We start from the raw sequence: 267,620 nt of genomic DNA, 5'->3' as shown, positions 1-267,620 counted from the left end.
TTATATCTCATTTGATTCCCAAAGTATAAATGAAATATACAAATATAGGCCGTTAGGAATATTTAAAGAATCACAAAGTTACCCCCCCCCCCCTTGAGAGGTTACTCCAACACACCTTTCCAGTTAGACAAATGTTTGAATATCAATTCTTAATTCTTTTGTATCATGCTTGTCTTATTGTCTGATCTTGTTTGCTCGGAAAAACAAATATTCGAAACCTGTATACGAAGAGCATTACAAAGTCAAAGGTATAGTAGGTTTGCTAATTGATTACCGTGTTATATACCTAAATTGATTAATTGGTATAGAAATAAACACTTCCGTCGGTGAATAATTAATTAAGTCAGTGACGTACCGTCGACGTTAAACTTTTAAAGTTGAAGGCGATGAAATTATGTTGTTTAGGTTTTGTGTGTTACTTTTTAAAGAAATATCTTTCGAAGAAACGAGTGATGTGTGCCGGGAATAAATATTAATTGTTCTACCGATTGTTAAATCAGGTTTTGACCATGGAGCTTTTGAACCGGGGATAATATTTGCCTTGGCCTTATCCCAAAGCATGCATGTGATCCGATAAAGCTGGTCATTGTTTCATAATTAAAAGTCTATAATTTGAAATCAAGCCAAAACATAAACCGGTAGACCCATTTCAAGCACTATTGGTGGTCAAGGCTCAAGAACAAGTCCCAATAATTTACATTAAAGGACATCGAATGAAGAACAGATGTGACACAAGGACGGTATCAACAAAGTTGACCTTATTAAGACATCGAATGATTCGAGTGCTTTGGTCAAGGGGGGGGGCTGCCCCACCACCAATATCGTATAGGAATTAACCTAAGACAATCTCTCGGCCAAATTGGGTTTAACACGGGAGATTGTTGCTTATACAATCATGGTCCCATCTTGTGTTTAATTTATATACCGGAATTTCAACAAAAAATTCCCCAAAATGAATGAAAACTTTACGGGAAATCCCCACGGGCGTACATAAAAATCATTATGCTCTTCTCGATTTGATTTATTAAAAATGAACTGTCATAGAACTTTGATTGTTCTTCTATCCATGTATTTAATTTCCAAAGTTTGACAAACACTTATGCGGTCATGCATGAATTAATTAATCACGAGCTTGCACTTGACATAAACAAAAAAGAAATTAGCTTAAAAACACATAAAAAGATAGGCTTTTCCTTTCTAGGTTCCTATCTGCAATTGTCTTTCTTTTTCTTTTTTGGTTAAAAAAGTATTTGAGATTACGAAAATATGGATGGTTGAAAAAAAATTGTACTGTAACAAAATTGGTCTTTCTAGAAGCAAAAATGTACCTATTTTGTGCAAAATACTAGGAGTAAAATGACTGAAACTGTAATTGGAACACCAATTAAATGGGGTCAAATTCGGGTTTGCTAAACGATTATGGTCATATTTTTAAAAATCGAATGACAACACAAGGTTACCATCAAGAACAATGTAAATAGCAGACTCAAACAAATGATGGATTAAATTAAAAATAGTATAAATATGATCCAAAATTATTGGTTCCTAACCATTTTAGTATTTCATATTACAGCAGACCGTGACGGTCAATCATAAATCTATGGCACAAAAATTACATTATATAAATGATTTTGATTAATGACTTTCCACTGCTTGTGCCTATGTTTGTTTGATTTCCTCTTCTTATTCTTATCAACCAGGGGCGGCGGAGCGAAGTTGAAAGTAGGGGGGGCACAGCTAGGAAAAAAGGGCACCTTTTCTTTCGAAAAGGGCATTATCTTAAATATGGCCCTATGCAGAAATTTTTCGCTGGGAGGCAGGCAGCACGCGTAAACTTTTTGGAAAAAAATCAAAAGCGAGAGAGCGAAGCGACCGAGCTTATCGTTGAGGCACTTTTGCATTTGGTTAAGTAAAATTGATGTATTTGTGCATACTTCTGGTGGATTTTGTGAAAATCTGCAGTAGAAAAAAAGTTTGAGTTTTCAAACTTTTTTCTAATGCATTACATTGTTTTTTTTTTCTACTACTTCAATGAAAGGGGCACAGTACACGTTCGTGATGGGGTATTTTTCTTGCGTAAAAAGGGCAGTTTTTCAGTGATTCAAAAATTTTGGGGCACTGTGCCCCCCCCCGAATCGCCGCCCCTGTTTTCAAAATATTTGGATGGACTTGACCTTTAGAGGGTTATGATAAGGTGATATTTGTTATAAATGCTGAAAAATAATGTAATTAAACTGGGAACACTGGGAATAAATACCACAATAAATAATGAACTTGGAGACAGAAAAGAAATTTTTATATTTCATTTTTTTTAATCAAGAGACTGAGAGTAGTCAAGTGTCTGCAATAATCAGATACCTTGCGCAAGTTACTAGCAACAAAAAATATTTCAACTAATATGAATAAGATACATAATCTAAGGCTCAGCAAAGTATTACATTGTTTGTTGACCTCTTCATTTCATATGATAAAATTTGTATGTACACTTTATACAGCGAACATAGTGAAACATTGCAGTGAGAGGAAAGGAGGGGGATACAAATAAAGAGACAGAGAATCAGATAGACAATGAGAGACAAAGAGACAGACAAAGAGGGACAGAGAGAGAGAGGGGAGAGATGAAGGGAGGGAGAGGGAGATAAAGAGAAAGGGCAATAGTGATGATCATGCAATTACATGCAATATTTTTTTCCACACATAGCCTTTAATACAAACGGTAACTTCTTACACTGAAGTTACTTACACATTGCAACATTCATCACATTATAAAAGAAAAGATCCAATAAAATAATCATTCTTCACAAATGAAATGATATTAAAAAAAACAACCGAGAACTATCTTTCAATATCACATGAAATATAAACTTTTTCATCGTATTAAAATTCAATAGATGGAATAACAGTCCCTTTAAGAAGGACTCACCATATTTATCATCAATAAACAATGATTTTAGTTTAAATATTAAGATTTTCACACCAATTTTCCTTCTTTGTGCAACTGAGAATTAAATTGTATCTGATAACACTGAAAAGTCATTTTGAGGAATCAATTCATCTGGCATAGAACTATTATTGGCACATTCTTTAATAAAGATTGTTTACTTGAGAAGTGATTTAGATTGAAATAACATTGGAGGAATTGCAAGACAATATAGAACAGATACAAAATAATTAATACTGACTGTATAAATGATGTCAAAGATGTTAAACTAGTATAGAGACAGTAACAGAGCGAGAGGATGGAAATTAGATCATATTTAAAGTTTAATACAGAAAAGATAAGAGAAAGAAAGGAAAGGAAGAAATGCATTGAGATTACTTCAAGACATTTGTGTGAACTATCATTGATTTATCTTCCTTTAATCAAAGCACTTTCCTCCACTAAATAATATTATAATTCTTTATCCAAATTAGCTGTACAATAAAATAATTTGCATTCGTGAAAAACAATCTGGATTTAACAAAAATATATGCTTTATATCAAAACACAAAGTTATAACCACTTAAAGAATATTGCAAAATACAGTAAATAATAAAATGTATTCATGAAATAAATAGAAACAAAGAAAAAAAATTATCTCATTATTCTATCTTTATCAAGGTACAGGGAACAAGAAATTTAGACCCAAAATCTTTTGAAATACTAATTAACTAAATGCCAAGGGATATGATTTACTACATTTTGTGGCTAGTGTCATTCCCATGAATACTTGGTGTCAATTTTCAGATGATATGAGTAACTCTTAATAAATAAACAGTCTTTGATACAATTATTTCTACGAAAACCGAGAGATAAAACAAGGGAATAAATATACACTTAACATTGTCTGGATCTTAGCAAATAAGAATTAATTCTATCTTTGAAGTCTATGTAAATTTCTCATCAATTTAAGTATTTTCAGACATCCATTTCCAACTAAAAGTAATAATCTAACAATGCCAACAAGCAATTAATTAGATCCATAATTACTTTCCTCTACAAACTTGATTTCATTGGAATTTTTTTTAAACACCATCTTCAGAATTTGAGGTTCTAGATTTCTGGAATGTATCAAAAGATATTGATGATACAAAGTTAAGTTAAATAATTTTGCATAACAAACCAAACGTACATCTCACATAAATGTATGAATCCACATTTCGTTTCAGAACATAACATCATGGTCAGAAATACATGTATGAAAGCAAAAATTATCAAAACATGGGTGTAAATGTGGATAAAATAAAAATAAATTACAAAATACGAACTAAGATACCTTTTTAATACCTTTACAGAGTACAAAAGGAAATCGGGTATGAAAATTGTATTTTGACGAAATATGACTCGTATGGCATATGCCTATTCAAAGTAATATTTCGAGAAAGTAAGTACCCTGTATACAGCATGACATTGTCTCAGTGTAGTCTCAGTGTAGGGACAATGCCTCATAAAATTGGGCAACAAATAGCCATGCAGCCAAAGAAGTTTGTCTGAAGGTCTGCTCAGAGTTAATTAATAATAAATAATAATAATATAGGATTTGTAAAGCGCACGTATCCACCTTGCTAGGTGCTAAAGGCGCTCCTGTATTACCCCGTTTAAGCTAGTCTACCGATTCTGGTGCGCACAGCTTTTTGAGGAATTACTTTCTGCCGGTACCCATTTACCTCACCTGGGTCGAGTGCAGCACAGTGTGGATAAATTTCTTGCCGAAGGAAAACAGGCCATGGCTAGGATTCGAACCCATAACCCTCTGTTTAAAAGGCGAGAGTCAGATCCACTAGACCATGCCGCACAGACTTATGTAAGTTATGGACATATCACTTTAACATAAAAGTGAAAAAAAATTAGTCAATTTTGTCACTACTATCTACCTGATTCTTGATCAAAATTTGAATCTCCATGTTTATAAGATTTAGTGGCATTTTCGCTATTATTTGAATTTCTCTAATTGAAAACTCTTCAAATTTTCTTTAAAAAGTTTGGTGATTCCATAATAGAAACCTATGTATGGAGATTATATCCTGCCATTTTCACCAAATTCAATATTTGGAAGGAGGTAACCCAAGATTAAGAAGACAAATTTTTCTGAAAATATGTTATGGCAGGAACCTATTTGTTTTAATTTAGACAATTGTGGGAATCACCACAAAATATCAGATTTTAGGAGGTATCTTTCTCGTAACATGTCCTTTATTATACTCATTATTTCATTTGACGATGAAACCAACAGCTTTTTTTATTATCCTCTTCTATGTGATACAGAGTATTAAATTCCAATTTTCCAGCTTTTATATGGATATATTCAGCTATGCTTGTTCAGAGTATATCTAAATTCTTTCCCGTCGGTGAATTTAAAAGTCTATGACAAATCTGGTCTTCACCAATCAAATCGCACCATTTCAGTAGATTATAACAGACTAACAGTATCTCGGATCTTGCTATTGATTGCAAGGTTAACGAATCACGGCCCTACACTTTTGTCAAATGAGCCTAGTGATATAAGGCACTTAAGAAATGCATATCTCTAATTAAATAGATAGTGCATACAAGATTAATGAACTAGATTTTTCTGAACTGTAACCATGTTTCAGAGATGACCTGTATTACCTTTTGCAATATGTGAAGGTAAAATCCCAATGATACAATAATAACAGGTTCTTTTAAAAACTTCCCAAAGCTGTGTTGCAATATATCGATTTTCATTTCAGATAGTGAAACATACTTTGTTGCAGAATAAGTACCATACCACATTATAAATAAACTTTAAAATCCACAAATTAATGTTAATGTTTTGTTTTTTTATAGAAATTGTACATTCTAAACTTATGACAATATTCTTTGTATCTTTTTTTGAGAGATGAGAACACAGAAGCAATAAATGAAAGCAATGATCACTGCCAATTTGAAGAGTGTCATGTGATTAATGAAATGACCATTAACGTCAACCCTGTTCTCAAAATGTGCAAATGTATGTCTTAATACATTTTCATCTATATATCAGAGAATATTATGAGATCCAATTATCCAAAACAGATAATTCACTACTGTAAAAGCACACCATACTTCATTCATAAGGAACAAGACATATATGTACTGGTACTCAACATTTAATTCCACACATCAATAGTTAATCAACATTGTTGAACATGATGACTACAAATGTTCACCGTTATCAACACTGCACAAGCAATGCAATGATTATATCAAACTAATTAAATATAAAATATATTCCCTAGAATACATATCTGAATTCATAGCAAATTTCAATTCATTTTATTATTCTTCAACAGCTGCTTCCATATTGTATAAACCTTTATGAGTAAGAAAATGGTAGGAAGCAATAAGGATTACCCATTGCCACTTTAGTGATTAATTAAAAACAAGAATCAGACAGTGTTTTGTAAACACATGGAGCATACCAATGGAGAGCATATTGATAGTTTTGGCTGAGAATAATCTAATTTTGGTATATGTTAAAATCTATAACCCGAAAAACTTTTGAAACAGAAACATGGAATGGAGTGTCTGCTTTTGGAGGAAATCCTGAATTTGCCCAAACTGCCTTGTACACTGTAACTATGAAATCTGCACATAAGGACCACATAAGTGAAAAGTGGTCTTTAAGAACTTAAAAGATTGATATTGAATAAAATGAAGAAAAAAAAATCCAAAGTAGATCAAAGTAGTGAAACTGCAATCAATTGTACGTGGAAGCAGATTTTATCTAAGCTTTCAAAAGAATTACAGGCGCATGTAATACGACAAGTACATGTAGGACACCTCTGGCAGTCTCACTTGCATTACATGATTCAATATAGCAGTAGAGCTGACTTTGCAAATAGCTAAGATGAATACTCCCCCCCAAAAAAAAAAAAATCATTTGAAAATAAAATAAATACTTAGTTCGTTGACCTCTAATGACCTTTGACTTTGATCATGTGACATGAAACTCAGGCAAGATGACAAGTATTACTTTACTACCCTCAGGTTCAAGTGTCATGAAATAGATCAATTTACTTTCACAGTTATGATGACATTTCAAGAAGTTTATTTAATGAAGATTTCAATGTTGACGGCGCTGCCACCATAAAAAAAGCGATGCCTATAGTCTCACTCTACTATGAAGGTGAGAAAAAGAATTTTTTTTATAAATTTGGATCACCATGAAAATCAGGCATTTGGCAAATGGATTCATGAATGTAGCTCACAATGGACCAATTAAAGACAACTGATATATAATACTTGTTTGGCAATTACCCTCCATCCTAGACAGTGTTACAGTTACACTGTAGCTTGCAGGAATGGGATTGTCCATCAACAAAGTTGACAGGAATTAACAGAACTTCAGTAGTTAAAAGATCAAAATCAGTTGCGAACACATCCACACCTTGAGTTCACTTCAGAAGTTACCGGATAGCCTCAGACTCCATGCTGAAGCTAAAAGACTAGCTACAACACTAGTGAATAAAGCTCTTAGATATGGATGGAAGGTGATATGGTCGGGCAGTCACGCCATCATACATGGACAAGAATGTCTGAACAATGGTCGGCCAGTCATGCCATCATAAATGGATGAGAACATCTGAACTATGGTCGGCCAGTCATGCCATCATACATGGATGAGAACGTCCGAACAATACTTGCACGGCATGAAGTCCCTGTCTAAGATGGTGCTACGATCAATGATGGCGGCTGAAGACCCCATGTCCTGTAGAAGTTGAATAATCTGTTGAGCGGTGTGCTCGCTGCGAGGAAGCTGTTCCGGTGAAGGCAAAGCGGTCTGGTAACGGTCATCGGCTAGCGAGACTTCCTCAAACGTTCCGTCCCCGCTCTCAGAGGATGAGGGCCAGTCCATATCTATCAATAGAGAGTGAAAAAATACAGTAATTTATTATTATTTCACACATTTTAAAATATCAAGCAAAGAAATATAAAGTTCAAGATAAATTGGAGGTAAAATGTGCTATTTGGTGTCTCATGCCCAAGAAATGAAGTACCGGGTCACACTTTTCAGTTACCTTTTTTCAACTTACAAGGACAATTTTAGACTTTTGGGGAACTAATTATTAGTATTGACATTTCAGAATCGATCTGCCTCCTTGAAGAACAGCTTCGCTTATGTTAGTTGGATTGATATACTTTCTTATTGGTGTTGAATCAAAATTATCTCTGAGATAAATAACATGTGAAAACCCAAAACTATAATTTTTGTACTTACTAATCAACTGGAGCCATATGACTATTTTTTTCTTATTGAATTAGGTAGAATGGAGATGCATGCTGATGTTATTATATTCTGATGTTCATTTTCATAGAGTCTATTTTTTCAATGTACAAAATTAATCATGAACTATAGCTTGCAAATAAACATAAATTGAAAGTAATTAAATTTAAATCAAAAGCAAGATTTTTAACCACAAGCCAAACCAAAGGTGCACTAAATTTCCAGTTTATTTAGAATATCTAGCTCATTTATTTTTTTCGTGGAAATCAGGTTATTCTAAGAACCAATATCGTCTTCTCTCTATCTTTAGTCTTTAAAGTCTTTGAAGGAGTATCATGCGTGATGGTACCATGAAAAAATACATGAATGATTAAATGAGAATTATAGATATCTTATAGATAGGTTAAGTTTGATAAATAAGAATTACAATTTTCTATTCTTAGTAAGAAAGAACTACCACAGTATCAATAAAAAGTATTTTGATAACTACCATATCCATGAAAACATATATGACTGATTACATGAGAATGAAATCTAAAAAATCTAATATGAATTACAGGTAAATATCATAAGTGCTTTGACTAAAAGTTTGACCAAGGAGTTGGGTTTACAATGTACACACAGAAGGTCTTGTCGGACTGTCAATCCACTGTGTAACCTTCTTCTAATATCTTGAACAAACATGTCAGGGGGTTCTTTTGATCTGATGTTGATTGTTGATTCTGACAGTGTGATCTTTGAACCCCAGATAGGCAAGGACATTATCAGTGGAGAAGATAATGAGATATGAGGACATTCAAAGATTTAGTACAGTTTTCGAGAAGGCAAAATAACTGTTGCATATTCTTGAATACTTCCCAGGATATTATTGATGAAGAATATCATTTTTAAAAGGCGAATAGATGGTCCAATGTAAAATAATTCTTTAAAATGTCCTTACATTCATAATATTGCAAATCACAGTTGAATTGGTTTGAATGATAAGTGCAGTCCCATACATGCTTGACATCGTGCAGTGCATGCGACTTTCGGCAATTTTTTTGCAACCCCCCCTGTAACATGAAAGTTACGCACCACGTCATTTGTTTACATTTTAGATTCAAGTATTACACAACTTTTGCAACCAACTTCGCTACACCCAGGTACATGTATGCTGTACAAACAGTTCTCAACATTAGGTTTTCAGATTTTCCTCATCTTTCAAATTGCATCTTGCCTCCTTCTGAGCACAACATATGTCATGGGAAAATATAATCCACACCATATATGTCAAGGTCAGGAGGAGATGATGTAATCTGTAAAATAAAGGGGAAAATCTGAAAAAAAGTGTACAAAACAAATGGAGAGTTGTCCACAAAATCAGCCATTTTGAAGCACGTTTGCCAATTTGAGGATCCACATAGTAAATACAAGACTTTTTAATCGTCCATAACTTGCTTATTTCATAACCGATTTTGATGAAACGTTGTTTGAATTGTTCCTCTCATTTTACTCTTTCCAATAAGATTGCTTCTCTTCTTAGGTTTTGGTTTCCTTTAATGATTACTGCTTTATCAAGAAATAAATTGAGTCTTACCATTTTGGGTGGTTTGTTCCTGGGACGACTGCTCCATCTTTTCTTCAGCTTCTTCGGCCTGTTCAATCTTAAAAGCGTTCCTGGGATCTCGGGGCGGACTGAGGGCATTCTTGACGTCATTCTGATGAGCGTAGGGGTGCAGATGCTGTTTCTCTTGGAGTAACTGAACCACCAGGTTCTGAAGCTGGGTTAGTTTGGTCTAAAAAGACAAAGCGAAGGAAATGAAGAGTATTAATGAGAACCCCTCAGTGATATCAATTATGTTTTTTTTAGAATTTTGTCAGGGTCCATAAAACTTGTTATAATAACAAATTTGCAGAACAGTTAAAAGCTACTGAAATCTATCAATTTCATGAATACTTTTCATACTTTCATAACGAATGTACAGTTTCCATAACGAGTTTATGATTGGCTGATCATAAACTCGTTATGGAAACTGTACATTCGTTATGAAAGTATGAAAAGTATTCATGAAATGGGCCCATGATCATGATGGGCATCGCGCCGCAAATGTTACTTCTCCCCTAGTATCTGCTTTAATAGACAGCAAGGTTTCTTATGTTCTGAAGGCAAAAGAGAGATAGAGAGAGAGGGGAAGAGATAATTTCCACGGGATGTAACATAAAAGAGATATGCTAAATACATGATTTGTCATATACTTATAGTTATGCTTTACATAAATCAATTTCATCTTTAATGTAACAGGGCAATAGTGGTAATCAGGGGGAAAAGAAATATGTCGTGGCTTGGGGCGATTTTTGCCTCCGAAATGCTCTATGGAGCCCTATAAAAAAAAAACGCCCAGGAAAATCCCTATTTACTGCAATGTTAAAGATTACTTAATGTTGCAGATTTAGGCAGTAGGTTGTGAAAAGTAGCCCCCCCCAAAAAAAAAAAAAAAAAAATATGTGAATACATAAGTGAATGAATGAATAAATAAATAAATAAATAATAAAAAAAATAAATGAATAAATAAATAAATGAAATCAGAAACTAATATTTTCATGGTAGTAAGTTGGTGATAATCACATCCAAACAGGATACATTAAACCAAACCAACTATGAAGTGTTTTTACATGTATGTATACAAAAAATATTACTTGCCAAATTATTTGGGTAGAAAATTAGTAATTGCTCAGAACTCAAAACAAAAATGAAGAAATACCTAATTGAAAATTAAGCCTAAAAAAAATTATCCATGTATGCCTTTTTTTTGGGGGGGGTGTCTGGTCATCTTTACGTTATTCTATTTATATTTCTCAATGCTATGTGTGTGTATTTTTCGTTGCTTTGTATAAACTATTTTAAACATGTTATTAAGTAAACATTTAAAGAACATTTTATGTTAATTTAATTAACGTTGGGAATAACCCTGATAGGCCTTCAGCCTTTGTCGATTCCCGCCACATTATGACTATGAACTGAGTGTGTTTCATCTATCTGCATATACAATTTGTACTTGTCTTTTTGATCAGATGTGGACATAAATTTAAATGAATTGATATTAGCAGACTAATAGAGGAATTCCAACATTAAACAGGTTTTTTTTCATGGTAATAATATATATGTGCTTATTCATATTGATGATAGCAGTGTTATTTAGTATATTTATTATTTTTCACGTTTGGCTTCTTTAAACTAGGTGAGATGTTCTAACATCCACCTTGATTTTAAAGAATATATCTCAAAATGATTGTCTTACAGCAATTAATTATTTGGATTTTGCTTGAATGTTTCTCCATGCAAACTACCACATGATTAGAATTAAAATCTATGGCCCATATTCTGAAGTCAAGTTTAATTAAGACTGTGGTCTTACTCTGTGCTAAAATTATGGGAAGCCAAAGTGTCAAAATTTTTATTATATTGCATGTTTTTTACGTTTACTGTGCTCTTTCTTGATTGTTCAATGGTGAAGCCAAATATCTTATCCATACTTCCTAGAAAATTGAAAAAAATTTGAGAGTCAAATGAGCTGAAATATTATATATCCACTCTTAGAGAATTGTGTCACAATTGGCTATCCATACTTAAACCACAACTTTAAACCTGAGTTTACTCTACTCCAGAATACGGGCCAATGTGTGCATTTGATTCATCTATAGAGTAAAGGCTTGACTTGAGATAGAAATGATTATGATTATGACAATATAAAAATAATGATGAAATAACTATACAAGGTGTCAAGTCATACATGTATATGCAAAGAGGAAGTTTTCATATTTCCAAAATATGGTAATGTTTTTTTTAAATAATATCTTGTCTTGATAACCCAATCAACAATGGCTCAAAGATCACCTTGTTGTTTTTATTCTAAAAAGGTGATGATAAATAAATGTTACTTTGACCTCCGATTTTGATGAAATGTCACCTTTTTTGTTTGTTCAGTTTTGCCCAATTTTATTCAAATCAACTTGATAAATGGGGGGAAGTGCCACTTGAATAATGTTACCTTTAATAATACCTACATCATTGTGATCAAAGTTTGAACTTTAGGTTGAAAAGTCCAAACTTTAGTGATTATCACTCAGCTACTAATTAATAATCCAGATAACATTGAGTACAAGGTGAATAGGTGTACTGGTTTAATGACCTAGCAATCTATGATCATTACTTACTGATTTATCTCAAAATTAGTTTCCAAAATGCATTCGTTTTATTCATACTTTCAAGCACTTAAACATAATATTTCCAATTGGAAAAGAAATATGCAATTTTTTGTCATTCTGCAGTGATTTATTGGTATAATCAGAAAACTATGGATTTTTGTGACATTTTGTAGCAATCTTTAAAAGGGTGTCAAGACAGCTTTAAAAGAGTTCAAACACAGCCCACAAACAGAAAAGGGGTTTTACTGGTGATTCTCCTCACTGTGCATGCAGATGCAGTTGTCAAATGACAACATACTTATACGAGCAATTCTTTTGGAAAGTAAGCAATGCAGACTAATATTGTGATTTCCGCCCTTAATGATTCGTGGCTAGTTATCCTAATAACAGAACAGTAAAAAATGTAATATTCCTTATTGATACATTAATATGATTATCTTTCATTCAAAGTTGACTTTATTTACATTTTTTGAAATTCATTTAAATGTAAGAAGGTCATATACTTTTACTACAAGAATGTCTTAATATACCAGTATTTATGACAGTTAATGGATTTTTAAATTCTTATCCTTATTTTCTCATTTTCACCAGACTCTTCCTCTTAATTTTTTCCTGCTTTTTAGAAATATTTATTTTTTGTCTTCCATATTTTGTACCATTTCGGAGAAATGACATGCCACTGATGACTAATATTCCTTTAGAATAGAAATTTCATCAGGTGGATATGAAGCCCCTCCCCATTGTTTAAATCTAGAATTCATTCTTACCTCCATATCTTCCTTTTCTCTCGCTAACGTAGCAACGAAACGTTCCCTATCGTCCTGCCTTCTCTTCATGATATCCCTCTGATTGTGATACAAGGTGATGTATTCTCCTAAAAAGGATATGAATAAGATTAGCATCATAAATATATCGAACAACATTAGCATGAAAAAATTGCCAATTTGAATTGTAAGATGTAAGGTGTGTTGAGTAAATGTTAGTATATTAAAATTGGCATTCTGAATAAAATTTGAACTGTAGAATATAAAGTATGTTGAGCAACATTAGCATAATAATATTAGCATTTCAAATAAAACTTGTATTGTAAGATACACGTAAATACAATCAGATATACGGTTGGCATTTTAAATATTAGCAAACAAGATTGGCATACCATATTGTGAAAGTCATAGAATTGTTCAACTTTTGCTTCAATACACTGTGTTTATTTTTTGCAAGAAATGAAGATGTCATGTTTTAACATGTAGATCTGTTCCTTTCTAAAGCCCTGTATTTTTTCTCAGCCTATGCTATTTTATGTGGGGGATGACTTCCAACCAAGATGAAAATTGAACCAGACTGTTGCTTTGTCAAAGCAAAAACATCTGTAGCCTACATTTATGGTATACTCTGTTCTGACATTGTAAAAAATGAAGAAAAAACTAAATCACTCTATATAACACATTACAACACTTTTCCATCTTTTTTCATTCTCTGTATAAAAAAACAAGCATTTTTTTTACCTTTAAGTTTATAAAATTTGATTTTTTTATGACAAGAAATTTACACATTAATGAATAAATGTAGGACTTGAATGCCACAACCTGGCGATGGAAACTACAATGTTATTTTTATAACTAAAAAATATGTTATATGCCAATGGACAATCTTAGAATAAGTTACTGAATCATTGATATTTTTAAACTCATTTATGCCTTTTCTAAAAAAAAAAAGAATCAAGTTTTATTCATAAGGCAAGTCAATAAATTCTTACTTTACCCATAATGCCCTACAATCCATCTTTCAGGTGACACAATTTCTTTTTTTTTTGAGTCAATAAAAAGAGTCCAATAGCATAGCGGTAAATAAGTTCAAACTCAGTTCATCACAGCATGTCTGGACATGCTTTCACACTTTAGAATCAGTTTGACATAAGACTGAACTCACCTATTGTCTCTGTTTCTCCGGCCAACTGGAGATTCACATGCTCCAGCTCCTGGATCCTGTCATCAAGCTCCGCCCTGACTCTCATCTCATGGACAAACTTCTCCTGGAGTTTCTCCATGGCTAGCTCCAGGGTCTCGTACGCCTCCTGGGTGACGGGACTCTGCATCCTGGAGCCATCTGAATCAAAATGGAACATGATATGAAACATGCTCTAATTTGTAATGTAGAATTTATTTCTGTAAAGCACAATGAGAGTCCTTACAGGTCTGAAATGCACGATATAAAAACAATTATTATTACAACCATTGTAATAAGAATAATAATATCATATAATATTGACTGGCCTTGAGGGGAACATGAAATATATTGCCCACAAAAGAATCATATAGGCCCGAGTCTTAAGACGAGGGCAATATGGTTCTTTTAAAGGCAATATATTGATGTTGCCCAAAAGAGTCAGTCAATATTTTTATTATCATCCAAATCAGACATCTATAGCAAAAATAGTGAAAATTTAGACATTTCTTTCAAGAATATGGTTCTTCTGGGTCATGTTTATATCAGGGGCCAGGCTCTCCACTTTACAATTATGACATACTTGTAATAAGATAGCGTCCCCAGAGACACAATCCAACGCCCGAATATTGTTGCGCGCGGATCATTATTGAGCGTATCTCTACTATGCATCCTCAAATGCCCGGATGTGAGACCAGGGAAAATACAAACAATATACCCATCCCTTCGCAATTTTCAAAAAATCTAGGGCAGTACAGTTCTGGTAATAATACAGATTATTACCCGTATCAGACATCTGAGCTGGTCATTTACAAAACCGTATTGCCCTAGATTCATACATATCGGGAAGGGATAGGTATATTATTTGTATTTTCCTCGGTCTCAATGCGCATATTTACTTTGCATGCAGAGACGACGCAAAATATACTTTTGTATTTTCCCTGGTCTCACATCCGGGCATTTGAGGATGCGTATAAAGAGATATGCTTCATAAGGATCTGTGCACCAACAATATACGTCATAATAAAGACATCACTGGATCCAAGTGCTTGCAAGTACATCATAATGGTAAAGTACAGAGCCTAGACCCATGACACAATAGCACTATTATAAACAGAAATATCACCATTATCATGATTTTTGCTCTAGATATCTGATTTGGATGATAATAAAAATATTGACTGGCTCTTCTTTCGGGGAACATCAAATATATTGCCCTTAAAAGACCCATATTGCCCTCGTCTAAAGACTCTGGCCAATATGATTCTTTTGCTGGCAATATATTTGATGTTCCCCTCAAGGCCAGTCAATATTATATAAGTATTTCTAAAGTGCAAATCCACATTGATCCTGTGCTTGAGGCCCTAAGAAAAGGAAATACGAAAGATTACATGGAGCAGGAAAAGATGACGGATAAAAGAAACACAATCATGAAAATGAGAGGAAACTACATGTACTTGAAGGCAATTTTAAACAAATGGGTTTTTAGAGCAATTTTGAAACAATCAATGTTTTAAACACAATGGATGGAATATGGCAACTGATTCCATAAGGAAGGTACAGCATGTACAAATGACGTTGAAAAATTAACTTGAAAAATATATGGGAAAATTGACTATGCATCCAAATTACCATTTTTTTGCTTACCGAAACTATCATATCTGAGTTTATCTGTTTCCTTGAGTAGATGTTTATATTCCTCTTGTTGATCATCTAAGGATTTTTTGAGATTGTCTCTCTCCATTTCAAGTTGTCTAATGGCTGCTGACAAAGAATCAACCTGAAAAAAAACAGAATTCAAATATGGTAAATTACTTGCCCTAAAGTCAGAGTGTCATCCATTAATTCATTTTACAAATACAAACCTGGATTGCATTTTATTTGTGAATTTGCTATGAAGTGCCTTGAGCATCTTATTAAGATGGAAAGAGTGCTATGTAAAGTCTAAAAAAAATATCATTAAGATTTGGTGTTTGGTCCAGGTGCCAATTCCAAGAGTTCTCTATTATGCATATATTAGTATAATTATTTGACTGAAAATCATTTGAAAAACCAGAAACATTTCTGATGAAGCAGATATACATGAATTGCAAATTGACTTCCATGGGAGGCCTGTTTTCATTTCAATTTCATTATTTCCACTTTAACATAAAACATAAAGGAGGTCATACAAATATCTTAGATGGCTTGCGGATCTTTTTTATATCAACTATCATACAATAGAAAATTAATTTAAACTTTGTCATCTTTTGCAATTTTTTTGGTGGGGGGAAGGAGAGGATAAAAGGTTGGGGTCAATTATATGAAGTACTTCATGGTTACCATGTCTCCCTTTCCCATCTTTTGACCATCGCCATCTATATCGTCTGATGATGATCGTTGGTAACTCTCTAAATTGGCGATCCTTACTCTAAGCTGGCTATTCTCACTGCTCAGAGTCTGAAGCTGCTCCTAAAATGGATTATTTAAGAACACAGACAAGACATAATTTAAGTATTGTTGTCAGGGCAAAAAATGGCCATGATAAGGAAATAATCATGCAATAGACAAATACATGTAATTCTAATATCTATCTCTCACATTTCATACTTTACAATGTAGTGGTAAGTCTGTTAATTGCCATTAGTTCCCTTTCCCCCCATTCAAACATTGTGAAAAGTAAAGCATGCATTTTTCAACATTTTAAAGGACAAATGGAACAAGTACATCAACTTTGGCAAAAGAAATCACAATTAGAAATAACAGTCATTATCAGAATGGTTTTTAGTATTAACTATCACACATTAAAAAAAATATATATCTAATTTAAGTACATCCAATGAAATATGACATCAGAAGATACTAGGGTAGACCTTAGTTGTGAATTTTCAAAAGCTGTAATATTCAGCATTAGTATGCTCTACGGTTCGATATCACAATGGTCAAAATTTAGAAATGCAAAGATGAAAATTTTCAACTATAAGTGTAATTTCAAAACAAGTATAGCCAGGGATAAACAATGGTGATCAAGAACTAAAAGCCATGATAGCAAGGTTTCATTAACCATTATTACTATCAATTCACAACCATTATGACCAAGGTTTATAACTATCATGTTCAGGCATTCTAACTCATTATCACCATGAATGAAAGATCGTCAAGATTGAGAATTTGAAACCATTACTATTATTATCAATTTTTATAACCATTATGGTCAGACATTCAAACCATTATGACCCGAGTTAAAGCTCATTGTGATTGAGAATCACAAAGCATTAAAAATAATGCTTATAACCATTCAAAACCATTATAGTAATGATATCAAACCTATTATAGTCCCTACCTGAGCTTGTATGAGATCTGTCCTAAGAGATTCATTGACTCCTCCTTGAGCTTCAAAGTGCTGTGCTCTGTCCGCCAGTGTCGCATGCTGCATTAGCTGTTTGTTAAGCTCATACGTCTGAGTCTTCGCGTTCTCCAACTCACGCTCGGTAGATTCAAGCTGTGGGATAAAGAGTAAGTACAAAGGCATGTCAAGCAGACTGCAGAGTGATTTTCTACACAAAAATAACATCTTCACATTATAAACTACAGGAGTCTTATACGATCTTATAAGAGCTACTATTTTGGTATGACTCCCATAAAATGCTTGATTTTGAATGGCTATTGAGCATTGCTTCCATTATAGCTACTATTGGATGGTTAACTATCATTTAAATGAGATGTCATGCCTCAAAGGCCATGGGCCCCGTTGCATAAAAATTACCATTATGGTAACTTTGCCATTTAATGGTAACGATGCTCAACAGCCAATCAAAATCAAGGATTCCTTTTAAATTACCATTAGATGGCAAAGTTACCATAATGGTAACTTTTATGCAACGGGGCCCTGGAGGGGCAATCTGCTCATCAAGCAAATAAGCTTGTAATTCTAAAAACATTTTTTTGCTGATATGCTATTCTTAAATATATATTTCAGAATATTTATAAACATTTACTACACATATGTTTCATCTAATAAATTATAAATGTAATTTTGGTTACTGAATACAATCTCATTATTTTCAATCCAAGTTAATTCATGTAACAGTCACACCAAAAGGGAAGCAAAATTCAAATTATATAACACAACATTAATCAACAAGAGAGGTATTTCCTTCTCATAAGTTTATAACTCGCAAGATAGCAGACAACCTGTATAAATATGCATTAACTCTACTTCAGAATTGTAGCTCTGTTGGATTTACGTGAATTATTGGCAACAGTAGCATATTAAGAGTTCATATAATGAAATCATGAAAATATTAGTAACAAAAAATCTTTGCAAAAAAAAGAAAGAAAAAATTGACATATTTCCATTTATTCTGCCAAATTTTAATGATCAGATGGGATGCTGACCTTCGACCTTGTCTCCTCAAGTTCACTTTCTTGTTGACCTAGCCTTGACCCTAGTTCATTACCAACATGCTGCTCAGACTGTAGCTGGGTTGTAAGTTCCATGTTATCCTGGCTCTGTAATAATAATGAATATTTACATTTATACATTTAACAATATAAAATGCTTTACCATACACTTTTATTTTCAATTTCAATGGAAAACAAGAATTTAAAATTTCATTTGAATCTTTATTACTTTCACTTAATATAATATTTTCTTTCCATTACTATTATCATATTATCAATATTGTTATTATTATCATTATTATTATTATTATCATTCAATAACAATACATACTTCAAGTATCAACTATTACTATCAATATCAACATATTCATTATTGTAAACTCGTTGATTTTAAAAAAAAATATTTTTTGTTAAAAATATCCTTTTATCATATTAATTCTGAGAGGTCAATTTGTGGTATATACTCCATTCTCACCATCTTAACAAATGCAGTCTGTAGTTCTTCCAATTGAATTTTGAGTTGTTTGTTTTGTGCCAGTGCCCTGCTGATGGTTGCCTTATCGCTCTGGATTCCTTCCAAGAGGGAGCCCTTGTCTACGGACTCCTCTTTGAATCTCCTCAGCTCCCTGCCTAACTCCTCCACCTCGTCCTCTTTCTCCTGGTGGAGCCGGCTCAGGTTGGCATTGTCTGTCACCTGCATAACATTCGAGGGAGCAAAACAATAATATACATGTAGATATGATGATGAAGGTAATGATGCAGACGATGGTGATAATGACGATGATGATAATGGTGTTGCTGCTTATAAATAAAGATAATGATTATGATGATGTTAATGATGATGATGATGAAGAAGAAGATGACGAGACGATGATGATGATTTTTATGATGATGATGATGATTGTGATGATGGAAGTGCTGCTGCTGATAAAATAGAAGATGATGATGACGATGATGATGATGATTATTATGTTTATGATGAAGATGATGATGATGATTGAAGATGGATGATAATGATTATATTGGTGATGATGATAATGATGTTGGTAGTGATGACGTTGGTGATGGTGATGATGATGATGAGTATGATGTCAACAACCGTAACAGTAACACAGACTAAAGAGAACCCAATATACAACAAACTTTAATTAAGGTCAACTCTACAGTGGTAACAAATAGATTTAATAAAAGAAATTCAAGAACCCAAACAGGTCAGTGAAAGGTGAGAAAGTACTCCAAAATTAGAAGTAAACTTTCCAGATTACATGTAACTAGTATATAAACGTTGCATGTAAAATTGAATTTATAATAATTATTACCACTATCATAACACTTGTAGTAATTATCATTACTATTAAAATTATAATCTCAAAATACCAATATTCAACTGGGTAAACAACACATTCCTGGGTTCACTTACCAAAGCTTGATACTGGGAATGCATGACTTCTTTTTCTTCTGTCAACGTAGCTATTCTTTGTTCCAGCCTGATGACTTCTTCCTGGCTAACACTGCTCACACTCACATCATCATTCATCTGCTCGGCTGCAAGAAATGATACTACATCTTGTCAGAATCAGAACAAGTCACAATTACTAATGCCGATATAGTCGTCAGAGGTAGCAACATTTTTGTTTTTACCATTATTATTATCATGATCATTATCATCATTCTTATTATTATAACATTACCATTCTCAACATCACTGTTACTATCACTACAAATATCATTATTGTAATCATCATCATTATAATCATATACTCCTACATCGTCGTCATGATCACGAGAGAATACACTGCAGTGCTTAAAACAAAGAAACCAGAAACATCTTAGGAGAAAATCTTATGAAAAAAATACAGAACACAGTAAGTTAATGTTTTCATACAGAATTCAATTTCTTACACCGATTCTAAAATTCTCTCACCTTGACTTTCTTCCAGAATGTTAATCTGATGCTGCAACTCTTCCTGTCTTGATAAAAGATGTGTCTTCTCCTTCGTCAAAGATTCATTCTGCGAAAAAAAATGTAAAGCATCCTTAACAAAACAGGCAAAAAAAAATTCACTATAAAATAACCTATTTATTTCATAATTCATAAATAATCATCATCAATACAAGAAATTCAAGGTTTAAGGATAAATCAGATAATAAGGATAATAATGATAATAATTCAGTTTTCAAATAAAAAAAATGAAAAAAGTCAATTCAGGCATTGATAGAGCACTGATCATAGATCAAAAACTTTCTTCATAACAATACCATCCATATCAAACACTGTATAGAGTAACACTGCACACTTTGGTGGTGAAAGGAAACAATTAAGAGTACGCCAAACACTCAAGCGTGCACTTTTAAGTGCGCATTTTGTTTATTATGTGTTGGTATGGCCCAATACACTGTTGTGTCATGGAATACTTTTCCTTTAGGTTCAAGGTCATGTGAGCGGCAACATACAACAAGCTCTATCCATTTTTTTTCATATCGATAAACAATGTATGTATACGTGTATATTGATTGACCTTTGACCTACCTGAGCGGTGATTTGCTGGATGTGGTCCTGATACTGTAAGGAATGTTGTTGATATTGCTGGTGAAGATTCTGGCGTTCTGCCGTAAGTTGCTCTACTGACTGCACATACTGGGAAGAAATTCAATAAACTAGGATTTAGAATATAGGATAGCGGAAATTCTACATAATCTTTCTTTGTGTAATCTATCCCTGGAGAAATGTGATACAGAAACAACAACAAAGTATAAATAAAGAAAACTAAAATGTGGCAAAAGCCATCTTAAACAAGACTTGGAGGATAAAATTATCACTGCAATATGCCTCTACAAAAATTGATGACACATTAGCATCAGCTTATGACGTTTCCGAAGTCTCTATGGCCCGTATTCTGAAGTGAGGTTTATATAACTTAGACCATGGTCTAACTCCGTGCTAAAATTATGGGAAGCCAAAAGTGTCAAAATTTGTTTTAAATTGTATGTTTCTTATGTTCACTGTGCTCTTTCCTGATTCACTGATGGTGAAGACAATCTTACTTCCCAGACAATTATAAATGATTTCAGAGCCACATGAGCTGAAATATGATATCTCTACTGTGAGTGATTTATGTAACAATTGGCTATCAATACTTAAACCACAGCTTTAACCTGAGTTTAAGTTAAACCCGACTTCAGAATACGGGCCTATGGGTATAGTGATAACCAATATTTACAACTTTTAAAATTCATAACTTTCTTATTGATTGTCTGATATTGTTCAAACTTTCACGTATCAACTTGTCTGATTTTTCTTTTCCTCTAAAAACACATTTGGGATGGATTCCCCTTTAAGATATGTGGATGTACAAGACGAACAAGCAAACACACACACACACACATGGCTGTTTTGATGGTGGTCTTCACCAAAAGATAATGAAAATTCATCTGTGTTGGTTGAAAATAACATTAAGTTGAAGCTTTTAATCTGAACACAAAAGGAATTTTTTTGAAGAATTACTTCAAAACTTTTGGCTGCTACCACTCTGCAGCCTTCCTCAGTGATGACTGAAGTGATCCCCCCTTCGGCCTGGTGACTTTCGAGGTGAATTTCAAGGTAATTCTTTAAAAACAACTCATTGTGTTGAGATCAAAGGCTTCAACTTTATGCTAGGGTCTTCACCAAATGATAATGAAAGGTTACCTGGGCTAACTTCCTGTCTGCATCTGCTTTTTCTTCCTGCAATCTGCTGATGGTAAGTTGGGTGTCCTGAGACTGACCGGTCTGAGTGGTCAGCTGCTGGACCTGAAGCTCGGCAAGGTTCAGCCTCTCTTGAAGCTGGCCCAGGACCTGGCCCAACTGCTCGTTCTCTGTGGACTAATGAAAGAGAAAAATGATAATTATTCTACTACTAATAATGATAAAGATCATAAACTTGGGAAATAATGATTAGATCATACTGAATGGGAACTTAGTAGGGAAAGGGTCTATCTATGGTTTCCAAAACTGTATATCAAACATTATGATCATAATGATAATGATGAAGGCCATAATAATAACAAGTGGAATGCCTCTGGCCGTCTCACCTGCATCACGCGGTTCAATATAGCAGCAGTGCTGACTATGAATACTACTCTAACTCGCACAAGATGTTCAGTGATACATGGTTACTCTTATGTCCAAGTTTAATGAACTAGACCACTTTTTATGAACTAGACCAATAAACTTACAGAGATATGATGGTTATTCAACAAAAAACCCCAACATGGCCAAAGTTCATTGACCTTACATGACCTTTGACCTTGATCATGTGACCTGAAACTCGCACAGGATGTTCAGTGATACTTGATTACTCTTATGTACAAGTTTCATGAATCAGATCCATAAACATTCAAAGTTATGATGGTAATTCAACAGATACACCCAATTCGGCCAAAGTTCATTGACCTTTGACCTTGGTCATGTGACCTGAAATGAGCACAGGATGTTCAGTGATACTTGATTACTCTAATGTCCAAGTTCAATGAACTAGACCAATAAACTTTCAAAGTTATGATGGTAATTCAACAGATACCCCCGATTCGGCCAAAGTTCATTGACCCTAAATGACCTTTGACCTTAATCATGAGACCTGAAACTTGCACAAAATGTTCAGTGATGCTTGATTACTATTATGTCCAAGTTTCATTAATCAGATCCATAAACTTTCAAAGTTATGATGGGAATTCAACAGATATCCCCAATTCGGCCAAAGTTCATTGACCCTAAATGACCTTTGACCTTGGTCATGTGACGTGAAACTCATGCAGGATGTTCAGTGATACTTGATTAACCTTATGTCCAAGTTTCATGAACTAGGTCCATATATTTTCTAAGTTATGATGACATTTCAAAAACTTAACCTCAGGTTAAGATTTCGATGTTGATTCCTCCAACATGGTCTAAGTTCATTGACCCTAAATGACCTTTGACCTTGGTCATGTGACATGAAACTCAAATAGGATGTTCAGTAATACTTGATTAACCTTATGGCCAAGTTTTATGAACTAGGTCCATATACTTTCTAAGTTATGACATCATTTAAAAAACTTAACCTCAGGTTAAGATTTGATGTTGACGCCGCCGCCGCCGTCGGAAAAGCGGCGCCTATAGTCTCACTTTGCTTCGCAGGTGAGACAAAAACAAGAATGGTGTCGTTGATGATTAGGATGATTATGACAACAAAAAGATAATTATTAGTATAACAATAATGACAAATATTATACAAAAGTAATATCTGAAAAACGATAATCATAATAAAATCACTGGCATAACTATATTTACTCTGATCAAGAACATAGAAATCATCACTATCTCTGAGTGTTTTACCCATACATCTTTACCACATCTTTGTCACCAATTTATCATACCTACACTATAATTTTTTTCAAATAGTCACATTTTTATAGTTGGCTAGTACTAATAGGCTTATAACTGGTTGCAATATCAATATGGCTACTGTTAGAATTCAAATTTTGATGACTTACCACAAACAAAATTTCCCCATCAAAACACCCATTTTTGAAAACACACTTACCTTTGCTCGTAGCTGGCTTGACAATTCTGAGTTTTGCTGACTTAACTCATCATTTCCTTTCCTGCGACAGAAAAAATTGTACATAAACATTTCTTACTTACTAAAGGGAACATTTTCATATTATGTAATATCAGTGGCAAGGTAGGATTTATATTCATAAGCTCCTGAAATAGGGCAATTTGATTAGTTAGTGAACTTCTAGTATTTATTATTCATGACAAATTCAATGAAACAGAGCCGGAGTCCCCAAATCAGTAACAAATTATAGACTCACTAACTTACAGCTTTTATAATTTTAGGTGAATCATTTACTTTTAGCATGTAAAAACTGAGACGCCATCAGAAATCTGCGTTCTTTACCAGAACAAGCTATGGCAAGGATTTTCATGCGCTTACTAAAGAGTAAATACTCTTGTGATGTCAGGAGATCAGGAAGATGTGATCAAACCATCTGTGCAGTCCTAGAAAAATTTTGAGGGATATGAACAAAATTTCCACAATGAATTCATGCTGTTGTTCCATCTAATAAAACAAATGAAGCACAGGCTTAGCTGGCATGTTGGGTATTCACAGTGCGATGCATAAGCACTCCATGCAGGTGCTTGTCATACACTGAAAATTCTTCAGAGTGTGCTGCTTTACCACTTACATACTCATACCTGTGCATCATTTATATAATATTTTATCATCATAATTATATCATAATCACAACCTACCTCAATTTATATACATCTAATTTCAGTGAATCTCTCTCCTTGTCTAATTCTTTGCTTGTCTGAAAGAAAAAAGGGATATTTGTAAATGTGTAGTTAATATCTGATGATGAATCAAGGTATGAAGAAAACAATCAACTCTTATTATCTGGGAAGATGTCACGGTACATGTATATTGAAATGGGATGATGATCTAAAAGTGACATCATATTTTTTCCCCACGATGAATTACAGGAGTAATATAGAGTTATATGATTCAGACTACTCTCTTTGATATTCTGATATTTTCCCTTTGTATTTTACCACGTTTTCACTCCCCCCATTTTCTTCATTACTTGAATAGTATAGTAACATGTATACAGTGAGAGGCAAAGAGACGTTCACTCACAGTTATATTTACTTCATGAAAAATGGCCCGTTTGTGTGTGTATTCTGGGCACATAGTATTCCAAAATGCCTTTTTATAAGTTTTACAAGTATTTCAAAATAAAATTTGTATTGGTTTTATTGTTTCTTATCAGCAAGCTATCCACATAAATATTTCATCCTGAATTGATCTTTTCAAACATTAAGTTCAAAAAATTAATACACGCCTTTGAATACCGGTAGATGGTACATACCTTTTGATATTGAGAAGATGAGTTTGTAGCACTAGCCAGTCCTCTCTCTAGTTCAGCTACACGTTGTCTGGAAACTTGAAGACGACTTGCTAGATTCTCAACCTCATCAGATTTTTGTTTGAAACCTGTCTGAATCTGGCCCAGTGCGCTCTGAAGATCGGTCTTCTCCGAGACCAGAATACCGATCGTCTGAATGTGAACTTGGAGCTGCTCCTTGAGGGCGCTCTGTTCTTTGTGTGCTTGGTGAGCGAAGTCATTCCTCTCCTTCAAAAAAAAAAAAAAACACATTCAACTCAGAGAATTTGATTTTGAAAGGAACTATTTTTATTCTGTAAGCTGAACAATATCATGCAAATCCATTTTCCATGCTGTGCCCTAACAAATTGAGGTTAATACTTTTCTTCAAAGGTTGGCTTGGTAAGTGCGCACAGTATTTTGATCAATTTATTTCAATTTATGCATCAATGAGATAACCAAAAGTATGATACAATACACATGGTATATCAGATGTAAAATAAATGTAGTACCAACATTAATAATCATAGATGACATGGTCTAAAATCTTACATTTAAGAAATTTCACAATAAAGTACTGATAAAAACCATAAAATGAATTGGATACGAAGACTAAAGCTAGATAAACTAGAAATATTCTGACAGATACTTGGCAGATAAGCATTTCTCCCATATAAACGCCTGTTGTGACTTATAAAACATCAACATGAACAAATGGGGAGGAAACAAACTATACTTGTGCACTTGAAAATACAAGAAAAAATAAAATAGATGGTTTACCTTTTCAATAGTGTCCTGTAACCTTATGCACTGTTGTTTCTATAAATCAAAAGTAACATTTACAAATACAATTTATCACCAGAAAACTATTCATCGGGTAAAGTTTAGGCAACTTGATTCATGAAGCATGACTAAAATAGATGTATTTTTACAAAACGTACATGTCGGCAAAACAGGGTCGAACAAGCAAGTAAAAAGAACTTTTTAGAATTATGTGGAAAGCAATATGAATAACTCAAATAATTGAAGAATGTAGAAATATGTAATAAGTTTTTTTCAAAAGTCAATCTTTTCAGTTTGAAATGTATCCAAGACATGGCAATAAAATATTATCACATGATCCGGTGGTTGTTTAATAAATCTGTTCGTAAGATACGAATGATTTCAACAAACTTTTCACTATGAATTCATGACATTGTTCTATCTTATAAAACAAATGATGCACAGGCTTAAATTTGCTATGTTAATGGCATAGCTTGCATGATGGGTATTCACAGTGCGATGAATAAGCACTCGGCGCAGGTGCCCCGTGCTTGTCGTACACCTTTTTTTTTCAATAGTCAATCTTTTCAGTTTGAAATGTATCCAAGACATGACAATCAAATATTATCATATGATCCGGTGGGTGTTTCATAAATCTGTTTGTAAGAAACGAATGACTTTACGCTCGACTTGCAATCCTTTCTTGTGTTATGTTATCTCCCTATATAATTGATTTATGACCTCAGGACATGTTCCAGCCGTGCGTAACTCTACGAACAGCTTTATGACACACCCACCAGGGTATTTAAAGAAAAGGCTGAATTAAATAAGGAATATAAGCTAGTCTTCACCAATTGTTCTGCCTCTAGTAATAGCCTCTTATTGGCCTGGGTTTGGTGATCCACCTCTGCTGCCAGTTCCTGGTTGCGAATCTATGCCAGATAACAGAGAGGAAAAGAGAGACAGAAGTAGTGAGAAAGGGGAAAGGATTGAAAAAGGGAGAAAAGGAAAGAATGGAGGGGAGGGGAGGGATGGAGTGAAGAGAAAGAGGGATGGGAAGGAGTAAAGGGAAGGGAGGGGAAAAAAGTAGGTGGAAGAGAGATTCAAAGTATGTGCAGTTGCTGTATCTGACTTTGTTATGTTATTGTTATGACATTGTTTCATAAACACAAATCTGTATTATATTGTAAATATGCAGCCTATCAAATTATGTACATGTAATGATGTGAGGAATATAATGTCTATCCAAACTGCATATGCCCAACATAAGATATATTATCAACAACATATAGGGCATATGGCTGAGTTCGGGATTAATAATTGCTTATTACAAACAATAGATAAGGGAAGTCTGTCAATGAATCAAAAATGATAACAAAGAATAACACTTACTGGATCAATTATGAGGATAATTTGTGTGAGCAATATAGAAATCAATACAGAAACAAAAATACAGTTTATCACAAAATAAATTTTTGAAAAGACTGAAAAGAAAGATGGTACAACATATCACAGAATGATACCGGGTAATATAAGGACAGAAAGAGTTGCAATGGATCACAACTTTAAAAATCATGCGCAACTTGATTTTCAACAAATCAACAGTGCGCATTTGGGACTTGCGATTGATTTTTTGACTTCATTTAAATGCAACTCTTTCTGCAACGGGCCCCTGGTCTGAATGAATTATTATTCTCACCTCTAAATCAGACATTCCGTTTGTTCCTGATCCAATTTCACCATTAACAAGTGATGTCTAAATTCGAAAATGAAAAAATAAATGTATCAATAGGCCATCAAACTCAATTATCAAAATTCATAATTATTATCATTATTCACTTATTTTAGGAATATGCTAGTAAAATGTTTGTTACCTGTGAAATTGTGAACAAGATGCTATAAGAGAATAAACCTTTTTTATATTCTTTTCAAATACAACTAGGGGTATGATTTTTATAAATTTTTTTTAATGGCTTACCATAAATACACTATCAATTACTTTTAATGACACAATTGATTGCAGTTTTTGTTTGTTATTGCAATTTTTGTACCACAATTGAAGGTTTTTTTAATGTTACCAGGCCCTGATAATATAGCTTTTTTTAATAAAGCACAATACTGTATCGTAACTGTATTATACATAAATACTTGTAGAAAGTTGGATAGAAGGTGGGATTCTTTCCATTGCCTACCTCTATGCCAATACGGTAGAGTAAAAATATCAAATATTCCTTTTTAACGACTTTATCAAAATTTCAAAAAACAAACTTAAATAATTTGAGCATGGCATTAACACTGAACCATACAACTTTTATCCATAACGACATGGATATAATCAAAAGATAATTCGAACCAATACGAACAATTACAATTTTTTATGATTATCATTATCATAATTATTTATTCAGCCATACAAAAGGAAAATTGAACAGTGTACAAAAACATAAGAACACTTTATAATTGAATAAGATTTAAACAATGACAGAAAAGAAGTAAAATATTGCTTGCCCTGAAGCATGCAAGCCCACTCAGAAAAGCCACTGAGAAAATATTGCACAATCCAATAACACTCGACAGTGGGAAATAAGGAGTTTGTTAAATCAAATCTTTGCAGTTGTTAGATTTGATTTTAAAAAGACGACAACTTACATCTGCCATGAGACCGTTTAGCTGACGGGACATCTGTCTCAGACTTTCCGTTGATGACAATGGCTTACTGTCAAAGTTTTAAAAAAATGGATTTGTATTTTTAACTTTCTCTCAAAAGTGTTAATGACTTTTCTAGTTTATTACTACATTATATGAATATACATAACCATAAAGCTATTGTAAGGACAATATGAAACATTTTTTAAGATGGATTTGCAATTTGCTATATCACTCTATCAACTTTGCTCCAGTAAACACCATCCATGTTTAAAACTTACAAACAGTATCAGTTTATTTTTTCATTTACCGTTAATTAATAGTTGACAAATTAAAATGAATATCTAAAACATAATCTGACACTAAAAAGCACACAATGCTTAAAGTGTAGTATGGACTATGGATTGTACATAAATGTAAAAATCTTGCATAAAACACACATTAACTTACCTCGATGGTGGAAGCCCATTTGAGTTTGCATCTTTCTCATGCTATAAGGAAAATAAAAATCACCATTAAATTAATCATAGTTGGGATGAACATGTAAGTATTGGTAATATCTGAATATCTGTACATTCACCTCAAAGTCATGACAAGTTGTGAAAAAATATATATTTATATCCCATATCCCCCCTTCTTTGGCAGATTCATAATGTTCAAACATATGATTATACTTTTCATGAATACTTACTTTTGTAAGAAGTCCTGATTAGTGTTAAAAAAATAATGCAGCAAAAGTTATAAAGTTTGCATAAATTAGCATAAATAATTTTCTAGTCAAAATTTCAAAATTCTGTGTACAAGTTAAGTGAACCTCATGAAGTTCTACCAGATGGAAGAAAAAAAATCAAAATTGGTCAACAAATATTTAGAAGAGGCATTTTCTGTGATTAATGAATAAATTTTGCATAAATCAGCATTTAAATAATTTCATACCCAAAATTTCAAAATTCTTTGTAGAGGTGAATAGGAACCTCATGAAGTTCTACAAAATGGAAGAAAAAAACAAAATCTGTCAAAAATAAAGAAGAAGAAGCTCTTTATGTGAACTTTCAAAACACGCATAAATTAATTCACATAAATCAGCTTAAGATTTCAAAATTCTATGTAGAAGTTTGGTGTACCTCATGAAGCTCTACCAGAAGGAAAAAAAAACAGATAAAGGAGAAGGATTTTTTTGTGAATTTTTAAAAATGTGTATAAATCAGCATATGTAATGAGTTTCTAAATTCCACGTAGAAGCTTTGAATCCCTCACCTAGTGCTATCATATAAAGCAAACAGAATTGAAATGACAAAGAGGACGCATTATGAAATTGTGGACAGACGACGGACGCCACTCCACGGCTTAAGCGCATCTGGCCTTCAGGCCGGATGAGCTAAAAAAAAGTTATCAATAAGGTACATGATGTAGTAAAAGGTAAAAAATATATATGCCTACCAATATTCATTTCAATCTTACAAATATGCACTAACTTCAAATTTTTACAAGAGCCCATTCGACATTTAGCCTCACTTATGTGTATTCAGAATAATAAAGAGCAACATACCGGTGTTTGTGAGATAAAACTTGCACTAGCTGCCACCTCATCTTGCTTGGCCTGGTGGTCAGTTAACCTTTGATTGGCTGGTTCAGTTTGGACTTGACGTGGTAAAGGACTCTCTGGTCTACTGCCAGCCTTGACCTTCCCAGTTTTTGTTTTTGCGCTTTTTGAAGACGGACCCCCACTTGGTGTGTTGGATGGGGTGCGCTTCTGTTGGAATTTTTGGAGCTGTAAGAAGAAAGAATTACATAATTTCATGACTGATTTATTCAATTGACATAGAGATAAGATGTAATGTGCATCTCTTGAATCTGAACCAGTCTACAGCAATGATAAAGTTCCTTCTTAATGGTTAAACCTTGCAACACACTCAAGGGGACCGTTTCATCAACATTTTTGTCCGACAAGATGTCAGATCTGACATCTTTCCTTGATTCTGATTGGCTGAGGGGCACTGTTACTATAGTATCTGTTGGATAAAATGGGACTTGTCGGATAAAATGTCCAAGTCCTTTCGCTCCCCAGTTCATCCTTCTTCTTGATGGTGTACGAGTTGGAAGATCCGTTGGCAGCATCCTGGATTATCTTTCTCTTGTTAGTAACAAGCATCATGTATAAAACCTTTTTAAACGTCTTTATTATTGTTCAGATTCGACAATATACATTATGCTGCTCTTTTCCATGCTTTTCTTTTAAACATATTATTTACATACATGCATCTCTTTAATGCTTGGCCTAGATCTATTACCTTTTCGATATGATTTTTGAATTTTATCAATCACTTCAATATTATTTTATATATAAGGAGACAAATGAACATATGGTACAAGATGGGTATAACAATGAAAAGAAGAATAAAATACAAAGCTAAACATACTCAAAAGATGAATAATGAAATAGAGGAACATCATATTTAATTTGAAGAGCTGACTAAATCAATGAAAAAAAACTAAAAATATAAACATAAGGAAAAAGACATACATGTACATGTAGATGAATATAATGTTAAAACGACATATAAACTTAAAAGACAATATTGAATAGATGAAAAAAGACAAAGATATTTAAGAGAATACATTCATTTAAAAAAAAAGATAATTGATATGATTAAAAACATAGAATACTGTATAAGCTGTTATTTTTGCGGATTTCGCGAAACGCTGATTGGCCGCAAATTTAACAACATGCAAAAATATTGACACACTTCAAAATCAGTGCCAATGTCCCCAACAGCAAAGCATTGCTAATGCAAACATCCTGTGTGGTGAAATAGTTGAGATATGCACCTGTCCTATAAGTTTGAGAAAGTACAATTAGTAATTCAAAAAGTATGCTAAAATTTCACTTTTTATTTCTCAAACAAAATCAGAACCTAAATCATTTCATAACATATATTTATCAAGATTTATTCACTTACTGTAATATTACAATGTATTTTCGATGAATAAATTTGATTTTGGTTCATTGTCATCTGATTGACTCTATACACATGTTCATTGACTGCTATTGCATACTCATTTATATTCATAGGTCATATGACCAGACTCACCAGAGGTTTTAGAGGTGTAAGATTTTGTTCACAAAATTCAACATTTTTGCACTAAAAGTAAACCAACTTTTAAGAAAAATGAATCTAATAAAACTCAACTTCCACAGATTGCTTGCACAGATCAAACTGTGACATGACAAATTTTCAGATCCAAGGTACAAAGAAGTGAAAATTAAGCCACTTTTTAACACTTGTAACTGTTCTTTACCGGGACATATTTAAGTACAAAAGACACGTCAGCATGGGGGCTTTGAGGAGCATATTTTGTACTTTTGCTTCTCTGAAAGGCTGTGTTTGGTATATCTTCCAATCGCGAATTCAACAACCCACAAAAACGTCCACACCCGTATTCGCAAAACAATATGTAGATCTATGAGAAAATAACAGCTTATATAGTAGATGAATATATTGTGAAGAGAATTCATATCCATTCAAATAAAATTTAAAAAATATAAGCATAGTTATTCAACCAGAGACATTTAATCATTATTAAAAAGACCAATTAAAGTAGACCGGATCGGATAATCCAAATAAAAGTTCAGGAGGGAATATCAACTGGGCGTTTTGGCGTGTGCCTGAAATCCAAGCTGTGGGGAAGTTACAAATTGATGCAGAGGTTCGATCCCAGGTCACGTCTTTCGGATGGTGACGCTAAAGGTCGGTCCTAGACGTAAATAATCATTCTGATTAATACACGTCTGACAAAACTCAAATACACACACACTCAGCGGCCAGGAAAGTGGAATTTTAGTAGTTTGTTTTTCCAGAGTCAGGGAAATGTGTGCTCAGATTGCAATTAGGAAAAAGGGTCAGGTCAGGCAGTATCATCTCAATTTTTATTTATTACAGCACAGGCAGGGAGTAATCATATGACTCGTATAGAGTCGTATTCAATCGAGCATGGATATTAACTGTAAACTCTTAATGTTAGATTAACGAAGCATCACACATACACGACAATGTAATCACATGACATTGGATTCTAAATGGTAGGACTTTGGTATGCCAATGCTGTATTAAAATATCACTTTTGTGACCAAAATTACTAATTTCCATTCAGTTGCAATTTATTTTTCATTAGTAACTTGGGAATGATATTTGTATTCACCAGAGCGCTCAAAAACTTGAATTTTGGGCATATTTTTTGTATGCCCTCTATTGGTGGAAAGTAATATGGCAATAAAATTTTCATTTTCAATCTCTATTTTCAATTAAGAAAAAAATAATTTATAAAATTAAATTTACATGTCATAAGAGCCAAGTTATGATGAATAGCTGTAATGAAAACTGACAGTGTAAGAAAATCAAGCATTTGTCCCCTAAAAAAAAGAGAAAATAAGCCAAACATTGCCACTCTTATTTTGCCGCACATGGAGATGTAACTGAGAACAAGGTTATATCATAACCGTTGTTCATTGAATGAGTGAGGCCAGGCTAAGACAAAAAATTTTAGGGTTTTTTTTACTCTCCAATTTCCAAGGCAAAGTCCAAAAAAGACCATGAAACAACATGTAGCCTAGATTTTGGCAGAATTTATGTTGTTCTTGGTCACAGAAAATTCATATTTGTCATGGAAATCTATAAACCAAGCGTCATCAACGCTTTCAGCTGACACTGGAGAGGATGTTTACATTTCCGGTCACACGTTCAGTTACAATATGCTGTCCAAATTAAAAATAGAAAACAGCACACTGACACGAAGGAGTGGGACCACTCACAACTTTCCACAAATCAATAAAACATCCGCAAATTAAAGCAGAAAATATACATAAAATTCAAAAATTAAGATGCAAGCAATAGTCTACTCGTTTTCTGTCAATATATACACACGTTAAATAATACATGAAAGATATGATATATTGTAGAAAAAGCACATAAACTACCTTTTTCCTCGCAGCTGCGAGCTTTTCTTCTCGGGAAATATCCGCCATATCTGCAGTGCTGAAGGATTGAGTGTGTAAGTGAATGAAAAAAGGTCATTGGACACAGGATTTGACTCAAAAGATGTGCGTAGCTTGACCCATACATTAGCACAAATTAACTATTTTTCATCACTTTAGGCGGCCTTTCGCAGACACGTAAGCAAGATCCAACGCATCCAAAACCACTGCACTGATCTGAATTGTGATGATCCAAACATGACTGTGAATCGGGCTGTGAATGTGAATCATGGATTTCAGGATGGATTGAAACATTTAACCAATTTTTCGAGTTCAACTGAGTAATTTGTCTAGTTCGCATTATTGTGATGCCTAATAATGTGTATTCATTCTCTTCACTGATTTATAAAAAATAAAAGGCTAAAGAAAGAATTGGAGAAGATAAGGAAATAAAGTGATAAATTTCTGCATTTGGGAGGAGGACATGGCCCTGGGATTTGGGAAGCGGGGATGCTGCGATATGCGATCTTGACCTAGAACCACCCCCCCCCAAAAAAAAAAATATGGGTGCTGTCGTATGCATCACCCCCTGGAAATCGTGTTGGTATGCTAAATATATAAATTTCACAAAATCACCTGCAATTTGGAGTGAAACTCTCTTTTTTCTTTCTTTCTTTCTTTATCTCAGTTCTTTATTTTTTTTAAAAACCACAGCAAGCCCAGCCATCAGCACAACCTTTAAAAATTACACTCGCCCCTGGTAAACAAAAAGATCGCACCTGTCAGTGTCACCTTCGTTATAATGCGATTCAAAATGCCAGCGATCCTTAAAGTAAATACATTTTTGGGAAAAGTTTACTAAATATAGCCTATATCCTAGCTAATTTCATACATCAACTTGGCCTATGATATCATTCACTTCATACCATATTGTACTATCCGATAATCATGTTGTTAAAATTGACAAAACATTTTTTTTAACTAATAGGAACAAATTATAATTCATTATCTAATTCAAATTATTGCATATCTGTTATGACCTTTGAATTTCTCCTATAGTAACCAGGAATTACACTAATAATAATTTCTGATACCTGTTGCAGGATTATATTTTCAACATGTTCAAGGAGTTTTGTAGCTATTGGTAAAAACGAGGTCTTGTGACAAGAACCATTGAAGCTTAATTTGAATTCGTTTCGAAAGCTTACCATTACCACTGATTTATGGATCACCGAACAAAAATACATGTACTTAAGGGCGCGCGGTAAGTCTGCAGGCACAGACCCTGATTGAAACTTTGATCAGTGTGTCTCCACGCAAAGACTAGCACATTCAGTACACAAGGCATGAGTAGGCTGCGCATTCAGACCCTTAACTTGAGTGAAGGGTTTATGCACTGCAGACTAAGGGCGCGGCGGCGGTGATTATATGGGCGGAAATCACAGGGGGCAGGGGGACGCGTCCCCCTACCCCAAATAGTAGGGGGACACAATATAATGTCCCCCTACTATTTTGGGTCTTTTATGATGGAAAGCCGAATACATCATTCAAAATTGAAATAACTTGACATGTATTTCAGACGAATGACCTTACTTTTTGGTTGATAACTTTTTTTCTTTTTTTTTTGCCCGTCAAATTTGCACTATGCAGTCTGGTTTTCTATCCCCTTTCCCTTCGAGGCCTCCATCACTTTTAAAGCTCCAAGCTTAAGATGGAAGTCTCCCACATTTCTATATACATGTATAGGCCTATATGTTCAGTAATTAAAGAAAAATGTATGTATAGATATAATTTTCACAGTACAGTTGACATTTTATAATGATTTATGTACATTATTCATTATGTTTGAAAAAAATATTTGCCTATTATGTAATTGAAAAAATCATTATACTTGAAATGTGGAAATAAAATGAAATAAATCAAATCAATCAAAATCAAATAATTTTTTTCAGCCCCTTGCCCCCTACCTTTTTGGATAAATTTCCGCCCTTGGATGATTATGATGACGTTGATGATGCAGAGTGATCAGAATTCTATTTCGTGTCAAACATCAAAAAGTCATGCACATGCTGTAATTGGTCATTTGGAATCATGTGACCATCTGTGCTAATTATGAGCGATCAAAATGAAAAGAATGGCTTCCGATCAGCCACTATTATGCTTTGCTTTCGTTATCATCCTCTTTTGTATGGGATTTATCTGCGTTAACCCTGACTCACTTTCTCCCCTTTTTTATTGATTTTTTTTCTTAAATTTCGCTAAATGTATAAAATTAATCCATAGCTAGTCTCCATATTGATTCAGTCTATACTCAAAATCTTGGTGATCTATGACCAGCTTCTTCGCTCTCAACTTTTCAGTACATAAAATTAAAATCTTCTCGAGCTTAGAAACCTATACCCAGCATGGCCATCGTGGATACATTAGCGTGGGTAACTCCACTTTTAATGTCAGTTTTGGGCGTGATTTTGAACCTCCTTTCAATGGGTGCCATATTGAGCTTCAAAACTTTACGCAAAACCAAAAATATTTTCATCTCTCATCTGTCCTTCTGTGATTTCGTTGCATCTATTTGTATTGTGATTACTTATATCAAATATCTTACTCAATTGGTAAGTACCAGCATGAGAACACGCACTCCTAATAATTATAAGAAAGGAAAGTATGCATCGTTGATAGATTGAACGCAGTCTAGTAATGAAAACAATTACTTCATAATTTGAACTGTTGTAATATTCATTTCATACGATATAAATGAATATATATATATATATATATATATGCACATATAGATTTTAGTTTGGAAATATCAATGAAATATCAAATATTGAAGCATAGGCGGATCTAGGTTTTGGCAATTGGCAAATGGAGAAGGGGTGCGTTTTTGCGCATTGACGGCGCCTTTAAACAAAAAATATCGTATATAAACATAATTTTTTTCATCATGTTGGAAAATCAGAAAAACGGAAGGCCCTGTGTCAAATTTTATTCAAGCAATGCAATAGTTTTTTTGGTTTAACGGAGATAAAGCGTGCACACACAAAAAAACACACACACAATGGCGCACTCGATTTTTTTTTGCCATTCTGACCTGTCGTTAGAATAGAATATAAATTAAATATATATTATCTGGTATCATGGTTGTCAGTCCATTGCTCGGTTGGAAAATGACCGATGTCGAATGACTGACCGCGGTGAAAGTGTTTCAGTTTGATTTATGTCACTTCCATTTTCTGATAATAAACATAACAAACATTATATATGTATGAATGTACATAACTGAATAAGTGTCATACACTTCAATAATTCATTAACAAATTCGTAAGAAATAATCGGAGTATATATAATTCTTTTTGTTCAAAACACATATTGATAATTAGACAAAATATTATAGATTACACTTAGCATGTGAAAATGAAAATGAGGGACTTATTAAAACGCAAAGCTTGTATTGGTCCCTTGGGATAAATTTATAGTAATCTTAATCGTATGTAATCAAAAGTAAAGTAGGACAATCTTGACCATTATGGAGAACGGCAAAATAGGTTTGAATATCAAGGAAAGGGGGGGGGGGTGACTACATCAATTAGGGGGGAGAAGGGAATATTAAAAACTGGGGAAAATTGTTATGTGTCCAGCAGAGAAAAGGGAAAGGGAGGAGAAAGAGAAATAGGATCGAGAGTCAAGTATCGTTTGTTTGAGGCTTTGGTGAATACCATTCCAGTATTTGGGACCTGTGTAAGTGATGTTTTTGTGTGAATGTTGTTCTAGTCAGAGGGGGTGATATTGAATTTGAATAGCTTGTCTTGTAGGGTATGTTTGGATGTCAGTATTTTGGGTAAAGAGTGAAGTAATTGCGGGGGTAATTCGTTTTTTGAAAGCTGGAACATAAAAGTTCCAAGGTTCAGGAGATAAAGATCGTGGATTTTTTAGTTTTCTAATTTTTTTCCAAATAACGGGTTCGTATGAGAACGGTAATGGGCATTTTCAATCATTCTGACAATTCGTTTTTGGAGCAAAAATATTCTATTAGTTTGTGTTATTTGTGAGTTACCCCAGGATAAAATTCCGTAGTTTAGATAAGGGAGGATGAGGGTTGAATAGAGGGTCAAAAGTATTTTGTGAGGTAAAAATGTTTTGAGTTTGTTTTCCATAATAATTTATTATCGATGAGTATGCCAAGAAATATTGTTGATCGGGTAGAGTCAATATTTATGCCAATAATGTTAATGTTACCATGGAGCGTTTGTATTGAGTTACTAAATAACATGTAATTTGTCTTTTTTATGTTTAATGATAGGTTGTTCGCCCGTATCCAAGTATGGACCGATATCAATTCGGTATTCATAACATTAATCAAAGTATGTTGGAGTCGTCAGCGAACAGAATGAAAGATAATAGTTAAGAAGATTTATGGAAGTCGTTTATAAACAATATAAATAATATAACACCACTGGACCACACGGGTCGTGTGGTCCAGTGGTTAGAGCATTGGACTCTTAATCGCAAGGTTGTGAGTTCGAATCCAAACTCTGCCATTGTCTCCACTTTGATAAAAAGGCCCGAGAGTGATATCTGTCGTCTATAACGTCAGCCACTATTACTATGACTGATTAACCTAGACGTAGAATGTTTCATAGGTAATTGGTTATATACCAGCTTGGCGTTTACCAGCAAAATGCTGTCCTGCCGAGTTCCTACGGGAGTTTCCATAAAAACAGAAAACAGAAACAGAAATATAAATAATAGGGGAGAGAGGAGTGATCCTTGTGGTACACCACAATTTATATTTTCCTTTGTGATTCGCACCCATTAACAAAAACGTATTGAGTTCTGTTAGTTAAAGGAGAATGAAACCATTGGAAAAAGATAGCTTGTGTGAAAACAGAAAAATCAAAGAAACAGATCAACGAAAGTTTGAGTAAAATCGGACAAATAATGAGAAAGTTATGAGCATCTGAATATTGCAATCACTAATGCCTATGGGGATAGCAAATTGGTAATGCGACAAAGATGTGTGATGTCACTTGTAAACAACTCTTACCATTACTTTAGTATATATTTCACTTGAATTGCCTCTTTTATCACATCTATCCATAGATCTTGTGTTCTTTCTACATGAGGGCATGTAATACATATTTCTTAAGAATACATCATGGATAAAGAGTTTGTATCATCATAAGAAAAAGCAAAAAGAGACATTTTGAGGGTATTTTATAGTCCACAAAAGGGAAAGTTGTTCATCAGTGTATGACATCACACATCCTTGTCGCATTGCCAATAGGAGGATCTCCATTAGTGATTGCAATATTCAAATGCTCATAACTTTCTCATTATTTGTCCGATTTTTCTCAAACTTTCTTCATTCTTATTCTTTGATTTTTCTGTTTCTACACAAGCCTATTTGTTCCAAAGGTTTCATTCCCGTTTAAGTAATTCCTATACCACTCCAAGGCCTTTCCTCTTATACTGTAATAAGCAAGTCATATAAAAGAATATCATGATCTATAGTGTCAAAGGCCTTGTTACTTGTTACTTGTCGCAATAATCCCAAAACGCAGCTCCTTGGAAGCTATACTGGGATGTCAATAATGTCATGTGCCAATGGAGGTGACAAGGTGCAGGATATGGGTTGGCTGACATATATACAATAAAAATGAGCATGCAGGGGTGCGAGTAAAAACATGCATTGGTCCATTTATAGCATGTGGGACCCAACAGGAGGCTGCATTATGCTGATGATAGGTAGTGCAGCCTCTCTGAACGTAGTTGGGTTTCCATGGAGAATGACATGTCCTGGTAATAGCTGTTCCATATCCGTACTGTCCTAGGGAACATTGCATATTTGTATGTGTCTATTGTAGCTTTGGGTATGGCATATTTAGCTATATGGTTGTACCTACCAAAGTAGGTTGCTGGAGAAATGGCCTGTGGCAAAGGCACGCGAACCAGTTGATGGTGCATCCGGTGGAAAAGGGAGCATTGTGCTATAAGAGCCGACGAGTGTGGAGGCTGTTCCATCCAAGGGTGGAGACCATGCAAGGATGAGGAGGCCTTGGAGAAGTCCAGGAATATTCCAACAGTGTGAAGGGATTTATCAATAGATTTAATGACTTTATCGACGAGTGTAATCATAGCGTGAGTTGTTGCGTGTTTTCACGGAATTCAAGCCATATTGGAATTCGTTGATAATACTGCATTCATGAATGAATTTAATCGTTCGAGTATATAGGCCTACAGTTCTTTCTAATATTTTTGAAAATGAAGTCAATAATGATATGGGTCTATAGTTGCGCATTTCTCGGGTGTCTCCCTTTTTAAATATAGGTATGACCTTGGATTTTTTTTCATTTGTGAGGGGACGATACCACATGCATATAGATTGAATATGTGTGTTATTGGTGTCACAATTTCGAGATAACGTGTTTTAGAATTTTATTCGTGATTCCATCAAAACCTGTGCTTTTTTTAGAGTTTAAGTTATTTACAATGTCTATGAACTCGAATTCTAGTTTGGGGCAAAAAAATTGTGGTTGGGATCTTCCAGAAAACTGGAAAATTCTTTTTTTGAGGGTTTGATATCTTTGGCAAGATTGGGACCAATATTTACAATGTAATCATTCAAGCTTTGAACAATCTTATTTACGTCTGTTATAATAGTATCATGTGTATTGATTTTATGAATGTATGATTTATCAGTGTTTTTATTGAGCACATGATTGATTATTTTCCATGTACTTTTACCACGCCTTTTTTTCATTTTGCGGGAGAGCGTATATAACAAGTTAGCCAAAAAATTGAGCTATGGTTCTTATATAGATTAGTCTTCACCGGCGTCGTTTTTAAAATCATTAGGTGCCTAAAAAAGATGATTCTCTTTTGTTTAGTGCCAAATGCATGTGCAGTAGAGGAAAATAGAGGGGATCCGCCCCCGGTCAAGCAATCCTTTCTCCAACAAAATGGGCCTGAGATGAAATTTTAAAGGTGCACAATAAAATTAAATTTCCTTGGATTTGGGAGACCTGTATAAAATACATTTTCTGCTTACAAAACAACAGTTATCATTATAACCGTGCTAGCCCCTCAGCCAATGGAAATCAAAGAAAGTTATTTGCATGTCAGGTCTTACAGCTTTATTGATGAAACGCCCCCTGGACACTATATATGATTATCATGAGCACTAAACTTAATATTTTTGTCATTATTTCATTCCAGGACTTTTCTACGTCATTTGTACAACATACATTCGGAGTGGCCTTGGTGATGTCACTTCTCAGCACCCTTGCCATCGCCGTAGAACGATTCATCATCTTCTATCTTGATCCTTTTGGAAATCGCAAGATCATAACCCCATTTCGAACGACCCTAGCATTTTTGGTAAGCTGGGCCTGTGTAAATGTGATGTTTTACCTGATGGGCTACCTCATCAGAGAAAGTCTGTACCGGATTTCCAAGGTGATTTTATCATCTTCAATCTGGATTGCCATAATTGTAACTGCAGCCTTTTATGGGATCATCTATCAGAAAATCACGTCGGCGTCCAAAGGAATTGGAGCGTCGGACACCTTTCTCCAGCGGAGGTACAAGGTGCATCAGAAGATCATAGTGACATTCAGTCTTGTAGTTGGAACGACTGGACTGTGTTGGCTTCCGCTAACAGTGACAGAGTTCTTGAAGGCGTTTCCGCAAGTTCATGACACACCTTGGTTCATCGCCCTCGACCGAATTTTCTTCAGTATTCTGTGCTTGAACCAGGTCTTGAATCCGATCATCGTCTGGTCCAGGATGACGGAGTTTAGGGATAAGCTTAAGGTCTGTAGACGAGGAGAGCGAGAGGGTGATAGGGGTGAGAATAATGAGCAGACCAACCTAACATCCGTATCAGCCAACGTGCCAGTAAACATAGACTCTAGAGACAATTCCATTTTCACAATGTCACCATGAGCTATTCCAATTATCTTTATGACGCCGTCAAATTCCAAAACAGGGGCGGCGAAACGGGAGGGGGTGTGACAGGCAATAATTGCCCCCGGCACCAAATTCCCCATAGGAAAATGGTGCCTTTTTCACTTTAGAAATGATTTTTTTATCTTATTGAAATGTGCTCTCTTTCAAAATGAATACCTTTATGAAGTAAAATATAATACATTTTAGGTTTTTAAAAAATGCGCGCTCTTCGCATCAATTATTGTTTATTAAAGGACAAGTCCACCCAAACAAAAAGTTTATTTGAATAAAACGAGAAAAATCTAACAAACACAACATTAAAAATTTCATCTTGATGAAATTTTCAGCGTTGTGCTTGTTTGATTTTTCTCTATTTATCCAAATCAATATTTTTCTGGGGTGGACTTGACCCTTAAGGTACTCATCCTAACTGTTCATGGTTACAAAAATTCTTTGAATGTCCAGTTTTCAGGTCGGAATATCACAATTTCTTGGCTCGTGTTTCGCGCTCGCATCGATTATTGTTTAGTGAGGTACTCATTCTGTTCCTGGTTACAGAAATTCTGAGAGAATGTTTGCAGTTTTCAGGTTGGAATATCACAAATTTTCAGCTCGGGCTTCGGGCTCGCATTAGTCGATTGGTGGGATATGATGAGTCACTATCCTAGTCTGATCAGTATTTTAAAAATTTCAACTCGCGCTTCGCGCTCGCGTTCATTTTTTTAGTTAGATACATACATGTATCTATTTCATGATTTCAAGAACTGCTCGGAATGGTGAAAATTTCCGTTTGCACCAAAACGACAATTTTGACATATTATAAGCGCCCTTTTTGGCTGTGCCCCAAACTAAAATACGTTCCGCCGCCCCTGTTCCAAAAAAAAAAATTGTCCACATAACTTTAGAGTCTGACCATATAAATCAAAGAGTCTTGAGAACACAACGCACATCGTTGAAAAATGAGGAGGCTGAGCATTGACGTCAAAAAAATCTTTAATGGTTGTAAAGCATGTACACTGTAAAAACTGTGGTGTTAAAACTGACACCCATTGGTGTTATTAGAAGACCATACCCTGAGGTGTTAAAATTACACCATAAAGATTGAACATAACACCAAAGAGTGTAAATGTAACAACCAAAGGTGTTGTAATAACACCTATATAGGTGTAAAACTAACACCGGTGTAAAATAACTGATGTGGTCCTCTATGTACACCGGTTAACACCACAGTTTTTGCTGTGTATAGTGCATGAGTTTTCATGTTTATTTTGTAGAATAGAGGCAAACATCAACGGACAAAGTATATAGGAGTTTATTTATTCTATTCGCCATAATAATTCTTTGATTTTCTTTAACGCCAAGGTGAACAATACTCAATGAAGGGGAGGGGGCGCATTTTGTCACAATTGAATTTGAAAGAAACATATTAGGGTGGTATGAATGTCATATCACGAGTGCACGTCGATATAGAGTTGTAATTGATTTTCTTATATCTTATATACACTCTTTAAATTGACAAAGGCCATTTTACCCACTACACATTAGTTTATGCATGAATGTAAATAGTAACACAAGTGAAAGTAAATTTTAAAAAATGCAAGACTTTCGTACGAGTATTTAGGGATCATTGTTGTCAGCTGCAATCAAGCATGTTTGTTTCGTTCGGAAATATTACGGCGTATTAATTTTGAAATTGTATCACGAATTATTTCAATAGATATTTATCTTCATGTATATAAGTATGTCTGTGTATTGATTAAAAACTGTAGACATGCACCAGTCAATGGGAAAAACCACTAGAAGCTCAGATTCTTTTAGGTGATCCACAGGCCAGGAAGTGGCAGGTGCCCCAAATCATACTGTTAATGCGTTATCCACGAAATGTTCCCACTGTGTTTTGTCTTGTTATCATCCTACCTGCAAATTAAATGAATTGAATTAATAAATGAATAAAAATACCGGTTCAACGTACATATGAGCGACCGCCGACGGAAAGTCTTCTTTTTAATTCATGTCCGTTTTGAAAATTTCAAACCTTTTACTTTCTTGTGTCTTCTTCTTCTCCTCCTCCTTCTTCTTCTCCTTCTTTTCCCTCTTATTTTGATAATAATAATATAGGTTATTTATATTGCGCACATATCCACCTTGTTAGGTGCTCAAGGCGCTCCTATATTACCCGGCTAAGCTAGGCGTTCATAGCGCACACAGCTTTTTAAGGAATTACTTCCTATCGGTACCCATTTACCTCACCTGGATATTTTCCTTCTTCTTCTCCTATATTTTATAGTGAATGTCTTAAAATTGATGTCCTCATGAAAACAATGTAATTATCATCTCATCAAACATGTAGCATGTGTAGTGCAACTGTGCAAGCGCGAGCAAAATTTCTATTTTACAAAGCCTCCACATCCCCTTATTTTATTCACCCAAACATCATCTTGTCGTCGTCGCCGTTGTTGCTGCTACTGCATGTTGTTGTTGTCTTTTTTGAAACTTTAAACATTTTACTTTCTTCTGCCTTCTTCTTCTTCATCATCATCATTGAATTGAACTTATTCAAACCAGTCAAAGGAGAACAAAGTACAAACAAAATAAATGGTTACATTATAGAACTGAAACAAATGACAGATTTGTGACCCCAAAGAAGCACAGCTTGTAATCAGGGGCCCCTGCATATGATATTTTACTCAAACATGGAATAACTATGAGAAAAAAATCATCATCATCATCATCTTCTTCAACTTCTTCTTCTTCTTTTTGGTCGATCATGATTATAGTTGCCCTCAGCTGCATGGGCAATCTTCAGTTTTCTGTTTTGGCAAAGCGAAAACGCAAAAAAAAAAACAGCAGAGAAAGGAAATCAGAAGGGATTAATTCTCTCTTTTGTCAAAGCAAATACTAAAATTCAATTGCAAAGAAATTCTTATTTTTCTCAATTTTAACAAAAAAGGCAAACTAAAGTCTACACTGTAAAGAAAGTATATAAGGTAAGAATTTTAACCAGCACGAGCTAGGGTATTTAGGTGTCCAACCGATCTGGGGCAGTATTTTACCCAACGTGCATGGGAAGCATTTTGTCCAGTAAGGTTAAAACATAAGCGGCAATGACTTGAGAATGAGAAAAATTTTCATCACACTGGATAAATTATAAAAAGGCCAATGTTGGTTGGACACATACTTACCCCCATGGAGCATTTTTACCCAATATGTTTTAGAGAGTAAAAGATTGTTAAATTTCCATTATACAGAGAAAACAGCTTTGAGAAAGCGGCAAAACGAAAAACGTATTTTTCAAAATATTTGATTTTACATATTTCATTGCTGATACAAATTATTGATAATCGGTCGCTTTTCTATTCAAAATCACAAATTAGGACTCGGTTTTGGCACCAATATTCTGTTTTTGCTGTTTCCGTTTCTTTATCAGAAGGTACCTTGATTTGTAACTTCTTATTTCATATAAGGATTTTAATGCTTCACAGGCTTCACATGCCTTAGATAAAACCAGTAATACAGAAAGAAAAGCATCTGAAAGGCTTAAAATTTAAAGCGATATACTAGAATGAAAATAGACAGACAATTGACGAAAAAATCTCTTTTCAACTCATAAGATGTTCCACAAAACCAAGTCCATGCACTTGAAAATATTATCAATGCATGGATCATAACGGACCTATGCACAATTATCTGTGGATTGTACATACATTGAAGTCGGAAAAAGTGCAAATGAACCCTATGGTGATTTGAGAAGCATGTATGTGCTCACTGTAATTTGGAATCCTTTGTGATTTCTCTTCATGAGTCATCAGACGCTGAAATGTGGGAAAGAAATATGTTTGAAAAAAGTCATTTAAATGGCAGAAAAACTTTCTATTCATCTGTCATAGAATTGGCAGTTTAAAAGAGAGTAATCTCATCACAAAAAGACAGGCCTACTCAATTTTTTTTTTCTCAGTCGAAAATGATATCTAATGGATGTAGCGTGACCTATACATTTCAATAGAAAAGAGAAGAACATCACTCGAAGAAATGTCAAATATATCTGGTGATATCACAAAGCAGTTGTAATACTATTGAAAAAAAATGAAAGGGAAAACATCAGGGGGTAGGTCGGGAATACCCGGGTAATTTTCTTGTGTTAAATTAGTTGAAAGAAAGAGAAAAAAGATGGTGGAAAAGAGAAAGGAGAGTGCAACAAAGGAAATGATTTTATTTTTGTTTCTCTATAATATTATCATTTAATTGAGAAAATGTCATCACTAATAGGTTGCCATGCCCCCCCGCCCTTGTCATATAAAATAATACCGTGTTTGTGACCATCTCCATCTGAAATATTCAGTAGCTGGAACAATAGACGGTGATAAAACATTCATTGTCTCCACCAGTTATTCAGTAACTATGTAAAAAAAAAAATCAATCTCCGTAGCAGTTTGTATAACAATAACCATTTAATTCCTTTTAAGAGCGTAGGAGGCAAATGGGGAAAACAAACAAAATGATGATGATGATGATAATAATAATAGCTGGATTTACAAAGCGCTTTTTGCCAGAGGATACAAAGCGCTGCTATTATTACCACGGCTTTATCTCGACCATCACCAGCGCCGAGTGCATGCAAGGAATGACAATTCCTTGCTTAAGGAAATTACACCATGGCTACGATTCGAACCCATAATAATGATGATAATAATATAACAATAATAATAATGATAAACATGTGTTTATTGGCACCATTTTCCTCAAATTCATTGAAATGCATTTCTCATAATAGAAAAATGAATTTTTGGAAGACGATTCAATCGATCGTAAAATTGGGGTCTAATGTCGTTTTACTTTTTCAAAAACATCATGATTTTGATAAGACTCATTGTTAAATAAAATTGGAGATCGACAACTTATTTACATTTAGAAAACTTCTGTTAATTGGAATGACAGTAAAATTCATCAGGCTCACCCCCTCAAAAAAGGATAAAATCCTTCAAACACGCAAGAATAAAAACAACAGTTATATTATTTTGCATTATAATAGAAAAATTTGTTGACGAAATCATCTCCATGGCAAATTTACGCGGATTCAAAAAACATTTTCTGGCGCTCATAACATTGTGTGCTTTTCATGAATTAATAGTGAGCAAAAGTCAGTGTTTGTTTGTTACAAGCTACTGAAATCCTTCCATCTGATTGGCTACACAGCAAAAACTGTGGTATTAGCCGGTGTACATAGAGGACCACACCAGTTATTTCACACCGGTGTTAAATTGGTGGTGTTAGTTTTACACCTAGGTGTTATTACAACACCTTTTGTTGTTACATTTACGCTCGTTGGTGTTACGTTTAATTTCTAGGGTGTAATTTTAACCCTCAGGGTGTGGTCCTCTGTTAACACCAATTGGTGTCAGTTTTCGCAGTGTTTACAGTGTAGTAGCATAAATTATTTGTCCGTGAATGTCCAGTGTTTCATTAAACACTGCCTGAAGGAAAGGAAATTAATTCGGGATTATAAGACATCTAGAAGAATTTGCCGCCAAAGCTAAAATTTCGGTTTTACACTGAACCCCCACTTATCACCATTATCATCCTTTCCCTCATTCGTAACTCAGTTGCCAAAAACTGCATAATGTCATCAGAGGTATACAGAACTACCGGAGATCATTTCTATTCAGCAGCTGTAACGCAGTGGAAAATTAGGAAACATGGAATTTTGAAGGTGACGTCTATACTTCAAGCAAATTTCTTTTTTACTACATAGAGAAAGAATACAGATTAGCAAAACACTGAAAGTTATGACATTTTAAAGTTTGCTCTTTTCACAAAAAGGTGATACTACAGTATTCAAATCTTTTGCCGGTATACATGGGGATATCGACTTTCACATTCAATGAAGAAAATGGGAAAATCAGAGGAAAGGTGGTATTTCATATTATAAAATGCAACATATATATTTTTTACTTTGGCAACTGTTTGGTGAATGCAAGCAAAATTTAAAGGGAGGCTCCGGGCTGAGAATATTTATATCTTAATAGAGAAAAATTCACAAAGCAAAATGCTGAAAATTTCATCAAAATCGGATAACAAAATAACTCACTCCTGAAGACGGACAGTCAACCTGTCCGAAACGTCGAGTCTCTCTACTACTCATCATCTCTACTCGCCGACGCAAGCCAGCATCTCCTCATCAGCTCTACTACTCAAGCTGTTCTCACTCAACATTCCTTCTGGTTTACAGTCCTTTTCAGGACTATTCTCAAGAAAGAATACTCTATTCTCAAATCTCCACTTTCTCGCCTATCCACTTCCTCTCTCCTTCTATCCACTGCTTCTATAACACTCCACATGGTGTACCGTAAACCACATCAGCAAAAATAACAAAGTAATTGAATTTTCAAAATTCAGCAATATTTTGTGAAAACAGTTATATGCACGTCGTCATTAATATTTATTAGGTGGGCTGATGATGTCATATCCACACATTCATTTCTCCTATGTTATTACATGAAATCATATTTTATTTCATTGTTCATTAATGTGTATCTCCCTTATGATCAGTCCAATTGTTTAAATTCTTGCTAGAATTTTTTTGAATAAACCTACTTTCACATGATAAAATACAAAAGAACAAATAAAGATATAATATCATCAGCCCACGTTATTCATGAAGACATGCCTAGTAGAACTGTTTCACCGGAATGATGCAAATCTTTAAAATTCAATAACTTCGGAATTATTTTGTTATCCGATTTTGATCACATTTTTAGCATTTTGCTTTGTGAATTTTACTCCATATATTGATACACTGTTGGTCTTAAAGGTGGAATATTTTTTTCAATAAATTTTCACAGCGTAACATGATTTGAATATGGCATTTATGGTGCATGATAACCACTTTACTTTATTATTCTGACTTTTACACACGTTTGACAGTGATATTTTACAAGTCATGTCCTAAGCGATGGATGTCATGAGCATAGAACAACAATGACGACAGTATACAGTAAATTAAAGGAGCATGAGATATTTATTTTCAATCTCTCTCAGTTTTCCAGATGACTTCTTTTTTTGTGATTTCATGGACAAATTTGCATCAAACTTGAGTCATCGTTCTTACTCAGTATAGTATCGGGTATGTCCACCCCTGGCACGAACCACCGCATGCAGACGTCGTGGAATGCTGTCCACTATATTGTTGATGACGTCAACAGGCATAGCGTCCCATTCTTGATTCCCTCAGAGAATCTGCCAACTCCTGCAGATTTTGAGGAATGACCTCTCTGTCATTGATGGCTCGGCCTAGGGCATCCCATGCATGCTCTATGGGGTTCATTTCCGACGAACAAGCTGGTCATGGAAACTACACGACGCCCTCTGCCTCCAGGAATTCCCTTACTGCAGCGGCCCTGTGTGGTCTTGCGTTGTCATCCTGCAGTCGGAAATATTGTGCCCATACACTCGTCTTGCATATTATGGAAGACAGTGGAACTCCAAGATATCCCTGTAGGCGGCGTTGACGTTTCCGTCCGGAACCACCAGTGGCGTTTTCTCTCCATATATAGATGCCGGCCCATATCATCACTGAGCCGCCTCCGCCTTGAGTCGTCTCGTGGATACATTCATCGCGAAGATTTTCCCCGGCTAACTTGTTGTCTCCCATTCTTTCGGTCAAGGATGAACCGGCCCCCCGGGGGGGGGGCACTTCCATTCACGAGTGGATACCATGCGCGACCATGGGGTCTCGAAAAGCACCCTAAATAAGTAATTTCCATATTCTGAATTAACAAGTATTGGCATGTGAAACCCTACCCTTAACAAGTATTGGAAACAAAACGATACTCTTGGCAAATAATCCCTGAAATGAACCCCTAAACAAGTACATGACTGTTTTATTGTTACGTGTCCTTCGGTCGTCGGCTTTACATTTGGGTTAGTACGACCCCACCTTCTACACCTCGCGCAAATCGGACTCTAAACACGAAGTGTTGGGGGCAAAAAGGACATCCTTTATAAATCATTTTAATTTTGTTTTATCATCCCCGCAAATTCGACCCTAAACACGTAATTTTCCTAGCAAAATAGATACCCTTTTTTCATTATTTTTTTTTGTTTTGACACCCTTATCACGTTACGTACGTAACGTGCCCTATCGTGAAAAAGACATCCTTTTTACGTGGTTTTTTTTTGGTCGCGCATGGTATCCACTCGTCAATGTATAGGTGGCCCAGTGGCGTAGCTAGGATTTTTTTCCCGGGGGGCACTGGGGGGTCCTTGCTTTTTCAGGGGGGGGGCACCTGCCATTTTTCCGGTGTGTGTGTGTGTCCACAAGGGCGGATCCGGCTTTCGCCAATAGGGGACGGGGCCCGAAATTATCTTCACCTATATCAGTCACTTGTTAGTTTTATTCTTATAAAGCAGCATAAACATAAAATAATCTCATAAGCCTTATAAAAAGTGCGAGCGCGAAGCGCGAGCGATTTTTTTTTTACCTTAATGTATTTTTTCCTGAAATTTAATTTTCTGGGCAATGTTATGTGCGATCCTGAACAAGATTCGTATGTACCCCCAAGCGCGAACAGAAATTTTTATCAACTCTTCTAGCATTATCGAAAAGGGACCTGTTAAGGACTGCTTACAGTTACCCACGAAGACGGTATATATTTTAATAATGCGAGCGCGAAGCGCGAGCAAATTTTTTGACAATTTGACCTAAAAAAAATGGTCATTCTAAGCACTTTTTGTATTAATTAATGGGATAGGTATGTAACTAAACAATTGATGCGATCGCTAAGCGCGAGAGGAAGAAAATTGAGATTGACCTAAAAGCGGGACACTCTATTCATATTTTGTAAGTCATAAATAGGATACAGTCAATTGGGTATCATTAATAATGCGATCGTGAAGCGTGAGCAGACAATTATTGATATTCTGATGTAAAACTGGATAATTTAAGTACATTTTAAATAAAGAACATGCACGCTATCGCGCATGTTTTATATTTAGACCTAAAATCTGGGCATTCTGAATACATTTGTTTAATGGAATATTATAGAATATACGTAGACAATATGAACTTGGCAAATCAAACAATGTGACCACGCAGCGTGAGCTTAAAATGCTGGTATGTAGACCATAAAACGGACATTTTACAGAGCACTTAAATTTGTAAATGAAAAAAAAATAATGAAAGCTCGATGTCCGAGCTAAAGTATGTTTTGCAAAGGACTTTATTTGTGATTGATAACTTTTTTGTATTCATTTTTAAAATTTGTTTTGCTTGTCAAATTTTTTGGCGGACGGTTTTGCCCCCCTGTGGAAAATCCTAGGTACGCCACTGTCGTGAAGACCACATATTGCCAATGTACTGGATGAATTAAGCCATCTGTGGGGTGCTCCTAGCCCAAAGAAGACGAGCTACTCTGTGGCGAACAGACAGGCGTGGACATTTTTGGTCAACCATCGTGGTCGGTAACCATATTGGAGCAATCTGTGATTAACGGTTGCCCGGGAAACGTTGATCCCATGATATCTCCTCCACAAGCGACGAAGACGAATCGTGGGCAATTTCCGGTTTCTGCGGCTGAAACGTTGGCGATCATCAGAATCTGGGACGTCCTGGAGATTTCCGTGGCCGCACATTCCCCGTCTCACGTTGACGGTTCAGGATCTTAGAGCAGTGTTGTAGTGCCTTGATGCTCGGCCTTGGCCTTAAGGCGCCTTAAGGCCTACTTTTTCAAAGCCTTGGCCTTGAACATTCAAGCCTTGGCCTTGATGATTTTGAGCCTTGAAATTTCAAGGCATTTTCAAGGCTTTTTCAAGGCATTTTGTATTTTGTACTTTTATTTGCTTTCATAAAAGTAAGTATAAATGTTTTAATTGTTCTGTATATCTAATGACACAAATGGTCAATACTACCAGTCAGCAGTAGTAGCAGCTGTAGTAGTAATATACTAGCAGAGCCACCAATCAAGAATTATCATCACATAATTATATAACAAAGAGAAGTGATGAAAATAACATTATTTATTGGTAATATCATGACTAATGATGATAATGACAATATCAATAATAAGGATAATAATGATTATAGTGATTTTATGACAGGAATAATTGTAACAGATCCGACTGCAATTTCGACAACAATTTTCAGACTTTAAAAATAGCTAACTCTAAGAATGATAACAAGGTTGATTTCTATTCCGTTAAGATTTTCCTTGTATTATTTTCTTTGACCAACAAGAATGTTTTAAGTCTTTATGATTATCTGAGAAGATTTGGTAAACTTGAACACAATCTTCAATTTTGTCATTTCTAAATAGGATATGTCAATGGCATGATGAGCCAAACTTTTGAGGGCTAAGCATGGCATCTAGAGCAAAATTTCTGCCCCCAAAAAGTTTAAAGCGATTGAAGCTAATTTTGTGATATATTGTGACAATATGTTCACAAAATGATATCAATTTCCTTTTATATGTTTATTCTTGGTGGTGGAACTTCTTGTCTCGCTCTTTTTTTTCTGGGGGGGGGGTCCTGTTATTTTTCAAACAGGCGAGAAAGAGGAATGGGAAGAGAGATGGAGAGGAGAAGGGGGGGGGGGGGGCTGGTTTGGCAGAAAATACTGCAAAATCAGTTAATATGTTGATTGGCAGTCCATCTAATTGAATTGTTTATATTTTGTTTTGGGTCTAGTGTCTCAGATTGACAAAACAAAATAATAAAGAAAAGCTACTTATTTTTAATCATATGGTTTGACGGTGAATTTCATTTCACTAGTTTCAAGGAAATAAACAAACAAAACTGACAAGATTCCTAAAAATGACTCGTTTTCAGGTCAGCATTTGAACATTTCAACTTGCGCTTTGTGCTCTCTTGCCCCCCCCCCCCTCCCGAAAAATTCTCTGTAGGAAAAAATGCCTGTTTTCCAAATTCAAAAATACCTTTTTTTCCAAATTAAATATGCCCTTTTTCAAAAAGAATTACATTTTTAAAAGTAAAACATGATACATTTTAGGTTACAAAATCACCAAAATTTTGGATCGCGCTCGCATAAATTATTGTTCAGTAAGGTTCTCTTTCTGTTCCCGTTCACACACAAAAACGCTAAAAATGTCCAGTTTTCAGGTTGGAATTATCAAATTAGTAAATTTTGGAGCTCGCGCTTAGCGCTCGCATAATTTGGTTGTTGAAATAAGTATCCTATTTATGAGTCACTGAATGTAGTCAAGAACAGCTTCCTTTCTCATGTTTCTGGTCAGTAAAAATTTCAGCTCACACTCAATTCTTCAGTAAGATGCACACCTTTTTCATAACAGCTCAGAATATTTCAATTTCATTTCTTATTACACGAACTGTCCAGAAGTTTGAGCTTTTGATTTGTGCTAGCAACATCTCGCAATGCTGCCCTTTTAACAGTGATTGTCGCAATAATTGACCAAAAATCGAGTTTTACAACTTCAGAATTAATTTGTTTCTTTCAAAACAGCTTGCTCGCTATGTTTAAATTCTTGCAGAAAAGTAAAGCCTAAGTCAAAGTATCTGTCCTATCATTTAGAAATCACCTAAAAGGCTTTGCTGAACTGAAATTCTACAAAACACAAAACTTCTTCATGCAGTTGTTAATCTCATTTGAAAATATCTGTTTGCACTAAATGCTATCTTTTTAGCTTTGACCCCTCCCCCAAACAACAATATATTCTGCCTGTCTCAGGGAGAAGAGAAAGACATATGTTGAGATTGGTCATGCCAGGATCAGATCACCTTGGTAATAATAATCATTGCAATGTAAATTGCCTAGAAAAATAATGTATTAAATGAACAAAGGTAACTTTATCATTATTTTAATAACATAATATCTAAATCTATCATGAAATTATTTTCATTTATGTACAAGGGTCAAATTTTCACTCGCTCACACCTTTTATACACTTTGTCTTGTTACATCTGAAAGTTTCCTACCCGAGACCCGACCGAGTCCACTTGCAACCTTGACTGGATTATTGGTGGATTAGCTTCGCGAACGGACCGAGTCCGAAATGTGGTCTGTTTACATCACAGTGTTCATTCCCTCCCCTATCACCCTATCTGTACTGTTTCGAGCGGCATCCGATTGCTGACACCTTTAAAAGGCGCTCTCGATCTATCTCCGAATAATTCGCGCGCGCTAATTGAAGTTACCCGAGATTCTGAAAGAATGCCGATGATCCCAGCAGTCGTGGAAGATATGATCGACTTGAAAAGGATACCAGAGGCGGATCCAGGATTTTGAAATAGGGGGGGGGGCGCCAGCGGCGAGGGAGCGAAGCGACCGAGCGGGGGGAGGGTGTGGGAGGGGGGATACCCCCCTCCCACGGCAAGGACTTTTTCAAAAAATCATGTCCAAAAGTCGTATTTTGAGAGCACCTTTAGAAGAAAAATGCACACTTAAATCACTGTAACTTCATGAATAAAAGACACATACTGACTCATTTAGGAGCTGGTTTCCAGTCACACACCGTATAAGCGGTCATTCAAAACATACATTTGGCAAAGGCTCTTCACTTGCTTGCATCGTGTGATTGAATTAACGTCAAATTTAAATGATATGAAACTGAGACTTGTAATCGATAAGTTCCGAATAATCCATTCTGTTTATTGTCATTTGTGTATTTACATTGTGTGTTTCAAACGAGAATTGTTTAGTCGTATGGCAACATGCATAAAATTTGGTCTTTTTTCCCAAAAATGCACAGTAAATTGTTACAAACTACAGAAAAAAAACGACATCATCTTCTGGTAATCAACCTTTTCCCTCGTATTATTTTCAAATCATCTTCAATACACTGTGAAAAAAAAGAGTAAATTTACGTTGGTCATTTTTTTGTTGGGTAATATATACGTTGGTTATTGTTTTGTTGGGCATTATGTGCCCAATACTTAGGCAAATTTTTACTCTGCCGCTGCCAAAATACAGATGTCCAATCGTTGGGCTAGTAATTGCCCTGCTGAGTGGTAAATGTTGCGAAACTTTACGATCACGAGTTGCGCTTGCAGCATGCTACACACGGTCGATTAGATATGGAGGAGCTTCTAGATGACTGGGGGCTGGGGAGCCTCGCTGAATCTTTCATAGATGAGTTGCTTAAACGTTTTTTTAATTTTTTTATTTTGGACTTTACGTTAAGCATAATTTGTAAGGAATTTGTCAGAATAGGCCTACATACATGACATATATCTGACGCTGTTTTGTTTTTGCTTCACTCACTTGAGATATGCACTTGCACTTGTATGCAGCGTTATTGTGCATGCAAAGCACTTTCGGATAAGGTCTCCGGATCGACACGGACCAGGTACACGAAGTGAGTGTAGGCCTTGCCCAGATGTTGGGTTAATAACTTTATTAAAAAGTTGGGCAAATTAATGTCCCCCAAAATGTAGTTCAAAATATTACCCAACAGTTGGGCACATTAATGCCCCAACAACGTTGGGTAAAATATTGCCCAGTAGTTGGTAGGGTTGACTATCGGCCCAACGTTGGGCAAAATATTGCCCAATTTTTTCACAGTGTAATCCAGTCATTCTGCACAACCTCAAAGTAATGTAATGCTTCTTAAGGGGATTCTCATCATTTTTATTGTTTACGTTCAAAGTCTCTCATCGCGTTGCCATCTTAACTTATGACCAGCCAGGATGAAATTGTATTTATATTTATTTTAACATAAGATAATCAATACACAATGTGTCCTCGGGACGTTTTTCCCCAGCACAAAAGTATTTTTATTCTCACCCAACCCCCACCCCCCCCCCCCGTCACATAAAATCTTCGCTCCTTACGCTGACATATAGCTGCCTATACACAGCAAACGCGGAGTGGGGTCGACTGGTGATTAAGAATATGCAATTTTGCTCCTTGATAATTCGTTGGAATGATTGCTTCGGCGAAACTTAGTTGGGGCGCCCTGGATAATATGCCTCTGAATCTACCAGAAAGTGTAAAAGTTAGTTTACATTAAATACAAATATGTCTGACCTATACATTTCAGTGAAAACGTACATGACCAAGGCAGAATGATAATGCTGCGCACGTGGCGCCCGATATAGGGCTTCATCTTTGAGTGAAGAATAATCTCGGGGATAGACATTATCATTCGCATCGTTGACACTTTCTCTCGCGATCTGTTACAATTTACATGTATTTGCCATAAAGACGGACAAACGCATGTTACAAAAAACACAAAATTTCGGGAAAAAATGATATCCAATCCAACATCTTCACACTGGTCACTGCACTGCAACTCCCGATTACAAGTGGTGCAACTTTCCAACCAATCGACTTGCGCGCCCTGGAATTCCGGAATTTACATATTGCAATACAGTATGACAGAGGTGCATTTGTGCGAACACAAAGGCCATGAGCGTAAGTTAAAATATAGTTTTGACTAGATCTAGCCCTTGAAATTGACTACATTGTACCAATCCAGTAAATATAACCATCAAAAAAAAAAAAAAAAATCCGGCGAAAATAGGGGGGGGGGGGGGGCGCGCCCGGGACGCCCCCTCTGGATCCGCCACTGGATACGTTTAAAATGCTTCTTTTCACTCAAATCAAAGACTTTATCAATCACAATTCACATGTCGCATGCCGCAAAAACATTCGAAGAACGACGGGGCTGGGGAGGGGATAGCACGCACTATATGACGTAATTTGACAGCTGGCGAACGGACCGAGATAGGTTCGAAAGCTTGTGTGCGTTTACATTTACCAATCGGTGGACCGGGGCCGGCCCGATACCTACCCGAGACTACCTCTGGATGTGGTCTCGGGTAGGTTCGCTAAAAGGTGGCCCGAGGTAGGTTTGGGATGTTTACATCTGATTTCTTTCCGACCCGAGGTAGGCCCCGGGCCGGCCCGAGGTAGGGAATCTCTCAGATGTAACAGGGGTCTTTGTCTTGTGCGTCATCTCTGCCGCCTAAGAATTGTTGTCTCATTGTTACATATATTGAAAGTTTGAAAATGCCTTGGCCTTGGCCTTAGCCTTGAGGTTTTCAGGCCTTGGCCTTGGCCTTGGGTTTCCATGCCTTGGCCTCAGCCTTGTGTATTGAAGCTTTGGCCTTGGGTATTAAAGCCTTGGCCTTGGAGGTTTGAGCCTTGACTACAACACTGTCTTAGAGACTGCACTCTGTGATATCCCTTGGACTAGCTTCTGCGATATCAGTCTGCTTGTAGCCCTCCTGTCGCAGTGCTACCACTCTCTCGCGTGTTGCTGTTGCCGTTGGACCAGGCAGAGTCCAGGGAACGTCTCTACCGATTTTTATTTCAAACGGTGCAGGAACTCGAAAAAAATGCAACCTTCTTATACACAGTGCTAAATCAGGGAAAGGGACAGAGTATCATATGCATAGGCTTTTACAGTCTACAACAAAAGAATTCATTACGTCATCCAAATTTCTCACGCTGTTATGTCTCCTGTGTAATGGGGAAACATTATTTAATCACTCAATTACCATTTCGTCTACGCGTAGCCTTTCAAATACCAACAAAACTGTCGATTTTTATTCAAAAATATTTTACTCCACCTTTATGACCAACAGTGTATATACAGTGCGTATAAAAAAAGGTACAGTTTTGAAGAGTCTATAAAAAATTGTTTCAAATCATTATATCTATACTTTGATGTTAATAGATGCTCTGAGATGTTATCTTTGAAATGCCATTAAAGAAAATAAATTTTGTTCATGCTTGAGCGAACATACATACGTTTTTGTCGGGGGTTCAAAAGAGGCTTGTGCCAAAATGGCAGAAATGAGAAATTTGATGATTAGACTTTTGGCTAATCAGCAGACAAATGTTTTTATGTCTTTGCCAAAATTTTCGAATTATGCTGTCAACTTTTTCTTTCCAAATTTATTTATTTACCTGAATTATTTTGTTTTCCATTTAAACTTCTTTTACCTTTGAATTTTCCTTCATAAGTAAGAAAAGAAGACTTTATGTCAACCCAAGTAAGAAGATTTGCATTTTTAATTGGGTGAATTTGTAATTATTAAAATCCTTTTATTATATGAAAGAAATTATGTTATGGTACCTATAAAAGACATTAATCCTATTTTTAAGGGGTTATGGAACCCTTCACCAAGTTTATGTGCCTTGGCGGGACAAACAGGAAAGGATTTGTCTTTCAACGGCAATGGTGTATTGAGTCAATTTTGAAGGAGCAAGTTATGGCAGATCGGGTAAAAGTATTGAACGTTGTGAAGCCATCAAGCAAAAATTTCCACCTTTTTTTTAATAAAATATAAAATTTGTGAATTTGACATATTAATATTCAGAAAATGATATCATGTTTCGATTTTTAAGTTTTCTGTTATTTTTCTCTTCACTTCTTTTTTCTTGGTCATGATTTTTTTATTTTTTTGTTTTGGGGGGAGCACCCCAAGCCCCCATCCATCAGTTATGCCATGCACTGTTCAAAGGAACCATAACCTTTGTAGCACACAATCAGAGGATTTGAAAAAAAAACACGCTCTCCCATACTTCTGTTAAAAAATGTTCTTGCTTAGAGAAGGAATATTCACAGCTAAAAGAAAACATATTAAAAAGGAACAACAGAACTATTCAAGCAAAGAAGTATATTTGGAATGAATTTTGACCGCATAATTCGAAAATTATGGCAAAGATCACGAAAAAGTTAAGAAGAAGTCTGCTGATTAGCAAGAAGACCGACCATCATTATCATTTTATGTCATTTTGGCGCAAGCCTCCTTTGTAACCCCAGACAAAAACATTCCGTGTTCGCTCAAGCATGAACGAAACTAATTTTTTTAATAACATTTCAAAGATAATACCTCAGAGCACCTATTGACACCAAAATATAGGGATCATATTTTGAAACAAAAATTGTATAGACTTTTCAAATCTGTCCCGTTTTTTTTATACGCACTGTATATTTATATATCTCCATCCTTGACCATCCCTTTAATATTGACCTGAGTGAATATTGGTTTATGTTTTTTAAGTTTATGTGTATGAGATCTTGAAAATAATTTAATGGCATCAAACTGAGCATTAAATAAAAAATTGCATTGATGTAGTGGCTATAAGGGCAGGTAGTTGCAGTCCCGTATGGTCCTGGGCAGGAATAAGTACAGGCAGTAGCTAGGATTTTTTTTCCTGGGGGGGCAACTTTTTTTTCTGTGTGTGCATATACTATGTCACAAGGGCAGATCCGACTTTCGCCAATGGGGGGGGGGGGGGGGGGCCCGAAGTTTAAATTCGCTTATATTTTCCCCGATCAGTCACTTCTTAGCTTTATTCTTCTAAAACAACTTAATGTTAATATGTAGACCATATTAGCGGACATTTTACAGAGTGCATTAAATTAGTAAATGGAAAAAAATGTCTGCGATGAAATAGGTTTTGCATATTGACTTCAAAACTTGATATTTTAAGCTCCATATCAGCCTACTGAGCAAGATATGAATCTCATTGAACAGACAATCGAGCGCGAAGCACGAGCGAAAATTTTATTTAGTAACATGGAAGTTTCTTTTTTTTGCAAGTCTTCCCACAACCTTATTTTATTCACTCGTCTTCCTCTTCTTATTTTCTTCTTCTTTTTTCCTTCTGTCTTTCCCCTTCGTTTTCCTTCTTCTATTCTTTTCTTCTTTCTCTTTTTTTGGCTCTGCCATTTTTTCAGGGGGGGGGGCACGTGCCCCCAGCCCCCCCCCCCCCGTATCTACGCCACTGAGTACAGCTGCTTATCAGTTCTGGATTCGATGATATTGTAGGCATCTGGTGTGAAGCGTCGACTTAGTAACTGCAAGCAGTACTTAACATGTTTTTTTTTTCGACCAGGCAAGTAAATAAAAATTGCGAGCCAATTTTTATTTGATAAACTGTCACGTAAAGGGGATTTGAAGTAGTTTGTTGTATTGAGACACATATAACTCGCCAATCAAAATGCGAGCGTGCAGCGCTAGCTGATACGTTTTGACAATCAGACCGGAAAGGGATATTTTAAAACTTTATGGAAGACAAAATAATAGGTACCTGATAAATAGAAATCTATGTTAATATTCAGACCATAAAAACTGACATTTTTTTTACAGAGCATTTTTTGAAAATCAATTTGTAAATCACAAAAAATAATAAAATTTCGATTCCCAAACTTGATATTTAAACTCGGTATTGAACAAGATATGAAAATCACCTAACAGACAATGCGAGCGCGAGCGAAATATTTATATAATGACATAAAAAATTATTCTTATTTTCCAAGTCTTCCCCTCATCTTTTTTTTATTCACTCTTCTTCCTCCTTTTCCTTTTTTCTCCTCTCTTCCCCTTTATTTCTTTCTTTCCCTTTTCCCTTTTTTGCTCCGCCAATAGGGGTGGGGAGGGGGGGGGGGGGCTCTGTATCCGCCTATGGTCTTAGATAACCAGTTTCTGCCTATTAATCCTATCAATATTTGTTGGGAAATCACCACATAATCATAGCTTGTATATCTTGGTTTGTCTAAATCATTTACCAAATCACCTATCTCTGTTTAGATAACACTGATATTAAGTCATTACTTTGCCACATTCCTTTTTTTTTGGGGGGGGAGTTCCGGGGGAGGTTGAGGATAAGTAGGTAGGGGCTGTTTTATTATTGTTGTTATTTTGTCTTTTTTGTGTGTAAAAAACTTGGGTTTATGTGATTTGCAACCACCTAATAATCATTTGTAAATTTTGTGATTTACTTCGATTTGTTATCATAATATTAATATTATATTATTATTATAAGAATAAAAACAGAATTACATATAAAAAAATACCATTATGATCATTATCATACTGAGCACTCCCTCCTTATCCTCATGATGTTCGAATATAAATATTGGGGATGAACAGGCCATCATCCCCCCATCACCCCGCCTGAAATATGGCGGGGGGGGGGTCTTTATCCTCTCCATCTCCCGTGATGGCCATGGCCCCACCAAAAAAATGTTTGGTTGGGGGGGGGGCATTCCCGGCGTGGAGTATGCACTATATAATATATAGGTATCTAGTTATTTTGTAAGATCGTCTAACATTTGTCATGAACAATTGGATAAAATACATGCATTATTAGCATATATCGATAAGTGAACTGATCGATCGAGCCTTCTTGTGTAGGCCCAAACCGAACTTCTTTGCTAAATATCAGTCATTTATTCAATTCCCAGTATAATTGCATCATTTGATAAGAAAGACAGCAGTCCCCTTCCAGGGGCCGCGGAAGTGGGGGGGGGGCTGGGAGGACTTCAACCCCCACTTTTTGCTTTTTCCAAAACCGGGTACAAAAACGTAAAAATTACCAAATGGTTGTGATTTTTTGAATGGTCAGCACCCCTCCCCCCCCACCTTGAAAACCGTTCCACGGCCCCTGCCTTCTAGCCTTTTTCTTCTCGCCCGGGGGCTTCCACAATCGGAGCACATCGAACAAAGCAGGCGCTTTTTTATATAGCGAACGGTTTTTACCGAACACACGAGTGTACCCGACTACCCTTCCCCGAACAGCCGAACGCTTCCGCCATATTTTATATAGCGGATATTTCTTGAGAGAAATTGTCTCTCAATTGACATTTTATCCATCAAAATCGACAACATCATCTGCTTATAAGGGTGACGTAGGTCATCATTCTTTTCTCCATTTATTTTCCTGCAGAGCGAGCAAGGGTACGTTAATGTTTATGTTGTTTTTACGTGAAATATTGGTCATGAAATCGAAGGGTTCCGTTGGTATTGACATTGTTTTGTTGCTGAACTGTGTATATTACAGCTACATCCGCTGTTGTTTCGTAGATCTCTCTGGGACGAATGAACAGTCGACTCTACGCCGCGCCTTGGCTCAGCTTCGTCACGTCAGTATAGCCTACACTGTGCGACTTCGACTGCGCTGGGTTAGGCCTACTTTTCTTCCGTTCGAAATTCGAGTGTAGCCTACATGATTTAGGCTAGGCCCGAACGTTAATAGATGTGGTCGTGCTCTGACTTTGACTAGGCCCCCTATTTGCATTTTGCAGTGGGAAATTGGGTGATTTCAAACATGTCAAAGAACTGCATTGCCATTTGCTGTTCATCATCAATCATGGTGTTTCCTTTTCACTGTCAGTGTCATGACTGTTGTCTGTTGCCAGTGACAGTGTTGAATGAAATTTGGATTGCTTCCCCTGGCCTGGTCCTAGACTCCTACCTAGTTTCGGCTACGGAGCTCCATTCCAAAATTGGGCGCTAATGCAGTTTCGCACCGGCCGGTTACCAGCATACCTCATCACCAATATTTGTTCCCAAATGTCATGACAAGTCTCTCAGTCACATTTCGATGTCAATATATCCACCACTTTTCAAAATATCGTGATCAGGAATGGCTGCATTTCGGCTTCGATCTCAACGTCGTTGATCGACACGGCATAGACATCGCTTCGCGGATCGCTTGGATTCACCGTGCACCGTAATGTTGATATGAACTGACGTTAGCAACCAAATCATGCGAACATAGATTCGCATGCGGCATGCTGGCAGTTTGTTCGCCACATTTTTGCATGATTTGGTTACTAACTTCAGTTCATATCAACATTATGGTGAATCCAAGCGATCCGCGAAGCAATGTCTACGCCGTGTCGATCAACGACGCTGAGATCGAAGCCGAAATACAGCCATTCCCGATCACAATATTTTGAAAAGTGGTGGATATATTGACATCGAAATGTGACTGAGAGACTTGTCATGACATTTGGGAACAAGTATTGGTGATTAGGTATGCTGGTAATCGGCCGGTGCGAAACTGCATTAGCGCCCAAAATTGTAAATCTCCCAGATCACATTGACACCGGAAACAACAACTTAGTTATTTCACACTTATCACAGGACGATCTTCATTTTGTGTTTGGTGTTACATTCGTGAAAAAATTGACTGAATTACCAACAAACAGGCAGCACCAAAAGGTCAACACTGAACTTGAAATTGTCTACAATCATTGAATCAAATAAAAATTGTGTTTATTTCTGTAGTACAAATGTTGAATAATGTCATAAAAAATATGGTAGGCCCTAGGCCCTAGATCTAAATGCAAATTATTTTCTTACTACTGGTACCACCTACCGGAACTTGGCGGAAGCTTGTTTTTTGCCAAAACTCGGACGCAGTTTCCAAATATCTGACGTGTAAAGTTGTGCACCATAATTAATTTCGGCGATGTAAATTGCGCTCTAGACTAGCCAGGAGGCTTCTAGAGAGTAAAAATCATTTACTAACGTAGACTTACTCTCGATGAAGCCAGGTCTTCCTTCTCATTCACCCACTCTAGGCGACACCGCAATACTTACCCGTGTTAAGAAACTGAGACTCCACTCACGCGCATTTGGGCAGCCCTAGCTTAGAACTAAGCTTTCTTTCCGTAAAAAATCTTTATTCTTATGATTCAATAAATGTTAATGAATATATAATTACTCTTAAATCGGTACTCACCGGTTCTTTTCTTGAATTTTCTGCCAAATTCCCACGCTTCTGGCTTCAATTCTGCGATGGATTCTGTTGCCATAGACAGCTACACATGCAACTCTATTTATAAATGGAGCGCCCCTTACGAGAGTTGTTAATGCCGCGGAAAAATTGTTAGGCATTTTGGCCTGTGGTCAAGGCGTTCTTTTGTTCTATTTTTTTTATAGGTATGAGATCGTAATCACAGCGACTATTCACACTGTTCCATAATGATTCCGAAAGGAGGTGCAGCACCCCCCACCCACATGGGCGCAAATCCCAGGGGGACACTTCCCCCTAACCCAAAATAGTAGGGGCACATTATCAAATGTCCCCCTACTATTTTTGTTCTTTTATATATGATGGAAAGAAATAGGCCTACATCATTTAAATCGAAGTAAAACATGTATTTTGGACGAGACGACCTTCTTTTGGGGGTGATAAACCTTCCTTTTTTTTTTTTTTTTGTTAGTTTGTTTTTGTTTTTTTTTGCCTGTTTTCCAGCCCCTGGTCCCCTACCTTAGATTTCCACCCTTGCCTCCCACTACTCTTGATATTGTTTGCGAATCTGTTTTGTAAATTAAAGGGGAATATTTCACCCTGATAAAAAGATGATGAAAATATGAGAAAAATCATTTCAAAATATCGATGAAGGTGTTATTTGACAAAAAATGGAGTTGATAGAATTTAGAATGCTTGATTTATTGTGACGTCTATAACGAGCAGTTGCTCTATCCTAAATATAAAATGCCCAAATTTCCCATTTTTAATGGTCCGTAACGACCCACTTTTTTCTTTTTGATAACAAGTATGAATTGATATAGGCCTACTAAAATGTACCATAAAAATCATTATCATGTATTTCTTGACATTTCATTTACTTTTTTACCATAATAATAGCTGCTTGCAAAGGCCTACGCCGTCACAAAAAAACCCGGGGGGCCGGGGGGGGGGGGCACTTACATTGACGAGTGGATACCATGCGCGACCAAAAAAAAACGTAAAAAGGATGTCCTTTTCACGATAGGGCACGTTACCTACGTAACGTGATAAGGGTGTCAAAAACACAAAAATAACGAAAAAAGGGTATCTATTAATTCGCTAGGAAAACCGTCGTGTTTAGGGTCTAATTTGCGGGGATGATAAAACAAAATCAAAATGTTTTATAAAGGATGTCCTTTTTGCTCCAACACTTCGTGTTTAGAGTCCGATTTGCGCGAGGTGTAGAAGGTGGGGTCGTACTAAACCAAATAAGGTAAAGCCGACGACCGAAGGACCCGTAACAATAAAACATTCCTGTACTTGTTTAGGGGTTCATTTCAGGGAATATTTGCCAAGAGTATCGTTTTGTTCCCAATACTTGTTAAGGGTAGGGTTTCACACGCCAATACTTGTTAAGGGGTGCATTTTCAGAATATGGAAATTACGTGTTTAGGGTGCTTTTCGAGACCCCATGGTCGCGCATGGTATCCACTCGTGAATGGAAGTGGCCCCCCCCCCCCGGGCAAAAAAAAAATCTTACCTTTGAAAAAGATTGGTGGGGGATGGATTTTCCTCGAACGCATACCAATTTTTTTTCTGCTATTTTCATAATAAACTTTAAATGAATTCAACTTTGCACTACTTAATTTTTTCAAAGACAAAATAACAAAATTACATCTCGTCATCATCATCATCACCACTATCATTAGCATCACCATCACCATCACCACAACCGTCACCACAACCATCATCATCACCAAGATAATTTTCATCATCGTCATTGCCATCATCATCTTTTTTTTTTCTTTATTTTTTCCCCATCCCTTCTTTTTTTTTTCTTCCAATATTCCTCCTTTTTTTAGAGCGGCACACCGTCATGCTCCCTCACTGATTATCCGCCTCTATATGCTTGGTGTTGTATAAATTGGCGGATACCTGAATGAAATACTGAAGAGAAAATAAGGAAAGGGAAAAAGTAAGAAGAAAAAGAAGATGAGGAGAAGAAAAAAAGAAAGCCAAACAAATGAAACAAAACAATGTCAAAATTTCGTAATAAAGTCTTCTACATGTACGTCAGTTTAATAATGATGTTTTCATTGAAATGAGAACAAAAAAAGAATTGAAACCATAGGCGGCGGAAGTGGGGACGTTCCCCCCTAAATTTGTTGTTGACCCTTTTTTTTTTGCTTGTCAATTTATTTTCCTACGTCCCCCCTGAAATGTTTGGGTTGAGAGCCTTTTTTTTTGCTTGTCAAAATTTTTTAGGTTGTCCCCTCCTAAAATTTGGGGCTTCCGCCGCCACTTTGATTGAAACAGGACTACATTATAATATAGTGTAAAGAAATAGAGGGAAGCTCCGAGACATTAAAAAGGTTGAAAAAGAAAAAAATGTGAAAACACAAAGCTCTCACAACATGAGCATAATAACAAATAAGCGAGGACAAGTAGCTGAGGGACCCCCCCCCCAACTCTCTCTCTCTAGTTATCTATCTATCTATCCGACTCGATTATATAAGAGAAGAATTTACTAATCAAAATATTATGAGCAAAAAGCACGAGCTGATATTTTTTATGAATATTCAAAACTGATAGCGAGACGCAATCGAATTATTCGATTGCGACAAAATTGATGATCTGAGAATTTATTGTTTTTAGGAATTCATTAAAAGCATAAAGTTGATCAGCATTAAAATATGGCAGGCGCAACGCATGAGCTAAAGCTTTATAGGCATACACCGATAAAAAATTTTAAGTATTTTTGGTAATCATGAAAAAAATTGATATTTCATGAAAGAAAGCTCAAATCCCGAGGAGGAATATTCTTATAAATTGACTTAAAAAAAAACTGTGGTAAGCCCCATTTCATATTTGATTATAAGTCGAATAAAACAGTAAAAGCTGACAAACGTTCGCGTGATATTTGGCAACCTCCCCCCCCCAAAAAAAAAAAATAAATAAATAAAAAATAAAAAAAAGTTTTTAACTATAATAATGATCGAAGGTAATTTTGTCTCGCGTAGAACTGGACAAATGAAAAAAAGATTGTCACTAAAAAAATGAAGGTAATTTTGACCCACGTAAAATTTGGCGAGCCCCCCCCCCCAAAAAAAAAGGAAAAAAGGTTTTAACAAGCAAAAAAAGGCTAAAAAGGAGAAAGAAGAGACAAGAATAATTATGAACGAAATATCCCCATTACAAATAATGCTGTGATCATCATAAGGGAGGGGTCGCATAACTAGTATGAACAACGTATTTAATTCCAAAATATTTACTACAAATCTCAATAGGGGGATCGGGCAGAAATGCTCACCCCCACCCCCACCCCCCCCCCCCCCCCGATCCGCCACTGATTCCAATCAATAATGACATTTATCTGCAATACTGATACTTTGGAATCAAGATACTGAAGATTGATACGCTTTACATAAATTATGAACGTCTGACAAAAAGATAATCTACCGATCACCTGACCGATCAGCTGACCAGTTCGCGTATCACTTCGGAGTTGATCACTCGTCGCAGCTGTGTGGAACGCTCACCGAAAATCAACAAAAAGGGCCTGAAATGTAAGTTTAATGATAATATATTTTAATTTGAACTACTTAATTAATACTTTTAATGTCTCCCCAACAAATGAAAGTCATATCACGTAACTCCAATTTGTATTAAGGCGTACATTTACCAAAGTCTTGGGTTGGAAATCAGAACAGCATTGTCTAACCCATATTTTTGGGTAATGTCGCCTATGAGGTCCATACATGTTAATGTTTGGACCTCATTGGTACTAGGAGTGCATTCACCTAGACACGAAGGACGCCAAATCCTGAAACTTTCACCTCCGAGATTTCTAATTTCCTTCTAAAACTAAGATCTAGCCCTAAATCATGTACATGGGATGAAACTTCATTTCCAGCATTTCTACGCTCTTGTTATTCTTTTGAAAAATAATTCATCAAAAAAATGAGAAAAATATTGTGAAAAGACGGAAGAGACTTGCCTGATGTTTACACCGCCATCTTGTTTCCTATTGTTTTTCGCCAACGTTACGCGACGCACGCATCTGTAACGTTGGCGAAGAACATTACGTCATGATCATGGGGTCACAAAAAATAATTTGTAAATGTTTTGATTGCTTCAATAAAAACCTTTAAAAAAAAATTGGAATACTGTAAATGTCAATTACACATGTAGCTGAATTTACATGTAGGCCTATTTATTTTTCAAGAACATAGAATTTCAAAAAGATAAAATAATAATGAAAATATTCTGTTCTTCAGAATTCTATTTCTCCACTCATTCTTTCCTTATTTATTCTTTTTGAATATTTTAATATGGATATTGAGTGGAGGTGGGTTTTTTTTTTACCATTTTGATATTTTTTCAGTTGCGAGGAAGAAATTTTTTTTTGTCTACTTTCTGTCATCAAATAAAAAAGAAAAGATTTTACAACCTTCAGCATCCCAAATGCAATGCGACACTGAACATGATTTGCATTTTTAAACATCTTTAAATTTGCCCACACAAGTGTATGGTAGAATTGACCTTTCGTGTAATGGGTCAAATTGCATAGTAAGCTGCGTTAACGATGGCGAAAATTTTTTATAGACGATCAAAGTATGACCACCTTTATATTTTCAACAGTGTTGAGTACACCGCTAATTGTGTACATGCATGTGTTTTGTGTTTTTAAATGCATTTTCAATCATGACTCGTGTTGCTGTTTAAATTTGAAAATTAACATTGAATTTTAAGATTTAAGAAATGAAGGCACTTAACACCCTATAAATTCATTAGAATGATGAAATTAGTGTGTGTGAACCAGTTTTTACAGATGTGTATGAAAAGTTTTATTCTTGAGTTATTAATTTTATTTAGGCGTCATAAAATGGCAAATTATTACAAAAAAATATCCAGAGAAAAAGAAGCTACATTTGACATAATAAAGTCAACTGCAAGCCCCGATATCCTATGAATTTGACCAGGATATGCAAAGATTTATCGTCAGTGTCTATCAAATGTCCTCATCCTCGCTCTTTATCTTGTAATAAGACAAAAAAAAATTTACAGTTCATGAGCTTGTTATGTGGTTAAATGCTAATTTATTACATGTACATTGTTGACCTAAGAATATTTGAGGGCTTGCTACTGTACACAGGGCTCGACATTCGCAGTGGCCTGTGGCAACAAAAATGAGAGTCGGGCCACCACAATTTTGCAAAAGCCCACACTTGGTGGCCCGGTTGGGCTACCAAAGTTTTGATAAATTGTAATGTTTTCTATTGTTTCAGGGCTACCAAAATTGCTGTGGGCCACCAAAAATATGGAATTGATGATTTTGGTGGTCTGATTGGGCCACCAAGTAAAAAAATTAGTGTGGAGCCTTGCTGGAAATGTAATAAAAAATAATCATACAAACAAATTTTATAATTCATTCAATGATTATAGGTCTACACTGTATGTGATCGTAAAACATACATTCATGGTTGTGTAATTGTTTATATGGGTTTTAAAGGGTCTCCATGAATGTTCAGATGTGAATATTTACCCCCTTCAATTTGTTTGCCTCTTTCTTTTAGTGGCTTCTTGCACGTTCTGTGGTACCGTGAATAAGAGCTCCATGACAGCAGGAAATGCAGTATGTCTGACCGCTCAGCAGTGACAAACAAAGGGAAAGATGGAAAATCAAAATACTCTTCCCTCAACTTATACGATACTTATAAAGGAAAAAGCGTAGAACCTCAAAAACAAGCTGGTAAGTGCCTGAGAAATACACTAATTAAATGATTGATAATAGTGGAGTACTAGTTTATTGAGGATTTGTGAGTGAATGTGATTCAAGAAAAATTATTCACCACAAGTCTGTTTATTTGAGTCTATTGGCGACCAAAATGCATTTACTGTTCTGTTGCTGTCACCAATATACCCTTTGACAGTCTGTTTGAGTCTATTGGCGACCAAAGTGCATTTACTGTTTGTATGTATTTCCATATAAAAAGATTAATATATACATGATCTATTTAACATAACATACAGATGGAGGATGGCCCATTTCAGCGGTATCAATAAGATACCACTGTTCTTCCATGGGGTCTTGTTGCTGTCACCAATATATTAATAACTTAGCTACAATATAAGCAATACTACTAGTTGTTGGTTTCTGTTTTGGTAATGTTACCAAACAGTAATCACAGGTCCAGGCTGAGAACATGGGTTAGGATGTTGGCCTCAGTGTTCATCTCATTGGGTGTAGATCCCTTTGTGCCCTATTCATTGTCTCTCAAAACAAGATTATAGGTGCTCTTTCAGACCTTCATTATTGAGGAGCGCGATCGCGCTGGCGCTCCTACCACGCTCCGAAAAAAATAAGGTCAGAAGCTAAAATTTCACATTTTACATCTTTAAATCCATGAAATGGCCATCTATTTTCCATAATTCCTTGAAATTATTTTGATTTAGTTGAAAATTATCAGAAAAATAAAGAATATTCACCTCTTTCCTGACTCTGATTTGATTTTGAACTTGGTAAATATTGTAGTCTCATATGTAGATTTTCATGGCAACACCATTGAAGTCCACTTGTGGGACTACAATATTTACAGAGAGTAAGTAAGTTATTTTCTATTTTGTTTTTTTATTATTTTTTTTTTTGCAGGAGCGTGATATTTTGTTGTATTGACCCAGGCCTAGTTTCACCACAGATTAATTATTAGCTACACAGCTATTGCATATACGATGTTACAAAAAATCTACAATTTCTCATACATGTATTGTATTGAATTGATTTGAGCTCCTCAAGGAGAACGATTCTGAGGACCTCAATTGAGCTCCTTAAAAAATAAGAAGAGCAAATTATTGAGCTCCACGAAATTATAAACGTGAAGGACTGCTCTTTATTGGCAGAGGTGATGGAGGCAGCATCATCTTAACCAAGGTTTCGAAAGGCCAATTTTAAAAAAGTAATTGAAACTTGGAAGAAAGGGTAATCAAGTATCATTGATCATCTGGTATGGATAGCAGTCACATGATCTAGCTCAAAAGTCATGAAGTGTCAATGAACTTTCACTATGTTTTGGGTATCAAAATTGAAATCTTAACCAAGGTGTTTTTTTTTTAATGTTATTTGTACCTTTGGAATTAAATTGACTTACATGTAGTTCATGAAACGTGGACATGAAGATAATAAATAATCACTGAGTGATTGTCATGCGTGAGTTTAAGGTCACATGAACGTCATTTGAGGTAAAAAAAATCACATGTATTTTATTATCAAATGAATGGTGTTTTGTGAAAAATTAGTTTTCAAAGTCAGCACTGCTGTTATATTTTTGATATACTGTAGGTGATACTGGCAGGGGCATTCCACTTTTATAACTTTCCATATTTGTGCAGAATTTGGGCCTAAGGGGTACATGTATATGCTCTTGCTAAAGCACTTTATGATTGTAAATCATTCGTTAATTTAATTTAGAGAGCTTTAGTTGGAGAGGGGTGGGGAGGGGGCAACATAAAGAACTGGTGAACATTATTACTGTTACGAATAAAGAAATTGTTGACTTTGCTGTATTTTTTGTATTTGTGCAGTGAGCCATGGCCGTGGATTACAAAGTCTTGGCAAAGTGGGCAATGCCCGTCGTGTGCCTCCTCCAACCAACCTCCCAAGCTTAAGAAGTGAACACAAAGGAAACGACCCTAATATTAATCTTGTACCTGGAACTGGATCGGGATGGGGATCCGAAGAAAAGAAGCCAGAAAAGTAAGTTTTTACTGCATGTGACCTTTCACCAATATGACCCTTTGATTATTTCTTTGTCTGCAAGTGATTCAATCAAATGTGAATGTATTATGAATATTTTTAAGAAGAATCATATGACAGGAATGTTAAAATAGGATGAACTTAGAACCCTAAAATGGCCGGGGGGGGTAATCAACCCCCTCAACATTTTCTGCGATCATTCCGCCGCATGAAATTTTTTGACCGCGCCACTGACAGAGTTTATACTTTAAAGTCTCGCGCATCTTTTGAGACCAAATTTACGACACCCAGGTTCGTGGTTCCGAAATTATGCAACATTTCGGAAGTGCATGTTAAGCCAAAAATTGTTCCAAAATGTGATTTTGTGTACGAAGTCGATGCAAATTGAGTTTTCTCATCTTATAATTTTACTTTGAACAGCTGAAATTGATTGATTTTAGCATAATTATGCTTCAAAAAGGTTGTGCAATTCATAAAACAATAAAATACATAAGAAATTGATTTCCAAAACAAAGTTTTTTTCAATTGCGATTGTTAAGAATGCTACAAAGAATATTTTTACCAAAAATTAGCATTCTAGGAGCTTTATTTAGTGAATTACAGCAAAAAGTATGATTTATGCATAAATTAACATAATTAATTCATATAAAATAACATCTCATTATTTTGGAAAATTTTACCATACAGCCTTGTAGATTCCATCGCACAGTACCAGCGTGCAAATTTTTGCGGCGCTCGCGCGATCGGCCAAGATCTCAGGGGGGGTAGAATCAAACCCCCCCGCCACAGAACAGCCAAAAGGCCCGGCCTAGTAAGGGTTAAACTAATGTCTGAAGTTGTGTTTATCTCTTGAAAGATTGTGACACGAATCTATAACATTACATGTTCAACTTATCAGATCATTTGACACTCCAATCATTCACAACTGTCTGAGAATACTAAAATACTTTTGTTCCCCTTGAAAAGCATGGTGATACAACAAAAATAGGAAACATACAAAGTAAACAAAATTTTGATATCTTTGGCTTCCTATGATGTTTACTGTTAGCACTGACTTAAACCTTGGCTTAAGTTACATGGGATTTGAGAATACGGTCCGGTGCCTTCAACTACTGTATCTTTTTTCCTTTGTAGTGCTCAAGAAAGTCAAGCTGCAAAGAGTCAGCCGCAAGCACCTCCTCAGGGACCACCAGTCCAAGAGGACTCACAGTCAGGGAAATCCTGGCATCCTCCTGCTCCAAATGCATTGCCCAAAGGTAAGCTGGGGTCAAGGCAAACCGGTCTCGTTTGGGTTCAGAGCTAGCTCACAATGCATTCATGAATTTCTCTTGCCATGTGTGCCTAACTTTTGTGTTTCAGTTAGGGTAAAGGTGTTTGATAATTTTTCACAGTATTGGCTGCAAAATTTAAATAACTTATTTTTACCAAAAATTCATTTGAATTTGGCTATGTTACTTATGAACTGATCTCACTACCTTCCTAAGACTTGTTTACTGGAACTAGTTTAACGTGTAATGAGAACAGTCGAAGCGATCTGGGAAGCGATCTTCCAAACCGGTTCATAAAACCAACTCGCGATGTAGTTTTTAAGATTGCTTTGACTCATTAAGTTGTTTTAGCATGAGGACACAATGTTTCTTCGGAAGCGATCTTCGCACATTTTGAGCGCGCTACTCCACACGACTGATGTAGAATGCCTACGCTGCGGTTTCGAATTTCGCGCAAACTGTGTTGCCCCACTGAGAGTGTTTATATAGCAACACTTTACGTGAAGTGATTTTGAAAACCACTTTTGTGTGATCAAGTGGGAATGTTAGCAAAGTGAGCTTGCAAACTGGTTTCCTGAACCGGTTTCCAGTAAACTAGTAATGAGAACATTGTTCTTATTCTTGATCAAATTAAAGTTCAATTCATTTCCACTTTAAAAATAAATGCTAGTCAATATACCAGATTCGTACATGTAAATGCCAATGATATTAGTGGAGGGATTGCAAAAAGAAAGAAAAAAAAGCAAAGTTGCTTTTTTAGTACCAATTAATTATTGGAAGTGACGAATTACCACTAACATTGATGAAATACTGATCGTATCTCTTATCCCAATTCCTTCCATGGAGAATTATCAAATGTCTGTTTATTTTCATTTTATCAGGAGCACCCAATCAAGTTGGAGCACCACCAATGAGAGTTGCTCCTCCCCCTTCGCATCTGGATCGAGAATTTCCGTCACTAGGTGTGTCCGGAGATCAGCCAGCTGCTGCCTCAACCAGCAAAGACTCCTCCGAGAAGGACAAAGACGATCCCAAAGAGGTCCAGTATGGACCAGGACCAAGTCTAAGACCGCAAAGTAAGAACTTACATTTAAGGCCATATCCCAATGATTGTTTCAAAGATAATAGTTTCTAAATAGGTTGTTTGTCATAAATGGGGAAATTCAAGAGGGAGGGGCATTGGTGCTATTATTAGGGCATCTTCTGCTATGGCCTTGGCTTGGTGGAATTGAATTAATGCAAGTCCTACTCAGGCGTTACTTCAAAGTGATGCTGATTCCTCTTGGAGGACACTAAGAAGGGAAAATTAATAAACTATGATACCAGCTCACTGATAGCATGACAAACAACTGGTTAATTTCAGATAAATGATGTAGCATGTCGTACAGTTTAAGCAAGGGTTGAGTACTCATGTGGGACTTTTCGTTTTCATTCCAGATGTAAAGAGCTGGCGAGAAGGCGGCAGCTCGCTGAACAAGTCAGGTGGAACTGGGACGGGGGAGGGTGAGGGGCCTGCCTCATCGGGTGCAGCCCTAGATAAAGACCGTCCCATGATGCCCCCTCATGGTATGCCCCCTCAAGGGATTATGAATGGGGCTCAGGGGAACGCACCCCCTCCGGGCCCTATGCAACAGCAGTTCAGAGGAATGATGCCTCCATACGTGAGTACTTTCCCATGTTTGTTGATTTGATGTGAAGACCTTCTCTCTTTAAACAGTTGTATCAACCAAGTTATGTTTGTGTTGTAGAATTTTTCATGACAATTGTAGGATAAATGGGATCTGCTACATGATGTTAAGAGATGGCAGAATGGTTCTCTATAATGAAGACATCTATCCATCACCCAATGACTGATGATAGCAGTGCACTAGTTTTGATTAATGAAATAGTAATGGTTTAGTTAGTGCTCTATATTCCATGCATTTTTTTCATTCAATATACATGAAGTATAGTTATGATAATAGTGGACATGTTCTTTATTTTGCCTTACTGTACTGTTTTAAAGAAAACAAATATCAGTGACACATTTTGTCTTTTTTTTTCAACAATGGTTATTTTTGGAAAAAGCCAATACTTTGTCAGACATAAGTCGGTCTTGTATTTAGAGTGGATACCAAAAATTGCGTTATATGTTCCTTTAACCACCGATGGGAGACCTCAGCCCGTATATATGCATGCTTGAGTCTGGAAAATGTGTATAGCGGAATCATTCAGGCTTCAACAGGTCCATAATACATTTAGGTCATGAACTTCTCAGTAGGTTCCTATCAAAGGGTACCTAAGATAAAAATGTGTCACAAATGTCTTTTAATGACATTGATTTATGTATTTCTATGACAGATGCAGTTTGGGCCCCGTGGTATACCCACAGGACCAGGGGGTCCAAGAGGCCCACCCCCACCGATGAACCCATACGCCATGGGTTTCCCAGGGCCCGGCATGCAGGGACCTCCCCCTAGACATGGCTTTCCACCACAACATCAAAATGCAATGTGAGTATGAGATAGGGATTTCCTTAGCCTTTTGGAAGTATTTCTGTTGCCTAAAGTATTGGAATACTGCATGATGCAACCCGATGGCAGATCAGTTCTCTGTAATGAAGACATCTATCCATCACCCTATGTCTGAGCAGTATTACTGTTGAAAGTGGGTGCTCCCTCTAATGTTGTAAGTTAGAGCAATTACGGGATCGGAGTTCGGTTCGGAAGTTTTGCTCCTAAAATCGGAATCGGTTCGGATATCGGATCGGAAGATATTCAAAAACAAAAAATACATTAAAATTTGTATGTGGCCGGCGTGTGGAGAAATGCGGCACGCTTCGCTGATGGCAGAATTTGTTTTGATCTCCGACAAAAGCGGAGGAAGAAGATGATGAGTTGTTTTGATCTCCGACATAATCGGAGGAAGGGAAATAAGATAATGACGTTCCAGCGCGCGACACTACTTCTCTAAAACATCGTGGTGATGGCGGAGTCCGTCGTGAACTTTTAGAGGCCGCATTACTTACCGAAAAAGACGCACTATTATCCAAAGTTGTTTACGATGAAATTCACCTTCTCTACAATATCGTAGTGATGGCGGAGGTAATCGTAAACTCTTAGAGGTCGCATGACCTCCCGAAAAAGACGCATTATTATCCAGAGTTGTTTACCATGATATTCACCTTCTCTACAACATCGTAGTGATGGCGGAGGTAATCGTAAACTCTTAAAGGTCGCATGACCTCCCAAAAAAGACGCATTATTATCCAGACTTGTTTACCATGATATTCACCTTCTCTACAACATCGTAGTGATGGTGGAGGTAATCGTAAACTCTTAAAGGTCACATGACCTCCCGAAAAAGACGCATTATTATCCAGAGTGGTTTACCATGATATTCACCTTCTCTACAACATCGTAGTAATGGCGGAGGTAATCGTAAACTCTTAAAGGTCGCATGACCTCCCGAAAAAGACGCATTATTATCCAGAGTTGTTTACCGTGATATTCACCTTCTCTACAATATCGTAGTGATGGCGGAGGTAATCGTAAACTCTTAAAGGTCGCATGACCTCCCGAAAAAGACGCATTATTATCCAGAGTTGTTTACCGTGATATTCACCTTCTCTACAATATCGTAGTGATGGCGGAGGTAATTGTAAACTCTTAAAGGTCGCATGACCTCTCGAAAAAGACGCATTATTATCCAGAGTTGTTTACCATGATATTCACCTTCTCTACAATATCGTAGTGATGGCGGAGGTAATCGTAAACTCTTAAAGGTCGCATGACCTCCCGAAAAAGACGCATTATTATCCAGAGTTGTTTACCGTGATATTCACCTTCTCTACAACATCGTAGTGATGGCGGAGGTAATCGTAAACTCTTAAAGGTCGCATGACCTCCCGAAAAAGACGCATTATTATCAAGAGTTGTTTACCGTGATATTCACCTTCTCTACAACATCGTAGTGATGGCGGAGGTAATCGTAAACTCTTAAAGGTCGCATGACCTCCCGAAAAGGGCACATTATTATCCAGAGTTGTTTACCATGATATTCACCTTCTCTACAACATCGTAGTGATGGCGGAGGTAATCGTAAACTCTTAAAGGTCGCATGATCTCCCGAAAAAGACGCATTATTATCAAGAGTTGTTTACCGTGATATTCACCTTCTCTACAACATCGTAGTGATGGCGGAGGTAATCGTAAACTCTTAAAGGTCGCATGACCTCCCGAAAAGGACGCATTATTATCCAGAGTTGTTTACCATGATATTCACCTTCTCTACAACATCGTAGTAATGGCGGAGGTAATCGTAATCTCATAAAGGTCGCATGACCTCCCGAAAAAGACGCATTATTGTCCAGAGTTGTTTACCATGATATTCACCTTCTCTACAACATCGTAGTGATGGCGGAGGTAATCGTAAACTCTTAAAGGTCGCATGACCTCCCGAAAAGGACGCATTATTATCCAGAGTTGTTTACCATGATATTCACCTTCTCTACAACAACATCGTAGTAATGGCGGAGGTAATCGTAATCTCATAAAGGTCGCATGACCTCCCGAAAAAGACGCATTATTGTCCAGAGTTGTTTACTATGATATTCACCTTCTCTACAACATCGTAGTGATGGCGGAGGTAATCGTAAACTCTTAAAGGTCGCTTGACCTCCAGAAAAAGACGCATTATTATCCAGAGTTGTTTACCATGATATTCACCTTCTCAACAACATCGTCGTGATAGCGGAGGTAATCGTAAACTCTTAGAGGACGTATAGTCAGATAGTCGTAAATATTACCGCGCATGTCAGCGTGTTCAACTAAATCTTATTTGCCTCCGCTTAAGATCAAAACATATCGTCTTTTCGTTGTTTTTCTTCCTCCATTTTTGTCGGAGATCAAAACAAATTATCACCAATTATCATCATCATCGTTTTGTTCTTCCCTGATTATGTCGGAGATCAAAACAAATCATAATCTTCTTCTCCACCTGCCTTTCCGCTAATATCGGAGATAAAAACAAATCATAATTTTCTTCCCCTTTATCTTCTTTTCCTTCCATCGCTTTTTTCTGAGATCAAAACAAATCACCAGCGCATTTTGACGGCAAACATGTCGCCACGTGTTTTTTTTTGTCTTGTTATGTTTTGGTTTTTCCGATCCGATTTTTTCCCACTGGTCAAAAATCGGAGTTCGGAAAAATGTAGAAAAAAGGGGAAAATCGGATCGGATCGGGAATTGGAATAAAAATCGGTTACAGCATTAGCTCCCTCTCTCCTACCTTGTACTGATAGGTTAATTTAGACAGAAGATATGGATGTGACAATGGCAGATGAATGTCTTTGACAAAGGGTATATAACTTGTAGTCTTTGAGACCTACACTGAATCCCCATGTAAGAAATGTTACAATTATTGATCGCACTAAGCAACGATTATAAAAGTATTATCAATATTGAAGCTTCATGTCGTAAGGCTCTAGTGATTCATGAGTGTAAGGCTTAGTAATTGTACACTAACCTTCAACCTGGATTCGTGTATATTTCTGTAGGATGCCACCGCAGCAGTCTGGACCAAACAGAGGTCCTCCTAGGCATCAGGGTAGACCTGACAAGCCTCCAGGGAACAAAGAAAATGTTTCCCGACAAGCCATTGTTGACATGAAGCATCTCAAGGACATGGATGAATTGGCTGCCAGCAAGACAGAGGAAGGGTGGGCGGTGGTCAGCGGTGAGGTGGATTACTCCGAGAAGCTGGTCTTCAGCGATGAAGAGGACGAGTCGCCCAAGAAGCGCAGTGATAAAGGGTGAGAACAAATCTACTAACTCTTGGGTCAATGGAAAGAAAGATTTGAAATTGAACACATTGGATTCTCATCCTAGGGGAAAGGCGCCATTGGTTGGGTGTGTTGCTTTTGAGTCATTCTTTTATGTAACTGGCCAGAGGTGAAATCTAAATTTTCAGAGATTTTACCCCAGATAAGAGGGAAATTTTATGAAAAAAAATTGATGGGACACAAATGATATCTTGATGTTATTCTTTTATACTAGAAAGTTGGGGAGAACATGTTGAACTCTTGTCTTTATTTTTTTTTCATTTTTTGATGATGTGATTCTGAAGCTCATATATCAGTTATTGAAATTTCATTTGAAACAATTCATAAAAATCAGCTGGTTGAGTGTGAAGAAGTTGGAGCAAGTATGCTAAATCTCTTATCACATTCCATTCTTCAGACCAGCACCAAGCAGTCAAGATGCTTCAAAAGATAGACAGGATGGAAGACCAGATGAAGACTTTAACCAAAGACCTCAGGTAATTTGGGATCATTATTGCTTCCCCTTTCATTTTTTTTCCATTTCACATTTTATTTTTTGATATAATTTTGTTTTATTTTGTTTTTTTAATAATTTATTAGGTGATCTGTCTGTTGACAGATCACCTCTTATGTTCTACGCATTTTCTTTTTTTTAAATTTCTTTTTCGTTATTATTTTCCCCCTTTTCTTGTTCCACCAAGATCATCAAAGTCCTCCATCAATTTTCAGCAGAATATTATCAAGTATGCGGACTTATCATGCGATGTGTACAAAATAAATTCAACGTCAAATGGGTATCGTGACGTCATCTATGCGCCATTTTGTGAAATATGTTATCAGTCATATCTTCATCAGATATCAAAAATTAACAATTTTATTAATAGCAATATTTTTGTGTAAATATGATTAAGTTTTATTTACATTGAATGATGATAATGATACTTTCTTACATACCACCCAACCTCGTTGATGCCGATAATTACTGTAGTTTTGCAATGTGCTTTGTGTGTTTAAAGGAAATCAATTTTAAATGTGTCATGCTTTGCTAACCCCTGCCCCTTTCTTGACAGGGAAGAGATGGGGGTCCTCATGGCCCACCCAGAGCAGCCTGGGAGCCTAATGATAGAGAAGGTGGTGGCCCACCACCTCGGGGACCCCATCACGGCAGGATGCCAGCCAACATGGACCAAACGGTGAGTACAATGCCATGTTGCATGAAACTTATTTGCAATCAAACTGCAAGTTTCAATCGCAAATTTGAATTTAAATGATCAATCTCAACCACAGCAACTCGATTTGTGTTTGTTGCTAAAAGGGGCCTGCATTTTGTTGTTGCAAATTTGCGATTAATTGCAAGATTTTGAGATGAGAATTGGAGTTTTAATTGATTGCAAGTTTCATACAATGCCTCTCTAGATGTAGATAATATGTATTGAGCATGTTAATGAGATAGTAATTGGAGATGGATTGCCATTCTAACTCTAACATGAATGGATTGATGTTTGGTTTGATCTAAAAATGTGCCTGACCAGGTTATCTTAAAAACATTCCCTTCTAATTATTAAAAAAAATTGGGACAGTTTTCAGTTGTCACCACTGCCAAATTGTATTCCTCAAAATGTTACCATAGTAACAGAGATTGTCACTAATGTCGCATTTTAATTTTTTTTTGGATGAGGTTGTTTTTGTCACGATGTTTTTTACGTGCTCAAGCAGAGCTGCGAAGTAGTACTGATTTTCCGTATTTAGTACTGAAAAATGAGAATACTGATGGTTTATGCAAAATACTGATTTCTAAAGTTCCAGTTTTATGTAGTGTTCTATGGTATTTCTTTAAAAATACTGATTTCCTCACCAAAATACTGATTATCAGCTTTTATGATACTGAAATGATCATATTCAGGTCGGCAGCTCTGCCGATTATTAAATATTGTTAAATTTGTTAAGATTGTTAAATATTGCAGTGATGCATTCTGCATAACTTACATTCCAATTGTTCCCACCATTTATTTTTTGTATGTTCTCTAGGGAGGTACAAAAACGGGCTTTAATTACATTGTAATGGCACTGCAAATGGCATCATTAAATGCTTATTGTATTAGTATTTTTCTAATTGCATAATCATTTGAAATCAGAGTCTGTTAAACCACATTAATTGTCTCGGGGGGAAAGTGAGCTGTAACAGATAAATGGAAATACATAGTGTGGATAGTCCCAGCGGTAAAGCTTTGTGTGTTTCTCTTCTTGGCCGACTGGTACCCTTATTTGTTGAACAGGAGTGGAATCGAGCCCCACATGAGCAGAGAGGGCACCACCATTCCCAGTCTCATGGACAATATGGTCGCCGGCCGCCCCATTTCCAAAGGCCACCTCCCAACCACCCTCACGGGAGCAAGGTATAAATTTGTTGCTCTGCCCAGCCAGCCAGTCAGTCAGCCTGTCCTTTCCTAGTATCCGCCTCCATTCAATTTTTTTTTCCTTCCTTCCTTCATGACAATGCATGCACCCCATCAAACACCTTGCTATTGATATCAGTTTGTGTTTAAAAAGTTTGGTGCACTGTTCTGGAGTTTCGGATGGTTGCACAATTCTAACACATATTGTTTATCTTTGTGTGTTTAGTTACGAATACGGCTGTATTCATTGGTTGTGTTATAGCTCATGGACCTAATGACCTTGCTCCTAGAAATTGCTGTGCCTTGAAAATACTTGTTTTATTCTGTTTCATTCATGTGCTTATATGATCAGTAGAGACGGTGATTTTCCTATATTTTTTTAAATGTCTTTTCTATTTTTTAAGATTTGTAATTCTGTTTCAAACTTTATCTGAAATGGAAATTCTGTTTTGTCTTTAAAAAACATATACACTGCTAAAACACGAATTACGTTTGACAAAGGTAGATTAAATGAAAAGATTTTTATTTGCTGGTAAATGGAAAATCAGTGTCCCTAGATCAGAGGTTCTTTGATAAAGTTGTTGCGATTGAAATATGAATTGCTAAAATGTAAACAAAATGGTTTATCTGTTTAACTAACAATATGAGGGCTTTGCAAGAAACAAACGATCGATTTCAAATCTATTTGGGTTCCTAATTTTCAATTGATTACTGATCTTCGTCGTGCAATAGGAAGTGCAAATTGATATGCTAAAGCTAAAACTGATCTGTCATAAAATTGCATTAGAAATTAGCATTTGATTGCCAATACATTCTTGATAGACCTTCAATGACTAAACTTCAAATTAATGTTATTTGAATTGTAGTAAATCATGAAGAAATTGTAATGAATATGAATCAACATATGATTGGACATGTTTAACATTTTTTTAACAACTTACATGCCTTGGCCCATTCCAGTGACTTGTAACTTTGACATTCCTGCATTTATCAAACACCCCTCCTTGAGTATTCCCAGAATAGTTATGTCTGTTTGTGTTTTTTTTCTCCTGCCCAAATAGTTGTACGTTTTTGCTGTATTTTGACGATACAAAAATCATCAGTAATTTATTCAAACTGATGTCCAATTTAACTTGGCCTTTTAATTGTGTTATGATATAGTTCTGTAACATTTAAATATTTTTTCAAACTTTTCAACGCAATGTAACACAATATTTGTGGTATCCTTTTTTTTGTATTGTATTCTGAGATATGTGCATGAATGCAAGCATTGCCATAGTTTTTCTCTGCATGATTTGTTAGTTTGAAACTGATAATCAAACAATGTATTTGTACACCTGAAAAAAATTTAGATGAAAAAAAAAACACAGAACATGATCATTCTTTTTTTGGTGGTGATTGATATCTTTCCAGTGTAAATGTCCCACATGTTGCAAAATATTGATTAATCTTTACATTTTCAGTGAGTACCGTACAAGAAGAAAAGTCAAAATTCGAAAGTCAAAGTATGAAGTTTGAAGATCATGATAGGGGCCTGAGATATTTTCAATATTTGAAATCAGTTTTCAATTCAAGAACGTGACTTGCCAGCAATTCTGCTGTGGAGTTACTAAGACTTTCAAAAAAAAAAATAATAATGAAAAGGTGTGGCTGTGCCTACGCCCTGGGAACATTATGGACTGATAAATTCAAGCAAGACGATTGAGAAATCATGCTCGGTTCTGCTTTTTCCTTGACTATTCCTGGTTGGTTTGAAATATAGTATCATCTGAATTTTTTTTATATAGATCTATATTAAGAAATATAGGCCTATAGGCTTTGTCAACTCTGAATTCTTGGGCAGTTATCGATACCCTCCCCCCCTTCATTATGATTCGACCCTAGTTTTAATTGAGTATTATTTGAAATATTGATTTACCAGGTTTATGATTTATTGTTATGTATTATGAGAATTGAGTTACTTAATCAGTGCTGATGTACTTACAGTTTACAAGTGCCTAATGTGGTCTATATTGGCCTGTTGCAGTATTTTAATTCCTGTTGAAGTATGCTAGGTTATTCTATTATACTTAAGTAGGAATTCTTCCAAAGGTAATTTCAGCATTTTTCATGCAGGCTCCTGCAAACATTTTGTTTGTGATTATGAACAACAAAGACGATCTTATGTAATTTGTTACACAGGGCCATTCAAGGCAAGCGGTCGATGACGATGAAGACAGATGGAAGCACCAGAAACAGATCAAATCAAGCGAGATGTCATCGAACATCGAACGGGCTCGTCAACGCCGAGAGGAGGAGCAGAAGAAAGAGGAGGAACTGCGGAAAGCCGCCGCCGAAGAGAAACTCAGGCAGCTGAACGAAAGAATCGCCCGTGACCAGAAGCTGAAAGAAGGAGAGGTCAAAGCTCCTGCTGCGGAGCCACCTCAAAGGGAAATCCCCAAAGCTGACCCCACCACCACCACTGACCTGCCGAAGGAGAAGCCTGAGAGGGAGGTGGATAGCCGGGATAGGGAGTGGGAACGCGATCGCGAGAGGCATTGGGAGAGAGACCATGATCGGGGTGAAGTGCCTTACTCCAGAGAGGGTATGGTCATCAAGAGACAACGAACAGAGAGTGGAAGTAGTGATGGATCCAGGCAAGGAAGGGACAGAAGAGATGGTATGTTGGTCATGTGTTTTTGTTACATTTTCATCCCTACCCCCCCCCCCTTTAACACACACACACTTGTTCCATTTACGAAAAGTACTTATATAAAGATCTTAAATGGTGCCTCTATAAAGATCCTATAAGGTTGTGCATTAATAAGAGTATAATCATTCCTCTTCATTTATTGGCTTTGCTTAAAAAAAGTATGCCTAAGCAGCTAAAGGAGTGTGATATAATCCGCACATATCCCTATCGTAGCTAGAGGTTAGCAGTAGCTTTGGCCTCGGGAATGAAAAATTCTGTGCGGATGTCTTATTCTCATGTCACTTTGCAACTTTCATCTAGGGCAAAATGCAAGATCTAGTTTTGGCGATGGGAAACTTTCAGATCATTTGCACTTGGCAGTGCTTGTTTCTCGTGGATGGCGGGTAGACCAAAGGTTTTTCATTGTCAGGTCTGCCTTATACCATCGATTCAATTAAAAAAGATTCAATTGAAGTCAGTTGTAGATATCAATAACATATTTATTGAAAAGATAGGTTGTATTTGTAGCAAATCATATTCTGTCACAAGAAGCAGACCAACAGGCCCAAGGCCCGGTCTTATAAAGACATGTTATGGATTTGAATTAAACTAATACTGAGATTGATCTCAAATTCTGTACTTATGAGTTTGGAAATCTTGATCAATCTTTATTGGTGTTTGATTTGATTCTTTTACAAGGCTTTATAAGAATAGGCCCCAGCAATCTCTTTGCAAATGTACAATCAATTGATAGACATAGCTTATTTTAGGTCCTATAATAGACTTACCGTGTATTGCCTACTTCCCTATACAGGGAATAAGAGAAGACCAAAATAGAGAAGACAAAATGAATTCCAGCCTAATACGAGACGATCAGTGGCCCAGAATGAAAGTCCATGATATTCTTGTACAGTGTACTTGAATTCATTTGTACGTCTGGTATCTTTTCTTTCAGGTGGAAATTACAATCGTCCTACTGCGCGGAACTTGCCTCCTAGATTCCTGAAGCAGCAGAAGCAACAACAGGAGCATGGTCATCAAACCCATAGACAATCCTCCTTCACGCAGGTATGCCAGCAGTGTGATTGTATTCTCTTGTTCTACAATATGATACCTCATGGTCTAAACTCACTGGCCTGTATTCTGAAGTCAGGTTTAACTTACACCATGGTCTAACTCTGGTAAAAATTATGGAAAGCCAAAAGTGTCAAAATTTGTATTAAGTTGTCTGTTTCTTATGCTTACTGTGCTCTTTCCTGATTCATTGATGGTGAAGACAATCATCTATTTATACTTCCCAGATAATTATGAATGATTTGAGAGCCTAATGAGCTAAAATATGATATCTCTACTGTGATTTATGTAACAATTGGCTATCCATTCTTAAACCGCAACTTTAAACCCGAGTTTAAGTTAAACCTGACTTCAGAGTACGGGCCTCTTAATCACTTTAGTCTAATTGACATTTGGTTTACACTACACTAAGGGCTCTTGGTATAATATGCACTTCTTCTAATTTTCATTTAGTCTGATGCCATCTATCTAATTAACATTCCGTTACTGCTTTCTTTATTTTGTCAAATGAAATTATGGTTCATAAACAGTTCATTTAAAGTGATTGGTTAACATTGGTTTGACTTTTAAAAAATCTGAGCTAGAAGGTCACACTTGTCAACTGTGTCTGTGATATGTATCAAAAATGAAGCTCAGAAAAAATTGAATTCTAAAATATAGGGCTGGGACTAAAACCCGGGTACCCGGGTCCCGCCCGGAAGCGTCGGGTACCCGGGTAGAAAAATCAATACCCGATACCCGAAAATTGCTCACCAGTATAATGTACATTTGATTTGTATTGCGTAGTGTAAGACATGATTGTGAACTCATCACAAAAGTACACAAGTCTCATTCTGAATCTCACCAATTACCCTCGAAATATCCTTAAATATACTAGTTTTTCAAGTGATGACGATGTGACTGAGATCGTTCAATCGTCGCCATGTTTCTTTTGCAGCGCAGTGACGTCATCCGCCAGCCAATTTATGAATGAAAATATAGTAAGCATGCGCATTGCAAGCCTCAGCCCCACGCAGTATTCCGTCAAAAAAAGTCTGCAATACTGTGTCACCTCGTACCAAAATCGACCTAGAATTCCACTTTCCTTTATTTCATATGGATTATGAAAGGTATTCTCAGAGGATCTGTTTTCCCACCGATACCACACAAGTAAGCAAAATTTATTACTTCTTGCTTTCCGTCAAAATCTTACGAAGTAGCGTCGATGTTGCAACGTGTTTGTGAGTTTGTAGAATCTACCGCTACATGAACAAAGTCAATTAATTTCCGGGTTTCGCAGCATACGAGGCACCAGCCAATCACGTTCTTGATACCATTTTCAGTTTATCATAAACCGAAAATGGTAACACGATCGTGATTTGCTGGCGCATTCGACGCTCCGAAACCCGGAAATCAATTGACTTTGTTCACGTAGCGATAGATTCTAGAAATTCACGAACACGATGTAATATCGACGCTACTTCGTAAGATTTTGACGGAAAAGCAAGAAGTAATAAAAATTTGCTTACCAGTGCGGTATCGGTGGGAAAACAGATCCTCTGAGAATACCTTTCATAATTCATATGAAATAAAGGAAAGTGGAATTCTAGGTCGATTTTGGTACGAGGTGACACAGTATTGCAGACTTTTTTTGACGGAATACTGCGTGGGGCTGAGGCTTGCAATGCGCATGCTTACTATATTTTCATTCATAAATTGGCTTGCGTCGCAGTGGCTGGATGACGTCACCTATGGGGTTTTTCCACCAGTCATATTTCGAGCGACATGATTTTCGGGTACCCGGGTACCCGCCCGAAAATTACCACGGGTACCCGAAAAGAAAAAACCCGAAAGTCCCAGGCCTACTTAAATAATTATTTAGTGCTTCAAAAATTGAAATATAAAGTGACCAGAAACACCATCTTAATTTCATCCCATACACTTATGTGTACTATTTAGGTGTCTATAAGATGCCTATTTACAAAATTGGCGTTTGCCTTGTAGTTTTAGCTTTTCATTCTCAATAATTGTTGTTTTCAGGGTTTATTAGTTCTAATACATGCACTTGTACACATGTTTCATCTTGGTTTGAGAATTTTTTTAATCAACTGCTCACAAAGTTAAACAATACCTTTAACCTCGTTTACTAAGTGGTATTAGACCAAGTGGATATTAGATGATATGGTTCATAGACTGTCTGGAGATTAGACAAAAGTAAATAGACAAAGGCAATTTGACCAAATGGATAGGAGACAAATTGGGTGTAGACCAGTCAGCAATTTACCATTTCAAGGTGGTGTGGTTGTAACGTAACAAGCCATAGAGATAGTAAATTGTCTTCCCATGTGTCAGCCAAATTTGTTATAACCCATCCTAGAGACTCTTACTAGAGTCAAATTCATTTTTGGCTTTATTTAACTGGAAAGTCCTGTAGGCTTGTGAGCCATATTTTACAGAAAAATTAGTAAAAGCACAGACTGAATTATGCAACTGGATGCTGCAGATGCTTTACTTTGTAAAACATATGCACGTAAGAAATTATGAACACGAATTTTGTATGATATGTGACCTGTTTTGTATTGTGTTGCAACCTCTTTTTGTTTCAGGAGCAGCAGTGGCATGGTCGAGATGGTGGAAGAGGAAGCTGGGGTGGCAGCGGTCCTACCACACCTACTACTCCTTTTGTTCAAGAACAAAGGCAGCTCCCTCCTGCAAGTGAGTGACACGACTTTTCATTATTAGCCATTAATGCAAGGCCAAAATTTATTAGACCATATTGTATAGGAGCTTATTATTAGGAAAGAGGTAATTTCTCAAACTGATTTATAAACATGGCCGTCAACAGGCCCTGTTGGTCTGTTTCCAGAATTACATTGACTTACAATTAACCCATTGGAGTCTAAATGGTTTTGCTGTACCATGTGTTTTCCATAGACTTCAGCTCACATATATGCAAGCTTGGTCACCAAAGGGTTAGCACATAGATCTGTTAACTCTGGGTTTATATTATGTAGCACATCACCATATTTGCCAGATCATTCTCAGGGAGTGAATTGGAATAGTGTACTAAGTGGATTTTTTTCGTTACAGCAATTTTTCTTTTTCTATAGGAAGGGATGCTATTCACTTTTTACAATCAATGGTTTTGAAAACGCCTTACTAAAGACCTGGGAATGGTTACATTTAAGCATTTTCTCATTTGTTTTCACTTTTCGCAGGTTGAGTGCCATACTATGTCTACATTGTAGTATTTACTGAAATGTTGTTGATATGGTATGTGATAAATACAGAAATACTCTAAGATAGAGCTCTTGTAAAGTTAGTTTCTTTTGTGATCTTGGCTTGATTTGTTATTTGCTGAGAGGATACAAATCAAATGTATTTGTATAAGGTTATCCTGGTATTATTACAAAATATAGGGCAATATTGTTTGTTTGAATTATCATGCAAACTTTTAAAACTTGTAATGTTTTCTTTTTAATATATAGATTCCCTATTCTTAATGAATGCCATTGTTACTTTATTTATTTCTGATGTAGGAATTCATATACAGAGAAGACGCGAGAACTCTGAAACAAGTAATGATGGCCAAGAGAAGGGCAACTATTCACCAGATGTGAGAGAAGGCGATACAGCCATTGGGCAAGCAGTGATACCAGGAGGTGACAGGGGGTTCCGCAATCAAAGAATACCTTCTGATGCAGCACCTAAAGAATTCCCAAGGCGTCAAGAGTCTCAAACAGACATCCATAGAGGTCAAGAGCCACGGCATGGTGCGAGACAAGAACAGAAGCATGATGGGATGCATGATCAACAAGATCAAAGACCAGGTCCAATGCAAGACCATAGGGTTGATCAGAAGCAGGACCAAAGACAAGAACAGAGGCCAGAGCCACACCATGATCTACATCAAGAAAAGAGACCAGAGCCACGGCAAGAACAGAGGCAGGACCATCGGCAAGATCATCGGCAGGATCAGCGATATGATCATCGGAATGATCAAAGGCACGATCATAGATCAGAACCACGCCAAGAGAAAAGGCCAGATCTGAGGCAAGACCAGAGACTTGATCATCGGCAGGAGCAAAGATCAGAACATCGGCAGGACAATAGACCTGATTTGAGGCATGATGCAAGACCAGAGCCGAGGCAAGGGCAACAAGATCATAGGCCTGCTGGAAGACAAGATCAGCGACAAGGATCTAGGCAAGAACCAAAACAAGATCAGAAAATAGAGCGTAGGCCCAGTCGAGAAAAGATTTCAGGCCAGGCCCCAGAGGTTGCACAAATAACAAGGCAGTCTAGCCAGGAAGTATCTACTGCTCCTTCCAGAGTAGAGCAGAAACCAGAGGTGGAAACCCAGGGCCATGAAAAGAATGTTGGTAAAGAAGCTAAACCTCCACAAAATGAAAAGGACAAGCAAATAAACCCAGCAACAGATCATAAAGAAAAAGCACCTGAGCCATTAAAAACTGTCAAAACCGGGTCAGGTGCGGATAGAGATAGGAGACCACAGCGAGATTCAAAGCCACTCCCGAGCAGTTTAGTTGATATGAAAAGCATAAGTAGAGATAAGAATGAGAAGTCTGATCGCTACGAAAAAGGAAGGAGGAGGGATAGTGATCGAGATCGAGACCGTGAATCACATGGAAGAGAAGAGAGGCAAAATAGAAGAGGAAATCATGAGCCATCAGGAGGACGGGGACCTAGGAATGACTCGAGGGACACAAAGAGAGTAGAATCTCAACCTCCAGAACCAAGAGGAGCATGGAAAGGACAGGATTCAAGTCAGAAGTTAAAACTTAAAGAACCACCAAAGCCAAGCGAAGGCATTCAACAAGAAAAGAGTACAGAAAAAGTGGAAGAGAAACCAGCAGCTCATGTTGATCAGAAGAGCAAAGCTGTTCTTGATGAACGGAAATCTGAGGAAGCTCCATTAGATAGAGACACCAAAGACTCTCAAATTGAAAAGGTTGAAAAGAAAGATGGTTCTGAGTTTAGAGGAAGTGGGGCAAAACCCAAAGATCTTGTTGAGAAACCGAAAGCAGAGGATAGACATGAGAGGCCACCTCGTGATCGAAGAGAGGAGCGAGACATGCGGGATAGAGGAGGAAGATCTGGTGGACGTGGTCGAGGTTCAGCTGACTCAAACAGAAGGAGAGATGAAAGAGGACCTCCTTACAGAAGAGACGACAAGGGTCCTTCCTCCAACAGGAGAGAAAGGGGGCGATATGAGGGCAGTAATCGGGGGAGAAGCTTCAAGCCATACAGTACCGGCATTAGAGGAAGAGGCAGAGGAAGAGGAGAAAGATACGACAGTCGGCAAGGTTATAGGAAACCAATGAGGAGAGAAGAGGAGGAAGAATGGGATGTAAGCTCAGGTGATGAGAGTGTTGAAAGGGTTCCAGAACGTAAGGAACAGTCCAAGCACACCGAACTGCCCAAACCCAAACCACTGTTAGAAAGCATGGACAGCACCCCTGTGAATGCAGAGAAATCTGCCAATGAAGAAGTGAAACCCAAAGAGCCTGAAGCAAAAGAAGAATCCTCGGAATCACCCAATGTGCAAGGGGATGCTGATGAGGAAATTGATGGAGCAGAAAGAAGTAATTTGCCCAGAGGTGAGCCATCAAGAAGAGGAAGAGGTGGAGGTGCTGTGAGGAGAGGGAGAGGTGGAAGTGTAGGAAGGGGTACTGCCCCAAGGGGGCGCGGTAGAGAATTCTACAGCAGAGATGGCAGGGATGGCCGAGATGAGAGAAGAGCACATTCTACTCGAGATGGCTCCCAGAGATATGAAAGGAGTTCCAGGAATGATGGTGATCAGAGAGATAGCTACAGAGAGCCAAGAGGCAGAGGAAGGGACGATGAGGATCGAATGAGGCAAAGTTCAAGAGATGGACCTCCAGGAAGAGGTCAGTACAGGAGGTCAAGACCTGAGAGGCCTCCTAGATTCCAAAAGAATTCTCATGGGAGGGGGAGGGTAAGACCTCAGCGAGGTGAGCGAGGGCCAGACACAGCTGGCAGCAGGACCAAAGACAATAGCGAGAGAAGTCTAGTCAATAGTGGCAACAATAGTGATGGAGCACCAAAGGGTGCATCTAGACCTCCCCTACCAAGGCAGAACTCCTCTGATCTGAACAATGATGAGTGGGAGACTGCATCTGAGAGCAGTAACTTCAATGATCACAAGGCAAGAGAGAAGGAAGTCGCATCAGAAGGTCCTAAGACCACTGCTGACAAGGCAGTAAAGGATAGCAGTGGTAATGCTCGCAGTAATGGTGATCCTGAAGGCAGACCAAGAAATGATAGGAGAGATGTTGGGAGGAAGGGACCAACTAATCAGAGGCAGGGAGGAGATAGACCCAGCAACAGGGACAGCTACCGATCAGACCATGGTAAACACTATTTTCTTTATCTATTTGATCATCTTTTTTCAACCAAAATTAGGTGCAGGGCGAACTCATGTTTTCACATTAGTGATTCCCTATGAGTTAAGTCCAAGACACCTGTCAGTATGTTTTTTAACAAGTTTCTAAGCTTTTCAGATAACACATACCTGTATGATAAATATTTTACGTTTCAAACTTGGCTTCAAATGTTGGCCAGAAAATATGACGTCGAGTGTTTCTACCAAATTTGTAAATGGTCCGAAAGCAGATAAATTCTGTATTTTGTAAAATGTTAGCTAGTTTAGTACTACCATGGGATTCAAGATGATTGTACAGCATCATTGTAATAATCTTTATGCTTTATTTTTAGATCGGAGAGATAAGGGGTACAGGAACGGGCGTGATAACCGCGGTCCAAGCTCGAGAGGGGGACGTGGACGAGGGGGCGACAGGAAGTCGGATAATGGCCCTTACATGAAGCGCAGTGCTGGACAGAGAGGGAATGCAGAACAGAACCATTCTGATGTCTTCAGGCTGGATACGATAGTCCTTAATGATCAGAGATCTGTTAATGTTAGTATTACATGCATTTCTGCAGAAATCTTCATTGTCATTTTGTTTTCAGCTTCTGTCCTTTCTATAATGGTTATGTAGGTAACAAATGTGACCAGCCACCCCAACACCAACAATAAGTTGCCAGGGAAGGTTCTCTGTAAATAGTCAAAATAGTAATTTGATCTTCAAAAAGCAAGAAATAGAAAAATTAGCTTATCTGTAAGAGTACTTCAACTGTCAAAATTTCAAATTGTGAAGTCGAATAGAAAACATGATACAAGGTTTTCTTTGACACAAGTTTTGGGACTGCTTGGAGTGTCACTGAGATTGCACATGGATCACATATGCTTGAGGGAACCTGCACTCAAACATGATTTTTCTCTTTATTTTTTAAGTTCTCACCGAGTTCCTTCTGCATTTAACTAAGTACTTACGTCGGTTATTGTTGGATTGATTTTGACAAATTGTATATCGTTTTGATGTGCATTTTCAATCTCGATAAAAAAATGTCAAAATTCATTTTGGCCGACTCATAGTTGGTTTTAGGGTGGCCGGTCACAAATGAACATCCCTGATAAAGTAGCAAGGTGTCTAGAAGTAGTAGGTACCGGGTGGGCATGTCATAAAGCTGTTTGTAAGTTACGAATGACTTTACAAGCGACTGGTGATCCTTTCTTGTAGTGAATGATACACTCCAGATTATCATTGATGTTGATTTAGTAGTTCATAAGAAAGGATCACCAGTCAGTAAAGTCACTTGTAACTTATGAACAGTTTATGAAATACTCACCTGGATAATGATACGTCATGATGCAATCTGATGGCAGATCAGTTCTCTGTAATGAAGACATCTATCCATCACCCTATGTCTGAACAGTATCATTGAAAATTGTGAAGCTTTTATTTTAATCCTCATGCAATCTGATTTTTGTGGAAATGAGTTGAAAATGAATTCAATCAGTCAAGTAGAAAGTGAATTATTGGGTAATTTTCAATTGTTAATTTCACATTCCTAGATAAGATTTTGGTCACATTTAGATCTTGCAAAACGTCACCCTAACCATCAAGGCTATGAACCTTTGTGTTTCTTTCAGAATGCTCTCAATGCCTGCATGCACCCAAAGAAAGCTACAATGCCAATGGGTAAACCTCTGGATAGTACTACCCCAGTCAGTTTGCCCATAGCTTCAAAGGAAAAGACTAAACCAGTTCTGGAGAAGAGAAAAGATGTTCTTGCTACATATGATATTAACACCAATTATGGTAGGTTTATAAGCTGTGGATAAAATACAAATGTTTGATATATGTGATGTCCATATAGATTTATATCCTGATTGTGGTCATTTGATTGACAGTTACACACTGGCAATTTCTTTTTGAAACAAACAGTTTGATACTTATGTTACTTTTGTGTCCACCTAGAGATGCTTACAGCTTATGTTAGAGAGTGAAGTCACATTAATGCAAAATAAAATATTGATTTCATGCCTCTGCCTACCAAGTACGTTTCATAGGCCTTTCTTTTTCAACCATGAATGTTGCAATTGGGTTGTAGATCAGTAGTCATTGTCATTGAATCTAATAATAACTTGAAAGCCTAAAATTGCACCTTAGATAAAGGATGAAAGGATTTGAATGCTGAATTGGGACATTAACCCTCTAACATTCAGTCTGGTCACCTGTTGTCTGTGATACCACATCTCTTAATAATATTCCTTATTATTTCAGGTGTTGTAGTGGTAGATGATGTCCCTGAAGTGATAGTGGAGAACCCCGATGAGCTTCTGACCCCTGATGCAGGATTTCAACCAGTGCTGTCCAGGAAACAGAAAGCAGCAGAATCAGAGAGGAAAAAGTTGGAGACCCTCACGTCCGAGGTAAATCGCATTTCATTGATAGTAGTGTGCGATTGGTTATCCATCATCCAGTCATGGAATCTTTATTTCCCCAGGCTTGTGTGAAAGATAAACTCTGGTACTAGTAAAAAGAGAATATAAAATGTTCACAGAATTGAACAAAACTTACACAAAATCATACGAACTATAAATAAAATGACATCAGCCAAATGATTTTGTAGGGTAATGAGGAAATGAAGATCTGAAAAATTACTGAAAAAAGCCCATCCATTTATTATAGTGTGGTCCCACTTGTTTTCTGTGTTCGCTTACACTAGGAAAAGCATGTAGTAATGAAATAAATATATGATTAACACTTTAGAGGATTGCTTCCAACCATTTCTTACCTGAGCTTTTTCTATACCAGTCTTGAACTTTGCTTCAAAATTCCATGCTTTCACATCTGAATAAATTCATTGCCACAGAGTTCCATGAGTAGTGACATATAGGGTAACATCTATGTTGAGCTTTGCATTCTTGTCTCCTATTAAAAAAGTTTCTTATGCAGAACTAGATTGAGGGTAAGGTCTTGTCTTGTAGTTCGGTCATATCCTAGTTAGAAAGTATCATAATCAGATTCGAATAGGATAATCTGAATCCCCTTACACTTTCACTTCCCAATCATCATATATGTCATAATAGATTGGAAAGAAAGCCAAGCTAAGTACTCCCATGAAGACCCGGCATTTGAACACCAAGCTCCCACCTAGACTGCGAGGGCAGGTTGCGTCTAAGGAGAACATGAAGGAACCGGCCTCGGTGACACCCATCGGCACTGGACCCAGGACGGGTACACTTAACAAAGCACCCGGGACCAAACCATTGAGCACCGAAGGCATCCCCCCGTTGATGGGTAGCCCTGTATCTGCTGTCAGTTTGCAAATGGCGCCACCACCTGCTCTGAGGAAAGGTAAGAAGCAAGGAAGCAGTCACACCGGCGAAACTTCCAGAACAACATTGACCTACCATTGGTCAGTTAGGAGATGGTTTAGTAGTTGTGAATGTAGCATTACAAAAATCATTAGGCGAAAGTTCATGCATTTGTGTGAACAGGATCAAAATACCCCCCAAAATAATCAACCTGTCTGGTTCCCTACCTTGGATGTTGGAATTAATGAAAAATAAATGATAAAGATATAACTCATTTAAGTTGCCATCCTCTTCGATCAACTCAACCTTGCTGGCATTTCTGAGAAGAGTTTGATGGAGCACTTGTTTGTAATATCTGAATTCAAATTAATATTGCAGCAGGTGATTAAGTGGTCAAAAGTAAAGATAAAATCATCTTTGTGGTGCTTTTTATGTTTTTCAAGACATAGATACATGAACAGGCTGGACAAGGCTGTTTGAATGCAACTCAGGTGTAATTTCCATGAGAATACAGTTATGGTTGTGTTGCTTTAGGACTACATGGGCAAAAATTTGATGACCTCTCTTTTTGAAGCGACTTTCAGTGTATGAACTAATAGTAAACCCCTGTTATGGTTGTGTTACAGTTGCCATTGGTGCGGCACCGGCACCCCCTCCACCGCCCAGCAATGCATGGGAGAAACCTCCACTGCTCTCTGGGCCTCAACCAAGCACGGCTGCAGCAGCAGGAGTACCGGGTACCCAACCGCCCATGCCCGCTGCATCAAAGGCCGGTGTGGCTGCTACCGCTGCTGCTGTCCAGCAGGGCAAGCCGGAGTCCTCCAACGATCAGCATGATAGTGGTGTTGAACTCAATAGTGATCATCACACGTCAAATCCACCCTCACAGAGGAGCTCACCTAATGGTAAGTTGTTGGAATGAGCTTAAAGCAAACTGAGGAACTGTATAGCTCACCTCACTATCAGCTTTGGTAGGGATCCATTTCATTAAGATTTCAAATTTTTTGTCTCGCCTGCATCGCAGAGCGATACTAAAGGTGCTGCTCTTCTGATGGCAGCGATGTCAACGTTGAAATCTTAACCAAGGTTGAGTTCCTCAATTTTTTGTGCATGTTGGTTTCTGAACTGCTACATGATGTAATGAGATGGCAGAATAGTTTTCTATTATGAAGACATCTATCCATCACCCATTGACTGATAGCAGTGAGGCTATGTTGATATCTGTTAACCCTAAATAGACTGGGCTATTTCGACGCCTAAGAAGACGGGGGAGGGGCTGATTCGGTCCCCCTATGATCTCGGCCGTCGACTGCGCGATAGTGACGAAAATTGGCACACGCCAATCAATGGCATTATCTACAAAACTATAACTCATGTCTCATTAATTATGCTAATTTATGTGTAAAATCATAAGTTTGCTCTAATTAATAAAATAATGCCCCTGAAATGCTAATTTTTTTATCACATACTCTAGATAGGCATCTGATCAAATCTCTTTAAAAAAATTTTTAACATCACATTTATTTTCTTATGTATTTTATTGTTTTCTAAATTTCTTATGTATTTCTTTGTTTTTTTACTTTTTGTTTTTTATTGTTTTTTTAATGGAAATTGTCGGGGAATTAATTTTGACCATATAAAAGATAAAATTAATTGATTTTAAGCAGTAAAAGGAAAAATAATGATTTATGAATTTGGCTAAAAACACTATTTACATTGGATTTGTACACAAATTAACGTTTTTGAGTAATTTTGGGTCTGCATGCACTTATGAAATGTTAAGTAATGTCGAAACCCGGGGGGTCACAATTTTGGTCTCAAAAGTTGTGCGAGACTTGAAAGTAAAAAGTCAGCGAGCGACACGGTCAAAAAAATTTCGCGCGGCGGATTTATCACAAAAAATGTCAAGGGGGGCTGAATAGTCTTTTTAGGGTTAAACCTAGCCTTGTAAAGGAATGCCTTTTATTGTTTAAATTAACCAGCTCAGTAGAGATTTGAAGCTAGATGCCTTTGCCCAAGACATATATTGTCTTGAGCAGTTCCATAAAAAATCAATGTCATTTTTTTCCATTACTTCACTTCATGAGTAAAGCTGTGATGATTGGGGAGCTCTGGAAAAGAGAAAAAAATTCTCAGGAATTTACCACATACATGTATAGGGGTCAGGCGTACTTATTTTATGGGATTGCCCATTGTTGACAAGTTGAAAACATACAAGACCGTCTTAGATATTACAAGACCATCTTAACTTTGTAACGTAAACAGTAATATCTCCAAGTCAAATAGGTTCAGTAAGTCCAGGTATATTGTACTCTTGATAAATGTGATGGGAAGTTTGAGCATGCTGTGATTTGTGATTGTCTGTTGTGATGTAGGTGAATCTAAGGCAGAAGCCCGCTTGGTGTCTGAGCTCAATGCTTACGGCCAGCAGTCTAAACATTCTCCCTTGACCTCCCAACCAGACTGGTCAACGGACATGGCACCCCCCTCCTCACGCCTCCCTGCGGTGGGCTTGCAGAGCGTGGCTGAAGGATCAACCCATGGTCAGACGTATTCCTCCAGTGGTGGAATCGGCAAGACTGCTCCTACCCAAGGCGATGACGTGACGATGAGGAAGCTTACAGTGGATATGGCTCAGGCATCTGGGGTAGGTTTCTATATCATTGGTATGGTGCCTTTGGGGTATCATTAAATCTGTGTGTGTGTCTGATAATCCACTGGATTTACTCCACACTAGATCAACATTCTCGCCAGGTTCACTCTGACGGTTGTCGGCGCGAAGCGACGCAAGCCGCGCAGCGGCCTCGGTGCGTGCGAAGCGCGGTAGCTATCGAAAATATCAATATCGACGAGCTTAGATTGCTGCTAAATGCACCACATTTTATGTCTGTTTAATGCTTCTCCGGCCACACAGCCGTAACAGTTGCGCGAATTGCGATTGAAGCAGAAAGGCAATTACAACTTAAAAAGGTGAAAGGAAATGTCAATCTCATTTTATACTTACAGTTCATTGATTTATTCACATTGATGGCATCGATAAATTAAGTCCATTATTTCAATGTTTAGATCGCTACATCCTTGTAAAAGTGCGATTAATTTTGTGAATGCGTGTTGCTTATTATGTCAATGACCGACTACATCTACGGACCGCATGCGTAGCCCTTTGAGCTTGCGCCGCGTCACGCCCTTACGAAATCCAAAGATTGTTCCGACTTTATTTGGAAGCCTCGGAAGAAATCTTCCGAGGCTTCCAAATAATGGACATCGGTATTCATGAGACGCGGTCCTCAATTAACTTATATAATTTGCATGAATTTTTGTTCAGATACTCACTGAAACTAACTCTCATAAGACTTCTGTTGATGATGTTTACACTTAAAATCTTTTATCAAGATTCTTTTATCACGGTCAATTGTTGCTGTGTTTGTTCGTCACTCACCTATAAAATAATGAATGTGCTCATCACGAGCGTGAGAAATATTTTTAGTCAGTCATAAAACTTTAATATTATGATTTTGTTATTAATTGCGATTTATAATGTTTTGAAAGTACAACAGGTTGAAAGGTTACACACGTGGCACACATTCCAGGGTGGGAAATCGGGAAACCCGTTCAAGCACAATGATTGGCTCAAGCCCAAAATAATGAATAATAATTAGATCACGTGCCGTCGGCTATGGGGCATCTCGTTCACATTCCAACTCATTTCATGAATATCATCCACTCGCAGTAATTAGGCTAACGACGTTGTAAAGCTAACTGTATAAAAGCACAATCCCGATAGAAAACATGAAATTGAAAAATTCATCCGATATTTAAATTATACTAGCAACTCATTGTGGGCATAAACAACGAAATACATATCCTCTACAACGTTCACACAATTCGTAATTAAAATGAATTGTCAATCCACTTTGTTGAAAGTGTACTTCTAACTAAAAATCTATTGAATCACGTACCCCTCCCGACTCAAGGTGGATTTTTCAATCGCCATAAAGATTATGCAGCCACAATGATCAATCACAGTAGACACATCCATAAATGAATATTAATTTCATTCGTTCCGAACATTGACTTCTTTTCGCCAATCCCCTCCCCCATAAAGTCACAAACATCCCATCATTTTCATCTACATTGCCCACGACCACCCCACCCCTTTATTCTTTCTTTCTCCTTCACACAAATCAATTTCAAATAATATTTTATTTTAAATCGTAGTTGTTAAGCAATTGTACAACAAATTCATAAAGCATTCACTGTGATGATTAAAAACATTTCTCAGGACCGTGACAGGTGCGCTCATTATTCAATTGGCAGGCCATGAGCAATAAAGAACAATACAAATGAAAAAACGCTGTATAAGTCACATTAAAAAGATGAGTTGTAATGATAAGAAATGTGAATGATATTAATAAAGATTATTACTTATGAAAATTGTAACAGATTCAATGAATATCTGAAAAAAAAAACATTCAAACTGAATTAGTTTTGGATCCCATCTAATTCTGGAAGACTCGGATCCCCAGATCAAGGATTTTGATGCCATGTGCGATTTGTTTCCTGAATGTGGTCGTTGCGAGCGCTAGTGCAGTGATACAGAACTTGATAGACACACCGTCGCGAAATTAATCAACACTTTCAAAATATCGATGTAGAGATCAAGACTTTGGAAATTATGGAGTAAAATCTGAATATAAATGTAAATAAATCATTTTGCTGTAAGTAAATGAGTTGGACATTATGTCAATCCATTCCTTTGGCTTTGTCATCAATGTGATCTTTGAATAATTTTCTCAATTCACTCGATCTACGGGGGTGTCTTCAGAAAAGCATTCAATGAATTCATGTAGTCGATGTAGCCCCGATGTAGCAAAGGCTGGGACGAGATGAAATTAAAATCCGATCGAATTTTGATATTATTTTTGACACTTCATTTTTGACAAATTAAGTGATAGTATCAACTGAAATTCGTACATTGCCCAACCCAGTAACCTACGGTACCCCTCTCAACTCACTTTATTTTTGAGCGTATTTACTACCATTTTAAAGACGTAAATAATGTGAGCAATGCGATACGCAAATGCGAGGTAAACATCTTCGCGCTTCCCACAAAAGAGATTGGGCCTCGAGTCGAGGTCCAATAGCGTAGTGAGTGAGTCAATGAAATCCTGGGAAGAAATCTTGGACGAAAGAATCGTCAAGTTTATTTTAGGATCTGAAAAGCAGATTGTGTTATTAAATATATTCAGGTTTTTTTTGTAGATCTAGGCCTGTTTTACAGTTGTCGGCCACGGTTGTCGGGGAAGTTCACGGTTGTTGGATTTCCTCTGAAAATTTTCAGGGTTGTCGGCGCCTGACAACCGTGACGCTTGGTAGCGAGAACGTTGCACTAGATTATCATTAATTTTGTTGGTAATGTCCTTTTTCATCATGTTTTGCATTTCCTGGTAGAACATGAAAATGTCAGTCAAATCTTGAATCAAATCCATGATCTTGAGTGGGAAATGAAATTTAGTGGATTGACGCATATAAATATCCATTTATAAATAATCCCAATACTTGATACATGACTTTGAGAGACTATGTTTAGTTCCAGTTACAGAATGCTTGTATTGTTCTTACAGGACAAGTCCACCCTGACAAAAAGTTGATTTGACAAAAAAGAGAAAAATCCAACGAGCATAACACTGAAAATTTCATCCAAATTGGATGTAAAATAAGAAAGTTATGACATTTTAAAGTTTTGCTTAATTTCACAAAACAGTAATATGCACACACTGGTTGGGATTTTAATGAGGAGTTGGATGACGTCATCCACTCACTATTTCTTGTGTATTTTATTATTACTTATTATATTTTTCTTCTCATTGCCAAATGAAACGACAATTAATTCCTCCCTGAACATGTGCAATTAGCATTGTTTAATATGATATATGTTTCAGTCAAGTTGGAGCTTATTGTCAAATCTGTAAAAAAGGAATTATTGTATATTTCAAACATTAAAAAACAAAAGAAACAGTGAATGAAGGACATCATCGACTGTCTCGTTTGCATGTCACTGAATTGTGCATATATCACTGTTTTGTGAAAATAAATAAAATTCTAAAATGCCATAATTTTCTTATTTTACATCCGATATTGATGAAACTTTCAGTCTTATGCGCATTTGATTTTTCTCTATTTATTCAAATCAACAATTGTCTGGGGTAGCCTTGACCTTTAACTCCCAACTGTATGCTCTGATTAGTTCCTTTGATGAAGGCCAGGTAATGAGGATTGTATTCAATTGTGTGCATGGTTCTCATTGCTTGTTTTTGCAGGTGATTGGTCCAAATGGTCTAATGAGTCAGAGTGGTCAAGCTCACAGCAGCCCTGGTGGACGTTCTGGACAGTCCAGCATGATGCAATCATCGCAAGATCAGAACAGAAGCAACGTCCAGTCCCCTACGTCCACTGCTGCTACAGATGAACTCAACATGAAGATAGAGAGTGCAAGGAACCTGTGGGATGCAGATGACAGTGCACCCCCTGCTCCTCAACCAACCCATAGTGAAGCGAATCTCTCATCGCAGGGCTTGGTGTCCATGTCCACGGCATCAGCCAGTGATCAGCAGCAGAAACAGCATATCCAGAGAGGTGAAGGCCCCCGGGATATGAATACCATGAGTGATATCAGTGCTGGTCAGTTGAGCCATTCTGCAGCGAGTATCTTACCTGCAAGTGGAGCTTCTGGAATCACCTTCGGAAGCTTTCCATCGAGCGATGTCGATCTGATGGAAAATGATGTCCCAACGTCGGCTTCCTTCACCTCGAATCTGAATGCTAATATGAATGCAAACATGAATGCAGATGATATGGAGATGACTGTCCCAAGCAGCAGAACATTTGCCCAGTTTTCTAGTGCAAGCATGGAGGTAGAATCTCCTCAAGAGATTTTCACTTCTGCAGGGTATGCAAACAAAGGACTGTCTCTTTACACCAGCATGAGTGGTAATTCTTTCCCCGCTGCCACCTTTCCTTCGTCCATGTTGGATCATCCTGCGTACAACCCAAAGCACATTGGTGGGGAACAGCAAGCAAGAATTCAGCAGCAACAACAGCAGCAGCAACAACAGCAGCAGCAACAACATCAGCAACAACAACAGCAGCAGCAGCAACAACAACATCAGCAACAGCAGCAGCAGGCCTTTTCATCCTCAGTGCTCATGGCTCAGCCTTTCAACATGGGCAATTCCCTGACAAGTGGTCTAGCTGGAAGTGCTGTGGGAATACCCGGTGGTGGAATCAGTGGCACCAACTCTCAGTCGATTCTCTCTCAAGGCACATCGGGCCAGTACTCATTCCAGGGCCCGGACACGTCGCGTCTTCTGGCGGGCACTCCAGCATTCCTCACTCAAGCTTCATTCCAAGGTACCCTCATCCAGCCCCAGTCTGGCGGCTTGCCGTTTGGCTTGAACCAAAATGCTGCCATGGCTCCATCCTCCCCTGCCCCTGGTGCCCCATCCCAGCAGTCGTACCCGCAGGCTGCTGCAGGGTTCCTGCCAGCCCAGGCTCCTCAACCAGCACCACCTACTGGTCTTCACTCCAACTTTGGTCCTGTCTTGTCGGTGAGCATGCCCCAGAATCCGGTTCCTAGTCATTCCTTTATGAACCTCACATCGCCATCGTACACAAGACCAAGCCATGACCTGGGCCTGACAGCAAGCCATACCAGCTCTGTTATCATGAAACCACAGACGAGTATTGGAAGCCTCACCAAGACTGTGTCTAGTGTTCCTTTTGGAGCTGTGTCTGTAGGGCAGCAGTCACATTTGTATACACAGGTACGTCAATAGACCCGTTATCGGTTCCATTTTCCTGTAATGACTTAGTAGAAGTGACCCCTGCTTGATTAAATTGTCCAGTTTGCTTGCATATTGAAAATAGACCGGTGTGTGTGTGTGCTTGAGTTCTAATGATTTAATACCCTTGAACGTTTTGTGCAATATGTCCACAACATGAGCAGCCATCACTTTCCATTTCAAAGATCCTTTGAAAAGATTTTAACATTACTACTTTAATGGAAATTGTCCAAGACACTTTCTGATCATATGAAATTAACCGATTTCAGTCAGTTAAAGTAAAATTATCAATGCATTTATGAGTTTGGGCTAGAAAAGGAATTTCATTGCAGTTGTACATAAATTTTTGAGCAATTTGTTTAACTTTGGAACTGAGTAGCCTGTTGTCAGAAATTTGGTCTAAAAAAAATTGTGTGAAACTTTCCAGGAAATAGTTGTGAAATGGCACAGCCCAAGGTTTTCATGTTGCAGATTTAGCACTAAAAATGTTTTAGGAAACAAATGAGCCACCTTCCCCATCCAAGCTACATCTTGTTAAAGGGGCCAAAGCTTGAGAAATCTTTTGGGGAAATTGTACATATTTTTAATAGGTATGTTTATTTAACATCATAATGTGCCTGTCCTTCAAGTCCGTCCTACCATTTCAATTAATATTCAGAGAGCACAATTTTAGCCTAACGGACATATGCAAATCTATTTTTATCATGCAATTATTAGACTTTAGTATGTTCTGTTGTCAAATTTCAAGCTGTTCATAGTTCAGTTGCTGTGATTAAAACTTAAAACCTGGCACTAAGGGGGTTAACACCAAACTTGAAATCATGACACCTTTTCAATTGTAGAAAGGTTGGGAAAACTCTTTTCCTCTAAATAAAAAGAAAGTACTGTAATGATTATCAGTTTGACATTGGTGGTGAGCGTGCCTTCAAGGTTAATCCATGGAGCGATGCAAGAAACTTAATAAATTGCAAATCGAGCATACTTCCCAAAATCAAGCGTGATGGGGAATTGCAAGAAAGTTTATTTGCAATGGAACACAAATCCCTCAATTTTCATCAAAGAACTTGTGCTCATTTTATAGGGACTAACCCTTGATCTCCAGATTGAAGACAAGTTTCTTGCAATGCCCCACAAATTAGTAAATGATCATTGTAATAATGATAATAATCAGGGGTGTGAATGTTCAGATTTTTATCTGATTTTAGATTTTTTTTGTTTTGATTTTCAGCTTAATTTCAGCTTATTTTGGGTTTTCCTCTGTACAAAAAATATGGCAGCTCTTTCTATTTCAGACTTTTTCAACACTCTTCAGCTGTTTAATTTTTGACCACTCACACCCCTGAGTAATATGTTTTTGTCTTATCTACAGCATTATCTATTTATCTATGTTATCTATTTTATTTACAGCAGAGAGCAAATACTCAGTTGGGTGCCCAGCAGCCTAGTTTGATTACCAACAACACCCTGATTGCTGCTGCAGCCATGCAACCAAACCCAACCCCTGCCAATGCACCGGCCCACCATCCAACGCATGGCCAGCATGCATCCTTCTTCAGCGGAGGTGCTCAGGTAGCTGCTGCAAACTCGCAAGTTGGAAGCACCAACTTCTTCAACACCCTCCAAGGCACCCGTTCTACCAACCTGCAGGGATCTGTACAGGCTATACCCATCCAGCAGCTTCCACAGACTACCATGTCTACCCAGTACCCAATCACCCCTCAACAGGCTCATCAGGCATCCCAGCCCATTGTCCACCCCATTGGTGCTCCAGTGGGAGGCTTCCCGAGTGCCTATGGGGATATTGGTACACAACCCAAGCACCATGGTAGGAGCATCCCATCCGGACTTAGCATGGAAAGACAGTCCACGCCCTCGGTGCACATGGATCTTTCTGCTGATCTGCTCACTCGGAGCGATTCATCTGGAAGTAGGAGCAGCAATCTGTCCCAGCATGTTGATGCAAAGCCCTTCAGTCCTAATAGGCAGATGGGAAGCGGGATGGCCAATGCAAGTAGCAAGCCCCAGGAGGAAAGGTACAGTAATCCTGGCTTTAACAACAAAGTGAGTAGCTATAATCCAGTCGATCAGGGCATTGGTGGTAAGCCCCAGAGCTTTGGTGCGACACAGGTTTCCATTGGGCATTATAGTGCTGAAGATCGGAAACCATACAGTCAATCAAGGGGCTCAGACACTCAGCGAATGCTGGTGTCTGATGCTGAAGCACCGGTGCCTAGTTCACATCCTGCTTCGCTCACATCCTCACTGCCCTACTCAATGACAACCACCACTACTGTGGCCGGCATGAGTCAAAAGCCTATTTTCTCCCAGGCACCCAAAGTGAACCAGCCACCACCTCCGGCATCAACGTCACAGCAATCGACACCTCCCAAAGCCACTTCCACAAGCTCCACACCCCCAGCCCAACCACCCCTGCCTCATCGAGGATTCAACCTCCGAACTGGCTCCAACAATCCGAGGATGCCTCCACAGCTCTTTGGCCAAGCCAATCCTCAGATGATGACCATGATGGGAATGCGATTTCCAATGCCTTTCCCTCAAGGTCCCCCGCCCCCTCGTGGAGCCCAGTTCATGCCACCTCAGCGCATGCCTTCCAGCACTGCTAATGTGAATCTACCATCTGGACCTTCACCAAACCCTCAGCCAGTGGTACCACCAGCTCCCAAGACGAGCCAGTCGGCACCCAAGATGCCACAAATGTCAACCTCCATATCGCAGTCTACTGCATCATCGCAGGCCAAGCCAGCAGCAAACGCCAAGCAAAATCAATCAAAGAATCAGGCGGCCACCAAGAACAAGTCCTTGGCTGGTTTACCTGGACCAAGTGCCAAGCTATCCAAGCCTCCCAGCCACTTTAGTAGGAGGGCACCTGTTGACCTCAAGATGACTCCGGAAGAAATCAAGGCAGAGCAGAACAAGGAACGAGAAAAGCTTCTAGCTTCTACCAAAGCATTCTTCAGCAATCCAGAAGGCGGAGATCCAAAGGAAAAGTCAGACAAAGCAGAAAAGTAGAATGAATTGGTGAACTTGAACACTAATGCTGACAGCTTTGTTTTATCCGAGGAATTAACATTCTTTCTGAGTGGAAGATAATTGCGATGGTTAAAAGCAGGACATTTGACGACTTATACGAAAGTTCATTTCCATGGACACTGAGTTGGAGTAGAAATAATGAACAGGAGAAAGTTTGCAGCCATGGCTCATTGTTTAAAAGAAGGCTACAATAGAAATGCAAGTGCTTATAGTGGGCAGCATTCCAGGGAATGTTGGACATTCAAATAGTGTTATCTGATGATTATTTCATATGATCAAAGACTCACTTTGCATTCATAATAGTTTGTTCCTCACAGGTTCGTTAGTTTTTCAGTGATGAATGTGAAAGGTTGTTGGGAAAGGCTTATTATTTTACAACAGGAATGAATGTTTTGAAAAAACAAATACATGTATATTTATAAATGATAATTTTGAAACTTGTGCTAGATTATTTGAGGATAATATTTGAGAAGCATTATAAGAGGCATGTTGTGATGTATATTATTGAGAGGTAATTTAGGATCAACAAATCCAAGCTGAAATTTTATATTGATTTAGCTTTTTGTTACCACACATATTTAAAATATGTAGCTTGAATGGAGAATATAATGCTGAATGTTGGTTGTATCAAATATTTAAAGGTCTTGTATTTTTCCTAACCAGTAAGAGGTTACATTTGAATTGATGTCCCTGCATTCTAGCTTCCACTTCATAAGATCTTGACTTAGAAAGATATATATTGAAATAGAGATCTGCCTTTCAAGTAGTTGAATTATTGTATAATTATGTTGACGATGGTCCATTTAACATGTTTGTTGCTACGAGATCGCATCATTTGAAGATTTAAAACTTGGTTTTATGTATTGAATAAAGTGTCACATGATTAATTCCAGAGTGTATCTAGTTTGACTATATGACGAGTGTTTTGTGAGATAATATGATGGAAGGTGACTTGACATAATATATTCTCTGTGATGAAGTTTTCCCACTTTAAAAATCACTTGGTATTCTGTAACATTTTTGAAATGGACATTGTATAGATTATCTTATGAGGGTTGGAAGGGCAATAAATTCTTATATAACACTCTTCTGACTTGTAGCTAAAAGTGAATATTTATGCTGTTTAGATAACATTGGCTGTTTATTGATGTACAGATACAGCCCTAATAAATCATTGCATTTTTGTTGTTTGATTATCAGTTTAACATTTCTTTTCTTACAAAAAAATTGTTTTCTATTTTGTAAATACATGCATCAGGCTCAGATTCATAATCTAGAATGTGTACATATGTCTAAATGTTTTTTCTTACCAGTAACTTATTGCACCTCGTTTGCAATCAGAAATATGAGAACATATTCATGTTCCACTTCATATTTGAAATGAATGCTTCTGTCAAATGGATATTAATTTGTCCTCTATGTAATCTTTTAGATGTAATCTTAAAGATTAATGTAGAATAAAGTAACAGTTCGTGATGATGAAATGTCCAGATATTACTGAGCTATTTACAAGCATATATACAGCAGGCCTGGTTTGAAGCTCATTTACATGTATGTACATACGGCAAATCTTCAAATTTGTCACTAATTATTCATACACGACTTCATGTATTACTATTTTTATATTTCATTTACTTACAACACATTTTTTGTTTTGTGTGAATGGGAAATGCATACACAATATATTGTACATTTGTCTTTTTTGTATCAAGTTTGATTTGTTAAATCCTTCATGCGCTTTGCCTGTGGCATTATAAAGATGTTCAAATTATTTACGAAGACAACACAAAAGTTCTAATGATTCAAGATTGTCTATGTATCATTGAGAGTAGTGTGAAAAGCAGTGACTTAGTACTGCTCCATTGTTCATGTTTGAATGTACATTTATGTTGTGGATGGTTTTAAGGAGTCTAAATCCAAGTATTTATGTTATATTTGCAGTTGTGTAAGAGTTACAAAGGTACTAACACATATTGGAGTGTAAGTAGCAATGCTGTGTGTACCAGATTGAATCCCTGTTGTGCATATATTCAGGTTTACGTTTGTTTTCTAGTTCGAGAAATGGATTTTAGCATGTCTCGTTTAATTTTTGCTCATTCATTCATTCATTCATAATCTGTCCTCGCAATTTGCTTTGAAATGAGCACCAAGTAGTGTGTGCATTGTTGAAAAAAAACTGCTAGTATTAATAAAGTGAATTTTTGATAACTTGTATATTACCGTACATTAGCAAAGAGACTGCATGTGTATAGTTCAATTCTAACATGAGTAGTAAATAATAATCCCTCTTTGTTTTTTTGTTCATTTTCATCTTGTCTCTGTATCTATGCCTATGACTGCATAGAATCTCTCCTTCACAAGGTTTTACTATGGAATGATCGCCCAGTATGCGCTCTACATTATTATGACTTCCAGTTGGAGTCGGATGTGTTTGGAGCACGTGGGATAAAGAACTGTACATATCTTGTGTGTACGTACCAAAACCTTGTGTGCCTCGCACGAGCTTGAGAGACGTGACAAAACTTATTGAATAAAAAATGCAATTCCTGATTCGTCCAGTATTGGCGTCAAAACAAAATGGGGTTTCCAGATTGTTTTATTTTGTCTTGATGATCTGAATTGAATATAATCATGGGCCTACTTACACAAAAGTAAACAATTTATTGCACAATGGAGGAGTATGATTAGAATGTGATAACGCCTCATGATCAATAACGTTTTGTGTACCAGGGCCCAGGTGGGTGTTTCATAAAGATGTACGCGAGTTATGAACGATTTACACACGACTGGTGATACCTGTTAAAGCACCCAAGAAGATATTGCCATTGTTCAGTCATTTGTAACTTACGGCTTTATGAAATACCCCACAGATAAAATGATAACCTATATATTTTCAGAATGTCAGTGAAGGGATTTTATATGTAGCAGTTAAAGGTCAAGTCCACCCCAGAAAAACGATTAGAATAAACACAAAAAAATCAAACTAGCATAATGCTGAAAATTTCATCAAAATTGGATGTAAAATGAGAAAGTAATGGCATTTTAAATTTTTGTTTATTTTTCACAAAAAAATTATATGCACAACTTGGCAACATGCAAATGAGAGAGTCCATGTCCCTCACTATTTTGTTTTTTATTGTTTGAATTATACAATATTTCAATTTTTACAGATTTAACAATAAGGACCAGTTCTACTGTATCATGAAATGTTAGAACAATTGTAAAAAAAATTCCCCATTTTCATGGAGGAAGAAAACTTATTTCACCTTCCAATAAGTAGAAAATTAAATTATTTCATATGATAGAATACAAAAATAGTGAAGTCGTCCCCTCATTTGCCTACAATATTTCATTTTTACAGATTTGACAATAAGGACCAACTTGATTGAAGCATATAGTATCAAACAATGCTAATTCCACATGTTCAGGGAGGAATTATTTCACTTGACAATGAGGGGGAAAATTAGAATATTTCATATAATGAAATACAAAAATAGTGGATGATGTCATCAGTCTCATTTGCATACCATTCAGGATGTACAGATAACTGATAAAATTTCACAACTTATTTTTGATTTGATGAAATTTTTAGTGTTTTGCTTGATGGATTTTTCACTTTTTATTCAAAATCAAATTTTTGATGGGGTGGACTTCTTAAAGTGTTGGTCAAACAAAAAATTACAAAATAAAAGAAAGTCAATCTTTGTAGTTGTAGGAAACAATGTATAAAAGGGCGACACGAGCATGTTAACCAATCAAATGGTCCCATATGTACATGTGAGGGAGGGGGTAAAGCTTACTTGATGAATAAGTGCAGAATTGCCATAGACAACTGAAAAAGATCGAATGACAGGTTGACCCCTTAACAAAAGTGGTTCTATAAAAAAAGTTTTTAAAAAAATGGTTTGAAATAAATTCTCTTGGTAATCACTGATGCATGCTTGGTGACCAAGGTGAAATGCTGGCTCAAGTTGATGCAAGTAACAATTTTTGTGAGACCAGTGACCCTTCCTTGTGCTAAATGGGATACCCAAAATTTTCATAATTTTAACAAAATGGGAGTGAATTTTCTTTAATTCAAATCAAACTGCATTCAAATTCTCATGAATTTAATCTTATAAGATTGGATTTCAACTTAGTTAATAGGAATACAAATTACTGACAGCCTGATTTGGCTCCCAAGAAAAGGTCACCAGTCATCCATAAAGTTGTAAAGTTTATTGTAATCTACATACAGCTTTATGAAATGCTACACTGGTCTATCAGAGCTTACAAGGAGGTGAGAAAATGTCAATGTTTCCATTTTGGAAGTTGATCGTTTGATTCCATTTGGTCATCTCAAACTACCCAATTGAGGGGAATGAAATTCACGATTTACTTAAGTTCTGGTACCTCTGATGGAAATTTATTGATTTATCTCTTCCCATTTTATCTACATTCAGTTGGGTATCATCCTCCAATGTCTTGACCTAGTCTATCTTCAATCAGTTCTTGTACTCGTCAATTCGTCTGATGCCCGCTTGGTCCAACACGACCTAAATGTTAATAAAGCAATATTGAAACACGACCTAAATGTTAATAAAGCAATATTGACTGGCCTCGGGGCGATACGACATATATCGCCCAATCTAGATTTACATCGCCCGAGTCGTAGACGAGGGTGATATCAATTTAGTGAGGGTGATATCGCCCCCAGGCCGGTCAATATTGCTATTAACCAAATCAGACATGTAGAGCAAAAATTGTTAAAATTGAGATATTTTGATTTTTTATAATGAGAATCTAGTTTCTCATGTTGAGCAGACTGGGCCTCTGAACTTTACCATTGTGACATAATTGAAATGACGCGTCCCTGGCCAAGGGACGCAGTATCCAGCGTTGTCTCAACTTGATTACCACTATGACGTATAGCACTGCGTGGTTCAAGGATGCGTACAAAAGCGCATAGAATACCTGAATGTTAGCGTTGCCTTTTATTGCCCGCTACATTTCCAGGCATTTTCTCATTGACTTTCCTGAGAGGGCAATAAATTGGGCCCGTGGATAAACAATTTGAATTTTATTGACCGGCCATTTGATCCGGCCCAGTCTTGAGCAGGCAACAATGTTTCAAAGTTGCCCTGCTCAGATGTCTGATACGGTTAATAATAGTCAATATGGTTAGATAAACCAAGTATGAATTAGATTTTCATTGACCAAGTGCAAAATATGAGACGAAGTGAAAAGTACTGTGGACCATATGGGCATTAGACTATCCAAGGGTCATGTAGACCAATCGGGAATTTGGCCGTATAAATTGTAGACCCAGTGCGCGACAATGGTGCTGGTCCAACAGTCCCATACCGCTAAAAATTGTTGGGCCAGTGACTTCAGAAATAGCCATTTACTGGTCCGACATGACCAGTAAAAAATACATAAACTGATATTTTCTCTTTTTGTAAATCATAAAAATGGCTCTCATGAATGATATTGTGTGTGTAAAGATTGTATTTATTTTTTTTTTTTGGGGGGGAGCTATAAAAGACAGCAAAATAAACTCCAATGTTTTTTAAAATTTTCTTCACTTTTCATTCGGGACCAGTAATCTTTAGGTTCAGACCATTAAACAATGGATAAACTGGGTATAATAATATACTGGTCCAATATGATCAGGTTGGACCAGAAGAAAAAATGGGTTAGTCAGTGTGGAGCCCTGTAGTACACCATATGGCTTTTGTCCATGTCATGTTACATATTACAAGTAGACAAACTGCCTGTAGACCAAGTGAATATGAACCCCTCTGACCACTTCTGCTAATTTTGAATCTTGTCGTAATTTATTTATTTTAATAGACCTGCATGATTCTTTTTTCGGTTGGTATGGTATGCAGAATTCACTTTTCAAAGTTGAAAAAACAGTTGCATTTTTTACTTCTGAAGAAAATCGGAAGATCCAAATTGAAAGTGGGCATTAGATATTCAAATATTTTGGGGCACAATTTTGCATTCATTCATATCAATACATAATTCATTTAGGAAGTAATTAGTTGTGTGGAATTGTTTTTCACTTTGTAAAGCATTAGTATGCTGAAGTTCAAATAGGTTGAATGTTCTATAGCTAATGTCACAAGGAAGGGGGAGGGGGGGAGAAGCCACCTACTCCCACCCCTGGTCTGTCAAAACTTCAAAATATAAAGCCAGGAATTCCTCTCAGGGTTAATTTCAATTCCAATGGAATGATTGATCATCCTTTTTCATAAAACTGATTATCAATACTATATTTACAAATAACCTCAACAGACAAGATCTTTCGGTATTTTAATGAGAATATTGCACTTTATTTTTTACAAACAATTTACAAAGAATAGAACAAAAGAACAAATATAAAGTTGCAAACTTCAAGGCAATCCATAATCTTTTGTCTTTCTCCAAACATGAAGAATGCTGATGTGAAATCCTCATACGAGTAAAAATATATGAGTTGATATTACAATATCAAGGAAGAATGTAGCACCCGCCCGAACAATTTCTACGTTGGTTAAGAGAATTTTATGTTACTCCTGATATCTTTTAAAGTGATTGGTTAACATTGGTTTGACTTTTAAAAAATATGAGCTAGAAGGTCACACTTGTCCCTTGTGTCTGTGATATGTTACAAAAATGAAGCCTAGAAAAAATTGCGTTCGAAAATAATTATTTAGTGCTTCAAACATTGAAGAATAAAGTGACCGGAAACACCATCTTAATTTCATCCCATACACTTATGTGTACTATTTAGGCGTCTATAAGACGCCTATTTACAAAATCGGGGTTTGCCTTGTAGTTTAGCTTTTCATTCTCAATAATGGTTGTTTTCAGGCCAGGGTTTATTAGTTCTAATACATGCACTTGTACACATGTTTCATCTTGATTTGAGAATTTTTAAAATCTGCTGCTCACAAAGTTAAACAATACCTTACTCAGTTTATCATAAAATAAAATGACAAACTCATTAAAGCAAGACAGAATGTAGAATCCATAGGCCTATATACTAGTAATATGGACACACTACATCAACTGGGGCCCATTGCATAAAACTTTTTACCTGAGAAAACTCAGGTTGATTTTACCGCAGTTTTTGCCCTGTGTCAAAGTCAATTGCAAAAATCAGAATAACCTTAGTATTCAGTTTTTACCAGAGTTTTCTCAGGTAAAAAGTTTTATGCAACAGGCCCCTGGTGTCAGCTCTAGCAAATAACTGTTGCAATTGTTTGTTTTCAACAACTACAAAATACTAATGAAAATTGTCTATTCTCCTTTTCAATGTAATCCTACGCTGGAACATATCTCCTTGTCCTTCAAGCTATTATGCATCATATAATACTGAGGCTATGAAATGAGTGTCTTCTCTTCAACAGCTACTGTGAAATCCCTCAGTTATCCTCTTTCCATTTTCAATTCTCAATAATGTCAAATGAACACAATTAGCTCAGAAGCTACATATCAATCATTAACTGATGGTGAAAAAATCCACAATATACATTCTTTTCTTCTAAATTCTCTTCTCATATTTTCCTTGTAACGTTGAAAAAATGAATAATGTCTTTTATACCTTCCATGAGTTTCTCATATTTTTGCAGAAGAGCACTAATTCACAAAGCAATTGTTATAAGCAACTGAAATCCTTGCATTTGATTGGCTGAGGACAAATTTGTCAGTGGCCTCATGAAACAGGCATCAGGATCAAAGCATACTTGGAACACTACATTGTAGAGAATGTTATTTTTCTTAATCTTCACTGAAGATTACCTTTTCCCCAAATACTACTTTTACTTCCCAATTATGGCAAACTGCTCAAAGGGCACTTCCTTCGTTTCAACAGCTTCTACAGGTTCTGAACCCAGTTGCCGATGGTTGGGCATAGATAACCAACATTATCCCACACTCTCCCAGGATCTTGCCATGAAGATCTCCCTTTCTCAATCGCTTCCAGTAGTTCTTCACTCTATCATGCCCTGATTGAGTGACGATCATGATGTTTCTCGCGATGCTTTCCACAGGAAGAACACCAAGATCTCGCTATGAAGATTGTCCTTTTTTCAATCGCTTCCAGTACTTCTTCACACTGTCATGCCCTGATGGAGTGACGATCATGATTCGTCTTGCGACACTCTCCCATATAAGAACACCAAGATCCTGTACAAACAAAGAATATTACTTAAATTATTGATAATAATAATTATAAACAAAGAAATCATCATCCCTGTATGCCTTACAAATACAAAATTCAGAGAAGAAGAAATACAAAAGATTATTCTGTGAAAACTGGGAATTCTCATAAAACTTTAGTAAAAGTAATTTTAAAAAAAATCATTACCCCGGTACATCTGGGAACCAATTTTTAATTCGCACAAAAAAACAACAACAATATCCCTCATGGACAGGTATGTATGTAGAGCATGCTAATATACAGGAATGTCTTCACGAAAGAAAATATGGAGAAATATCATAATACACATCTCATGAAATTGCTATTGAATTAAAAGTTTAGGTATGGAATCATAAATTTCACAATTCATTTCAAAAAATTTATTTTCAACTTTTTGTTTCTCTATGAAAGTCATATAGGTTTAGGCAGTAGCGTACCTAGGATTTTCCACAGGGGAGGGCAAAATCGAACGCAAAAAAATTTGACAAAAAAAAATAAGGTCTTCAACCACAAATAAAGGAATTCGTGCCAGGGGCAGGGATAGGTCCCTTGCATGGGTTGTGACTCGTCGGGGGGAGGCAGTCTGCCCCCCTGCACCCCCCGTAGGTACGCTAGTGGGTTTAGGACTAAGCTCCTTATAGCTTATATCTAAGAGAGATGCAATGAATGAAATGCATACCTTTGCATAGTCCCGAAGCACCTCAAAGTCATGAAGAGACAAGAACTCATTGTATATGATTCCTAGAAGAAAATCAAAATAGAAAATATTGTCAAAACTTCAATCTTGACCAACGGTTGGCCAACACTGAATCATGACACAAAACGAAGCATTAAAAATCATCATTGTAATGATAAGAAATGTGGGATTTATTATTGATTGATGGCAAGTGTGGCAACTGTGTAAGATAAGATTTTATTAAACTCTATTGACCCCCAATCGGGAGTATGAGAGTCTCAACAAGAACATTTTTACAATAATAAATATGTGTATAAAAATGAACCCATTTACAATAATGAATCTGCATATAAAAATGAACATATTTACAATAATAAATTTGTGTATAAAAATGAACATATTTACAATAATGAATATGCCTATAAAAATGGACATGAATATGTGTATAAAAATGAACATATTTACAATAATGAATACAATTGTTTGCATTGTAATAACATATGTTGCAAAAGGTTAATAAAACAACAATAAAACCCAATATAAACTCATATTTTGCTGTGTTTAACACACAATTATATTGTATAACGCACTGGTTGTTTAACCACCCTGCGATACCAAAGAAACAGATCACAAATTGGATCCAAGTCAAATGATTGTTTGCATGCACACACAATACAGGTGATGAGCAGGGCCCCGTAACACAAAGGTCAGCAATTAATCGCTAATTTGAAAGAACAATTCTCATTGGTTCTCATTCAGTCTACTAAGCAAAATGAGCATGCACCGATGATCTTGATAGGCCATTTAATTTAGCGATTAATCAATCACCTTTGTGTTAAGGGGCCCAATCATGGTTTTGAAATGAGGATGGTTTATAAAAAAACAAGGATCTACATCGCTATCTTACCAAACAAATGATGTACATCATTTTTACTTGTGCATGTCAACACTTTTTTACCTTTCAAAAAATATAAATGCACTTGGCTACGCCTTTGGCATGTAAGAACTATGCTGTAAGTTCCACATGCTTGTGTGTAATTCTTTTTTAATTGTTAATGTTTTTATCAAATATCATCAAGAATCACAATAGATTGACATGATCACAATATCAGAACCAAACATATAACAAGAACACATGTTAAGACAAATAAAATTTCATACTGATGCCCTAGATAATGTTTATATTCTGTGCTATCACATTTTGTTATCAAGTCGTCTTGTAACCCATAGCAACGAACACAATCATAGTTCACATCAGGGCTCCGTAACACAAAGGTTTGCGATGGATTGCAAATATGAAAGAAGCGCACTGATTGGTCCCTGGTCAGTATTTTAAACCAAATACGCATGTAACATTGATATTGATTGGTCAGTTCATTTAGCGATTGATCGCTAATCTTTGTGTTACGGAGCCCCGAAACTGGCTCTTAGTCCCACGTATGCTTACCCTGTGTAAAGCTGAGTCTATCTCTCTCCAGCTCCCATAACCTGACCTGATCACTAATAGTCGGAGGTATAATGGGCGTCTAGATGAAAATGAACAATAAATTGCAATAAAGTTTGAATGAAGAGATTGATAGGATAAATTATTGTGATTTTCATAGTATTTTCTTGAAATTCAAGAAGAATATTATGCAAAGGGGTAACTGTAGAGGATTGCTTCAAAATATATCCCAGTATCAAAAATATGACCCCCCCCCCCAAAAAAAAAAAAGAAAATGAAAGCTGAATTCATTTTTTCTTGCCATGCATGTCAAATTTGAGTATGACGTCCAAATATTTTACAGTAAGACACCAAATTCTTCACTGTATTAATAAATAACCCACTGGGATAACGGCTTTGATTCTCGGTACAGCACTTATGCAATTGAGCATAATGCTTCATTGCTCTGGGTACTGGCAGGAAATAATTCCTAAAATAGCTGCAAGCACCAGAATCGATAGCCTTGGTTAGCCAGGGTGATATACAAGTAGGAGCGCCTTGAGTACCTAACAATGTGGATAGGTGCACTATGCAAGTATCATGTCATTTTATCATTATATTCTAATTGTAATACTTTCAGGATTTGGAAACGGAGTGTGTAACTCTTACCCCTGATTTTCACAAATATTCAGGATTTAATCCGTAACAGCACTCTCAAGGCCCTGCCACTCGTTCCATGCAAGCCTTGCGGGTAATTGCCCGCAACTCATCCGCAACAAAATTTTGAGCACGTTCGAAACTTTCATGCGTGTAAATCAGACTTGTGTGCGCTTCAGCGTATGAGTTGCATGTGAGATACTGTCAATGCGGCATGCGGCCGACCTGCGGGCGACCTGCTAGTAGCAGAACAGTCACCCGCAAGGCTCGCACAGAACAGTGTGACAGAGCATATTACCTTTTGTCGCATGTTTGGGTGTGCATGCGTCCTCAGGAACCGTAGAATCTGTTCAGCTGTGATTCCATTGGAGATGGCTAGCTGTACGCTTTCCCTTGTCAGAGCAGCCACAGAGAGGTTTGGAAACCTGAAAATACAATATGAATATAACTGCCATGAAGGAGAAAGGATATTGAAACAGATATCTAGTAATTACAGACTGTACGCTTATACGCTGCAACACAAAAATGACAAATTCAGAGCATTCAAAGCCAAACATAAACTTAAAAATGAAGGACAAACATTTCAGAAAAATGAAACAACAATAAAAAGGCATTCCTTTCAAATATGTCAAACTATTAATATAGTTAGATTTTTGTTATAGTGACACACTGTTGATAACTGTTGTCTCCTTTTCTTTAAATAATTTCAGTTTGCAATCAATAACACTGTACTTACACCACATAAATGTAATGGAGAGATGGAGGGGGAGAGGAGAGGGAAGGGAAGGGAGAAAAAGGAGAGTAGGAAAGAGTGGGGAGAGGGGGGGAGAAGGAAGATGGGGGAGAGGAAGAAAGAGAGGGGAAAGAGAGAGTAGGAGACTGAAGCGGAGGGGGTAAAAAGAAAGAGAAAAAAAAACAAGAAAACTTTATTTCACCTGTACAGCATTGAGCAAAACAGTCCCAATATTTCAACCTGTAGATCTGATTCCGTGTAGGCATAAACACGGTAGTTCGTTTCTACCACGATGAAGCCATCCTTATGATCATCTTTGACCATACTTGATACACCTGGGATAACATTACAAAATATCCATCTTAATGAGTCTTGAACCAGATGTGTGAAATCTTGATTCAAATCTTGATCTTCATGATTACAATCATAGTTATTATTTTGATTATCAGTATTAATTTTGTGTTTTCCTACAGTAGGGCTTGTCTTACCTTCATAGTTTCATATTCTTGCATTCTAAGCACAATCTTATTCATTTAGCTTAGAAAGAATTTGACATGCATTGGAGTGTGAATATGATTGAGATTCAACAATAACTTTATCTACATCTTGCTTGATCTAACTCACAAGCCTATGACAATTGAGATACTTCTTGACTAAACCATACGTTCACTGTATCTTGCCACAAATTTTGGTGGCAGTAAATCAAAACTTACTGTTGAACATATTTAAACCCAGCTCCCTTTAAAATCTTGATATCTATCACTTTGAATATTTCATTTCAGCTAGGCCTATTCACTAACCTGAAGCCAAGTTGATGGCAAGCCTTGTTGGATAGTAGCGCATTGACTTCCTCTGTATTGGAAAATTAAAACACATAATATACTTAATGTACTTCCAGAAGAGAAAAGAACAGATTTACTGCATGACTAAAATGGGATTATCACTTTATACTTGAAAAAAATATACCCACATAAATATGAACATTTACCTCTTTCTTTGAGAAAGGCACAATGTACGATGTAAAAGGGTTATCAGCTGTGCAAAAATTTGCGAGTACAGTTTCATGAAATACCAACAAGATATTGGAGGATTAGAGGTGAGAAGATGAGTGAGATAAACAAGTGGAATGCCTCTGGCCGTCTCACCTGCATCACACAGTTCAATATAGCAGCAGTGCTGACTTTGAAAACTACTCTAACTCGCACAAGATGTTCAGTGATACATGGTTACTATTATGTCCACTTTTTATGAACTAGACCAATAAACTTTCAAAGTTATGATGGGAATTCAACAAAAAACCCCAACATGGCCAAAGTTCATTGACCTTACATGACCTTTGACCTTGGTCATGTGACATAAAACTCATGCAGGATGCTTAGTGATACTTGATTAACCTTATGTCCAAGTTTCATGAACTAGGTCCATATACTTTCTAAGTTATGACGTCATTTCAAAAACTTAACCTCAGGTTAAAGCAAGGTTTCCACTTTGGCGAGTTGGAGTTGCGAGTCATACGCGAGCTGCGCGAGCTCTAACTCGCCTTAACTCGCACAAGCTCGCGTGAAATAAACATTTTTTTCTGGAATTTGCTCGAGTGACAAAAGACTCAACATCGAGTTCACTACGCTCGCTGTACGAGTGAACCGAGCACGAAACAAGTCAGACCGAGCTTACTATGACCTTTATACGACTTAAAGCGAGCTATAAACGAGTTATCAAGATTTTGTTACGAGTGATAAGAGTTTCATACAACCAAGGGGCGGGACATGCTCATTTTTGGCACTCAAAGATGGATGCCGGCGGCGGCGTCAACACCAAATCTTAACCGAAGGTTAAGTTTTTGAAATGACATCATAACTTAAATAAAATATATAGACCTAGTTCACGAAATTTTGCCATAAGGTTAATCAAGCATTACTAAACATCCTGATTGAGTTTCAGGTCACAAGACTAAGGTCAGAGGTCATTTGGGGTCAATGAACTTAGACCAAGTTGGGGGAATCAACATCAATATCTTAAAGTGATTGGTTAACATTGGTTTGACTTTTAAAAAATTTGAGCTACAAGGTCACACTTGTCACCTGTGTCTGTGATATGTTCCTAAAATGAAGCCCAGAAAAAATTGCGTTCGAAAATGATTATTTAGTGCTTCAAAAATTGAAATATAAAGTGACCGGAAACACCATCTTAATTTCATCCCACACACTTATGTGTACTATTTAGGTGTCTATAAGACGCCTATTTACAAAATCGAGGTTTGCCTTGTAGTTTTGGCTTTTCATTCTCAATAATGGTTGTTTTCAGGGTTTATTAGTTCTAATACATGCACTTGTACACATGTTTCATCTTGGTTTGAGAATCTTTTCAATCAGCTGCTCACAAAGTTAAACAATACCTTTAACCTACGGTTAAGTTTTTGAAATGTCATCATAACTTAAAAAATATATAAACCTAGTTCATGAAACTTGAACATAAGGTTATTAAAGTATTACTAAACATTTTGCTTGAGTTTCAAGTCACATGACTAAGGTCAAAGGTCATATAGGGTCAATGGACTTTGGCCAATTTGGGGGTATTTGTTAAATTACCATTATAACTTTGAAAGTTGATATATCTGATTCATGAAACTTGAACATACGAATAATCAAGTCTCACTGAACATCCTGTGCGAATTTCAGGTCACATGTCCAAGGTCAAAGATCAATGAACTTTGGTGATGTTCGGTTGATCTGTTGAATTACCATCATAACTTTGAATGTTTATAGATCTGATTCATGAAACTTGGATATAAGAGTAATCAAGTATTACTGAACATCCTGTGCGAGTTTCAGGTCACATGACTTAGGTCAAAGGTCATTTAAGGTCAATGAACTTTGGCCAATTGGGGGTATTTGTTGAATTACCATCATAACTTTGAGAGTTTATGGATATGATTCATCAACTTGGATATAAGATTAATCAAGTATCACTGAATATCCTGTGCGAGTTTCATGCCATATGACCAAGGTCATATGGCCAATGGACTTTGGCAATATGTTGGGGGGTATTCGTTGAATTACCATTATAACTCTGAAAGTGTATGGATCTAGTTTATAAAACTTGGACATAAGAGTAATCAAGTATCACTGACAAGTCTTAGGTCACATGATCAAGGTCAAATGTCATTTATTGTCAATGAACGTAGTATTGTATCATTATGTGAATGATGTTTTGTGTGTCTTGTTCTTTTACCTGGCTCTACTCGTCATTGGCCTCCTCTTCCGTTTCAATTGTCTCTTCCTTCACTTCTTCTACTTCTACCCTTGTTTGAATGACATCTTCTTTCGGAGTTTCCCGACCTGAATGGCCACAACTCCTGGATCTTTTGGGTCGAGGCATATTTCTCTTCTTATTTGTTGGTAGTTGTAATAATGGAGTGACAACATCCTTTTTAAAAGTATGTGTACATGCGTGGGTCAGTTAATATGTGCTCTCTCTATAATCCCTCCTCGGTTTTAGTAAATATCAATGAGTAATCAATATCAATGAATAGATCATTAATTTATTTTAAAATTGATACCCTACATGATGTGATTATGGTTCACATGGAGGTGCAGTGCCTTTAAATGTGGGGCAAGGCAAAATTCAAAAGTTGCAAAATGACACAATATTGAAAGTCACTGTTCTTTTCTTCCATGGTGATGAGTAAGTTTCCCAGCGGTTTCTTTTGTTTTCATGCACCTTAACATCAACATTAAAATGGAATCAAACACTCCTCTGCACAAGCAAACACATAACAAACAAACCAACATAAACCACAACAAAACACAAGTAATGAAGAAGCAGGGGCTTGATTTGAATGGATTTTCATCTCTATTGACACAGACAAAAGAATCATGTTCTGTATTGACCCTTCATGACTATTTCTGCTAGTTTTGCAGCTTTTCAATTCAGACTTCATCCAACACTTTTGAATTTTGCTCTTTTTTGATGGCATGATCATAACAAGAATCTTATCATTTTAAAGAGAATCAACTGATCTTTTGAAAAATATCAAATATGCATTGTGTAAAATTTGGAATTGGGAGAAATTAGTGGCCAAACTCAGATTTTCAAACTTTTTTGCTCGTTTTGCAGCTTTTCAATTCAGACTTCATCTAACACTTTTGAATCCTACTCTTCGTAATGGCATGATCATAACAAGCATGGTATCATTGTAAAGAGAATTAAATGATCTTTTAAATGATGTCAAATATGCATTGTGTAAAATTGGGAGTTGTGAGAAATCAATGGTCAAACTCATATTTCAAAAAAAAAATTCAGGGGTTTATATACAGCAAAATGGATATTTATCATTCAGCTGGCAAAAAATGAGCACTCGCAACGCACTCTGAATAAACTCATACGAAACTCGCTGTAACTCGGGGTGCTCGAGCTAAAGTCGCGTTAATCTCGTGGGCACCTCCACTTGACTCGTAAAACGATCGCAATGCTCGTATCTCGCTCTAGAGAACTCGGAACGCACTCGCGTATACTCAGATGTGGCGAGTTATTACGAGTTTATCTCGAGTTTTTTACGAGTTATTGCGAGTACTGCGAGTATATAACGAGTTTTGGTGAGTTCAGCACGAGTTACAGCGAGTTAGCAAAATTTTTGAACATGTTCAAAAATTTTGAAACTGCTCACGACTTCAAGGAGAGTTGTCCCGAGCTTGAACGAGCTCCGCCGAGCCATACCGAGTTGTCGCGAGTTATCCCGAGTTTCATGGTGAGCTTTATGCGAGTTATCGCGAGTGCCTCATTTTGGCAACTCGCTATAACTCGCCATAACTCGCGATGTTAACTCGCCAAAGTGGAAACCTTGCTTAAGATTGTGATGTTGATTCCTCCAACATGGTCTAAGTTCATTGACCCTAAATGACCTTTGACCTTGGTCATGTGACATGAAACTTAATAGGATGTTCAGTAATACTTGATTAACCTTATGGCCACGTTTCATGAACCAGCTCCATATACTTTCTAAGTTATGATGTCATTTCAAAAACTTAACCTCAGGTTAAGATTTGATGTTGACGCCGCCGCCGTCGGAAAAGCGGCGCCTATAGTCTCACTCTGCTATGCAGGTGAGACAAAAACTGTGGCTAAACATGGCTCAGATATGAAATATTTTTAAAAATTATACTCTATCTATTAAAATGCTGTTAGAGAGAAATTCAAGCGTTACATAAAATTTGATTATTATCATTATTATCACTAAATGTGAATCAACGAATCACATTTGATCGTGTTATACTTCAGAGGGGTGTTTTACAAAGATTTAAGTATGACTTAGAGTCGCACTTAAATGCTGATGCGTATGATATGAAACGCACAATCCTATCGATCATTACGCAGTAATGCGCATCCTCTTGGCATGATCCGACCAATGCGGTCATGCCTTTTATACCGCATAGCAACACCCCTTCATAACTGTTGTAATTATCATCTCACCTTTCTTTGGAATACTAAGCCTAGCTCTCGGAGATGCTGTAAGAAATGAAGCTGTTGCTCAGACATGCCCTCCGATGAATAATCCTTTTATTGAGGGATGTAAGAAAATGGAGAATATTTGATAATTTTCTATTTAAATATAATATTGTAACATCATTGGTGTCTTATTTTGTTACTGTCTTCATCATCATCACCATCACCATCATCACCATCACCATCATCATCATCATCATCATCATAATCATCATCATCATCTTCATCATCATCATCATCATTATCATCATCATCCTCATCATCATCATTCTCTTCCCACCGATCTACATCTCTTAACACCCTACAAGCATCTTTTCATCACTAATCTCAATATTTTATTATTGACACAACAATGGAGGGCTGCAGGAGAGTCACATAAGGCCTTATAGCGGGATGACTTTAACAATTCTTTGCCTCATCTTTCTCGCAATCCCACTGTTTTGTTTACAATGACATCAGAGGACTGGCAATAAAAAGAAGACCGAGGGGATGCCACTGGGAAAGACGTGACTCTGGGACTTGGTAAGGTGCCTTATGGAATACTCAAGTTGTACAAGACATGATTTCTGACTGACCTTTCCTAATGTTGAGAAGCTGAGCTGGAAGAGGAAAGAGAGAGCATCAACAATGTCTAGACCTCTTGCCTGAGCGGTCTCTAGATACTGTAGCATGAAGAACCAAACCTGAGACGGGGTGTCCAGAAGCAGAAACTGAAATCCCGAGGGGGTGATCACTGGCGTTCCCCCGGACTCACCCCTGAGAGAAAAACAAGGGGTAGAATATTCATGGTAATGGCAGAAAATCCTTCTAAAAGTATACATACACCAACAGATAAAGTAGGATAACATATTAGGGGAGACCGGGGTTAGTTGGAACATGGGGTAAGTTGAAACATTGTAATTTTCTTTAAAACCTCAAAATAAATTTATGCAATACTTCCCTCTGTTTATTGCTATTAGCAATGGCCATACACCATATTGCAGACAGCACATGTGCAACAAGCCTGGTAAAGTTAGAAAGGTAAGTTTATTTTTTCACCTTCTGAGTAATTTTTTTTCTTTCAGAAATGTTTTATTATCTCCGAGAAGTTTATAAATAACGCCATTTGATTTGTATCTGATGTTATAGCGCCATCTGTGTCAGTTATGCAGCAACACATTTGTCCGACTCTTCACTTGATTACGGTTAATTGAAGTATTGATCCTCACTACAGAGTTGCTTCCGAGTCTTAATTTATTGTCGTAAAGGTTTCCAGTTTGGGGGTATAATAGACACTTGTACCAAGCTACAAAATAACGTTATTAATATGCCATGGTAAGCCCCTTTTTTGTGCTTTAATCTTATGTCACATTGGCCTCTGGGGTTAGTTGGAACAAAATGAAAGGGGCTAGTTGGTACATGTTCCAACTAACCCCAGCATAATTATGAATAAAACATTGGATTTGAGAAAAATGTATACAGTATTTCACACTCTTCTGAACATGTATTGTATACAATGCTTGTTTTGTTTCTTAGTTACATGTAGGTCTATTGTAGGCCCCTAATGCAATATCAAAACAAGATGTAAATAAAAAATCACTGATCACATAACCGTTTTGACATTTCCTAAATGCCATGTCATTTATCGATTGTTTTATTTCATGTCTGTCGGCTTTTCTGATCTGTTGGCCACCAATACATTCCTCAAATAAAAAGACCTTAACTAATTTTCTTTTCCTTTTCAGCCTTCAACATGCCACATAATTATAAACGCAAGACTAATTGTTGGACAACTGAAAAAGACATCATGGAAAGGGCGGTAAAGGAAGTACTCATCAAACGTAGGCCTTGCCGTGCAGAAGCAACTGAGTTCCAAATACCTCATGTCACCCTCCGAAGATGCGTCTTTCAGATGCACGACAGTTACGAACGTGTCAGGCTTGATGTTCATGAAGATCGTGTAGCTGATGTCATTAACATAGAAAACATCCCCATGGACAATGTAAAAAATGAAGATAACCAGGAACATCCCAGGCCTAATATCCATGATGGCAATGTTATTAATGCCAAGCAAGAAAATGTCCCTGTTGACAGTGTTGATGGCATAGATCCTGTTAGCATTCCACATTTTGGATATCTTAACAATCATGCTGTCTTTAATCCAGAACAGGAAGCTAGTCTTGTTGCTTATCCGCATAAAGCTGCTGCATTGTACTGTGGCTTAAGTCTACAGGAGGCCAGAAAACTAGCCTATGAGTACGCTGCACACCTTGGGAACAAAATGCCATCAAAATGGATTGAGAAAAAGATGGCTGGTATGGACTGGTTGGATGGGTTCATGAAAAGGAATAAAACTCTGTCATTGAGAACCCCAGAGGCAACATCTTTAAGCCGTGCCACAAGCTTTAATAGGCACAATGTTGATGCATTCTCCAACAACTTACAGACTGTACTTGAAAGACATGAGTTTCCTCCAGATAAAAATTGAAACCTTGATGAAACTGGGTGCACAACTGTCCAAAAGCCAAACAAATTTATTGCAAAAACTGGTGCCAAACAAGTTGGCGCAATTGTTTCTGCCGAGAGAGGAAAACTTGTCACTTTGTCTTGTGCAGGGAGTGCCACAGGTAACACTGTCCCTCCGATGTGTACATTTCCTCGTGTGAAGTACAGGGATCACTTTATGAGGTCCTCCTGGATCTGTGGGTGCAGCCTTTCCTTCGGGATGGATGACATCTGACAACTTCATGGTTTTCATGAAACACTTTGCTTCATATGTTGGCTGTTCTCCTACAAACAAGGTGTTGCTGATCCTCGATAATCATGACCCCCACATCACCATTGAGGTACTGGACTATGCTAAAGAAAAAGGTATTGTAAGGGTCTCTTTCACCCCTCATTGCTCGCACAAACTGCTGCCGCTCGACCGATCTGTGTATGGTCCTTTCAAGAGATACTACAATACAGCTTGCGATGCCTGGATTTTGAACAACAAGGGAAAGACTATGACAATGTATGACATTCCACCTATAGTAGGCCAAGTCTTCCAAGAGCCATGACACCTGCAAACATTCAGTATGGATTCAGGGTTAGTGGGGTCTATCCATTCGATCGAGATGTATGTGACGATTCGGAGTTCATGCCAGCAGACATCACCGACCGACCCATTGCCAGAGCAGCCGAGGCCGATGAAAACACATCTGCTGATCTGAATGCACCCAGCACTTCTGGTTCTTCAACACCACTTGTAAATAAACAGCTCTCTGCCTCGACATCTGGAACCCCTGTCTCCCCAGAAGTAATAAGATCCTTTCAAAAAGCAGCCCCGAGAAAGAGAAAAGGCGGCAGGAAACTTGGGAGGGCAAGGGTTCTAACAGATACACCAGAAAGGATGAAATTAAGAGCTGCCAGAGATAAGCGCAAGGGGCGCTGTGTTAAGCAGAAAGCGAACGTTGTAAAGAAATTAGCTAGGCCTGCCCTGGTTGTAGTAGACAGAGAGTAATCAGACGATGAAATGGATCCTGGCAAAGAATCGTCATTTGAAGAAGATTCATCTGATCCTGATAATGATTGCATTGACCACATAGATGCAGGAGACTTTGTTCTTGTCAAATTCAGAGGAAAAAAAGTCCTGCATCACTAAATTGGCGAAGTCCTAACTCTTACAGAGGACGACGATGTAAAAACAAAGTTTCTACGACGATGTGGTGAAAATTCTGAGTGCCCTGCATTTTCTTTCCCAGAAGATGACTTATTTACTCACGGCAAGGAAGACATAGTCATGAAACTACCTGCCCCCTGTGTACTGGGGGTACCATGCGCTGTGCACTGAAGTTCCCCATTGATCTGTCATTGTATAATCCAAAGTAGACTGTGCACGCTGATAAACAAGGATTGAAAATGAAAGACTAATAACATTTGACATTGTTCGGTTGAAATCCTTTACTGCATTTATTTCACCTCTATTTTATTTGCATGCTTGGTGCATGTCATAATGTACATGTATGCAACAAAATTATTATGCAAGTCTTAACACAAATTTGTAATGTTGCAGAAGTTGTTTTATATCTATTCTACATTCTTTTCAAACTAACGCTTTAGTTTATATGCTAGGTGCATGGAAACCCAATGCAGCAAATGTGTTGGTTTAAAATCTTAGCTGCAATATATTTAGTTGCCAAATTAATTACCTAATGTATTTTCATTTCACATGCTAAGTGCATTTTATTGGGTATGGTACTGCACATTACTTGTTTCTCATGTTTGACAACAACGTCTATTAGTTTAAAGTAAAATTCACCTTTTCATTCATTCAGTTCTGACCTTTTATTGTTATTGTATGGTATTGTTAAATAGTCCAAGTTCAGTTAAAGGTGTGTGTTCCTATAATAATCCCCAACTTTGCCCCTACCTAATGAGTAATGAGATTTTGGCATCATACATTTGTCATGAAGCTAACTATAATAATTCATATATACAGTGTCAGCATCCATGTCTATTTCATTACTGAGTTACACTTAAAAAACTACATTGTATGAAAAATTATTTGATTGATGTCATGTAAATTTTATGCAGAAGTGCATGAAATTGCTGATACACTTGATTGCTTGTGAAATCAAACACACACAAACATGCAGAATTCTACTACACAGTTGGCTTGCGTGAGTGGGTGTATCATAGAAAAAAATAAAGTTCAACAAATCAGAATATACACCTTTGATATTTTGAACTTGAAAAAAAAAACAAGCAAATATTAAAAGCTAAAACCATGTAATATTAAAGTTGTAAGTAAATTTAGTATAATTCTTAATGGACCATTGACATGGTTTGTTCAAGGTGGATTTTTTCTAATAATCATCAGAGTGTAAGAATTTTATGGGGTACATTTGTAGCCCAGAGATATATAATTATAATAATAATATAGCGCACGTATCCACCTTGCTAGGTGCTGAAGGGGCTGGCTAAGCAGGTCTACTGATTCTGGTGCGCACTGCTTTTTGAGGAATTACTTCCTGCTGGTACCCATTTACCTCACCTGGGTCGAGTGCAGCACAGTGTGGATAAATTTCTTGCTGAAGGAAAACACACCATGGCTAAGATTTGAACCCAAGACCCTCTGTTTGAAAGGCGAGAGTCAGAACCAATAGACCACGATGTGCCAACACTATATGCTTTGAGTTGATATATTGTTTTCTTCGTGAATAAAATCTATTTGGATTTTACAGCCATTTTTGTCGAAAATGTTTCAACTAACCTCGGTATCCCCTACTGTGCATACATAAGAAGAAATGTGTGAAACTCATATGAATTCTGCATAATCTAGGGTTGTTGTTGATTATTTCATGGAATTGCCCAAATACAAAATAATTAATGAGTGTAAGATGTCATTGGCTTCCTTATTTGCATACTACTTGGGTGTGCATATAACTGTTTTCTGGAATTGAAAATAACATTACATCACATTTTTAACACAAGTTTTTGAAGGTTAAACAATAATTCGGGAACTGTATGACAGAGCTTTGCGTTTATCTAATTCAATATTATAATATGAATTAGGATGAATATTTCAGTTATATTTTTGAAACTATTCTCTTTCCTTTAAAATCAAACTTTAGTTGGGATGAACTTAACAAAGCACTTACATCTTCATAAGCGTATCCGGACATCTACTCCCGGACATCCACCCCCTTAGGACAAGTACCCCTCGGACAAGTACCCTCTAGGACATCTACCCCGCACATCTACCCCCTTAGGACAAGTACCCCCTAGGACAAGTACCCTCTTGGACATCTACCCCCCGGACATCTACCCCCTCATCTTTAAATTGATTTTGAAGTGATAAGATATATATTTTTGCTCATCTGTGAGCAATCATAAAGAACGAGCAATATGACAAAATAATGTCAGGGGGGAAATGTCTTAGGGGGTGGATGTCCAGGGGGTGGATGTCAGGGGGTGGATGTCCGGGGTAGATGTCCGGGGTGGATGTCCGGGGGGGGGGGGGGGGTCGATTGTCCTGGGGGCAGATGTCCTGGGGTAGATGTCCGGGGGTGGATGTCCGGGGGGGGGGGGTTGATGTCTGGGGGGTAGATGTCCGGGTGGTGGATATCCGCGGGTAGATGTCCGCGGGGTAGATGTCCTAGGAGGTACTTGTCCTAAGGGGGTAGATGTCTGGGGGGTAGATGTCCTAGAATCCTTCATAAGACCAGAATGTGTCAACACTGTTGCAATATCTCTGCTCAATGTATCAACAAGTTATATTATCCAAACTGTTCTCTTTCCTTTAAGATCAAACTTTAGTTGGGATGAACTTTATAACAAAGCACTTACATCTTCATAAGACCAGAATGTGTCAACACTGTTGCAATATCTCTGCTCAATGTATCAACAGCCTTAGATGAACCGACCAAGAAATGAAGCACACACTGAGAAAAAAAAAGAGATAAAGATAAGTGTAAGAAGCTTTCAGTCACCGAGTAGTCAATGATTGGAACTCTCTCCCAGCTGAGGTAGTTGAAGCTCCCACAGTAGACACCTTCAAAATCGGGCTAGACCGACACTGGAAAGATAAACATTATGATTCCCACTACTCTTAATTAGATATGAGAAAAAATCAATTTTCACCAACTTGCCCCACTGCCTCCTTTAACTTATTGAAGCATGAATGAAGCTGACAAGAAGATAGACCTGAAAGTTTGAATGCTAATTCAGCATTCTTCATACAAGAGTGACATAAATGTTAAAACATGCACCAAGTGAAACAAACACTATTTGTTCCTTACTGGTTGATAGACAGAAGGTTCTTATCTCCAGGGGTGTGAGTGGTCACAAATAAAAAGATCTGAAAAAAAAGCTGAAGAGTGTTGAAAAAGTCTGATACATGTATAGAAAGAGCTCCCATACTTTTTGTACAGAGGAAAGCCAAAAATAAGCTGAAATCAAGCTGAAAAACAAACAAACTGAAATCAGTAAAAATCTGAACTCTCACACCCCTGTTATTTCTTACATGAAAATTTATTATTTTTTTCTACCCTTTTTAAGGACGTTCGACTGTTCTGTTTACATTCATCCCTGACCTGTGCATGTTTTACGCTATGCACTTTGATATTTCCACAGTGACTGAACAGCTGATTTATCACATGGATGTATCAGCTTTGCCAGTCTGATATACAATATATCAGGCATATCATTAGCAGAAATGGGTGAATGGACCTCCTGTTTAAAATATTTATATATCTGTAGTATTCTTTTCTCTGTAATTCTAGAAAGCATGATGAATATGACATTGAATTTAAATATATGTGAATGATTTTGCTTTGTCCAAATTTCGATTCCCATACCTTAGTATGAAGACACTGATTCAATGGTCCAGGGTTCAAATCCCACCGTAGCACTTGTGTCCTTTGGCAAGGCATTTATACCCAGTAGGAACAAATTCCTTTAATGCTCCTGCATCGGATCAGGGTAGCCATACTGAAGCCGGGGTAGTATTATGCAGGGTTGATCTTGAGACCCATGATTTAATTTAACATCTGATCAGGGTAGACCTGCTAAGGCCAGGGTAATATTATACAGCGCTTAGAAACATTGTATTGTAAATCGTATCGTCATGCTATATGCCTATAAATGCTGATCTCGAGATCTATGAAATAATTAACCCCCCCCCCCGAAGGAATTATTTGCTCAATCAAGCAAACATCTTGACATACCTCCCATCTTTCTGAAGCGTACTTGTCAAGAGCCGCAGTGTCTTTGACCTTCTTGTCCTTTCCACCTCTTCCACTGATTGCCCAAGGCTTTCCTCTGGGTATTGAAAAGCAAAATATAATGAGGTAAAATAAAAGAGACATAGTGAAAATGACATATGAAATGAAATACTGGGACTTTAATACAAAAATTATATGATATAAAGAAAAGATTGATAAATAAAGAAGATAAATACCAAATAGAACAGTAGCTATTCCAAGAAACTATTTAAATCCTACAACCTTAATCTTCTAAAAACTTTTTTTATTCAACTCTTAGCTCTTTATGCGCCTTGAGCACTCTACAGAGTGGATTTGGTGCTTTATAAGTCACATCATTATTATTTAAACAAAAATATTGAGCATCAAATCTGGGGCTTAAAGCAGTCACTTGGTTACAACAGATAGAGAGACATTCCCCAATCCAGAAGACTGGCTGGCTTAAATTCCCTTTCATTTTCTTAGGAACACACTTCCTCCAACTTTACAAAACATTACCTCACTTTACCTCTTCAAAAAGCATCTGAAACCCACCTGTACAATAAATTTGGATTGACTTTATGCCTTAAACATTTACGCTACAGCCTACATAAATCCAATTAGAACAATTAGAATTATCAACATCATTATCATCATCATTATCATCATCATCAACAACATCATCATCATTATCAACATCATCATCATCAGCATCATCATCAACATCATCAACATCATCATCATCATCATCACCATCATCATCATCATCATCACCATCATCATCATCATCATCATCATCATCATCATCATCATCATCATCATCATCATCATCAACATCAACATCATCATCATCACCATCACCATTATCAGTCATCACCATCATCCTCACAGAGTGTATCTTCTTCTTACCCTCCAATAAGAGCAGTCTTGAGATTAGTCCTGAAGGTGACATTGAGAACCCAACCAGGAAGACCACCGGGAAGTGACTGATCCTTGAACAGACGAAGATCAGTCAGGGTTTTCACTGCTACATGCAGCTGTCTATAACAAAGGAAATGAAAAATATCTACATTTAGATATCAGTATTATGGAACAGCAACAGTTTTTTTCAAAAGAATAATTTTCGATAGCTTCTTTTATATTCTGTAAGATTTTTCCACTTTAATCTTTCTTTTTTCTTTAAATTCTTTCATTATCATTTCTCTTTTCTTTTTTTCTTTCTTTCATTCTTTTCTTTTCTCCTCTCCTCCCCTTCCCTTTCCTTTTCTCTTCTTTTCTTTCCTTTCCTTTCACAAATAAAACATGTTGTTTGTGTCAAGGCCCAACTGTTTATAAAGTTTCAGTCACGGTCTGTTTTAAAATTCAATTTGACTTACTCCTGTTGGTTGCTCTGTATCCATGATGTAACTGCTGCTTGTGGAATAGGAGTATCAATAAACAAAACCCTCATGATACAATGCTTGCCAAGCACAGGAAGCTCTCTATATGGAAAAAGGCAATTTCATTAAATCATTAATTCATTTTAATTACATGTATCACCAGTATAGTATAAGCATTGGTATTTTAGAAACAATTTGTGCAAAACATAAACACACAAAGTGTCAAACTAATATACATGGTGATAGAAAAATAACAGCACTAGTTATAAATACTGAACTTATTAAAGAGCGGCATATTACATCCTGGTAATGTACCGAAGTGGATTGTAGTGCAGCAATGGTGAGGGGACTCTTTGCCCTTAGTAACAAAAAAAATGACAGTAATTCTGTTTGAATGTGTACAACACAAGATATAGTAGACATAAAAAAACAGAGGTAATCTCTATTTTGATAAATCGGCTGTCAGGAAGAAATAAATTGACAAAATTGTTAGTTTGTAAAAACTTAAGCTTTATTCCCCTTACGTATAGCTGCTGCAAAATGAAATAGGCTATATAAAATAAGTACCAACAGAGGCACCGATCCAAAATACAGTGCAAAGATACATGAAAATATATGTATATACATCATGTAAGCAAACAGAATAGGAGAGAAGAAAGTGTAGAGGGCAGAAGTTTAAGGAATAGAATTAAGAAAAAACAGCAGAGCTAGGAGGCATATCGAATGGATGAAAATGGAGTAGAAGAGAGCGTAGAAAAGAAAGAGTGAAGAGTGGAAAGGGGAGAATGAAATAACTTACAAATGTACAGTATGTACCTAAATTCACAAAAAACACACACATATGTGCATTCATGCACATGAGCTACAAATGTACCAAGAAAGGTAATAATAAACATGAGAAATTAAAATATGCATCAAAAAATACATAGAATATTATTGGCCACACAGAGAGACATATACACAAAGCAAACAAACACAATAACACATGCACAGTTAGATACAAGTAGTAGAAAAGTTCAATTTACAGTACATATCCTGCTGGTAAGGTGGACTTGTACTTCACCTAAATGTTGATGAGTTACGGGTAGATGCAATATCAGAATTAATGATACTCCAAAGACGGGGCCACTGTGACTAATAGAATTCCAGCTAAGTTGGATTTTTGCTTCAAAATAATGGAATTTCTGAGAGGATTAGGTATAATGTGAGTTAAACTCAAACAGTCCATGGATATTCATAGAGAGTATATTATTATATTTGCGGAAAATTAGGATAGCATTTTGCAATTTGTGAATATCATACACAGTTAGTGTCTTAAAATACGGTTGAAAATTGGAAGAGATGGGGCTTGTAATTAGCGAGTTTGCTAAAGTAAAGGGGAAAATATCACTTTTGTGACCAAAATTACTGATTTCCATACAGTTGCAATCTATTTTTAATTAGCAATTTGGGTATAATTTTTGTATTCACCAGATCGCTTAAAAACTTGAATTTTGGGCAAATTTTTGTGTATGCCCTGAGGATGGATATTTTTAAGGGAGCATTTGAATTTTGATGGGACATTCTTAAGACAAGTCAATGTAAACATATTTTCAAAGTACCAACAAATTTTTGCCTTAGGCTTATCATGAGCTTTTGGTGTTTTTGTAGGAACTAATTGACAGGATCAGGATTATGAGATAAATGATTTCCTAAGGACCTACCTATGTTGTGCCGCCGTGCACAGTAAAATCAAGGCATGACGCATGCAACTCTAACTATGAGCTGTGCCACTCACACTATTGCAAGGTTAGTATATGCTATACAAACCTCGCACAACTAACATGTTTTTGTAGTGGATTTTAGAGTTGTCGTTAACATCACTTCATAACGTGATTGATGTTAGCCGAAACCCATTTCACTACTCACCAGGGCTATTTCTGGTAGAAAGCGTTCTATTTTCAATTTTTAACATATTTTTTTAATTTAAAAAGGACACAAAAAGAGTAAAATTGCTTACCTCCGCCTGGAAAGTGGCTTCGCACATCTCTTCCACGGAAATAAAAGGAAGGTCGTTGGGTGTGCTAATACAGTTCACACCCTTAATTCAGCTCAGCTTGGTGGTATTTTTTAAACTAGATTCATGATTCATTGTATGCGCAATTCCAATAATTATTTGATAAAATAGAGACCCCAATAAATGCAATAACTTAAAAAACATACTTTTTTATTATTTTTGCTGACGATAATACTTTTTGGAAAAATATTCAAAATGATGATAATTAAACAAAAAATATAGAAAATTCTATGTAACTTAAACGAAGCCCCGCAGTGCTACCATTCGTTTGTCAATTAACATTCCATCAAAGTCTTTACAGTAAAAAGATTGAACACTTTGCTGACTTCACGTAACGCTTTGCATCGATTTACGTGTAAGATAATTTTTGTGTCTAGTCTTTCAATTGTAGTGTCTTTGATATGAAGATAAATCACGTGCCCTCTTTCGCTCATTAGACGTAAAATATGAGAGCTAGAATGGTGGCTTTAGTAGTTTTTCAGCGAGAAGAAAAATCAATGCTTAAATGACGCATTTTGAGGGATATTCATCAAATTATGAGGAATCGACTTCACATCATTTGGCAAGTTTCGTAGCCGTAGGCACTCATTCAATGAACAAGGTTATAATATAACCTTGTTCTCAGTTATATCTCCATGTGTGACAAAATAAGGGTGGCAATGTTTGGCTTATTTTCTCTTTTTCTTTGGGGCAAATGCTTGATTTTTTTACACTGACAGTTTCCATTAGACCTGTTAATTCATACTGCTTGGCTCTTATTTAAATTTGATTCTTTATATCATTTTTTCTTAATTAAAAACAGATATCAAAAAATGAAAATTTTCTTGCCATATTACTTTCCACCAATAGAGGGCGTACACAAAAATATGCCCACAATTCAAGTTTTTGAGCGCTCTGGTGAATACAAAAATTATTCCCACATTACTAATGATAAATAAATTAAAACTGTATGGAAATTAGTAATTTTGGTCACAAAAGTGATATTTCAATGATTTTTTAAAGTGTGTGCTCTATACAGCATTGGCATACCATAGTCCTACCTGTAGATTCTCCACACAGGCCAGATGGTAGCAGTGAACAAGTGGCCGTAGGAGGACTTCATTCTGTAAGTCCTCGTATTCATTTTTCAAAAAGTAACGTTATTTGTTGAATGCGCCGTGCCTTCAATTATTCTGTAGTCAGCAGCAGAGATGTAGCCATGGCCATGGGTGAGCTCTGCCGGCCTCAAGTCTCAACGCAATTGACAACATTGACCATGGCATTGCATTGTGCATGCAAATTACAAATCATTTTTAGATTTCTAGTCAACAACACTGTTGTAGTAAGTCACCCCCACCCCCATACAGGTTCACTACCGACGGGGCTATCAAGAGAGGGCGCTGGACCACTTGGGATACTGGAGCCAGACGAACGTTGTATTTGAAGCTGGAACTGAACGAAGAACACACACCTGAGGAATCTCTACAGATAAACACAGGTATTTATCTGTTTTACGTTCACTGGGTTTCATATACCACACCTAGTGGTCAAGCTAGAGGCGCGACCGCTACAACACTAAACAGTCAGTCAAGTTGGAACAAGCACCTAACTTTTAGAAGTCATGACAGGCTTAGCCTTCTTCCGTACCCTGATGATAATGTATTCATTTATAATTATGAGGGCGAATTTTAAATTTAAGTGATTAACTTTCTAGTAAAAAAAATCCAAACTTAACGACTAATATAACAAAACTTTCAATATGTGGGACCAGACTATCAAAATGGGGCAATAAATCAATCAAAACCAAGCTTCTTTCTCCTTAATTACTCACCGAAATACAGCTAGACATGTTGCAGGATGATTGTAGAGTCTATCTAATACAGATCCTTGAAGAGTCCGAAGATAACCATGGAGATCTTTGCAGTCAAGTTTCCTCGAGTTGTCAAATGCATGGCCCATGGAAGACGCCATCTTGTGTCGTCACGAATCATTGTGGATGGATGGATGATATCGGAGACGAGTGCCCGTTCGAAGCCCGATCAAGAAGGTATGAGTAAGACAGAGAATATGTCTAGGAGAGAAGTTTAGCGTTAATGGTAAATATATAAAGGATTTCATATTGTGTGGTTTGAGTTTATTTTTTTCTTTTTGTTTACGTTAGAAATAAAACTAGAAATACAATCTCAATCGAAATCTCTGTGTTTTTTCCACAGGAGGACGTTGTCATTACCGGCTAATGCGTTAAGTATGCATACCATAATGATAGGAGATAACACGGTTCTGTGAATATAACATTGGGATTGCACAGGGGTTCAATCGCCAGTTTACTTCAGGGCAATTCCATAAATATGTCAAACAGATAGCCAAAATTTCAAATTGAACAAATCAAACTAAATAAGTAAATTACACATCAAACAGTAGAGGCGCTGGTCAGAAAATTGGGATCGTCCCAGTTTACAGGGAATATCTCAGTTTATAAAGGATTTCTTCCAGGGTTGGCGGATTTAAATCACGTTGATTTAAATCGTGATTTAAATCGCGATTTAAATCACCATGATTTTTTTTAAAAATCATTGATTTAAATCACTTCCATTGAAACATGTACAAATCATGGACAAAGTATTTGTTCAAAATCAGTTTTAATTCTTAAAGTCAAATGAAAAACTTTGAATTAACTTTATATCAATAAAAGATCAACAAAGTCTTCATATCTACTTAAAACAAATTAAAATCAAATTAATAAAATCAGGTAATTCCTTAAAAACTACAGATGTATGTTGTCAATAGGTACTCATTTTTTGTAAATTATGTTGAGTTTTTCTTCTGAAATTTTACATTCTTTGTCAGTTATTATTAGTCAATTTCTTTCTTAACGTAAAGTTTTCACATAATCCAAAGACTTTTCAGAGAGCAGTTTGTAAAAAAAAAATATAATATATAAAAGTCGATGAGAAAAGGTTTGTTGGCAGTTTTCCAGTTTTGATCCTTCGCCTACACATAACTACTTCTGTCATGTAAAATAAAAAATGATACCTGCATGTAATCAACATATTTAACATGCCTCTTATTTCATATTGTTACATTTATCATACATTTGATGTTTTGAATAACATTTTATAAAAATCACATTAACATAATGTAGTACAGTCATAATTTGACTGTTGAGAAAAGCTTTCTCTTATAAACCTTTTAAGTCACTGCAGCCCATTTTATGTTCAGTGCTACAAATAATGGAAGTTTTGTATCTGCATGTAATAATGGAAAGAGCTCTATAACAACAATTTGCAAAACTCAGAATAAACATTTAACACTGTATTTTAACGTTAAGATGCAGGTACTTCAGTTACAATCATTGGCAGTTGTAAGCTGTGTCTCATTTAAAATAAAATACTTCTTTTTGTAATACATATGTTGTAATTTAAGCAGTTTTGCAGTTTTTATCCTTTAAGTTAAAAGTAAGTAGATTTTTTTCATACTTCATGGATCAAACAGATTTTTTTGTAGAGAATATGGGAATAAAAATTGTAGATTAATGTAAAAAAATCACAGTAACAGAATGTAGTATAGTCACCCTTTGACTAAGCTATCTCCTATATTGTTCTCCAAAACTGAGAGTTTTGCATCTATATCTGTAGCAAGAGAAGAGCTTTTTATCAAAAAGATCCTTAACATATACAGTTGTAGTCTCTCTTTGACTATTGTAAAGCTGTGACTAATTGAAAAAATCATTGATGAGAAATATTTCTCTTACAATATACATGAATACTAGTAATTGGCAAAGGGTTTGTTGGCAGTTTTGATAAGGGATTTTTTCTCTTGGATTTTTTTAAATATTTGAATGAAAAATCCCAGAGGGGAATTTTCTCTACTCACTGGGAATTCCCTATGGAATATTCCTTCATAGGCCTATGTATGATAGAATTAAGTTCAGATACATGATTCCTCAAATTTATTTTTAATTGTCCATTTTTACTGGATTTTAATTACAAAATATGTGGTTAAGAACAATATTAGGGGTGAAATGTATAACATCAATATTGATGTCATTGTAAGAGTAAGGGGGGGGGATAATTACCCTTTTTTCGAAGGAACTTTAAAAAAATCAAAAAAATCAAAAAAATCTGATTTAAATAAAAAAAAATCTGATTTAAATCAAATAAATCCGATTTTTTTTATTTTTTTAAAAAAATAAAAAAAATCGCCAACCCTGATTTCTTCACACAAGAAATCTAGGAAAGTTCATTCACCTGTCAAGTGCCGACACCAATCAAGTGTGCTAGTCAATGTAAACATATCAGGTTTCATAACAAGATTATTGGAAGACGGTAAGTCATGAAAAATAGACGGTGAACTGGGGGGAATTGAGGTCACTGTATCTATTTTTAGCACTCTCAATTTCCGTAATTGCTGTCTTTGTCCCGTAGGGGGAAGTGAAAAAAAAACGTCCCCATAAACAAGGACAGTCTCAATTTATCAAGACATGATTTGTCTTGGTTTATGAGGATATCCTTGTTTTCTGGGACAATCCCAATTTTTGGACCAGCGCCCTCTACTGTCAAATGAAAGCTTAATGTACATTGTATGAACTTCAAGAGTGTATAGGAAGAATAAAGAGTTTTTGCCTCGGTCAAGGTCACAAAATGCTTCAAAGTTCAAAATGCAAAATGTCCAATTGTGTTTTTTTTTTCAAACAATGTGAAATTAACTTTTAGTTTTACTTGCTATAATGAGTATGACTGTATTTAATGACTATAGATAAGTTTACAAGTGAAAAATAGAAATGTTCAGTGAAAATTAACCTGACCTTTTTTAATTACTCTGAATCGCTAATTTTCAACTAAGGCAAGCGCTACAGCTGTACTGTAGTAAGTAACGAAATACTACCGGTATCGGTACTTATTTTTATTAAGCTAAAAGATAACACATTCAATGGAAGGGAAAATACCTATGCAAAGCAAGTTCATCACCCTCCCATAAAATACACATGAAGGATTTTAAGATGTTTGATAAGTAAGAATTTAATTAGTGCACAGACGTAACCCAGGGAGCTCAGGCACGCTTCATGGGCCGGAGCCCTAGCCTGGAGGCGGCTGGGGAGTAAAAGTCATCTACTGTATGTAGGCTTACTCCCCATTGATGCCTGGGACGCCAAGATATATAAATTCACGCATGTACGGCCACAAAACCTGAAACGTTTGCCCCTGAGATTTCTACTTTCCCTCTAAAAGTTCTAGCCCTAAAACATGTACATGGGGTTCAACTTTATTTCCAACATTTCTGCGATATCGATTTCGTTTTTAAAGAAGAATTCATTAAAAAAACAAGAAAAATGTTATGAAAAGATGGGAAGAACTTAAGGCCGTGTTTACGTCGCCATCTTGATTTCTTTGTCTTCCACTTGGTGACAGCACGCAAATCGCGTGGTTGGGATCTGTAACATGAAATTGTTGGGGATGGTGTGACCGGTGACCTTAAATTTAAGTTGTGCCTTACCTAAATTTTGCGCATGGTCGAATATCTTGAAATCTATTACGTTAATCAATATCACCAACAGAAAAAGCGATCCAAAATTACCCAGTTTGTAACTTGAAGGTACATGTATGGTCTCAATTTGTGAAAATATTGCAAACCCTTGACCTACTTTATAATTCCGTCAATTTGACTTTAGGATCTTGTCCTCCATTTGGTATTTATGATTTTGATTAACTTTGTGTGAACTGTATGACATTTTTTATTGAAAATCAACTACATGATAATTTTCAAAAATGTCTGCATATTATGGTCACCCCATCATATATGTACCTTTTGACTTTTTTAAAATTTTATTTTGCTCACTTTCTCCTTGCTTGCATGAGTCCTTGTTGTTTTGCCATCCTATTGTCCGTCTTTCTTTATTTTCTCCTTTAAATTCATTTCTGTTTGTTTAGTCTATAACCAGCTATAACTAGACCTAGTAGGACTATTATAGGCCTATATGTTTTTCTGGTTCTTTTGAGTTTTGTAATTCTTATCTTTTTGCTTTCTATATTTTTGTTTGCATATATTTCTTTCTCTCTTATTTTCTTTTTCTTTTTTTCTTGTTTAGGTCTTTGTATTATCTTCTTTACTTTCTCCTTTTTCTTCATTTCTTTCTTGGATCTTTAATTGCATGATTTCATCCTTTTTTAATTACTTTTTTTCTTTTTAATTCTCCATTCTTTGAATATGATTTTTTTCTGCTTTGGCCTCTTCTTTTTCTTCCATTCTTTTTGTCTTCTTGCTTTGGAAATTGTTAATATATACAGTATATAATATATTGTAATTTCCCATGACATTTTATGCTGGTTTCAAAGGTTTGTAAAATAAATAATTTTCAAGAAGTAAGATCTTTTTCCTCACACTCTCAATGCAGGACCTCACAAGAGCAGCATTGCCATCGAGTCCTCGTCATAAAAGATGTCAGACTCTGTTGATGACAAAGATATTATTGAAGAAGCCATGGATTCTCGAGTGACATGTGGGATCTGTAGAGGGCGCTACAACGATCCCCGCCTTCTGCCATGTCTTCACTCATACTGCCTGTCTTGTCTTCAAGGGCTTGAGGCCCATGTTCTCTTCTATCGAGATGATGGAAGCAGTGATACTAGCTCCCTGAGTAGTATGCTTAGCAACTTGGGCACCAAGGCAACAGCGATCATTTGTCCAGCGTGTGGTACCGAAGTGGAGTTACCCAAGGGAGGGCTGGCAGTGTTTCCAGTGGATTTCATTGCTCAGAGGATGCTGGTACTTGACTCCCTGAACCCAAACTCTAGCAATCTCATCTGTGAACTTTGCACGGATACCTCCAAGGCCATTTCACGCTGTGTAGAATGCATGGTGAATGTGTGTGGTTTCTGTGTACAGGCTCACAAGAGACAACGTAAGACTGCCGGCCATGAAGTGATCAGCCTCCACGAAGCCCAGCGTCAAGGGACGGCCAACCTTCACTGCCCTGTTGTGTGCCCGAAGCATACCCAAGAGGAGCTGAAGTTTTTCTGTGAAACGTGTGACCAGCCTGTGTGCAGGGAGTGCTGTCTGGTTGAGCATCGGGAGCATCTTGTGGAATATACTGAGGACGTAGCGGAACACCATGCTAGGGTCATCGCTAACCTGATCTCGCGTCTTCAACCTCACATGCAGGCTATCATGGCCGGCAAGGCTGCATCAGAACATCTTGAATGCATGATCAAGGAGCGGGGAGAGCAGGTCAAGTGTGAGGTGAACCACTACTTCGACAGCTTCATCCAGGCTTTGCAGTTGCATCGGCAGTCCTTGCTGACACAGATCGGGCAGGTGTGCGACACAAGGTCCAAGTCCCTGCAGTCGCAACGGATACAACTCCAGCAGATTCTCACTGACATGGAGCACAGTAGCCGACTAGCATCTCAAGCCCTGGCTGACAGCAACAACAAGGAGCTCATGTCCATCAAACCACTCATCTCTCAAAGGTTGTGCCACCTGAATAGAATCTCCTACCAGAGCACACCTAAAGGAGACTCAACTCTGCAGTTTAAACCAAAGATACTGTCAAAGAAGATGGTGAATGGATTGCAGGTTCCGGGAGTTGTAGACACCAAGATGGCCGACTCTATGAGGACCATCGCAAAGGGAGATGGTAAGAGCACTATCTTTGACAACATTTATTCAAAAGTTTTAATTAGATTTAGTTGCATATATGCTAGTTTTAAAGGGGGTGGGAGTGAACTACTAAAATCATCAATAATACAGAGAAATACAGAAAAGCTAAACCATTTTTGTCTCACCTGCGAAGCAAAGTGAGACTATAGGCGCCGCTTTTCCGACGGCGGCGGCGACGGCGGCGGCGGCGTCAACATCAAATCTTAACCTGAGGTTAAGTTTTTGAAATGACATCATAACTTAGAAAGTATATGGACCTAGTTCATGAAACTTGGCCATAAGGTTAATCAAGTATTACTGAACATCCTATTAGAGTTTCATGTCACATGACCAAGGTCAAAGGTCATTTAGGGTCAATGAACTTAGACCATGTTGGAGGAATCAACATTGAAATCTTAACCTGTGGTTAAGTTTTTGAAATGTCATCATAACCTAGAAAATATATGGACCTAGTTCATGAAACTTGGACATAAGGTTAATCAAGTATCACTGAACATCCTGCATGAGTTTCACGTCACATGACCAAGGTCAAAGGTCATTTAGGGTCAATGAACTTTGGCCGAATTGGGGATATCTGTTGAATTCCCATCATAACTTTGAAAGTTTATGGATCTGATTCATGAAACTTGGACATAATAGTAATCAAGCATCACTGAAAATTTTGTGCAAGTTTCAGGTCTCATGATTAAGGTCAAAGGTCATTTAGGGTCAATGAACTTTGGCCGAATCAGGGGTATCTGTTGAATTACCATCATAACTTTGATAGTTTATTGGTCTAGTTCATTAAACTTGGACATTAGAGTAATCAAGTATCACTGAACATCCTGTGCACGTTTCAGGTCACATGACCAAGGTCAAAGGTCAATGAACTTTGGCCGAATTGGGTGTATCTGTTGAATTACCATCATAACTTTGAAAGTTTATGGATCTGATTCATGAAACTTGTACATAAGAGTAATCAAGTATCACTGAATATCCTGTTTGAGTTTCAGGTCACATGATCAAGGTCAAAGGTCATGTAAGGTCAATGAACTTTGGCCATGTTGGGTTTTTTTGGTGAATCTCTGTAAGTTTATTGGTCTAGTTCATAAAAAGTGGACATAAGAGTAACCATGTATCACTGAACATCTGGTGCGAGTTAGAGTAGTATTCAAAGTCAGCACTGCTGCTATATTGAACCGCGTGATGCAGGTGAGACGGCCAGAGGCATTCCACTTGTTCAGTGGAAAGTACTTGTTTGCTGCTTGGTAAAATAATTAATGTGGTATGAATGTATTGAGTGGTTAAGCACTGTTTTATCATTAATTCAGATAAATTTCAAACAAAAAAAAGGGAATTATTATTTAGTTTATGAATTCTTTCATGCTTGTTTTAAGTGCATACAGCCTGTACTTATATTAAGAAAATAAAGATACAATTTCTATATAGGTAGGCAGGCAACCTGATTATGAAAATTCCTAATAACTTTTCATTCTTTGATTTGAAAATTGTGCATTCATAGGGTTTTTTCTCTCTGTGTATTACTGCAAATATGGAGATGGGACATTTCAGTGCAATTTTGATTGATTACATGTTTGCTTTACATTTAGGTCTTCATAGAGCAAACCTAGGCAAGCTAACTACAGTGACTGTTCTTCTTCAAGATACTATGGAGCAGGCCTATCACAATGGTGGAGATGAAATCATGGCAGAATTACTCTCCATAGAGGGCAGAACAAGGTAAAGTGGTTGTACTGTAATTAGCATTTTGAGTTTGCAGATTTTCAGTCCCTTTACGTTCAAGGTCTGCTTTAGGATTGCACACTCCGGGTGCTACATCACAAAAGCAGGCCTGCCAACTTCTCCGGGTTTTCCGGAGTTTCTCCGTTTTTCAGAATTTATAGCGGCCCAAAAGCGGAGAACTCCGTTTTCTTTGTATTTCAGATGATTTTCTTTTTTCTTTGGGAAATGACGCACTTTCCGTCTGCCTACGACTCTCTTTCTCTCTCTCTCTGAGTCCTCTCAATGTTACATTTACGTACGTACGCACGTGTGTCGGATCGTACCATAGAGTTATATAAACCTAACTCTATGGATCGTACCTATATACCGTGCGTAACGTTAATTAAACGCATGCACTACGCGCGCGTACGTGGAGTTCAGAGTTCAATGGATAAGAACGCGTGATGGGCCTGTGCCCCGTGTGTGCATATACGAAGCGCAACAAGCCACGGCCAGCGCGCTATTTATCCGACAGTGATCTTGTGTATTGACATTGGACAGTTCGCCCGCGATCGCGAGGATTCATAGCGAATGTAACTCTATGCATACGATGCAGCGCAGCGCTTGCGTGCCTCCGCTACTATACTACTGCCGTTCTGGAATACCGTGTGGGAAATGGATTGTTTTGCCAGCTGAGGGTTTAGAAACGGTAACATTTTAAACTAATATGTTTTCCTGATATTTTTATATGTGCTTTGTGCTTAGTGAGCTAAATGCTTTGGATTTTACAAGTCTGCCGTTTCAGTGCCGATTCTTGCAAACTTTTAGACCCCTGCTGTATTTTTTTTTAGTCTGTGAAAGTCACACAGTGAGTGACAGAGACACCCTCCTAATCCTATGCAAAACAATGAAAGCAGTTCTGCTAATTTTTCATAGCAACAGTGACTGTGAAAGAGTATTTTCCATCGTGGAAAAGAACAAAACTAAGCAGAGAGCAAGCCTGAGCACAAGAACATTAAGTTCTCTGATGGTACATAAATTGGCTATGGAGAGTAGAAACTATGCCATACTTGCTCAAGAGAGGTAATACATGGTGCCAAAAAAGCCACTTATGAAAGGCTCCAGAGAAAGGACAAGGCATAATAAGCTCAAGAAGGGCTCCAGAAGGCTTGTTTTTAAGGTGAAATTTCCTAAATGTCCTCCAGCTTCGAGGGGGCTCCGTCCCCTTTCACCCCCGCCGGGGCCTTGCCCCTGGACCCCACAAGGGGCCCTAAGGCGGGCCCCTTGACCCCCGCCGTTGGGAGTTCGGCTTTCCGCGCGATTCGTGGACTCCTTTTTTCCATTTTCAAATGTTGGCAGGTCTGCATAAGGGAATTATCATCCCCTTTTTATGACTGTGAGATGATATTCACAATCACATTATTTATTCATTTATTTAGTCATTCATTCATTCGTTTGTTCGTTCATTCATTCATTCATTTATTTATTTATTGTTTGTTTGTTTATTCCTTTTTTCTTTTATTCATTCATTCATTTAGTTATTTATTTATTTGTTTGTTTATTTATTCATTTACCCCTTCCAAACCTATATGTTTGTTGTCTTTAGGGTTGAAACTTCAATGAAATACTAATCCAAGTTTTTACAATATTGATACATTGTCTACAAAGTTTCTTGCCACAATATTTTTATTTTATCAACTTACCATGCAGACCTGAATTGGTATTTATCCCTGAAATTTAATTGAATCTATACATTTTTTAAATAATATTTTTCACTTTTTATGCTAGGTAAATTAGAGAAATGATTGCAATTATTGTTGATGTGAAACCTATTTATATTTTTATTTGCCATTCTTTGTGTGTTTTCTCATTTTTCACTTCAGTTGAATTGAGCAATTGCCCCCTTACGCTCTATTTTTTTTAGTTTTGTTATCACTTTTTAATATTTGCTTTTTCACCTTGCTCAATTGAAATGCAATCCATTATCTTTTGTTTTGTTTGTGGTGCATGTGGTTTGCAGATTTGTTTGTTTTTCTTTTGCATGTCTTTATGATTTCTTATGACTGCCAGAACGTACCAATGCAAGGTGATTGAGAATAGTGATGGGAGTTACGGAGTGAGCTACACACCCAAGCAGCTCGGAGCTCATTCACTCAACATCCTTGTCAATGGACATCATATAAGGGCATGTTTTTAGTTTTTCTTTCCATTTGTGTTATAACGGGGGGGGGGGGGGCATTCAACTGTATATTGCTTAATGTATTTATGACCAGAAAAATTGAAACAAATGTTCTTTTCGTGAGTTGATTATCAGGGACAAAAAAGTACAATGATGCATTTAGGATGTCAACAATTTCCAATAATCACACCAAAAAGATAAAAGGACGATTTAAAAATAAAGAGCATGTTTCTGAGTTAAATCATGCCTATTAAATGTATTAAGGTATACATGTATTTTCCCCCATGTGGCCATTTTCTTGCATTTTACAATCAGGAGTACCCCGAGAATGTGCTTGTTTGGGGTCAGATATAGGGGATAAACTATTCAAAGAACCACATGGAAATGTTTAGACAAATCAAAAGGACAGTTTTGGAAGCCTGTTGTGACACAATTATACAGTTTAGTGCTCCCCCCCCCCCATTTTATCCTTTATTTGTAATGTGTGGATTTATGAAGTGACGTGATAAACATATTGGGCTAAAGAACTACCCCCTCGCACCTGGAATTCTATGACAGGTTAAGGCTCTACATCACTTTTTTTAAACTTGCAGTGGTGAATTGTTTTAGCATATTATGAAACAGGGCAAAGGTTTTCAGCTCTTAGATTGATATTTTCAAAGATGGCATTGCAGCATAGCAAAGCGCAAGCCACCAATCTAAATTACCAGGGGCCCTCTATAAAAATGTTGCCTTAAAAAAATGGCAAATGAACAAAAACTCTAGCAAACAAAATTAGGCCATTGATAATAACACATTGAAAATCTCTGGCAAAAAATGCCCATTATTTTAATTTATAAATGCAAAAGGCCCCAGGGCTGTGCATTAGAAGTATTACAATTGATTGCTAATTTCCTTCATTCAAATTGATATTAATTTCAAAGAATTTGATTGAATTTGCTTAATACCTTGCAGTTATGTTGAGTTCAAAATTTGTCTTTTTTTAATTCTGTGCAGTTTTTTTGTTTAATGCTCTTCATCCTTTGAGTGAATTAACTTTGGAACATGCACTATCAGATGGAAGTTTTCTGTTGTACTTCTCAGTTTGTGTGATATTAATGATGTGCTAGTAGTTAACTCCCAATTGATTTCATATTTCAGGGGAGTCCATTCAGTGTCACGGTGAAGGTTGGATGGCAGGAGCATACCGGTATTTATCATTGCTGTACGTTCTGTTCCAGTGAGGGCAGCAAACAAGCTACATGTGCATGTGGAGCCGTCATGCCCGGTAAGAAACCAACTTCCAATATAAATCAAACTCCCCGTTCTTTATACAGTGCGTATAAAAAAAAACGGGACAGTTTTGAAAAGTACTAAAAATTTGTTTCAAAATATTATACCTATATTTTGATGTTAATAGATGCTCTCAGATCTTATCTTTGAAATGCCATTTAAAAAAATAAATTTTGTTCATGCTTGAGCGAACACGGGACGTTTTTGTCGGGGGTTCAAAAAGAGGCTTGCGCCAAAATGGCAGAAATGAGAAATTTGGTGATTAGACTTTTGGCTAATCATAAGGCTTTCTCTCAATTTTTTTCATTATCTTTGCCATAATTTTCGAATTATGCTGTCAAATTTCATTTACAAATTTATTTATCTGAACTATTTTGTTTTTCATTTAAACTTCTTTTACCTTTGAATTTTCCTTCATAAGTAATAAAAGAAGACTTTTTGTCAACCCAAGTAAGAAGATTTGCATTATTTTTGGGAGAATTTGTAATTATTCAAATCCTTTTATTATGTCAAACAAACTATTTTATGGTACCTATAAAAGACATGAATCTTATTTTCAAGGGGTTATTGAATCCTTCACCAAGTTTAATTATGTGCTTGACAGGACAAACAGGAAAGGATTCATGTCTTTCAATGGCAATGGTGTATTGAGTCAATTTTGAAGGAGCAAGATATGGCAGATCGGGTAAAATGTATTAAAAAGTTGTGAAGCGAATCAAGCGAGCAAGCAAAAATTCCCACTTTTGTTATCAAAATATCAAATTTTGTGATTTTGACATAATATTCAGAAAATGATATCACATTTCACTTTTTATGTTTTCTGTTATTTTTCTTTCCACTTTTTTCCTTGGTCGTGAGTTTTTTTATTGGGGGGGGGAGGGAGCACCCCGAGCCCCAACCCATCAGTATGCCACTGTTCAAAGGCACCATAACCTTTGTAGCACACAATGAAAGAATTTGAAGAAAAAAAAACATGGTCTCCCATTCTTCAGTTAAAAAAAAATGTTCTTGCCTAAAGAAGGAATATTCAAAGCTAAAAGTGAACTTATAAAAAAGGAACAACAACATAAATATTCAAGCATAAAGTAGATTTGGAAATGAACTTTGACTGCATAATGCGAAAATTATGGCAAAGGTAATGAAAAGGTTAAGAGGAAGTCTGCTGATTAGCAAGAAGTCCGCCCACCACATTTAGAATTTTATGTCATTTTGGCACAAGCCTCCTTTTTAACCCCAGACAAAAACATTCCGTGTCAGGTCAAGCATGAACAAAACTAAATTATTTTAATGGCAATTGAAGGATAAGACTTCAGAACACCTATTGACACCAAAATATAGAGATCATAATTTGAAACAAAAATTCTATAGACTTTTCAAATCTGTCCCATTTTTTTTTCGATACGCACTGTATTTCTCCTTCTTTCTATACATCCCCTCTTTCTCCTCTGTTGCAAAATAAAATCTACTGCTGCTAATTATCCTCTTCTGTCTGTTCCCCTCCCCCTCTCTTCTCTTTGGTCTTTCTTTTATCTCCCTTCTCCCATTCTCCACACACACATTTTAAAACTCCTTTCCTCTCTACTTCTCACTCTTCACCCACCAATCTGCAGGTGGCTTCAAAGGTTGCGGTCACAGCCACCCTGGACACCCAGGGAAGTGGCACTGGTCCTGCTGCGCCGTCACTGATAGAGAGGCCGAATGCAATGCCGACATCAAGCGTCCTGCAAAGAAAAGGGACAACACCCTGACCGTGCTGCGCAACAGACTCCACAGCACCAGCTCGGGATCCAGCGATAGGTCGTCTAGATCAGGGGATGGAGGACCGGTGAGGTTTACTGAGAAACCAACGGTTGGCAAGAGAGTTCCTACAACTAAAGTCAAGACTGTATCGTTATAGCAGACTTTATAGCTACGGGGGGCCGTCTCATAAAGATGTTTATAAGTCACGAGCAACTAGTGATCATTTCTTGTGCTGAATGAGATATCCCAAATTTCTTTGTTTAACATAACAAGAGTGGATTTCCTATCCTTTACCAAAATATTAAAATTTTAATTGATATGACTGTTTAAAAATGAAAATTCAAAGCTACAATGATTTGATTTCATTGTAGTACACATGGTTGATGGGAATAAAAATGAATTAGATTCTGATGCGCCACAAGAAAGGATCTCCAGTCAATTGCAAAGTCTTTCGTAATTTATGAATAGCTTTATGAAACACCACCCAATTGTACTTGGTTTTACTAACTTTGGATCCACTGACAAATTGTCAGGTGCCTGTTGCAGAATGAATTCAATACCATCAATCCCAACTAAAAAATCAAACGCAACTTTATTTTCAACCAATGAAACGTGCATATCAGGGACTTACGATCGATTTCTTGAGTTGCATGTAAATGCAATTTATTTTACTTCAATGGGCCCTTGTATAGAGAGGCTGTCTGGTTTATTGTGAATCTCTAGTGAACAAAAAGTGTATTTACAGCTCAAAAAAGAATTGTGTCATGATAATATGTGAGCTAGTCGTATTATTGGAGAATTGGTCCAGAGTTTTAGATTTAATTTAATTTTGTGAACTACAAATTCATTAGGATGTGATAGAAATTATGATGAAACTTTCCTAAGTTTTTCTGATCGTTTTACTTTATTAATTTTCCTAAGTTTAACCAGTTGATTTATTTTATTCATTTTTTGGAAAGGGTGACAGGTTGGTTATCTGTTGACTAATTTACAGCAAGTTGGTCTGAATAAAGAGAGAAGAATCGATTAAGCATAACAATGAACATTTTATCAAAACCAGATTTAAAATGATAGAGGAATAGAATTATGAAATTTTGTAAGGATTGCCAAAGCAGTGATATACACGATAAGGGTGGTTTACAAACGAGGGAGCCAGTGACGTCACATACCCATTGTATCTTGCATTATATTATGATCCCTTTCTCAATTGAAGGTTAATACCAGTTGTAACAATTTCAAAATGAGTTTGAACAGAATCCAATAAAATTACCACCCAAGTGTTTGTATGTATGAATGAAAAATATGTTCCAAGTTTCTCTGGAAGAAAATGCAAATTGCTGAGAAATGACCAAAATAAGCATCAAATGTGGGATATTTTTCTGAGCAATATTTATACACTGTCCCACATAATGCTTTCCTGTGTTAGTGATCATCAGAATTATAGGTTTGAAGCTACGATTTCATGATTTCACAAAGATAAGTTCACATTACCAGATGTATGATAATATGGAGATAATTAACCTTAATTTTAAGTCTTTCTTATGAAATGATAATTTTGCTGCAACTACTTTATTTCAACTTTAAAATATGAAGCACATTGTGACTCCTCTCTAAATATGTGGAAGCTACATTATCCTGATAACAAAAAAATAAGGAAATATTCCATACTATGCATAGATTAAAAAAAATAAACATTGGCTCCCTCATTCCAACAACCTCTGATTTGGATATAGTTTGTTTTTTTAATTCAAACAAAATAGAAAATTCCACTTCTTTCTTTGTTTTTCATCAAACTTTGATAACTGTTATTTTGTCAGTGTTTTGCTTCTCTTATTTTCTCTTTTTATTGAAATCAACTTGTTAATGATTTTGACAAACTGAATTTTCCAGCTTATGAAGCATTACATATATTTTCTTTCATTGTATTCAGGAGATTTGGCCCAAACTTAAACTCTATGAAGTAAGGGAGAGTATGGGAAGTCTAATTATTGCTGCGTTCTTTTTCTTTTTTATTTATTTGATTTTGAGATATTTTGCCCTTTAAAGATTAATTGCTTGACAGAAGACAAATCTAATTTTTGAAGAAAAAAAATCAAAGTATGATGAAAGATGAAAAATATTAAAGTTCTATGTGTAAATACATTTGGGAAAGACAATAATTCAACAGTACAAGAGGAGAAAAGAAATTGCTATTTTCTTTTTCAATTTTCCTTTTACTTGGAAATACATGAAATATGCAATTTTATGATTATTCAATATTTTTCACTCATGACAGATAATAGAAATTGCCATACTGCCTTACTATCAATCTTGATTCTTGAATATATTACTCATGAACGACTTTCTTATTTATTTCTATCTTTTGTATTTATAGCTAACGTTACATTCTCAGTAATCATTTATTGAATGCATTTTATTTCATTTCAGTGGTGCTATAAGTTATGAATCAATGCTTGTATGAATAAATTATATAGTGGGTCCATGGATGTTGCTAATAGCGAGCGCGCATGCAAATCATGCAAATTATCTTCCATGATTTGATTCTGTTCAACCTTCCAGCCATGCTTTCTTAGGTGCCACACTGTGCATCTTTTTAGTATCACTTTACCTCTGGCCAATAAAAACCTGAGATGCTGTATGAACTTGTGTAGAAGATATAAAGCGAGGGCTTTGATGCGCATCATTTCTGATTACCCTTTTGTTTTCACAATAGAAATAAGATGCTGCCTCTAAATTTGTGCAATCTGAGAGGTACAGTGGTGCTAAAAGGTTAGTGAAACCCGCCAGAAAAGGAATGTATTTAAAAGTTCTCCCATCTTTTAGATATTTAATTGTGTAATCAGGTGATAAAATCTTACATTCAATGAAGGATCTCTGGGCTTTCTGGACATTGTAGTGTTGTTGTCTACATTCAACACTCGGCATGAAGGAGTGCTTTTTCTGGTGAAGTTCACTAACTTTATAGCATATTGACATGCTGCCCAACGTGGAAGATCTGGCGTACCACCGCATCACGACCCGGTCGGGTGATGTGAAGGTGCAACTTGTGCACACTTGCTTTGATTCCTTTTTACGTTAGGAGATTAGCAGTATATATTTTGGAATTCAGAAAGGAATTTCAAATATGATACACATACTGCATTGTAAAACTTACATTAATTTTGTGAAAAGTCACTGTGTTTTATAAGGGGAAGGATCCATTGCAATTGATCTTCATGCTGAGCTTGAGCGGTTGAAATGACGTCACTCATGTGCACGTCAACTACGATTTAGGATAACGGCAGAATGGAGGTGGCGAGGTTATCATTTCTGATAGTCAGCGAGGGTAAGGACCTGATGCATATGGTAGGCTGTAAAAGGACGTCATCTTGTACCAGCTGTTTGTGTGGATGTATGATTCTAAAAGTGCTACTGACAATACTGTCAACCCATTTTATAAAACAAACAATGCACAGGTTTATATTAGTGGCAATGTCGGCATCTTGCGTATTCTCATTGATATTATTCAAAAACACTTGCACATGCTCTTCATATATGTCGCACATTTTACTTGGCCTCAAGTGTGCTGCATCATCACTAACATACACAATGAGCCATGCATTGTCTGTATACTATTGTATCTTACAGATGTAAACAAAGTAGAACTGGATGATGTAATTATGAATTTATCGACTAGATTGTGATATTGCCATACAGGATTGGTGCTATGTTTAAAGGAATATTAAATGACATGAAAAAATGAGATTCATAATATGCAAATTAGTGGTCTTCTAGAAAGATGGTGATTTTCCATTTCAAAAAGTGGTCTTTTCCATTTTTGTTAAAATCTGTAATTCCGTTTCAATTTGATCTAAAAATGGAAATCCCGTTTTGTCACCGAAAATATACACGGCAAAAACCTGAATTCTGTTTTGCTTAGGTGAATTCCATGAATTTAAACATGAAAAGTGTGAGAACCAAACAGAATTTCTGTTTTATTCACCAGTAAAATGGAAAATCATTGTCCTTTTTCTAGACATGTTTTCAATTGACCATGCAAACTTAATCATGTGCAATGGGAGAATGAGGGGGGGGGGGGAAGGGGGTGTGACAAGGAACCATCAAGGAGTAGAAATTATTCAGGGGGTGTTTCACAAAGATTTAAGTATGAATTAAGTTGCACTTAAATGCCGACGCGTACATGATATGCAACGCGCGATCATATTGATAGACACGCAGTAGTGTGCGTCCTCATGACACGATCTGACCAATGCGGTCACGCCTTTCATACCATACTCAACTCAATATTTATAGTCATACTTAAATCTTTGTGAAACACACCCCTGGCTTAAAAAATTTGCATTGTATTTTTTTTGCACTGCCTAACATGATCAAAAAGAAGAAAAAAAATCTGATGGTAGCCTGGAAATTAACTTTCAAAAGAAAATCATAAAAACAAAGGAAGAGGCATACTCAGATGGTAAAGGGCAAATTGATATGCAAGGGGGAAAGGTTATATTATGTTTGTTTGTTTTTCATTTTGAAGAGTTGCACAAATTGTAAAGTATCATTGAAAAAAGTATACAGAAAATTTTATAGAATAATACATGTAGTCTTTGCAATTACAACTAAAACTGCATCTCATGCAATGTGTAGGCCTACTAATTCACAAATAGTTTAGTTGATAAATACATGTATAGAGATAGATATGTAACATTAAATTTATTATTTCTAAATTTTTTTGTTCTGAAAGTGTGTTTGTCTATATGTGTGTGTTCTTGGGAAGATTAGAAGTACTCCTGGGTCCGTCTTACAAAGAGAAATATGGAAATCCATCAATGTCTTAACTTCCTACCAACATTTTTAACAAAGCTCTCTTGTAAACACAGAGGAGCACATCAAATTGTCCAAAAAAACAATGAATATATGAGTATAGATCATATCTAGAAAACATTTTGAAACAAACATGCATTTTAGATGTTGGCTGTTTTTCCACAGTTGTGGTTGATTGGATCAATCACAACTCGTAAGACAGGGGTGTCAGAAGGGAGACCTTTGAAGGACCTTTCAAAGACCAAAAATTGGCAAGGTCTTACAGCAGTCTCCAAGATCACTGAAATTTGTCATCTCTGTGGAATGGCTCAGAAAGACACATCAAAGAACTCTGAAAGACCGATGGATATTTCTTGTTTTACTGGTCTTAGACTTGTCCCATAGAGATCTTTAATGCAACAAGTGATCTTTCAGAATTCTTTCCATGGACTTTGCCTGGTCTTTCAATGATCTCTCGTGAGTCTTGCAGTAATCTCGGCATAAATCTTGAGAGATTGCCGAAAGATCATGGAAAGATTAATAAGAACTTTGAAAGTTCATTGAAAGACTGCTGTAAAACCAATTTTCCTGTAAGACCGGTGAAAGACTGTTTTGAACAGTTTCAAAGAGTTTTGGGACTCATGATGACCACAAAGACCATTGAAAGATACATCATGAATCGTGAAAGACCTAGGAGATCTTTGAAAGTTCATTGAAAGACCTTTGAAAGATCAGGCAAATTTTATGGTTTTACAGCAGTCTTTCAGAGGTCTTGCTCTCTTTGGAATGGGAGTTTAATCGCCAACCTAGCTGCACAAGCTATTTAACAAGTTACAATCTGATTGATGGCTGTGGGTGTTCCCTGTCCCATGATCTGCCCAATGCAGTGCTGTGGTATGTACCACATGCACTTGGGATTTTAATGAGGGTGTTGCAAGAAAGTTTAGTTGCAAATGATTATTAATCGACTGCAATCAATCATCAATTGCGATCAAATGAGAGTTTCTTGCAGTGGCCCATTAGTGCATCTTTTAGTAAGACTTAAAGGGATGCTCCTGGATGAAAATATATCTAAATAAATATAGTGAAATTCACAAAGCAGAATGCTGACAATTTAATCAAAATAGGACAACAAATAATGTTATTGACTCTTAAATATTATCAATATTTTGTGAAAACAGTTATATCCAAATCGTCATGAATATTCATTAGGTGGTGATGTCATATCCCCACTTTCCTTTTTCTTATGTTATTACATGAAATCATAATTGATTCATATTTTCATACATGTGTATGATGTGTCTTCATTATGAAGTAATAAGTTGCGGCAATAACTAATGCACTTCATCAGTTGTCAATCCAATTGTTAAAGTTCTTGGTAGAAAAATTTTGAATAAACCTAATTTCATATAATAAAATACAAAAGAAAAAGTGGGGATATGAGCCCACCTAATGAATATTCATAAAGACATGCTTAGAACTGTTTCACCGGAATAATGCTAATCTTTAAAATTCAATAACTTTGTTATTTGTTATCCAATTTCGATCAAATTTCAGCATTTTACTCTATTTATTGAGATATACGTAAATACATCCAGCCTGGACCATCCTTTTAATTGTTTGTGAAATGCCCCATTTTTCAAAAAAAAAAGTTTTATTCTACATGTTGCTCAGCTATAAGAGCCTGTTTTCTTCAACAGCTAGCCATACCTTAATTTCTGAGATTTTTCTGTATGAAAAAAATTTTGCATACAACTTGGGTCAATATCGATAGAAATTGTATTTTTTTATCCCAGAGGCAATTTTTCAGACCAAACTGTGCAGTCCATTCAATACTTCCAACTTGATAGATGAATCTTGCTGAAGTTGAACAGATTCTTGTTATCCAAAGGGATTCAACAAATGCAGACTTGACGGCTGTACTTGACAAATTATATCTATGGAAGAAATATACTGAAACTGAGATTTTCATGGCCTCACTAACACATATCAGCCATAGGGAATCAGACACTTCCAGTGTAATACGATTGTTACACTGTGTTTACACTACACCATGTACAAAAGATAGTACAGTTGAAAGAGGCCTATAAATTTTCTAGCTACGCCATGGTGAACTCATTGCAGCCTGGATAAGATGATACGCTATAGTCGACTGTGCAAACTCTTCACTATATGAAAGTGGTCGCATTGCATAGCACAAGTTTCCTGCCAACGGCTTGTATACAGAAGGGACCTGTGTGGTGGGTGATGAAACATATGACCCTGCAGCATTTGCTCCGATCTTAATATCTCCGAGGGTGAAGGGTTTGAGTTAGGATTGTAATAGAGTTTGTGGTTCAGAATAATGTAAAGATAAGGATTAAGGTTTGAGGTTTGAACCGGGGGGGGGGGGGGGGGGCGGGGCACTTAAATTGACGAGTTGATACCATGCCCGACCAAAAAAAAACCACGTAAAAACAATGTCTTTTTCAAGATAGGGCACGTTACGTACATGTACGTAATGTGATAAGGGTGTCAAAAACACAAAAATAATGAAAAAAGGGTATCTATTTCGCTAGGAAAGTTGCATGTTTAAGGTCAAATTTGAGGGGATGATAAAACAAAGTTAAAATGTTTTATAAAGGATGTCGGCTTTTTGCCTCAACACTACGTGTTTAGAGTCCAATTTGCATGAGGTGTGGAAGCTTAGTGGGGTCGTACTAAACCAAATGATGTGTAAAGGTAAAACCAACGACCGGAGGACCCGTGACAACAATAAAATATTCCTGTACTTGTTTAGGGGTTCATTTCAGGGAATACTTGGCAAGAGTATCACTTTGTCCCCAATACTTGTTAAGGGTAGGGATTCACACGCCAATACTTGTTAAGGGGTGCATTTTCAGAATATGGAAAATACATGTTTAGGGTGCTTTTCGAGACCCCATGGCTGCGCATGGTAACCAGTCGTCAATGGAAGTGGCCCCCCAGGGGGTTTGAATAGTTTTGGAGATCAGGTTTTCAGTCAGACCGCAGGTCCCTATGCTAATGAGCAAAAAGGCCAGATTCATCCAAATCACCTCGTGGCTGAATACTCCTCCTTGCAAAATCTCGTGATTCGTGAGATTTTCTTTCTCTAAGAATTTACCTGTTTTAACCTCAAGTTAAATGAAATATTATTGCACCATCAGATAGAGCAAAAGTTACTCTTTCATATTGGTCATTTATTTTGTATACAATATTTTGTTAAATAAGTAAATTTCTGGCCTGAAAATGTGCCTCAAAACTTAATTTTTTCCTGTTTTCTTTTGCAAATTGTGCAAAACTTTTTATTTTGAGCCTCAATGATATTTATAACACCATAAAGCTGAACTTCTGCACTTTCTCACAATGCCACTCTTGATATGCCGCACCTTTTAATCGGGTCAAGATCACACTTTTCCCACCAAGGTACAAGACAAGATTTCTGAAATTTTGTAATTGCATGAAATCCAGAGTTCTGATTGGCTGGATAAGGTTCACAGAACAACAGGCGCGGGGTATTTGAGGAGATTACCACATGGGAAGTGTGACCTTCCCACGAACCCAGGCACTGGAACCGTTGGAATTTGCCATTGTGTGGTCTCTTTGACCAATCAGAGTGCAGTATTCTTGTTTTCAAGCTGCTTTATGTACTTGGCAAATGAAAAGTGTGATCTTGACCCGATTAAAAACCAATTCTTATTTTGAAACCTATATCATTTCAAAGCATACATATTCAGCTTTATCATGATATCAAAATCATTTGGGCTAAAACAAAAATAAAGTGTGAAAATAGCAGCTTTTGTCAGGTGAAAATATTTATTTTGTAGCATATTTTAGATCAAAATTTTAACCTATATTACAAAATCTTTGAATAAATCCAAACACATGACCTAAAAGAATGATTCTTCTTCTTTACAATGGTACCAAAGTCATGAAATTTGATGCACAATTAGAGCAGCAATGATCGAATGAAAAGAGGTGTTTTGGTCCGCATCAAGCTCATTAAATATGCAAAACATCTCAAATCATGAATATCACTTGGATGAAAGAAGCCACTTTCTTGGGACCTGCAGTCTGACTGTTTTATGTTAGGTGTAACGTTGCAGATTTTCCATCAGAGCAATTGTCGCCAGAGCAAATGTCATGGAACCCACTTCTTGGTATAAGTTTCAATCAGGGTCTGTGCATGGAGACTATAGATACTCAGTGAGGCTGCATTAGATGTATTACTTTTGAGGGTGGAAGATCACGGGGCATCAAAATTTTGAGGCTTGGTCCATGATTGTATCATGCAAATCTAAATTAGTGATGTATTATTTAAAAGGGAAAAATTTACATGGGGGAGAGGTGCAATTAAGCACCTGAAATGCTCAAAAGAGCAATCGAAATCACCATTCATCGCACTGTTAAAGATCAAAATGTATAAGCCCAAAAAATAAAAAAAATTGCCTGTCATATACAGTGTTTTGAGAAGGGAAATCTTTTAAAAACTGGTGAAATCTGATTGTCCCCTGACTGCATAGAGATCAACAAACAAATTCAGAAATGACAACATTCTTGAATTCATATACGCAATAATGTAGATAAACATTTATTATACATTCATTTTGTCAAAAACTGGTCCAATGAATTCATATGAGAAAAGAGGATATTTGTCATATTATGGTAAAAATATCTCTTGAAGAGGGACATTTTCATTATATACTGATGTTGCCAAAATATGCATTACATTATTTCAACTGAACACAGCTAAATCATTTACCACAACTTGCAATGAGGGAATAAAAAAAGGAAATGTCAAAATAATCTTGTATTTTAACAAAAATATGTTGATTATACTCCAGTATTTGTAAAATCAAAGCTAAAAAATATAAATAATATGCATAGCAATAATAATAATATGCAACATTTATATAGCACTTAATACAAATGTTTTTAAGCGTTGCATACTATTTAGTACCCCAGCTTTAGCACAGCTACCCTGATCGGGAGTATCGAGCATTCAAGGAATTCCTTCATACCGGGTACCCATTTACGGAATAAGAGAGTGGCAAATGTAGATAAACGCCTTGCCAAAGAACGCTAGTTCTGCGGTGGGATTTGAACCCCGGACCTTGTGGTTCAAAGTCCGAAGACTTATCTAATGAGCCACAACATGTCTACAATGAAGAATACATTTTAGCATTTTCATCCACAAAATAATGGATATGACCTACCTATGAAAGGTATGAAATGAATAAAATTAATGCAATTATGAATGCAAAGCTTCCAACCAGCACAAGAACATTACAGTATTTTAAAAAGTCGAAAGAGTGGTATTTTGGTGAGGAAATCAGTATTTTCAAAGAGATACCATAGGACAACACAAAAAACTGAAACTTTGGAAATCAGTATTTTGCATGATACCATTAGAGTTTTTCTCATTCTTTCAGTACAAAGTACTGAAAATCAGTAATAATCGGCAGATTTATACTGTATATGCATGCACATTTTTTCTCATTCTTTCAGTACAAATTATTGAAAATCAGTGATAATCGACAGATTTATAATGTATATGCATGCACATTTAACAGTACAGCAAAACTGTAAAAAAAATATAGTTGACATTGTGGCCAAATCTTGCACACAAAAAAAATGAATTCAAATCAAACTCAAATTGTAATTGATCTATAATTTCCTATATTTCCATTACATTATTTCAGATCACTCACATTTTTAGTTTGATTTGAATACATATCACGACTCTTTGTAACATGGGGCCAAGAAAGTGACATTTCCAAACAAAAATCTACCACAGCAGCATCTGTGATTAAGTATTGTACCTGTACAACGGTGTCTATAGTATTCATTGATTGATTAATTAACAATACATGACAAAGTCAGTAAAACCTGTTAGGGAAGCACTTCAATGATGACAAAGATACCTTGGTGAGATAGCTCTATGGTGAGATACAAGGATTTCAGTAACAAATGATCTGTAGAAAATTTGTTTCATGAAATTCTCCTATGAACATGCCTAGTGATGATTTTTCCTAGAAGATATTATACAGTTGTGCTCAAAAGTTAGTGAACCCCCACCACAAAATGCATGCCTTCATACCGAGTGTTGAATGTAGACAACAACACTACAATGTTGGGCGAGCCAAGACAAACAAACTACATGGGATGTAATATTATTTGATCACCTGACTACGCAATTAAATTTCTAAAACATAGCAGAAATCGAACACTTTGAATATGTTCATTTTCTGGGGGGTTCACGAACTTTTGAGCACCACTAAATATACACTGTATATATAAAGATGCCAAATATTAGACTTATTTGGACCCCTCAAAGAGTTATTGGTTATGTGTGAGACGTTACACAATTAATAAACTCTTTAAACAGTTGCTCTCATCCAATCAAAGTGCATGATTTCAATAGCTCATAACACAAGCTGTTTTTAATTGAGGCCACATGCTCTCACATGTATGAAAGCACTTGACCTATAATATGTAAATACAAAAATATATAAAACTCTTCTTTTTCATTTCTGATAAAGAGGAGATTACAGCTTCAATGAGCTGCCCCTTGTTAAATACATTCAAATCATCCAGTAAAGAAAGCATTATAGTGGCATCAGAGATGATATAATCTTGTGCTTGGCACAGTTAATCAGCTCAATCTGCACTCCAATCATAAGGAAGGGTTCTACCTCTTAAAGCAAAATAAGAAGCTCACAAGCAAGAGATAAAACTGTGTTCCCAAGCTGAAAGTCTTGCTGATACAATATTTTTAATGTTATTTCCAAATGCAAATCAATAGAAAAATAGTAATTGTCATCTTATACAATATAATATAAAATTTCAATTTGTAAATGCTTGTAACCGCAGTCTCGCTTACAATTTTGATGTAATAATATTCAGGCTTGTTAGGGGAAGCAAAGAAGCTACGTAATGGTAGGCATCAAGTTTGATTATTCCCAAAGCAATAATCATCAATTCAGCATTGTATTTTGTACCCCTGTAAAACAAAATTCAATGGGCATACAACTTTAACTGTTAGTTTCCTTTTTGGAGAGGAACTTCCAACATTCATTCGTATGCAATGATCAATGTTTTAGACATGCATGTGCATAAAATCTTCTTGCCATCCAGCTTTCCGAGCATGAAAACTAGCGTGCACAACGGTGTCAATGGATTGTCAACGAGTTGTAAACTCTCCATACATGGCAGCACCATCTTGGTCAGATGTTTGGATGTAAACGCAGAATATACTTGGAAAAATCGTCTGCTTCTCTTGTATTGCCACGGCGATAGGCTCAGCTAGACGTTCTCTCAGTATCTTGATACTTTCATGGCGGTTTTTACCTAGGACACAAACAAAATGAAATTGATTTTAATTATCATAATAGGCAAAATCAAAGGCACAAGTTATTTTCATCAATTTGATAATTAACCCTAAAAGGGGGGGGGAGATTCCCTCCCCCCTCTACATTTTTCAAGATAGTTCTGCCGCACAAAATTGTTCAACCGCTCCGCTCGCTGACTTTTTACTTTCAAATCTCGCATAACTCAAGAGACCAAATTTGCAATGCCCAGGTATGAGGTTACGAAATTACACAACATTATGTAAGTGCATGTCAGACCCAAAACTGCTCATAAACGTGAATTAATGTACAAATCCAATGCAAATTGTGAATTTAGCCAAAATTCATAAATGTATCATTATTTCTACTTATACTGATTAAACTTTATTAATTTTGTCTTGTTTATGATCAGAATTAAGTCTGCAACAATTTACATCATAATAACAATAAAAAACAGTCGAAAACATAGAAATACATAAGTTAAACAAGTGGAATGCCTCTGGCCGTCTCACCTGCATCACGCAGTTCAATATAGCAGCAGTGCTGACTTTGAATACTACTCTAACTCGCACAAGATGTTCAGTGATACATGGTTACTCTTATGTCCACTTTTTATGAACTAGACCAATAAACTAACAGAGATATGATGGTTATTCAACAGATACACCCAATTCGGCTAAAGTTCATTGACCTTTGACCTTGGTCATGTGACCTGAAATGCGCACAGGATGTTCAGTGATACTTGATTACATTAATGTCCAAGTTTAACGAACTAGACCAATAAACTTTCAAAGTTATGATGGTAATTCAACAGATACCCCCAATTCGGCCAAAGTTCATTGACCCTAAATGACCTTTGACCTTGATCATGTGACCTGAAACTCGAACAGGATGTTCAGTGATACTTGATTACTCTTATGTACAAGTTTCATGAATCAGAGCCATAAACTTTCAAAGTTATGATGGTAATTCAACAGATACACCCAATTCGGCCAAAGTTCATTGACCTTTGACCTTGGTCATGTGACCTGAAACGCGCACAGGATGTTCAGTGATACTTGATTACTCTAATGTCCAAGTTTAACGAACTAGACCAATAAAATTTCAAAGTTATGATGGTAATTCAACAGATACCCCCGATTCGGCCAAAGTTCATTGACCCTAAATGACCTTTGACCTTAATCATGTGACCTGAAACTTGCACAAAATTTTCAGTGGTGCTTGATTACTATTATGTCTAAGTTTCATGAATCAGATCCATAAACTTTCAAAGTTATGATGGGAATTCAACAGATATCCCCAATTCGGCCAAAGTTCATTGACCCTAAATGACCTTTGACCTTGGTCATGTGACGTGAAACTCATGCAGGATGTTCAGTGATACTTGATTAACCTTGATTAATGTCCAAGTTTCATGAGCTAGGTCCATATATTTTCTAAGTTATGATGACGTTTCAAAAACTTAACCTCAGGTTAAGATTTCGATGTTGAATCCTCCAACATGGTCTAAGTTCATTGACCCTAAATGACCTTTGACCTTGGTCATGTGACATGAAACTCTAATAGGATGTTCAGTAATACTTGATTAATCTTATGGCCAAGTTTTATTAACTAGGTCCATAAACTTTCTAAGTTATGACGTCATTTCAAAAACTTAACCTCAGGTTGATTTGATGTTGACGCCGCCGCCGTCGCCGTCGGAAAAGCGGCGCCTATAGTCTCACTTTGCTTCGCAGGTGAGGCAAAAAAACCAATGAAATACAAAAGAAAAAAATTTGATTACCAAAGTGTTTTTGAAGTACATTTGATCGGGATCCTACAAAAAGTCTGTGAATAAAAAATCAGCATATCTAAGGGAGGGGGCGGAATCCCCCCCCATGGGAGGGGTCCAAATTTTTAGAGTTAAAGCACCAAATTAATTGCTTACACCTGATAAAAAATATTATTGCCTAATATGCAGAGATGCCAACCTCTTGACACAAAAAATCAGACTGAATATCCTCAAAAATCATATTTTTTAGTGAAAAATCAGATTTTCACAAAAACTCAATGACCAGTGCAAGCCTTGAATTAAGCAGCTGCAGGCCGGGGGCAATTTAAAAAAAAATTGCCTCCGGCTCGCGAGCGTTTTACAGGAACCGGGGGGCAATTTTCTGGAACAAGGGGCAATTAAAAAAAAAAAGAATATAACTGTGAACCGCCCTCCAAATTTGTTTATAGTAAGCGCAACTCCTGCAATTTTCAATTAGTACAGAAATAGCATGCTAAGTAATAGGCTTATTCAAACAACTACGAAATCAGATTTAAATGTTTAAGTGTGTTTTGACACCCTCACTCCACATCCCCTTTACATGGGCTTATATTTACTTTTCATCTTTAATGAACCACAAACAATGAACCCCCCCCAAAAAAAAATCTGAATAAATGAATAAAATAAACATATAAAAAAGAGAGAATTCAGATCAAATAATAAATTTACAAAAAAAAAATTAAGGTTTTTTTTCATGGTTAGAATCACGGGTGTGGGTGAGTGTTTGTGTATGATTGTGACTGTGAGGTGCACTTGGATTGCATATAAATTATGTTAAAGAAATGAAGAAATTAAATCAATATCTAACTCAGTCTATTCAAATTCCAGCACATAGCCACAGCCCACAGGCTACATGTAAATTTTTAAATGTACATGTATTGTAGGTTCATGTACCTTAAGTTTTTCACAAGTTATTTGAAAACGAAGATCTTCACAGAAAATGCCTTTCATTCTGGGAGAGTCTAAATTCTGTAACAAGTGGAATGCCTCTGGCCGTCTCACCTGCATCACGCGGTTCAATATAGCAGCAGTGCTGACTTTGAATACTACTCTAACTCGCACAAGATGTTCAGTGATACATGGTTACTCTTTTGTCCACTTTTTATGAACTAGACCAATAAACTTACAGAGATATGATGGTTATTCAACAAAAAAACCCAACATGGCCAAAGTTCATTGACCTTACATGACCTTTGCCCTTAATCGTGTGACCTGAAACTCGCACAGGATGTTCAGTGATACTTGATTACTCTTATGTACAAGTTTCATGAATCAGATCCATAAACTTTCAAAGTTATGATGGTAATTCAACAGATACACCCAATTCGGCCAAAGTTCATTGACCTTTGACCTTGGTCATGTGACCTGAAACGCGCACAGGATGTTCAGAGATACTTGATTACTCTAATGTCCAAGTTTAATGAACTAGACCAATAAACTTTCAAAGTTATGATGGTAATTCAACAGATACCCCTGATTCGGCCAAAGTTCATTGACCCTAAATGACCTTTGACCTTAATCATGAGACCTGAAACTTGCACAAAATGTTCAGTGATGCTTGATTACTATTATGTCCAAGTTTCATGAATCACATCCAAAAACTTTCAAAGTTATGATGGGAATTCAACAGATATCCCCAATTCGGCCAAAGTTCATTGACCCTAAATGACCTTTGACCTTGGTCATGTGACATGAAACTCTAATAGGATGTTCAGTAATACTTGATTAACCTTATGGCCAAGTTTTATTAACTAGGTCCATATACTTTCTAAGTTATGACGTCATTTCAAAAACTTAACCTCAGGTTAAGATTTGATGTTGACGCCGCCGCCGCCGCCGTCGGAAAAGCGGCCCCTATGGTCTCACTCTGCTTCGCAGGTGAGACAAAATGTATTCATTAATAACTTAAATATTCATCACAATGAAGAAATCATGAAGTTTTTTTAGTTTTCAAAAATTAACATGAAATCTAAACTCAATCTGAAACAGAAAATCGCCATCACTTAGGCCATTACTGATAGAATTCTCACCCAGAGCTCTGGCAGAGAATATGAGCTCAAACTGGCTAGCTAACAGCATCCAAGTACCACACTCGCGTGCACGACGTCCTTCTATTTTTTTTTTTTTTTTAGATGGAGCCTTCTTTGATGATTTATTGTCTGATATTTACCCCTCACCAAGAAAGAAATTAAAAAGCTATAATTCAGAACTATTGACTTTGGATTAATAAGGCTCCGATTTGACAAGCAAAGTCGGCGACTGGGAGGATACAAGACTCGCATATCCTGTGTTGTGAACGGGGATTTATCTCCTGTGCAATTCAAATTACTATATCACAGAATTGTGATAGCCTGACTGGAAATGTGTGCATCAGAAATTGCACATGGTGAAGTTGGGAAAAACTGCCGCTATTGGAAGCACGCGCGTACATGTATTACAGGAAAAAAAAGACGGACGTAGCTCACTTTTTATGGTACTGAAAAAAACACGCACTTGGCAATTTGAAACTGTGCTTATCGTAAATTGAAAGTTACTTGATTTTGGCTTTTCAGATATTTGAATTACATGTATGATATGGCTTCACTGCTCACTCACGGGCGGGCGCATACATACACAACACATGGGACAAAAACAGGACTATGACAGAAAGCCGGGAAATCGTATTTTTGATGGCCAAAATCGTACTGTCGTATTTTACTTGTTTTATCGTACTAAATACGATAAAATCGTACTGGTTGGCATCTCTGAATATGGTGAACAAGCCTCTTCATTAAAGAATAATGACATTTTTGAATGACAAAGAGAATTGATTTTTAAAACGAAAATCACAAAAACTGGTTAAAAATGCTCACCATGTGAGAATATTTTTCAGGAAATAATGATTTCATGAAAAAAGGGCAAATAGAAGCAATTTAAAAAAAGAAAATGAGTAATATTGGTTAAAATACTCACCACATGAGGGAGGGACTCCGAGTTGCCATAGATTACTCTCCAGGAGAGGTTTCATCCACGGTAGGTCTGTCATCACCTTGAACTTCTCATCTTCTGTCAAGTTAAAAGAAGAGGAAAATCACAGATAAACTCTGGTATTGGTAACAACAGAATATACATGTCAATTTTGAATTGAACAAAACTTACAAAGAATTATTATAACTATGAATAAATGATAACTACCAAACAATTTTGAGGAAAACATATCATCACAGAGTTATGAGCAAATGAAGATCAGAAAAAATTACTGAAAATGCCATCCGTTTATAGTGTGGTCCCACGTGCTGTTTCCTGTGTTGGCTACACCAGGAGAAGCACAGGGTAATGAAGTGAATATAATCAAGCCTGAATTATTTCAATTGAACTTTAATGTTCTATGTATGGATTCTGGCATATGATAAACACTTTAAATTTGCTTCTAAACACTTCCTATTGAAAGTAGATTTCTACACCAGAACTCGACCTGAGCTATAAAATGGGATAAATATACGCTGCAGCTGTTAGCACATATAGTCTTGCTCTGCTATGCAGGCGACAAAATAAGCAGAAATGGAGCAAAAAGCTGAAATTACGATCAGTCAGAAAAGGCAAACAGCGGATTTTTGCTAAATAGCAGATATTTCACAGGCCTGATGTATGTGAAGGCTCTACTCTCAAGAGCTAATGCACTTTTTAGGCATTTTCAATTTGAGAAATCATTTTGCTCCTTTTTCCATACAACAGTAGTGTCTCACACCTTTATAGAAATTAAATTATTAGTTGGCTTTCCATAGCTGAGTATAACAAGAATCTTTCACAACTCTATATACTATTTCATCTGGGTCCCATCTCATAAACAGCTGCAATTGATCAAATCAATTTTAACTATGGCAAGCCATCGATGTTATAACTATTCACATAGGTGCAAAAGGTGTTGTACTGTCCTGTAAACAAAACAGAGCACCGTAACCACTACACTCAATTACAGCATTGCTGGCTTTCCATAGTTAAAAATTGACTAGATCGACCACATCTCTAAGAGCCCTTAGTATCTTACCAAACACCATGAGATCTGGAGCAACTCCCTCCTCATTGTCGCCACAGAGAGCACTGCGAAAAGCTTGTTTTATATTTCGTTCAAATAACAGAGTCCTGTTCACACACAAAAAAAAATTGAATGAAACATGGTGCGTTTTACATACCGGTAATTGAATTTACCCTCATATATTGGGGAGGGGTTACAAAACAAGTCTGAGAAAATGCACACATGATCTTTCCGACTAATGCAGTGATGCATGATATACCACATGCAACTGGGAATTCAAATATGATTTTTTAGTGACATTCAATCTTTGCAACACTCCCCCCCCCTACTTAAAGTATTCTATCAAAGATTCTTCAGTTATCAAATGAACTAATCAATTAGAAATATACATCTATGATCTTTGACCCTGCTAATCAAATACACATTATTTCATTCTTATTGGTGTACAGAGTTGGGTATAGTTTTTCATTATTTTTTTATGTATTTCATTCATTAAACTTTGTTTCACATTCACTCAAATCATAGGCAAGAGCAAAAATGATCAAGCACCTATGCATTTCAAGTTGAAAACACAAGTCACAGGGAAGCTGTGAGCCATTTTTCATCTAAAGAACCTGTATAAAATGCATACTTTTATGAAAGTCCCTTGCCCAAGTGTCACTAATTTGCTATCAAAAGGTAAACAAGATTTGAGAAAAGGTCATGAAAGTTTTGTTCTGACTCTATTGAAAGTAATATAAACTTGTTCACTGAATAACTTTAGGGACAATGTTAACCCATTGGAGACCAAATGATTTTGCTGTAACACATTTTAGCCTGTATATACATGGGCTCAGTGTCCAATGGATTAAAGAATAAGCTGATAGGTCATCAATGAACCTATTAGGGTCCACTGATAACTAGCATACCCACCTATAGACTTCAGTGTATGGTTTGACTTACTGATTGAGACAAGAGAAGATGTTTGCCCAGTCCCATATTGCTGAGCTGTGGTGAGCCTGAGGTGGAGTCGTATGATCCATTATGAGTAAGGCGTTGTGATTCAAGCTGCTCACTTTATTCTCAAAAGCACCCGTGATCTCATCAATTGCCGTCTGTATTCAAAATGACCAAGGTACCAAAAGAACATAAGCATATACACGGTTTCAGCATACAAACTAGTGTAGTTTAAAGTACATTCACTTGTCTAATTGGTTGAGGCTGCCGGCATAAATGCACCAATGACTGCTGTCGAGTGTAGTGAAAATATGAAGCAGGGAAAATAATTATATGGGGATTATAGGGAGATTCTGCCAATGAAATGATCAAAAGAGCCATAGAAAATACAAAAAGAGCCCCTCCCCCCCCAAAAAAAACCCCAGCCCAGTCCTTTTAGGTGGTGCCTCTGTGCAAAACCTACAGAATAGATCCAGGGGGTGTTTCATGAAAAGTCAGCACTGACTAAATTATCCATTCTGTTGCATTGCCCTTCCTTTCTGGACAGATGCACATGGTGGCATAACAATGTTCTTTTGGCTATTTAGAGAATGATGAAAGAGCTTTTACAAGCAACTCCAATCTTTATTCAGACCTAACTTATTCTGGGGGCACCATCCCTCCCCGATATCCTTGTTACAAGCCAACAGTGGCGGACCGTGACCCGGAGGAGACAAAGCATTGGGGGGGGGCACAGCATTGTTCACAGACAATGCAGTGCCCCCCCAATGCTTTGTCTCGTCCGGGTCACGGTCCGCTACTGCAAGCCAATGACCTGACATGGTCGCAGCTTGTGAGGATACAAGAACATGCTTTTGGTAGAGCTTACAGTTCCTTTGAGACTTATGTTCAAGACGCACATGAAAAAAAAGTGTGAAAGCTACAAATGATTGTTATCAGACTCTAATGAAACCGATTACTGAGAATAAAGCAAGACGTAAGTCATTGATTAGCAGGGGCCGCGGAACAGTTTTCAAAGTGTGGGGGCTGAGCCAAAAGTGGGGGGGGGGGGCTGACCATGCAAAAAATCACAATCATAAGGTCATTTTTACATTTTTGTACACGGTTTTGGAAAAAGTGGAGGGGCTGAAGCCCCCCCCCCTTTCCACGGCCCCTGATTAGGATGTGTAATTGTGGCCAAGAAATTTGATAAACGTTACAAGTTCACATGCCCTTTTATTATCTTTTCTTTTAATACAGTAAGAAGGACTAACATTGGGATAAAGAACAGTCTTATGATAAAATATCAATTTTTATCAATATTCAACTCATCTGGTATTTTGCTCTGAAAGCCAATATCCACACTACGTTTCACAGTATAAACTGAATTACTGAATCTGTTTCTGCCCTCTTTCCTCCCTTCCTTTAATGTATAATATTACGTTGTTATTATTGTGTATATTTGTACCATAACGGATGTACTGAATGCTCCATTGTCGATGTCATGTTTGATGTACTTATGCTCATGTAAGCAAGTCCCAATTAAAACTGATTCTTTTAATGTTAATGCAAATTTACTTCAGATTTATTGTATGATTGCTTTTTGTTTGCAATAACTGTGTTATGTCTTCGTAATTTCACTTTTTAAGTACATTCCAATCTGCCTTGAACCAGTATAGGTTCATCATTCGTCTACTGCTTCTCTCTGAAATAAAGAAATGATTACAATCAAAGTGTGCCCTACAAAAAAGCAACCTTGTTCTAAAAATATCAAAATTTAAGGCCTCTTGACCAAAGAGCTATGCATAGACATTCAAGTTATAACACTAACTTGAACTCCATCGAAAAAAAACAACACTATTTTGGAACTATGCCAACCAATGGTAATTTGCATGGAATCCTTAAATTTTATTACCTTTGGATGTCACAGTATTAAAACAGGCCCGCTTTCAATATAGCTTTATCAGCATTTTTCATGACCATTTACTCTTTCCAAGCCAGTGTTTTTGTTTTTAATCCCGACTTACACGTGACATAGGTCGAAATCTGACGACTCTGCCAGTCCTTGCACAACTTAACATGAGTTCATCCATGGTGGGTCCATATTCCATCTTTGGACATTGTTCGAACTGCACTTTACTCAGCCTACTAGCCCTGTTAGACAGACTCGGCTTCTTGAAGATTGGCAGATGGTGACCTAGTGGTAACAAGCAGAACACAGATGATAGCATAACTACTGCTCTATTAACCTTGACTTTTATACCTCGCTTTACTGCGTGCATCTCTGTATCAGCTAGTGCGCAGCAGAGTGAATGCTACTAAATATTTTGCTGTGTGGTAGGTCGCATTAGGCTTTGTATTGCTGCTTTTCGCTATAACAGCAATATGCAGCTAAAAACGCAGATGTAGCCTAGTCTGCAGTGCAAACCCTTCACTTGAATTAAGGGGTCTGAATATGCAACCTACAATGACTTATGTACTGCAGGCCCTCTCATTCAGGTTGAAACAGCAAGTTTTTAACGCACTATTCTCTGGTGAAGACCCACTTGCTGATCAAAGTTTCAATCAGGGTCTGTGCCTGCAGACTACACGTGACCAAGGCTTAAAAGGGCTCCTGTCCACCCTCCTCCATCTCTTCCTCCGGGAACAGGAGAAATGTGTCAGGAAAAGTTGTATTCAGAGACCTATGCTTTTTAGTTACCAAGTCACTCGAATGGAAATCATATGGGTAGTTATCCGGATATCTCACTACGATACTTTGAATTATAGCCAAAAGAGAAATATAGGTTGGCATTCAAAGATGCACAATAAATCTGATTACCATGTGGTATCTGTCATGATGGTCTTTTAAATAATGTGTGCAAGAATAAGGAACTATGTTCCTTCCTTCATTGTTCAGGTTCCTTGTAACATTTTGTATGGGTAAAATATCTTCTCCATCTTTTCTTTGGGTGACCTGTTTTTTTTATAACCTCTACTTAGTCATTGTGTTCTATTGTATACTTTATTAAATTTGAGGGAATAAGTAGGGGAAGGCAGGGTAAGTTGTGACACTTTTTGATTTTTGCATGTTAGAATTGATATGATTAATAATCTTGTAGAAATAAGTTCCTTGCCTTAAAATTTAATTCTTCTGAAATATTTTTCGCCTATATATAACTTTCTACCCCCACACTGAAAGTCATTGTCACCTTTGAAAAAAAGAGATGTCAAATGGCTCAACTTGCCCCATCTGTGGGGTAAGTTTGAGCCACCTTCTGGGGTAAGTTGAGCCACAAAAACTATGTACAAAATGTATGGGGGAAGAACCAGCATGTCAGTTTTAAATTTAAAGTCTTTTCACTTGCTAATTCTCTATAAATACTAACATCCTCTAAAAGGAAATGAACAGTCATGTAAATTTGCTCCTTTCAGCCTGCATATCGATGGATTTTAAGGTTTTTTTTTTTTTTAAATACATTACTATAAGAATAACATGTACCATGGCTCAACTTGCCCCATGTTATATGTCTCAACTTACCCCAGTCTGAACTTAATGTGATAATTTCGTATCCACACATTTCTTATGCATCCATCATGTAAAAGACTATGACAAGATTGAAGATCCATACCTGGACTAACAATGTTATTATGTCTTTACTATATTTAAAGACGTGTGTGTGTGTAAAGCACTTATCTATTTCACACTCTTTTTTACTTTTTTGGCTGAAATTCATATTTTTCCCTCTAAAAAAGAACTTTTTGTTTCAAAGTTGAAAACAATGTGGTGGGGTTAGGGGTTATGCTATGGGTCATCAATACATGACACCACCACAATGCCTTAATCATTCATTATCGGCCTGGAGCTGGTGGCTCAACTTGCCCCTATGCTCAACTTACCCCGCCTTCCCCTATACTTTGATGGATATAGCCAATTTATGAATTTAATCAATTGTATTTGGTAGATAACTCACCTTGGATGTGCATCAGATTTGGACACTCCTCTACTTCAATATGTGAGATTCCACAATCATTGAAAGTGGCAGAGATTAAAGAGTCTGAGGCACATCTGAAAACCAAGACTGGGTCTGCCTCCATGACAGGGTCACTAGTACTGGTGGCTTGGTCACACATCATTGGGGTTGAATCTAGAGGGGATGACTGAGCGTCCTTGTGCACTTGGACACCAACGCTGTTACATGGACCATCAATGGCAGAAACAAATTTATCACGCATGGATGGAAGAGACGAGAATTCGTCATCCTCATCATCATCGTTGCTTAGGTCCTGCATCATTGTTCCATGGATGGGGCACGATCCAGCCATTGACATAGCTGATGTGGAAGCATCTCGGAAATTCTTCTTTGGCGTGGTTCTCTCAAGGTTTGCATGGGATTCTGTAGGTTGGTCGATTTCATTTCTATTGTTATCTCTTGATACTAGTTCCCTGGACCCTATTTCAACTTGGTATGTGGAACGAGTTAGAGATGTAGAAGAATCTTTTTTATTATGCAACCTTGAGTGGATGCTTTCTTCTGAGTCATCCGATGTCCGATGCGCTTCCATAGAAGTTGATGCCTGTCCAGAGTTTCTTAATGATATTGCATTTGATGAGGATGATGCTAATTGTTGATTGTGAGGTAGATCTTCAGATGTGTTCCTGTTTGGTGGGGTGATGTCACTAGGGCCTGCCAAGTGATCATCAGGTATTCCAAATAGGTCTATGGCTGGCTGTATCTGGTGGGATTGTCTTTCTGGCTCTTCCAATTGGACTTGTTCGATATTCTGCTGAGGACCATCTTGTATCTGTCTGTTATGACCCCTATCTGCATTGCCCTGCTGCTGCCTAGGTGCTTCTTGATTGATAGGTGCCACATCTGGTACCGGGACTTCAGCCTCGTTCTGGTGCTGTGGAGGACGCTGAGCCCCAGGATTCTGCATAGCAACAAGAGCTGATGAAACACCGATACCTGTTCCTGCACTTAGACCCACCCTAGAGCATCCCTTGGGTGGATTTGGGAACATACGCTCAAGGTATATGTCCTCCAGGTTCGGGAGCCACTCTATAAAATGAGAAAGGGACTGGTAGTCGTTGAGTTGGATCCTATGACAATGGCGTAGATGAAGAGATGTCAGTTGTGACCAACAGGTATCAACAGGCTCTGAAAAGCAATACACACAGAAACGTGAGAAAAAAATGAAATGATGGCTAGAATCACCAGATAGGCAAGATATTCATGTGCATGCATAACACTAAGGTCAAAACAGTGACAAAGGGAGAGAGATAGGCAAAGAACAAGAGAGATTCAAGAGATGAGGAAAGAGAAAGAAAAAGAGGGGACAGGATATAAAGTGAGAGCAAGAGAGAAGGGACAGACAAGTGACAGTACACAAGAGCAAGAGAACAAGGGAGTGCACAATTGAACAAAGAGAGTGAAAAATAGCAAGGGGCAGATGACAGGAGAGTGTGCATAAGAACAACAGAGAGAGACACACACACACACTAGAGACAAAGGAACAAATAAGAGGAGAGAGGGCATGAGAACAAGATAGTTAGACAGATGGTACAGATCAGACCATCTTTTTTTTTTTTTGGGGGGGGGGCTACTTTTCAAAACCTACTGTCCAAACTTGCAACACTGGATAGGCTTTAACACTGCAGAGAATGGAGATTTTCCATGGCACTTTTTCATTTCATTTTCCAGGGCTGTTTTGAGCATTTCAGGGGTAATATCACCCGTGTATTTTTCCCCTGGTACATACGAGAAGAGAGAGTGCATGCAAGACAGAAAGAGAAAGAGAGAGACTTACCAACATCCAGCCATGTCCTTGGATACCTGAGATGAGGGCAGTTATAGACAGTGAGAGAGGTGAGATTTGGCAAGACCTGTCCCATGGCTTTCATGCCCATATCAGTCATTACAGCAGGGTTTTCGTTGATCTCCACAAGACCTTTGCTTATTAACTCCGCTGAAGTGTACTTCCCTGAAACAAGAAATCCCATACAGCCCATGATTCATAAAGGCTTGATAAAAACAGGGCAACAAAATCTGGCATCAAAGCTAAAAAACATATATATCTAAAGTCAACTGGATACAAGGCAAAAACAATGTCGCAGACTGAAGACGCTGCATGAGACCCTTTTTTTTCTGTCATTACATTCTCTTAATTGGCAAACACTATGACAAAAAATTACTCTTATCAAATATGGTGAACTACTGTTAACGAAGGTGTCAAGTGGGCACAAACCACATGGAATGTGTAGCTGGCTGACAAGAGAGCTAGGAGAAAGACAAGTGGCTTGCAACTTTTACTCATGTCAGCATGTCACAGCGCTAGGTCTACACAGCGCACTATCACGATTTGAGTACCGGTACTTTTGTAAAAATGCGTCCTGTAATCTACAAAGTGTATAAAGGTCTAAACTTTCTTATTTTGCACATTGCAAGAGCTTGTTAGTAGACTAATCATGACGTCACCATCCACTCAACTACCTCAGATCAGACACCGGTATGAAGGGACTCTTTCTCGGCAACCCAGGCGTGGTGATGTCGGCAACCTAAACTTGATAGGCTAAATCACCAGTCACCATATTACATGTATTTCCAAGATACATAATTAGCAATTTTACTATAATTGGGGTATTATCATTTATTCCAACTTATCTCATTATCAAGTTTAATTCTTTCCCAACCCTGGGAGTAAGAGAAATAAAATTGTTGTCAATTCAAGAAATTAAAACAGGGAATTAATTACCATAATGACCTTATAGAAGTTGAAAGTGATTTGGGTTAAGGTCCTGATAGCACAGGCTTTTCTTACCCGAGTTTGACCAAGGATCCACATAGCCCAAATGAAGATGCTTCAGATTAAGGAACTTGCACTCGATTGCTCTGAATGCCAAGAAGAGACTGTCTCGGGTAAGGCATGGCTGTATACTGAGACTCTCAAGGGTCTTGTCAGCAGCAAGGAGAAGGTGACCAAGATCCTGCTCAGTACAGTTCTTGCATCCGCTGATGATGATGGTTTTCAGATTGCGAAAACCATGGTATTGCTCCTACAGGGACAGTGAAAGGAAGTGAGGTTTATAGTTTTTACAGTAAATTGTGAAAACCATGTTAATGCTCCTAAAAGTACTAAAGCGGGGATAATGTTAATGTTAAAGAGGGGATAATGATAATATTGTAATGCTCCTACAAGGACAGAGGGAAAGGATGCTACATGTATGATGGCAATCTATATTAAAGCTTATCCAACATAGCACATATAGGCAGTAGTTTGTGTAAAGTAGCCCCCTGAAATAAAAAAAATAAAAAAATTAGCCTGGTGAATCTCTTAAAAGAGTGAGGGGAAGAAAATGGATGTGTGGTATGAAAGAGGAAGGTGTTGAAAACTTGAAATAAATAGTTACAACAAATTTTACTGTCATATATGTGTCAATAAACCACAACTGAGAATGGGAACATCAATCCAATTAAATTCTGATTAATTTTGGTTTAAAAAACATATAAGAATTTAAAAATGTTTTTTAAACAGTGGACAGGACGAATACATGTAGTTCAACATACATGTGTAATAAGCATAGAAAGTACATTAATGGAAAAAAGGTTATTAAGCCTCACCCCTGCTGATTCTTCAACTGTATGCTGTATCAGTCCTCCTAGGAATGGTACACGAACCAATTCCAACCTTTCGAGATTTAGGCAGCGAGCCAAGTTGTCAATGAGAGCCACATACTTGAGAGCATTCAGAGGCCCAAAGCAGTTTCTCATCACAAAAGTTCTAAGTGCTGGACAAACGAAGTTCTGGAAAGGCTGAGAGCTGGTGAGTTCTACCCATTCCAAGATGATCTCCTGCACATGGGGTGTTTGTGGCAATTCTGGAAGTGTCACTCCTGTCAAGTGGAGTTTCCTGATGTGGTAGTCAGGAATTAGAGTAAAGTACGGCCGACAGTCAGCTTCAAATGAACTCCCTCTGTTTGAGAAATCCCCTAAATCTAGCTCTGGCATCTCCTCCACGAGTGCATCTGCCAAGTCTAGACTAGATATCTCAACCTGACGCAGGTGGCTGCATTTCTTCAACTCCTTGACCATACCCTGCATCATCTGATCCGACCTATTCAGATGCCGATGAAGTCCTTCCATTTCAGGATAGATGTGCAGTCCCCGGATGACTTCCACCTTCGGACATCGCTTCAGAAGCTTTGTGAAAGAGGATAAGCAAAATCCCCTTGGAATATATCCATACCATTTGTGTTCTGTTAAGTCAAACTCTTTCACTACATTGAGGTAAGAAAGCACAGCCAGCTGGAAGTGATGGTTCAACCTTTCGCATGAGATGACAGTCCTAATGGGTAGATAACAAAAGATTTTTTCTAGCAGTTCTAGAGAGAGTTGGCTGATGAAGTCTTCTTTTAAGATATTCTCTGTCTGAAGATCCTCATCCTCCAGGGAGATGGAATCATCTCCTCTACTCATCCTTGTTTTCATTCGTTTATGAACACTCTTGGACTTTGCCTTCGGCATCTTTGCTTGTGGTCTCCACGAGGTCCAGTTTTCACAACCAATTCCTGTTTTGAAAACAAAAATAACAGAAAATTAAGTCCAATACATTGAAATCAAATTGCTGGGGGGGGGGGGTGGCGGAAGGGGAGTCAAATGTATTGTTGTACACATGCATGACCAAACTGTTTCCCAACACCCCTAAACAAGTTTTTCTGAGTGCAAAATAACCCCTAATCAAGTTCTTCGCAGGTTTCATTTACATATGTTGGCCCCTAAATAAGTTGTCGTGTGGACATGCAGAGGTGACAAAATTCACAACTGTTTTCCTGTTTCCCAGGGTTGTTGCTTTACAATAAAAAAAACCTGGACACTTTTCAGAAAAAAACATGTTTTTTGGCCACACATGCGTACAGTACAGCAATGCATTTGACTGCATGCCCCCCCCCAGATTTTAACCGTCGTTTCTGCAAATTCTGAGAATGTCTAGAACTCTAGATCTAAGTACAGTTACATGTACATATGCTTTTCACATTGCATTTCCTTAAAGGGGAATCCAGCCTTGGCCATAAAATGTTGTGTTGGGAAGGAGAAAAATAAATTAAACAGAATGGTGAAAGTTTGAAAGAAATTGGACAAGCAATAAGACAGTTATAGCTGCTTTAAAATTGAGATCACTAATGCTATGTAGATTTCAAATTGGCAACTGGGCAAGTAAATTATGACAAGGGGCAAGGACAACTTTCCCATAGGGGCAATTCCACAGGTTGGTCCAAATCATGTAACGTGAGTAACCGACGCATTCCAAAGATTTGCCAGGAGCATAATAGAATTTCCCAAGTTTTGTTTTTATACAAAGGATAGTCAGACTGTGTACTTTGTTGTGATAAGGAGATGTTTAGTTCCTATCAATAATAATGGAGTTACAGCTCCAAGTATGCGTCAAGGTGTCTCCAAATGTAACGCGAGTAACCGTGGAATAGCCCAAAGGCCATGTACTTTATATCAGGGATTTGTGGTTTTCTCCTAAGTTCCCGTTCCCCTGGGGCAGTAATCTAAATATAACCCATGTAGTATATTGTTTTATGTCCTCATGAAAGAAAAATATAATTTGAAATAAAACTTTTGGGAAAAATTACATTTTAGCCATAATATGTATTGGAGTACATGGAAGAGTAGTCCTTTCCTTACATCACTATGACATCCCATATGCGGCCAATTTGAAATCTCCATGGGTATAGTGATTACCAATATTTACAACTTTTAAAAATTCATATCTTTCTTTTTGTTTGTCCAATATTGTTCAAACTTTCACCTATCAGCTTGTCTGATTTTTCTTTTCCTTATAAAAACAAGTTTTTATTTGGGTTGGATTCCCCTTTAACCCCATACCTTCCTTAACCCTAGTCCTGAGGACTCCATGTTTTTTTCAATATTTTGACATATATCTCTTCATCATCACTTAACTTCAATATGTGATTTAAAATAATAAATCATTTATAATCACATATTAAATTTAATTATTTACGAAATAATAATTTATATTCACAAATTGTTCTTCAAAACGGTATCGCTAACCGGATTTACGTCATAACGAAGCGGTTCAAGAGTCAGGCCTAGTGTCTTTGCTTTGTTGATGACAAACAGATCGAGGGATCTACAAGAGATCAGTCTGGTAAGAAACCATAGGCGGCGGAAGCGGGGGGGACGTGTCCCCCCCCTAAATTTTTTTTTTTTTTTTTTTTTTTGCTTGTCAATTTATTTTCCTACGTCCCCCCTAAAATTTTTGGGGTGAGAACCTTTTTTTTTTTTTGCTTGTCAAAAATTTTTTGGTTGTCCCCTCCTAAAATTTTTTGCTTCCGCTGCCAATGTAAGAAACGTCTAATTTTTACCATTTATAGTGAAATAATTCTTATCCCTTTACATGCATTAGGCACCTGAAGGTTCATAGATAAATAAAATTCGACCCTACAAACTGATTTCACCCTTTATGGATTAGGGAAATCCATCTTTGTGTACGTGTCTCTTGCTGGGGGTTCAAGACTCCATGATGAAGAAATATATGTCAAAATATTTTTAAAAACATCACATGTGGAGTTCTGAAGACTACCTTAATCCCATATTTTTTTTTTTTTTGGATTCACATCGTCTTTCTTAACCCCATACTATCTCCTTAGCCGGGGTTAATGCCTTGACCCCGGACTATCCCACATCTCATGAATATTGATCATTTTACCATACAGAGCTATTTTGACTTCTGTCATGTCTGTGATTGGCTACTGCTTAGCCCAAATTTTTCTTAGCCCAGTTTCGTTTGATCGTTTCACACTGCATCTCTTAGCAATGCAATTGTGGTGCTAGTACCACAATAAACTGGCTAACCCACTCATTCAATGAACAAGGTTATAAATAATATAACCTTGCTCTCAGTTATATCTCCATGTGTGGCAAAATAAGGGTGGCAATGTTTGGCTTATTTTCTCTTTTTCTTTGGGGCAAATGCTTGATTTTTTTTACACTGACAGTTTCCATTACACCTATTATTCATATAACTTGGTTCTTATTTAAATTTGATTCTTTAAATCATTTTTTTCTTAATTAAAAATAGAGATAAAAAAATGAAAATTTTCTTGCCATATTACTTTCCACCAATAGAGGGCGTACCCAAAAATATGCCAAAAGTTCAAGTTTTTGAGCGCTCTGGTGAATACAAAAATTATTCCCAAGTTACTAATGAAAAATAAATTGCAACTGTATGGAAATTAGTAATTTTGGTCACAAAAGTGATATTTTAATGATTTTTTAAAGTGTGTGCCCTGTACAACTTTGGCATATCATAGTCCTACCTGTAGGTGGTAGCAGTGAACAAGTGGGCTAACCCTGCTTTTTGCAGGGCCAAATAGTAGTACCATACTACGTTTTTACCGTGCTAGCCCACTTTGCTAAAACGTAGTGTGAAAACGAAGTGGGCTCAACTTAACCCCGGGAAATTGGTGGGGCTAAGGCCCCCCTTAGCTTAGCCCGGCCCTACCAATTTCCCGGGGTGAAGGGAATAAAGTAGTGTGAAAAGCATATTATTAGTTTAACAATTTCTAACCGTGCTAAGCTAACATTTTCTTTCGTACAGTAGAGGCACACTGCCAATATGGGAAACAATCTCCCACATTGGATACATGCTTTGCAAAACTTAAGAACAAAAGAAACACCAACATGGCAACAGAAGCATAATTTTTTCCACCCAAAATTTTGTCTCATGCTCACCGAGGTCAGGAGCCCATTTGTTTTGTGTGAGGACAACAAAAATCCTTATCAAAACAAAAGCAGACGATGGTGAAAAGCCAAAGGGGTTATTTTTCATGAGGAATCTGCTTAGCGTTTAGGCCTATATTTTATTTGCCGCCAAGTCAATCGGATCCTTTTTGTAGCAAATGTAAACAAAAAAGGAAATTGGTCTCCCAAACTGGAGTGGAGACTGTCTCTGAAATTGGATACCGGTAGGCGGTACCCAAATTCTTTACGAAAGTCTCTGATATTGGACCTCTCTCTGCTCAACTTAGTCTCATGTCATGGGAGACAGTCTCCCATATTGGCCATGCGCCCATTGGCGGCGGAAGCCAAAAATTTTAGGAGGGGACAACCCAAGAAAAAAATTTGACAAGCAAAAAAAAAATATTACTGGTTTTTATACCGTACCGTATTTGGTGGATACAACGTAGTTAAGCAGAATGACCAATACACAAAGAAGCTTTTGGTCTATAGATGCTGTAAGATTGATATCCTCCAATTTTCGAAACTGTGGAAGGGTTGGGCCAGCAGCCTGTAAGTGTAACAATCATGCACTTCCCAAATCACAGACACAAATGAAAATCACCATACCAAGCTCAGCTCAGTCAGTGACAGTGCGAGTATTTTTCTGCATGCAGCATGTGCAGCCACTGAAAAATTCGTTCCTTGCTTGGCCTTTGAACATGCTAAAAAATAGGCATCCCTAGCTAGAAATAGCTACCGGTATACAGAAATATCCGGTAGGTATATGGCCATTTTCTGACAGGAAAATATACGGGAAACAAACAAAGCAGTCTACAGTAGTGCAGTGTCAATTATGAAGCAGCTCACAACATGGCGCATGCATGCCGCACGATTTGCGCTCGATCGAGGGTTAGCTTGCGCTTGCGAGCTAGCGCTAGCGCTTAGCCTAGCCTGCTACTTGTGCTAGCGCTGGCGCGCCTAGGCCCTATCGCCATATCCATGCCTGCATGCCCTGCGCTGCCGGCCGGCCGGGCGCGCCGCGCCGGGATATACGGTATGCAACGGGTCGGCCAGAGCATGCACGAGCTGTATACATCAGCCGAGACGGGGCAAGCGGAGCTGAGGAGCGAAAAACAGCACAAAAAAAATCGAGGACTTCAAACTAGTATAGGAATAACGCATTCCGCGGAGTTGTTTAGCGAATATGCAGTGCACGAGAGGTTTCTTCTGAGCATGCGCACTCCACACGAGCCGGAGGCGAGTGTGGAGTGTGCATGCGAAGAAGAAACCTCGAGTGCACTGCATATCGCTGAAAAACGACGGGTAAAATGCGTTATTCCTTTTATAAGATGGCTAAGTAATTTCGATCGCAATTTTAAGCACCTAATATGAGAAAGAAATAATGAAATAGATCTAAATCAAATATCAAAAATTTTGAAATTGCACTTACCGTGGGTTAGACAATTTGGGTGCGCGAAATTTGCACGGGCGTGCAGGGATAGACACTTTTCGCGAATGATCACGTGGTACGCTTTGACCAATCAGCAAGCTGCAAATTATTTAGCCATCTTATAATACATCTTTGTTAATTGATGATAACCACTTTTAGTCCCATTAGGGAGGACGCGTTTGCTACCAGGAAGGCTAAATTATGTGCGACTCAAAGACAAGGAATACGCAGGTAAAATTTGGCTAATATACCGTAGCTACCGGTATATATCGTAGTCATTACGGCCATGAGTACCGTACGAGTGCACGCAATTACAATGCAGATAATTGCAATGGGAATATCACAGTTTTGTGTTGGATTCGCATGAACTGCGTTGATCGAGTCAAGCCTCAAGGTGGGGGGTAAGCGATGAATCCCAATAACCGGAGTAAGAAATTAATATTCATTATGAATGACGTATACGCGTATTCTGTTGAATTTTGGGAATTGAAGAGTCATAGTATAGGAATAACGCATTCCGCGGAGTTGTTTAGCGAGTATGCAGTGCAGGAGAGGTTTCTTCTGAGCATGCGCACTCCACACGAGCCGGAGGCAAGTGTGGAGTGTGCATGCGAAGAAGAAACCTCGAGTGCACTGCATATCGCTGAACAACGATGGGAAAATGCGTTATTCCTTTTATAAGATGGCTAAGTAATTTCGAACGCAATTAAGCACCTTATATGACAAAGAAATAATGAAATAGATCTAGGAATCAAAATCAAATATCAAAAATTTTGAAATTGCACTTACCGTTTGAAAATGGTCCAGAGTAGGATTTCTCCAAGATTATTCCAATTTGTGCTGAATGTTATATTCCAACTTTCTGTCGATTTCGAGTTTCGGGAGTTAAATTTAAATGATGTTTTGTGATCACCACAAAACGTTCAGAGTCAGGTTTACAAAGTTTCAAATCCAACACTTGAACTCGAAAATGTTTCAACTCTCAAGAATTCAACACATTTACAGCTATTTACAGCAGATTTGACAGCTATACTGCCTAGATGTAGTTGTTGATAGTCACATTACATCCGTGGAAGTGGAAAACGTTTCCACTCCCCGAACGACCGTGACTGGTGTCCCTCCTGACCATGATTGAGGATCTCGACTGCGTTTGGGTTTAGAACGATGTTATCCTGCCGGATATCGCACTCGTACTCGGAGTCATAGCCATATGCTACAGTTTCTTGACTAAAGTTACTCGTCGTTGCTATGGCACTGGATCTGGAGGGGCATTCTGTGATGGCCATGCTACTACAGTACTAGGCCTACATGTAGATTCCTGGTCGTCCAGCTCCTGGTTCTTGTTATTGTCCTTGTTGACATCTGAGTATAGGCAAGTGGCCAACGATTCAGACATTATTTTCAGTTTTGTTTGACTTGTTTTAGAATAGTGCTTCAGTGAATCTGCAGATTTGTGCCCACTGACACTCTGGATATCTCGAGCCTCGTATCCACAGGCATCGAGTGTTGTGATGCTGGTTGCCCTGAGACAATGATTGGTGTACGTTAGCTTGCATCCGGCCTTTTGTGACAGATTTTTCAGTTTGTTGCCAATCGTGTTAATGCCCAATGGGGCATTGTCGAACCATGGAGAATCTTGCGCCAGCTCCTTCTTCGAAACATCTTTTGGCCTTTGCCACATCCAAGGGTTTTGAGGGTTCAACTTCGCTACGTATTTTTCAAATGTAGCTACCGGACACCTTTCACCCAGTTCAGGCATTTCAAACATCAAGCCAGCATCGGCTTCTTGGATGACATTTTCACGGTTGTTTTTGGTTAGGAAGTCTCTCATTTGTACGTATCTCCGTCCGGATTCATCTACTTTGATGGTAAAGTCTTCAGCTTTCATCGCACGAATGTTCTCCCTTCCTCGATTGCAGTAAAAGGTGAGAACGTCCAAGAAAACCTTATCCTGAAGGCCTTTTGGGGTGGAGAGGTCTAGCGACTCTTGGATCTTGCTCATGTCGTCTGACGAAATCACAGGTTTGTGTACAACGGATCCTTTACCTTCTTTCTTTGCCTTCACTTTCACTGCTTTGAAAACCCGGTTTGCTTGAGGAAACTTGCTGCTATCACCGATATCTAATCCATAGTTCTCAACAAATTATCTCTGAGCACCGAACCTAATGTTTTGTAGCGACCTCGTTTTGTACGATTCTCCATTGTCCTTCCTTATTGCGGAGTAGAATTTGGTCAAAAACTTGTCCAAATCTTTGGTATCCTTGGTGATTTCTTCCAAATCAGTTCCAGTGAATTTGGCAAAGTCCATGAGTTTACATTTAGCAAATTTCAGCACTTTTTTTGTCCCTTTGCTGTCCATGTCGTTTACCAATTGTTCAATTTCTTCATCTGTCATAACTTGGAAAGAGACAGATAAGTCCTCCTTTGGTTGATTCACAGACGCCATATCTCAAGGTTTCCGAATGAGTTGTGATTTCGAAACAGACACACAACAAAGGCAGGATACACAGCGAAGAAACTTACAGCCAATAAGTAATCGAGATCGTAGACCATGAGACTAGTACTAGACCTAGATCAAAATCAGTAAACAAGGAACCATTAAAAGTCTTGTTTCAACAGCAGTTAATTTTTTGATGGCACAAGTTTTAAATCCTATGAAATAACATGAGTGGTGGCCTTGAAAATCTGGTTAATGAAGAATTTCACTGTAAAATGTAATATCGTTCTAACCCAAACGCAGTCGAAATCGTCGATACGTCCCAGGCGATCGATCAATTTGTACATAAATTTATTTTCTTTTTCAACATATGATTGTGGATCCCGCGCTAATTAAAAGCTCATTTTTCATTCATACGGTACGTGACCTCAGGCTCATTGAGCATAAAGCTGGTACGTAATCGAAATCTCGATTTTTTTTACACGCTGCGCATGCGTCAAAACCGTGGGTTAGACAATTTGGGTGCACGAAATTCCCACGGGCGTGCAGGGATAGACACTTTTCGCGAATGATCACGTGGTACGCTTTGACCAATCAGCAAGCTGCAAATTATTTAGCCATCTTATAACAGTGATCATAGCGCGCGTAATTTGATAGCGTTGTAGAGACGCGACGTACAAATAAATTATGAGGTGCCAAAGACTTAGAGAACTCGTTTGGAGAACGGTGACGGTGTAGAGTCAAGAACTTAAGTTAAGTTGGTTACCAGACTTATTTTAATTTGTCTTCTCGATCTCGGTAGGTAGGTAAAATATTTTAATCTGGGTATACCCTAACCCAGCCGAGGATCGTACGTGCATTTTAGTAACCCTACTTTAGGAGAAGCGTGAAGTATGGTCAAAATAATTCTCCGAATATAGGCCTATACTTATGATGGGGTGTCCAAACTTCGCGCACTTTTAAAAAATATTCATCAGGCTCAATTTTGTTCACAAAATATTCATAATTTATACAAAACCAATTTAAGAAATAGTTACCACATTGACGGCAAGATCGTAAATTATAAAATCATGGACGAAAATGTGAAGTAGGTCAAGGGGTTTCGCCGTTATCGCGATCTCAAAATTCTATTCCGATCGGCGATCAGGCTGTGCTGGAAAACCGTTCAGAAAAAGTGTGACCTAACTTCGCGCACCAAAGCATTTGTGGAGATTTAAACAAAAACTCAAGCTCAAGAAGTGAAATATTTATATCAGATTGATGGCAAAATGCTATGGAATCGGTTAGTACCATATTTAATTTCCATTTTTGATGATTTCTGCTTGCAAAATGGTGATATCGTGATGCTTGTTGATTTCTTAAAAACGGGCGCTAGCGGTGACAAATTTGCCGATCTTTCGCCAATATTTTCATGAATACTGGACTAATCCTAAAGAAACTTTCATCAAAGGGTAATTTTAGGTCGCTTTTCACGTTGATGATGTCAGATTTTAAGGATATTGGCAAGTTTTTGAGATAATGACCATCCGCGAAGTTTGGAAACGCGCGAAGTTTGGACTCACTGCCATATAACAAAAATCAAGCACTTACCACGATTATATGGATGATGGTCTAACGAGTTGCAGTTTTTCTGACATCTGGGCACAGACTGGAACCTCAAAAAACGAAAAGTTCTCTCCTACCCCCGTCTCGATCGGCCATTTTTGTTATGAATTGTAACAAAATGGCCGATCGAGACGGGGTAGGAGGAGAGAACTTTTCGTTTTTTGAGGTTCCAGTCTGTGCCCAGATGTCAGAAAAACTGCCACTCGTAAGACCTTCATCCATATAATCGTGGTAAGTGCTTGATTTTTGTTATAAGTATATATTCGGAGAATTATTTTGACCATACTTCACGCTTCTCCGTGAGGTATGGTAAAATGCACGTACGATCCTGGGCTCCCGACCGCTACGCGGCCGGGAGCCCCCTGGGTTAGGTATACCCTTGAGCTGAGGGTCAAGTTTGAGAGATAGGCCTAAATAGCAGCTAGACTTAGCTGGCTAGCTAGACCTACTTAGTAGGCTACTGAGCCAGAACTAGTCTTAGCCTTAGGTATCAGAGCCTGAGCTGAGGTAGCTCACTAGACTTGGTACCACTAGACTTCAAGTTGATTCAACTTGAAACTTGAGCTTATGACTGTTGAAATTCAACTAGTGTGGTCATATTGTTGCTTGTTGATGTATAATTGGTAGGTATCAAGTAACCATATTTTTTATACCTAGCCTAGCCTCTTAGCTGCCTAGCCCACTAGTATAGTAACCTTAAGGACCGCTCACAAACACTTGTAAGGGGGGGGACTGATGCAAAAAAAGATATCACAAAAAATTTTCGGGCTCCCCCCCCCTTTAGCGACAAAAATTAGTGGTTCACCATAGAAAAGCATATAAACTCAATTTTTACTGGAAAATTTGTAATTTTTTTAAGGCCCCTTAAAGGGTTAAAAATTTGAAGTGCCCCCTTTTGGCATCAGCCCCCCCCCCCCTTACAAAGAACTGTATTAATTGAATCTCAGCTTTCAACCTGATACCATTCACCTCCATTCAATCGCCTACTGGAATGTGGACAAGGGTTGACTTTAAAGCCACTATTTTACAGATTTTTTTTGGCAAAAAGATGTGTTTAAAAAACCCAAAATATGCGCTGGCAAATGATGACCAAAAATCTGTAATATTCTTGTATTATATTCCCTCCTTTTAGTATACAGTTGTTTCTTTTACATTCTGTTGGGCAGAAAGTCCCAAAGATCAAGATTTTTAAGAACTTTGAGAAGCATATAGGCCTATTCTATCAGAAATATTCCTCTTGGGTTAATATTTATTAGACTACGTACAGTATTTAAATATACATACCGTAATATTTATAATTGTATTTTAAATTTGAAAACAATTTGTCTTCATTTACCAGTACAGATAGGGTTTTTTAATTAAGGAAGGCAGAAAGATATAAGTTTAAAATATCCAAAAATGTGCTAAAACTTTGCATACCCTATAGGTCCTACCAAAATCCCAACCAAAGATCCACCATCTTTATAGTACATGTATGTGTTCTATTTTTCATTTTGCATTCTAAATTTTACATTTTGAAATTTGTCACATAAAGTGGACCATTATGACAACAACTTCTTGTTCATAAATTGTTTCAAAGAAAGTCATTGAAATGGATAATTTGTGAATGAATCTCTTTGAATGCCAGAACGAAGTTGTAACTCTTTAACACTTCAGTGACCAGGGGGTGGGGGTTCCTAGGGGCCCTACCACAGGTTTTCGTACACAAAAAATTTTTTACATCGCCACTCCTAAATTCCTTTGTCAAACTCAACGTAGCGGGTCCCTCAGGCTGGGCCTCAGTGGCAAAAAATTCAAATCGATCCAGACGTTCTTGTGCTAATTAGCATAAAATGATTTTAGGGCGCTGTTCAAATTTGTTTTGCCCATTAGATCTGAAACAAATAACTTTTTTCTAATTTTATTATAGCAATTATTGTACTTGCAAAGTGCAAATTTGAGCAAAATTTGATTCGAAAATTCCTTCAGAACATGTTTCTTCAGCCGCCATTTTCGAACGATTAATCCAATGTTAATTTTTCCCTGTATTTTGGTCCTTACATGCTATTAATATTGTTGACCAGACTTTCCGAAAGGGCGTTTTTAAGAGGGTTTCAACCCCCCCCCCTCTTGGGCACCAAGCCTAATAGCTAAGTTTGGGTAATGGACTGGGGTTCTATTTTCAAATTAATACGAGTGCTGCCACCCTCTCTCTGCATCCACCCCCATGACAGTTACAGCACCCTTGATCTCTGTATCTGTATCTGTCCGTTGACGTACAATCACCAGCATCTGGTTGTCGCGTACGTTTGGGTTTAGGGGGTCAAGCGCTAAACACAGTTAGTTTTGGTAGTGTGCTTTGGAGACAAGGGTGTTGATGTCCAAACTTTCAAGTTTGAGTTTGAAAACTCCTACGTCTTTAGAATTTCTGACATCCTCAGAGAGAAGGTTCCATTCTGGGATGGTCTTGGGATACAGGGAGTGTCGGTAGCAGTCTTTATTTGATCTTATAACATTGTATTTGAGAGTTCCCTTTTGTCTTGTTCGATATCTACAACTAGTTGGGTTTTGAGATTGAAGGTGGGCTGATATGTTGGAGGGTACAAATCCATGTGTCTCTTTGTACAAGGTTGTCAGTCTAGCCTTACTTCTGCGGACTTTCAATGTGTCCCACTTTAGTTTTTGTAGCATCTTGGTGACACTAGATTCCCTACTGTAATCCTTCAAAGTAAATCTAGCCGCTCTATGTTGAACCCTTTCTAATTTGTCCTGGTCTGATTTGTGTTGTGGATCCCAAACTGCTGCGCAGTATTCCAACCTTGGTCGTATTAGAGATTTATATGCAATTTCCTTTGTACGAGTACTGCAAGAGTGCAGATTTCTCTTTAAGAGTCCTAACATCCTATTGGCTTTTGATGAAATTTGGTCAATATGAGTTGACCAACATAGGTCCCTTGATAACTCCACACCGAGATAGGGATGATGTTGCACTTCTTCCAACGTGACATTACCGAGCCTGTAGCTGGTTTGGATTGTTTTTCTCTTATGTGTGATTCTCATGTTCTATGTTTGATACAAAAGATGGTGAGTTTGTAAAACATAGGTCAAGAACATTATTGAGCCTAGTTGGTTTGTTGACCATTTGAAAGAGATTGTAGTCCAAAGCCATATCAACCATCGCCTTGCTTGGACCAGGGTAAGAACCTCCTGGGACAAATCTAAAGTTCTCCCAATCCACATCAGGAAGATTGAAATCACCCAACAGCCAAATTGAAGCTTGCTGCGGGATTTTACTCAGTGGAAGGTCCAAAAGTTTGATGTAATCAGCATTTGTAGTCTGCGATCTATAAAAAGCCCCTATATAAAGTGGAGTGGTTGACTCGATTTGAATGCTAATCCAAATACTCTCGCTGTCGGTTGCTAAATGTATAAGGGTGTGTGTAAATTATAATTTGTACATTTACACATTTCACATGAAACCAGGGACTCTTTGATAGGAGGAAACCATTTAATTTATATTGTTGCTTGATATAAAAGTGCCTAATTCTGCACCTTTCTCTTGGACTTTTTAAGATTTTTTTTTTTCACTAAGGATGCCCAAATCAGAGGCTTGGAATTCCGTTATCACATCTACAATTTGCTTTTTTCACTGCATTTCAACCTCTCAAATTTGTTCTGATTTCAACATCCATGTCAGCCATGTTTTATTTTCAACTAGCAAATTCGGCTTGAAAAACTATTTATTTTAAAGCCTATATCTATTTTTTTAATGCAGTTTTTTAAAACTGGCAGAACAATTACAAGGTTGTTGATTTTCTATGAAAAAGCATTGTAGCATTTATAATGTTTATTTATTTTCAAAGGTTTGAAATAGTCACTAAAAAAAGCACTTTTGTTCAACCTGATACCATTCAATCATATGCTATACGGACCAGTACCCTTACAGTGCAAAACGCACTGCAAACGGATAAAAGGAATCTTTGCTTTAGTCTTGAATTCTGAACTTTTCAGATCTTTAAATTTTGATGGATGGGTAGTAATTGAACAGCACTTAAAATTGCCAATTAATACAAGTTGACATCATCTACAAAATCAGCAAAATCATCTTGTTTCCTTTCTTTGTCTTGGTCCTATACATTTATCCTAAAATTCATATTGTTCCTATTATCTGGATCTGGACTATTTACTTACTTTGGAAATTCACTCAACCCCAGTCCAGGCTCCACATTCTTTGATTAGTGTTGTCTCTCCTCATTTTGCCAACTAGTATTTGGGTCAAAACTGATGTTAGCTATAATCGTGTCAGGGTAAAAAATAGTCAAAAATTGGTTATGGAATTTGCCTACTCAAAAGTTTTTGAGCTTACTTAGTATTCTATAGCTCCATTTTTGCCTTTTGTAGTTTTGCTGACTGGTAGGGTCCTAAGCCTACAAGGACTTGGATTATACAACCCCCTACCTCATTTTTTTTTTTTTTTGCTTGCTTTTTTTTTCCTTTTCCTTTTTCCCCTTCTTTCCTTTCCTTTTCTTTTTTCTTTTTCTTCCTTATCTTCTCTTTTTTTTCTCCCCTCTCCTCCATTTTGCCGACTGGCACATGAATTTGCTGACTGATATGAATGATGGCACAGCCCCCTGCCCCCCCCCCCTCCCTCTAGCTACGGCCTTGCTCAAGAATAATGATGCAAAGCATGACCACGGTTTTTAAAAACACCCTCTAAAGGGTGATTTTTTCGTAAGTCAAATTACACCCTGTTTCATATATCCACTAGTTAGTGTCTGAAAAAGTACCCTATTTCTTGGAAATAGCTGCTTTTGATACCCTAAACGGTGTCACCTGATTCACCCTTCTGTACTCAAAAACATCCCTGATTCATCTTTTTCATGCGTGGTCACGCTATTATTGCAGCATTATATTTGAGTGATCCCCCCAGGGATTAAAGTATCATACATAGACTAATACTAGTAGTAGTAGTAGTAGCCTAGTCTAGTTGACAGAATGTTCAAGGGGGCACTTACATTAAAAAGGTATGTGCCTGGCTTTTGGGATGTTTTATTTTTTTCACAGATTTGGTAAAGTGATCTGTGGTTTTCGCCTCCCTCATCCTATTTAAAAACACACTATTTTGTGGAAATTTTTGGAATAATTTTGAAATTTCCTCTCAGAAAATGTATACTTTTCTTATGGTACAGGTAGTATAGTTCAAAGTTTGAAATATTTTAAAACAAAATAAACGTTTTTCGCGATGTAAAATGTATTTTAAAATTTATGCACCCACCAAAAAATTACCCAACTCAAAACGCATGACCTCATTGTTTTGCTTGCCATCTATTGTCTAAAAATGAATGTATATACATCATTTAAATTATCATTATATTAGGTTACCAGTACTTTAGCCTTATCGATGCCACGTGATGGCTGCACAAGTCCATTTAGGATTGCCAAAATTTGATGTAAAGCTGGGACCAAATTTTGGCTATGTTTTTACGAAAGAAGCGGTGGAGGAAATGATAAGGCATCATGAGGTGTCAACATTTTCCTCGTTTACAATCCAGCAGACGAGATGCACGGCCGCTGCCAAAGAAGGGCCAGGAACAGGAGATAAAGGTATGACACTTGGTACAATATAGGCGTACTATTATTTTTGTGTTAGCAACTTTAACTCTTTCACTCCAGAATTTCTTTTTCACAGTCCGTCCTATTTCGACCGAAAGCCCTTTATACCGCCTCGCCCTTCACTGTATGATACCGGGTGTAGCTTATGATATGTGTAGTGTTTAAGGATCATTCTTTTTTCTATTATAGATGATGCTAGATGTCTGTTTGTATCAACTGCATGCAGGCGAAATTTCAACTAATATAGCTATTTGAAAAAAACAAAGTGGAAATTCTTGCAAATTGTGCAAGTTTTTGCGAGCCACTGTGAGCGGCTTTACAGAGTAAAAGAGTTAAACCCTATTGTAAATTAATATTACTAAACAATAAAATCATCAACACAAACTTGTAAGTTATGTGTTGCTTTAACATCTGTTTTGGCCAAATCTTTACCATTTACTGACATATTTTCTGGACAAATCAAGTTATTAATTTGATATTGTTAACATTACCAGTGACAATGTTGTTGGTTTACAGGTGGTCCAAGGATATACTGGCAAGATGTTGCAACCAGTAAATTTTCAGTGCCTGCTGCAGCAATCCCTTTTGATGGTATACCATACACCTATGTATCAAGGCTGCTATATGAGTGTCACCATGGGAAGGATTGGAAGGAAAAGCAAAAACTTCTCAAGCAAGATCAACGCAAACAGGTATAATTTTTCTTTGTAATGTGGTGTTATTTCCAGTGTGTGATATGGGAACAACTTTAGGAAATTCAGTATTCATCCCATTTTCATATTATTGAATCGGTATGCATCTGAAATTTTAGACTTCTCACAGATATTGCATTTTCTTCGAAGCAGAACTTAATCTGTGTGTCATTGTAATTTATCCATAATTAATGAGCTGGAATTAGTCATTATTTTGAAAACAAGGGGTAGGTCCATCTTTAATTTTAATTTTTTAATTTAAACTTCAGTTCACATGGGATTTTTGTAGGTTAAATATGTCGTCTAGAACAGGTTTACGGGAAACATGAAGAAATTATTCATTTTTAAGGCTGTATTTACAATTTTAGACAACCTCAAATATGCTAATTGGTCATTTTTGTCCAAACTTCAAAAATCCCAACATTTACCATTTTGAAATATTAATATCCAGAACCGTCTGGCTAATTTGAATGATTTTGGTGTCATTTTACTCAGGAATCAAGAGATACATCTATTTCTGCATAGATTACGATGTTACATGAAACTTCAAAATTCATTGACATGCCTTCTTATATTTTTTGAAATTAGTTTGTACATAGATATATGTGCTTGTTGCTGTCCTTACAGGTGGGAGAACATGGCTATGTTGGCACTAAATCCAGGAGACTCATCCAACCTACAAAGAAATTGAATTGTCCAGCAAAACTTATTGTCAAGGAAGTTTTTAAATATCCAGATTTCAAGGTTTGTACTGGTTCTGATTTATCATAATAATATACAAGCAAAATAGCCAAACACTCTACATGTCAGTCTCATGTAGCGGTATCAAATTTGTCTTTTAAGTCTCTGATAGTGTATCAAATTAAGAAGCAATAGTTGAATTAATGAAACACTTCTCTAAATGATTCAAATAGTTTACACTTACATTTTACCAATGATTTCTTGTTATACATTATTTCATCGAATTCACATACAGTTTCATATAGGGTATTCATTTGCAGAAGTATGGTCCTGGATAGGGTATCCATTCAAACAGATATGGAAGAATTATGGTCTCAGATAGAGTACCATTTTCCCCAATTTTCAGTTTCTCATAGGGTCACCTTCAGAACCTGCCAACTTGAGTGGTTCTCCAGGCACAAATATCAGTTACCTCATGGGGTTTTAGTATCCCTAACATTTTGGGTATTTGTTATACATGTACAAGGGCATCAAAGCTTCAATCAGGATCAAAATGTCATAATCAAAAGTACTTGCATCCAGGGGACCCCACAGAGGCATCAATGAGTGCTCTAAAATGAATTAACTAGCTTATTATTCATTTGCAGATATCGCAAGACACAAAACACAACAGAGTGGTCAATTCTTCAAAATTACGATCTGCTCTTGCAAATGTTCCTGTGTCATCTGAAAGGAGATACTATATCTACTTGCCTAATAATGATGATCATAAGGGTACACATGTTATTGGTGAGGTAAGGATGCTGGGCATGGTTAATTTGGTTGTTTTAAACATAGAACGAAATGGAAAATTATGCAGATAATTTGGTGTTTGTGATGGCAATCACAATCTTGAAAATATCTTATAAGCTGATCGGCTTGGGATCCAAGCCTTCTAGTGGCAAAGTCTTCAGGCACTAAGTGAAGGACTATAAAAATTATATAAGATGAAATGAAGATCTACAAAGAAGCTATGCATTAAGGTTCAGAAATGATATGAGTGGTTATTTAGACAACGAACAAATTAAAGGTAACAGTAAAGGAATCCATGTTGATGTTATGAATTACAAAAAATATTAGGTCAATTAACGCCACCTTTTTTATCTTTATGGTAAAAAGAAAGGGGGATTTTATTGGATGACAACTTTGAGATCGTCCAGCGTTGTGTAGTGGAGTAGTTGTTCTCAAAACGGTAAACATTTGTTTGCAACTTCTGCATCCTGTATACTTTGATGAATTGAACCAAACTTTTGTAATGTGTGCAACATTGCAACTCCTATTGGTTGATAATGAATAATTAGCCTTCATTTAAAAGTTAAGGTGCTATTTGTAAGTCTTTTCTGTATGATTGTGTTATTAAAACTATATTTTGTCATCCTATATGAATATGTAAAGTGTCATTTTTGTCTCACCTGCGAAGCAAAGTGAGACTACATGTATAGGCGCCGCTTTTCCAACGGCGGCGGCGGCAGCAGCGTCAACATCAAATCTTAACCTGAGGTTAAGTTTTTGAAATGACGTCATAACTTAGAAAGTATATGGACCTGGTTAATAAAACTTGGCCATAAGGTTAATCAAGTATTACTGAACATCCTATTAGAGTTTCATGTCACATGACCAAGATCAAAGGTCATTTAGGGTCAATGAACTTAGACCATGTTGGAGGAATCAACATCGAAATCTTAACCTGAGGTTTAATTTTTGAAATGTCATCATAACTTAGAAAATATATGGACCTAGTTCATGAAACTTGGACATAAGGTTAATCAAGTATCACTGAATATCCTACATGAGGTTCACGTCACATGACCAAGGTCAAAGGTCATTTAGGGTCAATGAACTTTGGCCGAATTGGGGATATCTGTTGATTTCCCATCATAACTTTGAAAGTTTATGGATCTGATTCATGAAACTTGGACATAATAGTAATCAAGTATCACTGAAAATTTTGTGCGAGTTTCAGGTCTCATGATTAAAGTCAAAGGTCATTTAGGGTCAATGAACTTTGGCCAAATCGGGGTATCTGTTGAATTACCATCATAGCTTTGAAAGTTTATTGGTCTAGTTCATTAAACTTGGACATTAGAGTAATCAAGTATCACTGAACATCCTGTGCGCGTTTCAGGTCACATGACCAAGGTCAAAGGTCAATGAACTTTGGCCGAATGGGGTGTATCTGTTGAATTACCATCATAACTTTGAAAGTTTATGGATCTGATTCATGAAACTTGTACATAAGAGTAATCAAGTATCACTGAACATCCTGTTCGAGTATCAGGTCACATGATCAAGGTCAAAGGTCACATGATCAAGGTCAAAGGTCATGTAAGGTCAATGAACATTGGCCATGTTGGGTTTTTTTGTTGAATGACCATCATATCTCTGTAAGTTTATTGGTCTAGTTCATAAAAAGTGGACATAAGAGTAACCATGTATCACTGAACATCTTGTGCGAGTTAGAGTAGTATTCAAAGTCAGTACTGCTGCTATATTGGACCGCGTGATGCAGGTGAGACGGCCAGAGGTATTCCACTTGTTTCATTTTTATATCAATAGTTCCAAGATTTATTTTTCCATGAAAAAATTACAAACACAATACATATTATATACAAAACTATTAATCCAAATAAGAATTCATGTTTCAATGGTAATTAATCAATAAACAAATTGAAGAGCGATCTTTCTATCTATTTGAAGCTAATGTTTTATCATTTTGGGGTCACTGACCATGCTTATTGATGCTATTTTTGTTACATTTACATGTCTCTTTCTGGTGTACTTTTTATTTCAAGCTTCAATGAGACAAATGTATATTTCTCTCAGGTTTTTCAAAATACCACATACAGGGAGAATGGTTCTGAAGGGGGCACACTAGTAATTCAGCTCCCATATGGTTTACACGTAAATGTATGGTAATATAACGACCGATTTCAAGCCTTTTGGGCAATGTTTACCAGCTGTGACACCTATCAATGTATCCAGAGAAGATGAAATTTTAACATATATTTCGATGTTGGGGGTTTATGTGATTAGATTTTGCGCTAAGGGCTGCCAAAGAGCGGCCTCAATGTTTTTGACCCGTTTTTAAAGGGGAATCCAGCCTTGGCCATAAAATGTTGTGTTGGGAAGGAGAAAAATAAATTAAACAGAATGGTGAAAGTTTGAAACAAATTGGACAAGCAATAAGAAAGTTATAGCTGCTTTAATATTGAGATCACTAATACTATGTAGATTTCAAATTGGCAACTGGGTAAGTAAATTATGACAAGGGGCAAGGAAAACTTTCCCATAGGCCATGTACTTTATTATCAGGGATTTGTGGTTTTCTCCTAAGTACCCATTCCCCTGGGGCAGTAATCTAAATATAACCCATGTAGTATATTTTTTTATGTCCTCATGAAAGAAAAATATAATTTGAAATAAAACTTTTGGGGAAAATGACATTTCAGCCATAATATGTATTGGAGTACATGGAAGAGTAGTCCTTGCCTTACATCACTATGACATCCCATATGCGGCCAATTTGAAATCTCCATGGGTATAGTGATTACCAATTCATATCTCCTTTTTTTGTTTGTCCAATATTGTTCAAACTTTAACTTATCAACTTGTTTGATTTTTCTTTTCCTTATAAAAACAAGTTTTTATTTGGGTTGGATTCCCCTGTAAGCCTCCTAACGCTATTCGGGATCTTGCGCATTTGACGGGACTGTACTCTTCCCAAAATGTTAACCACTCACACACAGTCCACTACACCCGGGGGTGTAGCGATATCTGTTTCCGGGTAACCACCCGAGTTCTGCAGGTTCTGAAGGTGACCCTATGTGAGACCCCACATGCTACTGCTAGATAGCTGGGTTTTTTACGGCATAAGGGAGCCTTGAGGCTCCATTGGGTCGATGGGGATAAGCCCAACGAAGCTTTAGGTTTACTGTGTTGTGGGGTTATATTATAGGGCCTATGGGTCCACAACTTGTTATGGGTCATTGAACCCTGGGGGAGGGGGCACCGTGAGCCCCTAACTAGGGTTGAATGCATCACTTTTATATGGGATTAGCCTATAAAAACCTAGGGGTGGAGCCCCCTCCCCTCCACCCCCAAGCCATCCGGGTTTAAAAATATTTGGGGTAACAGCCCCCACCCCCCCCCCTCCCTTCCTATAGCCAGTGCACCTGATCAACTTGAAGTCTAGTGGTACCAAGTCTAGTGAGCTACCTCAGCTCGGGCTCTGATACCTAAGGCTAAGACTAGTTCTGGCTCAGTAGCCTACTAAGTAAGTCTAGCTACTATTTAGGCCTATACCCTCAGCTCAAGGGTATACCCAGATTAAAATATTTTACCTACCTACCGAGATCGAGAAGACAAATTGAAATAAGTCTGGTAACCAACAACTAGTTCTCTACACCGTTCTCCAAACGAATTCTCTTTGGCACCATATAATAGTTTGTACGTCTCTACAACGCTATCAAATTACGCGCGCTATGACACTGCTATGACTCTTCAATTTTCCGAAATTCAACAGAATACGTCATTCATAATGAATATTCATTTCTAACTCCGGTTATTGGGATTCATTGCTTACCTAGAATGTGTGTGTTGTGAATATACACGTTACGGGGCCTTGTATTTTGCCTTCGCGAAGTTTCAAATGAAACTGCTGCGGATCACACCGTGCACCGTTGCCGTTGTTGGCATACAAGCGCAAAGCAGCGGCTCAAATCGCGATATTTTGCGACTGGTAAATACGTCTGTAAGGATGATGACGTCATCCAAGATGGCAACTTACATTGACCAACGAAAGGATCGAAGATGACGATGTTTTGTTCATTATTTCAAAGGAATCAGCGGTAACTGCGGTCGAAGGTACAATATTTCTGAATTTAAACATTTTTTCGTAAATATGGATGTGATTTCTTTTTCATAATGTGACATTTTATTTTCAAAAAACGATCGGAAAATCGGGTTTCCACTGTTAGATCTAACGTTACTGCTAAAATACGTTGTCTGTACGTACGGGCCTCCAAGCTATTCAGTCTATGTATTGGTGATTAAGCCAACGCAGTTCAGCGGAACAACCAAAATATGCAGCAGCTTGGCGATAGTAAGGTAAATTTTCAGATTTTTCCGCTATTTTTTTGAAACCCCACTCACAGGCCTGAATATGCTAAGAGCGTTCAACGCATAATGTTGCAGTCAATGCATAACGTCACATGATCCGTTCCGTTCTTTCCATTTTTTCAAAAATATAATCATTAACATACATAGCTTCATTTCTCAGTGCAATATTCTTAACAATAATCAGTTTGGTTTTAGAAAGGGGCACTCCTCACATCTTCAGCTAGCTTCTTCCTCCGTTAGCTTCGGAAATTAGCAGAGAGATCCTGCACAAATGCTTGTATTGTAAGAGAGGTCAGTCAGAGAAGGTAGATGTATTCAGCAGAGAGGACTAGGATTCAAGTGTAGAAGATCTAAACATATGTGGATTTTCAGCAAGAAATTGAGGGCAGAATTTGTATGGTCGGGGGTCCTAAAGCTATGCACCACTCATCGCGCATGCAGCTTTCAATGGCAAATGTGCACTCTGTATGTGGAAAAGTGACTGCAGAGCGACGAACAATTCCTATTCATGTTTTCAACAGAGGCTGCAATAAATCTCTAAATGCAGAAGAAAACCAACAACTGTAACTGTTTGCAATTTCGGAGTTATATTCACTTTCATATATTCTATAATAATGTGAACATATTTTAGATATTGAGGTACAGGAAATACTATTTTTTGCATGATAAATCGAGTGCGTAGCTTTAGGACCCCAGTACTCATCGGGCGGCGAAATCAAGAGGGGTTCCGAAAATACGGCGGGATTTTCGTATTATGTGAGTTTTGCGCAATTTTCTTCTATGGTTAATGATCTTTACGATATCTGCCACAAATTAGTGAAAGATAATTTGTTCAAAAACTGAAATTGGCCATAGTTTTTATCCTTTGAAGACCAATTGCGTAGTTTTAGGTCCCTCCATCATATATAAAGTCACAAGTGCATTAGATAAACAGGAAACAATGATTGGTCTTTTTATTGATTTAAGCAGAGCTTTTGACTCACCTGATCATGATTTTAGTATTACGTAAATTAAGTTATTATGGAATTAGGGGGGTTGCACTCCGTTTATTTGACAATTATTTTCAAAATCATAAACGGTTTGCTTCGATTGATAATTTTTCTTCCTCGATGCAAGGTATAAGACGTGGAGTGCCTCAAGGGTCTATCCTCAGCCCACTTCTGTTTATAATTTACATTAACGATTTAAGTAATGTCTCCAAAATTGTGGACTCTATATTTTATATGCAGATGACACCAGCTTGTTCATGTCCCATAAAATTGTACAAACTTTACAAAATATTTTCAATAAGGAACTGAAATATGTATCAAACTGGCTTACTGTTAATAAATTAACCTTAAATGTTAACGGACAAGTCCACCCCAACAAAAACTTGATTTGAGTAAAAAGAGAAAAATTCAATAAGCATAACACTGAAAATTTCATCAAAATCAGATGTAAAATAAGATTTCGCTTCATTTCAACAAAATAGTCATATGAACGAGCCAGTTACATCCAAATGAAAGAGTTGACATCACTCACTATTTTTTTTTGTATTTTATTATATGAAATATTTTCATTTTCTCATCATTGTCATGTGAAATGAAGTTTCATTCCTCCCTGAACACGTGGAATTCCATTATTTTAACATTTTGTGCTTCAGGCAAAGAGGTCCTAATCGTCAAATTCGTAAAAATTGAAATTTGTATAATTCAAACAGTAAAAAACAAAAGAAATAGTGAGTGAGTGACATCATCACCTCTCTCATTTGGATGTAACTGGCTTGTTCATGTAACTATTTTGTTGAAAATAAGTGAAACTTTGAAATGTCATAACTTTCTTATTTTACATCTGATTTTGATGAAATTTTCAGCATTGTGCTTGTCTGATTTTCCTCAATTGATTCAAATCATCATTTTTCTGAGGTGAACTTGACCTTTAAGAAATCAAATATTTTGGTTTTTACAAATAAAAATAGATCACAATTCAAATTTGAGGTTTGTTTGAATAAGATGCCAGTTGATAAAGTAAAATTTACTACATTTAATGTTGCGGGCGAGATAAAAAACGGTCTTTGGAGCGGGCTTATTGTAAAAAGGAGGGTACCTGGAACGGGCTTTGGAAGTACAAATGATTGTGAAAACAGGGGCCCTTGGAACAGGTTGCCTGCATGTGAGTGCGTATGCATCCCTATGGAACGGGCATACATGCATGAAGCGGCCACTTGGCAGAGGCGATGGTTGGACAGTGCTCTGCGGCCACTTTTCACCAAAATTACAGCTTATATGGTACCAGATCAATGCAGCCTGAATGGTGTAACAAAAAATATGCGAAGCTTTGGAACAGATTTCTTTCTTTCTTTTTTTCTCAGTAAGAAGAAAATGCTATGCTTTGGAGTGGCTGTCTTTGTTCTGTTTCTCAATAAGATAAAAATGCTATGCATTAAAACTGAAATTTTAGTGTAAAAATGGGTGTTCCCTCCGGGGCACATACCCACCATGCATTATATACTGGCCATTTTTATGTTTTTGTACACGGTTTTGGAAAAAAGTGGGGGGGGCTGAAGCCCCCCGCTTCCGGTCCCTGCTCCTTAACACAAAGATTAGCTATCAATCACTTAATCTACTAACCAGTCAAAATCAACATTACACATTTAGCTCAAAATACTGACCAGTAACCAATCAGAAGTGTTCTTTCATATTTGGTATTCATTGCTAAGCTTTGTGTTACGGGGCCCTGTTGTAAGCCTAGGTGAAAGGTGATGCTAATTAGATCAATTCTTTTTGTATAGGCGGGGCATCATGACGTCACATCTGCTTAACGACGACAACACTGACCTTATTGCGATGAGAACCAAGAATGAGAAATAATGTCAGAAATGGCACTGAGAATTTCAGACAGATTTGTAAACTTCCAGATAAAGTAATGAGTAAACTCGATAATCGCGAAGTTTAGAACAAATTATGGATGCGATGCTTGTGTATTACGCATTGTAGTCATGGCAAAACGCAGTGCTGCTGTACGGGTCGCTAGTGCATTGTTTTCATTGACCAATCGAGATTAAAAATGCCCACCTGTTCGCCCTGGCCTGTAAAGATAATTCTTCTTAAATCTGTTTTCATTGTAGGCAATGGAACAGAACCACTGGAAGAAGGAAGGTATGTATTGAAAGAAATTTGGTAAATATTTTCTAAAACAGAAGCTGCAGGACCCTATTAACTATTAAAGCATATGTATATTGTCAAGGTTAAGCCCCAAAATCCATGTCAAAATATCATCACATGCTACAAAAATGTATTATACATACCTATATTAGTGACTGGAAGTGACGGTTGGTTTTCTCTTTCGGCTTATTACAAACTAAACTAGCAAACAGTTACATTGTTGTAACCCTTGTGTTCCCTGTTCAGTCATATATTCCATGTGCAAGATTATTAAAGTATTCAATTTCAGCTTCCATAGTGTTACCTACGTTTAAAAGATAACAAATAAATAAAATAGATTAATTACACTATTACACCCTGCTACCGGAGCAAATTTTGATGAGACTAAGATAACAGTTATTATTAGTATCGGATGATTGCAAAACTAGAGCATTTTTTACTACAACAAAGGAAAATAATCCAATGGGAGATAGAGAGTGAACAGAAGATAAATAGGCTATATATTTATCAGATAAATTGAAGACTGCATCAGTCAACCTTCTATAAGTCAAATTATCACAGAAGTAAACAATTTTTTAAGACAAGGGGCGGTATTCTGAGGTCATTTTATCTTTAAAATATTTTATTTTATCTCTTATAAAAAATGAAATTGGTATTCTAAGGTAACATTTTATCTCTCAGATAAATTTCAAAATTTTACCTTGCATATCTATGACGATACACAACAGAGCAGTGACTGCGTAGATATATCCATTGCGTATCTGGCCATTGCAACGCGGGTAATGTGCTTGTGCCAAAGTTACTTTGAAGAAAAAGTAAAATAGACTTTAATAAAAGAGGGTAGGGGCTATTTTATCTCCGCGACTTTGACTTCGTCAATATTTCTGGATGAACTAACTACAAATGTTGACATGAAAATGATGAAAAATTATATATTTATTGGGAACAACACCTTACTGTTATTCCTGTACAATCATGAAGTATTTCATAAGACTTTTCTTGACTAATATTGTCTTTGAAATGATGCTTGAAAAGATGCGATGTAGACTTCGAAAACAGATGAGAGCAAGTTTTCATTTTTGTTAAAAAGAAATCTCTGTAAAGATGCGCAAGCGTATAGTGCAAGTGTATTTGAAGTCAATACATTTATGCAATCTCATTCCTCCACCACACCTCCTAGCGGAATGGATTTCCATTGGTTGAGTGATATGAAAGAGCTATAATTAAGCACGTTTCTAATTGGATATTGATTAAAAAATAGGTGTGTCTTACAGAGATAAAGTGAAGATAAAATTGTTCTCAGAATACCAATTCGAAGGATTTAAAGGGTATTTTATCTCACTGATTTTAATGGAGATAAAATATTTTATTTTATCTGAGATAAAATGGATCTCAGAATACCACCCAAGATCAAGTAATTTAAAGCACATATGCAATTTACCCCCTTCAAAGTTAAATATCTGTGCATGTAGAAGTTCATTTGAAACATAACATGGGGTAATCTGTATTTCAGGGAAATTGATTAAATGAAAATATGTAAATTCTAAGGATTACAAATAAACTGCTCAAGTGAATTGCAATATAGTGTTATTTGTTGGCTACTGTTGTATTCAGTTCTAAATAATCACTAGATTTGTTTACATCCTTATTGACATACAGTCAAAGAACGGAAGAAGAAGAAGCGGGAAGAGAGATTGATCCGACTAGCTGAACAACAAATACGAGAAAAGAAAGACTTCTCATCTAATGGAAAGGAAGAGAAGGAAGAAGATAATCAAGGTTAGACAGAAATAGGGCTGTGAGATAGTTGAGCAGGCCTTCGATTTCATTGTATTTATTGCAAGGCAACTTTTCTTTATTATTATTAGTATTACAGAGATGGTCTAGTGGTTCTGACTCTCGCCTTTCAAACAGAGGGTCGTAGGTTCAAATCCTAGCCACGGCGTATTTTCCTTCAACAAGAAAATTATCCACACTGTGCTGTAGTCAACCCAGGTGAGGTGAATTGGTACCCGGCAGGATTAATTCCTTGAATGCACCAAGCGCCTTTAGCAGCTGGAGCTACAGCCGGGGTAATAGTGCGCCACTGAATAGGCAACTAGATAGATCGGTGCGTCATAAATGCTATATAATTATTATTATTATGTTTATTCATTCAGTCATAAAAAAAAGATAAAAATAGTACACCGAAAGTACGAAAATGCAATATCAATAACAAAATATGTAAACGAGTAAAATGACAGAAAAGAAGAAAAGAGGAAAGTCAAATTAAAATTCAATACTGTTGCCCAGAAGCATGGGAGCCCTCACAGAAAACCATTGGGAAAATATTGGTAATACAATTAATTTAAATTCAAATCCAATATAGAGCACATATCTGTATTAAAACATAAATGATAATATTAAAAATGCACAACAAATACCTAAGGCCAATCAATAAAGGAGCCAATGCCATGCTTCTGTGGCCTCCGATTTGATTCAACCCCGTTAAAGTATTTACCATATCACCAGCTTCAATGGTGTAGGCCTATAGACCAGTTCGCAGTTACTTCATGGGCAATTTTGGTCAAATGACCTTTCATTTCTTTCATCATGATAGGCAGATTTCAAAGCAAGATATTACGTAAGCTTGCCTTACATAGCAGGATGGAGAAACTTAATAGACCAGGTGACTAAGATATTACGTAAGCTTGCCTTACATAGCAGGATGGAGAAACTTAATAGACCAGGTGACTAGAATAGCACACCAATGAACACTTAATGAAGGTATTTGTTGCATTCCTACTTTGAATGCATATATCTTAGCATGTTGCACAATGTACTTGACAAACTGTTAAATACCAGTCGTTCATGGAAGCATTGTTTTTTTTTTGTGGATGTAAATGAAAACGACAATTCAAAAGAATATATGAATAATCAAGACATCAAAGTTGGTGCTTATCTCATTATATTTTAAATTACCATGTCACTTAAATAGTGCAAATGACCTTCTTCTGATCATGCGTAGAATCTTTTGATCATGCGCAGAAAGGAACTACGAACTGGCTTATAGTATCCCCCTCATGAATTATTGTCAATAACGAACAATGATCACTTCCTGTGGGATAATCTTACCTCTCATATTTGACTATCATTTCTGGTTTAGAGGAATGCTTTCACCTATGTTGCGTACAGTCCTATGTAAAAATTGTAACACTGAGGAAATTCTGCATATGGCTCGTAATTTATTGGAGCAAATTGTGAGATGATGTCAGGAAAATTATTCTGTGTCCTTTTTCACATACCACTATTTCTTACAGCTAAGGCTGGTAGGTGTATATGAAATTAGGTAACTCTTTGATTTGTCTTCCTGCTTTATCTAATTTCCATGTGGTCTCGTCTCACTTGGTCTTATCCTAGTTTATAACTATTTGATATAATATGCTAATTGTTATTTAGCTCATTTACAATTTTGTAAGAATTCCACTCGTTGAATTTATACCCGTTTCATCTAATATCACTTATGGTGACTCACCATCACATCTAATACCACTTAGTCTACGAGTATATGGTTAGATGAACTTTTATGAACCAAATTTTTATTTGACCAAGTGAATTATAATAAGACGAAAATGAAATCAGACTACATGTACATGTAACTGGTATTGGACTAAATGAGAATTAGACCAAGTGTATTGTAGACCAAACAGCAGTTAGACCAAATTTATTATAGTTGACCAAATGGGTTTAGCCTACATGGTACATGTATTTAAGTATCTGAGAAGTGGACCAAATGCTTGTGGACCAAGTGGGTATACCCAATGGCCTGAATTCGCAAAGGTGGTTTTTGCAAAAACCACCTTTGTGAATTTGGGTCATTACATGTAGGAGAGGGGGAGGAGATAAGGGTTGACCTTTTCATAAACATTTCCTTTGGACCGTTGTGAGTGTGATAATGTAATAAAGATCATGTCTTCGAAAAAAATTTGCTACTATTCAGGCATTTAAGAAGCTTTTGTGAAAAAAAGTGATTTTTACTGCCAAACACAAGCATTGGAATCCATGCATCCATGGCTGTATGTAGTTTGGAGGGGAGCAAGGGGGCAGTATTATGAAAATTAACATTTTGTGTACAGAATTTTTTGCAAAACTCACTATAAGTGTGTACAAGATCCTTGAATTTCACCTTTTATAGCACATGCAAAAGCATCCACTTGAAAAGCTTGATTGCTTTGCTTCCTCGTTATCTATTTTCTTTAAAAAATTTATTCATATTGCCCTCAAAGAAAAAAATTCTGCCTATGGCATTCTTGCATCTAATTCGTTGAAAGCAAGTAAAATCTGTTGATGTTCAATTGTAAGATACTTCATGGAAAAACTTGATTTCTAATCAAATACTGCTAAACCAGGGTCTTGTCAGGAAATAAATTGGAGACAATTTTTTTCTATATCTCTTGCTTTTGTTTCTTTTCAATCGATATATCAGGCAGGCCATGGACTTTGTCTATTGCACTTCCTGGATCTATACTAGACAATGCACAGTCACCAGAGCTGAGAACATACTTGGCTGGGCAGGTAAGGTTTATATAAGTAGGGGAAGGCGGGGTAAGTTGAGCATAGGGGCAAGTTGTGCCACCACCTCCAGGCCAATAATGAATGAGTCGGACATTGTGGTAGTGTCATGTATTGATGACCCATTACATAACCCTTTACCCAACCATATTGTTTTCGACTTTGAAACAAAAAGTAAGTTTTCAGACGGAAAAATAGAAAATTTCAGCAAAAAAGTAAACAGTGGTGTAAAATAGTGGAGTGCTGTTTCCCCACACACGTCTTTAAATATGGTAAAGAAAAAATAACAATATTGTTAGACCAGGTATGGATCTTCATTCTTTTCACAGTCTTTTAAATGATGGATGCATAAGAAATGAGTGAATGTGAAAATATCGCTTTAAGATCGGACTGGGGTACTTTGAGCCAGCCAACATGGGGCAAGTTGAGCCATGGTGATTCTTATGGTAATAAGAGTGAAAAATTAAAAAAAACTTGAAAAGCCATTGATATGCAGGCAGAAAGGTGTAAATTCACGTGACAGTTCTTTTACTTTTAGCGGATGTTAGTATTTATAGAGAATTAGCAAGTGGAAAGACTTGAAATAAAAAATTGTCATGCTGCTTCTTCCTGCATACATTTTTACATAGTTTTTGTGGCCCAACTTACCCCCAGAAGGTGGCACAACTTACCCCACATATGGGGCAAGTTGAGCCATTTGACATCATTTTTTTCAAAGGTCACAATGAATTTCAGTGTGGGGGTAGAAAGTTATATATAGTCTGGTCTGTTAGCGTCAAAAATGCCCTACTTGTGGACACGGTGGACAAAAGCATGATTTTTTCTCCAGACCTTTGTTTATGTATAAGAATTAAGAATGGGGTATGCTCCAAAAAATCTGGCTGCAGGAACAGTGAAAAAATGGGTGAAAACGTCAGAATTTATGAGTTCAGATTTGTCCGATATATAGACTAGCACTAGCGCAAAACTCAATAGCAGTGCATTATTTTGCATTGGATTAGTTCTTGAATTCAGACCCTTTTTGAACAGATCTTCTGTTTGTCCTCGCATCTCAATGCACCAAATATCTGAATGAAGATGCTAACCAAGCCGAAGGGTGACAGTGGAGGGGGTTGAATGTTGGTGTGTGTGTACATATTTTGGTCTTGGGGTAAAGGTGTGCAAGACACAATTTTTGCATGTGTTGGAAATTGTGTTGCCATGGTAACAGTGTATTATTGCAAAAATAAGGTAAAAATCTTGCAGTTAGAACCACTTCCTCTGTTTTTAACCGATTCTCATGAAATTTGGCACACACATTGGTCTTGAGGTGAAGATGTCTAAGACATACTTTTGCGTGTCTTTCAGAAATCTTGTTTCCATGGTAACAACATATTATCTGGTGAAAATTGGGGAAAAACCCTAACAATTCAAACTGTTTCATCAGTTTTCAATCAATTTTCATGAAATTTGGCACACACATTGGTATTGAAGTAAAGATGTACAAGGCACTTTTTGTGTGTGTTTCCAAAATTGTGTTGCCATGGGAACAACATATAAATGGCAAAATTTAGGTAAAAACCTTGCAATTTGAACTACTTCATCAGTTTTTTGTTGTTGTTGTTTTGAACCAATTCCCATGAAATAATTATGGCTCACTCATTGGCCTTGAGGTAAAGATGTGCAAGAACCTTTTGTCAGAGAGTGCATTGCCTTGGTAACCACATTTAGCCAGAAATATGGGGAAAACTCATTGTGGATCAGTCTACTTCTCAGTTTTCAGCCTGTGCTCATAAAAGTTGACACAAATATTCATTTTGGGTAAAGATTCATATTCAGTATTAAAAGGGAATCAAGCCTTGGTCATAATGTTTGTGCATGGAAAAGGAGAAAAATAAGAATGGTGAAAGTTTTAAAGAAATCGGACAAGCAAAATAAAGTTATGGCTGCTTTAAAATTAAGATCCCTAAGGCTACTAGTATGTAAAATTCAAATTGGCAACTGGGTAAGTAAATTATGACAAGGGGTGTGGCCGCAAGGACAACTTTCCCATAAGACTAGTAGATATCAGGATGTTTGGTTTTCTCCTAAATCCCTATTCCATTGGGGCCGTAATATAAACCCGGTAGTATGTTTTGTGTCCTCATGAAAGAAAGATATAATTTGAAGTAAAACTTTTGAAAAAAAGAAATTTTATTTCGTAATTCTCCTGGAGAAATTACAGGAGATCCCGCCCGCGCATGCGCAGTCATTACGTTCGCAGCATTGATTTTGGCAGTCATTTTCCGCCATTTGGGGTAAGATAAAAATTGCTTTTTCTTCCCCTTCTTCGAGTTGGTTGCTGGAAATTATGCGCTAGAGCTCTTTTCTATTACAACCTCCTTCTGATATCGACATTGGGTTCGATTTGGAGTACTTCATGACAAAAATACGATTATGATTCGTGATTTCTTGAATGTGGGTACCAGCCCGCCGGCGACTCAGTCGCAGCGGAGTGCGGTTTCTCCACCGGGCCAGACGCCGGCGAAGCCGGGCGCAGGGACCCGTTCCACGAGCCAGCAACCAGCGTCGCATCAATAGTCTTCGTATTCGTCGAATACAGTTAACTTCATGATAAAGGAGATATGATTGAATCTCCGTCGGGCTTTTCGGGCATAGGTACCGATATGGCACTATTGAAAGCCAAGCCCAATAAAATTGTCAAAAACATAAGATAAAGGAGATATTAAATCTCCGTCGGGCTCTTCGGGCATAGGAACCGATATGACACCAACAAAGCCAAGCCCAAAAAGAATAAACCTTCCCCCTCAACTTCAAACTCTGAGTTTGAGGAGAGACTAAATTAGAATCGCTTTTTACTGAAGCACTGGAGAACCAGGCTTTTCAGAACCAGTCAGGGAGCCAGTTACTCCCCAGGCATAGGTCAGCCATTATCAAGATAGTATTCTGAGGCTGTCTTTTTACGATGATAATAATGGTTATGATGATCAGAATTCTTAAATACAGTTCCACGCAGGTCAGGTCCATGTGACCAATGTCAATGATGACAATTCACAAGCTCCAGATTTCGAGAGTGGGGAAGGTGAATGTGATGTGGGCCAATTAAGGCCCAGGCATACCGGCATTAGCCGCTAAGTTTGCCCAGCCCCAAGAGATGGGGCACGGCAATTGATAACCTTGGTCGATATGCCAAGAGTTAATGCTCCCATTTGGGACAAACTAAAACAAGTAGGCCTAACTAGACAAAGAAACCTGCAACTACAAAAAATTCAACGTTCACTAACCAGAGGTTTGACAGCATTCATGCAATCTTTAGACCCAGAGAATATTTCTGAAGCTCAACAAGATTGCCTCGCTTTGCTCAGCAATACCAATTTTGAGCTAAATTGCACAAGGAAACGTCTTATCAGACCTGATATGAATATGAAATTTACACCATTGTGCAAACCTTCCCAAGTGGGCAAGTTCTTATTTGGAGATGATCTTGCTAAGCAAGTGAAAGACCTGAGTGGGCAGCTGCAGGGATGATGAGAGGCCAATAATTGAAGGACAAGCATGTCTCACACGTATCACCCATATGCCAGGAATAAAACCAGTACTCGTGAATCTGGATGGGCTCAATCAGCCCAACATGATTTGTGGTCAGGCAAGCATAGGGTCCTTTTTTAGGGCATCCCCAGTGGAAACGACACAAGAACAAGGGTCATGACCAGTGGCAGAACCCAGGCTCGCAGAGCAGAATGCCTTTCAACAGCCCCTGTCCCCCAAAGCAGGGTGCATCTTGGAAGGAAACAAAGTAACTACTTCTACTGAAGAGGCGAGTTAACTCAATGATTATTCAAAGTTTCCTATTGGTGGCCGAATGAGGCATTTTGTAAACAATTGGAAAATATTACTTCTGATCACGTCATTTTATCAGCTGTGGAAGGGTATAAATTAGAGTTTGAAAATTTATCTATTAAACCATACCGTTCACTACCCCCACACTGTTTTCATATCAGAACAGTTGAAGTAATTAAAATCAAGAAATTATACACTTACTTGAAGAAGAGGTGATTGAACAATGCTCCCATGAGAATGGAGAGTTCGTGTCCAACATTTTTATTCGGCCCAAGAAAAATACTGGGCTAATTAAAAGTTATTCTGGATCTTTCTGACCTGAAAAAGTATGGCTGTCAGCATTTTAAGATGGATAGCATACATACAGCAACACAATGTCAGAAAATTTGTTTTCTTGCCTCAGTGGACCTCCGGGATGCTTACTTTTCGGTCCCAGTTCACCCTTCAAATAGAAAGTACTTAAGATTTATTTGGCAAGACACGCTTTTCAATTTACATGTTTACCAAATGGTTTGAGTACTGCACCACGGCTCTTTACCAAAATTTTGAAACCAGTGTTTGCCACACTGCACCAAGCAAACCACATCTTAGTGGGTTATCATGACAACACCATCATTATTGGTAACAATAAGGCCCAAGTACATAAGGCAATTGATGCCACGGTTGGCCTTTTATCAGAGCTTAGGTTTATTATTCACCCTGATAAGTCGGTACTCAAACCGTTACAGGAAATTACTTTCCTTGGATTGGTCCTTAATTCAGTGAATATGTCCATTACATTCCCTTCTTACAAGGTAAATGAAGTTAAAAAGTGTTGCTTATAGGCCTCCTCCAATCTAACTTGCCTAGTTTTAGAGCAGTCTCCAGAACAATTGGGAAAATTGTACCATCATTCCCTGCTGTCCAATATGACCCTCTTTTCTATCGGGCTTTGGAATTGGACAAAATTGTAGCACTGACAAAGGTCATTTTGATAGACCCATGCAACTCTCGCAGGCAGCTCGGTACAATCTTGAATGGTGGATAGCAAACCTGCACATTGTATACTCGTCTTTGAGAGTAAAGAACCGGACCTGGAGTTGTACTCCGATGCAAGCGGTTCGGGATGGGAAATTACATGTATAGAGCTAAATTCTAGTAAAGATGGGCGATGTCATGCCGAGGAACTTGCCAAAGCTCAGAATAATGAGATTGATTATCTTGAATTACTGGCAGCCTTTTTCGGACTAAAGTCCTTTTGGACATCTATGAAAAATACCATATCCTACTACGCATAGATCATGTAGTTGTAATGAAATTGCAAATGCAATCTGTAAATGGTGTTTAGAGAGAAATATTTGGCTGTCTATTTCTTATATTCCAGGCAAGCTAAATGTAGTAGCTGACAAGCTGTCTCGTAAATTCAATGAAAGGACAGAGTGGACACTGGATAAACAAGCTTTTAACCAATATACTTCTTACTTTGGCTCACCAGATATTGACTTATCTGCATCTCGACTAAATAATCAATTGCCTAGGTATGTCTCTTGGCAACCCGATCCTAGTGCATTCTTGGTTGATGCATTCTTTTTTCTAAACTGGGCCAAGTTGAATTTTTATGTCTTCCCACATATTTTGTCTCATGCCAAGTTGCTTGCAGAAAATTCTGAATGACAAAGATATACGGGCTTGCTAGGTGTCCCATATTGGCCCTCACAATCGCGGCTTCCCTTGCTCCAAATTATAGGGAAACCTGTAGAATTCAAGAGGAGGAAAGGGTTACTAACTTTACCCTTCTCAAATTTCACCCCTTTTGAGATCACATTGATGTATATGTTGCACGATCTCCGGAAACTTTTCAAGAGACTGAATAAAAAGACCACGGAGATCATAAGGTCTTCACAGAGAGACTCTACTAAAAATCAATAATAATAATAATAATAATGCTCAAGTCTTGTAAAGCGCATGTAGCATAGCATGTCCCTATGCGCTGTATCTACATAAGAAAATGGGAAAATTTTATTTAGACAAAGGTTGGAGTTATGTTCAATCATCAAGACATTTATTGGAGTTCCTTACAAGTTATGTGAACACGGAGCTGGTTATAGTACCTTGAACACTACAGAAGTACCTTGTCTAAATTTTTAGTTTTAGATGGTCCTTTTACAGTGGGAACTCATTCATTAGTGCACCACTTTATGAAAGGAACCTTTCAACTTCGACCACCCAAACCCAGGTACACTAACATATCTGGGACGTTAAATTAGTGTTGAACCATTTAAGGAATTAAGCTAGCACCTGAGAGAACCCTTAGCCTCAAGCTCTTGAGCCTAAAAATTGTCACCCTCTTGGCACTAACCTCAGCGCAGCGGGTGCAGTCGCTTCATCAGTCAAACATTGAGCATATATGACTCTTAAAGATACTAGTAGTGGAGCTACGTTTTGCTTTGGTCAACTACTGGACAAGACAGACCAGGGCATATGAAGATATGACATTGGAAGCTTACCCTCTAGATAAGCGACTGTGTGTTCTTGATTATCTAAAACATATTCGAAGAACAGAACGTCTGAGTGGATCATAAAAAGTTCCTTTTTATCAGCTATCAGAAGCCTCATGTGAGGATAAGTTAATTTATAACAAACCATTTCCCTTTGGATACGAGTAAATCTAGCTGCAGCTGGGGTATAGACACTGATTCTATAAGGCGCAATCCACGAGGGCTGCGTCTGTGTCAGACGCTGAGAGGTCAGAAGTTCCCATCGCTGCTATTATCTCAGACAGGCTGGATGGACTAATGAGAAAACTTTTAACAACTCTATCATACGCTTTGGATCAGAAAAGGGACTTCTCAGCCTCCTTGTTAGGCAGTGCCTCATACTCGGTTGTAGAGGTTATGTTGTGTTCACACCAGGGTTGTGACTTGGTGTAATTTTGGTATCAAATATGCCTCCTGAGCTTTGAAATCTCCTGTAATTTCTCCAGGAGAATTACGAAATAAAATAGAAAGATTAAATGAGAACAAAGTTTGAAATTTAATATTTATTTTATGAGTAATTTGGAGGGAGAGATTACAGGCCCCCCACTCCCTCCCATTACTCAAGGGCAAAATTAGCTCTAACTTGTTCTCATCTTAGTTTAATCTTTCTTGCTGTTTTATCAGGAGTCATATTTGATGCTTTGAATGATGACTGCGCATGCGCGGGCGGGATCTCCTGTAATCTCTCCCTCCAAATTACTCATAAAATAAATATTAAATTTCAAACTTTGTTCTCATTTAATCTTTCTATTTTAGCTAATTAATTATTCCAGTACATGGAAGAGTGGTCCTTGCCTTCTTAAATCACTGTGACATCACATATGCGGTCAATTTGAAGTCTTCATGGGTATAGTGATTACCAATGTTTATAACTTTAATATGTTCACAACTTTGTTATGGTTTGTCCGATATTGTTCAAACTTTGACCTATAAACTTGTCTGATTTTTCATTTTCCTCTAAAAACTTGTGTTTATTTGGGTTTGATTCCCCTTTATAACGTCATATAATAGCGCAGGGTATTAATCACCTTCAATAATATTTATAGGCTTTTTTTTGGGGGGGGCGGAGAAGGTCCTTAAAAAGTGACAACATAAGAATATAGAAGGTTAAAGGCCATGACCATGAGGATCTTAAACACTTAAAAAAACACCCCTTACATGTTTTATTTGGGGGGGGGCTTTAGAAAATTGCCACATAAAGATTAAAATGAAATTATAACGACTAGGAGCTTAACCCCCCCCCCCAAAAAAAAAGGGAAATCCTTTACACTTCAGCATATTAATTTAAAGCCTCAAACATTCCGCTTTGAAAAAAAAAAGTTTCCGGTGTCCAATTAATCAATGTTTTATTTGAAGCATGAAGCAGGGGCTGTCACAGAAATATACTGAAAAAATTAAATGAAAGAAAATATAAGACTAAAATCTATTGTGCACATAGGTATATTTTTGATATGGTATGTTACTGAGTCATGGATTTGCAAGTGAATTTCTAAAACAAGTGCAGATATTTTTGTATATATTTAAATTTCTATAATAATTAGTTGCATGATTAAAGGTACACTTTAAAATATGTCAGAAAAAATATACTTAGAGAGGGACAGGAAACAGAAGGAGATGGCATGGTGAAGCTCAAAATCAAGAGTGATGTGAAAGTTAAAAAGAAAGAGTAGGAATATGAATATGAATAAAAGACTGAGTAGGAGAATATATATAAACAATGGTTAATTGGGTACTGTAAACAATTTTTTTATCAAATCAGAATGCATTAAGCTTCAAATGAATGGTCTGAAGTGCAAAGGACTCTACTTACCTTTGAAGGGGGGGGATTTTCTGCTAAAAAGTATTATCAGCCCCCTATTTTTTCGGGGGGGGGGGTGTTAAGTTCCTAGTCATAATCGTTTAACTGTAATTTTAATGAGGTCATTTTCTAAAGACCCCACCCCCCCTTAAAAAAAAAAGAGTAATGTCTAGCTTTAAAAATGCATGGACCCCTGAGGGACAAAGGTGTAGACTGGTTTGAGCATGGGGAAGTAGAACTAAAAGTGGTATGGGTAGGGGTGCACATCTTGGGGAGGTGGAACTAAGGTTTGGAAAATCAGCTGTTGAAAGTATAAGGGGTACACATTTTGTTTTGCTTGCCAGTGTTGGAACTCCTCTGCTTCAGCGGAAGGTTTCATATTCACCCAGTGTACCTCCAGCCTATATGCCCTTAAGGGGATGCGTTTTTCTAAGAGTGTTTATCATTTTTATGTTTCTAACGGCCACTGCCTTTAACCTACTTTGATGTCAGATTTAAAGGACTAATCCTGCCCCTTCCCCCAAACCCAGAAATATTAATGAAGGTGATTAATACCCCCACATTTTAATGCAGAGAAGACATTTAGAATTTAATATGAATCTTTACCCTAAGATGAATATATATGAGCACTGACTAAAAACAGGGGAAGAAGTTTGATCCACAATAAGTTTTCCTACATTTCTGGCTATCATATGTGGCTACCCTGGTAATGCACTCTCTGACAAATGCAAAAAAAAGGTTCTTGTACATCTTTACCCCAAGGCAAATGTGTGAGCCAAATTTCACGAGAATTGGTTCAAAACTGATGAAGTAGTTCAAATTGCAAGTTTTTTACCTAAATTTTGCCATATGATAATTTGTTACCATGACAACACAGTTTCTGAAACACACACAAAAAGTGCCTAGTTCATCTTTACTTCAATACCAATGTGTGTGCCAAATTTCATTAGAATTGATTGAAAACTGATGAAGCAGTTTGAATTGTAAGATTTTTTCCCAATTTTCACCATATAATATGTTTTTACCATGGCAACAAGATTTCTGAAAGACACACAAAAGTGTGTCTTAGACATCTTCACCTCAAGACCAATGTGTGTGCCAAATTTCATGAGAATCGGTTAAAAACAGAGGAATTGGTTCTAACTGCAAGATTTTTACCTTATATTTGCAAAAATACACTGTTACCATGGCAACACAATTTCCAACACATGCAAAAAATGTGTCTTGCACACCTTTACCCCAAGACCAAAATATGTACACACACACCAACATTCAACCCCCTCCACTGTCACCCTTCGGCTTGGTTAGCATCTTCATTCAGATATTTGGTGCATTGAGATGCGAGGACAAACAGAAGATCTGTTCAAAAAGGGTCTGAATTCAAGAACTAATCCAATGCAAAATAATGCACTGCTATTGAGTTTTGCACTAGCGCTAGTCTATATACCAGACAAATCTGAACTCATAAATTCTGACATTTTCACCCATTTTTTTCACTGTTCCTGCAGCCAGATTTTTTGGAGCATACCCCATTCTTAATTCTTATACATAAACAAAGGTCTGGAGAAAAATCACGCTTTTGTCCACCGTGTCCACATAATTCCGCTAACTGACCAGACTATATATAGGTGAAAAATGTTTCCAAAGAATCAAATTTAAAGGCAAGGTACTTCTTTCTACAATATTATCAGTCACATCAATTTTACCATGCAAAATGCAAAAAGTGTCACAACTTACCCCGCATTCCCCTACAGCTTTTATCTCGCCTGAACGAAGTTCGGCAGAGACCTGGCGGTGATCACTTTTTCTGGAAAGTCTATTGGTTTTGTTCTGTTACAAAAAATTTTTTTTGTTCAACTGCTCTCATTTTTTTATTTCTGTATCAATTATGTTCATACTTGGGACATAATGATCCTTGGGTAATACCACATGTGTGTTGTTGAGGATGATGGGGTAAAAAGTCATTTAGGGGTCAAATGATGTGAGGTCATGTCCATCTTTTTTAAAAAGTTTTTGTTCAACTAGCTCTCATTTCTTTACTTCTGCATCAATTCTGATCACACTTGGTTCATATGATCCTTGTGTAATACTTCTTGTGTGTTGTTGAGGATAACGGGTCAAAGGTCATCGAGGGGTTTAAAGTCAAGTTTTTGTTCAACTTGCTCTCATTTCTGTATTTCCGCATCAGATATGTTTACACTTGATACCACATACATGTTGTCGACTTGTCAAGGATGATTGGTATAAGGTCATATAGGCAATGTTCTCGCTACCACGCGTCATGGTTGTCGGGCGCCGACAACCCTGAAAATTTGCGCAGGATGTGGGACACCCCCCTCCCGAACCCTCCCCCCATGCATGCTTCGCACACACCGAGGCCGCTGCGCGGCTTGCGTCGCTTTGCGCCGACAACCGTCAGAGTGAACCTGGCGAGAACGTTGAATATAGGGGTTAAAGGTCAAGTTTTTGTTCAACTTGCTCTCATTCCTGTTTTTCTTCATCAATTGTGTTTACACTTGGTTTGGATGTTCCTTTGGTAATTAATATCATGTGTGTTGTTGAGGGTGATGGGGTCAAAGCTTATCTAGGGGTCAAAAGGTTGAATTTTTTGTTCAAGTTACTTTCATTTCTTTATTTCTGCATCAATTGTATAATTTACACTTGATACAAATATGATCCTTGGATGGTAACACATGTTTGTTCATGAGGATGAAAATGTCAACGGTCATCTAGGGGTCAAAAGATCATCTTGCATAGTTTATTGATTGCAAAATAAGGCAAGAGTTGTGGTTTTCGAACAATCTTGTTTTTAGATGAAAGAAATAAAAGTTTCTGACTTAAATTCCTATTGGAAGGTATAGACAGTTCTGGTTAATTCAGTATATAATATTTCTTAATAAGTCCAATTATGATCCAAATTGGCTGGCAAAGGGTTCTTAAATTAAAGTTAACAATGCTGGCGATGATGAAAGCAGTGTTGCCTTTAATGTGAATTCTCAAACCCGCAATGAACTACTCTGGATAACCTCCCCCTTGTATAACTCCGCAACAAACTTTCATGAGGCAAGCCATAGTAGGTAATAGCAACGGGACAGCCCCGCGACTTGCTTGGTATTCCTTTGGTGTGAAGACACACTGCTACAACACCAGGATAAACCACTTGTGATATGTTTACTTACCATCGTACATGTATTCTACATTCTACATAACGTCTGTTTAGAAAACTTCTTCGCTGCCGCTTTCTTCTTTTCATTTTCTTCCAGAATGATATAGATTATATATACTGATATTATGACAAGTGGGGATATGACATCATCAGTTTGCTCATTGAATATTCATGAAGACATGCCTAGAACTGTTTCACCAGAATAATGCAAATCTTCCAAATGCTATAACTGTTATTCCTCGTCCAATTTCGATATTTTCATTGTTTTGTTTATCTGATTATTTTCAGCCTGGAATACCCCTTTAATTTCATGCTCTGGTCTAATTTAAAATTAGAAGTGGACTTCAGAATACGTCTGTGTTTTAGTTTATCATATTTACTTTATATCAAGTTGGAATTAAAGCTGACAATCTTGAAATATTTTTGTTTTATGAGGTATGATTAATTCAAATTATTCACTAAATGAATTATACATAACTCTGTCCTTTTTTTCACAAGTTTTGATAGGTGCAGTTGAGTAGTAAGACCCACGACATCTTTACCAAAACTATTTTAGTTGCAGATATCACAACAACTTTATCATTCTCCGTCCACCGGATGGCATATTGGAGGGGGGGGGGTTCACGAAGCATATCAGTCCGTGGTTTTACTGATTAATTTGATCTGAGCCAATAAGATACAAGGATTGCAGTCACTTGGAGTGAGAATCACTGACAAACCTTTGAGCAACAATGGGAATCACTGACAATTTGTTTCATGAAGTACCCCCCCCCCTCTAACTTGAAGTTAGTACCAGGTTGGACAAGGTCCTGAAGGTCATTAAGGTGATCATGAAGGGAGAAGTTATTGTCCTTCTCAAGAGCTTAATGGGTTTGTAGCAGTGAGATTTGAATTTATGCATTCAATGACACAATCATTTTTTTTTTCATTCTGGGTCATATAATAGAGCTCTCTGTATCAGAAAGTTTTGTATTTTTTGCATTTTAATGACACCCACATGTACAATTATCTTTTTTTTTCAGTCAATGATGTTTGGGCCAATTTTGTATAGTGTTTGAGCTCTATTATTTGGCATCAGTAATTTCTAGATATTGTTTTTCATGCATTTAATAACACAATTATCTTTGGTCAGTGTTCTTTTGATAAATAATAAGCTCTATGAATTGGCATGAGTGAGGTTTGGATTTAATTATACAATTACATTTGTCTTTTTCATTCAGTGCTGAGATTTGATAGAGCTGTATGAGTATGAATCAGTAAGATTTGGCTTTCTGCATTTAATGACAAAACAATTATCTTTTTCAGTCAGTGTTGTTGAGTTTTATATCACAATAAAGGTCTTATGTAGTTCTGGAGAATGATTTAGAATGAAATATATGCATTGCTGAACACAATTTCATTTTCACCTTAGCAGCATACTACAAATAAAACAAGTTTCTCGAAGCCATCTCTCCCAAGTCAACAGATGAACACTTTAATATTGCTTGCGTGTAATTTACCAAAACTTCTACCACTTTTGTATTAAATTGACAGTAAAACAATGGCAACCACTCCTTCAGTAGAGTCAAACGAGACACCATCAGCAATCGATGTGTTCAGTGCATGTGTATACTTTGCCATGACAATAATTGGCTTTGCAGGAAATGGTCTTGTAGTTGTGGCGATTCTTTTCTCTAAAAAACTTCATACCAAAACGAATGCATTTGTCACAAGTCTCGCCGTGACAGATTTCCTAGTTTGTTTTGTTTTTCCTATCCAGGGTATCGCATTATTGACTGGTTCAACTGACCAAACATTTCTGTGGCTATGTACATCTGCAGGAGCAATCACATTCTTGGCATTATTGGCAAGTGTCGGTAATTTAGCACTTATTGCGGTGAATAGATTGTTGAAAATAACGCGATCGCAAACCATCTACGATCGAGTATACACTCAAAGGAATATTGTCTTGATGATCATCATCTCTTGGGTTTTGCCATTTCTGATATTGGTCATTCTATGGAGTCTTGGCTTCATTAATTTTGGCTATGGCAGATTTCATAAGGCCTGCTTTATAAATGCACAGCCAAGAGGAAAAAGCTTGTTTTTATCACTAGCCTCAACTTATATCGTAATTGTTTTTGTCACGATTTCAGTCATTTACGTCAAAATTTCCTTGTTCATCCGTAAGAGGAACCGTCAGGTAGCACCAGCAGCTGCTGCAGGACGGGACATCATGGTCACAAAAACACTATCAAGTGTCGTGGCAGTATATTTCATGTGCATGGGATCCATAGCTGTATTCTATCTCATCAAAAGAATAGTTTTTCCTGGGGAAGAATTATACATGATTTATCTTCTTCAGTTGCCTCTAAGTAATTCAATAATGAACCCATTTATTTATGCCTTCAAGCATAACGTCTTCAGGCACACTTTCCAATGCATCTTGAAATGTAGACTGTCTGATATTCAGGAACCTTCTCGCCAGCTACAAGTGCTCCTCGGTCGCCGGTTGTGTGGAGATTAAAGACTTTCTTTCACATCAACAATTTCCACGATGGACCTCGCCTATTCAAATCTTTAATGTCCGATTCATCTTTACATGTAGATTGTCTGATATACAAGAACCTTCTCACCAGCTACAAGTGCTCCTTGGTTGCTGGTTGTGTGGAGATTAAAGACTTTCTTTCACATCAACAATTTCCATGATGGACCTAACCTATTCACATCTTGAAGTCTGATGCATCTTTACAGTATGTAGATTGTCTGAGAATAATGATATTCAGTTCTTTTATAGCGCATAACACATAGCAACGCATGTCCCTATGCACTTGGTTGAAATTAAGGAAAGAAATTAGAAAGTAAGTAAAGAGTGTTGGACACTGAATTCATTACAAGTTAAACAGATACTCTTTTAAGGAAGTCTTAAACTTATCTAAATCATGTAGATTTCTCATATAATTAGGAAGTGCATTCCATAAGACAGAAGAGGCATGTGCAAATGAGCGCTCACCATATGTTTTGGTAACAATGGGAGGAATAGCAAACAGTTGCTTTGTGCTTAATCATAGAGTACGAGGAATCTGATGGAAAATTCGGTTAAATATGAAGGAGCTATCTCATGGAAGCATTTATATGCAAAAACTAATAATTTGAAAGAAATACGAGAATTAACAGGAAGCCAATGTAAGTTTCGTAGTACAGGGGTGATTGATTCATATTTTCGAGTTTGAGTAACTAATCTTCAGGGCTCGAATTAAGAATTTAAAGGGGCAAGGCCATTTTTTAAAAGGGCACTTAAGGGAAAGGGCAGGCAGTTTTCACTTAATGGGACATCCAAGGCCACCAAAAAAGGGCATCAATAATAAATGCACTTTTCAATGGGGCACATGTACTGGATTACTGCAGGGCACCAAGGCCACAGCAAAAAAGGGCAGTTATTTTGGCCTTAAGTCTACAAATATTTGAAAGGGCATCTAAGGCCATGGCCTTGGATGGCCTTGGATTAATTCAAGCCCTGAATCTTGCTTCAGAGTTTTGGATAGTCTGTAGTTTCTTTATTTGACGCTGTGGTAATCCGAAAATTAGGCTGTTACAGAAATCAATATGACAGAGAACAAATACATGTATTACTAGTAGTTTTTCAGTTGTAGGTTTATCCAAATAATATCGAATTTTTCCTATTCGATAAAGAGAGTATGATGCAGTGCGGCATTTATGTGATTTAAAGTTCTCAATTGTCAAAGATTGCCCCTAGGTTTCTACATGATTTGCTACTAGGAATGGATGTTTCGTCAAGATCTGTTAAAACTCTGTATTGGGGTTGTTTCTCGAAAACGTGATATAATATGAAGGAATTCTGTTTTACTACTGTTCAGCTTAGGACTCTTCTTTCTAGACCATTGTTTGATTGCTTTGGTACAGTGCAAAATTTCAGTGGTAGGGTCAGAATTACTCGATGTCGTAAAAGAAACATGGAGTTGCGTATCATCCACATAAAACATCTTTTGGATATGATAGCTATCATGGATTCCAATGGAGAAATATAAAATGTAAACAAAGTCGGTCCTAATACTGACCCTTGCGGAACGCCTTGATTGAAAGGGTAGGTGGATGATCGTTCATTCCCAATAACCACACGGTAACTGCGGTCAAGAAGATATGATTGGAACCACTTCAAAGCAAGGTCAGAGATTCCGAATGTGTGTTCTAAGCCAGCGCTTCTCAACCTTTTATTACTCGAGGACCACTTTGACTCTCAAATTTTTTTTTCGAGGCCCACCTATCAAAAATTTTAAGAATGCGATATGACTTTTCTCTACTCAAAGATAGACAATGATTATAATAATGAGCATATTAGTGCGTGTAACTTTCAGTAGCCCGGCCTTCGAGCCCCTCCTCCAAACATACAACCAGGGGCCCGTTGCAGAAAGAGTTGCAATCGATTGCAACTCTAAAAATCATGCGCAACTTGATTTTCAACCAATCAACAGCGCGCATTTGGGACTTGCGTTTGATTTTTTGACTTGCATTTAAACGCAACTCTTTCTGCAACAGGCCCCAGGACAGCTAACTACTGAATACCTTCAAAATTCGACACACATTGATTATGTTTTTACATCACTGCCAATCATGAATCCTCGCCCTTTTTGAATCGCTTTTTTAAAAAAAGTCAATTTTGATGAAAGTATGTTTTCATGAAATTTGAACACAAAGTCCTGAAGCACGTTAAAAAACAAACAGTTCAAAAACTAACGCAAAGGTCCGGTAAAAGGGCGACAATTATCTAATTTCTACACAATATGCATACATGATGAGGTTCACATCAAAGTTAGATCGAAACCATCATAATGTGTATGCATATCGCAACATGCATAAAGCATACTTTAGCTTTGTTTGACCCACGTACTCCGATCAAACATAACATATTTGGGCTGTCGGACAGGTCCAGGTCTGTGAAAGATACTGTAGTTTTCCCCCGTTTTTTCTTCCTCTGGAGCTTCTCGTGGCCCACCGCTTGAGAAGCGCTGTTCTAAGCAATTTAAAAAAATTTTGCTTGCATTTTTTCATCATTAACGTGTCTTTTTTGAATAGCATCAAAGCACCATGGTGGCGAATTTTCTTATCTCGAATGTAGACGAGAAATTTAATTTTCTTAAACATATTTGAAAATAAAAATCTGCCACCATGGTGCTTTTTTATATGAATTTTTTAGTGAGGGTATGTCAGAAAACTCCATTCACTTGTTACAGGAAAGTTATTCAGTGAGATCCTGTAAGATTACGTCATGCGACAATCGATCCCTGTTATTCAAGATACTGTCACTCGCAAAACCGGTAGTTGTCCTGACTGATTTGTCACTACTTTGATCCTTTTACATGGGACTTGGATTTACACATGTATTGTGCTATGTGTTGATGCTTGGATAATCAGGAGGTATTTTTCACTGTGATGTAAAGTTAGATTTGCGCCAAAGTAAGGCTTTGCTGCAATGAACGAATGCAGATGTCAATTATCCTATATGAGTTAGTAAACATATTTGCAAACCCATTTTTAATGAAATTAACTTAAGTTTTGATACTAAAAAGAGCTTATTAGACAATTCTAAATAATGTTTATTATTGGAAAGGTGTTTTGCAATGGATCTTTACAAAAAAAATTTAAAAAGTACAAAAATATTTTTAGTGCAGATACTTTGGTCATTTGACGGTACAAAAATATTCTTAGTGTAGATACTTTGGTCATTTGGTACAAAAATATTCTTAGATTAGATACTTTGGTCATTTGACGGCACAAAAATATTTGTAGTGTAGATACTTTGGTCATCTGACGGTACAAAAATATTCTAGATACTTTGGTCATTTGATGGTGCAAAAATATTCTTATTGTAGATACTTTGGTCATTTGACGGTACAAAAATATACTTATTGTAGATACATGTATTTTGGTCATTTGGTACAAAAATATTCTTAGTGTAGATACTTTTGTCATTTGGTACAAAAATATTCTTAGATTAGATACTTTGGTCATTTGACGGCACAAAAATATTCGTAGTGTAGATACTTTGGTCATCTGACGGTACAAAAATATTCTAGATACTTTGGTCATTTGATGGTGCAAAAATATTCTTATTGTAGATACTTTGGTCATTTGACGGTACAAAAATATACTTATTGTAGATACATGTATTTTGGTCATTTGGTACAAAAATATTCTTAGTGTAGATACTTTGGTCATTTGATGGTACAAAAATATTCCTAATATAGATACTTTGGTCATTTGACGGTACAAAAATATTTTTATTGTAGATACTTTGGTCATTTGATGGTGCAAAAATATTCTTATTGTAGATACATGTACTTTGGTCATTTGACCGTCCAAAAATATTCTTAGTGTAGATACTTTGGTCATTTGACGGTACAAAAATATTCTTAGTGTAGATACTTTGGTCATTTGATGGTACAAAAATATTCTTAGTGTAGATACTTTGGTCATTTGATGGTACAAAAATATTCTTAGTGTAGATACTTTGGTCATTTGACGGTACAAAAATATTCTTAGTGTTGATACTTTGGTCATATGACGGCACAAAAATATTTGTAGTGTAGATACTTTGGTCATCTGACGGTACAAAAATATTCTAGATACTTTGGTCATTTGATGGTGCAAAAATATTCTTATTGTAGATACTTTGGTCATTTGACGGTACAAAAATATACTTATTGTAGATACATGTATTTTGGTCATTTGGTACAAAAATATTCTTAGTGTAGATACTTTTGTCATTTGGTACAAAAATATTCTTAGATTAGATACTTTGGTCATTTGACGGCACAAAAATATTCGTAGTGTAGATACTTTGGTCATCTGACGGTACAAAAATATTCTAGATACTTTGGTCATTTGATGGTGCAAAAATATTCTTATTGTAGATACTTTGGTCATTTGACGGTACAAAAATATACTTATTGTAGATACATGTATTTTGGTCATTTGGTACAAAAATATTCTTAGTGTAGATACTTTGGTCATTTGATGGTACAAAAATATTCCTAATATAGATACTTTGGTCATTTGACGGTACAAAAATATTTTTATTGTAGATACTTTGGTCATTTGATGGTGCAAAAATATTCTTATTGTAGATACATGTACTTTGGTCATTTGACCGTCCAAAAATATTCTTAGTGTAGATACTTTGGTCATTTGACGGTACAAAAATATTCTTAGTGTAGATACTTTGGTCATTTGATGGTACAAAAATATTCTTAGTGTAGATACTTTGGTCATTTGACGGTACAAAAATATTCTTAGTGTTGATACTTTGGTCATATGACGGTACAAAAAATATTCTTAGTGTTGATACTTTGGTCAATTGATGGTGCGAATATATTCTTAGTGTAGATACTTTGGTCATCTGACAGTACAAACATATTCTTAGTGTTGATACATTGGTCATTTGATGGTGCGAATATATTCTTAGTGTAGATACTTTGGTCATTTGATGGTACAAAAATATTCTTAGTGTTGATACATTGGTCATTTGATGGTGCAAATATATTCTTAGTGTAGATACTTTGGTCATTTGATGGTGCGAATATATTTCTAGTGTAGATACTTTGGTCATTTGATGGTACAAAAATATTCTTAGTGTTGATACATTGGTCATTTGATGGTGCGAATATATACTTAGTGTAGATACTTTGGTCATTTGATGGTGCGAATATATTCTTAGTGTAGATACTTTGCTCATTTGACGGTACAAAAATATTCTTAGTGTTGATACATTGGTCATTTGATGGTGCTAATATATTCTTAGTGTAGATACTTTGGTCATTTGATGGTGCGAATATATTCTTAGTGTAGATACTTTGGTCATTTGACGGTACAAATATATTCTTAGTGTTGATACTTTGGTCATTTGACGGTACATAAATATTCTTAGTTTAGACACTTGGGTCATTTGATGGTTCAAAAATATTTTTAGTTTAGGCACTTTGGTCATTTGACAGTACAAAAATATTCTACGTGTAGACACTTTGGTCAATTGACAGTACAAAAATATGCTAATAATGTCTAGAAACTTTGGTCATTTGACAGTAAAAAAATATTCTTGGTGTAGACAGTTGTCTTTTTTTATCCTTAGGATATTTTATAGTGCAGAAGCATTCTATGGACATTGTGGTAAATTTGTTTATTTTCTGCAAATTATAATTCTTGTAGTGTGGACATTTGGTCAAATACATATATGTATTTGACCAATAGTCCACACTACTAGTTTTGATGTGGATGGAATTAGTAATGTTTAAAGGGAAATGAAACCTTAGGAACAAGTAGGCTTGTGTCGAAACAGAAAAATCAAAGAATAAGAACAAAGAAAGTTTGAGAAAATATGGACAAATAATGAGAAAGTTATGAGCATTTGATTAGTGCAGTCACTAAATGCTATGGAGATCCTCCTATTGGCAATGCGACAAGGATGTCACATGTGAACAGCTTTCCCTTTGAGTGACTATAAAATACCCTCAAAATGTCTCTTTTTGCTTTTTCTTATGGTGTTACAGACTCTTTATCCTTGATGTATTCTTTAAAAATCTGTATGACATGCCCTCCTATAGCAAGAACACATAATTTATTGATAGATGTGATAAAAGAGGCAATATAAGTGAAATATATCCGGGGGGGGGGGGCAGTTACATTGACAAGTGGATACCATGCGCGACCCATAAAACACATAAAAAGGATGTTCTTTTCAAGATAGGGCACATTACGTACGTAACGTAATAAGGGTGTCATAAACACTAAAATAATGAAAAAGGGTATCTATTTTGCCAGGAAAGATACATGTTTAGGGTCAAATTTGCGAGGGTATAAAAAATCAAGACTAACATGTTTTATGAAGGATGTTCTTTTTGCCCCAGGAGTCAACAATATGTTTTTAGAGTACGATTTGCGCGAGTTGGGCTGTACTAAACCCAATGATGTAGGTAAAGGTAAAACTGACGACCGACGTCCATGACATAACATTAAAATATCGCTGTACTTGTTAGGGGTTCAATTCAGGGAATACTTGCCAATAGTATCGTTTTGTTTCCAATACTTGTTAAGGGTAGGGTTTCACACGCCAATACTTGTTAAGGGGTGCATTTTCAGAATACCGGTATAAAAAATACGTGTTAAGGGTGCTTAACACGTATTAAGGGTACTTAACACCCCCCCCCCCCCCCCCCCCCCCCGGAAATATATACTTAAGTAATAGGGTACGATACTCTGGGCAAGTAGGCCTATTTCCAGAATTGACCCCTAAACAAGTACAGTGATATTTTTATTATGTCAAGGACGTTGGTTGTCGGTACCTACATCATTGAGTTTAGTACAGCCCACGTCCCACATCTCGCGCAAATCGTACTCTAAACACGTAGTGTTGACTGTGGGGCAAAAAGTACATCCTCAAAACATTTTAGTCTTAATTTTTTACACCCTTGTAAATTTGACCTTAAACACGTAGCTTTCCTAGCGAAAATAGATACCGGTACCCTTTTTAATTATTTCAATGTTTTGACACCCTATGTACATAATGTGCCCTATCTTGAAAAAGACTTCCTTTATACATGTTTTTTGGTCGTGCATGGTATCCACTCGTCAATGTGATACTAGAGTTTTTAGTCTAAAGATAATGGTCTAGGTTAGACACAGAAAGTTGTTTTTTAGTAAAGATTTCTCTTATGCATAGTTTCTGTTTGTCCAGATTGGACCTTGTTGTTTGGAAGTGCCCCTTCCCAAAGCTAACATAGAAAGGGTTGTGGAAGCTGTATATCGGTATAGACTTATTACAATTTTCATTTGTTTTGAACATGATTTTTATGTTCTGGGGTCAATATGAATCCGTACAAGCGTTGAAATGTTGTGGATTACAAATTTTTATGTTCTGGGGTCAATATGAATCCGTACAAGCGTTGAAATGTTGTGGATTACAATTTGCAATTGATATTAAAGTTTCAAGTTACACGTTATCAGTTATCACAAAGTTTTCCTTCATGTGTAGATTAATTTAAAGGAGTACTGCCTGACCCAGTAGTAGATTGTATCCCCCCGAACAGAGTTTGGAGGATACTATGGTTTTGGCCTCATCGTGCTGCCGCCACGTCCGCCGCAGAGATTTCCTTGTGAGCGCTCTATGCCTCTATCAGCTGCATTTCTTCACCGATGGTCTTCAAATTTGGCATGAAGGGTGAGTATGGTATAGCGAAGAAGCCTATTGATTTTGATGTGGGCGGAGGTCACATGGTAAGGTGAAAGGTCATTTTCAGGTCAACATTAAAGTTTACATGCAAAACTCTCTGATGACACCTAACTCCGTAAGCGTAAGTCACTTTTAACCAAACTTGGATGATAGATGTACTTGGGGGACCTGCATGTTATGCTGCAGTCAGAGGTCACATGGTAAGGTCAAAGGTCATTTTCATGTCAACATTGAAGTTAACATGCAAGACTTTCATATAAGCAACCGTAAGTCACTTTTTAACCAAACTTTGATTATAGATGGACTTGGGGGACCTGGTGGGTGTTTCATAAAGCTGTTCGTAAGATAAGAATGACCGGTGATCCTTTCTTGTGCTATGTGTTATCACTGTGTAATTGAGTTATGACCTAAGAACATGTTCCACTCGTGCGTAAAGTTGTTCGTAACTTTACGAACAGCTTTATGAAACTCCCAGTTGCATGTCATGCTGCAGTCGGAGGTCACATGGTAAGGTCAAAGGTCATTTTTAGGTCAACATTAAAGTTTACATGTAAGACTCTCTGTTGACACCTATCTCTGCAACTGTAAGTCAGTTTTCAACCAAACTTGGATGGTATATGGATTTGGGGTACCTGCATGTTATGCTGCAGTCGCAGGTAACATGGTATGGTCAAAGGTCATTTTCTGGTCAACGTAAAGTTTACATGCAAGACTCTCATATGACACCTAACTCTGCAACCGTAAGTCACTTTTCAACCAAACTTGAATGGTAGATGGACTTGGGGGACCTGTATATTATGCTGCTGTCAGAGGTCACATGGTAAGTTTAAAAGTCATTTTCAGGTCAATGTTGAAGTTAACTTGCAAGACTCTTTCCTCATAACCATAAGGGCTATTCCACGGTTACTCACGTTACATTTGGAGACACCTTGACTCATACTTGGAGCTGTAACTCCATTATTATTGATAGGAACTAAACATCTCCGTATCACAACAAAGTACACAGTCTGACTATCCTTTGTATAAAAACAAAACTTGGGAAATTCTATTATGCTCCTGGCAAATCTTTGGAATGTGTCGGTTACTCACGTTACAGATTTGTCCCAACCTGTGGAATTGCCCATAAGTTACTTTTCAACCACACTTGGATGGTAGATGGACTTGGGGGACCTGCATGCTAGGGTCATTGTCGCCATGATACTTGTATTTTTTTGTCAAATTTCTGTGTGAGCTCTATATATCGCAATGACAGATGACATGGTGGGTTCGGGGATACATGTGCTCGGCTGCGCGACCCGCCGAGCATCTCTAGTTAGATGAATGATGATGGAATTTGAGAATGGAGTGTCACTGTCAGAAGAGACATTAGCCAAGAGAGATGAGATAAATTGAGAGTTATTTATTTAGCCCAAAGTTTGCTTGATGCATAGTTCGGATAGTATGGAGAGTGAGAGTTAGAGATGGAACGCCTGCGGCATTTTGAGAGTTTGTACGCTTGCATGTATGCATCGCCATTGTGCTAGAAATTTTCAGTGTGTGGAGTCTGAGGTTAATTAACGCGCACAGGCTAATACATGTGTGTATAAGGAGAGCAAGTCTCAGAAATTATAAAGGTCGAGACTTGATTCTTGATGTTTACTGTCTATTATTACAAATAATATGAGGTAATTAAGTACAGAATATTTGCCAGGAGGTTCTTGACTTATTCCTAGTTGAGGTAAACAAAGCCTTTTGCACTGAGAGAAACATCTTTGTGAATTTTTATCAGTTTTCTAGAGCACTGGAAAGACATAGGGTTGGAAGTTGAAAGCATGGTGAGTTAAAGGTCCTAGGCATGCCAAACTCTTAGCAAATTAGTATTAAGCATTCCTGACACATGTTCATATGTAATTGATTGATTGATAATGTTTGCTCCTTTTTTAAAGGGGAAGTTCACCCCGACAAAAAGTTTATTGTGAAAATAGCAGAAAAATTACTGAAAAATATTGTCAAAGGTTTGAGAAAAATTCATCAAATGATTAAAAAGTTATTAGAATTTCAATTATTTGATTTGTGACGTCATATGCGAGCAGCATTCCTACATAGCGAATGGTAAAAAAATCCATGAAATGTCATTTTCTCAGAAAATTGAAAATGATTTTCACTGTAACTTTGGTATATGAATAGACAAATCGTTTCACACCCGATCATGAAAAGAAAACAAAATTAAGTCATCAGGAACCATACAAAATTTGAAATTTATGCATTTTATAGTACATAACACATGGGACAGCTGCTCGTTTATGACGTCACAAATCCAAAACTTTGAACTCTAATAACTTTCTTACTCTTTAACAGATTTTCCTCAAACCTTCACCAATATTTTTTACTATTTTTTCTGCTATTTTTACAAGAAAGTTTTCTTCAAGGTGAACTTCCCCTTTAAGTCTCAAATTATCACGTCAAAGGAAAACGTTGTGATTTAATTTTATTTTGGATTGGGATCCGTGGCTCGTGAATTACCTTGTTGGAATAGTCCATTCAGGTCTTTAAGTCTTATGCCCACTCAGCATAATATTTTTATTATCATTGGAACCATCTGATAGAAGAGGCACATGAATAAACAATATATCTCCATGTTGTATTTGTTTTTAATTGGGAGGACATTTGCAAAGTTTATATTGTTTTATTGATACACACAGTGTCACACTTTATAATATAGCCAAAACGTATTTATACATCAAGGGAATAAAGCAAGCATATATATTTTGGTTTTTGCCATATGATTACTATCAATTTTTCTTTTTCATGTTAAGAATTTGAATCAGTTAAAAAAAAAACATTTTATCAATTTGATTATTTAGATCTCATTATCTACTTGTTTTTCAGATTGCCAGAGCTGTAACCATCTTCAACATTGATGAGATAATCATCTTTGATGAGTCTGGAGCTGCAGCTAGGTTAGTCTTGAAATGAAAAAAGGAAAATGGCTTTTTTAGGATGGTGGTCCTGTGGGTGCTAAAATGCCATAATAATTAAGATAATTGTAATATGGACAATGATTACAAAAAATACAAATTACATGACTACTGATCATGATTAAATATCTTGTTTATTATTATTTAGATGTAGGGATTTAGAGGTGCAAATATTTTTTGACGTCTGACAAGGATCTTTCAAAAAACATAATATTATAACCGATTTTTAACGTGCATGCCTATAAAAACCATCCAATATTTTCCATATTGGATGAAATTAATATTTTGCCCAGCCCACAAGATTATAATTGGTTAATAAATTATTGTTCACATGAAGCGCATTATTACGTCATAATGAAAATGCATTGCGTATGATTGGCCAGGAGGTGTGGCAAAGGAGCGAAATTGCGTCAATTTCTTGAATTCAAATGCGCTTGCACTGTCCTCTAGCGCATCTTTACACTCAGATTTCTTTAGAAAAAATTACAATACTCATTCGCCATGCTCATGATTTACAGCATTGACATGAAATGCGGAGTAAAAACTTTTTTTTACTTTAATAATTTATGTTTAGCTTTGTGGAGGTATCTAGATAATAATAATCATATTGGATGACCAATTTTCATGGAATGCGTAGAAATATTGTTACTCGCTGAAGGCCATCCAATGTTCCTAAATATTTGAAGAGGTGACATGGGATGTTTAACTAGTTTGTCCGCTAGAATGAAACAGACTTTATAACATGATGTTTGGTCATAAATTACAAACACATTTATCTGATCAAAATTTGTTTTTAAATGGTTGAAATTTGCATTCCACATTTCTAACCAGATTATTGAGTCTTGTGGGTCACGTGAAGAAACAATTTTGTTCCTGAAAGTACACCATTTCTGAGCTCAAACTTTAACAATATATTTGTGACGTCAAAAGTAATTTTACTAAAAATTCACCACATTATGTGGATGGAGTGTAAATGATGTTTTCTTGAAATTTAGGCAATGTGAAACCACTCTCATGTTTTATGCCTTATGTTATACTCTTCATAACCTTAAAGATAGATTTCCTGTAAATACCCCCGAAACTGATAAAGTATATACATATTGTATATACAAAGCTGACTTTGCCAAGTTATGCTGTCATTGTGATTCCTGTACAATTTTCACTTCTGTATATGCATATGGTTTATTTGATGGTTATTGAGTTTTGAAAAATCAGTTTTAAAAGCAAATCTTGACACTTTCATCACCTTTTCCGCCAGAGAAAACACGGATGGAGTCTTTAGCGGTATTGGCAAGAAAGGGAATGCTAACGTCCAGTTGGCAAGGATCCTACAGTATCTGGAATGTCCTCAGTAAGTTCCAAGCAAATGTATACACTTTTCAAACAGTCATTTTCAGGGGCAAAATGGCAAACTGGTTATGCAAAGTTGACTTCGCTGCATTTATTAACGAAGCACTTTAACCTGTAGTTTTAACTGGGGGTACATTGACCCCTCCCCGTTCCTCCCCCATTGATTGATTTGTGGTTCAGTCAAGAAGTTTCCTATTGTCAATTGTTTATGAATTTAATTATAGTTCATACGTACTCTATTAATTCAAATCAAACTTTCTCTCTTGGTGGAACTTGACCTTTAAGATTAAATTTGCATCATACCATTCTTTTTTATGTTTGCTTTACATCATCGGTCATGAACTAAAAAAGGTTATATGTTTATTGCTGTCGATTCTGATCGTAAATTCTACATGTAGGGATACCTGCAATGAACAAACCAAAGAGTCATATCTATTTTCACTATTTTGTTTCTTATTTTTGTTACGCAATACCCGTTATATTATTGTGAGTTGAAGATAATAATAATTATTTTTCAGCTTTTAATCAAGCGACGTTGGCTGTTTTTTTTTCTGCAGGTATTTGAGAAAAATCTTCTTTCCAAGACACAGTGACTTACAGTATGCAGGTATAGTATGAAATACAGAATGTAATTGATCTTACTCGCCAAAGCGTACTAAGTTTAAAAGAATGGATTTAACCCATGTAAAACAATAACACAAACATTCATCTATTAAACCTAATATTGTTTTGTTTTGTCATCATTCACATGTTAGTAATAATGGCTAGGTTTTTATATGAACTTTCATTCATTTATAAGCCAATAACAAAGAAGTTAATTCAAATTGAAAATTGAAATAAATTGTTATTGATAGAAACTGTGCATTTGTTATCATAAAAACTATGAAACAGGTCCTTGATCTGCAGCAGCAGTGCGCATTTAGCCAATATAAGCCCTATGTGTATTGCACCTCCATTTAATAAGCGCAATGCATTGAATCCTAATTTTCGTATTGACATCACTTTGTTCCTGAGCATGCAACGGAAATTATGACTGGTATGTGTGCTTACAACGGTTCAAATTTGTTCGCGTACAACAAGCGAAGTAGGCGTTGTACAATTGTTGCCATTACCATGGCAAAATAACCGTGATTATAAGTTGCGTTTGAAACAGGCTTCTGATCAATACTATTAGTGGCATTCCTTTGATTTCACTGGTGATTGATTTGTCCTCGATATGTCCTTTCCTGATTGATATAGGTCTACTGAACCCCCTGGACAGCCCACATCATGTCAGAGCCAATGAGGAGGTAGCTTACAGAGAGGGTGTGGTGGTAGACAGACCGGTAGCTAAGGGGCGTGGCTCTCTTGTCAATGTTGGACTCTACAAGGTAGTCATTTACAACTCTTCTCTTTACTTTAGTTAGGAGTGATGGTACAGTGGTTGGCTGGTGGTCTTGTGGCTTAAAGATCCTTAGTTCACTTCAAAGTCTCTTTTCTGTGCACTTTTGTAGGGCTTTTAATTGTCTTTGATAGGACCTTACCTTTAATCTCCTTTACTTTTGGTAGGGCCTGAATCTCTACTACTCTTGGTAGGGTCTTAATACCCATCATCTTTTAAATTAACCAAAAACCTAACAGAGGTCCTAAGTTTCTTATGTCTCTTATTCCTCACCTATCATTTGCTCTGATGACTGTGAATTTGAGTGATAATATCAGAGATAAATGTTTATAAGGTTTCCGTAAACTACCTCAGTTTGTGTACATATTAATATGCTGTCTTATTCTTCTTTCATTCGATCTTGTGACTATGAATTGGGAGTTCTTTCATTTGCTCTTATGACTATGAACTGGAGTAATTATATCAAAGGTTAAGGGAAACAGGTGCACAAAACATGCACTACATGTACTCTACATTTACAAAATACCACACCCTTGGACCAACTCCAAAGTGGCTTCAAGCTACCTGTATGCAGCATCTCCAAATAGCTCTTTGTGCCATGGATGGTTTGGGACTGGAGCTTCCTTCATTCAAATGTTATACTTCCCTTATTTCTGTATAGTTTATCACGAAAGTTTTCAAAGTAAAATCATTTTGAACTAATCTAGCTAAATTTTCTATTGATCCCATCGGCATAATTCCTTGCATTACACCTAATGTTCAGTCAGGGGGTGGAACAATATATCACCCCCCCCCCCCGAACAATAGATGTGGGGCAAGGGTTTACACCAGTCTTTGGTCCAATTTTGTTTCCCAGGAAGTTGAGATCGACAAGAAGCTGCAGGCAGGGCTCAGAGTGACGGTCAAGATGAATGCAAAGAAGGGTAAGAATGTGAAAAAAAGGAGCCCATTATCTCCATGCATGAAATCTAACTCACAGTTTGAACTGTATCTTTGATATTCTGCACAGAATATATTTCATGTCATTCCATTAATATACATTCTGAAGAGTAGGTGAGCAGAGAATCTGATCAAACTTAATACAAAGGTATAACATATTTTTAATGAAAAGCCATGGGCCATGTAATTTCAATGTTGAAAAGGAAATGTTTCCTCATGTGTCGGGATGAGGAAGACAAAATTTTTAGAAATGTCAGAAAATAAACGGTTTTCCAGGGGGGTGTGGTAGGATGAAAAGAACAGTTAATGTGATAAAGTTCATTAAATCTTGATATAAACAAAATTGCACTCACAGACCAAAGATTCTCATCGCTTAATAATGTTATATGTTTTAGAGCATAAACTTTCTTAAATATCGAAGGTCAATCAGTTTTGAATAAATACAATGGTTTGGTGTTTATTTTAGTCCAGGTTTTTAAATCACCTGGATATCTCTTTCATTTGATTTCATTTATTGGTTTCTGCAACACTTTTTCATAAACACATTAACAAAGATAACTGACAAGCAAAACATAGAAAAAAAATGCATTTTCTATTCAAACATATCGATTATTAGAAGGTTGCAGGGGTTGCCACTATGAGCTAAGCTTGACTGCGTGGCTACCCCAGAAAACGATAATTATTTTTCTTACTACATATCTGTATTCTTACTCTGTATCTAATTTTCATTTTCTATTTCTTTAGCAAATATGATTTGCAATAGACATCCATCAATCAATATATCAAATAGAATATGATTTACTATATCCATGGATGAATTATTTTATTTCTTTTTCTTGTACGATGAACACATGTTTCTACATAATTTTCAAAAGGTAATACCTACATGTATTTTGTGCAATTTCCCTTTCATTCAATAAAGAAGCTTCGTCCAAGCTCTCTCCGTGTAAAGTGGTATCCCCCTCTGCACCAAGGCTTGAGGCTGGTCTGTACTGGGGGTACTCTGTCAGGCTAGCATCAAGTCTAGGGGCTGTTTTCACGGGATGTCCATTTTCAGCCGATGGGTACGATCTTACCATTGGGACATCGGAACGCGGGACAACAGCGGATGAGGTGGCTCTACCTTACTTCAAGTAAGAACTTTATCCTCAATCAGTTTGCATTAGCAGGGGCTGATTTCACAAAACTGAAGATTCTGAAAGGTGAAACATCCATTCCTCTGAGATATAGAAAACAGAGAGAAATGACAAAAATGGGAGGTTTGAGATGAAAAACTGCAAAGGTGTATAAATGCTAAATATTAACCAAATATTACATCATTAAGATGTTTAAATCATTCTTTAACCATTTAATTTTTTCATGTCATGACACACATTTCTTAATGGCTTTGATTGCAAGTTTAACTTGAACAAATGAAATAATAATGATATTAAGAACATCTCACCTAATAAACAATTATACACTTTATCAATGATGTTTAGTGTACAACATTCCTAGATGGCAGCCATTAATAGGTTCTCTCTGCCTCCCAGCTTAAGTCACAGCTTGCCAGTTTGCTGTGAGATGGCATCAGCAAGTTCTGAATGTAATCCACACTGTATGATTGTAACAGGTCAGGTGTTGACAAGTGTAGTGTTTGGGTTTACACTGTGTCTCCTAATCTCAGCAGCCATAGTCAAAACTGTAGTAGATTGTACCAGGTCTGGTGTTGACAGGTGTAGTGCTTGGGTTTACACTATGTCTCCTAATCTCAGCAGCCATAGTCAAAACTGTAGTAGATTGTTGCAGGTCTGGTGTTGACATGTGTAGTGTTTGGGTTTACACCTTGTCTCACCGGAAACAGTAGCTGACACTGTAGTGTATTGTAATGGTCATGGTGTTGACTAGTGTATTGCTTGAGTTAACACCGTACCTTGACATCTCAGCAGCCATTTCCTTTCCTACTGTACACTGATTGTTGATGATTTATCTTACCCTATGATACTGCATCACTAAAAAACAGGAGGGACGCAATTGATTTATTTTGTTAACTCCTTTCTGGGATAAGTGAGTGCAAACGCAAACAAATAGGATACTAACTAGCAAGTATAAACAGTGTACATGTAATTCCAAAACATGCAATTGACATAATATATTTATTTATTTTGTCTTTAACAGGGTAGCCCCATTAGTAGTTACAATACTGTTATACTAGGAGGCCCTGCATAACATGAAATTCATATACATGAATATATATATACATGAAAAACATCCAATGGTGATATGAAAGATCAGTACAAAATAACATTGGATGCTACTTGTCAACAAGCAATAATAGAAAAGAAATATTTACAACATAATTTCATCAAAGACAAATCAAGGTATCTCAAAATATCATATACATCACAATTACAAAAGCACAAATCCGGGGAGCTACACGTTGGTGCTTCACTCTCCATCATATACATGGAATACAGATGAACCTACAGAACAAGGATATTAAAATAATAACAAGGATTATACCAAAGAAAATAATCAACAAAACACACAGATATCCATTCCAAGTCGATCATACTGGTTATATTCTATGAGTGCTTTTACAAAACATGAGATAACAAATAAGTACACATTCAAAAATTGAACTGCAGGCATTATTGTAGTAAGAACAGAAATTCTTTTTTGAATAGCACTTCCATCTCTGAATATCTTCACTTCAGGACCATTTTTCACTGACTCCTACCAATGACCGCACAATCGCTGATAGGGTGTTCCATCTCACGAGCGTTAAATAGATAAATGAAATAAACACAGATACAGACTCCCTAAAAAAGGTGATTTTTTTTTAGTGAATAACTGCAGATTTTCAACATGCATTGATTTCTTTCATTGGATTGTGTGTAATTGAGAAAGATCTCCGTTCTCCCTCTGTAGAAATTCTCCTTGAAACATGAATATTAACGTTGGTCATAATGTATACTCGCGATAGACTCCAACCTATGTCATCAGCAGCTGGCCTGCAAACCTAGAATGAACCACTAGCATGCAGTCTGGAAGAGGTATGCGGTGCTTGTGAGAATATGTGAGAATAAAATGACCAGCATCTTGCTTACTCTCTAAAGACAATGGCCCGATTCACAAAGGTGGTTTTGAAAACCCACGGTTGAGTCCACAGTTTACGCACATTTCCTATATAAATTACACTTAATTTGGGGCGTAACAGGCTCGTGTATAAAAAATTCCAATCCTGATGCGCGCTTTTGTCACAGTGCGCCAAATTGACACCTGTTGCCATGGTTATCAATGCTATTTTATTCACGAGTCCACTGTGTTTATTCGTGAGTCCACTCTTCAAACAGCGGACTCATGAATAAAATAGCATATCTAACCATGGTAACAGGTGTCAATTTGGCGCACAGTGACAAAAGCGTGCATCAGCATTGGACATGTTTTATACACCTTTTTTAATTCGGGACTATATGTTTTAGAAATTAAAGAAAGAAACAGGAAAAACCTCTAGTAGACGATATTGTTTAGGTGATTTTTCAGTATTGTTGATCAGCCTACACATTGTTTTTAGACAGTAAATAAAACATAAAAAATAAAACAGAAAGCCTGACAGACGATATATTTCTGGTGTTTTGACATTGTAGTATTTGATCAGTTCACACAACATATTTACAGAAGTTGAATGAAGAAATAAGCACCTCTTGCAGATCTTTACTGCATGGAAGAATAAATATGTATGAGATCTCTCACTCTCTCTTTTGGCATGTCCACATTCGAAGAAACACTCTTATTAATTATATTTGATTTATCGCAGCTGTGGATGTAAAAGGGAATGTATGATTTTTTTTTCGCATTGCCTCTCACCAAAATATCGAGCATATGCACAACACATGTGATGTTTATATATTCTTGATTTTCAGTAAAGCAAAAAGAAAATAGACGATATAAAAATCAGAATTTTGATTTTACTGAGAAGTTGAGGCTTTAGGCTACGGGGGTGTTCCAAGAAACTAAGATATAAACGTTCAAAGATCTTTCACCATGAAAATAAGTGTTGTTGATAGAGGGCACTGAATTTGATCAAATTTTCACAAAGATTCCATCAGTTGAAAAAAAAGACATTATGATCTGAATATTTGAAAATGACACATTTCACATTATTGAACGTCTACCAATTTTCTTTCTTTCTTTTTTTCCAGACATGGATTAATTGTCTTTGGTGGTGTTCAAGGTCTGGAATTCAGCTTGGAGATGGATCAAGCATTACTGGTCTCAGATCCCAGTGTGTTGTTTGATCACTATGTCAATGTATGTCCAAACCAAGGGAGCAGAACTATTAGAACAGAGGTGATTATTAGTCTGTCATTCATTCCCTCATTTGTTCATTTATTTAATTCATTCATTCATCCGTCCATCCATCCACGCATCTATCTATCCAACCATCCATCTGTTCAGTCATCCATTCATTCATCTGTCTGTCCATCCATCCATGCATCTATCTATCCATCCATCTGTTCAGTCATCCATCCATTCATCCATCCATGCATCTATCTATCCATCCATCTGTTCAGTCATCCATCCATCCATTCATCCATCCATCCATCTATCCATCCATCCATCTGTTCAGTCATCCATTCATTTATCCATCCATGCATCTTTCTATCCATCCATCCATGCATCTATCTATCCATCCATCTCTTCAGTCATCCATTCATTTATCCATCCATGCATCTTTCTATCCATCCATTCATCCATCCATGCATCTATCTATCCATCCATCTGTTCAGTCATCCATTCATTTATCCATCCATTCATCCATCCATGCATCTATCTATCCATCCATCTGTTCAGTCATCCATTCATTTATCCATCTATGCATCTTTCTATCCATCCATTCATCCATCCATGCATCTATCTATCCATCCATCTGTTCAGTCACCCATTCATTTATCCATCCATGCATCTTTCTATCCATCCATCCATGCATCTATCTATCCATCCATCTCTTCAGTCATCCATTCATTTATCCATCCATGCATCTTTCTATCCATCCATTCATCCATCCATGCATCTATCTATCCATCCATCTGTTCAGTCATCCATTCATTTATCCATCCATGCATCTTTCTATCCATCCATTCATCCATCCATGCATCTTTCTATCCATCCATCTGTTCAGTCATCCATTCATTTATCCATCCATGCATCTTTCTATCCATCCATGCATCTATCTATCCATCCATCTGTTCAGTCATCCATCCATCCAAGAATTCATCCAACCCACCAATGCATTCTTTAATTCATTAAAACATTTATCCATAGAATAACTGCCCTTGAATTTGCAACTAGATAATCAGCACCTCATAAATGCTATATTTTATTGTTATGATCCATCCATCCATTCATTCACTCACTCTCACAAAGTAATTTATAACTAAAATTGTCTACTACATGTTCATATTGTAGTTCTATTGTATAGAACAAATGATGCACAGGTTTGTAATGTTGGTGGGAATACAGATTACTCAGATATTCACAATGTTGTGCAACGGCACTCGGCTACAGCCTTGGGCTTGATGCAACATTGGAAATGCCCTTGATTGCCCTATATATACTGGTACAAACCCATCTACCAATATGTTGTATATCATCATACCATTACAAATATACAAGTGGCTCCACCATGTTGAAAATCAGTCACCCTTTAATTGTTCCTCAATTATTCATTGAAATTCTTATTCTTTCCGACAATCACCCTGTTAACGAGAAGCCTTATATCGATGTACCATACAGTGTAGTTTAACATCGAACATTCGTATGGCATCTTTGTAAGACAATATATTTTTTAAAGCACTGTTTTTGAACATTTGTTATTTATAACAAGTTTTATAAACCTGGACCCTGATCTTTGTGAATTTTTGCTTTTCAAAAGCATCTGAATACAATTTTGCTTGTGTTTTCATTCGGAGAGAGTTTAAGAAAATTCACTCCTATGTTTCAACAGGGAAAATCTCATGTAGCAGTTTAGCAGGTCACTCATTGAATGTAAAGTTATGTGCATAAACAACTTGATGAAATGGCTCCGAAAAGCAGAAATTGAAGCTTGTAGTCTGTTCTGGGGCCTGTTTCATAAAACAATAACGGTTAAAAGCTACCGAAATCCTTCAATCTGATTGGCTGAATGTAAATTTGTTAAAGAAATTGTGCATTTGTTTATCGCAAGTCTTTTAGAAATGGGACCCTGATGTACATACCATTCTTGAAGCATTAGCATCATTCTGTGTCCTTGTACTTTCATTTTAAAGGTCAAGTCCACCCCAGAAAAATTGATTTGAATAAATAGAGAAAAAAATCAAACAAGCGTAACACTGAAAATTTCATCAAAATCGGATGTAAAATAAGAATGTTATGGCATTTTAACTTTCGCTTATTTTTCACAAAACAGTGATATGCACAACTCGGTGTCATTGTCAGTCGATGATGTCCATCACTCACTATTTCTTTTAGTTTTTATTGTTTGAATTATGCAATATTTTAATTTTTTTTAAGATTTGACAGTAAGGACCAAGTTGAATGAACCATATAGTATTAAACAATATTCCACATGTTCAAGGAGGAATTAATCATTGTTTCACTTGACAATGAGGAGAAAATTAGAATATTTCATATAATAAAAAAAGAAATAGTTAGCGGATGACATAATGTTTTTACTTCTTGAAAAATTGTTTATTATGCTTAATTTTATGTGGTCCCTAATAGTTTTACTTCAAAACTTTTCTGTTTCTTTTTTTTTTTGTCACTCCATCTATCCAGGAGGCTGTACTGATCACCATGGCAACACTAAGACCCAAGATTCTCAGTGCTCAAGATTCGAATAGATGACGAAAATGTCTTTGACAATTATTGTACCGACAAAACGGGACTTTCTCATCAGCCAGGGGGAGGATTCATTTTCATGTAGCCATTCATCGGTGGTTTTTAGTTTTTTACCGATATTGCAAAAAGCTACTGAAAATCTTTGCACCTGATTGGCTGAAACCAATCTCTGCAGTGAAAATAATTGATGAGATGCTTCATGAAAGGCTTTCCATATTGTCTCTGTGGAGGACTGTTTTCATATTCTGATGTCTCTAGGAACCAATGCTTCGTTCATCATTATTGTATGGACTTGAATTTGACAGAGACATACTGAGACTCTAAATAGAAATAATGGATGGCTATATCCTGGACCCAATAGCCTGAAGAAATGATGCCTACTTTTCGCCATTATCTTCATTCCAGTATTGATACAAACTTCTCCATATTTTCCTTCATCCTAATTTCAGTTGTATTGCCTTGGTCAAGGATAAATAGAAGCAAGACAGATGAGCAGAATCGAGCGAAGTTTTTTTTGTGGGAGGCTTTGACATTAGCCAGTCAAAATTAAAACTTTAGGGTTGTAACTTTTCAACTTTAGATGATAATTTAATGGCAAAAACCTGTTCACTTACATGGTCTAATTAGAAGCTGAATCGGTGATATTTGGTGGCAATATCAATCACCATTGTGCCATATGCATGTTACCATTGCAGATTGTACCAAAAAAATTGTTTATTTATCTATGCATATAAAAAAACTCTTTGATACTTGAATGAGATATGGTTAATATGACATAATGTATATGTTAAATTAATTTCCTTTTTTTTTGCTTTTTAATCCCATGGGGATTGCCAGAATTATGCAGAAAATATTGGCTCTATTCTCTTATGTATTCCCCAATCAAATTTTGCCTTTCATATGTTCTGTTTCTCTTTATTCATTTTAAGTAACTCTAAATGTTTATGTGATGTAAGTGCAGTTTTTAGTACAGGTTCATAAGATTATGAAGCATTTCCTTTGTTTACTCGTTTGAGTTGTAGTTACGACTGTATTTTGCCTATACTTGTTGGGTTCAGGGTGACCAGACGTCCCGTATTTCCCGGGATTGTCCCATATTTTGCTCCTTTGTCCTGGCGTCCCGACAAACCCTTCCCGGCTCGCCTATTTGTCCTGTATTTTAGAAAATTGAACAAAATGTAGTTAATACTTTTGAAAGTGACAAATTTTCTTTAAATAACCAACAGATGACGAAGGAGAGACAACAATAAAATCAATAACTAGACCTTTGGAAGTTCTGCGGTGATTTCCTTGCTAAATTGTATTCAATACATTGCAAACTGGCCTCCTGCCTGTGTTTGGCAGGTACTGGCTAGGCAAATAGGATCGATGGTGCTAACAATGACTTGATAAACAGTTTTCCACCAAAATAATCACAAAATCGGCGGGAAATTTGTATAATTATATTATGGATTCTCAGGTTACTGATTTGGAGATGTAATCGGAGAGACAAGTTATGAGATTTCATAACTAGATCTAGTTGTTTCAGCTTTCGTTGTGTATCATGCCGCGATGTTATCAAATTGTTAAGTTGACAATGCCTCACTTCGAAATTTTATTCATTTCTGAAACATTTTCCAATTTTTTTAAATATACTAAAAAACACCAAATATTGTGATTTTTTTGTTAGATGATTTGATTGTTTTTGTTTCATCTTTTCTTTCTTTTCTATCCTTCTATCTTCATTCTTCTATCCTTCCTGCTTGCCCTTTCCGTTCCATCTATCTTTATTTCCTGATCCTTTTTTCTCTCTCTGTTCATTTTTCTTTCTATCCTTTTTTTTACCTGCCTTCTTTATTAAATTTCTTTGTTTTTCCTTAAACTTTTCTTTGCTTCCTTCTCCTCTCTCCTTTTTCTTTTCGTTCTTTCTCTCCTTCCATTATTTCTTCTTTTTCCATTCTCTCCTCCCTTCATTCTTTCCTCCTTTTTTCATTCTTTATTTTATTTTTCGTTTATTCTCTTCCCTTATTCTTTCTTTCCCTCCCTTCCTTCCCTCCTTCCTGTTTTACTTCTTTCTTTTTTTCTTACTTTCAAAGAATGAAGGAAACATGACTTTCCTTTATTTTTCTTTCCTCCTTTTTTCTTACCGTTTTTCTCTCCTTTATTTTGTCTTTGAATTCACACATTTATTCAACTTCTCTTCCTTTCTTTCTATATTCAATTCAAAGAATGATGGAAAAAAAAATTCTCTTTTATTCTTTCTTTCATCCTTCTTTTATTCTAACTTTCTTTTCTTTTTTATTTTTTCCTTCATTTCCCCTTCATTTTTTTCTTCTCAATTCATCTCTTTTCTTTCTCTCCTTCATTCTTTCGTTCACCCTCCATTCCAATTCTTTATATTTTTTTCACAAGTCTAACACTATGTAGCCTTCTTTGTTGATCTTATTTTGTCGATTGTCCCGTATTTCATTTTGTGAAATCTGGTCACCCTGGTTAGGTTAATGAAGATAAAGTTCATAAATCATATTTTGAATGTATATAATCATAGAAAAAGGAATGTGAGAAAAATCTCATTGCCTGATCCGGACAAACATGGGATTTGTGTGACCAGTACTCTCCTGTAGAGGCAATGTTCAAATTAGCCTACCAATTGAGACGAGTCTTATCCCCAAAAGCCAGGCAAATCTATGCCAACTGATTTCTTTCTCAGTTCTTTTTCTATGATTGTTTAGAATTCTACTGATTCGTAGTAGTAGTAGTAGTAGTAGTAATACAGGTTTGATGGTGTAGTCCCGGACTGCAAGGGTGGCCGTTATATTCACAATACATATTTTTCCTTGATAAGAAACTCATTAAGTTTTTGGGGGTGGGCCACACTACCTCAAACAGTTTTGAAGGGGGAACATGAAAAAAAATATCCAAATAGGATGAAATAAGGAAAAGATACATCCTTCTTACTTTGTGTTGTTTCATCTAAATTTGAATGAGGCAGTTTCTACAAAACTGTTGGTAATGTAACTAGCCCATTTCTTTCACCATTTCTTTTCATGCCTCAGCCCACCATGGATGATTGCCAGAAGCATTATTGAATATATGACATTACATGTTACCAATTAGGTCATTCTCCAAACATAAGAAATTTGGATAAGCTCTTTATGAAATACGTAAAATCATGACAGTAACCCATCTTGTTAGAAGGGATAGATTTTTATGCGTATTTGTGGGAGAAATTACAATATTTCAGATTTTGTGTGATAAAATCAAAAGTAAAATAAAGAGTTGTGATATCTGCTCAATCATTGGCATATATTCATATCGCTGTTTTACAAAACAGGCACAACTTGAAACTGAAAGATGTTTGGTGTTTTTTATTAGATAGTGATAAAATGTCACCACTTTGCTTGATTAATTTTATTTCAATACGAAACACAAAAGGAATTTAAAAAAAAAAGAGAATAAAAAGGAAAGAAGAAGAATGAGAATAAAAATGGTATAACATTGTCTGTTTTAGTTTATACATTTATGTAATCATGTAGTGATAATTTTAGGATTTGAAATTTACTCTATTCCATTTGCATTTCGTAGGGGCCTTGGAATGGTTTTCAAAGTGGGGGGGGGGGGGCTGGCCATGCAAAAAATCACAATCATATGGTAATTTTTATGTTTTTGTACATGGTTTTGGAAAAAAGTGGGGGGCTGATGATGATGATGGTGATGACGACGACGATGATAATATTTTTTATTACCCAAGTTTCCCATTTGATTTTTGAAACTGTGGACCTTGCATGACATAATAAGTAGTCATATTCACTATATCTTATTGCTCGGCATAATTATAAAACATCTAGATGTTCACAAGGCCATTGTTGAGATCGTTATCAGTTTTTATTCCACTTGATGAAGACATATATGGTCCTTGATGTCTGTCACATAAATTCTGATGCTTGGTTGGCATGGAAACCAATTACGTTATGTCCATAAATGGTTTTCTTATATCTCTTGAAATATCATGATTTGCATCGGAGATTAAATATCAAGTATGAAAGTATGCTTCCTGTCGTGTTATCAGAAGTTCATCACATATTTTAATCCACATCATCGCTCTTCCATTTTCGGGATGAAGGTGTTATTTGTATTAAGAGAAAATATTCATCGACCTTCATATCTTTATTAGGAATAGGAACAGAACTTCCTCTATTAGAAATGAGGGGGTTCTTTCATTCATTTTATGGACAGGAAGAGAAAATGATTATTGCTATCCCTCTTTTTTTAGGAATGAAGGTATTTTAGGATTTTTCAGCACAGAGAAAAATGATTATTTGTTTTTAATCAGGAATGTGGGTGTTTTATTTTTCACAAGGAAGTCAAATTAATCATTGTTCTCCAATGTCATAGCAGAAATGAAGCTGTAATTCCTGTATTTTTTTCAGAGAAAAGAGAAAACTAAGAATTGTTCTTTCCTTTTTTATAGGCACGAAGGCGTTATTTATATTTGGTAATTTTTTGCTACTTTATCGGATATTGAAAGCATTTTTTTTCAGAGAAGGAGAAACTTACATACGATGTACAAATTTATACGATACTAAAAAAGAAGATCTGATCCTGTATTCTGACGGAAAAGAAACAAAGATTAGTTTAATTTTTATGATATTACAATAAGACTTTTTCACTTGAAATTTTATGAGTTATTGATAGTGATTGTGAGTCCAGTACGGGATATATAGATTAGGGGAACGTTTCATGAAAGTACTTGTCAGATGTTATATCTGACAAATTCTGTTTTATCCGACAGTTACCATAGTAACAGTGTTTCTCAGGCAATCAAAATCATGGAAAGTTGTCAGATCTTATAACTGTCTTGTCGATGAAACACTCCCCTGGATCGACGCGGGAATAAGTGGTATTTTTTTTCTATTCTAAAAAGAAATTAAAAAGTTATGTTTTTAATTTGAAAACAATAAAAAATTATGTTCCAACAGGACCCATTCTTTTTACCACAATAATGTGCATATAATGCGAGTCCAGTATATGCAGGGGCCGGTTTTCAAGGGGGGGGGGGTGACCATGCAAAAAAATACAATCATAATGGTCATGTTTACGTTTTTGTGCATGGTTTTGCAGAAACCATGTTGGTGGGGCTCACCCTGCTTCCGCGGCCCCTGGTATGGAATGTATAGGCTGGGCTGTGACATGTGGGGCCACCCGCCTTATACTGTTTTTCCATCAGTAAGAAATTAAAAGCGCGAGGGGAGGGGGGGGGGGGTAAGAGGACCAGGACGGGATGGTACTATACTCCATTTGATAGAAAAAAGGGAAGTTATATCCAGGTTGTCTTTCGACGCCCCCACCCCGTATTGAAATTATATGGCGTCACCTCTGACTGAATAAAAAGTTAGTTAAGAGAGAAGATAGGAAATGGGTAGGAAAACAACGTATCGTACACAGTCATGGTACAGGAAATCCGACGAGGCTGATTTCGTAGAAAATTAATGTCATTTTTTTTTTTTAGTCCTACAAATTAAGTCGATAAGTTACAATGTATAATAAGCAATTCAAATTAAAATGTAAGTTGTCACATAATTAGCCTCGTGTTCATCGTACTAGTATCGAAAGAATTGTCACAAATACAATGGCCATGGGGGCCATGTTTAGAACATAGTTCATTTCTTACATGATTCAAGGCCCTATATAGGGCCTTGACATGATTGGAAGAGCGCCATCTTGCGTTTAGTTGGCCGTCGAATTTCCTGGAAATTAACCGTGATCCGCCTTGGTTATTTTAACGCTATTCAGACTAGACATGCTAGACTTACTGAGTACTCTTAAAGTGCATGATTTATTGGTTATTTTTCCCTGAAGCGTGTTGAATACACGGAACAGACTTCCTGTCATTCAATGACCATACATAAAACCAACTAATAACTAAAGCGATTGATCTCACTCTATATACTTTGTTACTGTGACGCATTATTATTATTTTTTTGTGGGGGGGGGGTAAATGGATTTTATACTAACGCATGATTCAGGCCGTGGTAGAATCCATGTTCAGACTCGCATTCAATTTGTCTCCTCCGTGGTGATTGTGTTTGCAGTTTGAAATATCCCCCATTACAAACGAGCTAGACATGTCCCTGCCAGTTTGTCCACCTGTGATTAATGCCGACCACCCCCCCCCCCTCCCCCCCCCTTCATTGAAACATTGACATGTCATTTCGTCATGCATGAGATCGAAATGATATGCAAGAGAAGCTGATCAAATATCGCCCAAGTTCCCTCGAAGTTCTCGTACGATGACTCATAATGCGATGATCATAGATTTCCACGTCCACAAAAATGTCTTGTTCTACTATAACATGGCCATTCATAATTATTAATACTCACTGTCATAAGATCGACCTCTTCACTTCCGTGATTACAATTTTGAATGAAATATGGGGGTGGGGTCTTGTTACCCAGACGACGGAATTTTAGGATCTGAAAACATCTTGAATCCGTATATACGAGAATCTACTCAGAAATTTATCAATAATTATCAACACACACAAAAAAGAAGAAATGATAGGTCCTACGGGGAGAAATAGGTGTATTATTGATAGACAATTTTTATAATTGGGCCTACAGATGGATGGGTATAGCCATACAAAAATTAGAGAATAGATTGGTAGATTAGATAGATAGATAGATAGATGCATATATTAAAATATGAATATAACTTTAGATAGATCGAGAATAGATGCTTGTATGAAATTCATTAAAAAAAAGCTTCCAAAACAGTGTCCTTGCCATTGCTGGGTTGGAATGGTTTGAATTCAAGAAGCTCAAAAATTCAAAACAAATCTAGACAAGTTATACATTCTTCCCGAATTTCGAAAACGTGTCTGAGCTTGGCAAGATAATCACAATTGCGGCTGATGGGACTTTACCCAACCTAGCTACTGGTTCCCTATGTTGTGTTTATAACGATACAATGACGTTGCCCCGTGGAAATTCCAAGAGCCCATCACAAAGGATTAGTGACGTCACCTCGATGATTATTCGGGGACTCATCCCCAGGCGGTCGCTGATTGGTCGAACGATCTATGACTAGCACGTACACGTGTTCGGTATAATGCCTATTTTTAGTATGCGAGCCCGCGATTGGTCGATTAATTGATTGAATGACGTCAAGCCGGACGTTGAATAAAACCCTCGTGAGTAGTAACGGTCGGATTCATTCATTACACCTCCACGCTCGCTTGGCAGAACCACGTATCTTTGCCGCTCGGAATACTACGTGATTTTCAGGATTACCAGAATCACAAACATCAACACATTGCTAGAAAGCCAAGCTATTTGAACATTTATCCGTGGAATATACTAAACAAACTCTACAAGATGGAGGCACAGAAACTTATCACCATGTCTATCAACAAAATTGCCGGTTCTCGTCGACAACGTGGCGGAATAAATCTCCGAAAAAATCTCCTCGTTGCCTCCGTACTTCACTCGGCAAGAGTCCACTATTACGAGGAAATGTGCAATAGAATGCCTGGACATATTGCTCTCGAACAAAGCAAACCTGAATCTCCAGTAGACGAGGATTGTACAGAGTCTCCTGACTGGGAAGACGAGGAGGAGAATGCTGATCTTGAGACAAATTACGATGAGGAAAGCGACGGAGAGGACAATACAACCGCGGGAAACCTGGCATGCGAGGTTCAGAACAGTCGAGTGGTAGTTGAACAGATTGCCGTCGTGGACAAAGAAAACATCGCTCCATCTGGACATTGCCAGTATGAAAAATCGGATAGCATGAAGCTTGAAAATGGCGTGCACCAGGTTTCAGACTGTGATCGTGTAGCTTTCGGTAATGTTTCCCAGAATTCAACCCCAGAAGCTTGCCAAACGACGACCTGTCTCACCGTCCCCAGCGTGAAGAGGAAAAGATCCGATGCCGAGGAACCATCATCATGCGACTCAGCCACCACCAACAAGCGCGTCAAAGTCGACTCGCAATGTCAAACCGTTGCTTCTTCGGATTGCGGTGCCCAGAGCTCTATCTCCAGTTTAGTGGACATTTTCAAAGCTGGTTTTCATGGACTTGCTGGCGAGCCAGGAAACAAACTATCGAGCTATGTAGAGGATCAGGAACCGTCATCTAATTCTAACAACACTCCGTCCTACACAACCCTAAGCACCCACACCAGGCCATTCGAGACTTTACAAGCCGCTGCAGTCATCGCCGCCTGTTAATGGCCGTCAAATTTTCACTGCCTAAATATTAAACTTGACATTATATTTTGATTGAACATGCCACGGAAGAACTAAGAATGTTCGGACTTGATGTTTATATTCGAGCCTTAAAATCTTCATTGTTTTGGATAATATTCAATGAATACTCCTTTTCCAATGGGAACTTTATTCTTTCGGTGAATTGATCTGACCATGGACTATATTACTGGAGCTAATCTCAACACTTTGTAACCATTTTTTGTATAAAAGAGATTTGAAAAAAATATTTTCCAATTAATCAGGTTTCTAATTAGTTTATTAAATTGGTATAGATTATTCACTGGATAATGACTAATGTTTGAAATCATGATCTAGAAATACTAAAGTAAAATTGGTAAATATGGAAAGGGTAGTTTTAATTTATGTAAATTCAGTGCGGGTTGTAAAGAAGAAGACCTTAACCATGTTAACGTTAGAAATTGGATATATTCGAGTAGAATGCTACTCTGAGCTCATGACGCAACATTATTCTTTTGTTACTCAACGCTTTATTGTTCGTAAAACGAGTAGTAACTTGACTCGACCATTGTTTGCTTTGTTTTGAATCATAAGTTGGCTGAGGCGTGGCCTGTTCGCAAGCCAGGGGTGAACAAAGGGCAGTTCCTGGCTAGGTCATGCGGGGTATTGTCTATTGTGTACACGATATGCGAGTAAGCACGAATGGAATGCGACACAATCGAAAGGGCCTTCAATCTTGCTCCACCCGCCCTGCTTTATCAAGGGAATTTGGTATAGTCAGCAAATCGGTTGTATGAACCAGTGCCAAATATTGGCAGGTACTTGATGGGATAATTAGAAAGAAAGATATTTGAAAAGAAAATTCAAAACTGTTGATTCCGATTGCTGTCTTGTAACGGTTAGTGTTATACTCCCTTTTAAGAGTGTTTTTTTTTTAATTACTATTATCCTATTTTGACAACTTCAGCATTCATATTTAATGGTAATGGTTGATGAATGGGGAATTTTAAGTGGGGACTGACCACCAGTTTTCGAAATGAACTTTGAATCTTTTTCGTAATAGGATGTATGACTGCACTTTGTTTTTCCGAGATTTCCGGCGATATGGTTTCCCGCACACGGAAAAACCACACTAAGAATGGGATACGCGCCAATACTTCGCATATCCGTTTGTGCGTGGGCGTAAACTTGCTTGGAAAAGTGAAGTCATTAGTCATCCAAAATACTATCCTGCGTCCATGTTTCAGTTTTGGTCATTTTTACTTTCAATTGTTATGTTTTTCATGCTATGAGCATTTACCCGCTCTGTAATTTGGATTAAAGTTTCGGGGTTGTTCTGTAATGCAGTTATTGACATTTATTTTGGTTTATTGACCAAGATCACTCAGTCTCAGAAAATGTTCACTGCACATTTCTCATATTGTTGATTCCTCCACTTGTTTTGAGGACCAAGTATTTTTTTGAATGTGCTCATTCAATTATTTGTGATTAACTTATGTTTACTGTTTGTACAAATCATGATCACGAACAAATTTTGTTCTTGCATTATTTTATTAAAAAAAGACAAAAGTGTCATCCATATTGTGATGTACACGAAACTGAATTCAAAGTCTGCTATCTCTTCCATTTCTTTGTGATATCGTTTTGAATTGATCGGTTGATGTGTTTTTGGAATTATTTTGAATGATTGTGGATGGTGTATGTTTTTATACTCTTTCTCACATCTTTCCCCCTTTTATTCAATGTTATTCTTGTACTTTTACAGTCTTTTTAAGTGTTGTGAGTGACTATGAGCGTGTGCATACACTCTACAAACAAATCAGTCAAAAATGACTAGTTAATAGGGTCAGCTGGGTGCAACTGGTATTCTAGTCATTTATGACCATTTTCATATTTTACTAGAACAGAGTTATTTCTGACTAGAAATGTGACTATCAGTGATTGCCATATCAGTTGCTCCCAGCTGACTACTGGTAGTCGATTTGACTTATTCTGTGTAGAATGCGACGGTGTAGAATGTGACAGTGATTTAAAGTCAGCATCCAGGTCCGCGACGCAATATGTACGAGGAATGAATAATATAGGTCCATGATTTGACAAAAAAAATTGCGCGAGAATTAATAATAAATAATATCATTTTTGGCGAGACAGATGCGTCCCATAATTATGTGTTGCATAAAATCTAAAAATCTGACTGATTCTGGAATTTTCATTGCGCGGGAGAGGTGTGACAGGTGAATGTATTGATTCAGTATACATGTACCTAGACTATATTACGGGGCGTTGCAAGCAACGACCAATTGCAAGTCTGTTTTCGGTTCCAAATGATTCATGTCTTGAAAATTAATTGCAAATTTCCATTGATTGCTGATAGATAGTATTGCAGAAGTTGGTGTAAACTTATTCGATATTACGTTGAAATCGACATGAATCGTAAAATATTGCAACAGAAAATTTGCAAATAATATTGTTGGCATTTATTTCTTGCGACGCCCCAATTGGTCATAATTATACTTATATGAGTAATATCTGACCTCTATATTCCTTGCTGAAATTTCTGTGTAATTTGGTGGTGTTTGCATGCGAGTGTTATGTATGTACAGTTTTATATACTCCCAGTTACAATCCAAATTCATATCAGTATAGTCCTCGATAATATTTACGATTAGAATTTATATTTTTAAATAAACACTTATCAGATGAATTCGATTTTCGAAGTGAATGTAGGGCAGTTTTCGCTTCAATTCGAGAGCGATCTACTTCCGAATCACTGCTCCCTCCCTGATAGTGCCCCTTCATCGACCTTGTCACAAACCTCTTGTGTCCCCCATCGGAAATCACGTTGTCCCTGATTTGGCCACACTCAACGGAAGTATCTCTGACCTCTGCGTTGACGAGCACGTACTTCGTATTTTCATGGATAGCTCCATGGTATTTTCCATCGTTCCCCACTTCCTGCATAAAGGCCCCAAGCAATGGAAAAAAACGCTCGCCATATGGCGAAGGAAATCAATGCTCATAAAGCGATAGAATGCATATTCCTTTGTCCTGCCAAGAGTAATACATTATCAAATTAAGGATTTGAACTCGTTTCTGTCCAACATGATATAAAATAATTCGTAAATGATAACCGCAATATATACACACTGTAATATAAAGGCCTACTGATCTAGATTATACAATGATCTATTGGATGTAAGTTAAACCAGGACAAGTTTAACCAACAAGAAGTTATTTGAATTAAAAGAGAATAATCAAACAAGCAAAATACTGAAAATTTCATCAAAATTGGATGTAAAATATATTTATAAGAAAGTTACATGTATGACATTAAGTTTCGCTTTATTTCACAAAACACTTAGGCCTTTATGCACATCCTGCATGGACGGTATGCAAATGAGGGGACTGATGACGTCACTCACTATTTCTTTTGTATTTTATTACATGATATATGAAATATTCTAATTTCTCCTCATTGTCCTTTATAGCAAAGTTTTATTCCTCATCGAACATGTGGAATTACTATTGTGTTAACATTTTATGGTTCAGTCAAGTTGGCCATTGTCAAAAGTGGAAATGCATGATTCAAACAATAAAACACAAAGAAATAGTGAGTGAGGGACATCACAATATGTCCCTGAATTGTGCATCGAACAGTTCTGTGAAAAATAAACGAAAATGTCAAAACCTTCTTATTTTACATCCGATTTTGATGACATCTTCAGCGTTATGCTTGCTTGATTTTTCCCTATTAAGCAAATCATTTTTCAGGGGTTGACATTGATTTTGATTATTTCTTGAATGTTTTCATTTTATATTTTGTTAAATATTTTTCCCTTATCCTAATTGCCTTCCAATATCCTGTCAAAAATCATCCTATAAACCTTTAAGTATTTACAGGATGCAGTTATTGATAGGACATTGAAATAAAATATCTCTGACCCATGCATACAATTCCTAGAAGAGTGTAATCTCAACCAGGAATTAAATAAGATAATAGCGAGGGATAACTTATCGTTTAGTCATACATTTTTGTTAAGTGCTATTCCAAAACCACAGTGCTTTGCGGACGCAATGGTTTTGTGTAGTGCATAGATGACTTTCATTTTCTTTTGAATGCAAGTCGTATTCTAGCATTTTTTTTTTAATTCAAATCACATTCCCAGTCATAAGATATAAAGCGTTGTTCATTTTTTTTTCTTTCAACAATACAAGATAAGGCAACATCGACGTATCACGTAGTATCACCGCCTTTCCTTCCTATTTCCTAAGTTGAACTATAGTCTACTATTATTTCTGTATATCATTTTGTAGGCCTATCGGGAGGACGGTATCAATATGATTTTTAAGGCTGGCTTCCTTCCTTATTGGTTATATCTATACCTGATGTAACAAAAACTAATCCAAGACCACATCCAGATAGAGTGGTGCATGTATTTCCTTCCTCCAGAAATGTTGGTTTCGAACATCTGAATTCCTTATTCGGTTATTTTTCACTGTAAAAGCAATATAAAAAAAAACCTTAATAAAGGCAAAATTAAACTTAGCTTCCAAGAAGGTAGACGTTCGACGACTACAACATAACCCGTGGGACGAAACAACAATGATACATAGTAGTTATATTTTGCATAATGAACCAAAATTGAGTTCACAGTTTAGAGACAACGCCCTACTGTATATACACTGAATCACAAGGTTAATACAATGATATGAATACATAGACATATTTTATTGTGTTTAACAGTCAACTGCTACTGTTACACGACTGAGTGGCATCGATTCGGCTAGATTTTTTTCTTGAATTATTTCTGAGGACGTATGATATTGATTAGGTGTAACCATAATGGCACGTGACTTTAAAAACGTTTGACAATTTATTATTTATTTATGTTTTTTTACTTGAGACGTAATAGCATGAAACGCGCGGTTGTTTATTTTGGAAATGTATATGAAATCAAAAATGCATTCCATGGACACCGGCTCATTTGCATAATATTGCCACCCCAAAAAGCCGGTGGTGTGGTATTGTTTGTTTTTTCATTTGTTACCATTTTTAATCATACGAAATCGATCGAATCCATTTCGATTTCAAGAATTCGTTTTATCATGGACCTACCATATCGACAAAATGGCGATGTGATCAGACATGCAGGTACTATGTCGAGGATGACGAAACTCGGTGAATATTTTTCGTCACGTCATCTATCACCATACACTCTGTTATAATAGATGCCTATAATCAACGGGTTTCATAATATGGAAGCCTGACGTCAAATGAGTTGCGAACATGGTCTAAATGGAGTTTATTTGCCATATTTGGTTTGTTTTTGATTGACTATACAGATTAGTAATTTTTACGTTATGCCATGAATTTTTATCTAGGAGGAAAAAAGTTTGAAGAAATACGAAATCATTCTGGTGTAGGACTATTGCTCTCAAAACGCTTTCCAGTTCAAGACCAGTGCATTTTCTTTCTTTTTTTACATTCATGGATAAACTTCATGAAAATTGGGTTGATCGAACTGGTGAAAAAAAGCTGCAAAATTTGGTACATGCGTAATGGTTACGTCACATGAGACATTTCAACGTAGGAATTTTCCTGTTCGTCAATAAAATACAAGCAGCGTTTTTTTAAACGACATGAAGTGATGCAACTATCGTTCAGATAATGAATGCAATCGTCAAAAGGAGGATATTTAACTCTATTGTTATGACGAACGATTACCGCGTATATAATTATTTATTCATACACGGTATCATAACACGAAAGAGCGGCAGTGGAAAACGCGCGAAATACACAGCGTGGCATGTCTGCAAAAATCATATGCACCTTGCGTGCATAGTTCTGTTTATACCAGTGAGTAGTAGAAGTTGCCCTTCTGGTGACCCGGCATTCCCGCCACACAAGCCCCTCCAGTAAACAGTAGTACTCATGCAGGTAGTCTATGTTCGCAGTCTCTGATTGATAATAAAATTTCGGTGACCGTGATTGCATCATTCGCAACTTCGCACGGACTAGTAACTTTAAGAAGAAAACAATATGTTATAATTAACGACTTAAGCGTTTCACTCCAAAATTTACTTTTTTGCTCTCAGGATAGAGTGATTTTGTTAGTCCAACTCCGTGCCCCTTTGTGCTACCGGGGGGGGGGGCACTTCCATTCACGAGTGGATACCATGCGCGACCATGGGTCTCGAAAAGCACCCTAAACACGTAATTTCCATATTCTGAAAATGCACCCCTTAACAAGTATGGGCGTGTGAAACCCTACCCTTAACAAGTATTGGAAACAAAACGATACTATTGGCAATGATCCCTGAAATGAACCCCTAAACAAGTACAGGAATGTTTTATTGTTACGGGTCCTTCGGTCGTCGGCTTTACCTTATTTGGTTTAGTACGACCCCACCTTCTACACCTCGCGCAAATCGGACTCTTAGCACGAAGTGTTGGGACAAAAAGGACATCCTTTATAAAACATTTTAATTTTGTTTTATCATCCCCGCAAATTCGACCCTAAACACGTAATTTTCCTAGCGAAATAGATTCCCTTTTTTCATTATTTTTGCGTTTTTGACACCCTTATCACGTTACGTACGTAACGTGCCCTATCGTGAAAAGGACATCCTTTTTACGTGTTTTTTTGGTCGCGCATGGTATCCACTCGTCAATGTAAGTGCCCCCCCCCCCCGGGCTACCATACTATGGGAAATCGTTCACAAATCCCTTAAACGTTCGGACAAGCCCCGGGGGACTAGCTCGGATACACGCCATGTGAAGTTGACCGGTATTCATTTTTTTTCAATTCACCAACGTTTGAAAGGCGAGTTTTGCTTGCAGTTGTTTTTGTTGCTTTCCCCCTAAATTAACTTTTGTATGACAGAATAGCGTTTGTGTTGCCAGACTAGCAGCGATTAGCAGGTGCACCCTTTCCGCTCTGGTACACCTCATTCCTTTTGTTGTGTCTCGCACCACCCTGCGGATCGTAGTAAATACCAACAATTATTGTTCAAGTATTACGTAATATTTAAAGGGCCGTTGTACCCCATTGATATAATGAAAGCGAGTTGACAACTCAAACGGTTGTGAAAGTTCCCCGAAATAAGCCCATATCGATGAATCTATTTCGAGAATTGTTGATGATTGCGGATCATGTGATTTCATACAATGATTATATTTTAAGGCCTATCAAACAAAATGTATATAGGTCTATCACGAGTATTCGTTAAAATAAATGGTTTGTTCTTGATTTCAATTCAGTTGAAGGTATGACCACATCCATTCCCATTCCATTCCTTGTTGTTTTATGGCAATAAGTCATAATTGACTATTTTTGCCACTCACTGTATAAAGAGTTGTGAAACAATTTAATTGAATAATATTATTTTCATTTTTTTTATTTTTTTTTTCCCTTTTTTCAATCATTTTTTGTATATTCGTTCCTTTTTTTCTTATGAAAAAACGAACAAAACAAAACATTTAATACTATAAGGTCGTTGATCGATGATCTATGTGATATTATATGAAAGAAAATCATTCTAACAAGGGGGGGGGCTAACATTTTAACAGGTTTTCTGTATATACTCTGAATTCTCAGTGTACCAAGCATCATTTTTGATATATTTGTTTTTTTTTCTTACAATTCAATTCAAATCCACAGACCATTCCCCACCCTTGCCTTGATACAAGACATCATAACATAAAAAAAATTAAAGTCAATGTGTATTTGCAATTAACAAAATATCATCATTTATATCTGTTCTCATTACTTTCAGAATAACTTTTTATCCCAACAATAATTAATTTATATACTGCAAAATTAAATTCACTTTATAATAAACCAAGGATTGTGTGTTTTTTTAATGTGCTGGTGAACGGATTACATACACTGAAAAAACAACAACGCAAAATAGATATAAGGGTGTTGTTTGATAGGAAATGGAACTCGAGCCGGGAACTTTTTTTGGTCTAGCACTTCCAGATTAAAGGTCTAGACTCCAACTTCCTGCGTGTGAACTTAGTCATGAAACAACTCCATGGATGACGAAAATCCTCGCGTCGATTTGGCTTAATCCGAGCGATTTACAAACGCCCCAAAAAGAACATGATTTCCAAGATGCAATCTGCGTCGAGATCAGGCGGTGAGATTTGTACGGTCTCTTTTTTAAAAGTTGACATCGATGATCTCCTGCATATATCAAATGTTTTGAAATTGGGCGAGTTTTTTTCTGCGGGTGATTAAAAGAATTATAATTCCCAATTTAAAACATCCTGGTTAGGCAGGAAGTGTATAATAATTCTTTGCTTCGTGGTTGAATTGTCTGACTTGATGCCAGTTTTCCCACGCTTCCTGTTCTCATAACTATTGTGTGGAGCAAAATATTAAAGAAAATAAAATGATTTTAGTGGTTGGATGAAAATAAATATAAAAATACCTTCAACCAGGTCTGTATATGAATAGAGCTTGTGTTCTTTATAACAGCAATTTGGACATTTGGTCCACTTTTACCTTAGTTTCCTCTGCTACAACGAAATAATTTCCCTATTCTAACTCTAGGTATACCCCGCACACACACACAAACACCCCCCCCCCTCTCTCTCTCTTTTATGTTCTAAAATTTGCCATCTAAATGTCTTCATTTTCTGTAACATCCATAGTAGCGAGGCATCATGAAGTCTTTCAAAAATATATATATAATCCATGCTCAATTAATGATATCAGCTAAAAAGATTACAAAGAACTTTTTATTTATGTTTTTTTAATTTATGTCAGAGACTACCCCCGTAATCCTTCAATAAGCTAAATTGTGTTATAATCCAAGGTTTAAATCCCTGTTTCCGAAAACAGCAACAACATCTTCATGGTACTTTTTAATCGACTAATTGCAATTCCTGACTAAATAAAAAAGAATTGTTTTAATGACAAGAATATTGACGCACATTGTCTTCAAATCAGGTCAATTTAGCGACTCTCTCATGAAAAATATGCATTAAATGATTATTGTGAAACATGGTCGTCGATCCATGTTTCGATGGGGGGGGGGGAGTAAAAAAAATGTCAAAAATTGTGTATGAATGCCAAGTGTAATTTATTTTGCCCCCATGCTATGATTTGGAGGCTGCCCCCCCCCCCCTCCAGGATCAACGCTAGTCTGCTGGGCAAACCCTTCACTCGAGTAAAGGGTCTGAATTGCAGCCTCATGCCTTGTGTACTGAAGGCCCTCTCGAAAAAGCAAGTTTTGTATCTGCTAGTCTTTGCGTGGAGACACAATGTTGATCAAAGTTTCAATCAGGGTCTGTGCCTGCAGACTAGATCGAAGCCTCTGCTGTGAAATGTTAAATATTCAGAACAAAATAAACAAAACATAGACCTATTTTTATATGATATTGACACACCATAGTTATACTCGGCTGAACAATCGCGATATCTAACACAATATTTTACATAATTATGATATACAGGCCTAATACATAATTCACATACATGTACATACATGCACTAGTTCAGTTCAAGTTGGCAAATAATATGCGGTGAAGGGGCTCGGTTAGTTCGGATATCCAGTTTCATTGGATCATACACAGAACGGATACAAGGATCAGATGTGGCAGATAAAAACATGATTTCCTGCTTACATCATTATGACGTCAGACATCGAATCCAGTGCGCGAAATAATGTTCTCACAATGTTTATATTTATGGAAAAAAAGTTATAAAATGAAATGGCATCCAAGCACCTTACCGCATCATTTTATTTTTATTTATTTCATTATCACCTATTTGACGCGTTCTTCATTGTCTAAATATCAAGGGAATCTCGGAATAGACGAAACACATCGTTAATTTGCTTTTGCAAGTTTGACTCGTTGGCATGGTGATGCAATGGCAACATTATGCGTGGTGTGATGTTGCTGTCAAGTGTGAAAGAAAGGTTAACATGTTAGTATTCATGTGTGGTGATATTCGGCACCACATCATTCTACCGCACATTGTGATAAATCCTTTTGGATTGGCGCGTCAAAGATGTCTAATTTATAGTCATTTAGTTGTGATTTTTCAATCAGGTCGTTTGTCAATTAAAACAAAGCATAAATAAATTATCACAATACTACACACACACAGACACACATATACATATATATATATTATTATTATTACATGGATGATGGAAAAGGTTTTGACTAACATGACTGATTTATATATTCGAATTGCATGCAAAAATGACGGCATCCAATATATCCAGCTTATGCAGATATAGCAACAAATAAATAAAATGCATTTTTTTTTCAAGTTAAATTTATCATTCATTATCGGGCCGGAAAGAAACATTCATTAAGCTTAATTAACAGACATAATGGCTTATGCATTACTTGGTCCTTTTAGTTTTCGTTTGCGATCGTCTGTCTGCTCCAATATTCCTATTCATTCAGAATTCTCCTTCGTTTACCTCTCTTCGTCTTTCGACCATCCCCCCCCCCCTTCCTCCTCTCTACCCCCGTCCCAATAGACATCCCGAGTTATTGATTTAATTTCATTCATCGCTTTCGAACGAGTTCAAGTTGAGTGCACAAGGCGTCCCTACTCTATTAATAGATACCGTAAGCTCTGTTGGCAAACAATGGTTGCCATGGAAACCCAGATTACCAATTGTTGACTTTTTCCAATAGCGTTTACGATGATTCAGGTCTTGACAATGGGTGGATGGACGAGGAATTGAATTATCATTGGCTATTTAGAGATGGGTAAAGCCAATGACACCCTGAACGTCATGCTAAAGATTTTCTTTAAATCACTCTGATTATAATCCAGTTGACCGTGAGCTGAAGGAACTGATAACAGAAAGATTCGCATTACAGAATGAGACACATGGACAATGCAAATATTCATTCTTTTCGCAGAAGTGTTGAATAAAATCAATTAATTGACTCAAATGCTGATTTGAATTGAAATATAAATTCATCGCATCGGGTCTCCTTCATCCATCATACTCTTTATGTTCTTTAAGTACTTACAGGTTGTATATATTAAATAATAGAGCATTAAGACAAGTTCATGTTTTTGTTGCTTTTCATTGCGGACAGCCGTCACTATTAAACATCTCATCCTTTTAAATGTTTACTTTATTTTTTTTCGTGGTGTTTGTTTAAAAGGGATGCTTTCTTTTTAAGATCATCTCGAATCATGGTCACTAAATGTTGATGGAACAGAATTAGAAGAAGAAACTTTATACAATATCAAAATTATTACAGTCATATTTTTAATACATGATTTAATTCACTTGAATGAAAACAAAATGGAAACCTAAATGAATACAAACGACTCTCGCGTATGGATTCATGCATGGTGCAGGTTGGTGAGAAAGTATGAGAAGAGAGAGAGAAAAAAAACTGAGTTTCTTTGTGTGTTCGCCTTTTCATTCATTTATTCATTCATTCATTCGTATCGGGAAGGGAGGTGGTAGTATTGGTCGATTAGCATAACAAGGGGGGCACAACCGTACCCACGCTAGCCCTTGAGACGGGACAAAGACCAGACAGGTCCTCAAGAACCGCAAGCAGATCGGTTTATTTTTACACCCCCTCCCCCTCTTCTTATTTCACTTGTTACCATCACCGTCTTATGCAGAGTCCTAAATATAAGTGTTGTTCTTGACAACTTGAAAGCTTGCCAGACGTAGCAGCATTATTATGAAAAGTATTGTATTTTATTAATGAAAAAAAGATTCATCAATAGGATTATAGTGCATATATAATACCTTGTCACCAAATTCCAATGAAGAAAGAAACATGCATATTAAAATTTTGAATCTTTTTAGTAAACACGTATTTTGCTCTCTATGACGAGCATATCGCTGATTTGTCTTATAAGATTATATCAAGAACATGGCCGTATTCATTTTTATTGGCCAATTTAACAAAAATCCACCAGATCATTCTTATTCGTCACCCGGATTCGTCATCACGAAAACCATTATCTCATCATTATATCTGCTTTTTAAAGATTAAAACGGCATGATATAGCGTATCAAACGAATAACACTTAAACTATTTTCAGACCTTCTAATACCATAGTCGTTTCTGAAAACAAGGAATGTTCAAGCTATGATATTCCGTTGCGTCAAAACCCACTCACGTGGAATTGCGCCGCAATCAAGGTCCAAAAGCAGGCTGTTCATCTATGCTCTGACGTATGGAGACACCCAAATGGTCCACGAATGTTAATGTCATGATGGTGATTCTAAACAATATTTTATTATTCACACGTTTCTATGTAATCTTATCTTCTGTGACGTATACTCCTTTCTCGACGATACCCCACAAAACAATATACGTGGGTCTATGGATATTATTTTCTCAAAGATGGAGAGGAAATGGTGGACACGCGGAGGGAGGAAACTGGAAACAAGATAGATACAAATTTTTGAAATTCCATGGAATTTATTCTAATATTACTTTACTACTATATTCAATTATTCCTGGCTCCATTTACATAGGTCTAATCATTTTCAAACCAGATAAAAGCAATACATTGAACTTTTTTTGCTATGAAAAGTATGAGTTGTCGCACAATACGATCATGTATACAGGCCTACTGATAAAGATCATAAATCAAAATATTCAATATAAAAACTCTCATCCTGAAATCCTTTTCCGAAGGTTATTGCCAGAAAATCGGTAATATATCGCTTCAAGCGATCAAAATTAACGCATTACCATATCATGAATAAGATATGGAATTCAGAGTAAAATAACAAGATCTTAAATGATTCCTCTGTAAGGTGAGAAGTATTCTCCCATCAGCGGTCATCGTACATGTCGTACATGTCGTATGCAACTTCTATATTGGTCACTTCGATCTCCTTTGGGCCCCCATTCAAATTCACTACGTCATCAACTGACCACTGTGTATAGGGGTCAGTTTTTTATTGGTTTATTAAAATAGATCACAGAGAGCTTATGATACGATTTCCGTAGGCATACACGTAAGTTACGTGGTCTTAAACGTACGAAACTTGAAACCTTTTCTCTGAATGGCATGGTCGATGTCATTGAAGTATTCAATTTGTGTCAACGACAACAATCATGACAATAGAAAATTAAAGAAAATCATTCCCAAAGTACAAAACCACTAACAATTCGAAGGGGTAAAACAGGAAGGTTTTTTTCCGACACAATGGCATATCATCATATCGATGATTACAGAGAACTTGTAAAGTGAAAGATGATCCAATATTGATAACGCGGAATTCAAATTTCTAAGCGAGAATGGCTACACAGCAACAACTGTGGTGTTAACTGGTGTACATAGAGGACCACACCAGTTATTTTACACCGGTGTTAAATTAGTTTTACACCTATAGGTGTTATTACAACACCTTTTGTTGTTACATTTACACTCTTTGGTGTTATGTTTAATCTCTATGGTGTAATATTAACACCTCAGGGTGTGGTCCTCTATTAACACCAATTGGTGTCAGTTTTAACACCGCAGTTTTTATTGTGTAGTTGTAAGCTGTTTACTTGGCAAGAACACCCGGGGTATAATCGGATCTGTATACTTACACAGGCATTTAGCCTTTTAGGATGATCCATTTTATAATTATTCATGGCTATATTAGAAGAAAATATCCATATTGACATTATTTTGTTACATCGATGAGTGCAATTGAAATTGAACTGATTGCATAATTACATAAATGCGCACATACAACGACGTCATTAATATGACGTCCATTATTTGTCAGACTAAAAAAAAGGGCTTCATACATTCGAGAATCATTACATAACAATGTGTGCGTGAATCGTGACGATGATTATGATGGCGGAAATAAACATACTAATTATCATAAACCAGTGATTGGCTATTCAGAAACTACTGGACGCTCACAGTGACGTCACGCTGCCGGTCAAGGTGACGCCAATAACAGCATTGACATTTTAATCGATCAGCAAAGAAAATGATGACTGCGGTGTTACTACAGTGTAGGCCCTATATTTCCCCCGAAGTCATAATTATGAAGAAAAAAATGCAAGCCATATAATATAGGCCAAAATGCCTTACTACCTCGTGGAAGGGATAGACCCAAAATTTATTAGCGAAGAAGTTTATTGTTCGACATTCCATGTTGGTAATATATGCAGATATATTAATTAACTTTTCTCCCTCCGACATGTATAACTATATATGATGTGATTTACATTCATAATGCACACCATTAGGCCGGCAAAGGGCATTTTCATTTTGAAAATAATGAATAGTCAAATGCAGTAATTATAATTTCATTAAACTGTTGAATTATTTGTTCATTCATTTCTCCACCCAATTATTTGTTCCAAAACATTTTCTATTAATTTTATTCATATTCAGGACTTGATGCACTATAACTGTTGATTTAATCTGTTGATTAGGCCTAACTAACAGTTTATGCATGCAGTTGTGTTCTGAGTGTGTTGTGGAAACGGTATTGCTGTATTATGCCCATGGGTCACCTTTGCAATAGATCCATGTTTTTATTTTGTTTACATATTGAACGATGATTGTGTGCTTTCTCAAGGCAGACCAATTATTAGTACATCAGTCGACGTCAGTGCTATTTCTCGGAATATTAACCCGGTTTCAGAAGATAGGTCTGGAGGTCGGTGGATCATGGTCAATTCTTTCATTGTGGATTTTCTGGGAATTACTCATGAACAACTTGGAATTAAAACCCCTCTACTGCAAAAACAAAAAAGAAGTAATATTTTAAGTATTTCCAAGGTGTTCCCATTGGTGGTGGGCATTTTCCTGAAATGATTGGCAGTGATTGTTTCCCTGGATTGGTTTTCCACAAATCAAATGCAAGGATTTGTACGACAGTTGCATCAATCACAGTCACACATCGCTTCACGGACACCCCCCCCCCCCGGGGGGGTGTCCGTCTATCCAATTCGTCCAATTGCCAACTCGTCTACTACGATTTGTTCTACCATCAGTTCGTCCACCATCCACGTGGTCTAATTGCCAATTCGTCCACTCACCATGTTGTTCATTGACCAGTTGGTCCAATTACCATCTAGTCTTACCAATTGGTCTTATAGGACTACGTGTTAGTAATTGTGCAAGATGAACGAAAATGAAATGAATATGAGACCAACTGGTTATGAGATGAAATGGTGATTAGACCAAATGGTGATTGGACCAAATGGTATTTGGCCAAATGGTTGTTAGACGAAATGGAAATGTTGATGGACGTAGACCATGTGGTGAATGGACGAGTTGGCAGTAGACGAATTGGCAATGTATCCCCCCCCCCCATCATGTGACCACAAGTTCATGAAGTTTACGAAATCACAACCTATTTCGTCACTATCGCTTTCTGGATGTATACACTGCTGGAGCAAAATCCTATACCGAAATGAATGTCAAATCCGAAACATATTATGTCCCCTTATGTCCCCATTGACCCCCCCCCCTTTTTTTAAACTTTCCTGGGTTGAATTAGCCTTTTTTATATTGTGGGAAGAGATTGCTTGAAGGGGCTTTTGGGCATGGGAGGAGTGGATGAAATCCGTTGAGAGGAGAGGAGAATTCGGGAATTGTTCACTCTCGGGAGGACGTACAGGAAAATGTGAGAAGTGGGGTGGGTGAGTGAAGGGACCAATGCATTCCTGAGGTCAGCCAGCGGGTGGTAGAGGTCATTTAAGGTCGCAAACACAATCGATGGAACAGTGCCGGTTGACCTTAGCGAGGTCACGAGTCGAAAAGTGGGCTGAAAGCCATGGGAAAATCTCTGATTATTCGGTTTTCAGTCCATCCAGTCCGTTAGTAGCTCCATGGTCTGAACAGGGATATGGAACAACGTTGTTCCATATCCCTGGTCTGAACAAAAATGAAACAATTTAATACTATTGTATTTTCTGCTTATAAAACTCAGGGGTAATGGTGAGGGTTACGAGGGGCCGAGCTTGTTAACTGAATTCATGGTATAAAATAAGTTATAAATGAACACTTATTTCGGAGTAAAATAAACAAGAACGATGATTCCATTTATTGATACACAGAACTGATTTATATTTTAAAATGCACGTCAGGCATAATCCAGCTACAATTAATTATTCATGTAAATAGAATTCAAAGTTGTTTAATTGTTTACGAGATGCTGAATGATTATGAAATGGACAAATATTTCATGGGGAGGAAAAATTTGGATTGAAATCCTTCTGGGGAAATGGTGGCATGGTATAGGCGTATGCCTAGATAAGGGAGGGGACACTAAGGACACTAACTATACATACGGTACAGCAATCTGAGTCTGTATTTATAGACTAAAAAAATCATTATGCATAATTACTTAGATTTACATGTACAACATTATTGTTACAACTTTAAGAATGATGACGATGTGAAGTTAGAATTATGAATCGACCGACTGACGTTTATTCTGTAAAAAAAATCACACAAAAACTGAAGTGGAAATCTGACGAAGATCGGGATGTTTTCCTATTTGTTATTATAACACTCATTCGTCAAAGCCTATACTGATCATTGGTGTAAAGTTATTTCTGGACATTCTGAGAAACAAACACGACTCTGTTTCAAGAAAAAAAATCTATGGCGTACCAATAATGACGTAAACGAATTCGAAATGTTGTGAATTTTTCTCCGATTAACAACGAAATAGCACCGCGTGCCCACGTGAATAGTTTCATGACGTGACGTTATTGACGTCCAGTTTTCCGTGACACCCCGTATACATGTAAATGATATTGAAGAAAAAATCCCACCAATTTGGTCATTTTATTGGCAAATCTTGAATGCTCGTTCGGGGAATTAAAATAGGCATAATTATAAACTGAACAATATAACCTGTTCATGACGTTGATGTGGTTATTTTAAATCATCATTACGCTTGCTATATGACCTCAGGGATTAGGGTGTGACCAAATATGACTGGAGGGAGGGGAGGGGTCACTCGAAACTGAGAATGCAAGACCTCGAGAGAGCGGGGAGACGTGAAACCGTTATAGGATTTACCATTGTCTGACAATCACATCAACTTACCCCCCTCCATCCCTGAATCTTTTTTTTCTCAGATAAAAAAAAACAATTGACGAAAATCATTGAAGGACCCCCCCCCCTCCCGCAGTTAGGACCATGGGCTTCACATTTATTCACGAATTGAGACGGTGGTTATTTTAAATTAAACAAAATTCGTATCTGGAACGAATTAAACATAAAACATTGAAAAATACAACAAAACATGAAATGTTCGATTTAAAAAAAAAAAATTGTGCATGCAGGCCCACGCCCTGTAGGCCTACGTTGTCTTTTTTCACGCAATTTTCGCGATAGAATGTAATAAATCATTTTAGTTATTGGATGTACATCTGGAATTTAAAAAAAAAATTGTATAAAAAACATATTGGGGAGAACATTATGTTGCAATGTGATTGGCGCATAGTTTTGCGTTGACCTGAACTTTGCCAATGAATATACTGCCGCGGTATGACCATAATCAAAATGAGGCTGGGTCGGGGTCAAATAAGCTCTCAACCCCCCCCCCCCCCCGAGAGCTCAACGCCTGTAAACATCCAATCTGTTATTGCTTTAAATATACGTTAGAATTAACCATCTTCATGCTTTGTATTCCATTCCTCTGAGAGGTGTGAATTTCGTGAACGTCATAGAATTGGAAGGACTAGTCATTCTAAAAAAGGATTTAACAATTCCTTTAAAATGCTGCATGCTATTTACCTGTTAATAATTTCATATCATGTATTAGTGTGAATGACAGGGCTTACTTCTATAGATATGTAAATATATTCTACGTGGCTATCAATGAACCAGTTAGCACCGTTTCTCCATGGTAACGATACGCAATGACGTCTCGCGCATGGAAATTGATATTGTATGAATGATGTCCGTTAGCTGCATTTATATTTGACATAGATGTATTACCAGACACAGGCTGGATTAAATCATCAAAAGGCACCTAAGAAATCACCAACTTTGTACAATCGCAACATGCACATTAAAGCACATTATTAGGGAATAGAACTTGGGAAATGCGAAAGAGTGAATCGAACAAGAAAACAAATTCTGTACATATAGATGTAGTTTTGATAGTTGTCAAGTGTATTTTGAATTATAAACGCTTCAATTATTATTATTAAATGAATCATGTTCCAACTATCATCATGACATTCTATATCCATGGCCCTGGGAAGGGGAGGGGTGCTGAAACACCCCCAAGATTTTCCTTGGTGGTATTATTCTCCATGGGCAGCACCCCCCCCCCCCGGAGTTCTAGTATGTGTTAATAAATGGAGAAATATCAGAAAAATTACTTATATTTTTTAGTGAAACTTTTTTAAAATATTTTTTTGCTCTTCAAATTAATATCAGCATCCCCATTATATATAGGCCTTTATCAATTTCAAGCTCTAAGCTCTAAGATGGAGGTCTCCCACATTTCAAAATGTATTATGTGTCGATATATGTATATATATATATATATATATATATATATATATATATATATATATATATATATATATATATATATATATATATATATATATATATATATATATATATATATGTGATATTCTGCTATTTGTTTTAATAATCACAAAAAATTGTCAGGTGCAAATATATTATTTCAATTAGATTGTTAGAATGTGTGTATGCATATGTTATTCATTATGTAATTTGCTTGTTGTTATGTTATGCTATAAGAAACAATGATTACACTTGTATATACTTTTGTTGTTGGAATGTGAAATAAATAAATCAAATCAATCAAATCAAATAAAAATATCGTTCCCAGGGCCCAGAAAATATCTCTGATTTTTATTTTCGATGATGTTACTACATTAATAAGCATGATATCAAATCACCCACTGAATAGCGCATGCACCTGTTTTTGTCATTTTTATTCTATTTAAAGAAAAATCTCCTTATTTGTAATAATCCATTCCGTCACTCGACCGGAAGTGAGTATGCATGAGTATAGACCAAATCAGGAAAGTGAGTGGCCCTCCAGTTATATTCCCGATAATCATGATAATGCGGCGTTTGAGATCATTATACCCCTGGGAACTCTTCGTCATCACTGATTAAAACTTCTGAAAAAGTCGAAATGAGTTTGATAATTTTGACCAGACATGTTAAATCATTTTGCGAGATAACCCCCTTCCAATGATGCAACATCCCTTCTGAGTTCCTGTCTGATGTGCTGACTAAGAATGACGAATGAAGTGGAAAGGGGGTTCCCTCAAAAATGGGATTTTCTTCTTTAATCTTCTTCTTCAGTTTTTAAATGTTCACATTCGTAAAAGCGAGAGATTATCCCATTTTCTTGAAAATAAACCCAACAAATGGTGCCCGACCCCTTAAAATATGCTGACCTTTTACGTACTTTTTTTTTGCATTTTGTTTCCTCTTTCCTCTTGCCTATGTTTTCCTGACCATATATCTTTACACTTTACACGAAAATAGTCATAAAGTCACCAGTGCTCTATCATTGAAAGTGATGGGGTCTTTAAGGGCTTTATTGGTTTTTGGCAATGAAAGTATACGCCGGTATCCTCAAGAATCTCTTAGCATCCCCTATAGGATTCACAGCATCATCCCCCCCCCTCCTCTCTCTGGAATATCAATGACGTCACAAAGATAAATGAACACGAATTATCCCGTCTCTCTCGTCATAGGACTCAGATTCTATACAAAAGATCATAAGATTCGAGATGGAGAAATTGACAGATTCGTACAGGTTTATTCATTAAAATAAATGAAAATGAAGAAATCGTAACATAGTAAAGCCTATCACCGACTGATTTAGCGCCACGCGGGAAGGCGTGTTGCTCTCTTGAATTGTCAAATGATTAAGGAATATAAGAGAGAAAAAACAACAAAGTAAAATGATATGAAAAGGAAATAGAAGGAAGGCTAGTTTTTAAAAGAAATTGACAAATTTGAAAACCTTGAAAATAATGACGCTTTGAGAACGAAATGACGTCACTTTTTTCTCTCCCAAATCAAAATACCCCAGTCTCTGTCCCCATTATAACACCCACTTGATTAACAGAGCTAAAAAGAAGAAGACTTACTCGAAAGGGAATATCTTTGTGTGATTATTTCTTTTTATAAAAATGATGGCCTGTGTGATCTAGATTCTCTACCTTCAATTTCACCATTCTCGATTCTCTGCCCAAGCTCATTTCCGTTCGCATTCTTATAGAGTATAGAGAGCGGGAATACTCCGGAAATCGAAATAAGAGCTATTTCATATTTTATTAGCATTCGAGACCTCTCCTGAAGTATACTCTATCTTCAATCTGTAAACAGCATGTTCCTTTATTATTCTTTAGCAAAAGGATAGACTACTTTATATATATATATATATATATAGGACAAACCCAACCAACGTCAGTTGTAGAATCTACCAAGAAGGCTGAATTCTAGCTGTGCTGAGATTGAAAACAAATGCAACTAATTTAGAATTAATCACCATGATCACTCGAGGTCTCTATACAGTCATGACAGTAGCACCGAGTTTTTAGAATGTGCGAAATTGACAGCGAGGGTGTATACCGCAGGATATTGACATTTCGGTGGTATTATTTTTGGTATGAAAAGTATGGTCGATCGTGTTGTTGATTTAGGGTACACTATTCACTCGATACAAAAATGTACATTTGACATTCAGATCTACAGTAGAAGTGGGGAGAGGTGGCGG

At 36.9% G+C, this 267,620-nt stretch overlaps 9 protein-coding genes and 1 non-coding gene across 20 annotated transcripts; 6 read left to right on the top strand and 4 right to left on the bottom strand.

The window, feature by feature from the left end:
* Positions 1–5,647: 5,647 nt before the first annotated feature.
* LOC121428405 (golgin subfamily A member 2-like) lies at positions 5,648–34,104 on the bottom strand. The gene is made up of 23 exons (XM_041625004.1): positions 34,012–34,104; positions 30,586–30,807; positions 29,487–29,527; positions 29,040–29,106; positions 28,090–28,146; positions 27,242–27,322; positions 26,409–26,447; positions 25,614–25,877; positions 24,997–25,055; positions 24,281–24,341; positions 22,408–22,581; positions 21,250–21,357; positions 20,644–20,731; positions 20,140–20,264; positions 19,195–19,413; positions 18,714–18,827; positions 17,659–17,817; positions 16,659–16,787; positions 15,984–16,116; positions 14,322–14,498; positions 13,160–13,266; positions 9,784–9,982; positions 5,648–7,840 (listed from the first exon to the last, which is right to left on the bottom strand). The coding sequence occupies exons 1-23, from the start codon at positions 34,057–34,059 to the stop codon at positions 7,593–7,595; spliced, it is 2,919 nt and encodes a 972-aa protein (XP_041480938.1). The 5' UTR covers positions 34,060–34,104; the 3' UTR covers positions 5,648–7,592.
* Positions 34,105–36,413: 2,309 nt separating this feature from the next.
* LOC121429031 (adenosine receptor A3-like) lies at positions 36,414–42,020 on the top strand. Its single transcript, XM_041625926.1, has 2 exons — positions 36,414–36,620; positions 41,224–42,020. Exons 1-2 carry the CDS (start codon positions 36,414–36,416, stop codon positions 41,950–41,952), a joined length of 936 nt encoding a protein of 311 aa, XP_041481860.1. The 3' UTR covers positions 41,953–42,020.
* Positions 42,021–61,453: 19,433 nt separating this feature from the next.
* Positions 61,454–107,523, top strand: LOC121429247 (protein PRRC2C-like). 5 transcript variants are annotated; one of them, XM_041626215.1, is made up of 23 exons: positions 61,454–61,617; positions 68,980–69,155; positions 70,985–71,156; positions 72,291–72,412; positions 73,306–73,500; positions 73,862–74,085; positions 74,765–74,916; positions 77,961–78,215; positions 78,643–78,721; positions 79,295–79,417; positions 80,501–80,620; positions 82,802–83,279; positions 84,247–84,359; positions 86,951–87,059; positions 87,884–90,739; positions 91,104–91,306; positions 92,383–92,551; positions 93,017–93,165; positions 93,826–94,093; positions 94,680–94,958; positions 96,516–96,700; positions 100,374–101,876; positions 103,302–107,523. In XM_041626215.1, exons 2-23 carry the CDS (start codon positions 69,041–69,043, stop codon positions 104,922–104,924), a joined length of 9,492 nt encoding a protein of 3,163 aa, XP_041482149.1. In that variant the 5' UTR covers positions 61,454–61,617; positions 68,980–69,040; the 3' UTR covers positions 104,925–107,523. The 5 variants fall into 5 exon arrangements, with proteins under 5 accessions (XP_041482149.1, XP_041482147.1, XP_041482146.1 ...); XM_041626213.1 differs by having other exon boundaries at positions 96,429–96,700; positions 103,305–107,523; XM_041626212.1 differs by having other exon boundaries at positions 96,429–96,700.
* LOC121429354 lies at positions 95,181–95,256 on the top strand. The gene has a single exon (XR_005971905.1). It is a non-coding gene; the product is annotated as a small nucleolar RNA SNORD83 (small nucleolar RNA).
* Positions 107,524–112,014: 4,491 nt separating the features above from the next.
* On the bottom strand, positions 112,015–135,289 carry LOC121429338 (general transcription factor IIH subunit 4-like). Its single transcript, XM_041626345.1, has 13 exons — positions 135,052–135,289; positions 131,183–131,287; positions 130,716–130,847; positions 129,792–129,885; positions 128,413–128,507; positions 122,679–122,859; positions 122,071–122,154; positions 117,402–117,453; positions 116,804–116,936; positions 116,167–116,293; positions 115,236–115,314; positions 113,792–113,853; positions 112,015–113,099 (listed from the first exon to the last, which is right to left on the bottom strand). The coding sequence occupies exons 1-13, from the start codon at positions 135,189–135,191 to the stop codon at positions 112,983–112,985; spliced, it is 1,401 nt and encodes a 466-aa protein (XP_041482279.1). The 5' UTR covers positions 135,192–135,289; the 3' UTR covers positions 112,015–112,982.
* On the top strand, positions 135,181–148,334 carry LOC121429336 (tripartite motif-containing protein 45-like). 2 transcript variants are annotated; one of them, XM_041626344.1, is made up of 6 exons: positions 135,181–135,267; positions 139,612–140,853; positions 142,466–142,595; positions 144,648–144,762; positions 145,897–146,023; positions 147,639–148,334. In XM_041626344.1, the coding sequence occupies exons 2-6, from the start codon at positions 139,656–139,658 to the stop codon at positions 147,923–147,925; spliced, it is 1,857 nt and encodes a 618-aa protein (XP_041482278.1). In that variant the 5' UTR covers positions 135,181–135,267; positions 139,612–139,655; the 3' UTR covers positions 147,926–148,334. The 2 variants fall into 2 exon arrangements, with proteins under 2 accessions (XP_041482278.1, XP_041482277.1); XM_041626343.1 differs by having other exon boundaries at positions 135,228–135,316.
* A 10,672-nt stretch (positions 148,335–159,006) lies between these two features.
* Positions 159,007–179,539, bottom strand: LOC121428645 (F-box only protein 38-like). Its single transcript, XM_041625414.1, has 10 exons — positions 178,822–179,539; positions 174,250–175,196; positions 173,450–173,684; positions 172,439–172,612; positions 170,602–171,789; positions 168,676–168,845; positions 166,676–166,827; positions 165,746–165,840; positions 164,671–164,763; positions 159,007–159,909 (listed from the first exon to the last, which is right to left on the bottom strand). The coding sequence occupies exons 2-10, from the start codon at positions 175,150–175,152 to the stop codon at positions 159,743–159,745; spliced, it is 3,177 nt and encodes a 1,058-aa protein (XP_041481348.1). The 5' UTR covers positions 175,153–175,196; positions 178,822–179,539; the 3' UTR covers positions 159,007–159,742.
* An 11-nt stretch (positions 179,540–179,550) lies between these two features.
* LOC121428646 (putative methyltransferase C9orf114) lies at positions 179,551–240,361 on the top strand. Of its 6 annotated transcripts, none has more exons than XM_041625416.1 (16): positions 179,970–180,058; positions 189,226–189,452; positions 189,978–190,153; positions 190,781–190,897; positions 191,482–191,628; positions 199,098–199,128; positions 200,794–200,913; positions 203,600–203,688; positions 228,075–228,145; positions 229,422–229,514; positions 230,071–230,120; positions 230,753–230,883; positions 231,751–231,817; positions 232,759–232,966; positions 236,018–236,165; positions 238,632–240,361. In XM_041625416.1, exons 2-16 carry the CDS (start codon positions 189,260–189,262, stop codon positions 238,698–238,700), a joined length of 1,710 nt encoding a protein of 569 aa, XP_041481350.1. In that variant the 5' UTR covers positions 179,970–180,058; positions 189,226–189,259; the 3' UTR covers positions 238,701–240,361. The 6 variants fall into 6 exon arrangements, with proteins under 6 accessions (XP_041481353.1, XP_041481350.1, XP_041481349.1 ...); XM_041625415.1 differs by having other exon boundaries at positions 232,756–232,966; XM_041625418.1 differs by lacking the exon at positions 191,482–191,628 and having other exon boundaries at positions 232,756–232,966.
* On the bottom strand, positions 180,794–182,338 carry LOC121428648. Its single transcript, XM_041625421.1, has one exon. The coding sequence runs from the start codon at positions 181,827–181,829 to the stop codon at positions 181,074–181,076; it is 756 nt and encodes a 251-aa protein (XP_041481355.1). The 5' UTR covers positions 181,830–182,338; the 3' UTR covers positions 180,794–181,073.
* A 3,727-nt stretch (positions 240,362–244,088) lies between the features above and the next one.
* On the top strand, positions 244,089–248,505 carry LOC121429030 (immediate early response gene 5-like protein). Its single transcript, XM_041625925.1, has 2 exons — positions 244,089–244,092; positions 245,869–248,505. The coding sequence occupies exons 1-2, from the start codon at positions 244,089–244,091 to the stop codon at positions 246,903–246,905; spliced, it is 1,041 nt and encodes a 346-aa protein (XP_041481859.1). The 3' UTR covers positions 246,906–248,505.
* Positions 248,506–267,620: the final 19,115 nt, after the last annotated feature.

The sequence above is a fragment of the Lytechinus variegatus genome, chromosome 15 (assembly GCF_018143015.1).
Source record: "Lytechinus variegatus isolate NC3 chromosome 15, Lvar_3.0, whole genome shotgun sequence".
NCBI lineage: Eukaryota > Metazoa > Echinodermata > Echinoidea > Temnopleuroida > Toxopneustidae > Lytechinus > Lytechinus variegatus.
The sequence above is the reverse complement of the archived record's forward strand: the minus strand, read 5'-3'. Positions and strand labels throughout refer to the sequence as shown.

What these genes read in the sequence shown, in the direction of transcription:
- LOC121428405 (XM_041625004.1), bottom strand. Translation starts at nt 34,059, where the DNA reads ATGGCGGATATTTCCCGAGAAGAAAAGCTCGCAGCTGCGAGGAAAAAG. An exon ending in TCCAGCAAATCACCGCTCAG is followed by an intron (nt 20,732 to 21,249) that starts GTAGGTCAAAGG and finishes TTTTTTTCGCAG; the next exon opens with AATGAATCTTTGACGAAGGA. An exon ending in CATTCTGGAAGAAAGTCAAG is followed by an intron (nt 20,265 to 20,643) that starts GTGAGAGAATTT and finishes CATTTCTTGCAG; the next exon opens with CCGAGCAGATGAATGATGAT.
- LOC121429031 (XM_041625926.1), top strand. Translation starts at nt 36,414, where the DNA reads ATGGCCATCGTGGATACATTAGCGTGGGTAACTCCACTTTTAATGTCA. An exon ending in TCAAATATCTTACTCAATTG is followed by an intron (nt 36,621 to 41,223) that starts GTAAGTACCAGC and finishes ATTTCATTCCAG; the next exon opens with GACTTTTCTACGTCATTTGT.
- LOC121429247 (XM_041626212.1), top strand. Translation starts at nt 69,041, where the DNA reads ATGTCTGACCGCTCAGCAGTGACAAACAAAGGGAAAGATGGAAAATCA. An exon ending in GAAGAAAAGAAGCCAGAAAA is followed by an intron (nt 71,157 to 72,290) that starts GTAAGTTTTTAC and finishes TTTCCTTTGTAG; the next exon opens with TGCTCAAGAAAGTCAAGCTG. An exon ending in GACAATCCTCCTTCACGCAG is followed by an intron (nt 84,360 to 86,950) that starts GTATGCCAGCAG and finishes TTTTTGTTTCAG; the next exon opens with GAGCAGCAGTGGCATGGTCG.
- LOC121429338 (XM_041626345.1), bottom strand. Translation starts at nt 135,191, where the DNA reads ATGGCGTCTTCCATGGGCCATGCATTTGACAACTCGAGGAAACTTGAC. An exon ending in CATTCTGGTCTTATGAAGAT is followed by an intron (nt 122,860 to 128,412) that starts GTAAGTGCTTTG and finishes TTTTTCTCTCAG; the next exon opens with GGGTGAGTCCGGGGGAACGC. An exon ending in TTTTGCTCAATGCTGTACAG is followed by an intron (nt 116,294 to 116,803) that starts GTGAAATAAAGT and finishes TTGTATTTTCAG; the next exon opens with GTTTCCAAACCTCTCTGTGG.
- LOC121429336 (XM_041626344.1), top strand. Translation starts at nt 139,656, where the DNA reads ATGTCAGACTCTGTTGATGACAAAGATATTATTGAAGAAGCCATGGAT. An exon ending in GACCATCGCAAAGGGAGATG is followed by an intron (nt 140,854 to 142,465) that starts GTAAGAGCACTA and finishes CTTTACATTTAG; the next exon opens with GTCTTCATAGAGCAAACCTA. An exon ending in TCAATGGACATCATATAAGG is followed by an intron (nt 144,763 to 145,896) that starts GCATGTTTTTAG and finishes TTCATATTTCAG; the next exon opens with GGGAGTCCATTCAGTGTCAC.
- LOC121428645 (XM_041625414.1), bottom strand. Translation starts at nt 175,152, where the DNA reads ATGCCGAAGGCAAAGTCCAAGAGTGTTCATAAACGAATGAAAACAAGG. An exon ending in AAGGACATGGCTGGATGTTG is followed by an intron (nt 171,790 to 172,438) that starts GTAAGTCTCTCT and finishes ATTGCTTTTCAG; the next exon opens with AGCCTGTTGATACCTGTTGG. An exon ending in GATTTCGACCTATGTCACGT is followed by an intron (nt 166,828 to 168,675) that starts GTAAGTCGGGAT and finishes TTTTGAATACAG; the next exon opens with ACGGCAATTGATGAGATCAC.
- LOC121428648 (XM_041625421.1), bottom strand. Translation starts at nt 181,829, where the DNA reads ATGAGCAAGATCCAAGAGTCGCTAGACCTCTCCACCCCAAAAGGCCTT.
- LOC121428646 (XM_041625415.1), top strand. Translation starts at nt 189,260, where the DNA reads ATGGCTGCACAAGTCCATTTAGGATTGCCAAAATTTGATGTAAAGCTG. An exon ending in TTAAATATCCAGATTTCAAG is followed by an intron (nt 190,898 to 191,481) that starts GTTTGTACTGGT and finishes ATTCATTTGCAG; the next exon opens with ATATCGCAAGACACAAAACA. An exon ending in GTACACATGTTATTGGTGAG is followed by an intron (nt 191,629 to 199,097) that starts GTAAGGATGCTG and finishes TTTTCATTGTAG; the next exon opens with GCAATGGAACAGAACCACTG.